Here is a 268,720-nt window from a genome sequence, read left to right on the forward strand (position 1 = left end):
CAGATAAATTATAGCAATGACATATTGCAAATATATTTATAAGTTTTGCTGTGGATATGGCCTTTCTTCCTTTTATAACTTTCTGAGTATTTTAAATAATTAGTTTACAAGTCTCTCAGAAGATCATGCATGTCTTTATACACAAAACCCACTTTATCTGCCCTTACTCACACTGTATACAGGATAAACGCTTGGTACTTGAGGTAGGTTGTAAATAGTAGCAGTTCATTAGGATGACAGACCACACCTGGTACAAAAATAAGAACATAAGAATTGCAACATGGGCCAGACCAAAGATTCCACTATCCCAGTACCATGCCTTCATGATGATCTAAGAGAATGCCCAAGAAAGAATAACACCAGTGCAAGTATAAAAAGGCAATTACCCTAATACTCTACCAACTTCAACTATTTTTGGCTCAGATTTTTTGAAACAGATGTGCTTCTGGGTATTTAGTAACTCTCAATGGATTTTTCTTCTGTGAACTTGCCTAGCCAACCTTTCAACCTATGCACAGGTCCAGCTTCCATAAAGTGACTTGCCAAGGAGTTTCAACATCAGCAAACTCTTGCATAAAGGGCTGCCTCCCTTCTCCTTGTTTTGAGCCTCTCTTTTGCTAAGTTTACTGGGCAGCCTCTAGTTCTTACACTGAAAGATGCAATGAATGATTGTTCCTTATTTATGCCCTCCATACAATCTGTAACTTTGTAGATCACTGTAATATTCTCCCAGATTTGACTTGTCCAAAATTTGACTCCGCTAAGAGAGTCCTCAACTTAGTCATTCCTGGTAAAGGTGGTCATGCATTTTTTTGATCATCCTTGCTTCTCTTTTCCAATTCTCCTAAGACCTTTTGAGATAAGACTGCCAGAATGACACAAACTATTCAAGACGTAGGCATATCACATCCAGTTTACTCAATGGCATAATAAGGTTCTTTGTTCTTTTCCCCATAACTGTTAATACTTAATTTGCTGGATTAACAACGTATATTTTACATGTAGCCCAAATCTTTTCAGTAAAATCATAATATTATCAAATAATAGAATCAAAATAGGAAAGAAGATCAGTGATTATTTTCTGTTGCTTCTGGTTGATATTTTTCAAAAATTTCTGAGAAAAAGGATTAAAAACTCTGTACTGTTACAACTTATTTTTCCTGAACATGATAAGAACAATAAGCCCTGTGCTTGGGCCCAATTAACAATCACAAAGTATCTGGGTAATCACAGAGTTGTGTTTACACAGAACTAAATTTCGGTAGCTTAACGCAGTAATTAAAAGCTTCTTCAGTCAATGGAATAAAATCTATTTGCTGAGGTTTTTTTAAGGTCACAAAGAAAGACAATCACTCCATTCAAATGATTTTTAACCCTTACAAGTATCAAAAGGAATTTTTGTTCTAGCAGCAAAATAATCTATTTTACAAGTTTAGTGTTTATTTCTATAAGCGCGTGTTACGATAAATTACAATAAAAGATTTCTCCTCTTCAAGAAATGACAGCAACTAATTTGATTGCCAGTGCTTAAAGAACGATACAAAGCCAACCAAGTGCTAGATATCTGTGATAGTTCTCCAGATGACATGCATAAATTCTATCAAACAGGCCACTGCTGTGTTCTACAGCTAACAAATTTTGAAGATAACGAATTTTGTGGACTGCCTGTGAACTGAGAAGAGAAATGCACAGAGTGACAGAATGAAATGGCGGCAGAAGCAATGTCTGTAACAAACGTAAGTTTAAAAGAAGTGAACAAAGAATAAGTCTACAAGAAGAACAACATGACTGAGATCTTGTCCAAGTTTGTGAGAGTGCATTGACCCAAAGGTCCTGTCGTGTTAGGACTTAATTTGGTTTTCTTTTTTTTTTTTTTTTTTTAAATGCGCTGGCCAACAGAATACCTGCACCTCAGACTGATCTCTGAAGTCTATGTGTATCAGAAAGTGCAACCCATGCATCCAATCCAGAACTGCATATAAATCTTTGTTTCATCTTCTTCTCCATACAATACACAGCTGGAAGAAATATTTCCTCTATTCAAGACAAAAAAGTCTGAATGACATATATTATCATTATCATGTCTATCTTATTTTTTACAAATCATTTTAATAACAGCAACTAACTGTTGTGAATGAATGGCTGAATACCATGAGAACAGTAACTTATTTTACAACAGTGGCTCTTCACAAACCACATTACTCTTATTGTATAAGGACTGGGATTAGTCAACTGTGTCTATCCAGACTGTCTGCACACATGTATACTTAGTTCCCCATACCTTAAAGAATGTAAGAGTGGAGCAGGTGCAATTTATTTTAGTACTTCTGCCAATAAAGAATCACAGAAGACTCAGTACTAGCTGAGAAAGAAAATGGGCTGCAGCAACAGCAATCTGTTTTGCAAAGGGATGTACCTGTCAGATTCCTTTCCCTACGTATGAGTTCTTCAAACTAAGCTATTAATTCCATATTAAAACTACCTGATTGTCAAAAGGAATTCCTCACTGATTCCTTAGTTTTAACCTTCCATACATTATTCAAGCCTTAATTTTGTAAACTAGTCTTTCAAAGCTAACCTGTCTTGAAGTGGGACAATAAATTCCTCTTCAGTACTTTTATTAAGCCCACTAAGCATTTACCCACTTTTTTTTTTTTAAAAACAGTGGCAGTTGTATTTCCAAAACTAGTTTTGTTTCCTCTACAAATGTTATGAAAGGATAATTCCATTATTTTTTTGAATTGACAGACTACTTCTTTGTATTAAAAGTGACCTGAACTTATGTTTTTTATTTTTACCAGATACTGAATACTAGCATGACACTATTAAAATAATTATTCCCCCAAGTCTTATAAAGTTCTAAATGCTGAGCAGAAATTTTTACTGGCTATAAAGGAGAACTTTTTTACCCATAAGGCTGTGTTGGGTTTGCGTGGCAAGGTTTTGGTAGCAGCAGGGGTACAGGGGTGGCTTCTGTGAGAAGGTGCTAGAAGATTCCGCCATGTCTGATAGAGCCAATGCCAGCCAGCTCCAAGATGGACCCGCTGCTGGCCAAGGTCGAGCCCATCAGCAATAGTGGTAGCGCTTATGTGATAACATATTTAAGAAGGGGGGGGGGAAACACCAACCCAACAAAAAACACAGAACAATTGCAGCCGGAGAGAGGAGTGAGAATATGTGAGACGAACAACTCTGCAAACAGCAAGGTCAGTAAAGAAGGAGGGGGAGGAGGTGCTCCAGGTGCTGGAGCAGCGATTCCCCTGCAGCCTGTGGCAAAGACCATGGCGAGGCAGGCTGTGCCCCTGCAGCCCATGGAGGTCCATGGTGCAGCACATATCCATCTGCAGCCCATGGAGGACCCCGCACTGGAGCAGGTGGATGCCTGAAGGAGGCTGTAGTCCCATGGGAAGCCCACGCTGGAGCAGGCTCTTGGAAGGACCTGTGGACCCATGGAGAGAGGACCCCACACTGGAGCAGGTTTGCTGGCAGGACTTGTGACCCCGCAGGGGACCCACACTGGAGCAGTCTGTTCCTGAAGGACTGCACCCTGTGGAAGGGACCTATGCTGGAGCAGTTCATGAAGAACTGCAGCCCCTGGGAAGGACCCATGTTGGAGAAGTTCATGGAAGACTGTCTCCCGTGGGAGGGACCCCATGCAGGAGCAGGGGAAGAGTGTGAGGAGTCCTCTCCCCCTGAGGAGGAAGGAGCGGCAAAAACAACATGTGTTGAACTGACCCCAACCCCCATTCCCCGTCACCCTGTGCTGCTGGTGGTGAGGAGGTAGAGAAATCATGAGTGAAGTTAAGCCCAGGAAGAAGAGAGGGGTGGGGGGAAGCTGTTTTAAGATTTAGTTTTTATTTCTCATTATCCTACTCCAATTTGATCAGTAATAAATTAAGCTAATTTCCCCAAGTTGAATCTGTTTTGCCCATGATGTTAACTGATGAATGATCTCTCCCTGTCCTTATCTCGACCCACGAGCCTTTTGTTGTATTTTCTCTCCCCTGTCCGGCTGAGGAGGGGGACTGATAGAGCAGCTTTGGTGGGCACCTGGCATCTAGCCAGGGTCAACTCACCACAGAGGGCAGTTGCGCAGTAAAGTGGGTTGCCCAAACACGTTTTGCAAGACTTGATTGGATAAAGCCTTGTGCAACCAGGTTTGATCGGATAGCTCACCCTGCTTAGCAGGGGACATTGGACTGAAGACCTCCAGAGGTCCCTTCCAACCCGAATCCCATAGATTCTAAGTAGGTGTTATCTGCAGATCTTCAAAATGTATATTTAATAACCATGGAAAAATAAAAATGACATTTTAATACAACTCTTCAGAATATTCATTGAAAAGGAAAGTAAATTACATACCCCAAATGGAAGCTTCATTACAGCCATAGTTATTGTAGTCTAAATATTTTATCAATACAGAAATCAAGGGCAAAACGTCTCCCTTCCCATCCCACTCTTGAGTTGGAACAGTCCTACATCTTACTAAAAACTACACATGAAATCTCTTGAACCACACTCCCCAGTTAGTTGACTGTTAAGTTTTAAGCACCTGACACTGTCCTGTAGAACACGTTCTCTTCTGCAATGCCAACACAACTGCCTAGAACACTAATCGTAAGAAATCCAAGAAGTTCAAGCTGAAAGAAAAGTAAGCATGCCTTATTTTTTCCAGCTCAGTAAGTTTTGGCAATTAATGTAGTTAAACCATTATAAATAAATGCAAGTAAGTAACATAAAATCTGGAAACAAGAAAAGTTTAAATCCATCGGATAAAACATTTCTCTCAATTGTGGCTGAAAAATAGGGAGAATTTTATTGTTTTAAAATCACAAAATTATCTAATTACTTTGATCTATGCTAAGTTAGTGAATCGAAACACTTAACTTCCACCCAAATTATACAGAAATAAAGATCAACATAGAAGTTTAATAAAGTAAGGATGCTTGGAAAGACGTTGGATAACATGCAGAAAATACCAGTATTTGATTTTGTTCTCAATGTATTAACCATAATTTCTGTTCTGAAAAATAGTCTGGTTCTTAATTTGTTCAGTTTTAGTTATTTTAGTGTCTCTATTAATGTTAAGTGTGGCTTTATTCAACAAATACGAGTCATTTACAAATGTAAATACTTTAATCAAATTCCCCCTTTGCATGGAAGAACTTGTAAAAGTCTAAAGCAAAAACTCTGAAGTAAAAAATTATTTTTTAGTAGTTAAAAATGTAAAAATATTAGATGAATAAATGTATTTAAGTTCTAGAGCTACTTAAAAGAATGCGCAGAAGTAGTTTCCTTCCAGTAATGCAGGGAGAGAGCAAATTCAGCAGTGCAAAGACTACAAAGAAGAGCCACACATTTCAGGAAGTTACTACCCCTAGCATAGCACCATACTATTTAGAATCCCATTTTTAAAAAGGGTCACGTACAGGAACAAAGTTTTTCAGACTGCCAAACAATCTGTTTAATTGACTCAAGGCATAACCAAAAATAGAATTGCAAAACATCACAATCATCCTGACCAATTGCATATCTTACTATTCTATTGTTTGCTGCTGATTTTCTTAACCACTAAATAATTAAGATTCTTAGCCAAAATATGACTAAAATGGAATAGCTTCAAAACCAATCTTGGTCAAAGACCCATAAACACTTTCATGGCTTAACAGATTGCATTTCACACATCTGAAAAATTCCTTAGTTTTGCTAGTGTTTGGAGTACAATTTCTTGTTCTTTAGTGTTTCCAAATATATTGTTCAGAATTGCCTAATGTATTTCACTCCAGTTTGGCAGGTGGTTGAAAGTGCTCATAGGGTAGACATTTCTTCTGAAAGAATCTGGACAATGAGTATTTGTCAGCATTACTTATGACCTTGCAATTTTTAAGCAGGACTAACCATCCTAAAATTACAATATAAGCAAATACCTTTCATTACAGCTAAATTAATGTGCAAGCTAAGGAACTGCCTGTACCTCTTCCTCCTTATTTATCCAATCACTTAGCACTCCCTTTTTCAAGCTGCCGAGAGTAATAAATGAGAGATTTGCCATGGGTCTGGCTGAAGCAGAGTGAAGGCCATCCAAATGCAACCTCACTGCTGTCCAAAGAGCCAGCTTAAAAGGTCTGGAAAAGAACCCCACTCATCTGGAAGCTGAATGTGATCAGCTCTATAAAATACCAAGTTCCACAGTTTTCAGACCACAACCTGAACAAAATGTTCAGAAATAACTAAAACAATGATAATACTATATTCAATAATGAACACTTGCTGCACTAACATAATGTAACAAACACCAACAGCAGAGATTTGACTCCAACAGCAGCATCAGATAGTCATGAAGTATCATCCCTTCAGCAACTCAGCACAAAGCTGATTTTAAAACGAAGATTTGTAAATGGCCATATTGGAAAGAAATAATGAATTTTGGCAGTTTCTATCCTTCTAGTTCTGACATTAAAGCACCTCTTCCTTCAAGATCATAACTGCGTAACTCTGAGCTTATTGACAATGAAAGATTAGCTGAGTCAGCTTAGCGTGTGACAAAACAGGACTAACTTGTAGTATCTTGCTGGTACTTTGTAGCAAGTTGCTCATATGTCTGAACTATTACACACACTCTTATATTTCGCTGGCACCAGTGTTACTGTATGTAGGTATAGGAGTCTTCCCACAAAAATCGTGTAGGTCAACATGCTCTTAAAACATCAAAACAAATCAACTGTAAGTCATTAAAGAACTACAGCTCAACTTTGGAAAGAACGTAAACAATAAAACATATGAAAAAAATACTTTAGTTACATGATCTGAGTATTCCTCTTTCTCCACAGACCAAGGCCGTGACTTGACAGCCCAGTCAGTCTTATAAAGAATCTAAAGCCATTACTAAAAGAACTCTTAAGCTTCAGCATTCTTCAGTGAGTAACTAGCAAGGTTACATGAATTCCAGACTACCAAAATTACATCTCACTGCAAAACAGAAAAGTCTTACTGCCAATGCTTTAGAATTTTTTAAATGACAACAGATCAGAAGTTATCTCAATGTTTTGCAAATCACTTCTTGATCTTTTGATTTTTTTGGTAGAATTAGAAACAGGAAAAAAAATCAAAGACGTATTTGACTTGAAACAACGCAATATTTCAAGTTTTTCAGTTTCTACTTTTTAAGTGTTCTTAACTGAATCTGTTACTCTTAAGAACTAATCATAACTTGGTTTTATAGGGGAAAAAAAGTCTCCCCCTTTATTCACAGACCAGGTTCAGTACCTGTAATGCCACAGCAAGTATTTTCACAACACCCTTCCAAAACTGATGCAAGACTCAGGTATCAAAGATCATTGATATGTTTGTGAAGTCTGATTGCTAAAAACAATGCCAGTCACTCTAACAAGTTTTGTAATATGGACACATATCTTCTTATACCTAAAGAAACACTAATGATAAAGTTCAAGTTAGCCACAAAGAATTGCCCTGAATGGTAACTATGCTCCGAGAGATAATACAAAAGCTTTCAATTCCAAATTATGAAAAAAAGTCACAATGATTGCTCATTAACTGAAAAATACACTGGTAAGTGCACATTTGTAGAAGCATCCTTTTTCTGCAGTATCTAGAACACAGTGTATCTTCCTAGCAGGCTGCAAACCACATGGACAAAGACTCAGGCTGCAGAGTAGCAGTAAATTGTCAAAATTCTGAATACTCATGTAGGTATCCATTCAAAACTACTATGGGCTTAAAGCCATGGGAGCATTTTCAGGATAATCTGTTGGATCAGTAAGGCTTAGGCAAAACAGCAAGTAATTAGCTATTATTTATTTCAAGTCACATGAAGACTGCTTAAGTTGTTTAGGAGAGAAGAAGAAAACAAGCAATTTGCTTCTAGAGAAAAAAAGTCCAGGTATATAAAAATCTAGAGAAAGACAGGTCTTCTACCATCCAATCTGGAGAACAACAGAGGTTGTGACTGGTAGTTCATTAAAAGAGCATTAAAACAACAAAGGACACTAAACAATAATTCTGCTTTCTAAGTCACCACAAAGAAAGAAATTTGATTCTGGGAGGATCTGCTCCTCAGTGCTCATCACCATATCACAGATCACGGATCACCAGACCTGAGGGCAATGACAACTAATGGCTTTTACTAAACCACCTATGGGTTGCTGGTTGAGAATGTATCACAGGTATGAAGACCAAAATGCCACAAAACATCAGAGGAATACATCTCAGTTGTAAATTGAATTCTGTTTGGGAGCCTGACGAGGATTTATCTTTTCATTTTACCAGATCCCAAGAAGGAAAAACTCACTTTTACACTTTTTAAAGAGTAAAACAAAATACAGGATGAACAGCAGAAGATGCCTGTTCAGCATAAGCTAGCATTCTTCTCTGCTTTGAGGAAGCTCTCACTGAATACTATGAAAAGCTTAAGATGGACTTCCCTGGTTTTAATGTCTTCTCAAAAAAAAGGGAAATAATACTTAGGATGTGTCCAATAATGCCACTTCAAATTGGTATCATAAAATGGAATGAACTGCAGCAAAAGAAGGGCAGATTTCAAAACCTGGTTCTTATTTCCATCTGTAGGTAGCTAAACTCTCTTTACTGTGGAAACTAGAGAACAGGTATGAAGATGGTGTGGATATTGTTTTTCAATGACCCAGCTGCACAAAACCAGAAAAAAACCAGGACCACCTTAATCTGCTATATAAAAGGCTAAAAGAAAAAGCACATGGTGTACAAATCTGTGGATCATATAAGAGTTCGGTGCCTTTGGCATAAGTAGTATGAATAATGAAAGAGATAGTGAAGCCCTATTTCCCTTGGTGCTATGGGTTCAGGGGACACAGACATCCACAGCATGGCATGGACAAAGGTACTGACAGTCAAAATTATAAGGTTGTAACTTTATATGACCCAAGCATATTGGCAGGAAAATTAAATTTCCAGAAGAATTTCAATAACATACACATGAAGAACATGTATTTAAAGACTGTATTTTACAGTTAAAGTGGTTTACTGGTGACTCGCATTTATGTCTGCAGCAGCAGAATTAGACCTTTAAAGCAGATAAGAAGCCATGGCACGAGATTCTGTTTTGATACTATAAGTACAGAGTATCAGCACAACTGCATGCCTTGAAGTCTCACATAAAATTCACTGAAAGGTAACTGATGGATAAGTTTTACACAAGGAATTTTCATCTTAGTATGAAAATAACTCTACTGAAGTCACAAGACCCAGTGATGAGGGTAAAGACTTGACAATTAGGCCCTGTTAGGTGCAAGATGGGGAGTGGAGGGTAGAGCAATATATGCATGTGGGGGATGTTACAACTATTTTAACACTAACACACACAACAGTTCAGAGGAAAGAAAAAAAAAAAAAAAAAACCACGTTATCCAGCAGCAGTAAGTACCCAAGACTGAGACAAACAAGAATGTAATAATTAAATAGAAATTTTCTCAGAATATGGCAACTGATATTCTTGTTCTAATGAGCAGAAGCAATCACGATCAATTCTATATTGTATTTAAAAAAGGGAACCTTCAATACAGATGACCTAGGCACCTTGGTGACTCAGGGGGAAGAGTGCCATCTACTGAGTCAATAACTTAATTATAATAAAACCAACAAATCACATATTTGTCACAAACAGGAAAGGAAGTTTTAAGTGATATTTAAAGAGCTTCCTACCTCCTATTAAAAATCTAAAGCTTTTTTTTTATTTTGAAATGTTACTGCAATTTATATGATAGTGATTCTATGTTTCTATAGAAGTGAGCTAGTGTTTTAGCCAAATTAATACTTACGCCTAAAATGTTTCTGAAGGGCTTCTGATGCCTCTATTTCTAAGTAATTTAAGAGCCTTAGTTTCTAAAGGGAAGATGTCACTTTTTGAATATTCTGCCTCTTTAAAATCCCTCATAGTTGGACACAGAAACATGAAGATGCTCAAAATCACACATCAAATTATGTTTGGAAAAGTAGGACATTATTCCCTTTTTTTTTTTCCCCCTCTTTTTAAAAGATTTGGAATACGGGTTTAACTATATTAAAAGACAAAATATTAAAAAAGAAAAAAACATGAAGAACCAGTTACAGAAGATACTCTTAATTTACTTGACCTTTGGATTAACAAACTGGTTGATAATCAACTGCAACATATGAAAGCATACCTCTGCAGAAAAATTTAACTACTTCTAGAAATATGTACAGTGGTCAAAGAAAAGTATGTAACCCTTAAGCGTGTTCTGTCTCATTCTTTGCCAAATATAGAAGAATCTATAGATTCCAAATTCTTTAACTTAAATTGTAGAACACAAGTGATTAGGTCTGGATGTTTGTGAACCAATTCCTGCTGTGCCCCTTATACATTTGCACAGTGTACAATACACATCTGAAATCTAGTCAGTGAAAATTATTAGAAATGGAGTGTAACCTGCACTGCCAATGTCTCTTTGAAAGGCATGGGTATATCCTAAATTTTGTTTTTAATTTACTCTCAGAAATTACCTCCTCTTTTTAAAATACTTGCTAATACACAAAAGCTATTTCAGTAAAGAGATTAATTAAAACAGAAAATCATCCTACCATACAAGCTCTAAAAAGGAATATCTCTTCCTCTGTGATGTTCGTAAAGCCAATGTTTCCAAGGAGTGAACTGATACTATGGTTCCCATTCTGAAACATTTGAGAGTGTATACAGAAAATGTGATTTTGTCACTAAGAGCCCCAAGCTGCTATACCACACAAAAAATCAAACCTTTATTTCCACACAATACTCAGCAGTGAACAAGCAATACAGGGGGGAAAAAAACACACAAGGGGGTAGAAAGTAATAATTTAGATTCTGCAAGCTTCTAGACATTAAAAAATAGCTCTTTCATATTCCTTGTAGACAGTTTGCCTTCCACAAAGAACTCACAGTACAGTAATTGGAGGATCTGAGCAACCAGCTGGATGTGGAGCTTAGATACTACTACCTCTGACATGCCCTAATTGCTTACCAAAATCTGCTGTAGGATTTGACAATTTTAACTACTGCATATTCGACAGAATCACAATCTTACTTTCTTATTTGCCAGTAGTGTTTCCGAGAATAAGGAAGTCAAAATAAAATACCTTCCGTACTGGCAATTTAAAAAGCAGAAATACGCTTCAAAAATGCTTAGTCCTAGGCGGCTTTCATCAAGTTCAATGGAAGTGGAAACATTGAAAAATTTTACAAAATAGCATGGTATAGAGATGCTTTAGTTTTAAAAGCTTGGCTAGGAAATTTTCACATGTTTACTATAAATACAGCATAGTACAACAACAGGAAACTGCCTTACTGGAGCCCCTGCAGAACTTAAAAGTTGCGCAGACTATTACAGTACTTTCACAGTGTTCCCTTTCCAGTCCTTCAACTCTCTCATATTTTTCAACCAAATAGCTCAGCCTCACTTGTGTTTTACTATCTTAGTGGGAAAACACATTCAAATACACACAGATGACAGTTTAGTCAAGTATAATCAACAGCAATTTTATGATAGCTATTAAAAAAAAATAAAAAGGTAAAAAAAAAAAAATCAACTTTTTTCCCCAAGATTTCATCTGTGGAAAGCAAAACTTCAGAAACATATGACCTTGTTTCTAAAGTTTCCTCCAAAAAGCTGTATTTGAAAATATGAAGCAATCAGGAGCTAGCAGTCTTGGATTTGACCTCACCACATGTAACCGGAAATTACTTGGTAACTATTTGGGAAAAATAGATGCTTGGAGGAGGAGACCATCAAGATTTTGTTTTGAGAGCAACTATAAAATTACGTCTCGTATAATGTTCAGGGAGTCTATACTACTGAAAACCAAGAGTTTCTCAAGCTTGGTTTCAGCATATAAAACTAACATAATTCCTAAGAACAATACATACAGACCTAAGGGCAAAATGACAGTCGAAAAAAAGTGAGGGATTTTGGTGGATTGCATAAATGAATTTACTTACCAACAGATTAAGTTCTTCAAGATACATTGCTCAAATGCACATTTTCATAAAAATCATACAATCAATATGATTATGGACTTTTTGGCCATAGTATTGACAGACAACCATTCCCAACCATTCCCTCTTTTCCTGCTCTGCACTGACACGATATGATTTCCCCCTCTCCACACACTCACACTCATACTCACCCACACCATTTTCTCTCATCTTCAAATCCCAGGTTGTACAGAGACTGAGGCAGCAGAAAAGAAGATGGGAAAGCATGGTGCATCAAGATAAGTTCTGACGCACAACAGATACCAATAGTAATTTTGCTTCTTTCTTGCAGTGCTGTCAATACACATCATCTTTGTTATAGGGGACTTCAGTGTAGCAATAAGTTGCTGGAGACTGTTCTTAGGATCCAGTGCAACAATGACTGCATATCCCTACTCAGGGCTGCATCCATCCCAAACAATCCTAAGCAATTGTCCAGTGCTTGCAGTGAATGCTGATGCTTGTGTCAAAGATGTCAGGCATGGAAATATTTTTTGACAAAGCTACCACAACAAGCATGGTAGAATGGGCTCTGAAGATTAAGGCAAGGCCTTTCTTAACAGACCATTATGCATTTGGTAATTTTTACTAAACTGCTGCTACTTCAGATCTTTCATCTACAAAGGCAAGTAGCAGTGAAGTTTGTTTGTTTGTTTTTAATAAGAAGTTTAGTCATACGCAAGTGAAACCATACCAATTAAGTGAAAGAGGTTATAACAAAATAGCTAGCAGGCTAAGAGAGGAGCCTTCTTGGCCTACTGCAAGAAGAAAATGGCCTATCTCAATCTATAACAATTAAGGAGAAAGGAGACAACCTGCTGTTTATGAATGGGGAGGTCTTAGACATACTCTACAGATATATCGAAGGCAAAAAGCCTAGAAATGGAGTGTTTAAGGTTCCTATGTGTTATGTAAACATGCACAGGCAAGAATAATTAGCTAGGCCTGTCACTTTGGAATTATATTACTCTAAGTGAGGTGATCACAGCAGATCGAGCACTCCTATTTGATAATAATTAAATTAAGAAAAAGGCAGATTATGTTTGAAACATTCACAGAAGCATTGCAATCTTTTTATACTACATACAGTTCCTTAAGCTGCTTGAAAATAGACTACACAACTCCAAACAATCCAGTTTCCTGGGTAGAGAAATGCAAGCTAAAAAAAAAAAAAATATATTCTCTATCTTCTAATCTAAAATCCTTTTCCTCAGGATTGAAGAAAGACTTGGATCAATATGACTTAGAGCTTTCTATGTTTGCACCATAAAAATCAGTATGAAACTAGAACAGCTCTAGCCCAAAGAAAGAGAACTGCAAGAAACTTAAATATTTTAAAATACTGTATTAGTATAATACTCAACAGAAAAGCAGAAGTCAATGTATCCCAGACGAGTGATTTAGGAAGAAGCATTCTCTTGTCCACATAGTTCAAACTTGCATGCTTAACAGCCAAGAAACACCCACAAATACAGCATCTGATCCTGTAAACCATAATTTATGTAAGCACTTCTACTAAAGTCAAGGTTTCAGTCCCATTTTCCTCCTGATTTTGCAGAGTTGCACCAGCCTTCGATGTATGAGATAGTCAAGGCCTTTGCTCTGTTATGTCTTTATAATCCCCTTCCCTCCAAATATTACGCTGAACTGCCACTTCACATATGCAAGTATCTTTGATATTGTGATATCAGACACAAAATAATTTTTTTATTATACTCTTTTCCTTAATTTGTATCCAGTTTTTAACCTAGCATCTTAAGAAGTACTTTATCTACAAAAATCACAGTATTTGATAAAATGGAAACGTTAATTCCAGAAATTGTTTTGTTGTGAGCTAGAAGAAACTACACACTGATATAGTAATGCTGAAGGACAACTTAGGGAAATAGCTCATCTCAAACCTGTTATTGAAGTGTCTTGTCTCTGAAAACACATAGTGATAAATTCCATCATATGCTTACCACTTACAAGCATTAAATAAATTTACAACTGTGTACAAAACACAAAATCCATGTACTTATATGGAGAAGGTTCACACAATGAGGACTGTACATTGTCTTACTAAGTATGAAAATTTTTTCCCTCTGAGACTCTGAACAGACTTTACAGACTGTTCACACTTTCAGACTATGGCCAATCAAGGGGCGCCAGTGTTTCCAAAGGTGAAGACAATGGTCTAGCAACAAAAAGGTAGAAATTCCTTAAAGAAATACCCTATGGGGATGGAAAGAATTTTGAATGACAAAAATCCTTAACAGTGGTGCATGAGTCCTCATTGCCAAATCTTCCACAAGACTAGAGTAGCACAGGAACTAAACTCTCAGCCAAAAGGCCTTGATGAACCCTTCAGTTTTGTTAGCTTGATATATATGTGAAGTGAGAGATATCTTTGGAATTAATTCAAGTACTACTTATATCTATTGTCTTAGAATTTAAAAAACAAAAATATTTCTAAAGTACACATTCATTTTACACTGCTATGGGTCTGTGATTCCAAATAACTGTTTAACAATAGAGCATTCTATTTCTACAGATGAGGTGATTTTAGAAATAGGACACTAAAACACATCTGTATTACCAGTCCCACAAAACACTGCTCCAGCCCACCTCACAGAAAATACTTCCATACAGCTGCACCAGACACTTGGGGAACAAGTGATTCAAGATCTGTGTGGAAGAAGAATCTCTTTAACAGGCAGCAGGGGAGCAGAGGATGCACCTGAACCTCAAGGATAACAGAAGAGCTTATGGCACACATCATTTGCAACATATAAGTAGATCAGTAACAGTGACCTTTACCAGAAGGCATAGCTCGAAGTTAGATCACTGAAGTAGCAAAAATAACTTTGCAGGCTTAAAGAAAATACCATTTACATTCTTATTTTCCTTCCTAGTTCTACAAAAGTCATATTACTTGAACTAAAGTCACATCATCAGCATGGCAGGAAAAAAAAGCAAGCAAAGTCAGAAGAAATGCCTTTTTAAAATAACACTATGACACTGTAAAAGAAGTCCTAAGTACTACAGTTTTAAACAAGTCTTGGGTGTTGCTCCCCATGCACACACACAATGTTCTCGCGTTCCTTCCCCTCCCTCCCATACACTAAATCTAGCTGTTATCACCCATAAGCAAGAAAAAGATAAGAAAGTACTCTGTCCTCTGTATGGCCTAAATCCTTCAATATGATATACTCGTGCAGGGTTGGGGTTTTATATATATATATATATATATATATATATATATCTATATATCTGTGCAGAGCCAAGTTAATATTTAAGGTACTTGGCATAAGCATGAGAGTTTGACTTATAGACCAAAATGCAGGACTGCAGCCATAGAAAATACTCTTCCTGATAACTCACTAAACAGAACCACTTAGAGAAGTTATATGTATAGAGGTCATAGGCAAAGGAGGACAAAATTATATATTACTCTGATGGCAAAAAGGTCTTTTGGATGAGGCTGAGGAAGATGAAAATCTTTTACAGCCAGAGAAGCCCCACTGTATAATGTATCTGATATCTAACAGCTAAATGTTTTTAGATTACGTTTCGGATTTTTCTAATGGTCAGAACAATTGTAATTTCTCCATCACACATAAAGAAACATATCTAATTTATTGAAATAAAACTGCTACATGTAACAAATAGTAACTTTGCTGCAATAGAATGCAGTATATTTCACTGCTTTGTGCTACCACAGGAAAAAAAAATCATACTGTAGTATAAAGAGTATTAAAGAAAATCTTAACTTTCAGGTAGGCAAATACATACTGAAAAGAAATTCCTCCCCTCTTTCTGAAAGAATGCAAGTCCACCGCTACATCCTTTCACCTTAAAACACTTGGTATATTTGGTGCTTGTATAAATAAATTGTTTCAACTGAAAGCTTCTATAAACCATTAAGAATAGAATAGAATACTTCAGTTGGAAGGGACCTACAACGATCATCTAGTCCAAAATAGAGAAGAATTAGAGAAGAGAAGAATTAGAGAAGAGAAGAATTAGAGAAGAGAAGAATTAGAGAAGAGAAGAATTAGAGAAGAGAAGAATTAGAGAAGAGAAGAATTAGAGAAGAGAAGAATTAGAGAAGAGAAGAATTAGAGAAGAGAAGAATTAGAGAAGAGAAGAATTAGAGAAGAGAAGAATTAGAGAAGAGAAGAATTAGAGAAGAGAAGAATTAGAGAAGAGAAGAATTAGAGGAGAGAAGAATTAGAGGAGAGAAGAATTAGAGGAGAGAAGAATTAGAGGAGAGAAGAATTAGAGAAGACAGTGCAGAAGGACTTCTGGTCCAAATTAAAGAATGCTCTCACCATGCATGACAAAAAGTACATGGGAAGAGACAGATGCAAAGGTGACCAAAAAAAAAAAAAAAAAAAAAAAGAAAAAAAAGAGTTCTGTGGTTTTTAGCTGGTTAAGACCGGTATTTGCAGGAGATTATTTGCTTGGTATACAAAAGTAAGTACAGTATACTTGAGGAGTTATTCTGAAGGTACAAATCAGGTACTTAAAACCCATCCAAAATAATTTTTAATCATGGTTTTCAGCTTGCTTCCACTAATCAGAGAAAAACAGCAACAATTCCGGCCTAAAATGATATTGAGAAAATTCACTATTGTAATGTGTGCTCAAAACTTAGTGACTGCTGGTGAAATTTTGCAAGTTAAATTATCAGCAACAAACATGGCAGTCTCAGTTGAGATCACCCAAGGGCTCCTTTCACTGGGTCTAATATCTTCTGTTGTTAATTACCACATTGCTGGAATTTACCATCCTAACTATATATGATATTATGTGTTAAAATAAAGGATGCACATCCTTGCTCATTTTACAGGTTGTTGCACTTACATAAAACTTCATGTTTATACATAATATGCAAAACCAAAATATAACAAAGCTTCTTTAACATAAAAGTATTTTTTATATAAAAGAGTATTTTCCTATTTGTGATAAATAGTTGAAATTGATCTTCACCATTGTTCATCTAGTTCAACAGCAGTTATAATTGAAAGCCACTTCCGTCTTGCTGTATAATAGTTACAAAATGCAAGAGAGGAAAAGCATATGAAATATTCAGTACAAGTATCTACACACAATGCTATGCCAAAACATCAAATATTAGAATACCTATCACTATTGACAAACTAACATTTTGACTCACTAAACCATACAAAATTGCTTGAATGAGAGTATTGCCTGTTAAAGAAGTGATCAGTCATTACTCAAACTAAGACAACCGCACATAATTTGAAAAAAAAAAATTAAATTCTTGATTAAATTTATCAGCTCAAGGTACCACTACCACATGCATCCATGGTGGTAGGCCCTGGCCATGCACACGCAACAGCTTTTGGCTATCTCCATAGTGTTCATGGACTACTTCGATATAGTTTTGAAATACTATAAATATTGGTATGTATATTATGAGTTTAAACTAGGAGTGTCTAGAATTTTGCATAAGCGCATGTGTGGATGATTAATGACCAGTTATCTAAGAAAGATATTTGATTATGCAGCATTAAAACATTTTTTTTATTCACACTGTTGATAATGTTGTAATTGCTCGCCTATATTAGCTTAGCCAGTAGAAATACAGCTAGTAAAGGCCAAATCATCAGAAGTACAAAGAGTTTCAAGTCCAGAAATAAGTAAAAGATAAAGCATAAAAAAAGCAGAAATTGTTACATTTGCTGAGTATATTCCCATTTGGAGTATTCCCATGTGCTACAGTTTCACCTGCTGATAATAGGTCAATGTGGCAGCAACACAAGGCAACAGAAAACAAACAATGGTAGGAAGAACTGGAATATAGTACATGAAAGAGCAAATCTACACAAGACTTGCTAGTCATTAAATGTGTTTACAATTTCATATTTAATTCTTTACAGCTGGCCAGACCACCATTCTTTCACACGCTGTTGCAAAATAAATGGTTTGACCAGAATTGCAGTTAGTTCTCAGTGTTATCTCAGTGTTTGTATTTCAACAACGACATTTTCCAGTGTTTACGTCATATAAAGACTGTGAAACAGATATCTTTAGAAAAGTAAAAGTGTCAGTTAAGAAAATAATTGAGAATGCAACACAGACGGTAATATAATTCTGAATATACTACATGTAAACAAATGTGATTTCTTATTTCCTTCATCAAATTTCTTATTCATTAAAATGTTTTGATTTGAGGTGAAAACAAGAGTGTGATTTCCTTTGTGTTTAAAGCAAAATTTTATCTGTTTAGCAGATCTGATTTCAGAATCAACTTCAGTACCAATTAACCGAGCACGTCATCAGGCCAGCATGGCAACTACAAAATATTCAAGTATGGAATTTTAACTTTGGATTTTTACTTTACCTCCATCATCCAGTTTGGTCAGAATTTTAATAGCCTTTTAAGTTACACTTCATCATACATTATGAAAGCGAAACCCAAGAGCTACAACTGCAGACATGAAATACAACATATTTCTTTACTTGGGACAATTCTGTAATATCCTCTGCTCCTGCCTATTCACACCTCCTCTTTGACTGGAAAATTTCCAGACATTTCCTTTCAAGTGTCACTTCTTTGCTGTAAATTCACTAATAAAGCAAGCAAGCAAAAAAAAAAAACCAAACAAACAAAACAACCCCCCCAAAAAAAACCAAAACAACCCACACTAACCTGTAAGTAGTGCTAATCACTTTGGAAAGTACTTTTAACACACTGAATATACTTAAAAATTAGTTAGGGAGTGATCCATCTCTATGCAAAATGGGTGTTTATAAAAGCAGTGAATTTAATACACAAATGGGTACAACTTCAGAGAAAATAGCACCCCTAATTTAAAAAAGGTTAAGACACTCATGTACCTAACTTCATCAATCCACATTTTAAAGCTGGAAAATATTTCAAAAAGTTATTAAGTAGCACGGAACAAACAGTGCTCACTTTAGGTTTTACATGACTATTTGCATAATTAAAATGAACAAGCTATGAACTCAAACTGAAATCTTGTCCAGATCCTACTGGAATAACAGGCATGCTGCCGTTGACCTCAAAGCATAAATAATTATGCCCTTCGTTAGGAGAGGTTGATGGAAACTAGCAGAAACTGAAGAATACTGAATACTAAAATTAAATTGATATGATGTTGCCACTAAAAGAATTAATTTACAACCTGTGTCCTAATTAAAAGCATGTTTTTAACGTATTCTTATACATAAGACATCTAATAAAATGTAGCTATAAATTTGAGCTAAATACTCCAGACTGATGTCTAAAATGTGAAGAAAACATGAAAATGTAGTATATACTCATGTGTGGTGAGAGACAGAATTTATGCAACAGATCGCAGACAAAATCCAAAATTGGTGAAAATCCAGGGTAGAAATTGGCCTAATATAGTATTCTGGGTTGTTAAGAATGAGGAGCGCAGCTACTCACTTGCATATGTATTATTCCACCAGGCATTGTAAGTTGTGAAAAATAATAACAGCCCTGATATTGTACTTAAGCAAGAGAGGGGAGAAAAAAAGAAAAAAAAGAGAAGAATGCTAGGATTCTACTCAGACTACTAAGAAAAATTAAAAATGAGAGATTTTTAAATAAGTCTATGTTCTTTATAAAAAAGAAGGCAAAAGATGACATTTCAAACTGCTAGAAAGCCCTTCCTCAGATATCTGGCCAAGCAGTAACTGAGTGTTCTAACAGATATCCCGAACTATTACCACCAAACATTTCCTGGAAAAACTATCATTTGAATAGTTTTATGACCCTCTGTGCAACTCAGAAGGTAAATGCCCAGATAAAAAAATGGGGAAAAAATAGAGCATACAAAAGTATTATTCATTGATTTTTTTCTTCCGTAGTAAGTCTAGTGTGTAAAAGAATAAGTTTTATTTGTAAACTACAGGAGGCATTAATATACCTTTACTATCACAACAGCAAATGTAGTTTGATATTTTATGGATTTATCCCAACGCATTTTTAATTACTGAAGGTTTCATTGCCTCATTTAGAGAAAGACTTTTAACTGGGGGCAGTAAGGAGTTCCGCTGCCCACGTTGTGTGCTGGTAGATACTCTCAAGTTTTCCAGTTCAGGAAATCATTAGGTGTGTAACCAGTTCCACTCAGTGAGCACATCTTAAGAGATGTTTGTGGGATTACACTCAAAATTTCTGTCTTCAATTGAGATAGGAGAATGTTATTTGTCTATTTACTCAGTATCAAATATTTCAATCTACCAAAAAAATTAAAAAAGGAAACAGCTTTCAGACTTGAAGTCTCTAGTCAGAGCATGAAAGCCTGAGCTTTACTGCATGACACTGGTCACTCTTCTGGATTTGGTATTAAATAAAACACATTTTGAACACATTTTGTCCATCTGGAATGGATTAGGCAAACTCTGGGTATACCTTATACCTTTTCCACCTTTCCACCCTCACAGATTCGAATTTTATAAACTAAATCAGAATACACATCTTCTAACTAACCAACTGTAAACTGAGTCAACTAATGGCATCAGAAATTAAAAATAACAGCCTCTTTATTGATCAGAAAACATTCCACTCACACAGTGTGCTTGTTAATTAGCTGCAAATCACCTGCTGGTTGACATTTGCCATGCAATAAGCAGTTTTTCAGATTCACATTCTAGCTTCTTTATTGTTCTATGTGAGTTCCCTCAAATCCCAGAGTCCATTTGATTCCTTTCAGCTGCAAAATCTAGGAATAAATTTTAAAGATACAATTTACACTAACCTCCTCCCCCCAAAACCCCAAAAAATTCACAGCCAAGAGTGGAAACCTGAACAACATTTCAGGCCTTATTCTGTTAGTGGGGGGTGGGGCAGTGTATAACTGTCACATAAATAGGAATACATAACAAGCCAACTGATTTTATTAATTCCCAACTATTTCATATTTTTCTCTATTGCCTGTGTTATCTAATTTGATCTTCTATCATCATTTCACAGCCTACAGCCTCTCAGCTCACAAAAAGACGTAAATCGATGAGGGAGAATTCTCCACTGAAATCTTTGTACGTGTTTTTCCTGCCACTGAACGTGTAGGGCTTGCAATTTTGGAACACGGCTCTAGAGCCATATGTATCTAAAGCAAATCATCTACACGTAGAGACCCTGTGTTGTTGTAATGGCTCACAGTTGTTATGCTGCATCTCTCAGCCACAACTTCTCTTTTGTCAACCTTAGGGTAGTCATTCCAAAGAATATGCCTTAGGATAGTGAAGACGCACAAAATGTTCTTGACACAAGAGTAAGAATATAAAACCTGTGGTACCGGCTTCCTATCTAGCAACATACTGATTCTGTCAGTGGTCAGTAGCAGATCTCTAAAAAGGAGTGTAAGGAACATGTAATGTATAGAAACCCTATTATGCAAAGCACACATGCAAACAACATCAAATACCTTACTTTCCTCAATCTGCTGTAGCAGAGTCCTAGTACATTTCAAGTTTGTTTGGGTTTTTTTCCAAATACATCATTTTGACTATGCAGACAGATTTTTCACTTACACCCCTTTAATTCCCTGAAAACAAAGAGGCATGGGGAATTTAGTGTTATTACTTGCAAAGTGGGCTCCTCGGACTTTAAATATCTGCGGAGAGAGACATTAAGGGCAACATATACATCTCAGATTTTCAACCCTCTCTCTCAAAGGAGTAATCTTATACACATGGTCTCCAGGACACTAAGTCAACCTTATGATTTTTGCACAAAAATCAACTAAGGAAAAACAGCCTCCTGGCAGGGGCTTAAATTCACTGCAAGGAACTTCAGTAGAACAAGTTAAAAGGCTGCATAAAAAACAAGGGTGAAAACCACTTAATGGTCTAAGAGTCAAGGAAATAAGAAGCAAACAGATACAACTGACATCAGAATTACTTCTTGAAATCAGAGCCCTTCTCATTAATGGAGGAAGAAACCGCAGGACGAGGATCAGAGACAGGGCTTCATGGGAACAGAAATGCTTTGGATGTCCAGATTTATTGGACAAGGCTAGGAAATTGTCCTGACAGAGCAATGTGAGAGTGTCTTGTATAGAAAAGAAATCCTGGCAACAAGTTAAGCGGCCCAGAAAAAAGTGGAAAAGTGCCTCAGAAAAGAAGCATAACTATCTTGGACCTGCAGGAGGAAAGGAATGTGCAGAGTCCTGGCTGGCCCTACCTCACTACCAAATGCCTTAACTAGTACAGAACCTGATGTGGAAATGTTACTTGTTATTACAGAATAAAAGTGTATTACTAACCTATAAGCAACTGACACACAAAAGGACAACTGTGTCCATAAAATACATTTCCTTTTAGGACTGCTGTTGGGACAATGCAACAACCAAATCATCCCTAGCTGCTTAAAACCCCTTAATGTTACAAAAAAAATGAAAGGCATGATTGTGGTCAGCTCTACACAGGTATGCAAAATGAAACAAGAAACTTTTTGCCCCTCTCGAGTATCTACAGCAATGCTAGAACCACTGCAGTTCTTTAGATTATGAACCACAAGATTTGCAGGAGCTTAGGATTGCTGCTATACACATATACCTTCTGCCCTCTTAGAAAAACTGGCAGCACTGGGCTGCACAGGGGATACATATCTTACAGACAAACGAAAGAGAGTATACCTTGCCCATGAGGGCACATGAATGACGGAATGACTAACCGAAGCACTGTGAAGTTAATCTTTTACATATACAATAAACATAAACCACTTCTGTAAAATTTCTCTCCTTGACAGATTTGAAAAATCCACCAATTGTGTAATTATGCTAATGCCTCCCATATGGGCTTCAGCAAATGTTGCTAGAGACATGCTGCATACTAATACCAGGGTTAACGCTAACAGCAGCCATACCACACTGCTTAGCAATACTTACTGAATTACAAGTACAGTGGTATCTAGCAAAAATACAAGTGTCTGTATTGAGAGAGCTCACTCATTCACTGTCTCACAAAAATTAACATGTACAAGCCCATTTAAAACCCAGAGAAATAGAAAAATTATACCATCTGTGGTATTGAACATTTTTACTGACACTAGTTTAATCTGCAAATCAAGGTTTATTTGGCTTAATCAATAAAAACATCTTATGGCCCTGATTCTTTAGTCAAGCAAATAAAGATTCCTCCAACATAGTACATCAGTTCAGTGGGACTGCAGTATACATTGTTGCTAAAGCAGTAAATCTAACTCAAGTGGACTCCAATCCAAGGAAAAGATTTTTGTATTTCAAGATATTATAAGTCATTAATTTCAGAAGCTGTATCTACAGAAGCGCATCTTGAAGAGTGTACCAGAGGGGAAAAAAACCAAAAGGATGCAGATTTACAGTCTCAAAACTAAAACTTTATGAACTTTTCTGCATAGAATCACTTATGTTCCAATAAAACCACTGTAGCTGCATCAAAGAGATCTTAATGCTTTTGTCAAGCAGAGTGGATTTGGTTTTCTAACATAAAACAAACTCTTGGTATGTGACACTACCAACAGGAGATGACATTTCATGCAACGACTTTTGAGAAGTACTATCTCTTTAAGTGAGTAAGGTTTGAAATGTTTCTCTGCTTAAAACATTTGCATCTCAAAGACCAAGTTCTGCCCCCTTCCAGATACACACACACACACACACACGCGCGCGCGCGCGCGCGCACATCTCAACTTCCCCCAGAAACTTTTCTCTCTATGGGCTGGTTGATATGCCTTTTACTTGATCTACTGACACACCAGGAGGCAAATTAATAGCTTGGATCTTCCCTCCCAGCGGGAAAAGACTCTGTGGCTGCAAAATTTAGAGAGTCAGTCACACACGTCATTTGGAAAAACAACTATTTAGTACCTGGACAAATCAAACTAACCATCTTGAGATACATAGAAATGTAGTACTAGAGAAGCCTTAGGGTGTAAAAGACAAAAAAAAATAAAGGCATTTTTTAAATTTTGTCATCTTCTCCTAGAATGCAACCCTCTGGCCCTACCATTCTGTGCAGGTGCACAGGACAAGGAATAGTTTTGTTCATAATGTATATGCTTGCAAGTTAACCAAAGTATTGCTCAGGAATTCCATAATTCCTCCTTTATGATCTATAAGGTCAAGAAAGGAATCAATTGATTGAAATGGAAGGGAAGCTGGGTTAAGTGTTCTTTAAAAATAAGTAACAATATCATAGTGTGCATTGTGACCTCTGAAGTTTTGTGTTTTTAAGGTAAACTATGGAGGCTCTATTTCTTAGGGAGTTTCTGAAGAAACAAAAAGAGGAAGCAGGCTACCAATGAAGGTTAAAAAAAAAAATCAGCAAATAAACAAGAACTACCTTCAAAAAGGCAAATAGATACTTCTACACTGGAGATGGGATGCACAAGGGAGAATACACAGCGACTCTCAAAACTTACACTGTGTCTTAAAACGACAAATCTGAGAACGCAACATCGCACTAAAAAGTAAGATTATCACATCTGTGATGCAGGAATACAGGAACCAAACGCAAAGACTACTTTTTGTCTACCAAAAAACTTGAGATAAGAGAATCATACAAGTTTTTCTCCTGCTTTTACTGATTTGTAATATGAAAGAATTTTAAGGATTCACTAGGTTTATCTAAAGTCAAAGTCACATCATGGAAAAAAGAAGACATAGTCTTAACAGTTTTACACTATTAATCAACTTCATAATTAAAATCTGTCTGTTTAGTATTTTACTTTCACCTGCCCCCAGGAACCCAATTTGGACAATTACAGGATAAAATATTAAAGCCTGAGACTTAAATATAGTCTCCAATAGAAAAATTCTAGGTGAAATTTCAAAGAGCAAGCACTATACAAAAAAAACAGGTCTCATTGTTTTAGAACATTAATTCAGTCAGAGTCTTATCTTGAAATAACATTAAGCACTTAACTTAAGACTCAGAAAATACAAACAAAAGTTCTGTAAATAAATAAAAGAAAGCAAAACTACAGTAACACACACAAAAGTATTATCAGTGTTCTGGGTAATTGCTATTCTTGTTATACAAAGTCACCCAATATTCCAAGACACTGTAATAAGCTTTCTGTATAAAGCCTATTACCTACCCTTGGGTTCCCATTATAAGAAGGTATCTAATTCTTATCAATTTCAGGGATGCTCACAAGCTCCCCGTGAAACTGAAGGAAGATGCTTCTGCTGACAATAGTATCAGAAAATGGTCCTGCTAATTATAATTTTTATGCCTATAGCATAAAGTCTGGCAGCATTAAGGAAGCTAAACCAGTCCCAATATTCACCATAGTGAGTTGACAACACACGTTATTTCTGTTACCATATCTGTGCAAGTAATACCATATTTGCATCACCATGATTTTGCTCTCTTGATTGGGAATCAGGCTCTTACTTGGACCAGTCTCTTACCTGCCTTATTTTTCATTATCAGCTAAGAACTTTTCTGCAATCCTCTACCCACTTAGTAAAATAAGCGCTCTGCAGTCTGCAGGGTGCCTGCAGGACCACGACAGAGAAGGCCATACGTGAGGCACGCTGAACATGGGTAGGCTCTTGTACAAAGACCAGTGGCTTAGCAGGCATGATAACATCTCCATGGGACTTACTAGACTAGGGTGGCATACCTCCATGCCAGCAAGGCTACCTGGTTTTAGCATACAGCTAGTTTAGGGTACAAAAATCTGTCTACGTTGGTCAAGCAGACACCCCTAGGGAATCAGCACCCTTAATAATGGGTTTTCTTCACAGGTAAGAGCGTGCCATCTTTGAAAGTACTACAGAGGAAAGCCATATGTTGCTAAGAAAAGCTGAGGCGCTGTCTTCATTTGCATAGGTGAAGATAACAACTCCTTTTCTTAACAACTTTGCCCCACTTTTCAGATAAAGATTGTTGTAGTTGCAAACTTAAATACTCAGCCAGGGCTAGGTAATATTTTCAAATACATCAATTACTGACTGAAAAATCCAGTTTCGATCAACACAAAACTATTAATAATGTTGAATTGAAACTTTCCTACTTTCCATAAAATAGTAATACACACAACGACCAAAAATGGTTCCAGTGCCAAATTCAATTAAAATGTAGTTACCTCATACAAAGCAGAGCAGCATCAGTTGAACAGCTTCAGAAAACTGCTTTCAAAACACTATTACAGTGGCTAAAAAATAACTTAATATTTGGTAGTATAGGTTCAAATTCCTTCAGGTGGAAGAGGTTATTAAAGACCTCTCCAACCCATTGGGAGTTTAAAGCACTGTACCTATACCCTTCTCTTTCACATATAGTGCATTAACTCTGGTTCATCAGATGAGAGATCCAAAACAGAATGAAAGCAAGAATGTCACCATTTCAGTAATTCATTTAGAATTTTTTAAAATTAATGGATTTACATGTTTAAATTAATACAAATTTATCTTTACTCATTCCAATCTAAAAAAAGAAAAATCCATTCTTCACATATGCTGATACATTTTTTTATTAGTAAAAGCCAGGATAGCCAGCAGTTTCAGCAAAAGCCTGATTGATCCACTCAAATTGATTAGTTTAGCCTTTGGGATTATTTTTAGAAATTACAATTACTATCGTAAATAAATGAATACAAGCATTCTATCATGAAAGCATACATAACTGAACTTAAAAGTTCAGCGATGTTTTATAAAGGTAGGTATTACTAGCCTGCAGGTACTACACTAAGGCACTTCGTTGATTTAAAACATAGGTGTATACTTAGAAGTGTAAAACTCTTAGAAGTAAACTCAGAAGTTATTTTTATAACTTATGTCCTTTTTAAAAGATAGCATACACAAGTCCTAAAGAAACCCTGCAGCATACTCATGTAATTACTAAGCCCCCATAACGAGGAATAAAACAAGTCCTTAATATTTACTACTTCTTGCTGAAAAAGCTTAGCGTTCAACGGGTATTATTCATGTTCTGTGAAAACTTGCTCCTTTTGCAGTTAAAGGCCTGCAAGTTAGCACTGACTTAAGCCTTCATCTGGAACACAGAACTGTTCATAACTGTGCTGGGAACATCCTACCAGAACAGGGAAGCCAGTACAGAACATACAGTAACAAAACATATTAAAGCACAACAGTGAAAGAAAATAAACAAGTGTGCTTTACAGTGCCAGAATAACACTAACAAAACATCAAAGTTATTCAGCCATAGCAGTAAAAATACAGTGTTGCCAATGCAGCTTATACATACATATTAGGGGGTTTCAACTGACACAACCATACTACCTACAGGTTACACTTTTTCACTCACTGCCTAAATTATACCAGTAAAAGCTTGATGTGTAGCACAGCTGCAAAGAGGTACTTAATTTCACATGTGAGCAGCCCTAGTGAAGGACGGACTTGTATGCAAAAAATTGAGCATAAACGAAGGCCTTCATGAAAAATCAATATCTTAGAATCTAACTGTATTGTATTTTGAATTTCATTCCATTTATTTTTATTAGAGACTTTAATATTTTTTTTTAAACTTTTTGGACTGTCACAGCTCCTTAAGTCACTCTGGCATTTAATCACCCTAATTGTTACTATGCAGAATTATATAACCACATGTAACAATTATACTTCAAATACGAATGCAAAAGTTCATGCAAGTGATTCAGTAGCTTTTTATTTCCTCTCAAAAAAATTGTTCCTTATACAAAATAAAACCAACAAAACCCACCCATCTCAAAAAAATCCAGCCAGTTTTACATGTTTTATGTAAAATTCCAGAAAAGAGCCATTATTTTAATCACTATTTTAAAAATTTCTGCAGTAAACACAGTAATTCCACAAATAGGTCACATACAAAGCAGTACAGAATTTGTCCTGGAAAGCAGAAACTATAGTAAAAAGATCCTAATCCAAATTAGTCCTGCTGCATCTGCTGCTATTTAAACAGAACAGAAAAGAATAGTGTCCTTAAACAACAGGGAAACTGATCTCCTAATAAAGTACAGTTGCCTACCCATAACTGCAAAGGACAAACAGGAATAGGTTCAGGATTGCACGATTACAGTGCAAGCTTTGTTGAATTTATCACAGTAACGGTGGAATAGAAGCAAGCAAATGGGCACATATGCAGGCTTTGAAACTACCTATTAAAACTGTCACTTCTCATCTTAATTAAGCACAATATATCAAAACAGTTACAAAGCAGATTCTCACGTTGCCTGAATCTGCAAGAACCTGTTTTTCAGCAGAAATACTATTACAGTAGTTGAGGTTCTGGCTTGAAATTCGTATTAAAAACATTATATATGGTTAACAAAACATTTTCCATACTGTTTTGTTCTCCATAATCCTAAGAATTCTTTTCAATTACAAAAGTATAAGATGTTCAATAGGATCCATCTGTTCTACTGGAATACGTTGCATTGGCAATTATGAAGTGAAAATAACAGCAGAAGCAAGTAATTTGCACATCTTACTTTTCCAAATTCTTAATCTATAGTTCAATAGTCTGATACATTTAAGACAAGCCATCTATTAATTTTCCTCCTCTTAAGATTACCTACCAATTATATTACTTCACAACTAGCCTCTCTCTCTATATATAAGGTAAGAACAATAAAGCTACGGAAATAAAATAAAACACAATACTTATAATGACCATACCTAGTAATAAGAACCGCATTATCATGGTGGGCAATCCCATTTTCTGGAATGGTGTTTCCATCACTTTGGTGGGAGAGAATGGATTTCTGCCACTTACAGAAGCTATCGAGGGACTTGTCTGCATGGTGGTTTATCTCCAAGTTTGGCTGCAATACAACATGCATACCAGAAATGTTCCAAACAAATTACTAAGGTCAGTTGTTAAGCCTTTTGAAAACTAAAATGGGACTATAATTAGAAGCAGTGGTTTCTAGGAATAAACTCTTCTTGCCAAATTTTATCTCTCTAAAACCTGACCCCAAGTTCAGCTGTGTATTACTGAACAGGCATTCTTTCTGCTCCAACTTTAATAATGATTATGTCAATAAAAAAAAAATCAGAATATCAAAATATAGATCTAAAAATAAAACTGACATTCCCAAAGGTGTATTAATATTCACCTGAAGTAAGAACAGATATCTTTGAGATGATATATGAGGAATATTCCTTTGAACTGTTTCATCTTGATTAAAGTAGTGAAAGATGAAAAGATAGGTTTTGTGCTCAGATGCAGCCATTTCAAGCAATAATTAAATGAAAACTACATTACACAATAACATAACTTGTATTTCAGGGGTATAAAGCTTAGCACAAGAGCTCTTACCTGATCTTCAGTGAGGACAATTAAACGTGTCACTATAATATTCACAACGTTTCCTAGACTGGAATCACGATAAAGTTTGGCAACCTGACCTCCAGAAAATAAGAAAAGGCACAAAGTCAGACAAGGAACACTACTTGTTTCCTAAACGGTTAAAAGTGAACCTATTTTCTCGCTCAATGTAATTTCATAATGTTAATTATCATTGTCACCTGAATAAGAGTTATTTTTGGACAAAAAAACTGACCATTCAGTAAAACAAACTTCTTGGGTCACACTTTTCAGTCAAAACTGTTTATACTGTGTTTCATAATTCATTCAGCTCAAGGAGCATTTAGACTGTTGACTTAAACAGAATTGTAGAATCTAAATGTAATCATATGAATTTAAAATTAAAGACAAACTATTTAAAAGTCATCACAGTGTACAGAAACAGTACTGTATTTTTCCCACAATGCTAACATTTGCCATATTTCAACTATTAATTCCTGCAAGTCGATACATATTTTAAAGTATTATTCATGCCAATAAATAAATACTTTACAGTTGCTTTATCATTTCAGTACATGCATATTGATATGAACACAGAGAGGGACGAAACTTACAATATTCATTACACTCAAAATGTAGTGTTCAATGTCTTTGCGACCATGGTATCCCACCATCATTTTGTCTGCTACTACCAGCGTTTCCACAAACCGTTCAAGGCTTACTGATCTCTTCTGTCGACTATGACTATTTAACGTGTCATTGACTGGACGTGAAGTTGGAAAAGCAGATGCATCACTCATCCACCAAGGTTTACCGCTTCTTGTGAGGTCTTCTAAGAACCAAAATAATTAAACACTTCAGAGGGGTCACTAGTAAAACTCATTCAAATGCAGCTGTGTTATGCTCAGATTACCATCTTCAAGCTTCTAAAAAGAAGTCTTTCTTGAGGCGAAGAAAAATTAAATTATGTGTTTTTTCATTATTTTAAAAATACCTTATATAATGGAAAACCAACTTTTAAGTTCTAATATTCTCAACTCTCCTTAACTTGACTTAAAATAATAAATCATCAATCTTCTCTTAGTGGATCTGATTCTGCGCATCTATGTTAATATTAAAGATTAGTTATAATTAACCACAAGCACACTTCAGAATTTTAAGGATAAGAACACGACAATTATAACATTTGGAAAAAACATACTGGAAACCAAAAATTCAAAATTAAGGTAAAAGGTATCAAAGTATACTAAGGAATTAAACACACCGATAAGGCACCAAAAAAGCTTTTTCCCTCCTGTGAAACTCTGTAATTATTGGGCAATTATGCTTACACGCCTAACAGTTTTTGGGCCAAATAAATTATTTTTCTCTTCAGAAAGCTATCAGATTATGTTTTATCTATCTCGTAAATTAACTATAATGGGAAGTTTAAAATGGCCTAACATGGGATAATTGCTATAGTTATTTTTAACGCCAATTTTAATTCAAATATGTTGACACTTGTATTTGTTTCACATAAATATATAGAAAAAATATTTCTTGCATGCAAGAGATTGATTATTAAAAATCTAAACAGCTGTAATTATCAGCAAAACAAACACTATAGACTCACTTTGAATTTTGATTCCTGTCCTCAGTACAAAATTGAACCCATCCTGCCCTGCAAAAGTGGCATTGTTGTGTGTATTAAATATCCCTTTTCCACAAAGGCTCAAACAGATCTCAACCTTATGTTTATGAAAGTATATTATTAGTCTCGTTTTACCTAAGTAGGATTTCAAAATATCTAAGCTATTCTTGCTAGTTATGGATGAACATAAGAACATTAACAGTTAGATACATTTATAATTGTCTGAACAGGACTGTTCCAGTGCACGATTTCTGAGATGCATCCTTACCTCTACTAAAACAGGTTCAGCTAAGGATGAGTTGAGACAGGACCAGTACCTTCTGTGAAAAAGCAATGCCTTATGCAATTCAACTAAGCATGCTATTTTCAAAGAGCAATAACTACACCACAAAGAATGTATGTTCAGGTCAAAACCAGGAATAAAGTCTTCAGCATTCCCACTGTTGCAGTGTTTCATAATTTGGCCTTTAATGAAGCCACAGTGTTGGCTTTAAAAAGTGCATATTTTAGAGAAGTCAAAAAATGAAAATAAACCTGGTAGTTGAAAAAAATGCCAGTAACAAAATTGTCCTCATTCTGCAATGGGTATAATCCATTCTAAAAAAACGTATCAGGTATTAAAGCCTGTTGAGGATTCTATAACAAATACTAAGCTTTTTCCTGTTTTTCACCTCTATTGTAGAAAATTCAAAGTTACTTTAATTGTTCAAAGATTTTCCTCTCACTTAGGCAGTGATTTAGGAATGTTTGGAATTTTCTCTGACAGCCTCTGTACTAGAACTTTAAAAAAATCCACTCTTCATTTTCAAATAACAAATGGTGACATTTGAGGGTTTCTGATGCTCTTATAGTGCTATAAGTACTTTAGAAACGCAATACTGCTTCCACATTCATTCATAATTTTTCACTCAAAGACGCAAGTCTATTCTACACATTTGAAAACTGATGACCTCATGCAGAAAACTTTCAGAGAAAAAAAGAAAATATTATTTTGGACTCATCTTGATAACGTCTTTCAAACAAAGGTCTCAGAAGACTCCACAAAAACAAACATTTCTCCTTTTCTTATCAGATGAGAAGCTTAGGCTTCAGCTGGTCTCAAAGTAATAGGAAAGCTGGAAACAATCCTGAGTACTTAGGCTCACACTCCAGGATCTATCAATGTTTATGCTGTTTTGCTTTAAAAACACTAAATAATGCTGACTGAATTTTCCTTAAAAAGCTAAAACATGTCAATAAATGTTTGCAATACATTTAACAAAAACAGTTCTGTGGCAAGTTATGTCATGTTCCCACCATATTTGTAGATCAAAAAAGAAAAAACTTAAGCTTCATTAACATCGAACATAGCTATCGGGAAGTAAAAAAAGCAAAAATAGAAAAAAAAACCAAAACAAAACAAAACACACAAACGCACTGTAATTAACCCCAAAATATTGATTACAAAAACAGGGAATTAGGTTTTAAATTACAACTGAAAACAAATCCAGATGTGTGTAGACATGGAGTTCACAAGTATGGTACCCAAGTTCTCCTAAGTCAGTCCTCTAAAGATGTTAAGTGGGGGTGAAGGTGGAGAGCGAGCAGAGAACACAAACAGAAAAAGATCTCAAAACGCAACAGAAAGCTACTTATGTAAGGTGCAACTATGAGAATATTTTGAAGTGAAGCATTACGTGCTGCTTTTTTGTTACTATTTTAACATTAACATTTAATGTATACACAAGCATTTTTTCATTTTCCAGCTGTCCAAGGAAATAGTCAATAGGACCCCCTGGGAAACTGCCCTCAGGGACAAGAGAGCAGAACAGAGCTGGCAGATCTTTAAGGACGCTTTGCATAGAGCACAAGAGCTCTCAATCCCCAGGTGTAAGAAATCAGGAAAGGAACGCAGAGAACGGCATGGATAAGTCAAGACCTGCTGGTCAAACTAAAGGGCAAGATGGAAATGCACAGGCAGTGGAAGCAGGGACAGGTATCCGGGGAAGAGTATAGGGATGCTGCCCAGTTGTGCAGGGATGGAGTCAGGAAGGCCAAGGCACAGCTGGAGATGAACTTGGCAAGGGACACAATGAATAATAAAAAGGGCTTCTACAGGTACGTCAGCCAGAAAAGGCAGGTCAAAGAAAGTGTACCCCTCCTGATGAACACGGCTGGCAAACTGGTAACAAGAGATGAGGAGAAGGCTGAGGTGCTCAACAACTTTTTTGCCTCAGTCCTCACTGGCAACCTCTCTTCCCACATCTCTCGAGTGGATGGACTGCAAGACAGGGACTGAGGGAGCAAAGTGCCTCCCACTGTAAGAGAAGGTCAGGTTTGTGACCACCTGAGGAACCTGAACATACCTAAGTCTATGGGACCTGACGAGATGCATCCCAGGATCCCGAGGGAATTGGCTGATGCAGTTGCCAAGCCACCCGCCATGATATTTGAAAAGTCCTGGCAGCCAGGTGAAGTCCCCGGGGACTGGAAAAAGGGAAACATTTCACCCATTTTTAAAAAGGGTAGAAAGGAGGACCATGGAACAGACCCTTCTAGAAGCTGTGCTAAGGCACATGGAGGACAAGGAGGTGATTCCAGACAGCCAGCATGGCTTCACCAAGGGCAAGTCCTGCCTGACCAACCTAGTGGCCTTCTATGATGGAGTGACTACATCAGTGGACAAGCAAAGAGCCACGGATGTCATCTATCTGGACTTCTGTAAGGGCTTTGACATGGTCCCCCACAACATCCTCCTCTCTAAATTGGAAGGATATGGATTTGATGAGCGGACTGTTCGGTGGATAGCTAATTGGCTGGATGGTCACATCCAGAGGGTAGTGGTCAATGGCTTGATGTCCAGATGGAGATCAGTGACAAGTGGTGTCCCTCAAGGGTCTGTACTAGGGCCAGTGCTGTTGAATATCTTCATCAGTGACATAGACAGTGGGATCAAGTGCACCCTCAGCAAGTTTGCAGATGACACCAAACGGAGTAGTGCAGTGGAAACACCTGAGGGACAGGATGCCATCCAGAGGGACTTGGACAAGCTGGAGAAGTGGGCCCATGTGAACTTCAGGAGGTTCAACAAGGACAAGTGCAAGGTCCTGCACTTGGGTCAGGGCAATCCCCGGTATCAGTACAGGCTGGGGGATGAAGGGATTGAGAGCAGCCCTGTGGAGAGGGACTTGGGGGCACTGGTGGATGAAGAGCTGGACATGAGCCAGCAACGTGCACTCACAGCCCAGAAAGCCAACCGTCTCCTGGGCTGCATCAAAAGAGGTGTGGCCAGCAGGTCGAGGGAGGGGATTCTGCACCTCTACTCTGCTCTGGTGAGACCCCACCTGGAGTGCTGCGTCCTGCTCTGGGGTCCTCAGCACAGGAAGGACACGGACCTGTTGGAGCGGGTCCAGAGGAGGGCCACAAAAATGGTCAGAGGGATGGAAAATCTCTCCTATGAAGAACAGTTGGGGTTATTGAGCCTGGGGAGACTTTATTGCAGCCTTTCTGTACTCAGAGAGGGCTTATAAGAAAGACGAGGACAGACTTTTTAGCAGGGTCTGCTGCAATAGGACAAGGGGTAATAGTTTTAAACTAAAAGATTCAGACTAGATATAAAGAAGAAATTTTTTTTACAACGATGGTGGTGAAACACTGGAACAGGTTGCCCAGAGAGGTGGTAGATGCCCCATCCCTGGAAACATTCAAGGCCAGGTTGGATGGGGCCTGAGCAACCTGATCTAGTTGAAGATGTCCTTGCTCATTGCAGGGGGGGTGGACTAGATGACCTGTAAATGTCCCTTCCAAGCCAAACCATTCTATGATTCTATTTTAGAATACACCGACTGTAAAGTCTGGCACAAGTAAAACCACCACATAAGGCAGCATATAGTAGAGCCATCCCTAAATCTGCCACTCTGCAGCTTTCATATGTCAACTTTTGTTGTTTCTCAATCCTGTTCAAACACAGCATTCTGCAAGATAACCCAGTGGCCTCAAATCCATTGAAGTAACTGGAATTTGACAGTGGTCAGCTTCTTACCAAGGCCTCAATGATTTCAGCATATTTAATAAAATATAGTTAACTCGGTGACGATACATACGTGAAATAGTAATTTAACTTGGTGACGATACATACATGAAATAGTAATTTAATTTTTTTTTTATTTTTTAAACATTCTATTGCGTAACCTCTTAAAATCTAATTTAGGCTATGAAAATCTATCCTATGTTCTTATCTGAATCTCCCTGCCTCTCAAATTCTTTTCTTGTATTAGCCACCATAATTCTGCTATCTACTATGAAGTAGTCCATCACTTGCTCAACCCAACCAATTCTGATCAACCTTTCATCAAATTCTCCACCCCACTTTCTATCAATTATTGCAATTTTTCTCAGAAAGGTCAGAAATGACACTCCCCTTGTCTGTATCAACACTTCAAAATCCTGACCACTTCCCTGATACAGAACATGTACACAATAAATTTAAGTCTAGATTACAGTAGGGGAAATTTGCCAGACCATGAATAGTGGCACAGCTGCACAAGCAGATTCCTCCCAGCATACTATATTGGCAAAACTGTTCTGAAGGTAAAGATAAAACCAGTCTCCAGACAAAGTAAATGATATACTGCCAAAAGACAGCTACAGGTTTGTTATGACTGCATTTTCAAACACAACATTGGACTGCTCAAAACTTCCAAAACCAGTCAAATGCCCCAAAGATTACCGTAAACCTGGCTTTAGTCCTAGGGTCTGAAAGCTGTGAAACTGAAAATTAATATTTGATTTTACTTTTTAGATATTCTGGGGATGCTTGGGACACCATGACACTTTGGGATAAAGCTGCAACAGTGCTCAGAAAATGAGTTTAAAAGGTTTTAGTACCCATGAGAACATTAAAATAGCACATCATCTGGACAAGTAAGCCCTTGCAGTTTTGGGGGAGAGCAACTTTCTTCAGAAATTTTCATGGAGTAGAAGTAGTGTGCAACAGGAAAAGGAGAAACTGAGATGAATGAGCATGATAGTAGGCTCCGGCTTGTAAAAAGCAGTGCTTTAGTATTTCAACAATTAAGGACTTCAGGATGTGACAGATATGAAAGCTCAGGAAACACACAGGAGCTTCCAAGAACAAAGGCAGCATATCAAATATGCAAAGGAATACATGCAAAAGATTATTGCATGTTTCACAAAAAATGCACGCAAGATGCATAGCTCTGATTGTCCTGTGATCCATACGTTAGATACCATCAGAATGACTGAATGCAACCTGACAAAACTAGCTGCCACTGCTTCATCCTCCCTTGGAGGAGAAACACTTTCTAGCATTAATCTAGAAGATAACATCTGACAGAGGCCAATATCCTTTCTTTTTCTAGGGATATAATAATGGCAAAAATTGCATCATCCTACATTTCATAATCCTTCCACTTATTTCAAGAGGCTTAAGTGACAGCTTTCCCTACAAAATGAACATATATTAGTACTCTTATTTTACAATCATTTAGCAGGCAGTAATAGTTAGGAGACTTGTTTTGCAATATTAGAAGCACGTAGATGGAATAATGCTTCCAAACTAAAACAGAAGTTACATACAGAAAGTCTGCCATTCCCTAAACACAGTTAACGGAAACACTCAGGAAAAACTGTCTCCCAAGCATGGGCCTTTGCAGACAATCTGTACTGTAAGTTTAGTCAGCTGGTGCCAGTAAAAGTTACAACCTCCAAAAGAAGCTGAAATAAGTTACATCACTGAAGAGTGATCTTGTTTTATTTTAGATTAATATTTGTCAGCCTGCCCTGTGCACTGAATCTCATGGAATACAACTGTCCAGGACTGAACTTTTAAGAATAAGGTATTTCTGAGATATAAACAAATGACAAGATTAGAACATTCTTCTAGTATGTAAAAAACCCATTCTTTTAGCGCTTTAAAATAACTTGTCAGATTTCCTCTATGCTGTCCTCAAGAAGTAAGTTTTCAGCTTCAGTTTAAGCAAGTGAAAATCATGTCAAAGAGTACTTGAAAAGTGTATTTGTGGAAGTTAAAACTGCTTTACAAGGAAAACATCTCTCAATCAAAACTATATAATCCTTCCCATAAGGCACCTGTAAATCACATATTTGACTATTATGGAATAGTGTTAACCCACTGAACCAAAAGCCAGTATCAAAACACCACAAACCTCTGTAAGTGAAAAAGATGTGGACTCCAGTTCCAAATGTATTACTAATCATAATACTAACACATTTATTGCCTGTCAAGTCTCCTCAAATGAGATGGAACACTTACTAAACATTGAGCAGTAATACTTAGTCACTCTACCATGCTTTCCAGTTGGGGAATGAAGTACATTTATAGCACATTTAGAGGAAGCATGTGCTCATTACTACTGCTGTACACAACACAGGCATAAAACACTCCCAGTGTCTCAGGTTTTGAAAGACACTATACTCTCGACCTGAATCTGAAAAAAAAGTAAAACTAATTTTCAACAGGGCACACTGCATCATCCAAAAGGGGGATTCCCATTGCTACATTGTCCACTGTGTGTCCACATGTGAATCAAGCAAGATTTTAAAATACATCTTAAGTTACAATTTTCTAAAAAGAATGACACTCATACTCATTTACCTGAGACTCCACAGTGAATGTGATCATAGAGATGTTGCTGGTGCATGGTAGATTTTTTGTATATAACATGAGGATGACCGTTCTCATAATCAAAGTTACTAGAATCTTCTGTTATATTCCTTAAAGGTTCAATAAAATACTCTTCATCTTCTGTAGCAATGACTCCATGCTTAAAGAAGAAAATAAGAAAATAAAAACTTGCAAAAAACAATATAAAACTCCTATTAAAAAGCTTAACTTTTAAAAAAAAACAAACAAACAAAAAAAAAAAAACAACAAAACATTTGACTATCATCTATCTCTGTGAAGAAATCCACAACTATAAGCCAACACAGAAAACAATGCATGAGCCAGCTCTCCTCCACTGATTTTAGTGGGAGCAGGAGTAAGCACCTATAAGCAACGCAATGAGAAAAGAATAAAAATCTCATTGCCCTGTTTCTGGACTTCTTTCCCATCATTTTTGGTGGATGTGGTTAAGAAAGTAAGAGATATTCTTAGTATATGACAACTAATCTCTTCACAGAGATGTTCCAAAACTACATGATTCATATCCATTAAAAGTGACGCCAAGCCAAAATGGCATTGCTCAAACAGTGAGACCAACGTCCCTCTATGATGCCATACCGACAGATGCTTAAAGCCACACACTGCATCAAAGAAAAACAGGATTAATTTTAGAACATATATTCAGGGAAACCATTCAGCATTTTACATCCAGATACTTAATTCCAAAACTGAGCTACTTATCAAAATCAAATTATTAATATTAACTTAGGATACACTATCTACAAAGCATTGATTCCTTAAAAGGTCTTGCCACAAATCTGACAAATCCAAGTTGTTGCAGACTGTGCACTAGACCTCATTCTCCATAACGAATGAACATTATTTTCCTCATACTGCAGTGCAGAATAGTAGGTATTCTATTCTCCTAACTTTCACATTTGTGAACTCAGCTTCTTCCAAACAGGAAGTGGTTTATGGAATTAAGGGGAGATTTCAGGCCAACTATGCAATTTCCTGAACCTTTAGCAATTAAAACTGAACTTTAGCAGAAAATCCAGTTTTGGGATTCTTTTGGATACATAAATATTGGGGAATAAGCCCTGACAGACTTCTACACCTATATTTGCTAGATAAAAAATTCTGATATCTGTATCTAGAAAATTCTAAATATATGAACTTTCTACACCAGGAGAAAGAGCTGCTCATCAGGTATGAGACTGGAAGCAGGAACTTCTGCATTCATATCCTGATTTGATGAATCACAAATTTCTACCGCACCTTTGATCTGTAAAGCAAGTACTATGCAGGTGCCTTTTTTTAAAGGGGCTATTTTTTCCCTCCAGTGAGACCTCTATGATCAATCAGCCATAAGACCACTTGTTCCATATCTGCTCTAAATATCCTAAAGGTGTTTCTAAGATCAGGCCTTGCCATCGTACTCTTGGTGAAAGCTCTCATCCTCCTGCTGGTTTGTACATGAAATGCCTGCTGTTCTTCACTCCTGGAATAACTGGATTTCAGTAACAACATAAAACTTACGAAATAAAAAATCCTGTATAACACATCAGAATGAGCAGTGTTTTCCAAATATAACCCTATTATAAATTTTTTAAATATATGTATGAACACATTGCAGCTTTCAATTACACATTCCTTACATAGTGACTATAGCAGTAAGTGTTCCTCTTCAGCAGTATTTTTCATTATTAACTCAATTATTTACTCAAGAAGGTAACATCAGGGTCTACATTCACCTGGAAGATGCTGGTAACAAATTCCTCTTACACTGCCTTCTTGTCACTTGGAGTCTAAGATTTTACTAGAAAATAAATCATTTACTGGTACACTGCTGCTTTAAATAGTATTGAAAATATAAACCAAATTGTAACTGGGTTTGCCAGATGTGCAGAAAGAACCTTGACATTCTGGACTGCATCCAGTCTGGATGTCAGACATCTGGGTTCAAGTGAATCCTGAGCCATTATAAGCTCTGGTATTATGTTCCACAGCAGAAGAGTCCTGCAGAGTGGTTCTGGCCAACACCATCAGGCTGTCCGCTTCACGCCAAGCCTGAGGAGACAGAGGTACCATCCAACCTGTGGCTCTGTCTCTGCAACAGAGCAGGTCTTAACCTAAGCCTGATTACTCCAGAGCATATATGCTTCATGTCTGTAGTCAAGTCCAGCCAGGCTAACAAGTCTAAGCATGAATGAGACATTTATATCAGATACGGAAACTGATAGTTTTAAGCAGTGAGATGACCTCAGTGGGAGTGAGTCAATTCAGATGCCCTAATCAACACTTAATTGTAGCATTAATTCTCTACACAAATTGCATATTTGCAAGAGCAAATATGCAAAAACTATTATGAATGTCTGCAAACTACGATCACAGTTCCTTCAGATACCAGCAGTGAAAAAGCTTAGGAGACAATCACTAATCTTTCCTATGCCTAGCTGACATCTGACCTCATCTGCCCAAACACTAAGAGAGGAGAGATTTTAATAACACTTAGCTGAGGAACTGCAAATACATTTTAACTTACACCTACCACCAGGAAGTCAGAACATGTATGTGGTCAGTTGCTGCGGCTAGCCAAGTGATTTGATAAACACTGGAAATGCAATTGCCCTGCATATGCCCTTCACATAAGCCCAGCATACTTGTACCATTTTAAACCAAACATACTAATTTTGCTTGCAAACAAAACTGTTCTTCCAATATTAAACTGATGAAAGTGGTCTTGTTGAATTGCAGTGTCTGATTTTTTAAGAAGCACTCTGAATTCTGTACATAAAAAGTATTTATGTCAGTGACAAGCAGCATTTTTTCTGAGTTTAGAAAATTCATGTGACTGGAGATACTTCCATTGTATGTGCATTCAGCAATACTAATAAATAGTAGGAATTATGCTATTATATCCAAACCAACATTCTAAACGTCATTTTTGGCTTATAATCTACTATTTGAGCAAAAGACAACTTCAGTTGAAAAAGCAGATCGAAATAATGACCTTTTAAAGAATTAAAAGGAATTTTTTTTTTTTTTAGTTTTGCTTTTGTATTTGAACACTTTGTAAATTAAACGTCTGCTCCAAAGCAAAAGAAATATCATTAAGACATAAGAATGACCAGCAAAAGGTTTTGACAAAATACCGTGAATTTCAGAAACAAGCTGAATGCCCCAAGTAAGTTACTACAAGCAACATTCCCAAGATTATTATCTAAAACAGATTGTTTGAGGTCCTGTGTTATCCAATCCCACTACAGACTGCCAGCTCCTGCTAACATATGTAAGGTCTGGATCCAGCAGTTTGACATGCTCAGACAAATCTGTGAATCCACATGGAGTTCCCCTGAATTTGTGGAAAGGAATCTTTTTCTGTCAGGCTGTCCAGCTGGGGCATTAACCTCCTTCAGATGGGGGATGCCCATCAGTTGCAGAAGCAAACTGAATTATGGAGGACAAGTAAGCGCATGCCTTTTCCACACAGTACTATTGTTTTACATTTTCTCCATGTTTTGAACCTTCCTGGACTTCACACTTTCCACATTTTTAATATAAAGTAGTAGTAATGGAAACTTCTGAAAACATGTCAGTGTTGTTTAGTATGTCTACAGCTGGCTATACACTTCAGTGTGGTTTTATGACTGAGGAAAAAGATTGCATTTGGTTACTGTGTTCTTAAAGATGAAAAAATAGTGATCTGGCCTGAGACAGTATGTCATGGAATCTAACAAGACTCCTTAAAACTAAGACAGGGACAGCTTATATATAATTTTCTGAATACTAAGTCCATACTGCAAATACATATTAGTACGAAAGAGAACTCCAAAGACGCTGATCTAGAACACTAAATCCTTTTCAATATAATTTCTGATCTTTATAAATTATTTTATAAATTGGACATGAATTTACATACAATTCAAAAATACCATACTATATGCAATTTATAATCTATAAAAGTAGATGCATTCTTTATGGTAGAATCAGCTTTCAAATGAGCTCATTTAAGAAGAATACGAATAATCTATATATACATGAATTTAGGAATACATGAAATAAACATGAAGTCTTCCAGAAAAATAATTCCTCCTTTAACCAAGTAAGGTCATGCTTTTAGCCACAGCCTACTTCTTGTGCTTTCTTTATCTGTTTGGATGGAGACATCTGTGCTACACCCACATGGTGCATGGAACTTCACATGCCATGGAATACCTGACCTTTTACATTAAACATTTCCTTGGAACCACAGCATCCTCAAAATGTGATTTAACCTCTCATTCACTTTCCTAATAATAATCACTTTCTACACATTTTAAACTATTTCCCGCTACTGACTTTTCAGCTCAAAATGAGAAAACCTGCTACTGTAGAAAACTTGTTTGAGCACTCAGTTAAGAGCTTTGACACCTGGCAGAGGACAGAGGTGGGTCAGAATGCAAGAAGTTTGGTTTCTGCTTGATTCCACTACTATGAGCTCCAAAACTTTTCTTCAAGACTTGTTCTCCTCAGAAATAGACAAAATTCTTTCCCTTGAGGTGAAGTTCTCCCTTCAGCAAGTCTACCACTGTTTCTTCTCTTCTTTCCTTCAGTACGACATAGTCAGCTTACACAATGCCTCAGCCTTGTTGCCTTGCACCCAACACCCAAAGGCCTAAAAATGCTGCTCATTGCAGGCTCTTTCATGAGAAGGCCAAACCTGCAATCCATCCACAAATGTAACATCCACTAAAGTAAATATGAGTTTGGAAGCCAGCAAGCCTGCCGGACAAGACCTTCAATTTCCTCACATGACTGCTCACTGGATTATAGAGCTTTCCTCGTAACTCCAGACAATTTATAGCATAAACAGGGCCCAGCAGATGGAAACTGCTGGAATGAAACTTCAGTAAGTAGCAGCCTGTAATTCTCGGGCACTTGGTAATGAGAAATATAGAGGGAGAGGCTGAAACAGGAAACAGTGACAGGAAAATGAACTGACTGCTCATCACTTTTATTACAATGAAACTGAGAGAAAGCCCTCCTTGCACTACAACTCATATTCGATACTGCAAGTGCTCTTCAAAGTCATACATACAACTTACGTTCATTAGATCATGGTCTCACCTGACCACCCTGAATAACTAAACAGAACAACTCAAAACATTCACTAAGGGGAAGAAATTTGACTCATTCGGCAATACTGAAGCCTAACAGGACAACTGGAATAAATGGAATGCTTAAATTTTGTTTGTGAGCAACAATCACTGTTAAAGATTACTACTTGCTTTAGCATTAAACTTAAAATTACTACCTTTGAGACAGATGTTAATCAAGGACTATGCAGAATGTGACTGGCAGTCTCTTACAGACCAACAACCAGACTGGAAAATACAATGAACGCCTTAAGCACGACATATTCTGAACTATCACTAATTCTAAAACAAGTAATATTGTCTTCAATATTCACTGCCAGTTGCTTTATTAAACATGTTCTAACCAGCAGCTGTATAACAAAATATCTGTCAGTAGGAATCATCACTTAAAAATAACTCCACGATGGATTTATCTGAATGGAGTGGTAACTCCCATACTCAGTACTCTGGAAGGCCCTGCCAACACTGGATGACAGAGGAGCTTCTGTACAGTAGAGGATGATAGTGCGTCGAGCCTACCGCTGCACCCCTCTGCAGGATTCCTGCCTCTCTGATAAAGAGCCTTGTGTCACCCCTGCTGCTGCTTCTGGAGCATGACAGGAGCCTCACATGCTTGTGACTAAGCCTTTCTAGGAGATGCAGTGGACACCTGACACTTGCAGTCCCAAGTAAGAGGCATGACCATGAAGAACTCAAGAGTGCCAGTGCACCCAGAGACTGGATTAAGGCTGCCTTAATACCTGGAAGAAATACGTAAGAGCTGACGACAACTAAAAGCACTGATGATGACAATTTAACTGGGAAGCACTTCACACTGAAGTTAACTTACAAACACTAAATTAACATACTGACACCTAGAACCACAGAAGAGCAGGCGGCTTCACTCCAGCAAAACAGCAAGGCTGAGGGCAGAGGGAAAACACACAGCAATGGGAATGCTAACTGTAACCTCAGAGTGTGAGGCACAGAAGCAAAAAGAAGATTCTGCTTCACCATAATACCCTCCATGCTGCTAAATTCATGGAAGAAAAGAAGTGCCATGAGGAGCGAGAGATGGACAAAGCTGATAGGAAAACGTGGGCTTTTTCCTGCTTTGTCCCACTCTTGTTTTCCTAACATGAAAGGAAAACAAGAGTCAGTAAGGCAAGAGCAGGCGTTCTTGGCTCACTCCCTGGCCAAGGTCAAAGAGGAACTGAAATGGGAGCACCATGGCACTGACTGCAAGCTCCAAGGGGGCCAACCAGTACATGCCTCAACTGGCAGAAACTCTGGAGATATAGAGGCATGCAGCCTCTTTTAAAGAAGCGAGTCCCAAAAGCGGGGATTTGGTCTCCATAGCATTTTTAGCTGAAAAGAGCTCAAAAGCAAAATGATTGAGTATATTAGTTTAAGAGGTCAAATAACTGTGACAAAAAAGTTATTATATGGGAACTGCAAAACCAAAGTGAAAATTGTACTAAATTCAGACCCATCCACTACAAGTCTGCCTTACTCAAACTGTGATACCTCACTCAATGGAACACCGTTTTAACTAAATTTCTTTGAAAGCGTTCACTTAGCCCTGGAAATCCCCATTAAATTCCTTTTCCTCAAGAGTACTCCGAAATCTTAACCTAGACTGTACTGGGATATCACAAGTAGCTGGGTATAATGCAACCTATCTAGGTCTGAAGCAGCTGGTTTTTGTTTGTAAATAACATCCCAAGATGCATTATTCAATAGCACTTCCAAGGACAAACAGGAATTAGTTTAGCAAGTCTGCATAATCTTTTTTTTTCCTTAGCAATTATTTAGATCTGTCTATTCCTAACAAGATTGACCAGTGTTCTACTGTAATTAAAACCAGAATGAATAACCATCATACATACAGATATTTTTACTAGAAAAATTACTGGTTCTTGATTTAGTATTTCCTAGTCATGCCCTTCTGTTGTAGTATTTTGTTACTCAATAGTCTGTTTTTTAATTTTTTGCATTCATTTTCTAATTTCTGTTGGGAGTAAAAGAAGCCTTTTCCCATGCAAGTACTACCATCATGTGATCAAGAGATCAACAGCGGAAGAGAAGATGAGAATAAAACAGATGACAATTTATAATCCTACTTTTAAATGCAACTGTGTACAATTGTAAACAAAATTTTAAAAAGGTAAATAATTACTTTCCGATGCTGCTGCTTGCACGGGATCTACTTTCCCCTTTGAATTTATAGCAATGATGACTTCTACACCAAGCAATTCCTCTTCTCTGTTATTTACTCAAAGTTTCTAAACCCGAATTCTCAAAGACAACAAGCAAGTGTTCAGTTCAATGTCTCTCTGGAGACATTCAGCATCCTAAAGGATCCACTGTTTCCTCCTCCTCGCCCCTTGAGCTTGCAACATTTTTATAACCTGTAAGGAGCTTAGCACAGACCTCATCTTGCAGCCCTAATGACACTGTGCAGACACTGTGAACACTGAAAATGTTGCCTGCTTCAAGACTGCGTCAGAATCCTGGACAGAACTGGGTCTTTCAAGCTTGAAAAACTGACTACTTTCCCCAAAAGCCAGGTCGGGTTTTAGGAGTTTTCTGCACCTTCCTGTCTGCTTGCTTCCATCAGGGACCCAAAAAACTGAAAGATATGCCAATTAAGTTCTTCTTCTGTAATTTAAAAGGGACAAGCACACTATTATACTAGAACATGTAATGTGCACTTACCAGACCATTGCAGTTGCTTAAGGCCACTTTAGTTGTACTGTGTTGGTCTTGCAAATATCCTGTGTAATGACAGTGGTCTAAAAAATCGTGCTTCCATTGCGGTCCATCTTTCCCCCAGTATTCTACTGTAAAATGTCTGGACACCAAATCTGTGTTGAGAGTCAGGTTTAAATGAAAGTGCTTGCCATAGGCAGAAAGTTTAAAAAATAATCTAGATGCTGCCAGTTCTTGGTCATAAGGGTCTGTGCTCCTCCTCCTTCTTGAGGGTTTAGCATTTTTCACAGTAAAGCTGAGGAAGGCTCCATTTTGATCAACCCTTATTGGGATTGTTAGTTGGTAGTGTTCAAGGTAAGACAGGAATTCCTCTTTGTAATCACAAGGTAAGACAGTCCAGGGAGTGGGCATAGAAGAGAAGAAAATATAACAGGAAACAACAAGTAGTAGTATAAACATAAACCATACTTGGCTAAATCTCATCACCCTCATGAGTAAAAGTCGTTTTCAGGTAAACACAAGACATAGCATTTTACTAAATAAAATAAAACATTCTTTTCTTTCTAAGTCAAGAAAATATGTTCAGTTTCCTATTAATTTGATGTCACTGGGATACAAAAGATTTTAACTACATCTTTTCCTATTTATCCCAAATATGTAAACATTTGGGGCTAAATTCTAACCTAAGACATACACATTCTTCCCAGTGATACCATTCAAAGTCAAAAGCTATCAGATCCACCTGAAAGAATAAAAACAGTAGTAATGAAAAGTATTATACTGTAAAAACATGTAAATGGCTCTTCATTTCATTAAAAAACCTACAAATGTTAATGGATCAAAGTAAGATTAGACCCTTAGTTCCTCGTCTAAAAGCATGTTAATGTTGTTACAGCAAGTCTCTAAACTATTATCAAGTACAACATTTTACTAGATTTAATTTGCAAGGCTTTCTTACAGTTAAAAGTAGACAGAAAGAAATTAAAACAAAAAATTTAATCAGATTTGCTGTATTTAAACTTCCATGACAATAAATCATGATAAAACTAAGAGCAGAGCCCATATGATCTCATGAATTATATAAACATGGTTTAGAAAATATTACCCAAATGCAATGTAAAAATAGATGCTCCTTGTCAGCTACAGAGGTTGGACCCCTACCTTGAGAACTATATGAAAGCCTGTTGTCACTGTGAAATTCCGATGAAACCATGACTAGGCTCAAAATCCATGTCCACGTCTTCCAAAAAATTTCCATAATTTAGAAAAACAGAAAGCTCTCTTTTTTTTTCTCTCCTTAGAGAGCTACCTGTGTGCTATAGAGTTAACTCCACTCCAGAATCGCACCATAACAGGTATATTTATTTTATACTACTTCCAAATTAACTATTGGATGTTCCACTTTTTGAAAGGTATTCTTTTCCAACAACCTGTACTTTCTTCTATATCTGCAGTCATTTTCTCAATTCAAAACAAGTATTTGTAAGATTCCTTAAGATATCAGTAAGACGTTAGACTGGATAGTTACTGAACTTGCTCCATTTCTTTTCCTGAAAAAGAAAAGAAAATAAGTCAAGGCAAAATTTTTTCTACTAAAACAGATCTATACTGCAAAACACTAAGCCATCACAGTGAACTACGCAATGTAACATTTTGAAATAATATTCAACCATTATCACTTTTATGGTCCAAGGTCACAATCTTACAAAAACCATGAATTACCATTAACCTTGAACACCAGACCCATACAGCTTAAGATGCATGTATCAACTCTATGTTAAAGGTGTAAGGATTCATAAAATTAAGGTTTCTTGTTGCTCAGATACTGTGTTCAGACTTGTTCCAGCTATAATCAATGCTATGCACTCATTGATTTCAGCGGTGAATAACTAGACCCAATACACCAGTAGACAAAGGAAGAACCTGGGAAAGAATCCAGAGTACAGTTATCTGATCTTTCTGTAGCATGTATTTCGTTATTACTTGGGCCTGGGTTCTGCTTACGCAGGCAAAATTCTCATTCACTTAAATGGAAATGCTGCACGTTCTAATACCAAAGAACAAGCCTCAGTATCTAAAGCTAGTCATCATACACATTCTAATTTTTCAAGTATTTGTTGTCAAAAATGTTTTGTATATATCTTAACTACAATGTGATGTAGTAGAATATATTTTTATTTTCATTTTGCAGGTCACAGGATGGAGCAAATAACATGCTACTTGCCCTTTTTTTTTTTTTTTTCCTCCATGTAAAACCCTATTGCAGCAATACTAAAAAGCAACTCTAGCTGCGGCCAGGGATTAAATGGAAGACCTATGCAGTCAACTAACAGTCCGGTATCATGGGATAAAACCATGTGTTGTGTCAGCTGGTACTAATCAGTCCTCTTAGGCACTTGCAGCACACCTGTGCATAGGGCAAACTCTGCTGAGGCAGACAACGGAGAAACAGAACACCTAAGCAGGGAAGACTGTTTAAAAACAAATTTCCAAAAGCACAGAGAGTCACTTACACATGCACCAGATAAACTTGCTGTTCTAAAATTCTAGGAATGATATACAACATTCATTCAGACAGGTAATACCCCTGCAGCCAGTGGATTATTTGTAAAGGTTAAAGAGTTGTAGCATATCATCTCAAGAAAAACCAACATCATGCAAATCCTATTTACTAACATCACAGTGAATATTAGGAAACTTCTTAGCCAATGCAAAACACATCTAATTATTAATCTGTAAATTAGGTTAATCTGATCATTCCAACACCTACTTTTTAAATCTCTTTCAAGACAGCACACTGGATTTCATCAGGTTGGTAGAGGGAATAAAAGATACTTTGCAAGCATAGCTTGGGCTTAGTAGTATTTTTTTCTAGGGAAGCATAAGGATTTAGTGATGCCATTCACATGCAGCAAGGCCTGAAAGCATATTAATAAAACCTCTGGTCTGGCCTTCCATGTAAAACCTTTACTTCCTAGCTAATATTTAGTTACAGCTTTTAGACTTTTACAAGTTTTGAAGAAACATAATAAACCCCATACTCTTCAGCTACATTAGTACACTAAATAATGTGCCTTATTTGCAATTTGAGAACATCCAGTTTCAAATTCCTGTCACTGAATCTTGTTTTACCCCTGTCTGCTAATGACCTGCTTTCTTCTCCTTGCAAGGATAGTTATAATCTGATAGAAGCACCTCTTGACACTTTCTGATAAGCAGCTGAACCTATTTGGTTTACCTCAGCCTGTGCAATCCAGTTTCCAGATGTCTAAATACTTCTACAGGTTTTTTTCTGAACCCATTCCAATTCGCCAGCATCCCTTTTCATGCACAGACACCAGAACTGGACACTGCAGTCCAGTAATAGCTCATTACTGCCATATACAGAGGTAACATTGCCCCACAGCTTTCACCCAGCCAAAAAATCGTAACGGGGAGCTCATGTTCAGCCTGTTAGACTGATAATACGTTATCCTAACATTAAGATCTCCTGAAACTGTAGTACCTACGGAGATAGGTAGCTCAGAATAGCAGACATAAACTACAGTGACTATTATTTAGACACTAATGGCCCACACGGCGGGCGCTGGTCAACAGTGTCCAACAGTCACCCACCTCTAGTGTCTTTGCAGGAGTCTGTGTGAAATTGTTTCCCTCATTCCAAGCTTCACACAAGAAAAATCTCCTTTCACATTAAGCTTGCTGGAACTTTCAGCAGAATTTTTAACCTCCTTTCCAAAAGCAGTATAGCCAGCTTGAGCACTGATACAAGCAGACCACACGTAGCTATGTTAATGCCCCAAATTAAGGAGTAGTAATGGACGTGAAGGATAAAGCACTTGGGTGACTCCAGATATAGTACTTCGAGGATGAAGTTTGGTAGGAATCTCAAAGCATCCACTGTCTATACCCTTTTTTCTTTCCATCTTACTCAGTAGCATATATTTGCCATTCCACTTTTGATCATTGTCAAGATGACACGTTTGGTCAACACGAAGCTTACAGTAACAAGCATTTCCTCCGCCTTGTGGAGTTCACCCACCAGTAGGGGCAGATGTGGCTCCATGTCCTGAACCACTACCTAAAACTACAGCTCCTGCCTAATTACAAAAGCTCTGCCAAGCAGCAAAGAAAAAGTACAAGATGTTTTTCAAAACCTAGGACGCCAGTGACAAAGCAGGTGCGCAGCACCGGCACTTCTGTGGAGGTCCTGATGACAAGAGCGGCAGGCCAGGAGCCCCACTGGCGCCAGGAGCTCCCTACCCACTGCAGCTCAGGGAGGAGAAGAAAAGGCCGTAAGCACATACCGGCAGACTCTGGGGCAAAGTGGACTGTCGGGAGGTGACTAGCCAAACAGCTCAGACCAGTCACCTTGGGAGCCTCCATCTAAGCAAAGGCGCCTTGGGCAACTCAAGCGTCCCTTAAACTGAAGGCAGCTGAAGTCTTCGGACCAGCCAGCTGCCAAGAGACCGCTGCCCCGAGAGCATCGCCACAGGTGCCCCCTCCCCTGGGGAGGGCTGCCACGTCCCCCGCCGCTCCCGCCGCCTCCACACCAGCGGCGTCCACCACAGACCCCGCAGGCTCCGGCCCGCTCGGCGGCGGCGAGGTCACCGTGACACCGCAGCGCCGGCTGGCACAGACCAAAGGCGGGCGGTTGCGCTGCGGGGCGGGACGACCCAGGCGCCCAGCTCCGCGACGGGCGGGAAACGGCCCCGCCGCTCCCGGGGCGGGGGGGCGGAACCGGGCCCCCCCTCGGCGGCTCGGCCCCCGCGCCGCCTGCGGAGGGGGGGCACGGGCTCCCCCCGCCGCCTTCCCGCCCTCCCCAGGCCGGGCGGGCGGCGGGGAGCGGCGCGGTGGGGCGCGGGCAGGGGCGGCCGTCCGCGCCGGCAGTACGAGTGGTTGCTAAGGAAATGGGGAAGGGCGGGCGGGAGGGGACGGGGCGGGGGGCGGGCATCAATCACACAAATTCAATTACAGGTATCGGGGCTGGCCGTGAAAAGCCTTGCAGGGCTTCAAAAGCCGGGATTAGCCCGGCCCCGCGGAGCTCCCCAGGCGAAAACGGCGAGGCGCAGACCGCGCCGGGAAGGGCTCGGTGAAAAGAAACGGGGCCCGGCGGGGAGGGGGACACGTACAAAGGGAAAGGACGGATCCCTCCAGCTAACCGGAGTTACCCGGACACCGAGGCGTGAGGAACAGAGCTGCTGCCGTGCGTGCCCCGATGTACGGCGGGGACGGGGCTGCCGCCGCATGAACGCCCCCCCCCCACACACTTCCCCCAACACCCGCCTGCCCCACGGCTCCCCGCCGAGGGGTCAGCTGTCACTGCATTTCGGGGGGGGATGCAAAAAAGCAACACCCCACCCCACCCCAAAAAAAGTCAACAGACTAGAAAAATAGATGGCTACACACACAGCCCAACACGTATACACATGCATATTATATACACACGTCTGCACGCACACAAAGTGAAAAAAACTAGTATTGAAGCAAGCTGGAGGTCACCAGACACACATCCCTCAAAGAAAATTCAGAAGGAAAAAGGAAAAAAAAAAAAAAAAGCAGCCCTCCTCCCTAGGGAGGCTGAAGGGAAGAGTCTGGTTGCTGTGGTGGAGTTGATCCTAAAGTTAACTTTCAGCAGCCCATTTCCAGACAGCAGCGCTGAATCTATTTGGATAAAACGCGTGTGACCCAGACACTTGGCGTTTGGCCCAAACGCGTTGCACCGGCAGCCCAAATAAAAACAAGAGTCTGACTCTCCCTCTCTCGCTCGCTCGCTCTCTCTCCCCTCTCGCTTCTCTCTCGTACAACAATGAAAGAAAATAGCGAAGACAAAATCCGCACACACATCGCCAGCGAGCGAGAGCCCACTTACCTCCTCCCACCAAACAAAGTCCCTTTGAACCCCGGGCCGCCGCGCAGACAGACACCGATAAACACGGCTCCGCGGGGTTAAGAGTCTGGCAAATCCCAAGCGGCTCCAAGTAAATCAAAACCACACGCTTCCATCTTCCTGATGAGCCCGGCGAGAGCCCGACATCCCCGCCAGCATCGGGCTGCGGGACGGCGGCCGCGGCGACCCTCCGAGCCCCGGCACCAAACGTGCACTTGTCCGGCCGCGGACAACGCCGGACCCGGCGCCGGGCTCCCTCCGCTTGGAGCCGCCCGGAACCGCGGTGGGCTGTCGTCGGGGTCTGGGGGCTGCTTTGGTTTTCGTCTCGTCTGATTCTTTTTTTTTTTTTTTTTTTTTTCCCCCTCCTCCCTCTACCAACGACTTAGTATTAAAAGTATGAAAAGTCTAAAAAAAAATTGCACTATTCGAGACCGTACTTCATAAATCACTACTCTTTTCGGTTGAAAATCCTCGCACCCCCTTCCCCCATCCTCAAAGGTTTCTCTCTGAAATTACTCCAAATCCACCTCGCCTAATGCAATATAAACCTCCCCCCGCTCCCCGAAGCCCTGCACGCACCATTATTCGGGACACAAGAAAAGCAAAAAGTTTCATTGAATAGCGTGAAATCTTCCTTACCGTTTTCATCTTCAATTTCTGATATAAAGTAAGTTTCAAACAATAGAGATTGCACAGGACGATTCCCGTATTCCTCTCTGCTTTTCCCCTCTGTGCAAGCAACCATCAGGGTTATATTCTCCAACAGAATAAAATTCTCTAGCCTTCCTAAAAGGGGTTTTTAGAAAACGGGCCGGCTTGGCAGGAGGAAGGATGCCATCAATTCACCCAACCTATCACCCTGCACATTTTGTCTTTCCAACAAGAAGGGGGGGGAGGAAGGAAGGAAAAACAGGCTTATATTGGGGTGGGGGTGGGTGCCCTCCTCTTGAGCAGCCTCCTCTGTGCAAAATACCATGTGAATATCATCTGAGTGGGGGGGGAGAGGGGGGAGCGAGAGACAGAGCGGGGGGGGAGAGGGGGGAGAGGGAAGGCAGGCAGAGCAGGAAGGACTCAGGAAAGTTTGGTTGAAGTAGCCCCAGACCTCCTCTCGCTGCCGGCCCCCGGCCAAGCCGAGCGCGGCGGCAGCGGGGAGCCTTGGCAGCCTCGCCCGGGGGACGGCGCGGAGCACGCTGACGTCAGCCTGCAGATGTGCCCCGCCACGGCGCCGCCGCCGCGCATGCGCCGGGCGTCACGTGGCGGCGGGGGGGCAGGGGTACAGTCGGGGTAACGGAAAACGGCGGGGGGGGGGGAGGGGAGGCCGCGCGCACCTCGCGGCGGCGGGGGCGGCGGGGGGAGGGGGTGGGGGTAACGAAAAAAAAAAAAAAAAATCAAAGTGGCGGCACTGGGAGCTGCGGGGCGGCGGCGTCCGCAACCCGCCCGGGCGGGGGTCCCGCCTGGGCCCGGCCCGGGGCCCGCGGCCCGCGCGCGGCGCTTTCACTTTCATTTGGGGCGGGGAGGCGGGCGGCGCGGGGCGGGGGCCGAGGGAGCGGGAGCGGGAGGGAGGGGGGCACGGCGGGGCGGGGGGCGGCGGCGGGACGGCTTGTGCACCGTGAAGCTGGCGGTGGCGGGGGGCGGCATCTGGACCTGCCCGCCTCGCCGCCGAGTTAGTGTCCGATAGCCGAAAAAAGGGGGGGGGGGGGGAATCCTTCCTGAATCTGGGTTCTAAGGTTTCGAGCTTCTGCCAACGGTATTTCCCGCACGGTGCCTGTTCGCCGTCCCCTCCCGAGCCGGGGGCCGCGGGTGTCGGTCCGCTGGTGGGTCGGCGGCGGCTGGCTGGCCGGTGGAGCCATCCGCGGGGAAGGGTCGCAGCGCGCAGCTGCCGCGGGGCTCCCCGGGGCCGGGGGGACGCGGTCAGCCTGCGGGGCCGGCGGCCCGCGCGGGAGCCCCGCGGCTCGCCCGGCGCCGGCTGCCTGCCCGCGGCGGTGGAGGAGCCGGACCCCGGGCCGGCGCTGGCCGCTGCACGCTTACCTTTGAGCACGAAGCACTGCTACAGTGGCATGAGATTCTGCATGTAAGTGTGTGGGATTTCTTTTAACAGTAGCTCTAGCAAAATCAGCACAACCCCCTAAAGAGGCCGTCGGATTTGTCATCGTTCATACTGAAACTTCGCGCTAAATACAATAAACGCTTATCCGTGAGATCCTTCTGCAGCCGTTGGGCAAACGCGTGCTACGGCGGCGCGGGGAGAGCCGGCGCTGTGAATCCCGCGCTGCCCGGGGCGGCGGGCGGCGGCGGCCGGGAAGGCTCGCTGCTGCAGCGGGGCTGTCCGCGGCCGCCGGGCCGGTGGCTCGGCCGAGGGCGCCATCCCGCGTCGGCCGGCGGGGAGGGAGCGGGCAGCGGGCCGCCTCCCCCCCGCCGCGTCCCGTCCCTGCCTGGGCGACGGCTGCTCTTCGGTCCGGCGGTGTCCGCTCAATTGAAACAGGCATTTCTAATGAGTATTTTTTTGTTGATATGCCAGAGTTCCTGCTTCTGCAGCAAGCTAATGTATAAGATGAGCACGCGGATAAACCACGCTCACGGAGCGCGCTCTGCGGCAGATGCAGCCAGGTGTACCTTAGCCGCGGCATCGGTCTCCGTGGTCAGGCATTGCAACAGGTTCTGCTCACCCTTTTCTGCAGACTCCATGGTGTATACGGAGAACTGGGGGAGTCCATCCTTTTGAAAGGACAGATGGTGAAGAGAGAGGTTTTTTCCCCATTCTACATCAGGACCAAAAATAACCTGTTGAACAGAGAGGCAGATATCACAGCCAATTGCCTCATGCTTATGGTATCCTCATGGGACTTGGGAGACCTGCCTTCAAACCAGACCCTGCCCGAAGCAGGCTCCAGAGCACTCACGTTGCTGTCTGACGGCTAGGCTGGGGACTATTCTGGTGTAGAAGACGGGCCTCTCCGTGGCTGGAGCTGGTCCACTGTGTATAACTGATCAAATACTCATCAAGCTAAAAAGAAAGACAGCTTATCACTGTCTGGTTAGGGTCCTCACATGGGTTCAACTCCCTGCTCTAAATCAAGCAAAGGAAAACAAAGATATATGGGCCGTGCAAAACCCAGCTGCTTGCTCAGTTTCTCAGTACTTTCTCAAGTTATTTATTCCTTGTCCCAGACAACTACATTTTCTTGCCTACACCCGCTGCTGGAGCTGAGAAAATGTTTCCAATAGCAATTTTGTCAAAACTGGTATATTACCAGGAAAAGCTTTGGCTCCAGTTAAAAAATTCCTGACCATCTGTGATTAGAATTTCTGACAGAATTCCCAATACAGTTTCACTTACCTGTTTTGCTTTATTGCATAAAACCATTTTTCAGAGGCAGCCTCATTCAGATAAAAATAGTGAGCTTATCTGATGAGTTTTATTTTTGTTTCGTCAGCCCAAATAATATCTATATACATTTTTTATGATTAGCAACTTTTTAGAAAAGAAAATTGCATGGAAAGTAGCATGCAGATTCTTAGCATAAATTTTTCTTTGCTGCAAGTAGAAATCTTTGTAGCTGTGATAGGAATTCTACTGTGAATTCTGATAATACGTATAAACCATGTGGACAACGGTGTCTCAGAGGCTCTGGACAGGACTACACATTTATTGAGCACAGAGCATATTACTCCATGTCTTAACCAGTTAGTCTTTGCTGACCATGGGAGTAGTTAGCTAAAGCACTCTTGAGTTTACTTTAGGCCTTTGAATCCTAAGATTGGCAAGCACACTTTTTTGTTTAAATAAATATTTGTCTTAAACTTCAGTTTAACATTGCTAGATACATTTGGAGGTATGTGGGGTTGATTCCAGGAACCTTGCTTTTAACTGAAATAAATAATGGAGAGAAAGCTACAGATCTTTGGTAAGCAGTGCGTTTCTCTAAGATGAGATTCTTGTTCCCTGTACCTTTGGATGGACATGCATGAAAGTATGGGGTTTTTCCAGGATATATTTTTACCTGGTCAGTGAAGACTTGAGGATAATAACCAATCATATTTAGAAATATCCCAGTTGTGTTTGGGGAGATAATAATAATTTTTAAAATTAAATATAAAATGATGTTATAAATTACATAAATACACTTGCTAAAATACTTTGGTTGATCATATAATTGAAAAAATAATACATTATAACCTTGCATTTATATGTGCTATAGGTTCTGTGCTTTATCTGTGCTTATAGGGAGAAAAGCTCTTGATGTGCATAAGGGCTTCATTTTTAGTCCCCTGAACTAACAGATCCCAGGGGTGCTTGAAGGTAATGGTGCCGTTGAGATCCAGTATCTTTCACTGATGTTTCCTTGTAAATAGCCTGAATTCAGATTGCTTACAAATCTCATCTCCCCTTGCAGGAAGAGATCTAAAAACATCTCTAGAAATGCCCCTGGGCCATGTGTTCAGCCTAAGACCAGCCACCTGCCATCAGAAGTACAAGCTATTGTGCCCGGCACATTGTGTTCCAGAGAGAGAATGCATATCAAAGTGTACTTGCAATTGGAAAATGCACCCCTTTTGAGTTGAGCTGTCCTTGATGGCCCTCTAAAACAAAATTCACAGTGATGCATTTGGCTTCAAGTATGGCTTTGAGGCTACTTCTGCCCGGCAATGCCTGTATTGGCAAGAATGTCTTAATTTAAATATGAAGAGCCTTACCAAAGGCAGGATGGTAGACCATCCTTTTCTAGGATGCTCCCTGCAAACAGCTGTGTGTGTTGTGCTGATGCGGCGCTTACCATCACCCCAGCCTCCTTGTTACTGCAAGACCCTGTGAACCTGGCCAACCCAATCATTTTACTATAAGATTTGGAAATAAAACTGGAAAACTTCATGTAAGCTTGGCATCCTCCAGCATGTCCTGGCCAGTTTCCTCCCTGGTGGAACACAGATGAGGCAGGGCAGAGAGAAATCAGAGAAGATTATGAATGTGGTGAGAGTAATGCTCAGAGCTTGCTCAAAACGTGGGAGGGGTGGACAGTGCGAGGGGTAAGATTAAATATCTCTCTCGTAAACCTGAGATGAGGAATCTTAGAGTACTCAAGCTGATTAAGGAGCCCCTATAGTAGAATGGATGGTGGCCTCAAATTTTGCAGGCAAATAAGATGGAACCGATCCTATCCTCATTAACGTTAAAGTAGAAAGTATAGAAAAAACAATACAGTTCCACACAAGAACAGGAATAGTAGTAAGCAGAAGAGAAGAGGTAACTCAGATGAGGGAGCTGTTTTATTTCAAAGACAGCATATTTTTTTCCCGCTTTGTCTATTTCCAGCTTTCCAAGTCAAGAGAGAGACCAGAAAGAAGATTAGGTTAGTAGGCATAACAGTTTGTTTAAAGGGAGCATTTTCCAGCTATGTGTTCTATAGTTTTTCTGTGTATTCTTGTTTTGTTATTTTCCTGTTTCCAGAGAAAGTTGTTCCTAAGATCTGAACAATCTGTAAGGCTTATGGAGAACAAAGCTGAGACAAATTGTACAATATATGGAAAATGTGTATGGAAAATCTCTATGGAAAAATTTGGCAAATGGTATTCCTCAAAGATTAGTGTACACAGAAACATATAAAAGCTATGCAGAGAATCTTAGCAAATACATAAGAATTCAGTTATTTTGATTTTAGAATGAAAAATCTGGAATTAACTGACAAAAAGACTTGGCTATTACCATGCAGAGCACTGCAGCATTTTGCAGTCTGGCACTCAGCTCTAGGAATGACACTCCCAGTGCGGAATTAGGCACCTCGGTCTCAGGTGCCCGAGTGACTGGTTTAGTTTCTGGAATTGAAGGAGAATTACGGTAGTCATACTGATGAGCATTACAGACTGCTCATTTAGCATCTGCTGAACTATGTGGTGATTCCCCTTTTCTTGGTAAGCTTTATATAAAAGCATGAACACATACACTAATGTTAGAGATTGTAAAATTGGATCATGAAATGAGCACAGATTTATTTTGAATGGAAAGAATTGGACTTTCCTTTCCATATTCCTGGACTGTATAGCTGGAAAAGATTTATTAAAGACTCTAGAGCATACGGTGCATACTGCTTTGGACACAGATTACAACTTTGTCTAATTTAGATGGTTTTATGGCATTCTTTCTAGTGTAGTGTCTTGCAACATTTTATAAATGGAACTATCTTTAATAAAAGCTGTTAAGCCAATGATTTGAAGAAGAATTGAAAAAAAAAAAATACAATGCTCACCTCTCCTCTTGTAACTTTTGGGTATCCCTCCAAAATGCAAAGACTTATTGTGAATGCAGTAAGGTGGTATGTGAATGTGGTTAGCAAATACATTTCTTTCCTCTTATCTCACAAGTAACTTCATTGTTATTTTTCTTACAGGATTATCACAGCACTAACAGCTCCTTGTTTAGGGAAGACAGTGTTCTGCTTTGAAGGGGTTTATTAAGGCCCCTTTAAAAAGTCCAGCATTTCCCTTTTCCAACTTACTTAGGGTTGGCTGGTTTTGCATGAAGCTGGTTTGTGCAGCAGTAAGGGCTCTGACGCTCATATATGTCCCTAACCTGGAACTGGTTAGACACTGGAGACTGAAGAGTAGAAAGGGGAACTGCCATATATGCTTGCCCTGTTTTTTGCCCAGTTGACCCTAGTTATCCCTTTGTGGATAGCCAAGAGTGGCTACTGTTGGAGACAAAATCCAGGGCCAGATGAATCTTTTGGTATGACCTAGCAGCTGTTTCTATGTTAAGGGCAGTCTTCAGCTGCTTCAATACAAATTGTAATAAGTGGCTTAGCTTAAAAGCACTTCCCACTTCCCACTAATTTCCACTGTAATTCACGGGCATTCACAGGCATCCATGAGACTCCACTACGCTGTTGGGAGTTCACACTGAGGCAGCTCAGGAGCACCCATATATTGCATTTAGTTGCTCTACTATGAGATCTCCTGTGAATGAACAGTAATAAAAAGAAGTCCCAAAAAAACAAGTTACTGTTCCCCTAGTCATGACCACGGCTATTTGTCAAATGAACGTCTCAAAGCCCTCTGCCACTTATACAAAGCCTTGGAGCAAGAGCAAATACCATGATGGCTGAAATTTATATAACACTTTCATAGGACTTAATCCTATGACTCTTCTGTTATTCCACTAAATATTATTGAGATATATTCGGTCTTGCATATACTTTTGTTTATTATTTGTTAAAAGGGTACTGTTATAGTCTAAAGATAAAACTAAAATAAAGGACTTTCCATAAAAGATCAAAGGTCACAACGTTAGTTTTGCAGCATCAAAAATGTCTTTTTCACATTTTGCTGAAAACTCAGCTATGAATTAAAGTCACAAACAACATTTTGTTTCTAAGGAGTCAAAAGATTACGTTTCTTAGTTAACAGGCCTATATTCTGGGCACAATCTGTGAACTGAAATATGAACTGGGTTTAGCATACTTGTGTTCCTGCTATAGCCATTAAGTGATTATTTGCATCAGTAGGCAAGTTATACTGAAAAAAGGATAAGATTCAATTTTTCTCAAAAATCTTTCAGGATGCTTAACATTATGGTTCAACAGACTTGTACAGTATATGCTATCAGTTTTGCATGCTAACATGGAATAACCGTAAAACCATCGAGGGATATGAAGATGATGCTATGTGGCCATTCACAGATGTTTGAGGGCAAAGGAGGAGGGAAAAGCAACTTGTTCCTGTGTTTGTACTTAAGTGATGAGCCAAGATCAAAAGAGGCCTCATCCTCCATGTGGTCATCACTGGAAACTCTGATACAGATTCAGGCTGATTCTAGTAGCAACCTTCTGAGCTCCTGAAACACTAACAACTCCTAACTTCAGGTTTTCTTTTGTTTTTTTTTTTTTTAAATGCCTGAAACTCAATTAGTTTCATGCCTGAAACTCAATTAGTGGTAATAACTTCTGTATATTATTTTTGTAAACTTTGTAATTAATAGTCTATCAAGAGATTTGTCAGCCAAAATAAAAGCACTCAAAGCAAATGGAGTAACAGCTAAAGAAATCTACAGGCTTGCAGAAAATGCTGGACATCTATTTTTAGCTCATTGCATCCACAATTGCAGGCATCTATAAATCTACACAATTTCACCCACAGATTAGGTTATCTGGCAATAAATAGAGTAAGCTCCTATATAAATTATTGCATGAACAGTTTTCTGCATAGATTTAATTATAAACATAACACAACTCTTCCAGTACTGCCAGTCTGTATAAAGTTTGGCTAACAGTAAGTACCTGCAGCCATCTTAATTTAACAGTGTATTTACAAGGGCAATCAGGTACACATAAGGAGTACAAACACCAATGGTGATATCCCACCTGCAAGTGTGTGTCTACAGTGAAAGTTTTCTGCTGTCTTTAAAAGAAGGACTTAAAGGTTTGCCTGTTTCCTAAGCCAGTTAATGCTCATCCTCAGTAGCACAGAAGTTTAGTTTTGCATTTTACCAGGTATGTTTGGTATTTGCTAAGAGATCGAATGGGACTACAAGGGACCTAGGTGTAATTAAGCATTAATTACTTCATAATTCAAGGATCTGCATAACTCAAATAGGTTAAATTTGTGCAACATCACACCTGCAGTTCAGCTGGTACAAATTTTAAATCAGGCCAAAGTACATTTTAGTAATTCTAAAAGCAACATATTTTACGGCTACTTCCACCACTGCAAGACTGCTTACTCCCCTAGCCTAGGCTCATACCTCTTCTGAAGTATTGTTTATTTTATGCATCACCTGTGGGTATAGCCTGTCATTTCTATTTAAAGCTAGATGCGTAACATTTTTATTTCTCATTTTCGAATAGCTGTCCCTGAGCCACTCTCATTCTCTGTCCCCAGATACAATGTCTGACTTTCAGAGGTGAGAAACAGAATTGGGATTCTCTCTGAATAGGCTTGGGGGAGGGTGCAGGGGTAACCTTTGCTCTTGTTCTGCCCCAGATTCTCGGCTTTGCACATGAATGGATACACTTCTATTGGGGTCTTTCTTTTGGGGGATGAAACAAATTAACTGCAAAAGAATACCAGGGAATTCACTTTGTGCACTATCTCTGCAAAGTTTTTTTCTGAGACTCCATGGAAAAAAGAAATTCAGAAGCTTGAAATGCCTGATGCAAAACTCACAGAAGAGGCAGGGCAGTCCAGCATTGCTCGCACACTGCTCTACAGTAAAACTACACACAAATCTCTTACCAGTTACATGGTTTCCTACCACACATGGAATGTAAAATACATCATTGCTATAATCTGCTGAAGTCCAATGGTAGTTTTTAAGATAAAAAGTTTTGTGCTTGTGTGTTTAATCGTTGCTCTCTAACGAAGAAGGACAGAGACTAGGTGCTTTTTATATTTTTAGTTCAATAATTTGGGAAACTTAAAGAAATATGATGTGCAGAAAAGTATTTTTTCATCTTGAGAACAGAACTGTGGCTAACAAAATGCCCACACTCTCTATAAAGTATGATTAGATATTACAACTGTTTTTGTCAAAAAAAAAACCCCTCATTATGCTTGTGCTACTAAACATGACATATGTCCTAGTAAATGTGCCTGGGTGGACGCATTGCTACCAAAGTGTCTCCTGCCGCTTGCTAACATTTTGGCCTTTAAGCACCTCAGAGGTTCTCCTGGTTGTTTCATGTACATATTTTATACAGAACACTGGAATGAATCTTGTATGACTCGAAGTGAAAAAGCTGTCGAAAAAGATGACCATCACTACTTTTTGTGTTTCTTGGTTATGAAGCACTTACTTAAGTATTTAATAGACATTTACTGAATCTTACAGTGTTTTCAGGTGAGACAGCGGCACCGTGATCAACAATAATGCATGCTCTGCTCTGTCCATCGACAACAAATGACACATCAGCAGTGGGATCAACGATGTATCAGGGCTATCCTAATTCTGTCTCCCTCTCTGATCCTGTTCAGGAAGAAAGTGAATTCTCCCCCCGACATCTGAGGTGCATTAGGAATACTAATTTTAAGTATGTGCAATATTAATGGTACATGTGTGCAATCCAGTGGTCATTACCTCTTAGGTTATTAAACGACTTTTCACAAATGAGAAACAGTTTACTGTGTATTAGTCAGCAAGGTCACACGGGCTTAGTGACTTCAGTGCATATTAAAAAATTTAAACTATTTTATTCAGGTCTATTTAAATAGATTTAAACATAGATTTGTTTTGTGAAACAATACGTACGTATAAATGTAAAATGTGCATATGCTGGTATTGGGAGAGTGAGCAGGGCTACTATTTAAATTAGTTCTTTACAATTTCCATAAAATAATGCTTTGCTATTTAAAAACCCAAATTGATCTTGTCTTATGGTTAGAGTACTGTGTTTAAACTCAGATTCCTAGCTTTTCTCATCTTTGTTTTTGAATAAGCATTTTCTGAAACATTCAGATGGGTTGATAGTAGTGAACTTATAAGCACCATAGATTTACAATTAAGAAGTTCTTACAGCTGAACATGGGGAAAGGGCTCTCCTGTTGCTGATTATCTGGTTTAGATTCAGCTTTTCAGACAGGTGTACCAGCCCTTGCAGCAAGTAGTTCCGCTTTTGAGGCTGAATAAAAGTAGTCTAGATTACCCAAATGATTTTTTTAAAACACAATCAAATTTAACTTGGACTAATTAACTGTAAAATTAGAAGGTAATTGGCATGATTAACAAACACCGCTTTTTACCCTTTGGGAAAAAAATAGGAGTAATTAAAAGGAATTCCCTTTTTAAAATACAGTTTATTTTGGATGTACTTCTTATCCATCTTTCTTCATGTTATTTTACTAAACTAAACATACTTCATTGTTTTTTCATAATACTAGTAACAAGATCAGAATCTCTCTGCAAATATTACGGCTCTGTCAGAGTAGGTAATTTGTATTTCCCGACTTCACACTTGGTCATCAGGCAATCGTCCCACATCAGGCAGCATAATACTTTAAACTCTTGAGCTATAGAGTTGTAGACTGGCCAGCTGGAAGCAAAATAGGTTTCCCCTTACCCATTGCCAATGTGCTAGACTCAACCAATTCCCTGAAGAAAAATGACTACATACTTGGCACACAGCAGCTACTAAATTTAAATTCCTCACGCCCCTATATACTAAGCTTTCTATCTGGTTCAACACTGAACTCCTATGATTTGGCCAGCTTGGATTCAGAAAGGGATCTTAGCCATCAATAAATTTACTGAAAATGATGCTTTGCTTTGCTTTCCTTTCCTTCACAGTACTAAAAGGAAGTTCTAGTGAGATGGAAAAAATGGCAGATACAGCCAACCTGACATGCCGTCAACAATCATTTTGGCTCTATTACCTGCGCCAGTCCACATCCGATTGCACTGCTTCATTTCTGTCATGAATTACTGTCGTCTGTAGCAATGTGCATGTTTAACCAGCAAATCTGAACTGATGCAGATTTTCTAGAAAGGAATGGAAGAGGAAAATGGTCTGAACAGTCACTTTTCGTTAATGAAAACAACTTTTAGTTAGGGTTCTCAACTGTTCCTGGGAGTACATAAGATTCATCCAACATCATATGGAAGAATCATTATATCCCTCTCTTGTGATTGTTTAAAATAAGTGCCACTAAACTGAAAAAACATTGTCTGTGTGACTCAGCAGACATTTATTTAACCCACATGTTTATGAGTTTTCTGATGTCCATTTATTCTAGAGAAAACTTAATTGCAGAATTCGTATCTTTATCTCAAATTAGATTGTTATAAACTATCCATGTGTGTTGTAAGTCTGATGGATACTGGATAGGAGACAAATAAATATCAACGACGTTGGCTTAAGAGATCAATACTAAAATGCAACTATTATAGAAGCAGAAGCATGATTCTCTGATTTTGTAAACAATGAACTCAAGGTAATTTTTTTGGTTTCAGAGACAGTAGGATTGGCTTCTTTAGTTTTACTAATTCTGACACATAGGGCTCTGTAACTGTCTCCAGTTTCCATTATTCCTACAAACCCCTTTTATGTGGAGGCAAGATGGAACGACCCATTAAAACATCTTATAGACGCCCTTAGTATGTATACTAACATTGAGATGAATGTATACTAACTTGACAGAAAAAGAAAATTATTGTCAGATGTTCAGAATCCTTATGCATATCCCTGCAATTAAATAGAAAATAAGGAGAGATTTTTCCTTTTTGTTTTTAGACCAAGAACTTTGGGATTTTTTTCTGTATGACAGTCATATTCTAATGTCTACCCCATATTAAGTCACAGTCAATATTACTCACAATTTTTCTTGAATAAAATAATGGTTTAGCAGAAAAGAGTCTTTATCCAAGCCAAATGCTTTTCAGGTTGCACTGCCTCCACTGCTGTTTCATTCCCCTCCAATACACCATTTGTTTTTGGTGCCATAAAGACTTCTCAAATTTGGGCTTATTCACCCTGTGATCAAATTTGTGGATTTATATCCACCTGTGATTAGTGTCTTACAATGGTCACAGTTTCATCTCCTTTCTTTGGGTTTAAGAGTTTAGGAATAGTGACGGTGAAGTTGAGAAGGAAGTGGTTTATCTGATTAAAAAAATCATGCATCTTCCCATTTAACAACGAGACAAAATACAATCTTCTGTTAAAGTGTACATCCAGAGTACTTAGCTGACATGTGAGAGACCCAGTTTCATGACCCTTCTTCAAATAAGTCAATATTATTTAGAGTAACTGGAATTGATTTAACATAAAACTGGGAAGAGATCTATGCTTGACTGGTAAATTGGTTTGTTGTCTTGGCATTCAATAACACAAATCAAGGTTCTTTCTTACCTTTGCTTTACCCTAAGGTTTTCCCATGCTGTCTAGGAGTCCTTATTAATAGATTGGGGGGGTGATTCTTTTTTTTTTTTTTTTTTTTTGGCCTTTGTAGAGCTGACAAACCTTTCCATAAACAGAACACAACAAGCTACAGTCTGTGGCCTGGCTTTTAACTTCCATAAAACTGAAAAAACAAAAAAGGTCCTTACTGGTTCCACCTACAACGGAGTATAACTGTTAGAAGTAGAGAAAAAAAGTCGATGAAATGGCACACCTTACGCTGAAAGATTTCCAACTATTCCATCACTACATTTACAGAAACTTGTTCTAAATTCTACTTTTTGAAAAGTTGCTCTTTTCCACAATTTTCTGACTTTTCATAAAGCTTACAAGAGGGAGTACAATTTGGACTATTCTCCTATAAATTGATCTGCCAGGACTGAACAATGTCAGCAATCAGCAAGCAAAGTACTAAACCTTTGTGAAGAAAAGGTGCTCCCTTTCAAGCTCTTAACTGGTAACAGTTTTTTTAAAATAAGTAAGGATAGATAACAGTAATAAATAAACAAACAGGAAATAGAAATGTAGTACCTAGCATATGCTTGATCTTTGGTCCAAAGTTTTCTTGGTATGCAAAGTGTAATGGAAGCTCTAGACATTCAACGTGCTTAAAAATCTGGTCACTTAGGCAAGAGACTGAATACAGATCTAAGTGCACAGCACCAATTTATAAATGCTGTCTGTTAACCTCTTCCAACAAAATGTTATTTGGTTTTGCAATTGCAATTCCTTTTTCCACCTTCCCAGTTTTGTGTGTGGCAGAGTTTGCCTGATCCCAAAATCTGTTGTTGAGAAAATTATGTCCTTTTCTGATGGAAATAAATTTTTATGTTCTGGGAACCAAGGACTGGAAGGCCCAATAAAAGCTGTGACCTGGATCCCTATAGCCTGGTTGCACAATCTTTCTTTTAAAATACTTTCAATATCAGTGGCTTGGCATCAAGCAGTAGGCTAGTAGGAAGGAAAGCATAACAGAGTCTGAGGCTACCTAGAAGAGAGGTCCACAGCTTTCTTCTGTGGAAATAATTTTTGTAGTATTTTAGCATTTTCCAGCTGGACCTGGCATGCAGGTTCACTCACGACACTTTCAGACTTCCCCCACAGGGTCCAGATGCCTGTCACTGTGCAGATGTGTGATTACCAGGGTCAGTTGTCCCTCATCTTTTTTCCATGTTCCATCCCAAGGCAGATTTTCTGTGTAATATTAAATATCTTCTGGTCTATCAGTTTCATAAGCTAATCTTCTGACAAGTGTTCCACTGAAGATGGGAGCAGGACAGCTGAACGATTCACAGAGCTAACCAAAGTATATGGATCTCATCTCCATCCACAATTCCTCTTTGTCACTTTAGCAGCTCAGGTGTTCACCCCTCACAGAGAGTTTGATATTTGTGCTGATGACTTGCCTCTCTGGAGTCAACATCAAGTGATAGATGAATAGCCATAAGAATTACCTCCCCAGGACATATTGGTATTGTCTGGATCAAAAATTTTACAGACTGTGTAGTTGCATGGAATGCCACTGTTTTTTCCTCCATGAGGAGTCTTGCCAGGTCCTCTGCATTTCCTGGAAGCTAGACATGGAAGGGCGGGGGGGTGCATTTACCCTTCTCTGAAAGTATTTATCTCCTTGTTTTTTGCAGCAGCATCCTGACCAGATGAAGGCTGGCTGCCCGGGATGAGAAGGCACCTGAAGACCCAAGATGATTCCCAGTAGGTGATCATCTGTTACAAGGCTGACACTTTTTCCACTGGTTAAGACAGGACATAATGAGCTGCTGGAGGAGGATGCTCTTCCCGTATACTTTCTAATGTGTTGGGAAGGATCTAGACTTTTTTGTTTTTATTTTTCTTACCAAGGCTTTTCCTTCTAGCGTGATTCAGTGTGATTCTGCAAATTTTCTTTCACAGTTTTACAACATAATGGGTTACTCACACTTTTATTACTGAGAAATAATATATGTACTAATAATCCCATGTTTATAGGGAAGTTTTTGGAAAAGTCTAAAAATGAAAAACGTGCCCTGAACTGAGAATTTTTCATTAATTTGAATGAAGAACAACTGCAGGCAGTGCTCTGCTCACAAAGCAGCTAAAACTCTGCATCTGGTAACTGTCTTGGTGGGAAAGGGACCCTTTTTTGTCCCTTAGCTTCCTCTGGACACTTCTGTAAGAAAAAAGAGATGCATCCCTCAGAATTGCCTCAGAAACCAAATGAAAATATTTTTTGCATGTATTAGCTTTGAAGGGAAAAGCTTCCGAGAAAGCTGTGCCACAAAGAAGGCGACTGGATGGAGGCTCAGAGCCAAAGATAGGTCTGTTTTGAGTTACAGTAGGGTTAGTGAACACCCCGTTGTGAATACTGCTTGACCTAGAAGGTACTGATTTTGGAAGGAGAAATGGGAGAAGAAAGGAAATAGAAAACATAAAAGAGACATTCAAGAACAAAATATAAAGAAAGAAAATTTAAAATGTGTATGGAGGAAGGTGGAAAAAGAAATAGACACAAAATATCTCAGGAAAATCTATCATAGGATCTTTTTTAACGGTATGAACTAATCTTGTGAACGTGATAGAAGCAAAAAAAGAAATGTCACTTTTTTCCAAAATAAAATGGTAATTCTTGCTCTAGAATTACTCTATGTGCAATACATGGACTGAGAGTTTAACATCATAGCATATTATGTAGCAACTTTTTTTTTTAGTCTACTAAAGGCTACATAAGTGCTTCATATATTGAGTAGTATATAAAAAGAGTAGCATGCTATTTGTACTTCATTTTGTATCACTATGCCAAAATGGGAAAACAACTTTCTAAAACTGATCACATCTTGTCTTATCCTTTACTTATCAATTGCTTTGAAATGAATAGTGATTATAAACAAAAAATTTTCTATTTTACTATCTAGCTGCCATATAGAGTATTAATACACCATTGAGGTGATTATTTACTGCTTAAGTTTAGTGGAAACATACTGTTAATGAACAATGAAATTTTGAACACTATTGTCAGTAAATTTATGCAAAGGATTTCCTTAACCATGCAAAAAGCAGACATAAATCTTTGAAATAAAATATTTTCATGGGAAAATATAACACTAATTAATATACTAAAAATATTCCATTTGGTCTGATTCAGACTGATTTGTTGCTTACAGACAATTGTGTAGTTTGCTAATAATTTGCTAAACACCCATATATGATAATGTTTTTTCACATAAGCCTGATCCCTGCCATACATATGCATGTTTATTGGAAAATCGCATACTAATATTCTTTCAATATTATTTACTTCTTAAATTGAGTTCTGAACTGCTACCATAAATTAGATGTTTGAAAGTGAAACACATCAACTTCTGTTTGATTATTTCAGTCTCTAATTTTTTCTAGGTACTCCTGCTTTGTAAAATTGGCACTGGGTTTCTGTCCCCTTGCAAAATTACGTGCAAGTTGACTACGTTCCAGATGATTGCATTTTTGAATAATAGCAGCTTGAAAACAACCTTGATGAAATGTTGCAAAGAAAGATAACTTTGTTCAACAATCATGACAATGCTTCTTTGTAAACATTGATGCTGCAGTAATCCGGTGGGACAGTTTCATCCTTGGTGTATCCCCATGGACAGTCCTATCTCTAGTGGAAAAGAACTGCAGCAGGAATTAATTTGGCTGAGTAAAATAACTCTCTCTTGATTTAAGGTGAAGGTTTACATCTAACTCCTGATAGTTCTATATAGAGTTAGCTGATTTGTTTTAGGATGTTTCTGGCATGGTACAGGAGACTTCTCATTGTAAGTACTATTCCTATCATACATCCTACTGGGGCTCCATCTGTCCTCTCCCAATTTCATTTGGTTTATATGACTCTTGGCTCTCTAAAAAGTGCTGCTTCTCTTGCAGTAATTCACAGTTGATGTAGAGATGTAATATTTCATAAAATTAGTGTCTGTGTTACATTATAAAATTTGAACGCTGCTGCAGCTACACTTTTCTTGACGTAGAACAGTCACTGTTTGACTAACTCAGTCAAGACACAGTTGTTATTCTCAGCTTCAGTGTTTCTGAACTGTAACCCATATGTGAGAGCTTTCTGAGTTAATCATCTCAAAGTTAGCAGTCCAGAGACTTGCAAATGTTTTTTAAATTCAGCTTTGTTGTTACTGCCCACGTCAGTCCTAGCTGTAGGAGGAAAGTTACATTTGAATTTGTGTGTTGTTCTTAGCAGAATTCTGCTGAGACCCTCACATATGCAGTTATGGTATTATTTTTATACCTTTGCCAGTTCTTCAATATTTCATCTTGCCAAATAACAGACTATATGTGCAATGTTGCCAGAATCCTGTCATATACAAGGGACTTTGATCAGGTTACACTATTTTTGTCAAGCTTCCGCACAGTCAGTCAAAGAATGTATTGACTGTACAGCCTTAGCCTTCATATGCAAAGAGCATCAAAACTAAGCTCCTGTTTGCAGTCAGGGGTTGCCCTGCAAAGTTAGAGCCATCTGGCACCTACGTGACAAAGTTTAGTTGTATTTTTAATTTGCAAAACAGGTAGGAGGACTATTCTGAACAGACTTACTAACTTTAAATTCAGCTCAGTTGAACAGTTTCACCTTTCCATGATGAAACACAGATCTGCTCCCTTTCTATTAAGCAACTTGATTCACATTGACCTCAGCCTTTGGATTCTTCTCTTAAATACAACAAATTAATTACCTAGTTTTCCAGTATTGCAGTTCAGTGTTGCAGGACTATAACCAACACCTTCCTGGATCTAATCAAAATACAACTTTCAGTGCAATGACTTTCACAAAAGAAAACCCTCTAATAGTGAAATAGACACAAGTCCAAAAAGGAATGATACTGAAGTAAAAGCATGCTGCACATTCAAATAAAAACCTAGATGCAACTGCATGAGGTTATGCATACACAGTAGCGTTGTAAGCTAGCACTTCCTCTTTGGAAACATTTATTAACATAAATTAATAATTTAACCATAAGAACTTTACAGTCAGTGCAAATACACATAAAATTGAACAGTTCTGTTAAATAAAAGCAAAAGAAGTACCAAACATGAACTATTATAAGAGATATCAATTTTAAGCACTGTAATTTGTTTCTGTGGCTAATCTAGTGTTCTGGCAAAGGCGCCTCTTGATCATGACACCAAAAATAATGGCTTGCCTCGTCACCAGTCAAAATTCCACAGTGTTCTATTAAACAAAATAAAACCACTTTATAATCTTAAGGAAACTTGAGCAACTGATTGTTGGGGAAATGATTTATTATATATAGTAAACGACTGGTTATTTATCAAGTAAACTGCAACATTAATCTAGTTTAATTTGTATTTTAAATCTTTCTGCCTGAAACAGTCTCCAGCAACTCATTTAAATGCAACCTAAATTACAATTAGAATAGGAATACCACCAAAATTACATTTGTCTTGGCTAACTATAATCCAAAAGCTCATTTGGAAGCACCTGCAAGCAGCATTTGTTGCCAAATAGAGAAGGCAAGATTATGTTTCATTTGACACAATAAATTTTCTAAAGTACAGAATTTAAAATGTTTGCAGAACAAAGAACTTCTTGTAACCATGGCTGATTATAATTACGAGTAGTTCGGCACTGCTGAGGTACGTTGGAATGCTCATTGTTTAACCTGGAAACAATCTGAACTAAAACCTAGTGTTAGTATTGCCTGAGAATATGCACAAAAAAAAGAGTCTCACTGGCTTAATCACTAGAATTTGACCTTTGGGAATAAATAAAAGTATTGTGATCAAAAAGTTGTTATGCTAAAACAGTTCGAAGCAAAATAAATAAATAAGCAAATAAAATAAAAATCCAACAAGAAAAAAAAGTCGATCAAATCCTGTGAAGCAAACCAAAACACTGAAAATAATTAATTTTCTCTTAGAAAGGATTAGCTATCCTTTGTGAATAAATAACCCATGAAGGATGAATTGCAGACTTAAACTAAACAGGTGCAGGGTGGCAATACCTTCCCAGATTGTTTTGTATGCTGTTTATTGGACTTTTCCTTTTTTTCCCAAAAAAAGCTTAAAATACAATATAAGATACAGAAAATGTAGTGCTGATGTACCAAAATACTAAAGAATATTCAAGGTTTCAAGATAGACTTATTTTTCCAAGGTTATATGCTTGTAACTAGCCATAGCAATCTTCATTAGCATCACTTGTTCTCTCTCAAAACCACAAAAAGCTCATGTGTATTTCTGACAAAAGATTATATCCAGAAACTTTTATGCCAGTCTTTCAAAATCACAATTCTTTTATCTGCAGCAAAATCCAGACAAATACAACAGTTAATTTTAATGCCACCATCAAAAGTTGAAAAACTATCTGCAGAACAATTTAGTTCATTCTCTAGGAAATGCCATTAGTAAGTTTGTACCAATCACAATCTTTTGCAGATTTGAGTTTGTGAGGGCAGATGTGGTCTGCACTTCCTTGTAACCTTGTAATACTACCTGCTAGAAGATGTTCATGTTGCTAGGTCAATTTCCTCACAATATGAAGTTTGCTGTACCTACATACTCTGAAAAGTGAGAGGAGTCAGGGGCTCTACACTGTACACGCAGTCCAGAAGAATCATTACTGTAGAATGATTCATGTTTTCCTCTTCACCTATGTGCCAGTTGGGATCCCATCAAATCTGAATAGCAACTAGCGCTCCCTCAGGTTGAGATTTTCTACTGAATCAGTCACAACTGAAAGCATCATTCTCCCAGATTTGGCCTCTGATTCAGCAGGTGATTGTTAATCCATGAATTATGCCCTGGATGGTGACAGGGTTGTGACTGACATCTTTTTCTTGACCATATTAAAGCCTCCCAGCTCAATACTGGGGTAATATGATATGGGTTAGATGGAGAAGCCTCCTGCTTATCTGATGCTTAGCAGAGTTAGAGCTGTGAGGGGTTTTAAGCAGTGTCAATACTCCAGAGATACAGGCCTAATCAAATAAACCCAGCCAAGTACAATTGACTTACAGTACCAACTGTAGTCTCTGACCATGTCCAGTGGAACCCAGGTTTCCAGAAGTCAGCTCCAGGATGGTTTTAATGTGATTCATGCTGATGTCATGAAACTGCAGACTAAGCAACCAATTCTTCTAAGAACAGACAGGTAAGATACTGTCCTCAGCTGGAATCCCAGACACCTTTAAATAGGTGTCTGAATTGTGACTCCCGCGGCTATGGATCAAGCATGCTAAAAACTCTTTCATTACATAGACGATCCATATGAACACTAAAGAGCTGACGATAAAGATATGAATAACCTGGGTACATTCTCTTGGATCACTGTTGCCTTAATTTTAAGCTCTAAATTATTTTCAAGAGCTGCTTTTAGAAGATCTGTAGGTTATCAGCAGCCTGACAGACTAAATTTCCTAAAAAAATGGGAAGGAATGATTTTTTTCCTCAGCCACACTTTTCTAGAGTGTGCAAGAGATTCCTCTAAATACAATAAAAACTATCTGAATAAACATCACCTGTAGGTGGTGGGAAATGCATTGATTTTTTCCAAGATGTGTGTCAGAACTTCAGTTCAGGACTTCAAAAAAGCAAAGTCTCAAGGATGACAACAGTTACAGCAATCCACGTGTGGTCTGTTTGCCATTGCTCGTGTCGGACCTCACTATAGGATGCTTTCTGGATTTTAGTTTTGTGATTACTACTGCCGTATCTGGTATGTCAAGAAGGACAGTGTTTTCAAAGGTATATTTTCTTACCAGGAAGAACTTGCTTGTCTGGGCTGGTATATTTGGTTTCAGCAGTGAACCCTTTTTTGGTATTATCCTTGCCTTTTGTTATAGTTCCATAATGTTTTAATGAATTGGCTTTGCTTGACTTTTCATTATAAGTTGGATGCCTTTGTACTAATGTAGAAATATAGCACTAAGCGTGTGAAACTGAAAATGTGATGTCTTGGTCACAGAGCTGATGCTGATGAAATTAATGTCAAAGTCCCAGACTCCAAAGTGCAGCTAATTTTAAACATGTTGATATCAATGGTCACAATGCTTCTTATATTTCTTCCCTTGGAATTACAGATGCCTTATTCTGAAGTAAGGGTAGCTGTTAAAGCTTCTTAAATTTTGGCTGAAGGTAAGAATAGCTCAAGTGCTGTATCTGAGTATTCAGGTGCAGGATGAAAGAGAGCAAGAGCGATAGCTGTAGCATTTGTCAGGGATGTGTACTCTCTTTGGGCAGAAGATTTACCTGCTAGATTTGTTGATTAATGATGTGAAACAATTATGACAGACTAATTTCAGTCATTATCAATAGCCGAAGGTTGTGGTGGAGAAAATACCCATGTCTATGCCTGAACAGTCTCTAACTTGTTTGGGGGAGCAAGATTCTAACACACCCCCAAAAAAATGTTTATGAAAGAAACAGTACTTTTTTCTTCAAAGATAGGATTTGAACTTATACTGATCCAGAGTGAGTCTTCTTGGTATGAGCAATAAGAGGGAAAGTTTCAATGCCATCCTGACCTTTTGCTTGCACTAACGTACGAGGTGTGTATGTATAGCTCTAAGAAAAAGCTATTCAAGCGTTTATGAACTTGCATACTTAAGGTACAAAGGTATGTACAATGGAATCTACACCAAACCACATGCAAAATAGAAATTTTTTCCATGAAGCAGGACAGCACACTCAAGTGACAGATTTAATACTCAGTGTTAGATTTAAACCCACTGTACAGGTCTGCTCCTTTCTACTGAGGTTTCTCATCACCAAGAAAATTTATCCTAATAGCAGGAAATGAGAAAGAAAGCCTGGGGAACACTGAGTAGGGAGGAACAGGGTACATGGCCTTCGTTACCAGTGGTATAAGGCAGGAACAAAGGAGTATCAAAATGCATCCTAAAGCAGATCTACTGCGTAGACCTCTATAGTGTGAGTTGCTCAGTGTAATTCATCTCTGTGAAAATGTGTCCTGACAGAAAATGTCTATTGATAATATCCAGGACAGGTCAGTATCATGTCTGGTAAACAACTGGATATTCTACTTCACATCACAGGTAGTTGGACTGTGAAGCTATTTGTCACAGTACATCCTGGATATTAAAAAAAGTACATGGATTCAAAAAGTGATTACACAAATGTATAGGAATCTCAGTTAAGGACTTCACATTGGTGATTATGAAAAGACTTGGCTTTCTTCCTGGCCCATGCAGCTGAAATGGTACACATAGGCTCATTTTGAATACGCAACAACGCTCTAGATGCTAAGCACCTGTTAAGCTGTTCTAGTGTCATAGCTTTACCATGAGTAGGAAGCTCACCTCTCTTGTCTGATCTTTTGTGACTTTTTCACGATGAAGTGTTTTATAACTGTATATTAATTTATACACTAGCAAATGTACTTGATTGATATACTTATCTAAAGAAAGTAAATGCAGGTTGCTCATTGTTGGACTTTGACTGGGACCAGGCAGAAAATTATTATTGTGAAGTGACAGAGGGGACCAGCTAATTGAACCTGTCAGTATCTCTCCTCTAAGAAAATTCATAACTGTCTATGCTTACACTGTCCACTGAAAGGTCACAATCAAAGAATGGATGACTCAGTTAAATCAAATTTTCATCTTACTCAGGCTAGTAGCTCTGAATGTTCATTGAACTTCCTAGCTTTTTTAATGCTAGATTTGCAGAGTTAAAAATTGACATTAAGCTAAACAAATCCTTATTTCATAGAATGCACATAGGTAGAGTCCCAATATTAGCATTTATGGAAGTGTTAATTCCAGTTAAACAACTGTCACTTAGACATTCATGGAGAAAAAAATGGAGAAGTTACCCTGCTCCATCTTTAGATGTACTCCCCAACCTTCCTGATTGTTGATACTACGGATGGAACATCCTATTCCAGGCTTTTGTCATAAGGAAGATCTGTTCTTCATTACTGCCTTGAACTTCTTCCATTTACTTGCCAGGATTTTTCTAGGCGCTACAGCTTCCAGCTAGCTCTGTTTCAGTCTGAACCAGTTTCCCTTAATAACTGATAATGCATTTTAGGCCACGAGAGAAAATGGATTACCTTTTTCTACAGCTTTTCTTTTGCTGTAGTAAGTAACTTTTAATCAAACCTAAGGAAAAAGCTCTACATTCAAGTTTCGGGTTCTGCGCATGTCCCAGGCCTAAGCAGAAAGGCTTTCTGGAATGGAATAAGATACTATGGAGCTGCAGAAGGGTCTCGAGGAATATCTATATATATATATCTTCTCAGGGTCCAACCATTAGCAGGACAGGGATTTCTAAAAGAGCTGACTGTCAATTTTCTTTAATAACCACTCATGAATCTAAGTTCTATAAGCTTGCATTTTTTGAAAATTTGTACTTAACCTCTAGAACACATTTTATGGCAGTGAGTTCCATAATTTAATATAAAGCTTTATAGGAAGTGCTTTCTTTTAAATCTATTCTGGTAATTTACTTGGATGAGATTTGATTTTGTGTTATGAAAAATAATGAATATTGTATCTTCTCTAGAGCACTCATTTATAGACTATGCTATCTCCTTCTCAGTGTTTTGTTTTGTTTTGTTTTTTTGGGGGGGGGGTGGGTGGGGTGGGTTTTTTTTCTTTTTAAAACTAGAGAAGCTATTTAGTGTTTAACATTTTTTTCTTGAACTTACCAATGTCACCACAGAAGCAGGCATCCAGGGTCAATGAAGTATTTGAGCTTTGTAATATTAGGAATAAGGTGAAAGGATAGCAGAATACAAAGCATTTAAAAACAAATGAAGAAAAAAAATCTAACAAGACAATGCTAGAAAGCAAAGCCAAGAAACTTAGCTATTTGACTAATTAATTAAAAATAATGTAAGGTAAATGTGTATAGGTTATTCAGACATTAGAGCTAGACTTTGAATAATGGAGGGCAGTTGAGCAAGCAGTATCAAACAAAAAAAAGTCAATGTTTATGTACAACAGCACACACTGGGATCTATACTCATGCCTAGTCACCAATTGTGTGGGTAAAATGAACAGTGTTCACTCAAAACCACACAAGACATAATGATTTTTTTGCTTAACATTTAGCAGGGCTAAAAAAGGCAATTATACTAGAACTTATATTGGATTGGTCCCCCCTCCCTCCCCCATGCATCCTTATGTCACCTTGTAAAGTCGTCACGTGAAATACTCTGTTGAGTCCAGTTCATAGTAATTTTTAGTAGCTGCAAGACCTAACTGCAAAAACAGGCTTATTTCAGTCATTGCATTTAGTTTCTCTATCTAGGAAGTTGAGGACAACTTCCTAGTAAAGATGATGGAGAGCCCGACCGGAGAGGCATTGCTGGACCTGTTGCTCACTAACGTGGAAGAACTTATTGGAGAGGTCAATATTGGAGGTAGCCTGGTCTGCAGTGATCATGCCCTGGTGGAATTCTCAATATTGAGGAGTACAGGATGGGTAAAAAGTAGAGTCAGGACCCTAAACCTCAGAAAGGCAAACTTTTGGCTGTTTAGGGCACTAGTGCATGGGATCCCTTGAGAAACTGCCCTCAGAGGCAAAGGAGCAAATGAGAGCTGGGAGATATTTAAAGACGTTTTTTCTTAGGGTGCAAGAGCTCTCAGTCCTAATGTGCAAGAAGTCAAGCAGGGGAGGCAGGAGGCCAGCTTGGCTAAGTCAAGACTTTTTAGCCAAACTAAAACACAAAACCAAAACGCACAGGTGGTGGACGTAGGGATACACATCCTGGGGAGATTATAGGGACATGAAGGGAGGGGATCAGGAAAGCCAAGGCATAGCTGGAGCTGAAATTGGCCAGGGATGTGAAAAATAACACGCGTTTCTTCGAGTACGTAGGACAACAAAGGTAGATAACAGAAAATGTACCCCCTGTGACAAGCGAAATGGGAGACCTGGCTACAACTGACATGGAGAAGGCTGAGGTGCTCAACAACTTTTTTGCCTCAGTCTTCACTGGCAAGCGCTCTAGCCACACTGCCCAATTCACAGAATACAAAGGCAGGGACTGGGAGAATGAAGTACTGCCCACCCTAGGAGAAGATCAGGTTCAAGACCATCTAAGGAACCTGAAGGTGCACAAGTCCATGGGACCTGAGGAGATGCATCTGAGGGTCCTGAGGGAAATGGCAGATGAAGTTGCTAAGCCACTCTCCATCATATTTGAAAAGTCGTGGCAGACTGGTGAAGTTCCCACTGACCGGAACAGGGGAAATATAACCCCCATTTTTAAAAGGGAAAAAAGGAAGACCTAGGGAACTACAGGCTGGTCATTCTCACCTCTGTGCCAGCAAGATCATGGAGCAGATCCTTCTGGAAACTATGCTAAGGCACATGGAGAACAGAGAGGTGACTGGTGACAGCCATGTATGGCTTCACTAAGGGCAAATCATGCCTGGCAAACTTGGTGGCCTTCTATGATGGGGTTACAGCGTTGGTGGATAAGGGAAGAGCTACGGATGTCATCTATATGGACTTCTGCAAAACATTTGATACTGTCCCACACAACATCCTTGTCCCTAAATTGGCGAGACACGGATTTGACAGATTGACCATTCAGTGGATAAGGAATTGGTTGGATGGTCGCACTCAAAGAGTTGTGGTCAACAGCTCAATGTCCAGATGGAGATTGGTGACAAGTGGTGTCCCTCAAGGGTCTGTACTAGGGCCAGTGCTGTTGAATATCTTCATCAGTGACATAGACAGCGGGACTGAGTGCACCCTCAGCACGTTTGCAGATGACACCAAGCTGAGTGGTGCAGTGGAAACGCCTGAGGGACGGGATGCCATCCAGAGGGACCTGGACAGGCTGGAGAAATGGGCCTGTGTGAACCTCAGGAGGTTCAACAAGGACAAGGGCAAGGTCCTGCACCTGGGTCAGGGCAATCCCCGGTATCAGTACAGGCTGGGGGATGAAGGGATTGAGAGCAGCCCTGAGGAAAAGGACTTGGGGGTACTGGTGGATGAAGAGCTGGACATGAGCCGGCAATGTGCTCTCGCAGCCCAGAAAGCCAACCGTCTCCTGGGCTGCATCAAAAGCAGCGTGGCCAGCAGGTCGAGGGAGGGGATTCTGCCCCTCCACTCTGCTCTGGTGAGGCCCCACCTGGAGTGCTGCGTCCTGCTCTGGGGTCCTCAGCACAGGAAGGACATGGACCCATTGGAGCGGGTCCAGAGGAGGGCCACAAAAATGATCAGAGGGCTGGAGCACCTCTGCTCTGAGGAAAGGCTGAGAGAGCTGGGGCTGTTCTGCCTGGAGAAGAAAAGGCTGTGGGAAGACCTTATTGTGACCTTCTAGTACTTAAAGGGGGCTTATATGAAAGACAGGGAGGGACTTTTTAGTATGGCCTGTAGCGACAGGACAAGGGGTAAGGGTTTTAAACTAGAAGAGGGTAGATTCAGACTAGATATAAGGAAGACATTTTTTACGATGAGGGTGGTGAAACACTGGAACGGGTTGCCCAGAGAGGTGGCAGATGCCTCATCCTTGGAAACACTGAAGGCCAGGCTGGATGGGGCTCTGAGCAACCCAATCTAGTTGTAGATGTCCCTGCCAGTTGCAGGGGGGCTGGACTAGATGACTTGTAAAGGTCCCTTCCATCCCAAAGCATTCCATGATTCCTTGATCTATTACAATAGACCACTTATTCCTTCAAAAGATTTAAAAAGCCACTTGCAGGGATCAAGAAACATTTTTATTCTTTTTTCAAAAGGGGGAAATCAGAAGTACATAGAGTTGGAATTTTTCCCCTAATGGCCTGCAATATCAGACAATGACCACAACTGAAGATGAGCCACTAGAAGCAATGCCAATACTTCATATCCCCACGCCTTCTTTAGATGCATGGTTGATACACATTTGAGGCGAAATGGACTGTGCTTGATATGTGTGATGACTGAAAAAAAAAAAAGATTGGCTTCCAAAAAAAAAAAACCAGTAGTCAAATAACTCTTCTATCAAAACCACATCTGTGGACTCAACAAAAAAATGCTTTAGAACTAGTGCTGTGGCTCACTGTAATCACTGAAAATATAGGAACAATAAGAAAAATACCAGTTCAGAAAAGTTTACTAAAAAACCCCAAACAGAACAACCATAGATTTTTTAAAATGTACTTATTTTAATATCTTACTATGTTCTGGAAAAAGAATATATTCATTATTACTATTCCACTTCCTGAAACTGAGGACTACACCTATAACTTTTCTTCAAGTACACTGTAAATCACATATAGGTGTCATATTATAAGTAATATAAGGCTGAAAGAGCTGGGATTGTTCTGCCTGGAGAAGAGAAGGCTGCGGGGAGACCTTATTGTGGCCTTCTAGTACTTCAAGGGGGCCTACAGGAAAGATGGGGAGGGACTCTTTATCAGGGAGTGTGGTGATAGGATGAGAGGTAATGGTTTTAAACTGAAGGAGGGTAGATTTAGATTAGATATTAGAAAGAAATTTTTTTACTGTGAGGGTGCTGAGACACTGGAACAGGTTGCCCAGAGAAGTTGTGGATGCCCCATCCCTGGAAATGTTCAAGGTCAGGTTGGATGGGGCTCTGACCTACCTGATCTAGTGGAAGATGTCCCTGCCCATGGCAGGGAAGTTGGAGCTAGATGATCTTTAAGATACCTTCCAACACAAATCATTCTATGATTCTATACAATTCTTTATTTTTCTGTGAACTGAAAAATCTTTAAAGTTACTACATCAATAAACTGAAATCTGGTTAGTAAAAGGCATATTTTATTTCCCAAGGTTATAGTCACTATAGATATGCAAGAGCAGAATTTCCAGCTTCGGTTCTGGAGTTAATTTCAGACTATTTGTGTAAAATTGGGCAAATTATCATTTGAGCACCCATGGACAACAATAATGAGGGCTACAGAAAAGCAGATTAGGATGGCACAGAATGGCAGCATTTATTCAGAAGGTAACTCTCAATTGACATAACTTAGAAACTATATAAATCAACAGAACAGAGATCTGTTATAAGCCTTACAAACTAATCTGAAAAAGTGAAGAAAGATACTGTCATGCAATATAGCATAACACAACATGAGTTGCACACTCAACATCTGCAGCCCTTTGCACAGAAAGATGTGTCAGCTTTCCTACGTGTTTATCTTAAAGCCAATAAAGTTGTTTGCAACGGCTCTGGAAAAAAACCCAAACACATTCTTGAGATGATACTTCACTGTTATTTCCAAATGTCTGCAAGGCCACGTACAGGAGGAGCTGAGTTATTTCAAATTTTGCCTCTACAGTGTACAACAAAATACTAAAGGAAATTGAGAAGACTTAAAACAATCTAAGAAATAAACATAAAAAAGTCATGTATAAAGTTTGATTTTTAAAGTAGAATGAATGGACTGTTAAACATCTTCACTTTGTCTATTACCTGAATTTGCATCTTATTAAAGCAGCTGAAAAAACCCTCCACGATGCAAATCTTGGCATCACTTGCCATAAAACTGAAAGCCAACTGTAACTGTGAGCAGTTAAAGTAGAATTTTTTTGTCTTTTTTCATACTTGACACTCTGACCAAATATACACTTTATTAAATATGAAAAAAGAATAATCAAATCATCCAAGAAGAAGAGGTTGCTGATAGGTAAAAAGCTTATCATAAAATCTAAATATGTCTTAGCCTGCAAGTAAGAGTACTGGTGCTTTGTTTTGTTTTAAAGTAAACATGTAGGTCACACTACATGTGAAAGGCTTCTAGGCGTATTCTGTTTGGATCTTCTGGATGTCTCAAGGCAATTCCATATCGCAGCAGCAGTTCAATATAAGGTGGCCAAAATGAGTCATTGATTGTTACATAGGGTTCATGTGGTGTGTTCATTAATTTGTTTATAAGAATCTGGAAGACCAAAAGGATAAGATTTAGGAAATGAACAAAACAGCTAGATTTTTATCTCCTTTAACCAAATTTATACAAGTGATTGTAGTGGGACACTTATGTAGGCAATATAAGAAATACAAGACCTGTTCAAGGTAGAAGTAAAATAAAGAACTTCCAATTAACTTCATTACATCTTTTTTGATGTAAAAACTAGTCTGGATAAAAGGAGAATTATGATTCTAAGTTTTTCAACATCTGTCAAAAATTCTTAGAAGATTTAACATAGTGTAACTGTAAATGCCTAAAAAATCTGAACGTGAAGGTGGTAAATCCTTATATAGTTAATTTTTAAATCAGTATCTGTTAATTTAAGATTAAAAGCATTAAATAAGAGGGAAAGCTAGATTTTTGGGAATCACTTGCCTCAAAACCATAATGACTTACTATCAGCAAATCACTGTCCCGCACTCTCAGATTTTAGCAGAGAAGAATGTCCATCTTACAATTTTTCTAAATTTAATCTCACTATTAAGCTAAAAAAAAAAAAAAATCTGTCTTCTTAGATTGGGAAGAATTCTTTTTCCTCTATTCTGTGTCCTTCTGTAGGTAGTGTTAGAAACAAATAAGTTTGCACCTATGACAAATTAAACATCATAGTCCTAGTTTAGCTTCATTATGTTTGTACATCAAATCTTTTTGCTCATCTCATAAATGGATTATCCAAATTCTTAATATCACTTCTTGTATGGGCGTGACAAGCACCTTACAACAATTCACCTCCTCTTGATACTTCCTTACTTCTCCTTTGTTCCTTATCAAAATAAACAATTAGTTAACGGAGTTAAAAACAAAGATGAGTTTTGACGTTCTTTTTCTGTTCTTGGAGAGCACGTTTATATCTTCACAATATTGCTCATGGGGAATATTGCAGACATTACAGATTAAATAATCTCACCCATACCATGGTGCTCTCTTCTATTTATCCTAGGTATTTCATCTTCCTACTCAGAGCTTCTATATGTTATAGGTTTCCTAATTTCAGTAGGTACAAAATATTCTGTCTGCATCTTTACTGCTAAAGAAGAACTCAAAATCCTCACTACCAGACTTTACTCTTTTTTCACCCATTGCTATTTAGAAAAAAAAAAAAAAAATACTGCTGCTCTTTTTCAGAACATTCCGAAGAATTATTCCAGTTTATGTCTTTTGTACTTATCTGCCCCAATTCTGAATATTTACTCCAAATGCATTATTTTAGATGAATTGCTACTTAGTCTTTTCTGACAGCTGATATTCCAAAAGAGCCTTTATGGCTCTAACTTTACATACATTTGTGTTGTAAAAGTCTTTCAAATCTTAAACAAGTTCACTAAATTCTCAATCAGAAAGGAATAATCCTCAAACTGTTTAAAAGGGAAAGAAATATTACATTTGTAAAAAATTACAGCTCATTACTGGAATAAAAAGTAGTATAATAAAAATTCTGAGGTTTGCAGGAGAAAAGAGTTTACTGCTTGCTTACTGCTTATGCTCATTTAATGAAGTAGGTACTGATATACCTAAATAACATGAATGTATACACCTAGCTTGTCAAAGTGGATTTATTAAAAATGTACACTTTCACTATTTAACAAAACACAAGGAGACTGAGGAGACATGGTTAGGAACACATGCGCTGATCGTAATTCTGTGAATGAATTACATTTTTACAACAGCAAGTCTTAAATGTGTAATTATAATACAAAGATAACTTTGCATTTGTCTCTTTAAGAAACTATTATCTGTATCTACGAAAACACTTTTGAAATTTAACAGGCACTTGAAGCTAGAACCAAGTTGCTCAACAAAAAACACCCCCATAAAACAAAGATAAGGGACATCTACAGTTTACGCCAAGATAGTTTAAATAAAAAAAAACAGTCTGAATTTTTGGAAGTAGTATGTTCTTCCAAATGGAAATCAGACATTACCTGGATATGTACACATTTTGAGGAGATTAACAATGTCAGAAAAATATGAAGGGCAATTTTAAAGCATTAGAAGAGCTTTACAATTTTAATTCCATAGGGAATGTGGCTATTTTAAATTCTGAGCTGTTTTCAAGGTCTGCCTAATTTGGCACTAATAGGCATGCCGAGATACTTGAAGCATGTAAAATGATTTTGATGATGTAAGGCCGAAGTCTGGGCTTTAAACTAAAGTACAACAATGTCATAGTGACCAGATCATAGCATCTTAATACCAGAAAGTTGTTTTTCATCAAGTTTTCTCTCAGGAAAAAAAACTTCCCCCTCCGGGGAGGTCTTACGCACAGATGCTTACAACTGCCTGAACAGTGAGGATGGAGGAGGAATGGGAAATTTCACTTCAAATGCTACATGTAAGACAAGAAGGAACAATGCTAGTGAAAAGATTTTTAATGCTCCTTCAAAATTATGCTTTGCAATTCAAATTCATAAATTGCACTGTGATTAAAAATACACACTAGGCAATGCTGGCATACTTATAAAATTGATTAGAAATGCATGAATCAGATTCATTGATTTCCTCATATGAGAAGATAATCCAGTTAATATACAAGACTACGCATTAATTGGTCCTTCTATAGCGGTTATTGTATTATACTACAGAAATATTTTTATTGAAACAGTACAAAACAGCAGGAAATGGAACAAAAATTTTTTGTTAAGCATAGCATTTGTCTCCCTTAATATGAGGCACTAAGGCTCATAAAACTTCTTTAAAATAATCATTATAAAATTAAGAAATAAGGGATAATCATTTTTCAGCTTAAACTGAAGATTTAGTTATCTAAATTATTGCCACATCTCTTGTAAAAAATTTGGGTTTTAATTTGATAGGAATTAAAATAGAAATCTGACATAACATTCTTACACATTCTACTTTTCAATTAATGATCTTAACTGTATGTCATACACTGTTATTTATCTTATCAATATGTTATGATCAGATGTGAGTATTGGAAAATCCCCTAAATCTCTATATAATAAAACCATCTTACCTCTAAAACTTCATGTAGCGTTATCAGTTCTACAGTTGGGTCTTCAGAAGAATTCTGCAAAGATAACCACCCCCACAGTCAAATTAACAGAAACCAAAACTAAATAGTCAGGAAAAACGTTAATTGACAAAGAAAAATAATCACACAGTTATTTGATTGCATAGTACACAACAGGTGAAGACTTACTTAGATTTAGTCATGACAAAAATACAAGGTCATATTTAAATAATTTGTCTACCCGTTCGATATTAGACATTTTAAGTGTAATTTTTTAATTAATTATTTAAAAAGTTTAACCTTAAGTGATCATAGTATATCTACCTGGGTTTACATTTAAATAAAACCAAGTGCATCATAATTATAAATGTAGCACAGTGCAAAACTTTCTACGAATATAATCTGTTGAACTTTAGAAAAATGTTTACAATGCAAATCTGACACAGCTCAGGACTTGAGTTCACAGTACCTTAATATTTTTTTCATAATTTGTCAATGAATATTTGTTTGTTTTTACTCTGACTTCAATTTTAAAATTGGCCAAGCTTAAGAAATAGAATCATTAAAAATTTGAAAAAAAGTCCTTGATAAAATATCATTTGTACAGCAATCCATTAGAAAATTAGTTGTTTTCATTTGTAGCAAGCAAATCAAGGCATTTGCCTGTAAACTGTTATGGATTCCTTAGACAGCAACGCCAACAAAACTGCTTGTGCTGTTGCACAGTGAACCTGATTCTTTTATTTTTCAATTTTATCTTTTTTCCCCTTCCACTTAACATTCAACAAAATAAAGGAGATAATGCAGCACTGGTGGCTGCTTACTCAGCACTGCTGTTGAATATGTCAACTTAAGTCCTAAGATATTAACAGATGTACAGCACCTTATACAAACTCCACTTCTGGAACAGAAGAATAGAAGCAATAAAGAAGCATTTGTGAAAGGCAAGTTCTGGCTCCTTTTTTCCAGCCACAGTTCTTAATATTCTCACCTTCAGAAAGCCACAAGGGGAACATACTACCTGCTCCATGGAAATCTTGCAAACCATGGAGCTGGGGCTCAATAATGCCTATCTTTGTGCCTTTATCTTGGTACTACCCTGAGGAAATAGAATCTACACTAAAAGCTGCAAAGCTTCCTTTGAGCAATCACGAAGATACTTCATAGCCTCGGCTGTTGTATTTGCCTGGCCAAAAAATATTACTTTGTATCTTAGGTAGTAGGTTCAATATTCGTGTTTCACAGTTGAAATTAGGTTATGACTTCAGTAATTACTAAAACAAATATACAAAGAGTAAAATCCTAAGGATATTAGTGTAAAAGATATTAGTGTAAAGATATTAGTGTACTCTGACTGAACTAGCAAACTTATTTTGCTAGGTTTATAATACACATTGTGTATTTTGTTTTGTAAAATTATATTACTTACATATTTTAAGTGTCACCGATATAAGTACCTCTAATTAAATAATGCTTATAAAGTCACTTCTAAGCAGGATGCTTAGCATTTATTTATTTAACCTGAAAGGCACCTTCTTCTCCCTTTCATGAGATAGACTGGCATAAAGAATATTCTTCAACATATGACTTTTCATATTTATTATCTGGAAAAAAATGTGGCTTTTTTTTTAATCTGAGATTTAAAATGCAAGATAATTCTTACCTCAATCACTACCTATACTATAGCAACAGAAGCTAACCTGCGCTACCGTAATTCAGTCTTTCCTCACACCCCCAACCCCAGATGCAGGTGCCTGGTGAAAGGAGAGGGGAACCAGAACAGCCAGGCTTGGAGCAGTTCACTCTGCTCTGGAGCCATGCCCTACAGATGTCAGCCCTGCACATTTGCCCTCACTCAGAACTACTGAGAACACAAGAAGCTTCCACAAAGTGAAGCAAAATTACTGATGTACCGAGTTAAGAGTTCGGTGCTTCCAGAGTGTTGAAGAAAGCTGACAGTAGATGTGAATAACGTGTTCCCCTGAATCAATGTAGCAGCAAATTTCATGGCTAATGCCGTCAATTTGTATTTCACAATAAAGAAAATGATATAGGTGAAAATGGCTGTCTCTCCTGCCTTCACAGTTAATGGCTTAGATCCTGATTACGGGGGACCTGCAGTTGAGCCATTGAGATCCAACTGAGTGAAAAGATACAGAAGCAGCTATGAATTCACAAGGAGTGAAAAGAAAGAAAAAGACTTGTCAGAAAACAAACTGTGTTTACGAATTCAGGAAATGCATAAATAAAATTAAAACTAAGACAAGATAAGAACTTGCTTGGAAGTTTATAAAAATAAATTTTACATTTAAGTAAAAAAAAGGTTGAAGGTGAGCAGGGTAGCTAATAAGATTTTCTGATGGTCAGTATAACAGAGGCTGAGAAAATTCAAGCAGTTGATTTTGCTCTGAGGCAGGAGATTTTATGTAAAATCTTCCTCAGAATTCTGAAACACACACATGAATTCACTGTATCTTATATTTAAAACACAGCTGGATATGACCATGAGCAACTCGATCCAACTTTGATGTTGGCACTACCTTGATTATGGTGTTGGAATGGAAGATCTCCAGAGGTCACTTCCAGCCTATATTTTTCTATGACATCACATAAATAGGAGCAAATAAATTGGTGTATCTCATTATAGGAAATATATTTTTAAGGAAATAATTATATATATGGGAAAAATGGACAATCACTTAAAATGCATCTGGGAAAGTCATTAGTATTTGAAGAAGTATGTGCTAGAACAACTGTAAGATAAGTAAGAACCAGCAAATAGGGAGATGACATATCAGGCTGAAATCAGGAAATATATGCTGGAAAGACAACTGTTAATTAAATCCCTGAAGCTTTAATTTCTTAATGTCGGAACAAAATGTATCCTATTTAGTAATAGCAGGAAACTGGAAGGCATTGATATGTAGAAGAACTAAGATATAATAGAATAAGATGTTTGAAGATGGTTGAATAAGATTTTGAAAATGGACACCATGCCTTGAAGGCCCCATTTGGTATTTTTATGTGCAAAATACGTAATTCTGAGCAAAAAGAAGAGGTTTGTTTGGTTTTTTTTAATTGAAAATTCAGGGTTCATCAGCTGGAAATAACAGGAAGAAAAAGACAAGGGTGCAATCAGTTGCTTTTGTAATGATGGTGAGCTAGTAGTTTTGTTTGTAATATTGGTTTTTACCAGCTTCCAAAAAAGATGAATCCAAGCGGAAGCAAATATAGAAAATGGGTACTATTAGGATAATCCAGGGAATTGGAAAAAATTCTATTACAGGAGAAGAACAAGAAAGTTTGCTAGTTCAATTAGCAAAACAAAGAAAGAGAGGTATAAGAGAGCTGTCTATAACTGTATCAGGAGAAATAACACAAGAAAGAAAAAGACCTATTCTAAGGACAATACTGGTGTAAGAATACATGGATCTATGTTAGACATGAATAAATTTAGACTGAAAGCTACCAGACAGTTTCTAACCAGAGTACTGAGGTACTAGAACAAACTCCAATAGAAAAAATAGTAACAAAAATAATTAGTTTTAAAATGGAGTTCAGTGATAATATTAAAGAAATTATATTATGTCGTTGTCTGAAATAACAGGGAACTGGATTAAAGAAATCCTTTCTATTTCTGTGTTCTTAAGTGTGTCTGAAATCAAAATCAACCCTTGCTTTTTTGTAGCTCTTTTGTAACTATTCTTTCAAATAGTAATGGTAAAAGGTTTATTTTTACTGCAGACTTTGAATTTATTATGCAAAATACTCCCTGACTGCCTATTTTCCCTAAAGTTTTAAGATAATTTTTGGCCCAGTTTGCCTGAACAGAAACTGATGGTTAACATTCCAAACTACACTGTAATTATAAACACTTGTCCTTATTACTGTTCCAAAAACATTGTTAGACAATTAAAATTTGCTTTGCCAAGGAAAATATGAATCCACTTGCCTAGTCCAGTAAAAAAGAAAATGGAACAATTTGGAGTGAACCACTCACCATTTCCAAATTTGGCACAGGTTGCAGTTCAGTAAGAAATACAATACATTGCTATGCATCTCATTGGGTAAGGATATATGCATTAAAAAAGAAAATATCCAGCTGGGAACAGCCTTAATATAAACTAACCTGAAAAATATCAATTAAACCTAAAGAGTCAGCTGTAAGAACTATACTTATTTCAAAATATAACGGCAACTTCTATCCTAGTGTCTTTAAAAAGATATTGCATCCAATTAAATAGAAATTGAACATTCCAAATCTAATAATTAAGAAAATCTTACCTTCTTTTTAGCACTCCCACCTTTCTCTGGAAGGGGAAAATGTTCTTCTAGGAATTCACCCAGAGCATTCAAGAGTTCTTCCTTGTATACCTTTAGTTTCAACATTTTATTTTGCAGTTCATGAAATGCTCTAATTTTCTGTCTAATAGTAAACACATAGCAATAGAGTATGAAATTCAATAAAATAATTAAATAGTTCTTCTCAAGTAAAAAAATCCCTTGTTTTTTATTGTTATAAGTTCAACACCTTGAATCACAGGATATAAGCAGATAGTAGCAATATTTTCCATGTTTCAAATATGGATTTCTGAGTTATTATTTGATCTATTTAATGAAATAAGGAGTATGTTTTAAGAGTTTATTTGCTCATTTGCTTTTGTTGGTATTTAAATTCTTCAATATAAAAACTCAACACTGTAGAAATACCTTGCTTTAGAAAGTTGTTCAACTTGTTTTTTTGTCTCTTCTTCAATTCCATTAAGAGCATCTAGTACCTGTTCCTGTTCCTCAAGCCACTGCTGCTCTCTTTGAAACATAAAAAGTAGGAAATGGCACAACAGATAAGTAGTTTTCCTGGACAGTCAAAAAAAAAAAAAAAAAAAAGGCGTGGTAAAAAAGCTTACAGCATTCATAAGTCCAAATTATTGTATTACCTTTTCAGATCTTCTTCCAGTTGTTTATTCTTTGACTGAACTGTTGACAGCACCATTTCAAGATCATTCTTTACTTTCTGCAACTACAAAAAAGTAAAAATAAACCTACAGTTTGCAGATAGTCCAGTCTGTAGTATTTGTTCTATGTAAGATTACATATGTAAATCTGGTAAAAAGGGCCAAAAATTATCTGTAATTTCTTAGGAAATATGGCTAGAGAGTGACACATTATTTTTAAATCCAGTTGGAGCTATTTAAAATGTTACTGTCACCACTTGCTCATTAGTGTCTTATTGAAGCTCTGTAAAACAACATAGTTGATTTTACCTGAAGCAGATTATGAAGCACACACATGAATAGCTCATCTGATGGAAGACTGAGGAGAAAATACCTACAGCTGCATTGTCTAAATCATTGCAGCTGTTTGCAAGAATGAAGCCTTGCTAATTGCAGCAACATAAAATGTACAGCACTCAGAAAACAAAGGTGCTGGAAAGACTAATTGCATCCATCCATTAAATGGTCCTCAGTGATATGGATATATTTGGGAGGGGAAAGAGGGAGACATAAAACTACTGCAGTCAGAAGTTATATGCGCTGATGAAGAGAGGGAACAGTGGACTCTCAGTGGACTGGGTCTTTCATTAGTGCATTATGTTCTACAAAGTAGTATTTCTAATAGTTCATGTTTTTTTTAATATAAACCTATGATTTGGATGTATTTTGTCTCCTTCTGTACAAACTATGAGAACTTTTATATTTAGCTTAAAGAAATAAAAAATGTGAAAATATTCTACAGAAGCAAATATGCTCTATATATGCAACATCTGAAAAAACACTGGAATCCTCAACAAAATAGACCACAAAATGGGATATCAGATCAAACATGCCATAGTAATACAGTCAAATGAAAGTGTGTAACCAAACAACTTGTTAATAGTGACTCTTAACAGCAGTTGGGTTCCCTGTTGTAAGTGGTACTAGAGGGAGGAAAGCTGCTAGGAAGAAGAAAACCAAAAAGCAATTTGGTTTTTTTTTAAGCCACAGCCACAGGAATATTCTCAGGTCATTTTGCATACCAATGACCAAACAGTATAGTGTAATGCTGACCCTAAGACATTCTTGATTTGCTCTTTGTTCCAAGGCTGGAAGAACTCAACAAAATATTTGCAAATTATTGCCACAGAACTCTAGATCTAAGAATACTGACTCTTCTGTGTAACACATAATGTTACATTATTTTGTATCAGGTATGAAATGCAATATATAAAACCTTTTTGTTTAAAAGATCACTCATCACAACCAGAAAATTTTAGTAATTATAATACAGGGCAAGAAAAAATATTAGAACAACAACAATGCCTGAAGAAACATACACAGTATCTTAGCAGTAGTCCACCACAGGAGTAGTCACAGGAAAATGCAGCAATTGTGTATACTTTTTTCATTTTTTCAATGAAATTTTATTATCTCTTAACAAACAAAAAGACTTACCTCTTCTTTTCCTAATGCTAACAGTACATCTGGATTGGTAGAAATTACTGAAAAATAAAATGAATTGGTTTTTTTGCATTGGATGATATAGACTTGTATATACTGAAAAGCAGCCTGAGTAGAGGGAAACTTGCGTAGCCTCTAAAATACTAGCCTGGCTGTCAGCAGCAGCATAACCACATTTTGTGGTATCCTGCTGGGCTAGACTACTGTCACTTTTCAGCAAGTTAAATTAGACCGAAAAAAGTGTGATGTTAATGCTTCTCTGTTACTTTTTGTACATGAACTAGCTCAGGTACGTATAATTGAAATGGAAAGCACAGTCATACTTCAAGAAAAGCAAGCCTGGTTTTTTCACTGGAAGGGATTGCACCAACATTACCAGTGTGGGCAATCAAATTCTTCCAGTCTTCCAGTTCCTTGTTAAACAGCCTCCTAAATGCTCAATGAGGACTGTAAAACCTAACAGATTTAAAGAACTTAAAAAGCATGTCACCATCCTTACTGTTGACAAGAACAGCTACATGTAGGGAGATGAAAGGCCCAGTAAGACCAATATCCTAACTCCAACCCTGAGCAGCAGCAGTACTTAAGGGAAAGTACGGTACTATTCGAGGATGTGGTAATGTTTCCCCAGAATGCTTGTGGTGATTTATGGCTCATGAATTTCATCAGTGGACAAGGGAAGAGCTACGGATGTCATCTATATGGACTTCTGTAAGGGCTTTGACATGGACCCCACAACATCCTTCTCTCTAAATTGGAAGGATATGGATTTGATGAGCGGACTGTTCGGTGGATAGCTAATTGGCTGGATGGTCGCATCCAGAGGGTAGTGGTCAATGGCCTGATGTCCAGATGGAGATCAGTGACAAGTGGTGTCCCTCAAGGGTCTGTACTAGGGCCAGTGCTGTTGAATATCTTCATCAATGACATAGACAGCGGGACTGAGTGCACCCTCAGCACGTTTGCAGATGACACCAAGCTGAGTGGTGCAGTGGAAACGCCTGAGGGACGGGATGCCATCCAGAGGGACCTGGACAGGCTGGAGAAATGGGCCTGTGTGAACCTCAGGAGGTTCAACAAGGACAAGGGCAAGGTCCTGCACCTGGGTCAGGGCAATCCCCGGTATCAGTACAGGCTGGGGGATGAAGGGATTGAGAGCAGCCCTGAGGAAAAGGACTTGGGGGTACTGGTGGATGAAGAGCTGGACATGAGCCGGCAATGTGCTCTCGCAGCCCAGAAAGCCAACCGTCTCCTGGGCTGCATCAAAAGCAGCGTGGCCAGCAGGTCGAGGGAGGGGATTCTGCCCCTCCACTCTGCTCTGGTGAGGCCCCACCTGGAGTGCTGCGTCCTGCTCTGGGGTCCTCAGCACAGGAAGGACATGGACCCATTGGAGCGGGTCCAGAGGAGGGCCACAAAAATGATCAGAGGGCTGGAGCACCTCTGCTCTGAGGAAAGGCTGAGAGAGCTGGGGCTGTTCTGCCTGGAGAAGAAAAGGCTGTGGGAAGACCTTATTGTGACCTTCTAGTACTTAAAGGGGGCTTATATGAAAGACAGGGAGGGACTTTTTAGTATGGCCTGTAGCGACAGGACAAGGGGTAAGGGTTTTAAACTAGAAGAGGGTAGATTCAGACTAGATATAAGGAAGACATTTTTTACGATGAGGGTGGTGAAACACTGGAACGGGTTGCCCAGAGAGGTGGCAGATGCCTCATCCTTGGAAACACTGAAGGCCAGGCTGGATGGGGCTCTGAGCAACCCAATCTAGTTGTAGATGTCCCTGCCAGTTGCAGGGGGGCTGGACTAGATGACTTGTAAAGGTCCCTTCCATCCCAAAGCATTCCATGATTCCTTGTTTTTCTGAATAAAAAGTAAATTGTTGTATTTGATAGCCTTCAACGGACTCCAATCAATTCTCAGTTCCATGTCAACTTGCAGCATCTTGCATAAACATATGACTTTTGAAAAAGTGAAGCATTTGAATCTATTAACAGCAGAAATGAAAGGTACTCTTAACAGATTGTCCTGGTTTCAGCTGGGATAGAGTTAATTTTCTTCTTGGTAGCTGGTATGGGGCTGTGTTTTGGGTTTAGGATGAGAACAATGTCGAGGATACACTGACGTTTTGTTCCTGCTAAGTAGTTGCTAAGTGGCGCTCACAGTGGTAAAGGTTTCAGCTTCCCATGCTCTGCCCGGTGCACAAGAAGCTGGGAGGGGGCACAGCCAGGACAGCTGGCCCAGACTGGCCAAGGGGCTGTTCCATACCATGTGACGTCATGCTCAGTACATAAACTGGAGCGAGTTGGCCGGAGGAGGGGTAACGATCGCTGATTGGGGGACGGGCTGGGCATTGGTAGGGGGGTGGTGAGCAATTGTACAGTGTATCACTTGCTTTGTATTACTATTGTACTATTATTACTTGTTATTATTATTATTGTTATTATTATTATTACTACTGTTCTATTTTTATTTTACTTTAGTTATTAAACCGTTCTTAACTCAACCCACGAGTTTCCTCCCTTTTACCCTTCTGATTCTCTCCCCCATCCCACTGGTGGGGAGTGAGCGAGCGGCTGCGTGGTGCTTAGTTGCTGGCTGGGGTTAAACCACGACACAGATTTACATCTTAATATGATGGGGATACTTTTTGTACAAGCTTGGGCTCCAAATCTCTAATCTTAAAAATCATTACTTCAATAAAAGCTTTTTCTTTAACAAAAATTAAAACCCTTAACATTCTCATAAAAGCATTCAATATCTCCTAAATACAATACAGTTGATTTCATAAATTTATAAAAGTACTTTTTTCAGAAAGTAATTTTATAGTTATTTTCTCCACAAATTTTGAGACGCCTTAGATCAGTAGTTTTAAAAGCTGTGTTTGTTCTGAGATGAAAATCGGTAAAACTACTGAGTTCAAAATGCATTAAATTACTTGTCACAATAAAATCCCTTTTACTTAGAGAATTACTGTCTCTAAATCTTGACCCAAAATTTGAGTAGAGTGCTCCCAAATTAAGCTTATGTTTAAGAGCTGTGGGAAGTAGTCGTCTGTGCTATTATTAGAGCAAGATTTCTTTAATGACATGAATATTCCACGTACACATGATAAAATTCACTGGCGTGCTTTTATTCACATTCACTGGTGTATTTGAAGAAACCCATATAACTCTTCCTGCTGCACCCCCCTCCCCCCCCATTATTGTGAGCCCTCACTACCTGGGGTTATCAGTTTCTACTATTGGTTTCTAACACTTCTTCATTTTTAGATACCTAATCCTGAATATGTGCTTCCCGTTCAATATTCATATTTTGTGAGTATCAGAATAGTTGGCCATATCTTCCTAGGAAATAAATCACTAACCCTAATTTAGTGAAGTAAGTGCAGATCTAAGACACTGGGACAACACATTTATGGCAGCTGCTACTGTAAAGAACACAGGTTGCTCTATCTGCTATCAGTTAAAGCTTTTTCAGTTATGAATCACTGCGCTTGCAAAAAAAAAAAAGGGATGTGAAACAGAATTGCTGAGTGATATACAGTACAATTACTAAGCAAAATACTACCAGATGCTAAGAATGTAAAAGCAACTACTATGCACGTTTATACAGAACATTTATTAAAATAAGAGGAATTTGGCAGAATACTGATATTTTGCAAAGAAAAATAGAAATTATGCAGAGACCACAACCATTTTATATGGTTTAAAATATGGTTGCTTCCACTTCTTTATTTTGCAAAGGTAAAAGTTAAATTCTATTTTTATGAGCCAAATGCATGGTAAAAAGTTTTAATTCAGCTGATTTAGCAGCTCTAGAGCTACATAAATAGTACCAGAAATTGAGAAAGAACAAGAGACTAAAGTAAAAGCTTTACAAAAATAAAATTTGCATTGAGGATTCAAGTCTGTTAGCCAATATTGTGCCCAAAGAAATGTAGAACTGCCAAGTTACAACCTCTGAAAATAAGGCCTAAAATTGAAATGCTGACAGGCCCTCATTTACAAGAAATGAATGGGCCATTACTAAAAGCACAAACCAAAGCAACAAGTCAGCTTGACATTCATGCTCTAATAGAAAATTGTATTAAATTAGTATTGCTGCTATTCCTATTTAGATAAATTCAGACAATGTTTTCAATTAAGTAAGCCCTCCTTCAAAACAAACAGTCGGTAGAAAGGAGCCAAGAAGGACAGAGAAGATGTAAGCACAGTAGACTCTTCATTTTCATACAAGCACTATAACTCTATTCAAATTCTTAGCAGCAACTTCTTTTTTCTTCCCTCAGAAAGGTAGCCAAAAAGGCAAAGCTTTGGCTGCAAAATATTATTTGCATTATAATATGCATAGATCACTCCTCTAGTACAAAATTAAGATTTCTAATAATAAATCTTATCACCTGGGAACAAGTAAGAATGGTTGAGCAAAGCAAGTCAGCAAGCCAATAAAAATAGGTCAAAACCCAAGAATATTATTAAGCAAACAGCTTAAAGTTTAAAATAATTACATATTTTAGTAAGGAAACCTAACATCTCCAGGTATTTTACCCAGATAAAAACTGTAAGTGCTTTCAGTTCATTTGCTTTAAGCCAGCAGCTTATTCATGAGCAGCAGCCAAGAATCAGTATTTCCCAAATTCATTCAATGTCATACTTTTGGTCTACATACCTCTAAGAAGCATTTAAGGCTGACCATTCTTAGAGACAGGCTTACAAAGCACATGAACTATGTTTTTTTCTAATAGAGTAACAATATTTATTTATAAGAACGAAGACTTGGTTTTTTTCCTCAGCTCCTATTATTTGATCATGATATGCAGCAAGTACATGAACTTTGAAAGAAGCTGGAGAAGTGACTTTAACATTCATGTGAAAATGCATTCCAGTTTGGCCACATGACAAAATATTGGAAATCCCCATTTACTGTCTAAATCACATTCCTATCATTTTGTAAACACTAAAAAATCCAAGCCTCTTCTGGCATAAAAATATTCAAATGAGTCAATGTATCCATTTAAAGATTAAGTAATAAGTTTTACTGGGTTGAAAGGTGCTAATGGTTCCTTGACAAGAGACAACAGCGAGTGCTACCACAACATTAACGATAGTGTAGTGCGAACTGTTTTAGGAGTGTCCAAATGGGATGTCTGAAAAACCAGATTACTTTACTCATAGTTAGATTCTGAATGGTTTTATTTTCAATGTCTGACCACATCAGCCTTGCAACAGAGTGAAACCAGTCAGCGTTGATGCTTACATACAAAAAGAATTTTGAAGAACTGGGAATTTATACCTTTTCACTGATAATGCCTAACAAGTATAAGAGCTACCACTTGCCTCAGTGGTTTGTGCTTCTCAGGATCAATAAGTGATCTGGATTCCTGTGTTGTTAAAATAAACTGGTGTCTTTTACCACCTTTTCTTGACCTGAAATCTCTGACCCCTGTTAAGTCCAAGACAGATATTTTATTACAGTGTAATGGGCTTACCACTAAAGGTTTACTTCAAAGTTTCAGCTACTACATCATAATAAAACACACTTCCGTGAAGTAGTAATTAAAAAAAAAAAAAACAAAAACAAATCAAAGGAGGTATCATTAAAAATATGCCTGGGTAAATTATTGTTAGTTTATTAGTAATACTTGCAAAGATAAAAAAAAAATACATCAACTTCTTAAAAGACAAAATTCTTTGCCAAAGTAGTTCTGTCCTAAAAAGGAAATACAAATGAAAGATGGAGAAGAAACAGTCACATAAAGGGGAAACCTGAAGGAGGGTAACCACATAATGAACTTTTGTTAGGAGATCTGCTAGCAGTTATTTTTCCATTTAACTGACTGATGAATGGTGATATGACTCATGCATTTATTTGTCCAGAATAATAAAATTAAGTTATAGTAGAATTCATGTTGAATTCTAAGCTTATTTAGAACTGAAGTGCAAAAAGAACATAGAAATGAAACACACATGCTACTGAAGGAAGTATTTAATTTTTAAGTAGTTATAGTATGAAAATACAATCAGTAGACATTCAATATATACACAGTTTAAGATGCCTAGATGAAAGAGAATTTGCAGAAGTATATATAAGTATACCTTACATGCAAGCAGTTACTTACTTTCAGGACTTCTTTTTTGCCATTGATTATGTTCCGCTGTTAAAGCTTTCACTCTCATCATTAACAAGGAAAGCTGCATAACAAGAAAAGAAGCATCTCTTGAAGTGTGTTGAGTTGCAATGGAGTAAAGTGAGATGGAATGGGATAGAAATTCAATTATTAAGTTTACACAGCAGAAAACAAAAGAGCATCAGGTGAAGTCCCTGGGGACTGGAAAAAGGGAAATATTGCAGCCATTTTTAAAATGGGTAGAAAGGAGGACCCTGGGAACTACTGACCTGTCAGCCTCACCTCTGTCCCTGGGAAGACCATGGAGCAGACCCTCCTAGAAGCCATGCTAAGGCACATGGAGGACAGTGAAGTGATTCGAGACAGCCAGCATGGCTTCACCCAGGGCAAGCCCTGCCTGACCAACCTAGTGGCCTTCTATGATGGAGTGACTACATCAGTGGATGAGGGAAGAGCTACGGATGTCGTCAATCTGGACTTCTGTAAGGGCTTTGACATGGACCCCACAACATCCTTCTCTCTAAATTGGAAGGATATGGATTTGGTGGGTGGACTGGTCGGTGGATAGCTAATTGGCTGGATGGTCGCATCCAGAGGGTAGTGGTCAATGGCCTGATGTCCAGATGGAGATCAGTGACAAGTGGTGTCCCTCAAGGGTCTGTACTAGGCCAGTGCTGTTGAATATCTTCATCAATGACATAGACAGCGGGACTGAGTGCACCCTCAGCACGTTTGCAGATGACACCAAGCTGAGTGGTGCAGTGGAAACGCCTGAGGGACGGGATGCCATCCAGAGGGACCTGGACAGGCTGGAGAAATGGGCCTGTGTGAACCTCAGGAGGTTCAACAAGGACAAGGGCAAGGTCCTGCACCTGGGTCAGGGCAATCCCCGGTATCAGTACAGGCTGGGGGATGAAGGGATTGAGAGCAGCCCTGAGGAAAAGGACTTGGGGGTACTGGTGGATGAAGAGCTGGACATGAGCCGGCAATGTGCTCTCGCAGCCCAGAAAGCCAACCGTCTCCTGGGCTGCATCAAAAGCAGCGTGGCCAGCAGGTCGAGGGAGGGGATCTATTACAATAGACCACTTATTCCTTCAAAAGATTTAAAAAGCCACTTGCAGGGATCAAGAAACATTTTTATTCTTTTTTCAAAAGGGGGAAATCAGAAGTACATAGAGTTGGAATTTTTCCCCTAATGGCCTGCAATATCAGACAATGACCACAACTGAAGATGAGCCACTAGAAGCAATGCCAATACTTCATATCCCCACGCCTTCTTTAGATGCATGGTTGATACACATTTGAGGCGAAATGGACTGTGCTTGATATGTGTGATGACTGAAAAAAAAAAAAAAAAGATTGGCTTCCAAAAAAAAACCAAACAGTAGTCAAATAACTCTTCTATCAAAACCACATCTGTGGACTCAACAAAAAAATGCTTTAGAACTAGTGCTGTGGCTCACTGTAATCACTGAAAATATAGGAACAATAAGAAAAATACCAGTTCAGAAAAGTTTACTAAAAAACCCCAAACAGAACAACCATAGATTTTTTAAAATGTACTTATTTTAATATCTTACTATGTTCTGGAAAAAGAATATATTCATTATTACTATTCCACTTCCTGAAACTGAGGACTACACCTATAACTTTTCTTCAAGTACACTGTAAATCACATATAGGTGTCATAAGTAATATGGTAAGAAATTAAGTATACATTTAAATACAGAATGTACTGCTGATATGGTCGAATAGTCCATAAAAAGCACTGCAGATTGCATTTGGCTTTACATCAACTAAAAAGAGAAAAATATGATAAGAACCATCAGCCAAGTTCTTACAATAAAAATATCAAGAATTGGCAACTTAATTTTCATTTTTCACTACTCAAATTAACTTTGCAAAGTGCATCTTCAAAAGACAACCTTTTAAATAAAGGAAAACAAATTGAAACCTAAAGAAATAATCACCATACAAACATTTCTTATTTTCTAGATCAGGTGGTGTCATCTCTTTCGTAATGAAGCACTGCTCTTGATGATACTATCAGCTCATTCTTTGTTCCTTTAAACTTCATAAAAAAGGGTGTAGGAAATGTTCTGGATATTCCAGTAACTGGACAAAAAAACCCTTTCAAACAAATGAACACTACCATTCAGCAAGCTGAAATCAAGGGCCGTCTTTTCAACAGACAGATACATACAGCACATATGTGCATTAGATGTCTCTCTCTCATGCCCTATAGACATTCTTAACAAAATATGCTGCTCAGGAAGTAATCCATTACATTGTAGACCAGAATCAATCCCCAAACTTAAAGGATAAAACCACAAGAAGTATATTGCAAGATTACAGTCTTGAGGTAATTAAGGAATGAACATTAGTGACAAGGTCAACAGCAAGGAAAAAAACCATAGCTTCTTTGCCAGCTACAATGAAAACAGAATAGTATAGTTCCAGTTGGAAGGGACCTACAACGATCACCTAGTCCAACTGCCTGACCAATTCAGGGCTGACCAAAAGCTAAAGCATGTTATTAAGGGCATTGTTCAAACACCTCCAACACTGACAGGCTTGGAGCATCGCCCACCTCTCTAGGAAGCCTGTTCTAGTGTTTGACCACCCTCTTGGTAAGGAAATGCTTCCTATTGTCAAGTCTGAACCTCCCGTGACACAGCTTTGAACTGTTCCCATGTGTCTTGTCACTGGGTAACAGGGAGAAGAGCTCAGCACCTCCCTCTCCCCTTCCCCTCCTCAGGAAGCTGTGGAGAGCAATGAGGTTGCCCCTCAGCCTCCTTTTCTCCAAACTTGACAAGACCAAAGTCCTCAGCCACTCCTGGACACGCCTTCCAGCCCTTTCACAAGCTTTGTTGCCCTCCTCTGGATGCATTCAAGGATGTGGTTTGCCCTCTTGGCTGCCAGGGCACACTGCTGACTTCTGTTGAGCTGAGCATCAAACCAGTACCCCAGTTCCCTTTCTGCAGGGCTGCTCTCCAGCCACTCCTCTCCCAATTTATACTTGTGCCTGGCATTACTCTGCCCCAGGTGCAGAATCTGATATTTGTTCTTGTTAGATGTCGTGCCATTGATGATTGCCCAATGTTGCACTCTATCTAGATCCCTCTGCAAGGCCTCTTGTCCCTTGAGAGAGTCAACAGCGCCTCCCAGTTTGGTATCATCAGCAAACTTGCTAATGGTGCATTCAACTCCTGCATCCAGATCACTGATAAATACATTGAACAGAACTGGCCCTAGAATTGAGCCCTGAGGAACACCACTGGTGACAGGTCACCAGCCAGCGGTGGGCCCTTTCACTACAGCCCTTTGAGCCCTGCCCTTCAGCCAGTTCTTCACCCAGTGCACCATGAACCTGCTTATTGCACAGCTGGACAACTTGTCCAGAAGGATGCTGTGAGGCACAGTATCAAAAGCCTTACTAAAATCCAGCAAAACTACATCTACCACCTTCCCTTCATCCACTAGCCAGGTGACCTTATCATAGAAGGATATGAAATTAGTTAAACATGACTTTCCCTCTGTGAACCCACGTTGACTGTGCCTGATGATCCATTGCTCTTTAAATGTCTTCCAGTCGCACCCGGTATGATAAGTCTCCATAATTTTTCCAGGTACTGAGGTTAGACTAACAGGTCTGTAGTTTCCTGGGTCAATACAAGTACCTATGTTAGAGCTGCAAAAAGATCCCATAAAAGCTGCTGACAGAGGATATAACATGACCTTTTCCCCTCCTCCCCATTTTCTATTATGAAGTGCAATCTTAATCTAATTTTCATTTTTGCAACTCCATTTAATCATTGTCTTCATACGACAGTTTTCAAGAAAAGCATATCTCAAAAGTTTAAGTATTAATTACAAGGGTATGATGAACTTCAGTAAAGCTGCAAAGAAACAAAAACCTCAGTCTACAGCCAATTAAAATTACACAAAACTGATTTCTACTTATAGGTTTTTGTCCAGAGTCCTAAAAGGAGAAAAGATTGTATTTTATGCATTTGAATATACATCTTCATTTATTTATTCTGATTAAATAATAGTTTAGAACATAGTTTATTACTAGCAAGAGATTAATGTATGTAATTACATAGTAATTAAACATCCGAATGTATTCAACAGATACATCTCTGAAGAAAAGTGCTCTTTTTTAAAATCATTCAGTGAAGTGTATTGAATTAACTATATGAATACTCTTACTGAAGTCACACAAGATAGAGATTTAAGACCTACATATTTCACTCAACCAGCCCAATGTTTAACTATTTGTACGTTCCAAATTTGGGGTCCTCATATAAATTCTATTTCAAAGGTTCCTATTTAGAATTTACGAACAATTAAACAATGAGCCAGTATTGCCTTTTTGCATGTTCCCCAAAATTTGAGGGATACAGGAGCTCACATTCATGCACTCAGCATCACTCAGTTAATTTCTAATTCAAGCACATCAGTTTCCTAATGATATCTACAAATGGGGAACAACTGTAATTTGTAAATACAAAGTTCCAGAGTACAACTAAAGGGATCCATATAGAGTTTCAAAAATTACATATACACTGATTAGGAAATAGTCCAAATGGGTATTGAAGTTACACACCTCTCCATTTTGCTGCCTATGTTAGCCATTTATTAGTTGTGGCAGGACTGCATGTAACCTTTTTGCTATATATAAATACAACTTTTCAGTATTTGCTAGACACATACTTCAGAATACAGCTTCCAAGTTAATAAGAGTAAAACTGTCAGATTTAGAGAATAAGCGAGGATAATTTAGTTTCCTTCTTTTGGAAACACACTATATCTTTACAGAAAACTAAATATTTTATGGAGAACAACAACAACAAAAAAATTACTGTCTTACCTTGTCATCCGATTTTAACAGTGTTTCCATTCCTAGAAGCATTAGCTTGCTCTGACACTTGGTAGAAAACAAACAAAACACAAACAATGTTTACTTACTCTTCCCTTTTGTAAGAAAGAAACATGATGCTTAGAAATTCCAACAAAAGTGGTTTAATATAAGGAAAAAAAGAGTTTTGACTTGGCTCCTACCACATCCCTCAGAGCTTGACCCAGAACAGCAAATTAAGAAATATTTTTAAATCATAGCACAGTAAAAAAGTAGAACTTCAATTTATTGAAAAGTAGAAAAGTACCAGCTAACAAAAGACGTATGAATTGAGGAAAAAGGCAAGTTATGAAGGTTGATATGGGGAAAGACACGGAACAGATGAAGAACATGAGAAACTGGGAAAAGAGAGTCATGGACAAGGCTGAATAGGGAAGCTGCTGAGAAGTTAATGCACTTGCTGCTACTATTCTGGCTCTCCAAACAGACCAATTACATTATAATGCACATTTTTAGTTTTAACTCATTTAGGGCAGTATACTGTACACTTCAGAAATGGTCTGATTTTTAGAACTGCACTACATGAGCTCCCATGACTGCAATGGGATGGTATATCAAGTCTGAAGTTCAGGCCACCACAGATATCCAAGGTACAGCAGGAGACACCTGCTAAAGTCTTTCTTGTTTTATAACTGCCAGCAATTTAACCTGCCCCATGACAGGGCAGGATGTATTCTACTAAGCAGTAAAACTGCTAAGCAGTACTTCGGAAACCTTGGTGTTAATGTTTTGGAACCAAAACACAGTATAGGATTTCCCCAATAAAAACTGCTAATGCTGACACACAATCATTGGAACATTACATCATAAACCATATAACCTAGGAGCTAATTCAATGACTATTAGTTGTTTAAACTTTTCACTGAAACATGTGTGCATCCAGGATGCAACAATCACAAAGTAATAAAAATCCTACTGTTTCTATCAACTTCCAAAAATAACACACATTATCACTTCCTGTATTGTTTTGGGGATGCTGGGAATGAGATACAAGATATCAAAGATTTTCAGTTAAATTAAAAATAATAAACATTCTAACTTCCCTTCTAATCCGAAAATTTCCACAAAAGTTCACGTTCTCTGAAGTGGTGCCAAACAAAACTTCTGTTGATAACTTATTACAGTACTTCAGAAACCTAAACACAGGATTCCCTGTCACTTTTTCAATATTAAGATAAGTTTACATGTAACAACAAATAAAATCACATTAGTCTTTTTAAATCTAATTCTGTAAAATTATTGCACTGTGGGTTGTCTATACTTTGTTCTACTTTAAGTTTGGAAGTATTTTTACTTCAGTTTCTGATACTTTTAATGCTTTGAATCTACAACTAAGAACGAAAGCAAATAGCATATAAATACCATGTAAAATTGAGTGAAACAATTAAGACTCTCAAAATATAAGCACAATCTTACAGGATGCATAGCATTCCCTCAGAACTGTTAAAAGATTATCTTTCCTGGGATTCTTGTAAATAAAAATAATCCAGTCTAAAATGTTATTATTAGTATATTGGACCACATATCGAGACAGATAAATTTTATTCTTGAGGATGTAACTCAGTTTGCATGAGCATATGCCAATATTATCATCCTTCTAAGCTTCTCTCTCCTCCATTTTCTCTCCCTCCTTTAAGATCCAAAGTACTTGTGAACAGCAGTTGAATTCCATCTTGTATGAGGCTAAAGAAAGAAGGATCTCAAGTCTCAGTGTGCTGGTACTACCACAACACAAATGAATTGTTTAATTTTCCCTAGTTCTAACATGTACTCCCATTCTATTTAACTAAATCATAACATCAGCACACTGTAAACAAAGTTTGACACTGCAAGGCTTTCTTCACCCCTGCCACCACTTCTACCTTTGGCCTTTCTGAAGATCTTTTCTTCTCTCCCCTCTCTATACCCTCCCCCCCTTTTTTATTTCTTTCCTTGTTTTGTTGCGGTGGTTTCTTTGGAGGGGGTAAGGTAAGCATGCAGTGAAGGATGGGGAGATGAACAAAAAAGCGCTGAGGAAAGTTTACAACAAATCTAGTCTATCACTTGTGATTTGCATACCTCTTCGATCTGTTTCCAAATGCTCTCACATTCATCCAAGAGTTCTTCCTTGGCATCTGCAGGACAAACTAAGTCATTGATGACTTCTGGTAAATATTCAGCCTATTAAAAAGCAAATAGAACAGTTATCATGTAGAACTACAATAGTTATTAACAGGTTACTAAATCATACCTGCTACTTCAGGTCGAATATGTAACAGAGCAATCCCTCTGAATCCAAAGCTTTCAGTTAACCCCCCCATATTTCTAGACAGCACCCAATCATTCAGTAAAATCAGCTAACTATATTACTATAATAACATTTGAAGACGCTAATAATGTTTTTTAAAATTGAATCACAAAGTCCTCAATTTTCAAAACTTCTTTGCTTATCTGCAATGGTGTTTTTTATTTTCTGAAAACTTTAATAAAGAAACAAGACTCTCACACCTACAAAGCCATGCTTTTCTTCCACAGATCTGCAAAGTTCTTAAGCATCGTTAGTTCTGCTCTCTCTTCCAATGAATGTCCTAATCTATTTCTCCTTACGACAATTTGAATCCAGAATATTTTTGATTAAAGTGTCCTGGAGGTTACTAGAAAAATAAAAGAATGCAGGCAACCAAGGAAAGAGCGCACCAAGACAGTCAAGAGAAAAACCAACCCAAGTTAAATTAAAAAGTTTGAGAAACTGTTGGGTCAGATAGAAAACATACAAATTCAGAAATGTAATGCTAGTTAAATCTATAAAGAGATACATTAACGACAACAGCAATGAAGAGGGAAAAACAAGAAGGGCCAAAATGGCACTCAAAGGGAATTTTTTTTTTTTAAGTAAAACAACCAACAGGAATTTCCTAGACGTACAAGATGCAGGAAGCCTTTAAAAATACTTAAATGGATCATGAAGACCACCAAATACTTTGAGATTAAAAAGAGACATTAAAAAAGATAAAGATCTAAAGAAGAAATAAACATCTCTGCCTTCTTAATGATGCAGAAATTCCTAACTCAACCTTTTGTTCATTTTCAGAACAAAACTGCAGCATCAGAGAAAATTATGTGGAAAACCCGAATAATTTAGGAGGAGTGAAATATTCAACTAGTACCTCCAAAGTTCAAGTATGCCATAGCAGAGTGGCTAAGAAAAAAACCTCAGAATGTCTCACTGAACACTGGAAATATTCTAGAGAACTGAAAGGTAGCAATACTTCTACTAAGCCTTCCTGGCAAATTTGTTGCATCAATAATTAGAAACAGAACACTAGAAAATCTGGATTGCCATGATCTGATAAGGTCTAACGAGCACAGTTTTTGCAAAGGAAAATCATTATCTCCTCAAGAGTCTTGGAACATCTCCATAACATAATAGAGAACGAGTTCACATAATTTATTAAGACTTCTGAAATGCCTCCAGCAAAGTCCCCCACAGAGGCTAATAAAGAAACTAAGCAGTCTTGAGATGCAATGTACTTTTTTTTTTTTCTTCAGACCAAGAACTGTCAAGGAGACAAACAAACAAAAAAAGCCTGAACATATAGTTTTCATCACGGCAAAAAGGCTCAGAAGCAGAGCTATGTTGTGGTTTAACCCCAGTCAGCAACTAAGCACCACACAGCCCCTCGCTCACCCGCCCCTCAGTGGGATGGGGGAGAGACTCAGAAAAAAAGGTAAAACTCATGGGCTGAGATAAGGACAGTTTAGTAGGACAGCAGAGGAAGAGAAAATAATAGAATATACACAAGAAGTGATGCACAATGCAATTGCTCACCACCCACCGACCAATGCCCAGCCTGTCCCCAAGCAGCAATTGCTGCCCCCCAGCCAACTCCCCCCAGTTTATGTACTGAGCATGACGTCACATGGTATGGAACAGCCCCTTGGCCAGTCTGGGTCAGCTGTCCTGGCTGTGCCCCCTCCCAGCTTCTTGTGCACCAGGCAGAGCAGGGGAAGCTGAAAAGTCCTTGACTTAGTGAAAGCACTACTCAGCCACAACTAAAACATCAATGTGTTATCAACATGATTCTCATCCTAAATCCAAAACACAGCACTATACCAGCTACTAGGAAGAAAATTAACTCTATCCCAGCTGAAACCAGGACAGCTAAGGCCTGAATGAAAAAAAAAAAAGGCGGGGAGAAGGGGCACGAAAAAAAGAGAAGAAGATATAACCTTTGGAAATTTGAAAGGAGTCTTGGGGTAGAATAGAGAGTCCTATTCCTCTGCATCTCCCCACAATAATACAATCCATCAACACGAAAACATTACATGAAATAAATCCGAGTACATAGCCAAAAAAAAACCCCAAAATGTTTAAATTATTGTAATGATTTTATTATTGTTGACCTTCAAAATTTGCATGATTGATTTCACATGAAGTTTCAAAATGTACATATTATGAGGAGATACTACAGGCCTCTGTAGCACAAGCCAAACTCTACTGTGCTGTTAATTACCTTATAAAGTGCACACATCGAAGTGTCACGTTCAGATGTTTTTCCTTGTAGCTTGCAGTTTTCCCTATTTCAGTATCGTAAAATTAGGTTTCTATTTGTACACCATACCTGAAAACTGAAGACTTTTTTTTGCACGTCACTGATATTAATGCATTCCAGTTTCAACATGTTATTCCTTCTTACCTCACTTTAGGACTACGTAATTAGGTAAAAAAATACATGCAGGGACCAGTGTGCATTGTAAGCTCTATGCCAGCCAAGCAAACAGGCAACCTTTATGGGAAATGTTTCATGTCAACAAATACAAAACGACCAACTACGGGAAGAAATTCAGAGATGAGAAAGGAAATTAACAGTCCTGGGAAAACTAACTGGGAGTGGAGGAAGATATATAAAAGGGAGTTCACCTTAGGAAGGAGAAGAGTAAAGGCAGGATACAAATAGCGTCACAGAAGAGGTTGCAGAGGGAGCTGCCATTCTCCCGGACATAAACGCCAGGACTACACCAGCGACAGCAGGACACGAGAAAGCAGGTTTCCCCGCACGGGCTAGGGCTGCGCGCAGCCCCGTCCCCGGCGGGAGCAGGCGGGCACGGCCGCCGGGGCCAGCCCGCTCCCTTCCCCGCCGCCCTAACGGCCGCCAGCCCCGCCCCGAGGCGCCGCGGCTGCCCCCGCTCCGCGGCCGAGGGGCTGCTCCGCTCGGTCACCGAAATCCGGCCGCCCTCCTCGGGCCGGCAGCGGCGCTGAGGGCGGCCGGGCGGCCCGCGGGGCAGGGGGCAGAGGCCGCCGGCGGCGGCGGCGGCCGCCCCCTTCCCTTCCCTTCCCTTCCCTTCCCTTCCCGGCCGTTACCATGGCGGCTCCGCTGGGCTCGGCTCTGCCCGTCCCGCGTCCCGCTCTGCGCGCGCTCCGCGCTCACTGGCTGTGCTCCGCCGCGTCAATTTCGAAGCGCCCGACGCGGGGCTTGGCGAGGGTGGGAAGCGTCGTCGAGGAGTGACGTTGCGCAGCATGGCGTCGTCCGACTCGGAGCGTAAGCGAAAGCAGCCCGAGGCGGCGGGCGGCAGCGAGGAGGAGGCGGCGGTGGCGGCGGCGGCGGCGGACGAGGAGGATGAGGAGGAGCGCTGGGTCGGGCCGCTCCCGGGGGAGGCCGCGCAGGCGAAAAAGAGGAGAGGTAACGGGAGGAGCGGAGCCTCCGCCCGCCTGCCCCTTCTCTGGGGAGCGGCCCGGGAGGCCGCCCTGGCGCAGCCCCGCGCCGGGAGCGGAGCGGTGGGGTCGCCTCCGGGCCGCAGGCTCCGCCGGCAGCGGAGCGGCCCCAGCGGCGGAGTGGGGGCAGCTGGGCCGCCCTGGGGCGGTTCCACCGCGCCCCGGGGCCGGGGGGACGACGGGCGGGAGGAAGCCCGTTGCCTGAAGCGGTGTCTCGTAGGCAGAATGCCCGGGCTGTAGAGGGACTCTTCGGGCGCGGAGTTACAGGCCGGGGGCACCATGTTTCTGCTTCATCTGGAAGACAGCCTCAGGCTAAGAGGCTCTGCTCTGCAGCGTCTGCGTTGCTGAAGCCGTGCTGCTTACGGCTGTGTCGTTAACGGTCTTCTGGATCCCTGCCCGAAGCTGGAGGAGTAGGAGAAGCCTCTAGGCTGTATTTTGACACATGGTATTGATGTGTCGGGCAAGTCACAGCTCTCTGGGCATCGTTGTAAAGTAAATGTGAGTTTAACGATGTTCAACAGATGCAAACCTGCCGGTTCAGTAACAAATGCCATTGCGCAGGTATTAACAGTTAGGATCAGAGACAGAAGCGGAAGATCACGTTATTTTAGGTGGGTCAGTTAAACAATGAAATAGGTAACTGCTAACACTCGGAATTTAAGCTACAATACCTGTGTGGGACCTTGAATCTCTTGACAGCAACAAGGATACGTTTGGTTTTGGAAGAAAATGGGGCATGGATGACCTTCCGGTTTCTGTCAGTAACTTAAAAATTGTTGTATTGAATTTTTTTCAATATATATTCAGACAGCCAAGGTAATAGTTGCTTTAAAAGGGGGCATCTGTATGGGTTAAAGCAGAGTTTGAGTGGCTTTAGTCTACCAAGAATCTATAAGTCTGAGTACAAAGCCACAGTGAAAACCACTTCTATTATGTTTGCACAAAATCCTAGCATATTCTTGACTAAAATGCGAGTAAGCTATTCAAGGATAAGTAAGGGAGAACAGAAGATAGATGTACCTTTATGAAAAAAATATTTCCTGATTTTTCTTCTTATTCTGTTTAGTTCTTGAATTTGAACACGTTTATCTTGAAAATCTACCATGTGCTTCGATGTATGAACGCAGTTACATGCACAGAGATGTCATTACACATGTAGCATGTACTAAGTAAGTGTTTTTTTTTTTTCCCCCACTGTATTTCATTGTCAGAGATGTATTTTTGTATATGCTAGGAAGTTTTCATTGTAGAATTTTAATAATGGAAAATTACTGTGTCCAGAGGTGGTATTTTAAGTTTATTTTGAAAACTAGGTGCAAAGGAAAGGGCTTACTGAGAGGCAAGATAAAAATTTTTTAAATAGACTAAAAGAGGGTCTTAAAATCCTTGTTGCAATGTGCAATGTATACAGGAATAAGAGCAAATGACCGCATCTAAACAAAATATGATTCAGCAGAACTGCACAGATTGAGGAGATAGCGCTCTTCTCTTTTAAACACACACACACACTAGTAGATAGTAACTACTATCAGACTACTAACTACTAGTAACTGCTATCAGTAACTACTAACCAGGCCTAAAATAGGAGTAAAATTTACATAATCAAAAGGGATAGTATTATATTTTTCTTCAATTCAGGCTATTGACTTTTCATAGATTAATCCAGAGTGCATTAAAATAATTGTTTGCTTTTCCAGGAGTGATAGTACCCATTCAGATGGTCACAGTAATTTGTTTAAAGTTCATTCTCTACACAGCGTTAATTGTAGTGTGAATTACTGCCCCAGAGTGGTGTGAAAGTGCATAATATGTGTATTTTTTGTTGTTGTTGTTATTTTTCTTTTGTAATTGTAGGACAGATTTTATCATAACAGCCAGTCACGATGGACATGTAAAATTCTGGAAAAAAATAGAAGAAGGGATTGAGTTTGTTAAACACTTCCGGAGTCACCTGGGTGAGAAGTTGCTTTTTCTTCTCTAAAGGACCTCACTTTTTCCTCGCCCTTGATCTTAGTTGTTTGAAAAAGGGGTGCAAATATAGAGGACAGGGCCTCTGGGATTCATTTCCTGCAGTCAGGGATTAAATGATATCTACCTATCTTCCTTCTTTCCCTGTCCTGTTACTTTTTGCTCCCAAACTGCAGGAGGGATAGGGTGAGAATAAAACATGTGGGACTACTCCTGCACAGATACCCTACATCCTTTGCAATGCCTTGTGCCCTGCCTGTGGCGAGAATGTCTAGGACATGAAGAAACGTGTCTATTTAAAAATAAGTGAACAAGGTACATAAGAGGGTTCATAAAATCCAGAGAATTTAAAAAAGATGTTACTTTAAGTAAGATTACCTTCATCCCTTATCTTTTGTTTTGTTTTGTTTTTTTCCCCTGCAGTATGGAAAAAAATGGTTATTTTCATCTGGAATTATTGCAACTGTAGAGTAAATTCTGCATCATTGTCATGATTATCAGCTGAATTGCAATTAAGAATTAATAATTTTAACACAATTTTCTGAGTTAGTAAGTACACATAGCTCTTCTGTACTATGCAAAGCATTAAATAGGCTGGACAGAAAATGAGGTTCTCATTGCTATTAGGAATGATGATGTGCCTGATGGAAAAAAACCAGTTTGATATGCAGACTGTTACAATAAGAAAAATATTTAATAATAGATAGTAAAAGTACTGTTTCTTTTTAGAGTTAGAAAAAAATGTTATGGTGGGTTCTTGATCTTAACTGTTAGCTTCTCATTATATACAGAAACAAAATGTGAGAACAAAGGCTACCAAGCAAAAATAAGTATTGTGAAAAACTTATGGAAGGCTCAATTGCAGAGTAATTTTGAGTATTATGTGTGTTAATAGCAGGACTGTAATAGTCTATAGAGTTCTGCTGCTTTTTCTCTTTTGACAGATGCAAGCTGAAGAGCACGTAATTTTTCACCATATCATAATGTTGTTCTCAAATTTTTTTAAATGAACATTACAAATTAAAATAATTGCCATTATAAGCTTTCATTTATGTATATGGTAAGTAGTTCATTATCACATATCTGATTCTAAACAGTGATCGGATACAAAGTGTTGTTTTGTGTGGTTTTTTTTTTTTAATTAAAGTTGGGTAGTTTTTTAAGTCAAAAAGGTGGAGAAACAGCTGAGAAACAGGTTTAAACCTCTGTAGGTTTTTTCCTGTGGAATATTGAAATGAAGGATGTCCCTTTCCTGTGTCTTAATAGTACGTTAACTTCTTTAATAGGTGTTATTGAAAGTATTGCTGTTAGTTCGGAGGGGGCGTTATTCTGTTCAGTTGGAGATGACAAAGCAATGAAGGTGTTTGATGTAGTCAACTTTGACATGATCAACATGCTGAAACTTGGGTAAGTTACTTAGTTACTGAAAATGTTTGTTTGGGATTATAAATGGGGGCTATTTTGCTAAGAGGTAAGTCAATAATTTGGGGTTTTTGAGGTCGTGTTCCTCCCCCCCCCCCCCCCCCAGTCAGATGAAGCTGAATAAGTTGCATTATCTGAAATGCATCCATTGGCTGGAAACTGACTGAATAGAAAAATTTGTGATTCTGTATGCAACAGTACATGAGTGGAGCAGGTCTGTGCCTTTCCTCAGCGTCAAATATTATGCACGAAGATGTGATGTTTCTCAAAAGACTTAGCTAGGCATAATTTTTTTGCTGTTGTTTGGCACTGAATTTAAAAATTATAGCCAACTAATAGTTCCAGTAGAGAAGGAATTTGACCTGTATGTGTTGTCGTATTTATTGTCATAGGGATAGAAATTTCCTTCTTCTGTTAGAAAGAATGTTGTGGTTTTCCTTAGGCTTGCTATTGTAGGATTTCTGTAGTTATACACTATGTAGCTAAAGAATCTGGGACAAATAGGAATGGATGTTATTGGAATTATAACAATGCCAGAGGAAAACAAGGGTGGGTTTGGAGGGTTGGAGGATCAGTGAATGCTGTACAAAGAATGGTAGAAATACTGATTTTACCACAAGCCTTTTAAAATTGGAAAACTTGTTCCTCGTAGTCTACTATTTGTTGGTTAATTGTGAAACTGAATAGAAGTATAAACTCAGGTGAAAAAAAAAAAGCTTTTCAGAATGCCTATATAAAAGCTTATGTTATCTGCTTTGCTGGTTATAGTTTTAGTATTATCCTCCAGATAATGTACTTAGCCTATGGGAATTGATTCCCTCTTGGCTATCTGCTATGGAAAAATTCCCGTTAGCCTTAGTCTTCTGGTTTTAGTGGTCTTTTCTACTTAGTAGCCCTGTATCGTCACTACAAAATTGGTAAAATTGTAGGATGAAATACAATTAATTTAATATTAAGAAAAACTTAATTTGATGTTACAATAGGAGGTGCTTTTTTTCTGTTTGAGAATTCAGGGAAAACTGAGGTAGAATTTAAACCAATTTTGCTTCAGGGATACCCTGAGAATGCCACCTATAATATTTTTCTGTAGTATGTTCCCCGATTTATCTTTAAATAGATTTTTTAACCTCAGTAATCAAGACCCTCCTCTCCCCATATATTTTTTCCAGACATAATTGGGTTTTACCTGAAGTGAACTCTTTAATGAAGAAGAGAACAGTATACAGCTGTAATATAAGCATTGTCCTGAATAGCCTTTTAAAACGTAATGTTTGTTGCGCTATCGTCTTCTGCAGTACTGTTTATTGAGCAGATAGTTTCTGTTGACCTGCCTGAGAATTTTTTCATGGCTGTTTGCTTAGGCTAGCAATGGTTAATGTAGAATCTTAAGTTCTGTGTAGTCCTTTCAGCACACGGTATCTTGCATTGCCTGCTTTGATAGGTATATGCCGGTATATCACAGGGTTGATGAGCTTTGTCTCAAATTCTTCAGATCTTTTCAGTTCTAACTAACCTATACAGTGTGGCTATCTGCAAAGCCCCATGCTTTATGCTTCCATCAATGATCTGGAGACGGACAGCTATTTCTGCAGAAACTTCGGGTAATGATGCATAGATCAATGGGGCATCATATTTATTTATTTTATAATAATTAATTATTTATTATCTTATTTATTTATTTATTTATCTATTTGATCCTTGATTTCTAGTGAACCTGAGACAAAGTTGTGGTTATGTTTTTCTTTATGAGAATCTTTACCAGACAGGCATTGAAAATCCAAATTATTAGTGTCTGTCATTTGTCAGTCCTTCAGTATCTGTTAGTTTTATTTGTGAACAGATGCCAAATAGGAGTTTCGTGTGGAGATTGTGTCATTTCTTTGTGGTCTGTCATTGAGTTTCTGAGTTCTAGTTCTCAAAGTCTTTGCTTACAGACTTTTTTGAAAACAGACATAACTTACATTATTGACCATATCTCTGGCTTGTTTTATTTGTAGGGTATGTTTTTGCTAGTAACAATTGAGTTCCTTCTCAAATGCATTCAGAATGCTTATTGAATATAGGGTGATTGTCTTGATTTTACTTATATTGCTTTTTGGTTTTGTTTTTGCATTTTCTGTTGTTTTTTGTTTGGTTTTTTTTCCTTTGGCAAGACCTAGTTGAACTTTTCTGTAAGTGTGTGGCAAAGGTGCAGTTGTCTTCATTTCCACTGAAGCATTAATCACTTAACAGATGGAAGAGTAATGCTGTTGAGTCATAGAAGTTGAGTAGTAATCGTTAATGCCACTTGTGCTATTTAGCTGGACTTCTTTTATACCCACCTTCTACCTTTGCTTTCTATCACAGCCTCTTTATAAAACAATATGGGAGCAACAGAAACTGGCCGAGCCATCCACTGAATTGTGTTGCTTGGAAAAGCTTCGTTATAACACTGTTGAATTGTAGCAAGACAAATATTAGCAAGACTAGTAAATAAAGTTCAAAATTCATTTCTGATATTTGATTGCAAGTTTATAGCATAACTTGATTCTTACCTAAGTTAACACCAGTCCTTATTATTTTTTTTTTTTTTTGTCCTTCCACTCTTTGTTGCAGCTACTACCCTGGCCAATGTGAATGGGTCTATTGCCCTGGAGATGCCATATCTTCTGTTGCAACTTCTGAGAAGAGCACAGGAAAAATATTCATATATGATGGACGAGGAAATAACCAGCCACTTCATGTTTTTGATAAACTCCATACATCCTCTCTTACTCAGATACGGTTGAACCCCGTCTACAAAGTAGTAGTGTCTTCTGACAAATCTGGAATGATTGAGTACTGGACTGGTACTCCTCATGAATATAAATTTCCCAAGAATGTGAACTGGGAGTATAAAACAGATACTGATCTATATGAATTTGCTAAATGCAAGGCTTACCCATCCAGTATAAGTTTTTCACCTGATGGCAAGAAAATGGCCACTCTTGGGTCTGACAGAAAAGTTAGAATTTTCCGTTTTTTGACGGGGAAGCTCATGAGAGTCTTCGATGAATCTCTGAGTGTGAGTTTGATCTTGCTTCTCTTTTTTTGAGGCTTTTTCTCTACTTATTTGAATTTATTTACCAGCACATTCACCTAAGTTATCATCTGTTTCTAAAGCTGAGCTTCCTTGCTATATTTTTATCGCAGAAACGGTTTTCCGCGTTCTCTTATTTGCCTCTTGTATTGCTTTGCGCCAAAATTAATTCCTCCTGATTTATGTTAGTTATATAGTGAAACTGAATTGTTGATTTTCATCTGTGTTTTCATACTGCTAGATTACTTTTTACTAGAATGCAATTATGGAAAAATGCCCATTTCAAATAACATCATAATAATGAATGAAATTTGTCATCTTCTAAGAAATTTGTTAGACGGCTACACACTTTTCTTTCTTTGTTTAAGCCTAGTACTACAACATGCCTATTGGGTCATTAAAATAAAGACAGTATTACTTGTATTTATATTCATTCTTCAGTTAACTTTGAGTGGTGTAGTCTCAGTTGAATTCTGTATTTTCTAAGCATGTGGATCACTGTTTTGCTGGATCAAAAGTTTAAAATGTGTTCATATAATAGTGATTTTTTTTTTTCTCTTTTTATTCTGTAGATGTTTACTGAACTTCAGCAGATGAGACAGCAACTACCAGACATGGAGTTTGGCCGACGTATGGCAGTTGAGCGAGAGCTGGAGAAAGTGGATGCAGTAAGATTAATTAATATAATTTTTGATGAAACTGGACACTTCGTTCTCTATGGAACAATGTTGGGCATTAAGGTCATAAATGTAGAGACTAACAGGTAAGTTCCAGTGACACACATTGAGGTAAATATGTTTGTTTCAAAGTCTATATTCAGTCAAATGTATAGTATATTTAAAACTTGATATGACTGTGTGGGTCTCTAACCTTTTTTTGTTGTTATTTGAGAGCCTTACATTAGACTGTAGATAATATATTCCCATGCTTCGCAATGAGTCATTGCAGTTTAAAGCTTAGTAAAATGAGGAGAAAACATGGCAAGTGTATTTGTATTAAAAATGAGTAATCAGTTCCTCTCCGGCTAACTGGATGTGATAAGGTAAAGTAAATGTGGATCATGCAGTTGGGATTTTATCGCATAAGGAAGCTGACTAGTAAATTATGTAGCAAGTTTGAATAGAGAAGCATCATGAAAACAATTAGTAAAAAATTATTTTGAGAGCGTTTTGGAATTTTGCTTTGAGTCTTGCGGTCAGAAAGGAGACATTATCTTGACTGTGAGCAGCTAACAGTAGTTACACCTTTTTACATCTTGTACTTCAGGTGTATTCGTATCTTGGGAAAACAAGAGAACATCAGAATGATGCAACTAGCTTTGTTCCAAGGAGTAGCAAAGAAGCATCGTGCTGCAATCACTATAGAGATGAAGGCATCTGAAAATCCTGTTCTCCAGAATATCCAGGCAGACCCAACAGTAATCTGCACAGCTTTTAAAAAAAATAGGTTTTACATGGTGTGTGTCGTTTAAATAACTCCATTCTTGTATTGCTTTCTCTGCATTATTTTTAATTTTTCTCCTTGCACCTTTCCGGTGCGTTTTGTCTTGAGTATTTGTGAACACAACTTTTCCAGAGGAGTCCCTTTATATTGCAGGTATACTCTAGAATATTTAGCTTGAACTAGCTATAAATTGACTAGAAACAGCTTTAATTTTTTCATTATTGCTCAAGCAGTTAAATAAACTTGGATGGTTTTGGCTGTCTAAATAATAGTTCTCAGAGAAAGTTATATGCTTCTGTTCTAGTTGAAAAAAAAAAAAAAACACCACACTTAAAAAACCTAACCGAATCTTACACTGATAAAGAAACAATAATTAGCTGTACATATAAAATATGTAATAAAAAATAATTCGATTCAGAGGAGCATCAGGACTCAGTAGCACCAAGGACATTATGGGCAACTAAGACAGGAGTCATTTTCCTGTTCGCAATTTAGATTTTAGGTGAGATGCAATGAATAAGCCAAACAGACAAGCAATTCCAGAGTAGTTAGTAGTTGGTCTGGGATGTGATGACCATAGAGGTTAGAGATTGGTCTGTCTGTTGTTACTTGTACTTGAATTTGATCGTGGTTTCCATTGGAGCAAGATAGTATACTTTCTAAAGCTTTGCGTGGTTAACGTGTAGTGTATAATGCAATATACTACTATGAACAATTTGACAAGTGAGGAGGAGAAGTTAGACAAAATCTGGAAACATTGCTCACTGTTAGAGAAAACATGATTGTATCCATGCAGAAAGATTAGCAATTGTCATTTGCTATGTAATTGTACTACTCACTTAAGCAGATGCTTGTGTACACCTACATTTATTCTGTGCTTTCCTGTAAGTACTATAAAATTACGTTTCTGAGATTTCTTCTGTGTTGAGTTAAATTTGCTGGTTTTCTATAGTTTTGTATTAATGCAGCATTGGAACAAGAGGATTTAGTTTGACTTTGTAGTGAAACTAGAAGTTTTGTGATGAAACCTGCCGGTTTTGTCTGGATGTAACAGAACAACTTGGTATTCTCCACTCTTTTTTTTTAAAGAAGAGATGCTGAATTACTGTGGGCTTTCTGTTGAAAAAGGGAGGAAGTTTTAAGATAACATTATAAAAAATTACTTGGATTTGCATGTAGTTGTACTGGAATATGTGACTGTGGAAATGCTGGTAACACACAACACTGAAATGCAAGGACAGACTGTCTACGAATGCTCTTCCTGTACTTCAAATATAGTTGGGTCTTTAGCAGGTTGAATAATCTTGACATCTTGGGTGCAGAGCAGTGTTTAAGATAAGGGGAAAAAAGAGGAAACCAAACCATTAACCTTCAGTTCTTTTGTTCTTCAGTTTACTAAACGTGAACCAGAAGATACGAAGAGTGCAGATTCTGACAGAGATGTATTTAATGAGAAACCTTCTAAAGAAGAGGTCATGGCAGCCACTCAGGCAGAAGGTCCCAAGAGAGTTTCAGACAGTGCTATCATCCACACAAGCATGGGAGATATTCATATCAAGCTTTTTCCTGTTGAGTATGTATTTGGTAGTTTTTCTGTTATTTCGTTTTTCATTCCTTCTGTGCCTTTTTTGTGGCAGTATCCAAGACTTATATTTCAGGCTAGGAATAATTATTTTCTTCCCCCTTTTCTATTGTCCTTGTTTCCTGAGAGTTTATTAATACATCAAGCTAGGAATGTGACTCTTGACAAACACAAATAAAGTAGGGTAAAAATAAGTCTAAATAACAGTTGGGGGACAGGGGTTTTTTATGATTTTTGCTTTTATTTAATTATTGGTTCAGGGGGTTTATTCCTTTCTTAACTTTTGTTCTTTCTCTAAACTGCAGATGTGGATAGGTCATGATGCTCTTCTGTGTAAGGTACATATTACTGTAAGGCAGTGATCTTTGATTCTGTCTTGAAAAAGAATGATGATGTTGGCAGCAGCAGTAGGTTTGGCAGTAGGTCTGTGTACGCCAGAGGGATAGTAGTTTGCAACTTCCAAATGTGGCCGTTGTACTACATTTTATGTTATTGCCGCTCCTTCAAGAGCAACATAAAATTTATACCAGCATATAATATTAGTGCTGTGTATATCCAAAACCAGGCATATAATTGAAAAAGAGTTGTATGCATGACAATTGCTGAAGTTATTGTCAGCAACCTCTCCTTTGTGATGCTAATATATGTGAAGATTTTGTAATGAAACAGTAAATTTATATAATATATTATATTGCTATACCTTGAAACTTAAACCATTTAAGTGTAGTCCATGCTTCTCCAAAAACAAGTTCATGTTTTGTCATAAGCACAGGTAAGGCAACACAACCTCAGTTCTACCGTGGCGGGCTGCTAGTCTTTTATTCTCTTCACCAGTGTCTTGCATCAGGCCCTAGTTTCCGGCATTCGTAATAGTACCATATAGGTTGCAGTAAAGGTACGCCCCTTGCCAGTGAATCACAGGCCAAGCTGCATTATTTCTGATCTTTTTTTTTTTTTTTTTTAATTCCCATGCCAGTGTGTCACTGCATTTGCATGCATAACATTGGTGCTTCACTGCAATGTTTTGTATGCAATTTTAAATTAAATAGAGTATTACCAGGCTCAGGTATTGTTAGGTTTGTCCTTTCTTGTTCTAGTATTTCCTCCCAGCTGAGCTTTGAATTTAAAATCTCTTTAAGATGAATGTGATTAAAAATTTAAAGAACAGCATATAGGATGTGGCTTTGCATGCCCTTTAAATCTTCAGCCATGTGCTCCTGGAATGAAGTTGTGAATGACTAAGTACTGCTCAGCAGGAACTGGGACTATACCCTTGTCTGCTCCATTAGTTATGCCTCACGAGGTGGTTTAGAGTATCCCTAAGCCCAAGCTAATGTTCCTTGTCACAGCCTAGAATAACTCTACAGCTATGGACTCGGCTATTTTCTCATTTGCTGGGAAAATGTGTGTGACCGTGTAAACCTGTCAGTGTAGATCTACCCTGGCTACTGGTCCATTTTATAAAACTCATGGAAGAGCTATTGCAAAGGATTTTCACTCTGGTAGCAAATCTCTCAGAAGTAAAAAGTCAAGTCACAGAGGTGAAGGGCTTGTTTGTTTGGTTTTTTCCCTTTTTATTCCATCAGCAGTAATATTCCACCTCTTCACCCTGCTTCCAAACAATGTTCGTGAGCAGTTTCAGAGGAGGATAACTGACTCTGCTGACTGCAAGTTCTATAATATTAAAACATTGTATTTTAGATTTTACTTCTTGTATGCAACATTGGACACCATATATATATAGCTTAATAGAATTACAGAGGTAAAAGAGTGAACAACTTTCTGCTTATGGAGCGTACACTCCTTAACTGATTTTGTAAGTAAGTAAGTAAACTATGTAAGTGGAAAGCTGGGGAAGGAATATCTCATCAGCGGTGCCTTGAACTAGGCTTTGAGGAAGTAGATTTGGTTCCTGACTGTCATGGTTTAACCCCAGCTGGCAACTAAGCCCCACACAGCCGCTCGCTCACTCCCCCCCCGGTGAATCAGAAGGGTAAAAGTGAGAAAACTCATGGGTTGAGATAAAGACAGTTTAATAGGTAAAGCAAAAGCCACGCACGCAAGCAAAGCAAAACAAGGAATTCATTCGCTCCTTCTCACTGGCAGGCAGGCTTTCAGCCATCCCCAGGAAAGCAGGGCTCCATCATGCGTAACAGTTACTTGGGAAGACAAACGCCATCACTCTGAATGTCCCCCCCTTCCCTTCTGCTTCCCCCACCTTCTATAGGCTGAGCATGATGTCATATGGTATGGAACAGCCCTTTGGTCAGTTGGGGTCAGCTGTCCCAGCTGTGTCCCCTCCCAACTTCTTGTGCACCCCCAGCCTCCTCGCTGGTGCCGGGGTGGGGTGGGTGGGGTGTTAGAAGCAGGAAAGGCCTTGATGCTGTGCAAGCACTGCTCAGCAATAACTAAGACATCCTTGTGTTACCAACACTGCTGCTGCCTTCCTCTGTAATCATGCAACTTTGTACTCCTCTCAGTTTTTTTTGCTTCTAGCTCTGGGTTTGAGGAGGTGGGGATTTGTTTTTCCTTGATGAAAGCCCTTTCTACAATGTACTGAAACAGTGCTCAGTACAACAGGATCTTAGTATCAGCTAAAATCTTTATGCCCTTGCCACTATACAATTAAATACTCATTGTAGCCTGTATTTTCTGTTACGTGATCTTAGGTGCCCCAAAACAGTGGAAAACTTCTGTGTGCACAGCAGAAATGGTTATTACAATGGACACATATTTCACCGTATCATCAAGGTAACTTGTAGGAAGTTAATTTTTTGTTGGTTTAAATAATGTACCTTTGTAGTAAGTCCTCTCTGTTAACCCTCTCATTTCCCTTTTGCACAAAGGATTTCCAGAGTGGCTTCAGAGTTCCCTGTAAAGTCTGAGCAACTCTGAGGTTCTAAACAGCTTTATCACTTACTGAGGTTGTTTAGTAGTTGTTCTGCAACTGACAAGGTGGAAGAAATCTGAAAATTGAGAGAAGGATCAGTTCAGCAATCCTGCTTGAATTAAGACTTTGTTTCATGTCAGAAGGCATTTCTTGTAAGGCTTCTTACTTCTGTTGCACCAGAATCAAGCTGATACAGCCTAAGTCTTTACAGAAAGTAGAGAGAGTCAGGTTTCTGTCTGTCATTAGCAGGAACAGTGAGTAAGCTTGTTTCTTCAGAAGTACTCGATTATCACTTAAAGAATCCCTGAATGCTTTGTCCCTTATCCACAGCATTTTAACACATTTTGTTGAAAGGTTTGAAGTAAGTTCAAAAAAAAAAGTCACCTGGCATAAAACACTTTCGCTTATTTATTCTATGCGATGATGTAGTAACATTTAATTTCTGTGCAGGGTTTCATGATTCAGACTGGTGACCCAACTGGTACAGGAATGGGAGGTGAAAGTATTTGGGGAGGAGAATTTGAAGATGAGTTTCATTCAACGTTACGACATGACAGACCATACACGCTCAGCATGGCTAATGCAGGACCAAATACCAATGGATCCCAGTTTTTTATAACAGTAGTGCCAACTGTAAGTAATATTAAAAGCTCAATTTAAGGCCTGAGATGCTATACTAGATAGTAAAAATGTATTTTTTTTTCTGATGGAAAAAGGAACACACTAGTACTATCTAAATAATCCTTTCTTGTTAGTTTGCAAAGAAATGCTGCACACAACAATGTATCCTGTGTAGGCTTAACTGAAACTGTCCTTTAGCAAACAGAAAAGTATTTTTGTCAGTTCTGGTCAAGAGGCCTTTTGCCTTTAATTAGAGTAAGGGCAATATCAAATTCTTAGTAAATCAGACATGTTTGCAATTGTGTATTACTAGAGTATTTTATATTAATATACTGGTTTAAACTTGATGGAAAACTAGCTCTTACTTAGATTGTTTCAAGTTTTTGGATATGGTGCCAGGATGACTCCTTAATATTCCCTAATTATAGCTGTACAAAGAAGCCAATATGCAGGTTTGAAGATTTCCTTTGATCTGTGTACAATTTCAGAGCCAAAAAAAGAAATTTTGGTATATGAATCTAACAGATACAAAACATATCCTTAAAGGTAACACTTATAGAAACTGCATTCTTATAGCACTTACTTCAAAATCATGTGTCTCTTTTTAAAAGAGATAATTTTGAGGCTTACTAAGTTATATCACTGCCTGTATTCAGATTACTAATTAGGCATACTGTATGAATATGCCTTTGAGTTCAGTAGTATTCTGGACTTGCACTTAGAATTCAGCTGTGAAAATACCATGAAATATGGAGACTGAAACAGCATTTCTGTGAGCTGAGAATACACTTTAAACTATGAAATGCTACTGCATTGCTAGAACTTGGCCTCTGTAGTAGTTTAAGAAAACAACAGAAAAGGTGAGTTTAAATGCATATGAATATGTATTAGCCGCACTCTAATTTACATGCCAATATTTACATGGTGTTAAGTTTCGTGGTCTGAACATATAAAATGTATCCATGTTCACTTATTCTAGGTCAGTCCCTTTCTGGTCTGGTACCCAACCTACATGCTGCTTTCTATTTTAATATGCTTTTTCTTTCTCCTCCTGTGCCCTCCAACAGCCATGGCTAGACAACAAGCACAGCGTGTTTGGACGGGTGACTAAAGGAATGGAAGTTGTTCAGAGAATCTCCAACGTAAAAGTCAATCCTAAAACCGACAAACCCTACGAGGATATCAGCATCATCAATATCACAGTGAAGTAAGCTAGGAGTTGAAGGTTCCAGCTTAAGCAGAAAAAACTCAGCATGGTGGGACCCAAAAAGGGACCTAGAAGGAACAGAAACATTTTTGATAATTCCTAGATATAAGAAGTGCTAGGACAGAGCAATCACCAGTTCTACTATTTTAAATGTACCTAAAGTGCCCTAAGTCTATATTTCTGGTAACTTTGTATTTTAAAGTAAAAACACACGCATGTTTCTTACAAAGTCTGTTGTTTTTCTTGCACCTCTTCTATGCAAAACTGAAGATAAAAAACCCTCACCGTGTCTCATGATAGTGTTTATAAAATAGGATCAGGGTATAGTTTTTAGCTTTTTCATGTTGTTTGTATCTTGCATTTCTAATTAAGCCCTTTCACAGTATTGAAATCTTTGATGGAGGCAAAGGTCAGAAATCCTAGGCTGAGTAAACTGTAGATGCATCAAAACTTAGATTATGTTATTATACTGTTTGCTATGACAAGGTATCTAATCTACCTCTGTCCTTTAAAAATGGTTGTGTCTTCTGTATCCAAGAGCAGTGATCAACTCTTGGAATGCCAGTGTTTAAAGTCCTGTGGAACTTGTTTGGCATTGCCAATAATGGGTTTTTTTCTTTCAGTGCTTGGTTTCTCATTATTTTAGCCTAGGGAGTCTGTTTCTGGCTTAATTTTTACCCAAAGTCCTACAAACTTTACTACTTCTACTGAAATGCTTCCTTTAAAATAAATGATGGCAGTCTTCTCAACTAAGCTTACGTCAGGTGTTTCTGATGCAGTCATCAGTGAAAGCTCAGACAGCTTCTCGAGCTGTTGTGAGTCTGCGGCTAGATACGGTCCTGTTACTACGCTGGATAGTTACGTCTGCTCTAAATACTGTAACATTAACTTCGACTGTTTATTTTCACGTAACACCACTGCACTCATACAAGAATGAGGAGTTTACCCTTCTGGTAACTTCATTCATGAAATGAGATGTGATGCAAGCTAATCAAATTCAGTTCCTCAAAATGTGCTACCACGAGGAAGCTTATCTTAGTGAGATGAAGGGATATCTTCAGGGATCAATAAGAAGTTGTCTACAGTAACTTAAATGTAGCACACCTCTATTCCGAGATGACCTTAACAATAAAAAGGCAGGTTTATTAAAATTCATTCTCAACATTTTAGATACTTTTATTGAAAAGAATTCATTTTCTGGGCAACTCAAATTGCAGCAGCTCATGAATTGTTTCCACTAAAACAGCCCTTTCTTTCAAGAAATCTACATAACTTCCACACCTGCTCCAACAATTCAGAATAAAGAACTATCTCAGAATAAAACCCTCATGTACCGCATAGTCCCCAATAAATTTGAAGGTAACATACAGTAAGACCATATCAAGTGATAAAACATTATTTTTCAGTTAGCCTAGACATACTACTTTTGAGCTGAGATTCTTTAAAGAAAGCCACAACACAGTCACTGGATCTTGTATTTACTCAATTTCACAGTTAAGTCAAAATCCTATGAAAAGTTATTCAGTCTTTTTAAATAATCCTCGTAGTAATGCTTGAGTGAGTTCTAGTTGAGGAAATATTCCAATTACATATTGTGTAAGTCAGTACACTAAAAACTAAAGTTCAGTAAAACTGGTGAAACAAGCTTAAATGTGTAAATGAAGCAGTTTATATGTAGTATTAATTTATAATACAAATAAACCTCAGTGTACCTGCTTACACTGAAGAGTTCACAGACGAATGCAACACTTTCACAGCTACTTCAAGTCATCTTAAATAAATTCCATTTAAAAACACTTTTATGGTAGCATTCCATGTGTCACAAGCAGTCCTTTGTACTCAAAAATATGCATGAGCGAGAATTTTTCCTCTGCCCTCAAATGTAATGTTACAAAAAATCCAAACTGGTCACCTTGAACATTTTAAAGTAGAAGTAGAACTATACTGAGAGGTATGTATAACTGAAGCATAAGCCAGCTCAAATAAAATTACAGAATCAGGATTTTTCTAAAGAATGCATGTCTTCTCTGTTAAAAATATTCCAGGAAAAGGTATCTACCATGCTTAGCAGAACTTGTTCACATTTTAAAAAAGAGCTACGAAGGGACAGTCAGCCCTAACTAGGTCTGGGACTGCTCTGCAGTACGGGCTAAGCAGATGCTCAAGTCAGAGCAGCCAACTGTCTATTGTGCAAGAAGTTACAGGCTGGGAAGGATGAACACTTTTTAGTCTGGTAGGTGCAAGAAAACACCTTTCACTCCGTTGTAAACTATTTGCAAATTTATCAGGTTGTCTGAAGAAAGAGTAAATACCCCTTTCTCAGTAGCTATGTACATACGTAGGCATTGAAGCCCATTTCACAAACACTTAACTACTTTAAAGCTTAGTGTTCTTTCAGCTACTATTCAAGTCATTAGACTTGCTGAATCTGAAGCTGCATTTAACACCATTTACATGACATTTAAGTAACAAGAGAAAACTACAAATAAGTGTCATTATGAGGAAGTAGTTACCTTAACTGCTTCCTCTTGAAGAAAAGTGCAAACGTACTAAATTATTTGTTTATACATTCTTGGCTTTACCTAAGGTATGTAGTGGGAAAACATCATAAAATTTATAATATTACGATAAAAGCCATAGCCACAGATAATGGGATACATTTTTCTTTGCCAGGTGAGGTTCAGAGCTCTCGCAGGTAAACACGCTTCTCAGTGTGGCAAAAACATCCACCCATCTGTGAAACATCACTGCTCACTTCCGCTGTCTGGTTCTCCCGATCCACCTCTAGTCCAGCAAAAGTGATGATACGCAGTTTTGATCTACTGGCCATGCTCTTCGTAGCTCCTCTACTGATATGAAGATGTCCATGGCATCTTCAATTGGCAATGGCTGTGCATGTAAAAAGGAGGGCAGAAGATTCTGGTGTGCATACCAGACAGATGAATTGTTAGCAGAGTTCCATGTGCAGCAGAAAAAGAGACACCACTACGTCATTGCAACCTTGTCTAAATTTAAACAGCGCTACACACATATTTCATGGGTTTGTGAATGAGTAATCTTCAAAAATAGAGGCATTGGTGACAGTTCCATGTAGAAGATACAGTAAGAATTGAAAATCTAATTATGGAAGCTTTATATCACATTTTACCGTCTACTCTTCTAAGTAAGAGTTATAATTAGCGTACACTGCCTTTATATTGTGTTATTTGATATTTTAAGGCCACTACCTTAATCTGGAAGCATGACTTCTACGTAAGAGTACATAGCTGGATTGACATTACACCACACCACTTCTTCAAGAAGTAGTGTTTTTTTTAAACTTCATTTGACTTCTTGAGGAGTCAGCTTAATCTCTAAAGGCAGATTAGGTCCTCAAGCACACACAAAACACTTTCACCTCAATATCGCTATAATCTGTCCATAAATAATTTAGCATGTGTACACTTTACAAAAAACCCAACTAACCCTATCCACCCCCCCAACCCCCCAACTAGAAAACGACTACCTAAACAATGCCACAGCACCCTAGCCCTGCAACATTGTTCCCCATTCGCAGTTTTCTTTGCCCACTTATGTTGCCTTCTGGTAACAAACAGGAAAACTAATAAATAATGGGGAAAACATTTTCTTTTTGTGGTGTATTTGCATGTAATTTTCAATGTCACCGTTAGATGAATGCATTCTTTAGATATTAAAGAGTAGCACCATTTATTTCTGACTAATAAACAGAGCTGGCTCTTCTACTAACTTAAGACAGATCTCAGAAGTTTCCTGGGAAAGTATTTCGAAACAGCTAAAAATTCTTCTGACACCAATTAACTACTGTAACCTTGTTATAATTATTAGATGAACTCCAATGCATATTTTACCAGGGAAGAATTTTAAATTGTAACAACCTAATTTCACCAAAAAGAATTTCAAGGCACCCTTACAATGAGCCCATTCCATTACTTGTAAATGTATCAAAGTTCAAAAACACTGTAACGGCACAAGTTTACTGAACGAATTATCCCACCTAGGATAAAGGCTTATATTTTTCTGTAACCACCAAGTTAAATAAAGTCCCTTCTTCAGGCAGCAGACCTGGCTACATCCTAAATCGTGCAAACAAAACAAAACAGTAAGCTACAACCTTAAATTGCAGCTGCTGTAAAATTAAGCCACATCCAGGACACCAGCAGCCACTAACTGCCTTGAAAGCCAGTCCAATCCTTCATAAAGTCCTGTACCACTTCGGGCATCACAACCCTGAATATACCAGCTACGGCCACAGCAGAGTTTGTGGAGACTCAGCAGTTCTGTGATTTCTTCCACTGAAAGCGCACCTGCTACATCCTGCAACAGAATCAGATACACAGACTCAATTATTCTTCTGTATTAGGTTTGAAGCATTTTATTGTTACCTGATGGCTGAGGCTGAAGCTACAGATCACATAAAAGCTTTCCAAACACAAAAGCCAAATAAAGCAGTTTTGCATTTACTACCTGTTACCATAAACCAAAAAATGGTTGTTGAATCTACTAAGCACTCTAGCATCACTTATTTTGCCAGCATTAAACATAAGGAAAACATCTACATTTTATGCCTTCCACATTACAATTCCCTACCCATAGCAAAGGGTTCAGAAAGTTGGAATTTGACACACAAACTGAGGACAAGAATAACAGAGTGAAAAAAAATCACAAGTACCTGTTTATTAGCAAAGATCAAGAGCAAGGCATCCCGCAATTCCTTCTCTGTTAATAATTTTGCAAGTTCACTGTGTGCTTCACTGACCCTGTCTCTGTGACTGCTATCAACAACAAACACCACCGCTATGAAAGAAAGAGAGAAATGTTTTATACACATTCAAATATAAACTCTGTAAAATTAGCTTTCAACTTACACAATTCTTTTTTTCTAGCAGTCTTCTATGTGAAGTTTCTCAGCAGTGTCTTACTTCAATTTCAAATCCAAGAGGACTGAGAAATGCCTTACATACCTCTATACTTTTGACAAAAATCTATAATTAATCCTAGAACAGGGGGGGCAAAGTCTGAAGTTTTTTGCCTACTCTAACCTAAAGGCTGTGATCTTTTAACTACTTAGGTCTAAAACCAAATTTACTATGTGTGGACTGAGTATCTCAGTTTAAATGGTTTCTTCAGCCATTTATATTCAATCTACTCCCACACGACTCTTCCAGTTTCCCTTAACTGGCTGTAAAATCTACAGGTTCAGCCAAATCGGCAGCTTCCTTCAGCTACAGACTACACAATCCAGAGGAGATTGCCATGGACCTGACGCAGCAGCAGTAGATTTCACTATCCACTACAGAGGGTAACCAAGATGCCAGAAAGACTGGAGAGCCAGGGAGGCAGAGCCAGAGGACAGAATTTAAACTCATGGTTTTTGCAACAAAAAAAACCCCAACACCAAAACTAAACAAAACTTACTGCAGGTATGCACCAGCTTAACTGCCCAGACTTTCTCTCCAACATACAATTCTTCAAGGCAGACATGATTCCACACTACTGGTGTTTACACAGTAAGTTTTAAGAGGACAACAGAAATCCCGAAGTACAATTTTTAAAAGTTTGAAAAGATAAACTATTAAAAATGTTAAAGTTTGCAATGAAGGCAGAAATAATGCAGAAAGTGGAGCACATAAACTGACATTTGTCATTCTCAAGTATTTCAGATAATTCTGAATGAATTAATGAAGAGGAACCCCTTTCTAAATTGCAAAACAACTACAGAGGATTTACAGAAGGAGAGCATGAATTTCTAAGTGCGCACCATTTAGATCAATGTTTTCAGAATCAGTAATCTAGTCTATGACCAGATATTACACTGTAATACCAACTCAGAAGATACAGAACTTTGTAGAATTTTTTACGTTGCCAACTAATGGCTCCTAAAGGCTGAGTACTTTCATTTCAAGTGCTATTTGAAATTCATAGCTGGCAAGTACTGCTTCTCACTATGCAAACTTTGGAATGCTGCACCTTGCCTGTTGTCAGCTGGAATCAGTTTAACAAAAACTCTAATTTTGTTTGACTCCATGAACTGTCTGATGGATTTATAGAGAATGCACCTTTATCATGCAGCAGACACTATGACCAACTGGATTAAAACTTCTTAGTTTGTGAATCTAGCAGCTGTACTTTGCATTAGATGAACAATTTTCCTACAGTTATAAATTATTTCTATTAATAATCTTATGGGCTCTGAAATAAAAGCTAAAAGACAAAATACAGTTTAAAAGTTGTATTAGTCTCACCTTGTGTATTGAGATAATAATGTTTCCACAAGGGCCTCAATTTGTGCTTCCCTCCTACATCCCAAATAGTGAACTTCAAATTCTTGTATTCTACTGTTTCAACATTAAAACCTAGAATAAAAATATTAGTTTTATAGTCTTGTTCAGTATGGATATAAAATAATCAAATTCTACAGATAAGTCAAACATTCAGAAAAATCATTACATTTAAATCGTTGCTACTAACCTATTGTTGGAATTGGCTGCATGAATTCATCTTGCTTTAACTTAAACAAAATAGTTGTTTTGCCAGCTCCATCTAATCCTAGAGTGACAACTCGAATTTCCATTTTTGGTCCAATATGTACCCTGTTGTCCTGGAAGAAACAGCATAAACAAAACAAGAGCAAGCTTAGGAAATTCAAATTAGAAAACCTTTATGTTCAAGGCACAAACAGTGACAAGATAAGTAAAGTGATTAAATGGATGGACTCCAAAAATACAAGGCACAATCACCAATCACCTCCAGCAATAACATAAACCAAAATATCTAATGATCTCTGTTGTGAACCTGTAACTTCTGCCTATCACATGCCTTTTAGAAAGATAGCCAATCTCATGCTAGTGTGTCTGTACTTGATGATTCAAATTTTTTCATTGCTCTTGGCTCAAACCACATGAAGAGTTGTTTGTAGCAATTAGTTAGAATTTTCTGACCAGAGAGAACTCTCTGTTGGTGTCGTGGTTTAACCCCAGCCAGCAACTATGCACCACACAGCCGCTTGCTCGCTCCCCCCCCCCCCCCCGGTGGGGTAGGGGAGAAAATTGGTAGGGTGAAAGTCAGAAAAACTCGTGGGTTGAGATAAGAACAGTTTAATAATTGAAGTAAAATGAAATAGAATAGTAGTAATAATAATATAATACAATAATAATAATATAAAGCAAGTGATACACGACACAATTGCTCACCACCCACCGATGATGCCCAACCCGTTCCTGAACAGCGATCGCCCTCCCCTCCGGCCAGCTCTCCTCAGTTTATATACTGAGCATGATGTCGTATGGTATGGCATAGCCCTTTGGCCAGTCTGGGTCACTGTCCTGGCTGTGCCCCCTCCCAGCTTCTTGTGCACCGGGCAGAGCATGGGAAGCTGAAAAGTCCTTGACTGGTGTGAGCACTACTTAGCAACAACTAAAACATCAGTGTGTTATCAACATTATTCTCATACTAAATCCAAAACACAACACTATACCAGCTACTAAGAAGAAAATTAACTCTATCCCAGCTGAAACCAGGACAGTTGGTTTTGTAGCTTTTCCACTATGTTTTGTCACATTATTAATGCCCCCACCTCCAGAACCATTTCCTTGCTGGAGGCTCCACAGCTACACCTCTTCACCTCAAGCCACTTCCAATCCTATACCACATTACAACAGCAACATTATTAGCATTGAGCAGTAATCTGAAATAGTGAAGAAAAACAGACAAACAAAAAAAACCAAGTCTTGCTTGGAGGCAAGGAAAGAGAATCAACTTCCTATTCACAGTTTAGACCAAGCTACCGTGAGTATTGAAGGAGCTGATGCTAACAATGCGATTGAGTGGTATTATGAACACAAAGCAGCAAGCCATAAACTGTAAAATAAACAACATAGGCTAAGATTACTATGTATCCCTGAAACACATTTTGAAGTACCTAGAAATGCTACCTTGATAAAATACCAGAGTTTCAATCATCTATGTGGCAATACATTGGTTTTCATACAAAATCCAGACAGCACTGTACTGGGCAAGCAATACACAAAAACCTGTGTCTACCCTACAGAGCTTTTTATTTCTTCTTGCACTTGAAATGCTATTTATCAAATGCAAAAATGCTACAACCTCTCCTGGTACAAGACCAACATGCACTAGTGTGACTGGATGTATAAACATCTACATTATGTGACTTGAGAGACAGATATACATACACACACATACAGGATCCATTATATAGCTGGATATATGTTGTCACGACATGCAACTCCCTCTGTCACAGATGAAGTAGCATACTGCCAGAACAATCAATACAGATTAATTCAACGGCCTTATGCGATTGCAATCTCCAAAGAGAGTAAAAACGCCTCAAGAAGCTGCTTTCTAAAAAAAAAAAATTTTTAAAATAATGCAAATACCTCAATGCAAAAGTCACGATTGTAAGTGTAAGAGTCAGATCAAAGGTCCATCTAATCTAGCCTGTTGTCTGAAACTAGGTAAAGATGGATACACGTGAAACTAAGGAGCAGGGAAAGCACATAGTGATAACTTCCCTAAATATCTCCCCTGTGCCTAACAGCTGGCAGCTCATGGACTTACTGAGCCAGAAGCGTGGTTTCTGCAATTAACAGATCTTGATGTATTATTATTCGCCTATGAATCTGTCCGTTTGCTTCTTGAAATCATAGACATTTAGGGCCCAGAAGACCCTTGGCATAGAACTCCACAGGCTAACTATGTGTTGTGAAATAATGACTTTATTTCAATCTGTGAAATGTACAAGTTGAGCAGTTTCAGCGTTACAGCTTTGATACTACACTAGGCAGGTGCTCCAAAACAAAAAGACTAACTGAATATCTCAGATTTGGAAAAATAAAGCATTGAGACTTACTTCCTTTTTAACAAATTTCCTGTAAGTTCTAGATTTTTGGATTCAGAGCTGAAGTTGCCAAATTCAGTGACAACACTGCAACACAGCATGTTATCAGAAAGGGTTATCTCCTTCTGCAGAAGAAAAACCTGTGGGTAGATTCTTGACAAGCGTGTTAGCAGGAAAGTTGCAGGCAAAGAGAAAGAACACAAAGAGGTATGCAAAAGGAACTCAAGAGTCTAAAAACATGCCATGCCTCCAGCACCCTTTTCACACTCAAGCCTCAGTTTTGATTTTGTCTAAAATTTCTGGGGATGAATCTCCCCAGTTATTCTCTGTGCCTGAACGGAAGGAGGAAGGAAAAGAGCCAGCTCTGGACAGAGCTGCTAAGTTTATAGGTTTCTTGCTGGAGGCAGCACCCTGGCTATGACCAGAGCTTGCTGACAGTGAGCCAGCCTGGCCACCCTCTCAGGGCTCCACCAGAAGCACCAGTCACCTCTACAGTTCCCATGGCTAGAGGGCAGAGGCAATGCTGGCCCATGCAACTTAAAAGGATCAGGGAAGTGGAAGAGATCAATGATTCTCTCAAATTTAGCCATCCTGTTGCAGTTTCCTTTCTGTAAGGTTTAGAGTGAAAACAAGTTGTTCTCAGTATGTTTGTACTCTCTCAGAAGGAATCAAAATGCAATCTGTGATGGACACCAAATTTTCACTTTTTGTGTGAGTAGTTCTATCACTTCAGGAAGAACCTTGCAAGAAAAGTTCCTACTCAGAAAACAACGTATAGCACCTGTAATACGAGTCCGAAATAATTGACTATTGATGAACACAGATAGAAATTGACAGATGAAAAAAATTTCTCTGCATCAACTATCTAAGTACCTTTAATCAAAAATGTTATTTAAAAGAATCTGTCCAGTAAAAGTCCCTCATGTCTGCATTTCTGGCAGGTGTATAACTTGATAGCATACTTAAAAACAGGTGACTTGTGACTTCTGTTCAAGTAAAACTTGGTCCTTTCTTAAATCTCAGTACAGAAAGTGCAGAAGAAAAACCCACACAACAGCTGTGATCTCTTGGTTTTTGTCTTTGTCCTTTGTTAAGAAATTTGTTAACGTGATAAAAGCTGTATACAGGTTTACTTAGTGTTAAGTGCCTTTCCTCTGATAGATTACTGTCTTCTTGGGTACTCTTGGTGTTGGTAAGGGTTAGCACTTATCCATCAATGTTGAAGCAAGCGTGGGAAAGTACTCTTTACTATCTCAGGTAATGTTTTCGTAATAATTTTCCCTCTCCACAGTATGTACACTCAAATATTTAGGATGACCAATTGCTGTTCCTGTATAAAACACTCCAGAGCCACTGCTCTCATTTGGCCAGGACAAAACAGCAATCTCTCTCTTCAATTAAGGATCACACTCCTGGATGAAGAGCCATTTCCTTGCCAACAAGCTAAGTACATGAAGACATCTCAACCTTATTTGGTCAATGTTCTCCTAAATACACAGGTAAAGAAGGATCCATTGGAAACAATATATTAACAACATTTGGGAAAAAATTGTCATATACTAACATATGTTTTGAAAGATTTTCAGCATCTTGTTCTGGAACTCTCCAAATCCTCCCTTCAGAGCTTTATATATGCTATTTCCCTTGACGGTTTAGAAGGAAGAAAAAGCACTATCCATATTTTGTGTGTCATCAGTGAAACAAAAAATGTGGATAAAACCTACTCACTTTCAATAGTGAAAAGGACTTCTCCCTCCCCTCCTTAAATCTCCACAACCTTCACTGGATATGGAATGTTCCTCTGATCTGGTACTGTTTGAAATGCTTTTTTAGTCTTATAATGGATGGAGCCTTCAGCACATGAGAGTTCCCGAGAAAGACCTTTTCAGGTAACAGTTTACAGTTTTTGATCTGAATATTTTATTTCTGCCTGAAATCTGTTGCCAGGCACAGACCTTTCAGGTACAACAAGCCTCACTACAAGTCACAACAGTGGTCATCAGCACAACAGTATTCTAAAAAAACATTGCGTAGAAAGGATCTCTTTCTAAAGAGAGCTTTTTAAGGCTCTTTTAAACTTTCTCAGAAGTGAGGAAACAAGAAGTAAGAGACTGAAGTAATGATTTTCACCTTCCTTTTTCATGGCTGCTGCTGTTTCTGTAAAAAATGACATTTGCTTTGGCACCTTTGAAATTCAGAATCTAAGCTTCAGAAGATTTCATAAAAGTACCAATTTGTCACAGGAGAAAAACAATAGAAGCCCCATCTCTTTCTAAAGAAAGATGTGGTGTAGAGAGACACTGGAAGACTTCTGAGTCCCCCAAGCCGAGACCTATTTCAGATCTCCTATTACAGCTTAGCTGGCTGTAACCATTCTCTTTCCAAATGCTCAGAAATTCTCAATCAAAATTTTCTGAGTCAGATTAACAGCTCCTAAAGGCAAAACCAAACATCCAAAATGCCTCTCTGACTCAGCCCTGTGAGATGGCAGCATCAATCAACTCTGAATACACAGAATGCAATTCATCATCTGTGAAATGTGAATGCTGCTTCATTCACGGAACAATGGGGGTTTGCAGAAGAGGTCTCCCTGACCCTACTAACTCTGGTCTCTGCTGAATAGGGAACAGAAGGGAAGTGAAAATGTTGCATTTATTTATCTGACAAAGCAGTTATTACATGGAAATTCAAATATACTGAAGATACAAAACAAATTATTTGGAAGAAATTTAATTTCTGACATCAACAAGGACTGGGACAGAATCCCCATGGAAGCATCCATTTCCTTATAGTAAAAGATTCAATAGCAACAGTTAAATCCTCCATTTCATCTCAGCAACAATAGATCCTATTCCTCTTCCACCCATTCAGAGCAAAAAAAAAAAAACCTAAATCAAAGTACTTCTTGTTCTTTAGAGTTTCAAACTTATTTACTCTCCTACGCGAAAAGTATCAGCATTATCAAACTCCAAATAATCTCACCCCTTTCAAAGAATAGGTCGTACTGAAGTGATATTAAAGCAATAAAAAAAAAGCTACTTAGATGATGAACTGTGTCTATACTATCAGTGAATACAAAGCAACTATAAGACAAATTATCATTTAACAAATTGAAAGAAATACATTGTTTTTAATATTATAAAGTGAAAGTTATAATAGCATTATTGCATTTAAAAATAGGTGTGCAATTTTCAGGAAATAAAATAATAAGCATTCTGCAGAAGTTATGCTGTCCTCATGAAAAAAACAAAAATACATGGAAAAACAAAGGGCAGAGTCCTGGTCTGAGTTGAATGTACAACAAATCAGGGATGTTTGCAAAAGAAAGGTGTTTCTAGAATTCACAAATACGATCTTATATATTTAGAAGAAAGCAGTCAATGTTCAAACAAAGCTACTAATGTAGTCAACGTCAAACAAATGTTTCTCACACTAATTATAACAGCACAGTGGTTTTGTTGCTCAAATACCAGGTCGCACTCATCACATGATAAGACACTGTGGCTCTAACGGATACTGAACTGCTTAAATTTGCTGCAACAAATATAGCATCATAATGAACATATATTATCCCTGCTTTGTTTTAAATTACATTTGGGACTTCATAAAGTGGATAGCTGTTCTTTCATGAGATTAAGAATACCTTTGTAAAAGTGACAGGTATGCTAGCATCCAGCTGTACATGATCTGCAAGTTCTGTAAACTGCTGCTGCTGTTTCTGTAAGGTCTCTAGCAATCTTGTAATTTCCTGTTTGGCCAACACTACTCTGCAGTCATCCTAAACAGACAAAGAAAACAAAAGCATGCCTTTCCTTTAGTAACTTACTTAAAATAATGAAACACAACGTAAATATGATGGCTGTAAATAAAGCATTTTAAACAGAAATACTCTAGTTACAGAAACTCATATTTACAAAACAGATTTATTTAAAATTGCAATACAAATGTGAAGGCCTTCTCATTCTTCCTTAATACTAATAGATACCAAATATTTCTGCAGTATTAAAAAACTTTTTCTTTGACCTCTCTTAGCCCTGTAGGGATAAGAATATAAATTATAAGAAGCAGTAATGTAATATATAAAGAATATTTGTATCATTCATATATCATTCCAGCAGCTGGAATAGAGCAGCTGCTTTGCAGCATACAGCAACACACTTAACACAAAAACATTAATATCTACCCATTAATGATGGGAACATTTGCATAGTGAAAAGTACACCTGACTAAACAATCAGACACTAGCTCTAAACAAATGGAAAAAAAAGTACAATTAACACATTAATGAAGTAATTTCTCATACTCAGCTTACTGTTGGCTACATATACTATTTAATTCTTGCTGCCACTAAATTACGTGAATAATCGACCAACCAGATACTCTCATATAGCCACCTTCTTCACACATTTAATATGTTGAATTACCTGTATTACAAGTGCTACCAAAAGTTATTTAGTCCTAAAACTTTTTTTCCTAGCAGCCTCGTATGACAATTATCTTTAAACACCTGTACTGGTAATTGCAACTGTAAAATTATTCCCATAAACCTTGTAGGTTTTTTGCTTCAGTTTCATCTGTCCTTCCCAGTAACCTCACAAAACCCCAGAAATTACTCCAGACAAGAGAATCATGCCACAGGATTTCCAGCAACTGGAGGACTTGATGCTTCTGTACTGATTATACTTGTCTAACACCCTCTTGTAATGAATACTTCAGTCTCATGTTATATCATTATTGTCTTAACACTGTAAAGGAAATAAAAATGCAGAGTACCATCTAACCTTTCTGTTTGCAGCCTAAACTTAATTTGCAGTTCCACGTACCTTGCCGTATGTTACAGCTCACTTGCCATCCTACCTGTTGTAAAGTCTTTTCACAATGAAGGCAAGCTGTTGAAACCTGTGACAAGAGGATGGTCATGTCTTCTTGCTGTTGCCTAAGCCAAATCAACTTCTCTCGTACATGAGCATCAACAACACTAAGAGCCATTTCCTCCTGACGACAAAGGGTTTCATGAAGATCAGAAAAATAGGCTCGGACACATGAGCGTGCGTTCTCTGCAGTCCCTGGTACCTACAGTGTTGCAGTCAAGAGATCCAGAGGATTAAGGACACAAGTTGATTCCAGAGGTACATTTTTAGTTTTATTCTAGTTTCTAACTTATGTTCACATCTGCTTCGCTACATCACAGTTCAACTCCCAGTTATAAAGAAAGTCTTATCAGCCCTAAGACCAAGATCTTCCAAGAAGTTACTCCAATAATCAGGTAGCTTATTTGTATGTATACACACCTTACTAAAAATGACCAGGGAAACAAGCCTCAATAGTATTACAGCACGTGACAACAGACGCAATCTGTCACAGTACTTCAATACTGCACTAGCAGTTATACAGCTTTCCCTACTGTCTCCCTATTTGCATGTAGCCTAAAAACATTGTAACGGACTACAAGTTCCCCTCTATCTGCTAGCTTAAGCCAACTCCAACTTGGTAGACATAAGAACTTAAGGTCTTGTCTTATAAAACCTATGTATAATTTTCAAAGAAATTCCTTATCTTAGTTATTACAAAAAGCAAATATTCTGTACATGTGGGGAGAAAAAAAAAGCATACGTGTTCAGTATGGGCCATTCCAACTCCATCTTCAACTATTTGTTCTCCTCCTTCTATATGCTGAACAATTCCAACTAATTTTCTGGAATAGTCCGAGATTTCTTCTGTGAAAGTTCTTATACAGTGGGCCATGTCTAAAATGGATGCACGAATCTGGTTTGCTTCTGGTTCCAAGACAGAATGCTATTAATTAAAAGCAACATATGAAAGATCAATCATAAATATATTCCTTAATAATCTTTTCTATTTTACTACATATTTAATACACACGTATGTGTGTGTGTGTAGGCATATGTGTATATATATATATACATATATACATACAGGAAAGGCAAGTAAGAATTTAAAACTATCTTGCAATTTAAAATGCGATCAGGAGTTACAGCTTATGCTGAGAGTAAGATAGGCATCTAGCAATTCCACAAGTAAACATACAAATTTGCCTGTTTACCATATCAATTATAAAAAAAGAAGGGTGGTTAGACTGCACCAGGTTGGGTGAACCTAGTGTTTGCATGACGAAAACAACTTTCAGAACTGGTGACTCAATGCTGTGAGAAGTTCAGAAAAGCATCAAATAAAGGGACTGTCCATCTTAGTACATAAATAACTTAATTGTGGTATTAGAAATTATGTTTTTTTTCCTTGTAATTTTACCATGGCAGTTATCTGAAATGAAGGGAAAACAAAAGAACACTATGAAGTTACTTCTATAACAACATACCAAGAATCTACCCTCCTTTCTTGCTAATCTTTTGTATTTTAATTGGATAAATAATTATGCAAGTCACCCCATGGCATGACTAGAAACGGATTATTAGCAGTAAGTACCTTATGACCTTGATGCTTCCCATATTCTTTGCAGACACAACACATAAGAGGACTCGCCTGACAGCCCTCTTCTAAACAAACAAACTCAATAGCATGCACTTGGTGTTGGGAGCACATGGTCTTCTCATGAGGCTTATCAGCAAGAGGTACACGCCTGTGTTTCGCTAGTGTCTTTGTAGAGTGAGTAAGCTGGGAACAGTCTGCACACAGGTGAGTGGCACAAACAGTGCAATATACAGATGCAATGTGGGCTTCATCTTCATCGCAACGAATGATGCTCTAACAACAACAACAAAAAAAGATAAAATTGAAGTTGTTAACATTTAATCCTAATAACTGAGGAAAATCAGAAGACCTGCCACCAATATAAGCCTGAAAACAGACTTTCTTTAAAAGTTACACACTAATAAATATTTGGACTACTTTGAAAACTTGATTTTAAGTTCTCAATAAATTTTTAAAAAATAAAAGTCAGTTTCCTTTAGAGTCAACTCCAATAAATTATTCTAGAGGTGTTCAGTGATTTTATAAATCCAGACTTCAGTGGAAGTTGTGAAGGTTTGGAGGATAAAATAATTCTAGCTCCAGTCATCTCCTCCAAAGCAGTCATTACAGAAAAAAGAATTACAAAGTTACAGACAGACAAAACACCAATGGACAAACAGGCACTTAGGACAGTTATCTCATCCTAGAATGGCAATGCATGATAATTTTTGCATACCAGTTGTTAATAGTGAAATCATTAAAGCAGTGTTTTGATAATGAAGTACTATCACATGATGTAGTGATATCAAATTACTATAAAAGGCAATTAGAGAAGAAGAGTTGAAGCCTTTAGGAAGGGTTTCTAAGAAGTTTTAGAAAACTGTCTTTAAATCACTGTAACTAAAATATCCAAATGAATAACCTTTTTCAAAAAATCTTAAAAGCCTAAAACAGGGGAAAAGAATATGCATGCTTGGCAACACCTTTTTATTTTCTGCTTTAGTCAGTACAGATTAGCATTTAATTATGAAGCAATTAACTGAAGCCTTAATACTAGATACTGAAAGAAAACAACAGCATTATTAGTGAAATTACATTTGGCAAAGAACTGAGTTTCTTTTTCTTATCTATCTAAAGATAACTTTAAGCAAATGTAACAAACTTTTTGTTTTTTTTAAAATTCAGTACCTCTCCAGATAGACCAATGGCTTCTTCTGCCGTCCCACACTGCCCAGCAGGTCCGTTCTGCAACCGTTCCAGGAGTTCCAACAAAGCAAAATTCTTTTTCAAGCCCCAGACACCAGAATCTCCTATTTTTGAGGAAGAGTTAAATGAAGGGGAGGAGAGGAAGAAAAACCTCAAGCAAATACCATCATGAGAAGTTCCACAAACCACAGCTGAGATTCTGACAAATATTAAGAGCACATTAACTACAGTGATATTAACTAGAGTGAGATACAGCTACCACTTTTTCTATGTAAGCTCACACTACCCTTCCATCCTCTTCCTTCCTTCCAACATGGAACTATTTAATATTTATGCAGATTTTCCCTACTTAGAAGATGCCAAGATTATTAAACATTTACAAAAACTCAGTAAAAACACTTGTAAAATAATGCGCAATAGCTAACAACTAAAGACTACAAGGAACACGCGAACTCTAATGTGTATCATAAAAATTAATATTTTGCGTAACTACATATTGTGAACACTTCTACTGTACTAAGAGAAGCTGTGAAGAATTCACACTGACAAACCTCGTATTCCCTGAATCATAAGATGCAAAACCTATTGCAGATCTCAGTCCAGTAAAAACCTGAATAAGAGTTAAAAAAATATTCAAAAAGACAGACCGACATACAACACTTTGATATAGCAAAAAAGAAGATATCTTATACTCCCTAGAGCAAATCAGAAGTCCATGTCTGCTCCTATATCATCCTCATTTTGTAGAGGTTAACATGAAGCAACATGATGAGAAGCAAAACCAGAACTGCATCCCAATGACTGCCGCTAAATGCTACCTGCATAGGCCATGTAGCATATGAGAACACTAGTGATTTCTTCTCCAAGAAAGTATCATCCCTTGACTTTTTTCAGCATCATTGTCATATATCTAAAGACATTTTCTTTGTTGCAAGGTAAAGGTGCCTTAAGAGATGAAGCATCACCTTTGAGCACTGGATCATTACTTTTTAGTCATTACAGAATCACAGAATGGTTGAGGTTGGAAGGGACCTCTGGACATCACCTTGCCTGGCCCCCCTGCTCAAGCAGCATCATGTAGAGCCAGTTGCCCAGGACCATGCCCAGGCAGCTTTTGAAGATCTCCAAGGAGGGAGATTCCACCACCCCTCTGGGCAATCTGTGCCAGAGCTTGGTTATCCTCACAGTCAAAATTGTTTCCTCATGCACAGACAGAACTTCCTGTGTTTCAGTTTGTGCACACTGCCTCTAGTTCTGTTATGGACACGCTGAAAAAAGCCCGTCTCTGTCTTCTGTACACCTTCCCTTCAGATATTTGTAAAATATCTCTCAGCCTTTCCTCACATGAGAGATGCTCCAGTTCCTTCATTGTCTTACTGGCATTTTGCTCCAGCAGCTCCACACCTCTCTTGTCCAAAACTGAACACAGTACTCCAGGTGTGGCTTCACCAGTGCTGAGGACGGAGGAAGGATCACCACCCTGGACTTGCTGGCAATGCTCCTCCTAACGTAGCCTGGGATACCGTTAGCCTCCTTTGCTGCAACAGCACACCAGGTAAACCAGGACCCCCAGGTCCTTTTCTGCAAAGCCACCCGCCAGGTGGTTGGCCCTTTCTCTTCTCTCATTCTCTTCCCAAATGAGAGAATTACAATCATAGAATCATAGAATATCTCAAGTTGGAAGGGACCCATAAGGATCATCAAGTCTAACTCCCTGCTCCTTGCAGGACTACCTAAAACTAAACCATATGACTAAGAACTTCATCTCGATGCTCCTTGAACTCTGGCAGGCTTGGTGCCGTGACCCCTTCCCTGGGGAGCCTGTCCCAGTGATTGACCACGCTCAGTGAAGAACCTTCTCCTAATGCCCAACCTGAACTTCTGCTGATGCAGCTTCATTCCATCTCCTCGTGTCCTATCGCTGGCCACCACAGAGAGGAGACCAGCACCTCCCCCTCTGCTCGCCCCCTCTCCCCGCATGAGGAAGTTGTAGGCTGCAATGAGCCTTCTCTTGTCCAAGCTGAACAAAGCAAGTGACCTCAGCCACATCTTCTAAATCTTACCCTCAAGACCTTTCACCGTCTTGGTTGCCCTCCTCTGGACACACTCTAACAGTCTGATGTCCTTCCTATATTGAGGCACCCAAAACTCCACACAGTACTTGAGGTGGGGCTGCACCCATGCAGTGTAGTGTGGGACAGTCACCTCCCTCAACTGTGCTTCATGCACCCCAGGACACGGCTGGCCCTTTTGGCTGCCAGGGCACGCTGTTGACTCATATTCAACTTGTCATCAACCCAAAACCCCAGATCTCTTTCCGCAGGGCTGCTCTCCAGCCTCTCATCCCCCAATTTGTACGTATAACCAGTACTACCCCGGGATTAAATGTCTCCACTTTGTCTACATCCTTATTTGTGAGGTGACCGACCACATCAAGCAAGGGACCAATGTTATCTCTGATCCTCCTTTTGCTGTTACCATATTTAAATAAGCCCTTTCTGTTGTCCCTCACAGTGCTGGTCAGCCTGAACTCTCATTGAGCTCTGGCCACACGAATTTTCTCCCTTCAGTGGCAAACAGCATCTTTATAGTCCTCCCATGTCACCTGTCCCTGCTTCCAATGTCCATACACTTTCCTATTCCACCTAAGTTCTAGAAGATCCCTGCTCAGCCAAGCCAGCCTTCCGCCTCGCTTGCTTGACTTCCGATACTTAAGAATTGCCTGCTCCTGCCTTCTTAAGAGATGGCTCTTAAAAAACGATTGACATCTAATGCAGAAAGCACCTAGCAACTTCCTCTCAGCAGAGTTGTTATACATAAAAAAAACCCCAACATCTTTTAGTAGTGTACTATCAGACATTCCTCAAATGGGATGTTTGCCATTTTCAGGAACTGAGTACACAGAATCTGAGGTTCTCCTCAATACAACATCTAAAAATTTCTATTTGATTAACTGCAATAGGTTGACTACCATTGCTGAATCATGACTATATACTTTTGGAAATCAGGAACAACCCTTTACAGATGGACAATCTGAGAATAAAGAGGTGCTTTTAATGGAGCTTAGTGTTGAATTCACTATGAATTTCCAGAATGAGTGTCACATCTGTGTGTAAGTTTGGTTTTTTTTTTTTTTTCTTTTCTTCTTTAAAATCAGGGGCAGATCAACTTTTGAAGTTGTTTACTGCCCAAACTAAACCCTTATTACTGCACAGTTTATAATCAGTTTTAACTCCTAATTGACACTAACAAGGTTGTTCATATACAGTATCAATACATGCCAACCCAGGTAGAGTGTGTAATTACTCACTAACAATTCCTAATTTGGAAGGGATAAGTAAAGAAATGCATGTGCTCCTCCTCCAGCCTCCGTGCTATGATGAGCTCTTCTTCTGCTGTCACAGGGATTTTATTACAATCAGTTCACCAAAATTGACAGAACACAGATATATAAACCAATCCTCATTACAACCTCTGAACATCCTGTTTTCCTAACAAATATCACAGAGTTAATCCATGAATGCCTATGATCTTGTAACATTATTTTTACCAGCTCTTGAAACAATGTATCTGAGAACAAAGACAAGCTCAAGAAATTAATTATATCCAACATTACTGCTGCCTTACTAACTTACTAACAAAGCACTTCTTTGGTGCACTGAAAGGAAGGCAAGATATGGATATTAGTTTTGTCACATAACATTGCCCTTATCTCTTAGTCAGATGTTTACGTAAGTGTACAGAAGCTACTAACTTCAGGAAAAGAAATAGGGGAGGGTTTGCTAGCATTGAGTGGAATGCTAGAAGGCACAACATTACCAGTAGTGCCCAGGGTAGTGAAAGATGTACATTTTTGTAGCTAAGAAGGTGCCTGGAAATGCCACCTTGTGTTTAAACAGCATCTGTAGGACCTGCAATTGACTCATGTATTTTACGACGGAACTTTTGAACTGTGTTTGTAAGCCAAGAAAAGGTCGCTGCAGTTACTTTTTAGAGTGTGGGACACCACTATGTGGACAAAACTGCATATGCATACTGCTTTCGTAATTCAAATACTTGTTTTGTACTTCACACAAACATATCCATCTAAGAATATGAGCCAAACTTTTAGTGAACTTCTGCTATACACTGTAAAAAAATACATACTACAGTTCTTTATTAAATTCAAGTAACTGCTTTATTCAATTTACACTTTGATTCAAGCATGATCTGGAAAACACAAGTTTAGAAAACAATGTCAGATCTGGAAAACAGTTGGGTTGGCTCTCATAATCCAGATGCAAAGACTAGCAGAACAGCAACCGGACCCTGAGGCTGGTTCCAGATGATGCCTAAAAGCTCCTGACATTTTCAGTCCACATATCTAGTGTCTGACAGAAGTCTGCATTTGACACGAACTCACAGAAACTGCATCCTACGCGTTTTCCCAAAGAGAAAGTCCAGGGTACTGGAGTTGTCTGGTTCTCCTGAGTGTCATTTCATAACTCCTAAATTATGCTACCGTGTGGTCTGGTAGGCGTATGCCCTCTGCATGCTTCTGGAATTCAGATGTCAACCCACTGATCCACATTAAGTCTTCCTCCTTCATTACTGAGATTTATCAAACATTCCATAAATTTCAATGTATCATTGGATTGAACGTGCTATTCCAAATGAACAGACAGACAGCAACTACTATGAGTAGCAGGCAGTTATGAGAATCAGCAAAATGAAGTACCCATCCCAAATACTCATGTTTCACTGCTCCTCAGCTTGGCACACAGAGCCAGAGAATCATCAGCGTTTTCACGGTTCTAAGAATATGGATCTTCAGCTCCCACGGGAGTCTGGATTTGCGGCACACAGAGTATACACTGCTACAAAGGCTGTTTGTAGAATTACACAAACACTGTTCAAATACAGTCACTGCACAAAAGGCAATGCTTTAAGAGCTAGATATGCTACAATACTGTTTGTAAGGAAATGTACACAAAAGAAAAAAACAAAACAAAACAAATGGATCTGCAAGTTCTCCTATCTTCAGCTTGTTAAGAATTATTCTCTGTACTGGTTTTGGCTGGAATTCAGTTAATTTTCTTCATAGTAGCTGGTATGGGGCTATATTTTGGACTTGTGACGAAAACAGTGATGATAACACACCTGTATTTTAGCTACTGCTGGCTAGTGCTTACACAGCATCAAGGCCTTTTTGTTTCTCAAGCTGCCCCACCAGCGAGGAGGCCGGGGATGCACAAGAAGCTGGGAGGGCATACAGCCGGGACAGCTGACCCCAGCTGACCAAAGGGCTGTTCCATACCATATGACATCATGCTCAGCAATAAAAGCTGGGGGAAGAAGGAGGAAAGGGGGGGACGTTCGGAGTGATGGCGTTTGTCTTCCCAAGTAACTGTTACGCATGATGGAGCTCTGCTTTCCTGGAGATGGCTGAACACCTGCCTGCCAGTGGGAAGGAGCGAATGAATTCCTTGTTTTGCTTTGCTTGCGTGCGCGGCTTTTGTTTTACTGATTTAACTGTCTTTATCTCAACCCAGTTTTGCCCTTCCAGTTCTCTCCCCTGTCCCACTGCAGGGGAGTGAGCGAGCGGCTGTGTGGGGCTTAGCTGCCCACCAGGGTTAAACCACAACATTATCTTTTATATTAAGAGCTACAAAACAAGAAAAACGAGACTGCCTTTCAATCTTAAGAGTTCAAAACTTGTTTGAAATACCGGCAAGTGCTTTTACTACCTGACAACATTTTTCCTGCAGTACTGTTTCAAAGAGCAGCGCTGCATTACACAGCTAGGCACAATTACGTGGAAGACTGGAATGCTCACATGCCAACTATTTTCTCATCAAAGGGAGAAGAACAAGGTGTTTCATGAGGTTCATGCCACATCTGGCCAAAGACAGGGCAACAATGCTATGGTACCTCTGAAGAGGGATGTGAACAGGAACCAACATATCCACACTGTATACCTTATTGTTTTGTGTAGCTTCCAGTTTTGCTACATGAAACTTTCTTTCCTAGGCATTTTTCCTCACAGTTTAAATCACTGACCATAATATTCTCAGTGGCCAAATTTAAAATAGAAGTTATGTGCCTTACAGATAAAATGTAGAGTTCAGAGAATAAATGGATGAATACTGTTTTCCTATAGTTTTAAATGGAAGCATATATAAGCTATTCTCCCCTCCAACACCCTCAACTGGTACAAAACAACATTGACCATCTGTTTAAAAAAAACGCTTACCAGTAAAAGCCCATTTGTTTTAGCAAATCTGCCGTTTCTAGAAATGGGCCTATCAAGGTACTGGTTAGTAACTTTGAAGTTAGGTATAAAGCAAGGGCATGTCAGCGCTTTCTGCAGTTACCAGTTCCATGGTGGAAGCCTTCTCTGGTACAGATAGCATTACCAACACCCAATCTAAGCTCAGTGCACTCCACAAAATAAACTGCAAACAAAAAAAAGAAGTATTTTAACTTTTGTTTGCCACAGATCTTGAAGGAGTTTACAGAAGTTATGTTCTGGTCCTCCACAATTACAGTTAGCATCAGCACAGTCATCTGCCTTGATATATTCTGACTTCAGAGCTTAGTTATTTTTTAGCTCTAACCCTCCTAGCAGGATAACAGTGTTTTTCATAACACAAAGCAAGGGAGAGTCACTTCTTATTACAAGTTGAGGAAATACAGAGTGCAATATCTGCTTTTAGAATCTAAATTATGTCAAACCAGTTTGTAAATAGAGTCTGCATTTGCTGACACTGTATCTAGACAGATTTCTAGACAGTACCTCCCAGAAGCAAAGCACAGAAAAGTGGCTAGATGGTTCTCTTCTGCAGTGTTTAGAACAGCACCGTTCCTTAGCAAACTGTCTGTGTACAAGCTTCAGTTACTACAGTATGTAAAAGGCATTAACAACACGCCAATATACTGACTGATGATACTAACGTGGACCTCGTATCTCCAGATTAGCCACTAATCCAGATAGCCATTAATAGCAGAGTATATATGGATATACAGGCACCAAAAGGATAAACCTACTTATGAAATAGATCATAGCAAATTAGCCTTTGAGCAAACATTGTCTTAGCCTTTAAGCAAACATTGGATAAGGCTGACAGAGGCATCAATCATTATAGTTTCTTACAAAAGTATTTTCTTTCACAGGTTTTAATATGTTTATTTAAAAACAAACAAAAAAAACAAAAAAAAAAAACAGACCAAGTACTCTCCTCAGTTTACATTCTTGTATTTGATTTTAATCATGTTAGTTCTGTTCCGTGTCTAGCACGAAGAGAAAGCCAAGCCAGGAAAGTCAAAGCAGAACTAATTTACTGAAATGTAACCAACAGAAAAGATCAGAAAAGATATGACTGTAGCTATTCTGCGTTTATTATCTAGTTCATAACTTAAAGCTGTCAGGAGAAACAAAGTTACACTGCTTTTACATTCTTTCTTTAACTGTTCATTATATATCCTGAGACTTGCTAATACATGTTATACATTGTCAGTGCACTGTCCATCTTGGACACAGATGGAAAAACAAGCAAAGCTTACATATCAAGTATTAATCTACTAAACCAGAATTTATAACCAGTAAGCACTCTATAAAACATGCATTATCATACAGAAAGTCATTTCACTGGTATCTACCATAAAGTTTACATATCTGAGAAAAAGCCACTTTGCTTCTTTTCACGCTATACCTATTATAAAATTACTACAAACTCAACATACACATTTTCAAGACATCTGATCAAGTGTTTATATTTAAAAACACTAAAAGATTAGTCACATAAATACATCTATTTAATCTCTTGGACTTCAGCTCAAATTCTGCTTTGGTCACAAATGTGAAAGAGGCTAGTGATCTCATCCTTGTGCCTACAAGGGATGTTTGTGCCCATTACAAAACCACTACACAATCTGACTGTCTCTTCTCAAAAGAAGAATAAGGCATGAATAGCAGGAAGTGTGTCAGCCAGGAATGAGATAGTGACAGAGTGAAGATATTAAGACCGACTCCAGCCAACAACACAAATGTCATTTTCAAAAGCACGAAGCTTGTCTGCAAAAGGATTACAAATAACACCAGGAATAAAGGAGCTACTTTTGTCTAAATGTCTGACGAAAGCTGAGAGAATGCCATGTTATAGCCACATTTTCTTGCACAATGTTTTGAGGTTTTATCTTAGCACTCAAACACTAGCAAAAGAATATATAAATGTAAACAATACCAATGGGATCGATTCCATGAAGGATGCCAACACTTGCATACATCAGGTCAACAAGTTCTAATGATAGAAAATAGTTTCAGCCCTGTAATGTGATGATGGTAGGGAGAGTTCACCTGAGCCATAAACTGCTACAGGCTTTCTCGGCAGAACTGCTCAGCTTAAGTCAAAAGCTGGAGCTTCCAAAGCTGCTACATAAGCACATCCTTCCCAACAGTTCCCTGGTCCATGTGTTTTAAAAAAAACCCAAACAACCCACTAATCCAACGCAGGAAGAAGAGAGAAAGCAGTTTGCAAGAAGTGATTCACCTCTCCTCCAAAATCAAGATACTTTAAGGAAAAGGCTTTAAGAGGAGTCTCTTCTTCTACAAAGGCAATTTTATAGATTCGTCCCTAAATATATTGCCTGAGTCAACATAATCTCCAGAATATATGGCTTCAAAATTTTGAAAATTGAAAAAGCTTTTCCGTTACATATTTTGGTTAAAGATTGTTAATCCAGTTGAAGATATTTCCAGAAATCCTGATTGACAAAGTACTTCTAATCCTGCCTTCCCATACAGTTATAGATGTATATACATACGTATATACATATATGTGTATGTATATATATGTGTGTGTGTGTATATGTATGAGACAGGCCAGTAAATTTAAACCAAGTGTCCACTTCAGAAGGGAGAAAATACAGCTATATCTATACATATATAGATCCCTGAGTATTTCTTTCAAAAAGTTCCCAAGATTCCTTGGGAAAACTTGGACAAATATAGGGTTAAGTAATTCAGTAATAAGAGCAAAGGAAAACAAGCAAGTCTATCTGCTGAACTGTGTAGGTTAAATGACCAATTAAAGGCACCTGTAAAAGCCATAGTTACTGATCAAGGAACTTTGTTCAACACAGGTAGCTTTACGCCCTTATTATACAGCTTTTCTTTCAACAGAACTTTCTCTTGGCAGCAATCCTATGAACTAGATTTAGATACTAAACAGCTTCCTGAGACTACTTCATTAAATGGCAGAATGGCAATTGCAGAAATGGGTGAAAATGGAGCTTACTTTCTCACATGCCCTCAAATGGAGGGGAGGGAAGGATGGGAAGTTCCCTGGCCCCAGAGTTGCCATGCCTCCCACCCAGCTCCGCTCCTGAGCTCTCAGAAGGAAACAGAACTACAAGCACAGCAGGTTTAACCAACAGCAGTAACTACTAGGTCATTAAAGCAAGACAACAAATGCACAGACCCCTCAAAGCTGCACTCCACAAACCACCCCATTTTTACATGCTGGAAGCAATAATATCTCTTAAGACAGTTCTTATAGGTGTGGTAAGACTGAAAGTGGCTACGACCCTCTTCTGCCCCATATCACCAGGCAGAACATTTGTGTTCACAGAAGTATTTTTACTTTCAAGCTGTTTTGCTAAGGTTTTCTACCTATTGTCTTTTTGAGCAACTGCTGGTCACAGCATATCATCCTTCTTTCTAGTGCTAGCCAGTAGGATGCAAGTCTACTGTCCTAGACACAAAAGCTGAAGCTTTTCTTCCCTCTTTGTATCTGTAGGAGCCTTACAAGTTTAATAACATTTCACTGTGTTTCATGAGAAGCTACTCCATATTATGTGAGATGAAAAAACTTTAGATGTTTTTATAAAGCTTTATTTTTGTTACACCTGAAACCCACAAAAAATTATAATAGGACACTTTCAGATGCCTGGGAAAAAAATGCAAATAAAAACTAAGACGTGACAAGTTCCCTATCATAATAAAAATGCTACTTTTACTTTACAAGGTACAAGTAGTGGCCTCGGACAGAAATGTTTCACAACAGCAGGACTAAGTCTTGTGCTCTAATATTCTCCCCCTTAAAAGCATACTTTAAGAAATCTCATGCAGCTGTACAGTCATAGATAAGAAGTAAAACATGACTCTTTTAACCGCATCTTCTAGACTGGCAATCGTTCATGACGCTCACACTTACCCCTTCCCTCCCCCCAGAGAACAAACCCCTCATTCATATGAGACTGATATTTCTCTTCCTGACTCCTGCTTCCATGAAAGCACCCCCCAAAGTGCCTTAATATTCTTCTCTGTTTGGTCTACAATCTAGCAGATTCTCTTACTGCAAAGTAAATTCTTATTTGAGCAAATTTGGTATTTAAACATTTCTTTCACGGATTACTAGATTAGAGATCTCCTTCTCTGAGGATTCTCCTCCTTCCAACAGCTTTTTTCCCCGCTGTGCTATTCAAAACTGCTGGAACCAGTTCTATTAACAAGTTCTTCTCACTACAAATTCTTCTGACAACTCTTCCTCTACGTAACCTTATGTTGAATAGGCAATTATAGGAATTATAAGCATGTGTCATCTTTTGCCTAAAATAAACTTCCACTGTTGGATAAAAGCTGTATCTTATCTGTTCAAATACTGCCTCTGCAGACACTCCTACAGTAGGGGAAGTCCTGTTGATAGCCTGCCATTATCAGTTACTGCATACACAGAATTACACAGAATACAGTAGTCCCTTTGTAAATATAAGTGTACAAAAAGACTTTAAGGTATAAAGCTTGCAAGCCCAGCTCCAAGAAGATAAAGATAAAATCTTGACTTTCTTTTTCTAAGATACCTATTTTACTAGTGCTTAACAGTCCTCTGAGCTTCTCTGAATGAAAAGGAACACTGCACATTCATTACTTGGAAATATTATCACTAAATGGATCATTAAGAATCTATATCTAGCATTATATCTTCTAGATATCCTTGGCTGACAGGTTTTAAGAACTTTAGACTTACATTTTCTTACCTAGTTCAGTAACTTGTCGATCAAAAGGACAACGAACTGCTCTGCCATGAAGGGGAAGTCGGGTAAGACAGTCATGGCAGACAGTGTGGCCACACAAAAGTAGCCGGGGAACTTTGTCACCTTGCAAAGAAAATACATCTTCACAGACTCCACACTCAAGAACCTATAATTTAAAAAGAGACCATATTTGGTTTTGAGCCAATAAAAAAAGCAAAACTTCGTACAATAAGCCATATGAGACAGTTTATTTTACAGAAGTTCCTGCAATCACAGCAGATAGGCTGAGTCATAATTTTGCTTTGTACACACAAATAACGATCATACGAATGACATTTAAAAAATAAATAAATAGACGCAAACAGAACTTTTTAAGTCTTCACTTGATCACCGCTAGTTTTTGCCTGCTTCATTTACTGCACTGCCACAAGAAAAGCCCACTGGTGAAGCAGCACAACTGAGTAAGCAGAAACGTCCTCGCAGGAAAAAGAAACAGAGGGCAAGACCCTGCCAAAGCAGACCGTCAGCCGGTGGAGAAAGTTTCCGTTCATAGCTGATGCGCATAAAAAGGTCAGTGATACCAAGTTAGCCATTTATGAAGCTACAAAGGCAGCATCGAGGTAGCAGGAACAAACAGCAGGCGACTGGTAACACCTTAAACCACTAATAAAAAGCAAAATTGATAATCATTTAGGAAAAAACAAACAAACAAACACCCGACAGTCCCTAAGAAACTAGAGTCAGCTAACCACGTCAGGGAGCCCAGGCACTGCGTTTTCTCCGAGACAGCTCCCGCTCCGAGGCCGTCACCCTTCCCCTCGCAGGGGCCTCCCGCCTCGCAGCCGGCTCCGAGACAGCCCACGGCAGCGCGGCTCTGCGCGGAGGAGGCGAGAAAAAGGCCTCCGAAGCGGCCTCCGGCCCGAGCCCAGCCCCACCGCCTCAGGGGACGCCTCCCGTCCCGGAGACCCCTCGCTCCTACGCTACCCCTTCCGCCAGCTGGGGCAGCGACGGCGCGACCCCGGCCGCCACAGCCTGCCCTGCCGCAGGAGGCGGCCGAGCCGGACGGCGCGAAGGGCCGAGCAGCCCGTCTCACCTTCACTGCGGCGCCAGCCGGGCCGCGGCCGCTGCCACCGGACCCCCGGCCGCCGTCCGGCCCGGCACCAGCCCCGACCTTGTTTACACCTAGGGCCGCCATCTTGGCGAGGGCGGAGCCGAGCGGGCACCGGCAGGAAGGAGCCGGGGGCCGGGAGCTGCCCCCCGGCTCGGGCACCGCCCCGGCAGGCGCAGGCGCTCCACCGCCGCCGCACCGGGCCGGTCTGCGCCCGCCTCCCTGGACGCGCACCAGGGAACTACGGTTCCCGCCGTGCCGCGCCGCGCCGCACGGCTGCCCCCGCGGCTTCCGGGGGACTACATATCCCAGCGTGCGAGGGGCGAGGCGGTGGCCCCTCCGCACGCCGGGGGGCACGCGCCCGCCCCGCCCGCCCGCGGGGAGCGGGCCGCAGGGCCTTCTGGGGGCTGTAGTTTCTCCCGCCGCGCTGGCGCCGTGCCCTGGCGGTGGCGAGTTGCATGCTGGGACGGCTGGTTCCGCCTTGGGCCGTATTTACCGCGCCCGGGCCCTGCGCCCCGCTTCATCGCGGCCGAGCGTCCTCCGCCGCCGGTAGCGTTCTGGGCCGCCCGCCCGCCCGTAGGGGTGAAGGCTGGCACCATGGACGTTAACCAGCCCAAGCAGGAGCACTTGCTGGCTCTCAAAGGTACCGACAGCGCGGCCCGGCGGGCCCGCCGATGCCCCCCCGCCCTGCCAGGCCGCTCCTGCCGCGGCAGCAGCGCCTCCGCCGGCCCTGCCCTCGTCCCCCCTCCCGGCCCTGGCGCCGGCCCTGAGGGGCGAGGCGGGGCGCTGCGGCCCGGCCCGGCGCCGCGGTCAGGGAGGGCGCCGAGGCGGCGCCGGCTCCGGGTTGCGAACCGGTGGTGAAACAGCGTGTCCGTTCCGCAGGCGAGGCCCTTCCTTCCCTCCGCTTTAGAAGAAGGTCGAGCGGGGAGCGGCCCGGCAGGAGCGCCTGGCGCTGGGGCGCACGGCGGGGCTGCCGCGGGCGGAGGGAGCCGGGGGGCGAGCGGCTACGAGCGGGAGAGGGCCCTGCGCGCGGGCGCGGCTGTCGAGGCCGTTCCGCGTATTTGCGATTTGCACAGGGCTTTCAGCAGGGAGAAGAAAATCTTCTTTTAAAACGTTCTTCCCTGCTCCCTGCTGTCCCGTTTGTTTATTTGTTTGGGTTGGTTGGTTTTTTTTTTTTTTTTTCCTTTTTAATGGTTTTTGCTCCTTTAACCTCATGCTTAATGCACAGCTGCTGGGCTTATGTCCTTGAGTCAGGAATCACGAATAGTGAAAATAAAAAATACGTATTTCTGTCGCATACCTTGTAGAATTAATGCAGAAATCAAGAGAGCCCTATAAAGAACTTGATCATTTCTGCTGGCAGCTGGGTACCACTAAGTCAGCAATTGAAACGCTGAAAAGTCTGAATCCACTTTCACCTTATTTCAGTCAACAGACATAATATTTACTTTCTTTTTTTCTAACTATGCTTGTTTATAAAACAAATGCTGCTAGTAAGTAGGAGTAATAAATAGTTGGTTAAAATCTCAATTCTGCAAGCATTCTAAATCATTGAGGCTGCTCAGATGGATAACGTAGTGCAGGCATGAGGGTGATTTCAGAGCCCATCTTCTGCCCATTTACTAGTTTTACAACACTCCTGGAGACAGTTTTTAATGGTGTCTGCATGTCACAGTAAAATCTGTTAACGATAATTCAAAGATCGACAAGCCCTTTTTCATATATGTACACACACAAAATAAAGCTGAAAACCTGAGAACATGAAACATCATCAGCTGGCATTACAAGTACGTTTTAATAGTAATGAATTCAAAGTAAAAAGTTTTATGATGGATCATTTTGCTTTTGTATGAAACCAATATAATCCTTGGGCTTCTGTTGAATTAGGTGCAGTGTTCAGGCTGTAGATTTTGCAAAAGAAGTGAAAAAGGTATCAGGGTTTCTTTGCATTGTGACTATTTTAAACAAAATCTTGACAGTGTAATGATAAAGCAATCCTAGATGTCATTGATTTTCATATCATTTTATATTGCTGATCTCTGGCAGGGAACCTGAAGTGATTGCAAACTTGTTAGGGGGGAAAAAACAGGACAGCAAGAGAGTGCATGTTATGTTTCATAGTAGTGTTTGTAGTTCTTCCCCCCTGCATTTAATACAATCTTTGTATGAAAGAAAGCAACGATGTGTGAAAGTATAAAGTCTTTACGGACTTAATGAGTCTTTTAGTTATGCTAAAAGTCTAATAAATTAAGGAATTATCAGGTCCTTAAGCTAAGGACTAAAAGGATGGCTGTATCTATTGCTCAGAATCTCCGAGACTAAAACTAAATATGTAGTTCTGGTATGAAATGGCACCAGACAACTTTAATTTGCCTATTGCGTTTCGCTTTTAACCTGTGACTTTAAAAACTGCTATGTTGGTCAGTACGATTTCAGGAAGGGTTTTTGTAACACGTGTTTTCTAGTTGCTTTATATGGCCTAGCTTAAAATATTGAAGTGTAGGAGGAAAACACTTTAAAAAAAAATAGATTAGTCTGGTAAATTTGAGAAAATAGGCGGTAGTCATTGTATGTCTTTTAATACGTATCACAACAATATAGCAAGAATAATGACGGATGGCAAGTATGAGATGGTGACAGTAAAAGAATACTCTTGGGTGGCACAGTGTTGAGTAAACTGCGTGCATATGGATAATGTTCAGTGTACTGAAGTTATGCTCGTAATGATGGAATATAGTCCAGCCTGGATAAAGTAGAATGTTCTGATATGTATCTTGCTTATTTTCACTACATGTTGCTTTTTTGTAAAATATCCTAGCAATGTTTTTCTTAATATGGTAGTATCTTATTTTTTTATAATACTTCTGCTTTAGGTCCTGTTTCCCACTGATCTTTGCAGCACGGGGCAAGGAAATTCTTGTAAATAAGATGTTTCAGTCTAGATTTGAGAATCCTAATCAAGAGACTGTTCCTTTTCTTAAGAATAACTGGATTCCTACTGTACAAGCATGGAAGTGGTCTTGCATTATCGACCACATCAGAGAGACCTAATAAAACTGCAGAAATTTGCAGAAGCAGCAGTGAAGGAGTTTCCCATTCGTCAGTTACCAAGATTTACACCCTGGTTTCCAAATGACTTATGCAGACTTCCCCTCAAACCAAAAAACCGGCCACCTGTTATTTCTTGTGAGGAAGCAGAAGAATTGAAACAACTTTCTACACCTTCAGAATGTGTTACAGGATCTCCTGCTTATGACTGCACAAAAAATCTCCTTGAGTTTCAGTCTAACGTGAAACGTGGGCAGACCCTGATCCAAGCACAAACTGTTCACAGACCAAGTAACTTGGAGAATCAGGAAGAACCACCACCTAATGGAAAACAAAAATTGAAAAGGTCTTGGAGTGTCTCTCTCCCTAGCCCTAAGCTTAAAGAAAAGATTCTTCCTTTATCTCAAGAGCTGCAAAATAATTTGGAAAGACTAAAACTGCATGCATTTTATAGAGCAAAGTGGACAATTGAACAGTCTATTTGTAATAATCAGAATTTGGAGGACATCTGGATAAAATTGAATAAACTTATCAAGCAGAATGAATTGCCATCTTGCAATGCTACTATCCAAAGATCTGTGGGACAGATATGGATTTTCTGTGATATATTATACTGTGAATATGTTAGAAATATTCTTAGGGAAAAGCTAAGCCTTACTGAAAAAATGAATTTGCTTGTACATAAATTTGGAATTATATTTAGTTTATAATTGTAAGATAGAGTATCATAAGAAGATTGCTGTCTGAAGTACTAGAGTTTTTAAGCAGCTTGGGATAGACAAACTTTAAAACAACTGATGAATTAACGAGCAGGAAACTACTTAATGTTACTTTGCTACAGTTTTTTAACTGTAATAATATATTTATTTAACTTTGTTTTGCCAGGAGACTTATGAATAGTTCTGTTAAGATTAGTAAGTTTGTTTGGCTTAGGTACTGCATTTTGTAGCTTTTCTCTACTTTCGTGGCCTAAAGGAAAAAAATTAATATAAAAATTCCAGACTACTATGGCAAGCTGTGTCCGATAATAAAATTGATGCTTTCAGTCAAGCAAAGTACATCCGCACTGTGCTTCTTTGAAATTAGGAGAAGGAAAAATATTTGAGTTGTTACAATCACTATAAGGATCTGTAATTATTTTTGATACTGAGACTTTCAAGATCTGATTATGTCCTGAAAGTAGTGTGTGAGGTTTATTTTAATGAAGGCATAGCTCTCGTGTGAAATACCAACTTACTTTCTATTGCATGTATACGCTGTCTAAGTAACTTTATGCATATATTCCCAGAAATACTAATGAAAATTTCAGTGGAAGCTGTGTTCTGAAAAATAATGAACAACTTAGTATTTGCTGTTTTATGGCCTTGGTAATAAGATTTTTTTTTTTCCTGATGTTTTTGGTCTTTTCTCTCTAATAATATTGGGGAACAAGAAAGCACTAACTTCCAGCTACAGGTCGGGAAATTAAGAAATCAGACTTCTATCTGTAAACTTCTGTTTACTGTCTTTATGGAAGGTAAAGGTCTCTGAGGATTTTAATGTGTTTTATGGTGATAAAAGGCTGAGTTCAGCATGCCTTTTTGTCACCTGAAGAATAAAGTGTTTCAAGGTCATGCTGTCCCTGCTGAATTCAGTATTTGAAGGGTCAGTAGAGCAGTTAAACTCTGCAAGACTATGTATTTCTCTGAGGCACTCCTGCTAACTCCAGATAATTTTGCTTTAGGTGGAGGTTGAGGTCTGTGGCATCTGGAAAAGGAGGAAAGATAAGTGAATGGTGTTTGTAGATTGTTAGATTATCATTAACACTGGTCAAATAAAAGTGCACATAAGCATAACGGAGATCCCTCTCTATAAAAACTAAATAAAATCTCCTTGTACTTCTACTTACATTTTTCTTTTGATGACATACTTATGTTGGATTAATCATATTTTATTATAGGCATTGCATATCTTTTTGTAGTTTAAGGATATTGCTCAGTTTGGATCATTGACATGTATTTTTAAACTTTGAATGTTAAGGGGGTCTTATTGCCATTTGGGGTATTTGTGACATTTAATATTAGCACTTAGCAAAATTGATGTAAAATGCTGTCTAGAGTAACTGAGGGTCATTATTAGTTTTAAAGTTTATATAGCTAAGTTATTTCACTGAAATTATTTTTCTGAGCTTAACACTAATAGTAACAAAGTTTCTTTGTGGGTCAGCATTTTTAAAGATATAATGGAGTAGAATGCAGAGTGATTTGAGTTTTATTTAATGTTGTATTTTGTGTCTAGGATCTTAGAAGAAGAGATGAGAGGTCATCCTGCAAAGATACAACATTTTCTAATATTAATTTAGTACTCCTATTAAATATGATAATCTACATATCTTAATTTATTTGTGTTTTGACTTCATTCTGTGATCTATTTATTTATTGTCTCAAATGTGACTAAACTTGATCTGTGACTATTCCTTTAGAAACGGTCAGCAAGTACCAGTTTATCTGGGCTTACTGTAGATCTGAGTAAAATTGGGTAACTGCCAATAATACAGTCCTGCTACATTTATTTAATATACTGACAAAAGAGCTAAACAAACATCTTACTAAACAGAAGGAGGGATTGGTGTCACTGTTCAGGGGTACCTGTCAGCTTTCTGCTGCTTTGGGTTGGCTTGTATGCAAATAATGGTACATGCACTATGAGCACCTCAGCTGGATAACTGTCATGTAATAAAAAGTGAGCACGACATTTGGTTTCTCTACAGAATTACTACCATCCTGGGTAGCACCAATGTACAAGCTGAAATACGGACTTCCCTTTTGAACTGTTCCAGAAATGCTTAGTTCATATACCTGTGTAATTCAGTATTTATCTTTTTCATTTTCAGTGTTGAATCTGGTTCTTCATTTACTCTGTTTTGTGTATTTTGGGGCTTTTTATTTACCTCATGGTTCTAAGCCTTCAGAGGTCATGTTTTTTAACTTTTCACCGTAACAAAGAGAATATATTACCTTTTTTATGTGAAAACTGAGATTTGTTTGTGTTGATGCTAACTTGCATAGGTCTGCTGTATGGTAGTGTAAGTTCTTGTGAACCAATACAGCCCACTACACCCAAATTATATCGAAATATTTTACACAACTGGAAATAGTGAATGCTAACCAGACATATAAGATGTACAAAAGTACAATAAAGATAAAAGGCCAGTACATGTGTCAGTGCAAGGATGTTGATTAACTTGTTGCAGTCCAGAGAAATCCTTTTATTTTTTAGTTTTAGTTTACAGAAATTATATGGTTTTATGTTTAAGTTTCAAAGAAAAATAAATCAGTGTTTTTTACATATTCAGATCAACACCTAAGGTTACAAATGCTCAACTTTGTTTCGTGTGAATGCTTTCATGAGAAACTGTATGCAAGCTTAGGGCCATTGGTTTATATGAATAGGGAGGAATTCTTTTAAGAAGCAACATCTTAAATCTGTAACACAAATAAAAATCATGTAACTTTGAGTATTCTGAGTTAAAATAGCCTTTGAAAATACCACTTTCTTGAAGTAGAGGTTTTTTAATAGCAAGATCTCAGTGATTTTGATTTTGTCAGTATCGATAAAATAGTGTTTTTGTAAGTGTGTTCTTGGGGTTTTTGTGATGGTTTTGCTGGTCTGAGTTTGTGACTAAAAGAAAAAGTAGTTGTATAAATAATGTAGGCTTTTAGACTTGTAACTTGCATAGCTTTTGGAGATTAGAGTGTAAATGCAATTCCTTATAGCCTGGAGTTTGACTGAAAGTGTCCATACTAGTCATCATGTCCCATTCTAGAGCAACCGGGATCATAGAACAGGCTCTTAGCCTAGAAGAATCTACAAAAAAATGAAATTGGTCCACTTCTCCTGAAGTCCACGAAGCACTTAACGCTGTAACGGGTGTAAGACCTTTAGCACGTAAGGTTCGAAGCAATAGATGTTAGTGCACCAAGGGAATAAAGCAAGAGGGAGCAATGGCATCACCAGTTATGATGATCATAAATGGTGATCTCAGAGTAGAAGTGAATTTTTTATATTGAAAAAGGCCAGGTGATCCAAAAAGGTGTTACCCTTTTTCAGGCTAAGATTTCCTCATTGTGGGTTTTCTTGGTGGAAGGAGAGCAAGACAAAATTATACTTTTTAAAAAAAAAAAAATTAAAAATACTTGTTTCATTGATCTATGGTTTATTTTCTGATTTTTGCAGTGATGAGGCTAACAAAACCTACTTTATTCACTAATATTCCCGTGACTTGTGAAGAAAGAGATTTGCCAGGTATGTGTTTTCTGCTGACTATTATGTACGTATATCCAGGTTTAAGCAATGTGAGCATCTGAGACTTAGATGTCAGAGGAGTCTTATGACCTCCCACAGATGGTAATCTGAAGCAGCAATGTATTTTGTTTGGTAATGGCTATAGGAAAATACCAAGGTGCACTCTACAACTCTTGACCTACAGCTTTGAAAGCTTGTTGATGATATTGCAAACACATGACCTCAAAGTCTGAGCAATTAACACACAAGATGGGAGGCAGCTGTGACTTGTAAGTGTAGAAAATTTGGTGTTAGTGTCGTCTTTATCTGGAGAAAATGCCCTGGTAATTAGAACCAACACACGAATGTTCTATGGAAAATTATTTTGCAAGAATTGCTGCTTTTGAATTTTGTTATGTGTGGTATACAGGCATAAATTGGAAATCCCTGGGTTGTTCCCCAGTGATAGTTGCAGTCTAGAAGTCAAGTATAAGAAAGAGGCAAAGGAAAGATTCAAGAAAAGAGGACTGTGTGGAAATACAAAGCAAGCAGGGGAAGAAAGTAAGTGAGGTTGATTAGTTCTGTTATGTAATGTGTTTTACTTGGGCAAATTTTCCCTTAGTGTTAATTTGAGCAATGCCTTTGGGATTGCGCCTTTCAGTATGTGTACTGAATGATTTATTGGACACAGGTGCCTGGAAGTGAGTTATAATTTATAGGCAAGCCTACAGATATGTATTTCATCCCTAACAAGTTGGTTGTAAAATAAGTACGTCTAAAATAAATTACACACAAGTAAGTGATTAAGTGTCATAACTTAAATGTAGACAAAGCTTTAGACTTAGCAAATATTTAGCAATTTGATATTTCTACAGGTAATCTATTTAACCAGCTCATGAAAGATGATCCTTCTACTGTAAAGGGAGCAGAAACTTTGATGCTAGGAGAAATGCTGACTTTGCCTCAGAATTTTGGGTAAGAATGAATTATTGTAACTGCAACATGCAAGGTTTAGGATTCATTTAACAATGTGTTTATTACTTTTTTTTCTTTTTGAACATCATTGTTATGCAATGAGATGTTCAATCATTTAAAAATAATCTGTGGCTTGATTTATAATGTGATATAATATATAAATGTGTGCTGCCTGATGTTCCTTGTCTATAGCCTGACTCTGAATGTAATAAGGATTGAAAGTTCAAAGAAATTTGCAGCTGTAGGTGCATTTCTAATGTAATGCACTACTACAAACCACATCTTATACTAACAGAGTTTACTACAGTGATTTTTGTGGGTACTGTAAGCCATCTTCTTATTCCTCTGAGATTTTTGTCTAGAAAAAGATTCTGATTTGTTTGTTCTCTTTTGAAGTTGTTTGTCTCAGAAGGATGACATTTAGAAGTATGGGTGTGAAAATGTCAATGTACTTTTAGGATCTGATCTGGCAAACGTGTGTGTATATTTTAATTAGAACTTAAAGGGGTTTCAGTGAAATCTTCTGTATTTTTTTAAAATAACTGTTGCTAAATGTATTTTATTTTTATGTTTTTTTGTTTGGTTGTTTTTTTTTTGTTTTTTTAAACACAGAAATATATTTCTGGGAGAGACGTTTTCCAGTTACATTAGTGTACACAATGATAGTAATCAAGTTGTCAAGGACATACTGGTGAAGGTATGTGAAGATAAATCTACTTATTGGATTTATAAAAAAATAAAATGTTGAGTATGTTTTCTGACAATATCTTGTATGTTTAATGCTAATATGTAGACTTTAAAAAATATATGTCACTTTTTCCAATCCATAAAATATAGCTGGAAATTGGAAACAATAAGACTAAAAAATAGAAATGATGATGGAAATCTTTAAAGATTAAAATGAAAAACTAGGATTGTATGAAAAAGAATAGATATGTTATAAAGCTGCTCTGGAGAATTAGTGTAGAAAAACTTCCACAGCAAAAAAATTGGAGTTATATTTGCTTACTTGCACTTTCAATGAGGTCATCAAACCAAGTGTCTGTAAAGCATGCATTGACTTGTATTTTGCTTATATTTCAAATGAGTTCTTTTCCAGTGCATCGCTTTTTTGCATTTTCTGCTGAACAAATAATACACTGAGAACAGAAATTCCAGAAGTCATTGTGGAACTCAATGTAAAACATAAATAGAGATTTTATAAGCTGCATATTAAAGGATTGGACCATTTCCATATATATATTTTGGAACTTGTCTTTAGCTTTGACAAATATCTCATCATCTTAACATAACTTTGTTATATTATATGTATAAAGGTATGTAGGGTACAAAATGCTCAGTGAAACCTAGTACTTTATAACATAAGTTATTTTTCTTTTGATTGCTTTAAGCAGCTGCAGTTCTAACCAATGCTTTATTTTTCTGTCCCCAGGCTGATCTTCAGACAAGTTCTCAACGCTTGAACCTTTCAGCTTCTAGTGCTGCTGTGGCAGAACTTAAACCTGACTGTTGCATTGATGATGTGATCCACCATGAAGTAAAGGAGATAGGAACACACATGTAAGGTTTTAAATTTTTCTGTGATTACATGAGCTTAAATGAAACTGCAGCACATGCATGCTATTCTGTTTTTGCTTTGATATAGGCACAAAATTTGAAGTAATTAAAAATTATTTTTTAAAAATTGTTTCTTTCAGCTTAGTTTGTGCAGTAAGTTACACTACGCAGACAGGAGAGAAGATGTACTTCAGAAAGTTCTTCAAATTTCAGGTATTGCATGAAGTATTGTACTCTACTTTTAGTAAGTGGGTGTATCTGGAAAACCCATTTTAAAACATTTGATACTTCAAAAGCAGGTTTGCATACTAAAAATCTGTTTGACTTTTAAAAGTGAACCAATAAAAATGTTGCCTCAAACTTCACATGAAGTGATGGTTTCTAATTACTATGCAGTTAAACATTTCAGAAATAATAAATATTACATCTTATAATTTTTATTCATTTATTGAGAAAGAAAAATCTGCTCTTTAAAAAAACCTTTTTATAGCAGCCAGCTTTATGATTATTTTTCAGCAGAACAAGCATTGTTCATTCTGACTTTGACACATATAATCTTTGAGTTTAGATTGTAAAATTCTGATTTTTCTTTTAGCATGTGTAACCTTTTTTAAATTGGAACTTATTGGTTTGTTTTTTAAAGGAAACTAAGCAAAGAAGTCTAATGTGTTATATCTTGCCTAATATCCACAGAAGTAATTAATAGAGTTGAAACCTTTTGTTCCACCACACAAATTTCAAGACTTGAGATTAGAGTAACTGAGGAAAGCAGGAAATTACTGTTATCTGTGGACTGGTTCTGGCAGGAAAGGGTATTTTAGCTGTATATTTAATGGATGTTTATTTTTTAGAGAAATATGCAGAGACTTGGGTAACTGTGGGCTCTTTCCCATAGAATGGAGGATTAGGTGACATGCTTTGCTGAATGCATTTTTAGCTAACTTTCACAGAGAGTCTGGAAGTACAGGGGCATTATATAACTGAGACCTGTATCTTTTGCAAATGCAGGTGATTTCATTTTGTTCTTTTCTAGTATTCTATCTAGATACTTCAGAGAAAAGCTTTTCAGTCTTTAGAAGGCTGAATTGCCATGTGCTACAGGCAAAGAACACCTGAGTGCTGTTAGTACTTGTGGGCCTTGAAATGGCAGGTATTGATTGGTCAAAGGTGTTTCCATTCAATCCTAGGGAAAATCATTCCATATCAATTTTTGTGTTACCCTCTCCTCTGAACCCAGAAACTCTGCAGTGTTTCTTCATCTTTACTGAAGCTGACTTTCATCTTTGTGTGTTTTTTCTCGGTCTCCTTGCGAAACTTTTTCCCTTTCAATTTCTCCATTTGCCGTCCCCTCTAGGCTTTCTCTGATCACTAACGTACGCATCTACAGGCTTCCAGTTCTCATCTTCTCTCCCTTCCCTACCCTTGTTCTTGCCAGAACTTTGTTCAAGATGTCAATTTTTCTCCTTTAGATTTGATATGGAAACTTACTTGTGCACATTTTTCAGGGGTCTATATGCATATTGTAATCTCTGTTTTTTAACTGAATCCAACACAGGCAACTTTAATGTCAAAATAGCTAAGGCCAGCTGTCTGTCAAATTGGAAACTTTTCCTTCAAAGAATGAAGCATAAGAGCTTCTCAGAAAGTATATGTATATAACACCATTCTGTAAATACTTTCTGATTCATTATGAGAAAAAACACTTCACTGAGCAATTTTGCTTGTTATTTTTTAAATTTGACACAGAGACACCAGCTAGAAAATCTGAGAACAAACAAAAAAGAAATGTTACAGAAAACTAAACAATGTCTTTACAATGGGAATTGATGGCTGCTAGTGATTGAGGTGCCACCAGCTATTTTATAACGAAAAAAAAACATTTTCTCTTTGACAGATTCTCAACTTTTTCAGTTATGTTTTCTAGGATCTTTTAAGTTGAACTGGTGTTACAGTTGGTTTTAAACAGCTTCTTTTTCAACCATTATATGTAGTTTAGTACTGATCAATAGTGCCTTTTTGTTCCAAAGTTTTCTCTGAGTAATTAACACCATTATGTTCATATGGAGAAGGAATGATTCCTTCTAGGGTTTGGTGGTTGTTTGGTTTTGGGGATAGGGGATTGTGAACCTTGCAATAATAATTTGATTTTTTACTAGAATGTCACTTGAAATTTACTGGAATGAATGGAAAGACTTTATTTATCAGAAAGAGAAAACATCAGCATTTAGGGAAATTAATAAGAAGTTCACTGAAGTAAAATATTTGGTGGAAAAAAAAAAACACTCAACCGACAAACACCTGAAGTAAAATTTTGACTTTTTTGTTCTTAGTAGAGAGAGTGATAGTTATGATTACTTGAAAGATTTGAACATTATGCCTGTTAAAAGCAAAAATCTCTGTGAAGACTAATTTTTAATCTTGAATTCTTCAGGGCTAAAAAATTTGGAACTTTAGGGGTCTCTCAGGATGCAGTACAGTTATATGTAAACAAAAGAAAAGTTTTCCTCTGTAAAGGGAAAGAAATGTCTTCAGCAACATAATTTGAATTTGTTTCCTTACAAGTCTAATAGAAGATTACTTCTTTCAGTTACGTCAGTGTATATCCATTTTGTATTTTAATGTGTTAACTGTAGTGGCTTTATGCACAAAATTCAAGCACTTGAGAACCAACACTTTATTATCGCCTTTTATATCATCAAATTGTTTGCTCTTGCTGATTTAATCTCATGCAGTTAAAGTCATATATTGGCTTTTTTATTTCTTGTAACACTTGCATTTTCAAGAAGGAAGTGAAGCCTCGTAATGGTTTGTTGCTTAAGCCAATCACATGAATAGTTCACTATTTCATTTATTTTTAGAGAAGCCCTCAGAAACTTTTGTTTGCTGCAGAACACTGAAGGACTTGTAAATATTACATGGTTTTTGCTCGCTCTTGAAACAAATGCAGACCACTTCAGGATACAAGATGGATGTAATGTTATTTTAAAGACATAGATCTACCTAGTGCACTGGATTTGTCTGGCTTTGTAAGAGGCCAGCGCTTTGGTGGAGAAGTATTTGTTTTCAGTCTGAGAAAATTGCTTAGTAGCAAAGAAGTTAAGTGTGCAAATTAGAAGCAGCAAGCATATACTCTGAATTGTGAGGTTTTAGCTGAGTTGATTGTATCATATATTCCATTATGCACCTGTTCTGTGTAAGAGCAAAAAGAAAAATAAGTTATCAGTAAAGAACCTAGCACTTCTAAACAGTTTATGCTGAAGTCAGGTCTGAGAAACCAATTGTCAATCTGCCTTTTTTCCATTTCATTCAGGTTCTTAAACCACTAGATGTGAAAACCAAATTCTACAATGCTGAGGTAAGTGAGAACTGTGTGTATTTGGTTTTTTTTTTGGTGTGCTGGGTTTATTACTTCACATTAGGTGGTTAGATTAAATTCAAAGAGCTTCTTAGGGAGACATGTTTCTGAGAAAGATGACCAGTTCTAAAGGGAAAAAATTGGGTGGTGGGTTTATATAATTTAGTTTAAAAATAGATATACTTTTGATGAAGCGGGAAAGAGATGGTAACTAGGGCAGACATGTCAAGACCTTAATGCAATTGACTGACAATTTTGCATATTTTCCGCTTTTCCATGAACTCAAATGCTTTCAGTTATTGCTTGTATATTTTGGTGATAGAGTACTTACTGTCAGGGAGATTAATTGTTCACAAAGCAAATAATAATTTACCAGGTTGGGGAAAATTAAATTTAAATTATTGAACAGAGGAGTCATACTTACTTTGGGGAAATTTAAATTTAAATTTTTAGGTTTGTGGCAGTTATACATGTTGCTTCAAAACTAAATTGCCTTATATATGCCTTGTATATTTATTTGGACATACTTAGGCGTCTGTCTTTGCCTATTTATGGGAAGAATTTTACCTGAAGGTGACACAGATAGTGGAAACTCTTACAAATTACGTACAGCATTCTTTTTATTTGTAGACATGCCCTGTGGATATATGTACTATATAGGTCTGTTGTAGGTTATAAACTACCACAGTATCTCTTTACATAGGAAATTAGGACATTTGTTTCTATCACTTACCCGCTTTGTGGTAGCGAGCAAGTAGCTTAATTGTGTGAGCATTGTATACTGTATTGTTTGTACGAAGTTCAGACTGATACTTGCAAAGTACTTTGAGAGCTTCCGTTTTGAGTATTAAACTTTTTCCATAACCTCTGAAATATGGTCAGCTGTTACACTGCTAGTCATTTGGTTGAAAACCTTTGTTAGTATTCTTAAACAGTGTGTTTGAAATAGTTTAAGAGAGAGTGAAGTTGTAGGTCTTTTATGTTGCAGTGAATAGTAGATGGGAGAAAAAAGACCAAAGCGTCAGTGAGAGGAGAAGAAAATATATTGAATTTTGGCAATTTGAAAAATAGCTTGTGTTAAGCTAAGTAGAAAATATTTTGCTCTCCTGTTCATTCTTAACTAAGCAGATATGTGCTATGGGTTTGCATGTAGAAAAGCAGAGTATGTCCAAATCTATTATTCTAATTATTTATCTCATCATAGTCACACCTGGGGTTCATCGTGCAAGATTATGGCTTTAGAGGTGTGAAAGGTATATTTCTTTCCCTTCCTGATAGTATCAATAGAAAAAACAGAAGTGAGAAATAACAGATAAGAATTTCTGCTGTACAAATGAGGATTCCAGATGCAAAGATCTGTCTTGTTCAGAGCTGTGCAGGGAACTTTCCATAAAGATTTTTCTCTCTGCTGTGAATGAATAGCATGTAAATTATGTGACATTCAATATATAGCTTGTAATTTATTTAGAGGGAGGATAAATCAAGGCATAGGTCATAAGTGATTTACATATAGCATAGAGGAAAAGAGAAACATTTCCCTAAAAATACCTTGGTATGTGTATCTAGGCCACAGGCTTCAATCCTTAGATTGACCATGTCTGACATACCTGAGTAGGGCTGGAACATAAGCACATACCCCTGGTCGAGTGCTTTATAGAACTGGTACTGTCCGTAAGTGAGAATGCATGGAAATGTCTCCTGCTGTGATTTAAAAACAAAAGTAATCCTAAGAAACTACGTAATTCCTCTGGGAACAAAATAAAGCTCCATTTTGTGTGTGGATTATATTATTGTTTCAGGTAGAAAATATGTGGTGGGGAAAGAGGGACAGATACCTTAAATTAAATGTTGCTGTCTCTCCATACTTCACCTGTAAATCTCGTTTTGTGCTGAAACACTTAACACATGGAAATAAAAACATCTTTAAGGTAAATTCTGGGCAAACTTTTGACATAGATCAAAAGTATTATTTTCTTACAAAATTGTTTTACTGACTCGTCTTGATAAGGGGCTTGAGAATAAACTCCATTCCTCAATTAGCCAGCAATTCCTCATGATAAAGATCTATGAGAAGCTTTGGTGTCTGAGCTGGTATTTGTGGTTTTTTTGGTTTTGGTTCCCCCCTCCCCCGTAAAGGTTTTAAAAGGCTGCTTTGATGCCTTTTGTTTTTCCTGTTCAGGAATTTATGCAACTCCTGTTACCTTAGTATCCATATGATTGAGAAAAAAAAAAAAAATTAAGATTTTGGATTATATTAACTGAGCAATTTTCATTTGCCTGGTGAACTGATATAATACCATTCATATTTCATTTCTGAAAGTATATAAAGTGCTGCTATGTGTTGTGACCACACAAGTCAAAATTAAAAAAAAACCTAGAAATAAGTATTTGGTTAGATGTTGTATGTGATACTACATTGCTGTCGAAGCACCAAGACCTTCGTCCTGAATATTAAGAAAGACTGTTATTCTTGCGAGCAGGGGAGAAAAAAAAAATTGGTACGTGTCACTTAGTTATTAGTTAACTAAAGGTCTTTAAAGGTTGACTAACCAGTTAAACTGTTACCGTTAATATTGCAGATGTGATGGTATCTATTAATAAAGTCTGTCACTAAAATGATTTTCTGCTAGAAATTATAATCCATAACTTCATTTTTCCTAAGACAAGGAATGATGCTGAAACTTAATTTTCTTGCTTGTTGCTTGTATTGCAGTAGCATCCAAATCAAGTTGATCACTGAAATTTGTGCATAGAACGCATGCCCTGTTGCCTTAACCTGCTGCAATCCCGAGATTGAATTACCTGCCCCAGTCTATAGAAAGTCTCTCACTGACATTGGTGTGCCTTGGAAAAGGCTCTGTAAAAGGTTCTGTTCCTGCAAGCATGCATAGGGAGACAAATATGCAGACACTTAAGAAAATAAAGTTTGCAATTAAAGTTGTGTTTTTGGAATGATGGATATTCAAAAAAGAGTTTTCCTGATTATGTTATGCCCAATTTTGTTATAAGCTGCACTATTGTAGCTTTGGTAGAACACATTACCACATTATTTTTATTTTGAGACCTTATGTATGTGGATACTTCAAATTATCTGTAAAACGACAAGGACTGTTTTTCCATTTCGTATACAACCCATTGCATGGATTTAAATTCAGGACAAACTTTAAACTTGCTCAAAAACTAACTTTTTTTTGGGTCAGTTTGTTCTACCATATCTTACCTGTAACTTGTGTGCCTTAGGCTCTACTTTGGATTAGTTCTGAGGCAAAGCTAGTAAACCATGTAACCATACTAGCTATAACTTATTAGAAATGTAGTTGTCATCTTTGTTTGCATCCATTTTTATTTACGTTTCTGTCTTACTAATGCTATCTTGTTTAGATGGTGCAAAAAAATGCAGAAATGCATTTTGTTTGAAAGTTAGCCTCCTTTTTCTTTAACATTTAACCCTAATTTCTCTAATGTGTTCTTTTTTTATTTTCCCATTAGAGTGACCTCAGTTCTGTGGTAATTTTTATTTATTTTTTTATAAATATGTATGCTTTTTTAATTGCCTATCTGTCTCTGTGCTTGTTGACATTCTTTTAAAAACATAATGGAAAAGCAATGTTTGTTCTGCATATCATGAACTGATGTTTTCTCATCTTTATATGTGCAGCTAATCATTTAAATGGTTAGCTCTTTCTTTAATACCCATTGTTGAAACTAAAAGTTGATTATTACACTCTTGCTTGTGGGGGGGTCCTCCTACAAAATACCTCACCAAAATTTCGCTAGATACATTATTTGAAAATGGGAGTAAATCCCTGCTGAAATGTTCCTGCTTGACCCATAGCAATGTAGGTTTTACTACAGCACTGCTTGTGTAAGCTGTGGCAGAACTTTTCATGTCTGGTTGGTGGAGACAGTGGGTTTGAGGAGAGAGCAGCAGTTGGATGTTGTTCCTTCCTTTCGCTAGCTGGAACTGCACTTTCCAACTTCTAACTGCATGTAACAGTTGATGAATTAGTATGATACTTCTGCAGTCCGATTTCACTTTAAGGTGTGCCTTGTATTAAAATAAACTGGATTCTTCTGAAGTACTTAAGGATATTTTTTTTAAACCATGTAATATTAAACCAACTTAGGAATAACACAACTAACTTGCTTTTTCATTATGCTGCTTGTTTTTTCTTTTCCCTTTCAAATTAGCTTTTTCTAAATTTCTGCCTATGGTTGCTGCATTGAAAACAACTAAAATTTGGGTAAATGGACACTTTGAGCAATGGATTTATGGGATATAAAGAGTATCAATTTCAGTGGCAGTCAGGTGGTAGCAGTAATGATTATTGAGAGCCATGTTTTAGTTTGAGTTACTTCCAGCTCCTTCTGCAAGTGTGAGGTCTGTCTGTAATCCACAGAGCTTCCACAGTTTTCATTACTATATGTATACTATCATCTGCTTTGTGTTTAACATGTTTATAGGGCACAATACATGGTTCCAGTACCATTCTGTATTTTTCCTTCTAACACAAAGCCTTTTGAGACTAAAAATATTTTTACTATTTTGTCCCACTTTTATTTTGTAATTTACAAGTGGGACTTTTACACTGATTAAAAAGAAACTGTAAGCTTCCTTCTACCTTCCCCATAAAAATACTTTTTTAAAGATTTATCATAACAAAATACCTAAACTGCTTTGTACCAAATTTATAGAATAGAATATTTCAGTTGGAAGGGACCTACAACAATCGTCTCGTCCAACTGCCTGAATCAATAACTCACTTGTAGATGCAGATTTGGTACCCATCTTTTTTTTTTTTTTTTTTTTTTTAATTGGCACTTCTTTGGTTTTGTTTTTCACTTCTGCAGGGGCTCATATCTCCAGCAGACTGAGCCTTCCGTAATTATTCTATCCTGAGATTTCAGAGCTGCAAAGTGACATCACTGGTCTGCAATTTGACAGAAGCAGTGAGGCAAAACCACCTTGAGTTCCGTGGTTTTTTTCAGCTTCTGAAGTTTAACAGTCTGTAGCTCTCATTCCTGTACTAGAATTGGTCCTTATACACCATCTCCAGGCATTAGCTTCATTTAACAGATACATGTTGTATGTTTTGAAGGTAGAGCACCAGTTAAATTGTTGGATGCATATAATATTGGTAACCATTGGCATGATGCAGCTGAGTGAGAGAGGAGGCTGGTTTTTGCTTTTTAGCCAGTACATCAATGTTTCATAACCATAATGAAATCTCAGAGCATGTACCTGAACTATTTTACTTCAGTTAAAGAAAAACACACACACACTTATTTTAATTTTTTTATACAGCTTGATGCACTAGTAATCTGGCATGGCATGGCGTTGTGCACTGCAATTCCTTACCATTTATTCTATTTTTTCTTTTTTAATAATACAGATTAAAACTTGAGTTGCTATTGAGTTGACGAAAGTCTTGGGAAGTGGTGATCTGATGCATTACAAATAAGCAATAGCTAGATCATAGCAAAATTATCCCACATCCATTGTTTGGCAAGATACCTGTTGACTAACACTTTTGCTCCTATTGTTACTGGGATTAAGGTTTTTTCTTGCATTAATTAATTTGATTTGCAGGCATGAACTAAACACATGTGACTTTATTTTTTTTTTTAACAATAGGACTGTACTCTTTTTAATAACACTAATCGCATTTTCATGAACTTGCACTTCTGTTTTTTTTTTTTTTTTTTTCAGACAGATGAAGTGTTTCTGGAAGCTCAGATTCAGAATATCACTACCTCTCCAATGTTTATGGAGAAGGTTTCTTTGGAGCCATCTATGATGTACAATGTTGCAGAACTGAATACAGTTGACACAGAAGGGGAAAGGTATGTTCAGATTCAGGATATTTGACTTTGGAACTCTTTGTATTATGATTTCATGAGATATAGGCATTACAGTTCATGAGTTGTCTGTAATGGAAGGATTGTACTTCTTTGCTTGATTAAAAAGTTCAAATTCCTGTCGTGTATTCAGCTGGAAAAGCTGTTACAGTTTTCTTTTTATAGAAACTATTCTTAAAACTTTGTAATTCTACCTAGTAGAGAAATCCCCAGCTTAATCCTCAAATAATTGGTAACATGAAAACATACTACTTCTTCAGTATCTCCTGTGTAAAATTCAGCCCACATCTGGCTCTGATGTGGCCTGTGTGTACATATTTAGCCTTACAGGGCCCATCTGACTTGTCCTTCCTGCTTCCTTCTGGTAGACTGGTAACTGTTTTAGTTGTTCTAATCAAGATCTAGCAAGGCAGCAGTCAAGGTGAATCGGTGGAATGCCCTTATAGGATCTTAGAATATAAAAATTTGTTATGCTGAAATAAATTAAATGTCATTTAGTGTCAATTAGTAAAACACCAAATACCAGAAGAATTTTCTACTGTGTTCAGTAAACTTGTGGATACAAAAGCCTGCGATATCTGCATAGAAGTTAACTTTGGATGTTTGTGGTTTGCAGTTGCTTGGGTTTTTGGAGGACGTGATGCTTTGGTGCTTCTGCAGTGGGGGCTGAAGTGAAAATTCTTGCCTGTTGAAGGGTTCACCTGCAGTGCAGTGGAGCATTGGTCTTACAACGTGTTTGCATCTGCTGTAATGGTTCTTGTCCTGAATGGGAATCTTAGGCTCATGACACTGAGGTTTACTGGGAGGGAACCAAACAGCAGAAGTAAAATTACCAGCATTGTTCAAATGCGAAGACGCCAGATAATAATAACTTATAATGTAGCAAAGCAGATTTCCACCTCGGTTCTCTCTGGTTCAGATTAATAATTTTTTTCCCCGTGGTCCTTGATGTTACATAAATTCTAGAATTGTTTTCTGTTGTGAAAACAACAGAAAAAAATTCTATGTGTTTTGCCATTAATAAAATACACACATACAGAGTAAGACTGGTGAGGGATGGGAAGAAAGGTTGGGTTTTTAAGTCTTTCTGAAAATAACTGTTTAAATTAAGACCCAATGTTTTTTTTCTTTTAGTGAGTCTACTTTTGGCTCGAGAACTTATTTACAACCTATGGATACACGTCAATACTTATACTGCCTAAAACCAAAGCAAGAATTTGCAGAGAAAGCTGGAGTAATAAAAGGGGTAACAGTGATTGGTAAACTGGACATTGTATGGAAAACTAATCTGGGTGAACGAGGAAGGCTGCAAACTAGCCAGCTTCAAAGAATGGTAAGTTTGACTTGAGCATCAATTTAACTTAGCATCTATTTTTAAGGCAACTAGTGAACAATTTAATAATGACTTGAAGGAAAAGTTCAAGATGCTTGCTTTCTGGACATCATTCTGAAATCACATGTTTCTATATGTATTTGAGAAAGTTATTTAATACATTTGGTCAGTGAAGTGTGGAAAAAACACTATTCCAAGGGACTGTAGCTGAACAAAAGCATTCTTGTTCCTTTTGGTCATGTGAAAGGCAATATTTTTTTTTCTTGAGGATTTGTTTTCTGGCACATAGCGTGCCTCTTTATTTTTTCACAGCATTGAACAACATAACTTAATGGATTGTGCACTTGAACTGCCAGAATCCAGTGACCTATGTAGCAAAATACATTGGTTAGAATAAAATTAACTTCTTGGATGCCATTTGGCAACAAACTGAAAAGTACTGACAAAGGAATGCCTTTAGGTATGCTAACTGTTGACACAGAAGTTTGCTCCCTAATTCACGCCGACATTTTAGCTTTGGGTAACAACTTTTATGTATAGGATAATATCGTTCATGTCCACAGTTTTGATTGAATCTATTCTGTTCTGGTTGGTTTAGAAATTGTTCATGAATTTTAAGTTGTAATTACTGCTTGCTTAAGTCAGCTGCACAACCTGTCTACTCTAATGGGTAAACCTGACTTGCATCTTTTGAATTGAGGATGGTGTAATATGGGAGTGAAGTAAAAAAGCTTTGACAACTAAATCTTAGTCGAGTTTAGAAAGCTTGTAATTGGGTTTCTGCCTCTGTCTCTCCCCCCACCCCCTGCCCCCATCTTCTAGTAAATCGAGCAATTCTGTAGGGAAATCACATTGACTTGGAACTAGGCAAGCAAACTTGCATCTGGGAAATTCACAGCTAAGTCACTAAAGCTTCTCTTTGTTTTTAATTGAGGTGTTAAGTACCTGTATAACCCCATCTAAGTAGAAACTGCCCTTTTTTTCTAAACTTAGTTACTCCTGTTACTTTGAAAGGTGTTGTTTGTTTTTTAACTAATGAACTGTCTCATTTTCAACTGACCTTTCCTATCATTTCTCTTTAAAGACAGATTTTTTCCCTCTCTAGATCAGTATTCTCTCTCTCTGCATCCCTTCTTGTTGAACCTTTGAGAATTGCACTTGAAACACAGTGGTGATTAACACACCTCCACACTCCAGGATTAGTTTTAGTCATCCATCATTGTTTTGTGCTAGTGATTAACAGAAACATGAGCTATTTTGCGTACTTTGGGCTACATCTGTCTTTAGAAAAGCAGCAAACAGGTTTGTTTTGTTTTGTTGGGGTTTTTTTCCCCCCCTTTGAGATGCTGTGCAACTCCCTCTTGTCTTCTCATCTTTTAAGTGCTATCAGATTATTTCTAGGCTCCTTTCACCTTCCATAATTTTCCTGCTGATCCATTTGCTAGCCCTATAATCACTGTTTCCTGCACAGGCCCAGAATTTTACCTGTACTGTGCCCTTCTGTCATTGTTTTGGTTCAGATCAGGAATGCATTTTTGAAACAAGTATCCTGGATCACCCCCACATACCATAATTTGGGTGGGGTTTTTTTGTTTTGTTTTGTGTGGGGTTTTTTTTGTGGGTTTGTTTGTTTTTGTTTTTGTTTTTTTTTTTTTTTTTTTTTGGTGGAGTGGTCTTGGAAGTCACAACTACATTCTGTTTGGGTGACATTAAACCAGACAGATGCACATCCACAGTATGCCAAGGGTGCTCCACCTGCTCACGGGCATTCAATCCAGGACTAGACTAGAACCAGTCCACAGTTAAAGAGCATTATTATTGAGTAGCACAAGCAAGGAATTGTCTAGTTGATTCCATACTCTGAGCAATTATCTCATTTTTTTGGATGAAAACTATGTTCCTCCTTTTGGTGTTACTGTAAGGCCTTTACCTCTAGCCATCAGTTCTTGCAGGTGTTTCATTGCTGAGGCCAACAGCTATGTACTGGTTTAGGCCTCCTCGTCTGCTCTGATCCTGTCTTGATTTGGTCAATTGCTGCTAAGTTTATTCTATAAAATACTGCCTTTATTGTTGTTTTTTTTCCTTAATGTATCTCTCTTAAAAGAAGAGTCTAATGTTATGGCAAACTACCCATTGTTTAGGGAACTGTGTATCATTTTTCCAGTAGATTCCTTCCTGTCACCTAATACAGCTGAAAATGTGTGCCTTTTCCCAGTGCTGGGTAATTACTTCTCTCTTGAAAGGTTCCAAACTTACATTGCTCGACTAGTCTGAAGTCTCCGTCAGTTTGATGTCCCTTTGCTCACTCTAATGTCCAATTTAATATGCTTTCTAATATGTCATCTGTCTTCAGTCTGTAATGAACTGTATGTGACTAAAACCTCTTCCCAGCCTGTCAGTCACTGGCTTTCTGGGCCTCTTCTGGAGTACCTTTTAAGCAAGCTGTAAACATAACTTTTACTACAGCATCCTTCTATCAGCAGGATTGGAACATGTGTCACAACTAAGCCTTATCAGGCAGGACAAATTTTTCCCTTGTTCTTCCCTTATGATCTATAATTCATGGGGATTGAAAATCTAAAGCTTTTTATCTGCAGGTTACCATCTTGAATCAGCCCTGGTTGGTAGTAACTAGGACATTTGTCATAGGTTTGTTAGTAGACTGTGAAATGTGTTTGGTTCTTGACAGAATTAGACAGTTGACAAGTGTTCATATCATGTGCCTTTCTAACTGATGGCAATTAATTATTTTGGCAGAGGCTTGGAGGACTGAAATGGCAAGGAGAATGAACAATCTTTTTATTTCTTAGGATGTGGAATAGCGGTGGGTTTATGCAGGAAAAATATACTTATGTTGTCCATAGTGCATCTGTTATCTGCCTAACAGAGGAGTCTTAGAATAAAGCTGATCTCCTCAGGAACTATATATGGGTATTCAAACTTTTAAGGATGTGAACCATCTGGAAAACTTAGTAATAAAGATCATCCTTGTCTAATGAATTGCTAAACCTATCAAGAAGGTGGTCATGGGTAGTGGATGGAGCACTGCTGTGATCTGGGTACAAACCAAAAGCATGAAGAGTCAATCTTTATTTAAATTCCCCTTATTTCACGCTTGTTGCAGTAAATGAAAACTTGAGTAGTAAGAACTTCAGCTTTACTATCCAGCATCTGCAAATATACATTCTTGTACCTTCTCAGGCTCCTGGTTATGGCGATGTTAGGCTTTCTTTGGAGACAATACCAGACACCGTAAATTTGGAAGAACCTTTTGACATTACGTGTAAAATAACAAATTGCAGGTAACGATGTCATGTGATTCTTGCGCTTTTTCCTGTGAGTGGGTAAGTTGTGGTTGTCTTTGTTTCATTTTTCAATACTTTCTCCTGAAACAACTCAAACCTGGTCTTTACTAGGTGTTGTAGCAACATGAAACTACTTGAAACACATGTTTTTGGATTACAATGATTGCAAAAAACCCCAAAGAAACAAACAAAAAAAAAGTCCATCATGATCTGTTAATACTGTTTGAACTAGGAGATTGCCAAAAATCTGCAGTGGAATTACGTGGAACTGGCTGCAATATCATCTAAGATTGCATCCCATACTTAAATCACTTATATTTTTTTTAACTGAACTAATGAATAAATGAACTAATGAGTAAATGATGCCGTTTGTATCCAGTCTGATTTTACTGCCAGTTCTGCACCACTGCTAGAATGCCTGCTAAACATTGTCACCGTAGTCTTTTGTACATCTTTATCCATGTTTTGACTTGATTTGTGTTTACACTAGGATCTATGGTAGCCCTTTATAAAAGGATTGCAAGAGTGACATTTAACTGAAGTAATTCTAAATAGAAGTTGAAGCCAGGGACTAAAGCATGTATCTGGTCTGCAGATACTTCTCATGAAAATCTTGTATTCCATCCAAAATGTGAGCAGTATTATGCTATCCCGTATTGCTAAACCCATGACAGGACACTTGTGTCTGACCAAGCTATATGCAACTGAATTACCATGCATCACAGCAAATCTTGCTTGCCATCTTAAAATTATTTATGAACACTTGATTAATAGTAACCTGAATAATAATCAAGCTTTTACATGTCTGCAGTCCTTGAATGCTTAAAAAAAGCCCACGGGTTTATTTTTGTTTTTCAATTTCCTCCAGCAGTGAAAGGACTATGGACCTGGTTTTAGAAATGTGCAACACTAATTCCATCCACTGGTGTGGAGTTTCAGGAAGGCAACTTGGAAAGCTGCACCCAAGTTCCTCCCTCCATCTTGCACTTACACTGCTGTCTTCCGTGCAGGGATTGCAAGTAAGTCTCTGTAGCAGTTTTGTTGTAAAATAGCTGTTTTATAAGCTTAGTACTTCTTTCTAATAACAACTCAAATATTTTCCCTTCCTAGAGTGTCTCTGGCTTAAGACTTACAGACACATTTTTGAAGAGAACCTATGAGTATGATGATATTGCACAAGTCTGTGTAGTTTCTTCAGAAGTCAAAGCAAGCTGAAGAAAAAATTCTGTATTTCTGCTGGGCTTTTTTTTTGGACCAACTTCTTGATGTTTTCGCAGCCGAATCACATTAAAATGTGTGCAAACAAACCCAAATCCCTATATATCTATAAATGTAACTATGCTTATTTAATTTCCCTGAGCATTTTTTGAATGTTGTAAAATCTTTTAAAAACTTGCATATGCATTCTATCTACTGAAAATAAAGCATTTGAAAAAAGTGTAGCTCTAGCATATTATATTCCATTAACATCACCTTGGGGCAGGGGGGCGAGATTGATATGAAATAGTAGCACTTTGTACTTATTTTTGATATTTTAATTATTTTTAAATATTGAAACAGTTTTTAAATTGTGGTTCTGACAAAACTGCTTCAGTTTGAAGGAACTGGCCTTTTACAAACAAGTTCCTGGAATCCAAACCCCAAGAAGAAATACTCCGGGGTGCCTGGCGGGGCGGTGTATTTGTGTGGCACATGCATAGCTGTAACAGCTAGAGCCTGATAACGGCACGAGATGAGAGTGCAGCCAGCCAGCACTGTTGAAGCACTAGTAGCTAGAAAGTAGAGTATCAGCCAAAGAATGTGCTGGTTGTGGCTTTCAGCTGGAAAGGAATAACACAGCAAATCCGTCCCAATTAGCTGCAGTCTTGTGCAGAGCTGTGCATCCCTGCAATACAGGGCATGCTGTGAACAGGCATGTTACTTCCCAATTAGTAGGGAACTGAAAACTAAAATACCAGAACTCAGGCACTTTTTTCTTGTTAAACTGACGTGGTGCAAATTATTCTTCCCATCCTATTCTTCCCATTTAAGTAGATTTTTAGGACAATGAGGAGAAAAACCCTGCATGGTTGCCCTAGATCAAGTTCTCCAAAGCATAGGCAGGAAGGAATTCAGGACTTGGTTAAGCACTGAAATGTACTTTTCTCTAGCTTTCTTTTGACAAAAGATGGAAATATTTTTGGCTGAAATACTTAAGGTCACCCAAAGGTAGCCATTTAATACAGAAAATGGTGACTGGCTTTCCTAGTTTAATACTGGTTAAACCAGTGTTAAAGATTCTACTTGGTGGCTTGTCATATTTCTCAGCTACCATATTGGCACATTGCAACCTTAGTTAGTTTTGACACTATTTTACTTAAGCCTTTCCTGCATATAAAACCTTTAAGTGTAGAATTCAATTTTAAAATATTGGATAAATTGAGGGAATGAGTCCATACAGGGGAAAAAAAAAAAAAACCTCTATCCGGCACATCTAATAAAATGCAGAGCAACCAAAATAAACATGTATTTTTAAAGAATGCAATTTACCTCTTACTCTAGATACATCAACAAACTAAAACAGTAAAACCACAACTATCCAGACAAAAAATGTAAATAACTTTATTTATAATCTATTTTCAAGTTAAACTGATGCAAGTTGAAGGAGATGTAACAATATGGTAATAAGAGGTAGGAGAAATACAGAAATGGTAGACAAGTTGCATTTTGCCAGTACAACTTTCTGTAGCCCTGAAACAGTGTATGAATCCAAAGCTGCAGACTTGGTTCTTTCTCAGTATGCATAAGTGATTTTACTTTGTACTTGTTACAAAACGAAAAGTGCAACTGAAACAATTTCTAAGCTGAATATTTCATTAGGTGTCTTTATGATCAGGCATAGTTAGAAGAATATACCTCCATGCAAGCAGGTTACAGGATTTTACAATTTGAGTGCAAAACATTTTCTTCTCTAACAATTATCACACTTATATGCTGACAGAACAGTAATGATATCAAACCAATTAGGTGTTAAATGCATATTTGCTCAGTGGAATGATAAACTGCAATTGACCTTAAATTAAAGCAGTATTTACAGGGATTGTGGTTTACCACTTTATCTAGCAGGATGAAAAACTTTAGTGCAAAATAAAGTGCAGTTATTACACAGGAAAAGATTCCTTCCTCACCCTGTGATTAAGACATATTGCATGAATCTGTGAAACAATCTAGCCTATTCAAGGCAAAATAGACTTCAGCATAAATGATCGCTCTGTTCCTGGTTTCAATGGAAAAGCATGTAATGACAGCTCCTGTTATTGGTTTCACTGGTTTTTATTTAGGCTATAAAGCCCTTTCTCTTAATACAGAAGAAACAAAGAATGTTTACAAGTCAAGTATTGTGCCAGTTGTAGCACATTCCTAAAGGGTTAGCTAATGCCGTCAATGTTTTAATAAATACTCTGGTCACATATTAGCTGTACTGGAGTGAAACCTAAACATCACAATATCGTAGTACGTGAAATGAGAGTTACCACTCTATAAAGAGGATTTCAAGGGTAGTTTTCAGATAACTAACCGATGCTTCATTCCATTTAACCTTGGGGATAGTTCTCCCATAAATCCAGTATGCTATAGGGCATAGTTGTACTTGACAGTACAACTTCTACTCCCCTTATCAAAGTTAGTAAAACTCACTTCAAGCAGCTGAAAACATGAAAGAGAACTAAGAGGAACTGTGAAGTTGAATGGGCGATATGCTAGGAGCAATGCTTCTCTCCTGCCACAACACACTACTCCAAGCAATGCTTGTACAGTAGTTGTAGCCCATGTACCACCTCCATCCATCTTGTAAATGGTATCCTGTCCTATTAAATGTAACTGAACTTAAGTAGCAGTTTTCTTGAATGGATTAAATTCAGGATCTGAACTACCTCTGAAAAAAAGACCCTGTTAGGGATTTTCTTCTTTGTCATCAGATGTTCAGTCAGAAGCTGTTACTTGGAAATGTATTTAATGTAAAGCTTAAGTACCTCTACAGCCTCAAAAAGGCAGCTGCAGCAACTTTAGAGAACTTTAAAAAGCATTTTAATGCTGTATATAGGCAAGCTCTATTGAATAAAGTATGAAATGTCTTAAAGTTGTTTAAGTTGCTCTATTAAGCTTTACTGCTTTCTTCAACAGATGGTAATATGGATTTTGTATTTTTGTGTTTTTTCCAGTTCTTTTCATTTCTCCTTGGATCCAGCTGCATTCCCCCCCATTTTAGTAGGGGAAGACTTATGCAATAGATGCACAACTAGCATTTGTTGGAGTCAAGTACATGACTTAGCCCCAAATTTTGCATTTGTTTCTACTTGAAGTGCTCTTTTTTGATGACAAGATGAATCACATGTAATGTCTGTGGTCCAGGAGTTCCTGTATATTTCTCCATTTGGGAGTCTACTGTTACTCCTCCACGTACCTTCCCCAGTCTAACTGGCCAGCAGAGATCACTTTGTCTTAGGAATCAAAGCAGGCTTCTCAAATTAGTTTTGATATAAAAAGAAGAAAGTGTGACTGTTGAGAACCTCCCTGGAGTAAAAACAAGTGTACCTTGTACCAGAAAGCAGTGTGAACAGTAAGCAGAATGAAAAAAGCTGACATAATAAAAATACAGAAATGCAGTGGTCTCTGAAAGAGTAAGATTAACATAGCAAGAAAAGCCAGGGTAGGAACAGAAATACTGTAGAGTGGAAAAATCTTTAACTTGGCCATATAACCATGACTTAAGATACATATGTGTAATGAAACTTTAAAAAAAAAATCCTCAATTGTTTAAGCCAGTGACTTACCACACAAGAATAGAAAGAGAATCCTTCTTTCTAAGGCAATTATTTTTTGATAAAGTTTCAGTACTAGTTATTTGTACAGTCACAGGATCAGTTTTAGCTTATTACAGTTAAGAATTTTAAGCTTATGTTAAATACTGCATACATACAGAATGTAATACAGTTTGCCATGCCTAGGAAAATAGTGCCATAATGCTGACCTCCAGGGCTACCATCATGATTTGAGGGTATACATGGCAGTAGAAAAGCCTAGAACTTCTTAATACTCTTTCCTTTCCCAAGCTAAGTTCCATTTTGGTTTCTGTCTGTTATCCTACTCAGTATTAGTGTCTTCTTTCTCTACAGTTTGTGGTACTCCTTCATATGCAATCATCTCCTTCCCTCCTGCCCAATGAAGTTGAAAAATATTTCATGTTACTAATGACAGCGCCTCCACAGGCTTAAAGAAACAAACTTTTCAAGCATTAGTTTTAAGTACACTCTATACTCCAACACTCATTTATGCTCATTATAAAAGGGTACATCAGATGGGCCTGGTGTTTCAATATTTGACCGGAATACAGCCATAATGATCTTCACCGTAAGAATAACATGCCTTTTACACCAGGATTTTAGAATTAAGCTGTTGTATACAAGATCAGCCCACTACAGAACTCCTCTCCACTCAGTAGCCCTGGAGATCAATCTAATGCACATACTGAAAATTACTTGTACTTAGGGATTTCAATAAACCACCTATTTAGTGTATTAATTTTCAGAGGAGTAACTATACATAAACGATATGTTCCAAGTTATGTGCAATAGATCTGTTTAACAGATTTATTCTTGTTTGCAAACACGCACGAAGAATTTTCTGTCTTCTATTCAAGCAGAAGAGTTACAATGGTGCTTTTGCTACTAACTATGGTATGCATTTTGGGGTTATATACCATTCCAATTCACCTGCTTCCTTTAAGTCAGGAGTGCTCTTCAGTGCTGCCACTGAAAGATCTGCTGCGGACATGATTTCTCAGTTGCTCTATGAGCTCTGGATTCTGCTGCTGTATCTGTTGTGCAAACTGCTGCCCCCTGTGTTGAACAGCGTTAAGTAAAATCAACAAGTGAAAAAAACTGACAAGCAGCATTCCTAAGAAAATAGGATATCCCAATACAACTGAAAGGTGCATTATATGAAAGTTAAGACTAAAGGTAACTTGCTGCATAGTCTTAATGAAGATAGTTGTAGTATTATGACTTTATCTAGTTAAATTGTCTCCAAACAGGATTGTCATCAGATCTTCATTTTCATTCTTTAGGACTATTCCTTCTAGCTGATAACATGGAGGAAAATGTATTACCTTACTTGGTAAAAACTAAAATTTAGCAACAAATCTGCTGCAGTGATTCATTCCCTTCTTCTCTGAGAGGATCCATTCTAGTTGTTTAAGATAACTACTCTTATAGTCAAAGTGTAACCTTATATTAGTTTTTCCAGAAATACAGTGTACAACTGCCAACTTGTACTTGTGAGCAAGACGTTGTTAGCAGAAAGCAAGCATACAGTTACACCTTTGTCTCATATGACTGAAGTAATGACAGATCCATCTCTATAGCAGTTGTAGTTAAGAGTTAAATTAGTAGGTGAGATTAATTCCATGTAAAGGATAAGCATAATACAGGTTTACTAGAAAAAGCAAGTAGGTAAAACATACTACTTCGTGAATAGCCTGGCATCGCTTCTCTGTAACTTCTGCGTTTTGCCCGAGTAGCAAATTGTCAAGGCTCCTTTAAACCACAGTGCAGGCTGAAGGAAAGCCGCCGTTTTCATAGATCTAGGTGGGTACATGGTTTTTGTGAAAACAGACCGTGATTTTGTGGGGGTGCATTCCTGTCTGTGATGTGAATTATAAATTACTTTTGCCCTGAAGGGGCAAAACTTAAAAATAGTTTGAAACAGGCTAGAATGCTGAAATAAAGTAAAATTTTATGCCCTCTAAGAGGTCTTGCCATATAAGCAAATGGCATGTTTTTGTGCAGACTCTTCCAGATGGATTATCATTATTATACTATAAAAGACTTGGGTCCTGGTTTTTGTAAAAGCTGCTCCTCATGATACCGAGTTCCCTGAAGCCTTCCTAGTCTAAATGGAGGGATGCCAGAGAAGAACTTGTTGCAACCTGTGCTGAGTAAATCTGTAGCTTTTCTAACTAGTGTCTGGGATAGCATGTAGTAAATTTATAAACACAATTTGAAAGCACATGTAGGAGTACTTAAAGGTTTAAAGGAGCATTTTTAGTAAGTGGCATTTAGAAAGTAAACAGTGTATGAGAACCAGAAAGTGAAACTGAGCATCCAATTCAGTCATTCCAATTGATAGAAATTTACAAAGCAAACAAACAAGGTAGTGGAAAATAAGTCTTCACATTCGCAGTTTTAATAATAATCAACCATACAATGGGGACAGGCCACAGTATAATTGGCTTGACACTATCCCTTTTAAGTAGATGTTGCACAATGATGCTTCTACAAATGTAACAATTAAACTATGCAATTCTTACTTACGCATGGATCAGGCTGGACAAATCTGACAGGCCACCAACACCTGCAGCAGGGCCACCAATGGCATTTGACATCATCCCTGACATCCTGGAACAGTTAGCACAGTGTTGGCATTGGGGTATGCAGGGAACTTTACAGTAAGCAATAAACCATAGTTCTTTTTTTGAATTGCTGGGAGGAAATAAGCTGCAAGAGGAAGAAACTGCAGTAGTTTTATTTACAGTAAGCAAAAATAAAATTACATTTTCAGGAATACAGTACTATCCACCTTTTCTCTTATTAATCCAAACCCCTAAAGACGTTTGTTTTAAAGGTACTCCATTATAATACTTACAATTGTTGAACTTGAGGATTCTGCATTAAGCTTGCTGCCTAGAATAGACAATATATAGCTGAAATAACACATTTACTAGTTGGGTATCACTGAGGAAAATGCGGGGAAAAAAACCAAACCAAAAACCCCACATGCTGTGTTCTATGTTTTGTTACAAAACTAAGCTAAGTTTATGTGCTCAGAGGTGTATGGTCCGCAGCAAAAAGAATCATTACAGGAACGTATTTCAAGGATATGAAGCTGAGATAATTTGTTGCATGTTAGATAAAAATAATGGTTACAGATTCAGACATGAAAAATATGAGAACATTAAACATAAAAACCCAGTACCAGAAAACTAAAAAAAAAAAAAAAAAAATTAACTTAAGACTTCCAAGGACAAAGGTTTTCTATTGGGCTTTTGGGAGAAAGGTCTGTATTTTGTTGATTCCCAGCCTGGATAAATCAGTTTTGCAACTACTGTTACTACTGGGTATAAACTGTTAAGATTACGGCCACAAAATATTGCAGAGTAAACCAGACCGTGGACTTACTTTGTAGCATGGTTTTGTGGTAACATATATCTTCTGTGCTATTTGCATACGTTCTTACTTTGTAGTAAGCATGAGGTTATTTAATTTCTCATTCATAAGAGACCTCAAAAATATATTGTGTTTACCATAATGTAAGGATGTGTATGGACAGATAGTATAGAATAAACCAGGTGACGTTTTAAAGTTAGTAACATTATTCCTACAGAAGTCAGTGTCTGTATGAATACACGACCAACAGGCACAACGCAGTATCTGCTTATTTACTCTCTTAAAGGTACTACAAAAACCAGATATATACCATATTCATTTTATTGATCAATATATCTCCATCTATGTATCTCAAAAGTAAATCACCTGTTTTCTTTAGTCTACAGTTGGATATAAATTGCCGAATTCAGGTCAATTCTATGGGTAATACAGGTTTGTTGTTTTTTTGTTTGTTTGTTTTTGGGGGTTTTTTTGTTTTTTTTTTTTTTTTTCTTTCTTCCATCAGTAACAAGTCTGATCTAGGTTAGGGGCCCGAAACACAGGCTAGAAGTAACTTTCTCAAGGTCAGACAGTGAGTCAGTTTTTTTCCTTCAAAACAAAACAAAAAACTACACCAGATGTAGAAAATAATTCATTCATTTCTGGCTGAATGCCCTGTGTTCTATCCACTTGACCAGGCATCTTCTGGAAATGATGCAAAAAATCCTTTCCCCATAGTTAGCTCCATATATAAGAGTACATCTTTGATTCCAAACAGATGCAGTCTGTCTGTGTAAGTCATGTGGCCAATGAAGTGGTACACAGAATTCCAGCGCTATTTAATCACTCCTGCCATCGGAGAACTTTTTCCCTTCTTCCTTGCCTACTGTCTCTATTATTTGGACCATAGTATCAGACCAGATGCAATGATCGCTCTGGCATGCAGTGCACTTCCACACAGAAGAACTGGTTGAAATGTCGTGTCCTAATGAAGCTACCCAAGGGGCAGAAAAGCTTTAACTGAGTTCTCAAAGGAAATAAGTATTTTTTATATTTTTTTTTCCTCCAAATTCCATTCTTCAAAGTTAATTAATACCATTTAGCTAAGAAAGCCATGCATGGAGAAAAACTACTGAGGGACAAAACCACAATTTGGATGTGGTTTTTACACTTTTACAGTTGGAAGTAAAGGAATGCACTATACCTTATTTATATTCATTGTTTGCACACCTCAAAGTTTTGCACACTTAAGGATGTCAGGGATAATTTGAAAGAGGAAGAACAGAAAGGTCTCTTGGGTTGTTCTCCCCAGGCAGAGTTACTTTAGTCTTGGGTAGGCTGCATCTGAATCAACTGCTATGCGCTTAAGAGGTGATTTATTTGTATTAATTTTTAACTGCTATGTGGAGAATAGAAAAGAAATTTTCACCATGCTGTTGACAAGTGTTTTACTATCACGCCATCTATCAAAACAGCATAGCTCATCTATTCATGTTGTTGTTCATAAGTAAGACAGAATCTATTGGAAATAAGACAGGCATTACAGGACATTCATGCTTCACTTCTTGTTTTGAGTGTAAAATGACTTAGAAAAGTTTAAATTCAGTATAATGAAACCATTACCATTATAATAAGCATTAAAATTGTTTGTGTTATTAAACAAGAGTTGTTCATAAAACTTCAGTTTTAAAAACAGTATAACGTAGAGCTTGAAATACACTCACCATACTAATGAAGGCAGGATTGTTTATCAAGCTTGCCATGTCAAAACTCAGTCCAGTTCCAGTCTAGAAACAAATTGCAATTGAAGGTAAGTTTACCTACAAAGCCCCAGTTAAAACTATAGATACAGTTAAAATAAAATAGATACAGTTGAAAATAAATAGATACAGAGCTAACTTACAGGACTGGACATGTCTCTTAGTTTCTGTTCTGCTATTTTCAAATTTGACTTGTAAGAATCATTCTCTGGATCAAGATCCAGTGCTTTCTGGTAACTGGTAACTGCTTCTTCATATTTATTCACTGAGGTCAGAGCCAACCTAATGTGAAATAAAGAAATCCTGGGTAGAACATAAATGACCATCAAAAGATAATGATACATTTTCTGTTCTAAGTAAAACAGTATCTGACAACTAATTTTTATCTTGAGTACTAAGTGACAGCAAGTTTTGCTATTGTGCTACTACTGCTTAGTGTAAGCACTTGTTTTTGCAGAAGAGAACAACTCATCTTGCATTGTCTGTTCCATATCTATGCATGTTTCATTAAAAACTCCTTGCATCATCAAGTGATTTAGTCTATATTTGAGAGCACAAGCTGGATCCAGCATCCGTGACTTTTTGCATAAGCTCAGGAATTCCTCTAAGTGTTTCCTCCAGTCCTTTTGATCCAAGAGATCATTCAGAAGGGTACATGGGTAAGTAGGGCGAAGATACCATTAACATGAGTTCTGCAGCTTCAAGAAACCAAATACTGGAACCACAAGTTTCAGCATAATAGATTTTTGTCTTAGGATCACTGCAAGGTTCTCCTTTCAGATCTTCTACTTCAACAGCTTGACAAATGGGTTATACAGGATAGTAGTGACATCTGTAAGATGCTGTAAAAAACCCTTGTATTAGGGAAGTCTGCTTAATGTTTCGAAAAAGATTCTTCTCCAGCAGCTCAGGAGAGCACAGGACACATCTACTACTTTTGAAACACTATTTGTTTTCAAATTCAATTAGCTACTACATGTAAAACATCATCTGTCTTTGAGCTATTCCAGAAGTTCATCTGGTTGCAGTTTCAATTCTATCTTCTGTTGTATTTTCGATTTATACTGACCACAAAACTAAACTGATCTTTTCCACATTTTGTGAAAGATCTGTGTAACCCATATTCAGCTATTTAGTACTCCAGTCCCCCTTTGGTGTGTGCTGAGCTACACAGACTGGGTTGATAAGCCTGTGCTAATGCCCACTAACAGACCTTAGTCTTTCATCTCAGGCAAGAGAGCTCAGTGTTAGATACATCAGTCACAGTCATTACTCTCAGTGATGATGAACTCAGTAACAGTATGAAACTCCAGGAGTTTCCAGTAATGCTTCTGGAGGAACCCACAAAATACTAATGTTTTCTCTCTTTACATAGTTACTCCCATAAAAAATATTCTCCCTTTTGGCCCATTAACTTGCCAAAATAGTTTCTGACTAGACAAGAAATGCAATCTGGTGTTTCTGTGATGCAATCGTGTCTTTTTACAGAGGAAGTATGTAAAATTGTGCTTCAAGGAGCACGATACAAGTCAGAACAGCGGGCGACAGTTTCTTTGCTCACAATTCCTACCCAGACAAGTGCTCTTGCAGGGTCATGCTGGAAGTATCACTTTAACTGTCTACATGACTCCCATCTCTGCATATTTCTGTGGCACTCCTGCATCTTTCCATGACATAAAAAGAGTTTCTGTTAAATCCTGAGAAAAAATGATATGCCTGCATAATGCAGTCAGAAAACACGGCTTTCTCATAAGGACTTTTTGTTGAGAAGGTGGTTTCTGCATTTGTCTTTTTCAGTTATTACTAAAAAAGCACTGTTCCCTCATTCAGCCTATGCCAAATGTATTATTATATCCATCTGCTGAGTTAAGTAATGGCTTGTAGCTCAGAATATATCCTGTATCAAAACAACCAGACAATCAAAAAAAGAGAAGCTTGATTGCCCGAGAATGATCCCAGTTACATCGTGTATCAAAAGGCACACTGGTCTTACACCCAAAACTCTAAAATAACCTCCAATTTCCTGTTAAATCAGCCTGTAGCTTCCCTCCATCTCACTGAAATCGGGAGATCTTGGGTTGTGCGACATGAAGAAATGATTTAAAGAAAGCTAAGTAGGACAAAACCAATTCAACAGTCCCTAAAATTTCAAAGTAAATTAAGCATCTCAGAAGCCAGTCAGGGTACGATTGTATTAGTAAAATAAACTGTATCATCAAAAGCTTTCAAGTGATAGAATTCCATTATCTTTGATCTTAAATAAATGCCCCCTGGCATGGTTTTGTCCCAGGCCAACATTATCCCAGACAATTTTGGGCCATGGTTCAGAATTTAACACAGGCCAACACAATTTAGCAATGGGCAGTTTGGATGTGGCCACTCCATACTGCAAGCTAGATATTAATAACATGGACATGAGCCATTTTGGGCCAGCTGACCCAGCGAACAATCCCAAGCATTTTTAAATTTACTTACATAGATATCACCTCAAAAGCCTTATGCTGCATTCAGCCCACACCCACAATATGTTTGAATATTGAAAATGCAAAGCTACATATCTTGGAAGAATGGTTCTTCACTCAAGTAGATATCCCATTCAGAACATTCCTGACTTTTTTTTTTTCAGATAGCACTTAATCAGACCCACCACCTAAAGAGGCTATACTGTTAATCTCAGAAATGACTCAGAAAAACTACCAAAAGGACATAGCTTAGTCTTGCTAAAATATCTGCTTCCAAAGAACTATTGAACAGAAAAATTAAGCCTCTACTCCTACTAGTACGAAGCCCCAATACTTCTAGGATTCTGTTCTCTAAGAGCATCATTAACAGATTCACTGTTCCAACTGCAGAATTTTGATTACTCATAACTAGGTAGGAGGTAGAAAAAACAGATCATGACTTTCAGAAGCAAATTTGCAAAGTTGATAAACTGAAAGAAAAAACAATGCAAGCTGATGAAATCTGCTATGAAAATGCCGAGATCAACCACATATATAAAACTTAAAGCTCACAGCCTGACAGGGTCACATTCAGAAAATTGCTACACTTTCAGAACAAGAATGTCAGCTAAGTAAAATAACCTAGTTCCACTTACCATAGAAAATCTATAGTGATTTACACTTGAGTCTTCAGTGCTTACTCAGATTTGTATTAGCTTACCCCATTCTCCCATATGCTTTGCTGTACTTTGGATCTATTGCTATGGCTCTCTCACAATCCTTTATTGCTTCACTGTATTTGTTGAGCTTACTTTGAGCAGCAGCCCTAAGAGAAAGACAGGAGGGAAGGGAAAGAGCTTTGTCAAAAAAACAATACGAGAAAAAAAAACCCCAAGCTTAGATATTCACATGTCCATGACTAACTTTAGACTTGTTTAATCTTACTGACTTTTCATTCACTATTTAGGCAATGCCTCAGCTTTCCTCAATTAAGCAGGACAAGCAAATGTTCTGAATTAAGTATATGCTTAAGTGCATTGCAAGACTAGGGCTTTAGAGAACATACACTCACCTTTGTGGATGCAAAGGATAAGTAATTCTAAGGAACTGTGTTAGATTCAGCATATGACTGTGCACAAAATACATCATAAAACCTATTACACGAAGTGAAACTCTGAAGTAGTAGTTTACATAAAATCATTGTTTAAGCAGAAGTATTTTATGCAATTGGTGTTTTCCAGCAAGAAGTATAGTTTTACTGCCGTTCAAAGGAATGCTGTGATTTTTCACTGCTCTATTTTTTAGCAGGCAACTCATGCTTGCAGCTAAGTCGGGATAACATTTCTCAAGAATCTCTGAATTACTAAATTACAACTGCATCTCTAACAGAAATACTAAATGTTGTGGACACTTATACACTAAGATTAAAGACTTGCCCAAATTAAAAAGGACATTGGAACAGATTAATAATCAAAACTTCCCCAGTTTGAAAAGTCTCAAAACACTCTAATTTGTTCTTCCTTGATTAAAAAACTATAGTAGAAATGACAATATTTCCATTGTATAAAGTATTCTTCTTTTTTAGGGATGCTAGATGCTACAATCATCACTATATTCAATCCTTTCTCCTATGATAACCTCCAAACTGCATGTTTTTTCTGACTTTGAGTAAAATCTCTTCTGAATGGGACTACTTATATGTTTTAAATATTTAGGCCGCTTAACAGTTGTCCAACTCCACAGATGCCAGTGAAGATATATGGATAAAAGCTGGGGACAATGCTTGGTCTCTTGTGTTTGAACAGAAAATGTTTTTTCCATCTTTACAAAAAGTTTATATGGCCAGCTGAAACTTCAAGGGTATCTCAGCTCTCTCTTTTTCTCACTACTGTGAGTAAAAAGCAATACTGTTGAAGGCAATACCTCTCCACTGCTCCCAAACTAGCTTAAAGATAAGAATAAGGCCTATATTTATTCAAATACCACACGACCCACAAAACTCCAAGCCTGTCTTCTTTTAAGTAACTTCATACAATACTCTGCTTGCTGACTTCAAGATTCATTTTGGTCCTCACGAGTGTGATATGTGATGATGTAACACACAAAGTGAAGTATTCCTACTCTTGCCAATTGCAGATTTGGTGCTTAAGCCCATTCTACTGAGAAAACTTTCAGCAATTTTGGGAGGCTTTTGAATCTGGTCTTGTATTGCCATTTTATACCTAAAATCACTTATGTGATCAGTTTTCTCAAGGAAAATAGATGATTTACACTTTGAACTGCTGTCTTAGAGATATAAAATATTAGTAAACTGCGCATTTCCTTTCTCTTCATGCTTGCGACAGAACACTGAATCTTTCACTTGTATTTATCACAAACTAAACTCTGGAGTAATGGAAGCACAGCTCCAAAAATAGAAAAATCCACTGGGCACAGTGCCGCAAGACCAGACTGACAGCACTTAAGTTAATATATGCTTCTGGTAACGGAAGCACTGAAGAATGTAGAGCAGAGTGGCTCTAGAGGCAGGCCAGTTCCAGTAGGGCTTATAGACTATACTGCCTTTGCTCTCTTGCTGGTCTTCTGGGCAGTATGGGAAAGCATACTTCTGCTGCTGGGTTAGCATGCACTTCCAGACTTCATCTGCTCCCGTGTCACTACATCTTCACTATAGTGAAGAAGAGATTATACAATGAAATTACAACAGCCTTGTTATTTTTCAACAGGTCATGCATAAAAATGCTGAGTATTTATACAATCCTTGAAATCTCAAAAATGGTATTCCCGCATTGATATTTCTTCCAGGAAAAGCCAATACTAGGGGAGATAGTGAAGGCAGCTGAGTCACTAGAACACCAGAAAAAAAGGCTCTTACTACTCTCAACAGACTGGGAATCGCAGCCTACGTTATGATTTAATATAGACAACCTAACTCACAAAAACCTGATTGCAAGTGTTACAAGTAATTTTAAAGCGCATATTACACCTTTAACTGATACAGATATGCTGAATGAGCTCAATTTTGCTTTAAAGCTGTTACAACTTAACATGATAAATTCCAGGTCACCATAAATCACGTCCAGCATGGCTAATTCCCTCAGGTATTGGATACCTCTCTCCATAGTGGTCGATTTGCCTGGGCAATATATAACATCATCCTTGAAGGGATATCTTTCCTTCATACCTGACAGGAGTCATCTCCATAGGCTGAGGGCTTGTGCCCCTTTTCCAATCACTTTGTCAATACCCCCTTCCCTAGAAATGGATCCCAGCTGCTTGGCTTCCTTACTCTCTAATTCCAGGCTACTGGCCCCGTTATCCCAGCATCGGAGCAGCCAGGTGACGATGTGCTCACCTGGAGAACGGCTGAAATCTTTTCATATATCTCACAGCTCACTCAAGGATACAGATTGGGTTATTTCTGTCTCGTTTATGACTTCTTTCTCTTCCTCTTGATGGCCCTGCTTTTTCATCATCCCTTTCTAAACAAGCTAACTTTTGCTTCCAAGACTACTTCTTGTGTATGGAGGCAACTGATACTGGCACAGGTTGGTTCCCTGGTTCAGCTGCAGTGCCTGTCACTGGGGTTGGAGTAGCCACGGTGCCTGTCGTTTTGTCGTCAGATGCAGAGACCTTCTCTTCCCCTTGAGGGTACTAAATAGTGTTGAACAGGGCTCGGTAGGCATGGGCCAGACCCCAGCACATTGCAGTGATTTGTATGTCTCTGGAGTTGCCAGGGTGACAACATACTTTTTCCAAATACTGTACTAGTTTTTCAGGATTCTGCACTTTTTCAGGGGTGAAGTTCCAAAACACTGGAGGTGCCCACCATCCTAAGCATTTGCCCATGCTGTCCCGCACACCCTGCCACTCATAACTATCCAGCCTTGGGGCAGATCTCCGGATGATAGTCTTAAATTCCTTAATAACCTTAGACAAAACCAAAACAATATTCCCAAGAAATACCCATAGAAGTATCTTAACTATCCAAGGATGTTCAAGATTGTGAAAAGTTGTTTTAATGAAGGAGGAAACATCATAGAAGAAGGTAGCGAACGTGCCATTTAGCGAAGGTGCCGATTGCTACCACAACACTGCACTGGCGGCAATATCACACAAACCAAGACCCCTTGATGCCTATCCATGAGCTGGCAACCTAATTCACAAAAACCTGATCGCAAGTGTTACAAGTAATTTTAAAGCCCATATTACACCTTTAACTGATACAGATATGCTGAATGAGCCGAGTTTCACTTTAGAGCTTTTACAAATTTAACATGATAAATTTCTGAATGGTGAGGTTTTCTAGCCTCATGTTGTTTTGACCTACTTCATAGTTTATCTTTAAAATAATGTTAGTGAAGTTCAGGAATGAAAAGTGAGTATTCTTTAGTTTTTACCTGTTGCAGTAATAGACTGCATTGTTTGGATCCAGTTCTATAGCCCTTGTGTAACAATCCACTGCAGCACCGTAATTTTCTTCTTTCATATGATTATTACCTGAAATAAATTGTAAAAAGCTCTTAAGTAGTTAGAAGATAGACTGCTATGTATGAAAGAAATAGAGCAGCCACGTTATAGCATCTATATGAGGTAGTTATGACTGCACTTTTTTGAGATACATTCTTTTAAATAGAATTGGCATGGAATAATGCAAATAAAAATATCTACTATGTCTGTAAAGTTTATTATGTACATTGTAGTCCATCACATAAACCTCTGCCTTCTCGTCTTGCTTTTTCACACTTTCCAGCTAGTTTCTGCTGTTAAGCAAAGATCACTTTGTTGAGAAGTGTAATCGTAATTGCAGTTCCACTCTAATATAGATTCATCAGTCTTAACTGTCTTTGCATAATCCAATAAGCTATATGTTAATTCCTTTTTGGTCTCATTTCCTCACATGTCCCAACAACTTGCTTGTAACTATCCATATAACACGGAAAATCAAACAAAAGCAAAACTAAGCACATAAGCCCCACTTTTGTGATGCCATGTAATTCATTCATTAAGATAATAAAAAGTACATATAGCACAGGCAATCTAAAATGATTCAGAGGTAACATTTCTCACCAACAAAGCTCAGAACTTCTACTCTATAATGAATTTTCATATTTCATATTTTTAAGTCCAGTGAAAAAAATGAAAAATATAACTTTTCTACAGAAAGAAAATTCTGGAGTAATGTCTTTCAAAACAAAAGATATCTTACGCATTCTTTCCTCCCCAACACAGGGCACTCCTGGTAGTTTCTTTCTTTCCTGATGACAGAGTAGTAGAGAGAAAAGTCCTAGTTCAGAGTGCCTAAGCTTAAGGTTGTCCTGGTCCTGCAACTACAGATCTTTGGCCTGCTAGATCCTACAGGAGCTGTGGTTTCTCAGCAATGTCAAGAAATTGTCAGGAAAATTACAGACGTCTGACTTCCTTGTATTCTGGCAAAATATTTCTACCCTCTCCCAAAATAAGCAAAAGAAGGCATAGGTCAACAGGTTACTACAGGTGTAGATTCCTTCTTGGGTAGCATTAGTAAAGACTTCTATGGTACAGCTGCTTTTCCTCACATAACAGCAATAACACCTATCGAAGAGAAAATAAACAACTGGCTTTTCTGCAATTTTTATAGAGCGCACAAATCATTTCACATATGTGAAATACTAACCCTAGTAAGTTCACAAGAATTCTTCCATCAGCTTCAGCTGGGTCAGCTTTTTACCAATGTTTTAATATTCAGCTAGCACATAATCCTTGACATCGCATAACCTTTTCAATATAAAGTTGAAACTTGTATAGCAATTCCATGGACAAACAGAGCAATCTATAATAAACTGAACAGTAAGTGTTCATTCTTTAAAGCTTCTACTACTCAGAACGTTGCCTAGGGCTCCACATGTTATCCCTTAGTTTTCAGGCAACCACCTGAGCAGGGGAGAGAATAGACTATTTTCTTAAACCCCAGATGGAGCAAATCACTTGGCCCTCTTACAACACAGCAATCACCAGAGAATACAAGCTTAAGTTTTTGTGTGGGCTGTGTGTTGCCCAGCTGCTATACTATCACTATCCATGATAACCCAAAAATCGTAATAAAAGCATAAGATATTTATTCCTATGTTTATTACAAACCTTCATCCTTCAGTTGGTCAGCCTTTTCAACATCCTCTGGTAAAGAATCTGAGAGAGGCAGCATGTCATTCTGTATGTAAACAAATCAAGATTTTTTTCATTAAAATATAAGCCCTGATTTTATTAAAAATGTCTTTTATGCTGGGAAGCATTGTATCAACAAGCAACCAGATTTTCTGTAGTGCACAGGAAGTATGAAAGAACTAAACATCACTAAACCATCCTTAGAAGAGAAAGATAGCTTGCTTTCTACTGCTAAAAAAACCCTTATGGCTCACCACACATTTTAAGGAAGCCAAGGGGAAGAGGGCTGATATGTCTCTACAGTCCTGGTTTTCTTACTTCTGACTCTCCTATTTGCCATCCTGGTGGTTCCTGTACTGGGTATCCCAGATAACACGTATTATTAGTACACATTTTTGAAGCTCCCATTTTAAGGTTAGTGTTCATGGAGATGTTTTTAAAACCGAACAACTAAATTATTTCCAGAAGGGAGTGAGAAGCATCAGCAAACTACGAATGACCTCAAGCACTTCACAGACATTTATCTCTGGGAACTGCAAAATGCTTAACTGAAGGATAAAATCCTTCAAGTGAGAATGAGACATCCACTGTTTAGTAATTTTCTACATGGAATTGTCCTTGTCTAGCTGAAATTAATTCCTCCCACTGCCCCAAAAGATTCTCATTCTGCTAGCTTTTATGGAAATTTCACTTTTTTCATGTTTTCCTTAAGTTTCCACATAATTTTGACCTATATAGCACTTTAAGGTTGTGTATACAATATGAAATCTTAGCACATATTGGCAGAGTAATTCTAGAATCTAAATGAAATTCATACCTTGTGAAAAGAATTTGTGAACATTTCTATCAAATGCTGTGGAGGTGCAAGATGAGTATCTTCCAAGTTAATCTTAAACACAGTCTCCAGACACTGAATTGCAACTTACAAGAAAAAAAAAAAAAAAGATAAGACAGAAGTTTCTCAATAGAAGTGTAATTTCATTAACTTATTTATAAAGCTGTGATTCACTTCCTTATTCAGCTAGTAAAAGCAGGTCTTTGGAACATATCATAAAAAAAGAGGCTACTTGATCCCCACAGAACTGACTTGCTGAAAAATAGTATCAGCTATACAGAATCCATACATAGTTCAGCCATTATTCTTAAACCAATTTAAAAACTTTTCTTTCAATTCTTTCAATCATTTAATGTCTTTTTTTTTTAAACATAAAAATATGAGGATTTAACAAAAGCACCACACTTCATAATACAACTATACACATACTGCTATATATTTGTGTGGCATAATAGTTGGAAGAAAATAGCTCATCTTTACTGTAAAGAATAAATGCAAGATACTTATTGCTCTTTTTTTGGAAAAAAATATATTCATTTGAAGACACTGTTTATTAATAAAATGCTTCATTAATCACAAGTCTTTATCCTATAAAAACGATATCTGCAGTATCCTTTCACACGTTGTGTAAAGATAATGGCCCTCCCAAACCTGTAATAAAGCAAATATACTCACAATTAGAATTCTTAAAAAAAGTAGAGAAAATACCTAGCTGAAGTTTTAAACATGCTCACATATTTTTAGGCAAAAGAAGATCAATAGCAAATACTATATACAATTCTGTGTATATATGTATTTATTCTATTAATTATAGTAGCTCAAATTATATAATTATTTTCCCTATCATCTTGAGAATCTAGTAGAATGTTTTTATTAAGGTATGTCATCTAAATGTTTTAGACTGAAAACTGAGGAAGAACAAAGAAGAGTCTTTTTAAAGCCTGGTTTGAACAAAAAAAATTACTTTTTTAACTGGAACTATAGATAACCAGGAGTAGCTGAATTCAAATTAAGTATCAGTAAAAACTGCATCTTAGCATTTAAATGGAATTTCAGTCCAACTTTAATATAATAAATATAACTTGAATTCTTATTTGCATTATAATGAACCTGAACACTGACCCAAAATTAAAAAAGCAAAATTAATGGAAGTTAACAACAGTAAGGCCAGTTTGAAGAGCCTATTTTCTACATTACAGCTGGGAGAAAGGCGTGAAAAAGTAGACTTGTAAAATACATAGTAAAACAAATAGTAAAACCTGGAAGATGTAATTTTTTTAAAATTCTGATAATGTATAATAGAAATTACTCAGAAAAAGACAAGTATGATACAAAATTAATGCTGATAACATGTAACAGTTGAATACATTGCTAAATATGCATACTACTTGCTCCTATAACCTATGAATGCTAAAAATGTATCAATTTGCCAGGTTCTAAATTACCCAGTAAGAGTGATGAAGGATTTGGGTTAAACTCCTTTGTCTCCTGCTATGTAGAAAAACTTACAAATTAAGCACTGATTATGCTGAATTTTGAATTATACATTAATAGTACTTATTATCAGGCCTATCACAAAATCAGTGGAATTACAGATCTCATTTTTCCTTATATGACTTAATAGGAAGCCACTTGCCATAGTATACTTACCAATTTTCCCCTCAAACTTATTTTCACCTAAAGGCATTCCCTTTCTTGAATGCCTCACCTCATTTGTAGTTCTGAATAAATTTAAAATACAATCCCCTCCTTTATCTTTCTCAAGGCATTAAGTCTGTGACACCAACTCTCTATCATACAGGAGATTTTTGCAACGTGCAGCAGTGGAAATTATGCTTAAACAAAATAATCCTGAGTATAGTATTATTACTAGTAAGCATTTCCATGAAATAATCAGTTGTTACAGTGAACTCCCACATTTCTCTAACTGAAAAAATGGAATTCATAATGCTTATAATCCATCTATCACAGGTATAACAAAATTAGGAGCTCTTATGAGATGCATCCATAGGTTAGAGTAATAACCACTGGTTAACATGCAAGCCAACAATAGAAACCTGTGTAAAAATAAACATAGCCAAACCAGAAACTTTTCCGAATGAGAAAATGTGTTAAGTTGTGATAAGATCGATAACTATCCTGTTTTAACGTGACATAAAAACCTGACCCCAGTAAAGTCAAAGGAGTGAAGACTTGGTTTTGTCTGGAAAGTATCCCAAGAGACTAGACTGCCAGCATCTCACTATCCCATTATCAAATTGAGGCACTGTCACCTGCCGCAAGCTCGATATCATCAGTAAGTTGGGAAAGACTTGCTGTACCACGTGAGCTATTAATCTAAGATTCTTCCTGTGTCTGATTTCACAGTTATCTGTTCTATTATCTCTATCATCACACACACTTTCAGAGGCCTAGGCAGTTTCTGAAGCTTGTGCTGACCAACTTGCAAACCAATATAGATACCCATCTCCCTGCTGAACAGCTGGGGCTCACACAAACACCTACTACCTGACAACAGGAGCACCTGGGCTATGCTGGAGCCCAGCTTGGCATCTCCAGGGCCACATAGCTCCAGGATTTTCTGCTGGCCAAGCACAGGCTGCAAGCAACATCAAGGCATCACAGCAGACATGTAAGCTGTTGATCACTGAATAATGAATATTAACTGGGCTGATGAGGCCCCTTTAGTACTCTGTATCATCTTGCTTCATCTTACACATAACCTTCCCCATCTCAAGTATTACACGAATCCCTCACCTTAAGAGGTGCATTGCACTGTTTTGGAAACACTGCCTTAGAGAAATTCACTGTGGTACATTGATCTTAGAAGTAAGAAAAAAAAAAAAAAAAATCACAGCCTTGTGCATGTTGTAGAGTTTCTCCTTTAATCCCACAAAAACAGGTGCTATAGACAAGAAAAAAAAATAGACACTGTAAACAGGAAAGAGAAATAACTGCCATTTAAACACACTGTCTAAAATATAACTTGGAAGAGTGAAGTTTCTAGTTCATACAACAGACTTGAGCATTAACCACCAGAGATCTGTTATCACTGCTCTAGATCCTAGGTTGTAGGGGAGTATATTTCTCCAGTCTACCTTTCGATTACTTTGCTTTCTCAAAACAGGGCATTTTTAATCATCATTCAAGTACAAAATTCTTAAGAGGACATTTACACTATCATTGACATTGCTATATAATTCAAACATGTTGAATGCACGTTATCAATATAAATGTAATTTGAATACATGCTAATACATGCTTCTATTCTGATAAACTCTCAATTTCATTTGTAATGTTCTAGCTCTTTTTGTTGCTTTGTGGGGAATGGGAACTGTTTAAATTACTTCCTGGCACAGACACTTAATCATACAGTGTTTTATCTTTTCATAGACACCAAATAGGTACACAAGGTACCAATGAAAAGCATCAGTCAAATTTTTTCATCCCTTATGTCTCCACCTAACATTGAACACTTCAATGGGTGGGACTTGGGCTATTGCTACTCTACATGCACTAAAGGTATTTTGCGTAACTAAAATGAGTCAATTATTCAGCATGCTTGCCTCCTACCCTCTAACACATAGCATATGGTACCATGCTTTTGGCAGGGTACAGCTCTAAAATTAGGATTTCATATCTGTATTAAAATGGTAAATTTTACATCAGCATTTAAGCACAACTGAGGTTTTGTAATATTTTTTGTTCAGAAAACAGAATCTTAAAATTTATTCCTTCATAAAGACATTGGCTAAAACTGCTCTGAGACATGTCCTCAGGTAAATTTTCAGTCATAACCCAATGTTTATCAGTTTTATTATAAAAACAAAAGGAATACTCTTCATCTCTCATTGTGTGATTTCCAAAAACATTGCTTGCTTTCATCAGCTGAACATCACCATAACCTGATACAGGTTAAATTCATAGGTGACTACCACTTTTCAAACGTACAAAATGCTCCAGATTCTGATGTAAAACCAAATCTTTTGGCTTTTATTCTTTTGGAAGTATCCTTTGAATACCATGATACAAATGTTTCTTTCTTGCTTACATTAGTGAACAACTACACTGTAAAATCAATAGAGACTGGAAGGAAGCACACTCCAGGTTTATCTTTTTAAGTTTATGCCTCCCAGAAGCAGGACTTGCTTTGCACTTTAGGCAAGTCTACTCTCCACACTTCAAGTTCAGGTAACTCAGTGATCAACTGCCTGTATGCTGTTTATTGTGTTGCTGGTCCTAGACTTCCCCCTCTTACCTCCAAATTCCTCCTCTGGTTGAGTGATACAACCAAAGACTGCTCGAAACAGTGCAAAGGTCTTTTAAATAGATGCTATGAAAGCTCATTGCAGAATTAAGACTTTTTGTTCTTCTCTTGCTTAGTTCCACACTGTGATACCATCTGCCATGAAGTCTCCACAGGTTAGGGAAAAGGAATAAGAGTGGTATGAAGGAGAAAGACAGATACTATGAAGTTACAAAGACTTAATGAACGCCTGTCAACAGAGGAATACACACAGAAGTCCCTTTCTGTAACTATGTCTACAGATAGATGGACTTGGATGTATAATAGAAACTATACCATACTGAAAATATTCACTACTGTACGCTCTTTGGAATCACTATTCAAGTCAAATAAATGCAAAGCATTTATTTTATTTTCTGTATTCTTAGGATGTCTTAGCCTTCCCTCATAAGTTACATGGAATTCTTGCAAGTATGAAACAAGAGTTCTTCTCATATACCAAAATCCATATACGGTAATTGTTTTACTTCCTCCATGGCCAGCACAGCTACTATGAGACACAAAATGCAGAAAGAAACCAAACACAAAAGTAAAGATAAAAAAATCAACAGGCAAAAATTTGTGGGACACATACACAAATCATTACCATATTCTGCATTATAGCACTGCTTAACTTGATGTGATTCAAAGTAGCTGTTGCTCAAAATTAATGTAGTACACATTTTGTAACTTTAGAACATTTTTAAAATGAGAGATGTTTTAAAATTAACAATCTCAGACACATTAAGATCATGATCTTATTCACAGATAATATTTGGTGGCAGTGTCAGTTAGGTCACTCCAGTTACTTTCTATGATAATATACATCAAGCAATCTAACACATGGGTAGGTATTTTTTATATATATATTATATATAAACACCGTTATCACTTACCTTCCAAGCTTTCTTGTTCATCTGGAGTGAAAGTATCCATCTGACTTTGCTCTCTCAAGAAATGGATGACTGCATAAACCAAGCGTTTAACTGATGACATTTTGAAATTGATGGGTTTCTCCTATGTCTTAAAAACAACAGGATCTCTTATTTCAGAAAAACTAATTCCTAGAGTATTCCATCCTCCAGCTGACCTCAGTAAGAAGTATGTACACACAATATACAAAAACTTGTCCTTCACCAGAAAGCCCAATAAAGTGATGCCTTGAAACAAGTGGTTAAATTTTATGGATTAGGGAGAACTCCTACGTCTAACTACCAGCAAAACAGCACAGATGTCCTCAGATTCATTCCTGCGGGAGAGTTCACGAGGCCAAAGTAATTTAGCAACTTATTTATATTTTTTTTTTTATAGCTTGGATTTTCCTTCTAAGACAGATGCACTTGGAAGCAGGAGCACAGGCTGAAGTCAAGATCAATTAAAAAGCCACTTTGATAAATATAACGCTACAAAGAAACACTCTTTAACGAAAGGTATTCTATTCTCTGACGTTGTGCTGCTGAACGGTTTATATTCACTTTGGACAAAAAACTGGAACACTGTGACCTCAGCGCACACTTGTGATAGTGACACTACGGGCTCAGTCTGATTTGCATTCAGCATCAGCTGGGAGTTACATAACTTTGAGGAAAATTTTAGTTACAACTTTCCAAGTTATTTTCCCTTAAGCCACTTCGATTTAAAAGGCCACAACCTTACCCAGTCGCCAGGGGAGGCAGGTCAAAAAGGATCCTTAAAGGAACGGCAAGACCAGGGCCAACCCTTGCTAAATTACTTTCTCTCTGCAAGCCCCGAGCAAACCGACGAGCAGCCAAACCCACCCCGAGCAACGGCCGCCGCGGGGACGGGGGCAAGGCGGCTCCTCGCCCGGGGGCGGCCGCCGGGGGCGCACAGCGGCGGCGCCCGCCGCATTCGGGCTCCCCGCGCGGAGGGGCCGAGGAAGCGGCCGCCCCACCGGGCGGGCCGCGCGGGGTCCCGCCGCCGGGGGCGCGCCCCCACCGGCACGGCCGGGGGCCGCCATCCCCGCGCCCCCGCAGCCCCCCCGCCCACCTCCCCGTCCCGCGGCAGGCCCGGAGCCGCTCGCTCAGGCCCGGAGGACAGCTCTGCCCCGCACAAGCGGGGCGCCCCGCCGCCCGCGGGCGTCCCCCCGGCACCGGAGGGGAGGGTGGCCGCGCCGCCCGGCCCCTCCCGCCGCCTCGGGCCCACCGACCGCCCGGACGGGGCCCGATCCGCCCCACCACGCCCGAGCGCCGGGGACGAGGGGCTCCGGGAAGGCGGCCCCCGCGGAGCCGTGCCCGCCACGGAGCCGTGCTCGCCACGGAGCCAGGGCCTGGCCCTTACCGTGCCGGACGCGGCGAGACCCGCGGCAAACGCCGTCCCCGTCCCTGTCAGCGCCGCCGGGCGGGAGAGACAAGGGGCGCGAGGGCGGGCGGGCGCGCGCGCGCCGCCGCGGCGGGAGGAGGAGGAAGAAAGCGGAGGGGGGAGGCGCGTGCGGCGGCTGCGCGCCCTCGCGGCGGGCGGGCGCGCGCTCGCTCGGTAGCGGCGAGAAGGGCGCGAGGAGAGGGCGGCGACGGAAGCGGATGCGCGGGCCGGCGGCGCGGGGCTGAGGGCTGTGCCCGCGGCCGGCGGGCGGGCGCGAAGCCGGCCCTTCCTCCTCCTCCTCCTCCTCCGCAGCCGCCACCGCCTCCCCCCGCGCCACCCTCCCCATGCTCGCCCTGTGCGCGGGCGCGGCTCGCAGGTAGGCGCGGAGGGGAAGGTGGGGCCGCGGGCCCCGGCGGCGGGGCGCCTCACGGCCAGCCGCGGCGGGCGCTCTCCGGCGTGGGGGCCGCCGGAGCGGAAGCCGTGAGAGCCCCGAGCCGCCCGCGGCTGACGCGCAGCTCCGCGTTCCTCGGGCAGCCGGAGCCGGGCTGCAGCCGGAGCCGGGCTGCAGCCGGGCGTCCTGGCGGGGCCCGGGTGACCCCCGAGCGGCCGGGCCGAGGCGGGGAGCTGCCGGGCGGCTTTGAGGAGAGAAACGGCGGCGGGGCGGGGCGGGCAGCGGGCTGCAGGTGTGCGGGGCGCGCTCCGAGGGGCCGGGCGAACAATAGGGCAGGACACTTGAGGGCCTGCGGGGTGTGTCGCCTCGGCCCCCGGCGTGCTGCCCGCAGTCCGCCTTCCCTGAAGTAACCTCCGTTGTGTGCAGCTTGCAGGTGGGCAGGGCGGGCGGGCGAGCGCTCCGAGGTGTCGTCCTTGCACCGCGTGTCAGGCGTACGGCGGAGAAGCGGGCAGAGAGACAATAGAGCGAGGGCCGAGGCTGCAGCAGTGGGGCTCTTAAGCAAGGTGTATGCGAAGCCACACGGGGCGATGTGTTCTTAATAGCTTTATAAAAAGGTGTGTCACTATTTCGCTTTATATGAGGGGTGAGACGGGTACAAACACATTATCGAAGGGTTTTAAAATAAGGGATTAACTCTTTTCTCTGTAATGAATACTAGCTCTGAATGGACCCAGACAACCAGTGGCTTGTAGGCAGTTCGAGATGGACCAGACAAGTGAGCATCATTGGAGAAATTGAGAGGGCAGAAGAATATAAGCAAAGGACCAGATTTAATAGGGAATGTGGAAATAGTAGGAGGGCCACAATGTAAATACGTTGTGGTAATGAGAATGGAGCTGAATTTGAGTGTAAAATGAAGAAGATGGTTACCTCTGGTGGACTTTTGAGAAATGACAGTTGTGTGCTTACTGCATAAAACATACCATTTTTGTCCTATTGTTCAGGTGGAATTAGGATGGAGGGGTACTAGCAGTTAGAAAATAAGGTCCAGAATCTGTTCCTTTCATAAAGCTCCCGCTGTTTTAAATTAATTGACCAATTTACTGTTGAGTAAAGTGCACAACTATTTTCTTTTCCAAATATACATTTACATTCTTTTTGTATAGTCATTTTCACTGTTCTCTGTATTTTGTGTTGACTGTCCTTGTTTGTTCTACAGATTTTTCCAACAAAAAGAAGGAAAGGAAAGAAAGAAAAAGAAGGATGGAAGTTTTTTTCTTTAGAAAAAAAATTTAAAAGTCTATCTTTGTTTGCAATTTGCAGTTGGAAACTAAAGATACCTCCTTCTTAAGTAATAATAAAGTATTGGGTATTGATTTAAATTTTTTTTTTCATCACTTGTTGTAAGTACAGAGGGGAATGATCACTGCATTTTGTTAATTGTGATTTTTTTTTCCCCCCAGTCATCATTTCAGTGTGCCCAAATAATTGTTTCACAAAAGAGAGTGATCTTGAATGCCTAATAGTGACCTCTAACTCAAAAGTGAAGTCAATCAATTGGTCACAGAAATGTTGCACAGCAAAGACTCTCAGCTTCTATTTTTCCCAAGGGCATCTTAACATGAGATAAAAACAACAGTCTTAGCAAGTTTCAAGTACCATGCCTTATGTTGAATAAAACTACATTAAGGGTTTGATTCTTCAGGTTAAAATAGGCAGCTTTTGGGAGGGAGCCTATTTCCAATTAAATACTTTTCCTATTAGAATCCAAAAGATTCAAATATTAATATATAGTTCAATAAAACACATGGAAAAAGACAGGCTAAGATATATATTAATTAAGTAAGCACAGTGGTCTGTTTACTTTTTGAGGATATTCTTACAAATGGAAAAAAAATCTGAATAAAAGCAGACACACTGATTTAAATCATTTCAGTGTCCTAAAATAATTCTCTAAGATTCTTGAATTCTGGAGTCTTTCTTTGAAAATCTTCAAAATCTTGTTTTTGATAGGAAAACACATGTACATGGACTCCGGAAAAAACTAGAATTTGTATTTAAGATCTAATTTTAGATTTCCATCACTGGAAAGAAACTCTGAACACTGGCTTTTCTTTTGATGAGGAAGTAAACCAGCAAGAAACTGGGGCTGGGGGAAAGAGGCAGGAGGAGGAATGACACTGGAAGGCAAAGAAACAGGAAGAACTTTCTTAGTCACTTTCTTACTTCATACTTATCACCACAGTGTGTGCATATGCTTTCATTACATTATCAGATCCAATGCCTCAGCAATGCAAGGGCCAGACAGAACACTTGGAACATTTTTCCCTTTTCTTGTGGTCCATGGACTGTACAACCTCCTCTGTGTACTGCAGCAGCAATTTTTTCCTGTGGTCAAAAGCAACAGCTGCCACTGTCCTAACCACAGCAGGCTCCAGAGGCACAATTTGTCTATTAGAAAGAGTTTGCAGAACAAAATTGTTCCGTGGACTGGCTGAGACAATGATGTTGGGCTCAGAAGCATTTTCTGGACTGAATTTGACCCAAGGAGCACCAGTTGGACCACATGAAGCAATGCAATTAATCTCTTTTGAGGTCATACCTGTTCTATCATTCTCTCTATAAAGGAAGAAATGCCTCCCTTGGAAAGATTTCTTTTAAATGCCTTGGGTTAGTTCAAAAGTCTGTCCTTTCTTCTACGGGAGCCAGGGTCAGGTACCTCTGAAAACATGTAAGACAGGATGAACATTCCATACTATCTTTTCAGAACAGTCTAGGAATTGAGGACTTCCCAACACAAAAAATGTTGTCTCATATGATCCTATACAAAAATTTATCCAGTAGTACCTTTTTACTTTGAAACTGCCTCCTAAAACTGTGTTTGATATCTTCCTGAGTTATGTCGGAGGCAATGGGGGAAAAATTGATCCCTGTTCACTCTCTCCATCCTCTTCATGATTGTATAAATCTCTGAAGTACTTCCCTGTTGTCCTTTTTTTTTCCTTTTTCCAGTCGAAAGAATCCCAGTCTAGTTCTTTGAATGGAGTCCTTTGCTCACTGCAGCTGGTTGTTACTAACTCATGATGAATTGGTAGAACAGGAGAAGGTTTTGGCAGGTGGGAGAACAGAAGACGAGATAGTTTATAACTGTTGGGAGGATCAGAACTGCACATAGTATGTGTGTGCTTCATGTTACTACAGAGTGATATAATGAAACTTTGTGTTTTGTTCTCTGCTCCCCCTCTACTAAATCCTATTATTTCCTTCTTTTCAGCTGCTTCTTGGCTGATGTTTTCGTTAAACCGTTGTGTCTCTAGAATTATTAGATCAGCTCATAGCTCGTCACTGTGTATGTAAAGTCAGAATTGTGTGTCACTTCACGTTTATTAAGACAAATTCACCATGTTAGTGGTTTTAAACTTTACTCAGTATTGTGACATTCTTTCACATCTTTTTGTGGTTGCCTTTAGCACACTGCGTTATCAGTACATTATCATCAGTAAATTTTGTCACTTCATTAATCCCACCTTTTTGTAGATGAGGTATAAATATGTGAAAGAATGCAAAACCCAGCATGGAACCCAGCAGGGCTCCACTGGTCACCTAGATCCATTCAGAAAAATGAGCAGCCATTTCTGTTTATTTCCTAGCTTTTAACCATTTATCCATAAGAGGATCTCCCTTCTTATCACACAGCAGCATGGTTTCTTTAGGACCTTTTGGTCAACAGCCTTTGGAAGTCAAATAGATTATATTAACTGATCTCTGTTGTGACTTCTTCACAGAATTCCAATAGATTTGTGAGTCAAGATGTCCCTCTGTAGAGGAGACTTTTCCAGTATATGTTATATGTATTTAGATTAGGGAAGGCAAGGTGAGGATGGGAGGAATTACACTTGTCTCTGAGCAAAATACGATTGGGAGTGTGTGTGTTCATCATACCGTCTCTAAGAGAGCTCTGTCTTTAACGGAGACACTTTTTATTTCTACTGTAGAGTGTGAAATGAGTGAAGTTCTTGGCCATACTTATCATGCTGGAACCATCTTTTACATAGCCTGGGAAGCACTCAGTGTTGTTAAGTCACTATTCACTCAAAAGCCAGAGCAGAAAGGAGACTTTGCTTGCTTGCTTAGTTTGTGATGTTGAGCAGGCACACAGGAGCAGAGAGTGCTGTTTGGGATTTTGCAAGCATTGAGACAATCATGGCATGCTGTAATGCACTGTCTTCCCAGGAAGAACAGTGACTTAAAATGGTGCAAGTAAGTGAGATTAGGTCATCATCTGCCTTGAAGGCATAGAGTTTTCCAACTCTAGTGATGGCAAAGAACATTTTTCATTGCTTTGACTGTGTGAGACTTAAGACCAATGGGAAATCAAAGGGTATTTCCATGGTACAGGCTGAACTGATTAACTGTGGGTGTAAATAAAAGAAACCTTTTGTCTTTACAAACCCTTCTCAATAGTTTTCTCTGTCCTGCAGCACCACTTCTTTTTTAGTTGGAGTCAACAAGCTGTTTTTCATGCATTAGCTGACTGGATTCAAGTACTGAACTATCCTGGAAGTAATAGTGTGTGGTGTTTGCACTAAATAGCATGCACTCTACCTGCTGTTTATATTGCTGGCATGATAGACATATGATAGATGCTTATGCAGCAGCACCTGAGAGAGCTGTAGGGCCTTAAAAGCAATATTTTTTCCACTGTCTTCCATGGTTCACTTGCTGGTAGAACCAAACAGTAAGATAACCCTAATCAGCACCTCCTGCATCAAGTTCAGTGTAGTACACTTACTGTCTGCATGTGAATGTTGAAAAGTCTCTCGACTACCTTCCTAAAATCCTCCAAGCAAGTCATGCTGTGATGGAGGTTTGGCGTGACACAGAATGGATTGAGTTTACCGAATGGGTTTGAAGCCTAGTTTAGCAGTCCTAGTAATTTTGGGTTTTGGTTTGGGTTTGCTTGGTTATTTGTTTTTTTTTCCCCTAGAACCATGGATACCATAATTTTAGAGATCAGACACTCTGCAGAAACAGTAGCCTGACACTTCTGTGCGTTCCACTTCAGATTGCTGTGTGGAAATCACCTCCTCTTATGAAAGTCAATCAGACCAGTTTCCAAATTCCTTTTGTTTAAAGACGGTTGGAGGGGGCTGGCGGGAGAGGATGTACGTAAATTAACATGTTATGCACATGTGTGAGTTCCTACTTAAGGTCTGGATTTTCTGTTAGTTGCCACAGAGTGCTTTTTTCAGTTACTTTGCTGTTGATGTTCATTCTATCAGAGAAACCAGTAAACATCTGTTGCCAGGTAGTAAGGTCATAAAAGCAGCACTGAGGGTAATGTATGTGTCAATAAAGATTTTAAAATGGGTGTATAACTTGCAGCTTTTTTGACTCACTCACATTGATCTGAAGAGCTAGAAGTATATCTGTTATAGGAGTATAATCAATGTAGAGTGTACAGTGAGTTAAGTTGCAGAGAATCTTTTTTTTCTGAAAGGTGTATTGACAAAATGAATGGTTTAGTGTTAAAAGGCACTGGATTTTCTTCTGTTCCTTCAAACACAGCTTAAGAAAAAAGACAGTTTCTAATGGCAGTTATGGAGCTTTAAATCAGGAAGTACTAAACATGCTCTCCTCTTGCTATAGTGAGATCTGTCTGTGCTAAACACAGTCATGACACAGAGCCAAGTACTTTTATAAGGAAAATGGCCTGGGAATTCAAGGCATGTATTCACTGTTCCATACACCATCAGGAGCCAAAGAGATGAAAGGACTGAGAAGGGTAACAAGGACTTCAAATGTGTTTGTCCATCAGGAAAAAGTGATGACATATATTGTGGGGCTGTAGTCTAATTCCTTTGACTCAATTGAAATAATGTTGCCCTGTGATGAGCTTTGCGCTATTTAACTGTACTTTGTTTGTTCTGTCTTGGACTTTCCCTGCTCCCCGGTTCTTGTTTTTGCATTGGGTTACTCAGTCCTCTGCTTACTTTGCTTGATTTTGTCCTTGCTTTACTATAAAATATACAATTACTTCTTTTTTAAAACTGTGAGTCAAAAGTGAAACAATATGGAAATATATTTAAAATTCAAGCAAGAATTAAGGATCTTTAAATAATACAAAGATTTTAGCCTATTAAATCTCTGTTTTAAAATCTGTCCTGAGAACACAGACCAACTGCAATGCATCTTACATTATATTGATGCTGCTGCATACTCATTGTGGTTTGTTTCTGAAATGCTTTTTAACTTCTTTATATAAAGAAAAAAAAAGTATTCCATTCCATATGATGCTTGGCTGTCACAAAGCTTTGCTTAAACCATGCCTGTCTGCTATCGTTTATATATGTTTAGTAGCACTTGAGTCTCACTTTCAGGGAAATGCCAACATATGTCATATTATTCAAGGATTAAATAATTTGTCCTGAGGCAAACTGTCAGCTTTTTATATTGCCGTAATGGTACGTGTCTAGTTTCTTTTGGTTTTTTGGTTTTGTTTTTTTTTTAACGAGGCCGCTAGGTGGAGTCAAAACGCTGAGACCCCCTGAATGTTGCTTGCGGGTACCGGCTGAGCATGCTCTTCACATACTGTGTACTGTATGTACACAGTGCTGCCTTCCAGCATGCAGTGATAGTTCTCCTGCAGCCTGTGGGACTAGGAAGTGTTGTTTAACTAAGATCTGCTGCTTCAAAAGAGAGAAAGACCAAAATGGTCTTACTGTTGTTCTTAATTTTAAATTAGCTGTTTTTACAGAGCTTCTTACAGTAAACTACTGATTGAAAAAGTTGTTCATTCTGATTTGCAAATCTGCTCTTACTTGTATCTGTAGGAATGTCCCCTGAAGTATACATAAGGTGCAGCAAGAAAAACATAATTGTATTTATTTGCCAATAGAGTATTTAAAAACTAGAAGATGACTAAATTATCTAAGTTTGAGACCCCTTTCTCTCTGTCTTTCTCTCTCTTCTTTTTAAAATCTTGGCTCCCGCTTTACCCCTGAAGCTGTTATCCCAGATCTTTTGTCAGCAGAGAATATAGTTTTCCATCCCACGTGAAGCTGATATACTCTGTTTTTTGTTTTTGCTACATGGAACTGTCAGATCTATTAGCAAGTACAATAAACTGGTCTCTATATATGTTTCCCAGAAATACATTTGTTAATACACTTTATTCTGTAAAATTATACTTGTCATTGTAACTAATACTGTTTAGGTGAAGACTAATTTGAAAACTGGAAGTACCATTAAAGAGTCTTGGATGGAGTCATAGCTATCCATATGTAATCAGAGTTAAATGAGAGAGCAGGCTTAAATCTTGACTGTATTATAAGGTGATTATCAGTAGTAGGAGCATATTGTAGACAAGCTTGTGGGTTTTTGTGTTTGTATTTTCTAAAGCTGGTACTACCCTTTGCTGCTTCTGCTTCATAGATTGTGGCTTTCTTGTTTTATTTTAATAGCGCTAACGGAACATGCCAACAAAGGGTTGCTTGGCATGTTCCAGTCACGGAAAATGTTTCTAAACAAAACCAGACTTACATAAATGTTTAATATGTTCAAAATACTTACTGCACAAGTTAAAAATCAGTCTGTAAATTCAATTGCTTTGTTTGTCTTTGCAGCAGTTATGCTGGCCACTGTATTGCTGTAATAGAGTATTATAAAGGTCCTTCTCCCTTCTAAAATGAAATCAAATTTGTATTTTCCAGAAGCAGCAAGTAATCAAATTGTAGATTTGTTGGTAAAATAAATTACCCGGCATTCTAGCAAAAATAGCAATGATTGCTGTCTGTAAGTTAGAAGCTTTGTTTTCTTCTTAAAAATCCTCTTTTAGAAGTAGCTACTAAGCTTTTAAGTTGTTATTCAGCTTGCACTGCTTTTGGTAGAAATTATCATTCTTACCGCTTTTGGGATTGGCAGATTAATACCATAATTTGTGCTGCTTCTATAATACTCTTTGTTGTAGCTGAAAGTCCAAACCGAACCTTCTGTGCCTTTCCTCCTGAACTTCTCATAGATGGATGAAGCAGTGCACAAATGCATGATATATTTCAGTCTGTCCCATATGTCATTCCACTGACAGATGCCATAGGACTCACCCAAGAAAAAGGCCAGTGCAAGTTACCAATAGAGGCCAGTTAGATATTCATAGTAAAAATGCAATGTAAATAAAGGTGCTTTAATTTTGAAGGACCTCACAGGAACATAGGGACTGGAAGGGACAACTGAGGTGATCAAGTCTTAGTTCTGTGTAATATAATCCATTTTATAAGCTGGTCAAGCTCCATGTTATAGATAGAGGTGTTTTCACTTCCTGGTGCTTATTAGGCAGCTGTTTAAGAATCTCACTGCCCTGATGGTTACAAACATCTCTTAAAATTCTAGCTTACCTGTGTTCCTGACCAATTTATTGTAATTTGTTCTTATGTCAATATTGCCTCTTAGCATCAATGGCTCTTTTTGCTTTTGGGCGTTTAAATGGTATGCTTAATGACAGCAATCATCTTGAGACTTTTTTTGCTGAACTAAGTCCAGCAGCATTTCATATGTGTTTGTAGCAGTAGTGCAGGCTTAGGTGGCTAGTGACGCTTTTGATCCTTCGTTTAGGCCAACACAACTGTTTTGAAGTCACACATCAAATAGATGATGGAACTGATAAGCTGAAAAAAAGCTGTGCCCCCTGCATTTTTTTGGTCCACTTCATTTTTCACCTATATGCTGTAGAAGGATATCTAAAGGCAATACTGCTACTGGACATGAACATTATCCTTAACCTAGACTTGTTTAGATACATCTACCGTTCTACACTGCACTGCAGAAAATTGAGTGTAGTATCTGAAAAAGTTTGAACTAGTCAGTTCAGGCATTAGCACCAGCCTACCCATGGCCACATGGGATAATTGCAGTATACACTTAACATTATTTACAGACCTACATTTGTTCATCCTTCTGTCTAATTTAAACAATCAACTTCTGGTTGCTCAGTCCAAGCAATGATTGGCTCTTACTGCCGTTTACCAAAAGCAAGCCTAAAATGATAATTGCATCGTGTTGGTTCAGTTGCTATTTGAAGAAAGCTGTTTGCTGTTGCATCTGGTTCCTACCATTATTAATAGAATTTATTTTCCAGTTTATATCTGGGAAGTAAAGTTTCCCTCAGTGATACAATTTACTATAGTGTTTTCTCTCTAATAGCACGACAAGTGTAGTTACAGAGCATTTTTGAAACACTCATACTATTTTAGCTACACTCTTCTTTCTTGTTTCTTTATAGTCTACTTAATCTTTCATTTTGGCATTGTTTCTTTGTTTCTTTCTTGAACAAGTAAGATAAAGTTAGTAAATTATCAATTTTATTGCAGTATGATACATGGAATTTGGGGAATTTATTTATTTATAGTTTTATGTAGACAAAGAATATGAAATACTTAGCCACAAAAGAAATGGCCAAGATTTCACCTCTGCATATATTTTTATTTGCATGTTGTTTTTTATTAATCTGATGTAGTTACATTGGCCCTAAGTACAATCTGATTGACTGGTAGCAAGGTAACAACACATGTCTGTAAATGGTTATTTGAAGAGTTACATGTAGTGATTGGTTTCACGTGAAATGGTATGGTACAGTTTTTGAAGGCCCACCTTAATTTGGTCGATTAGAAAGACTTACAGGTCATTCTGAGTTTGTACTGCCTTTGTTAATCTACATAAATGACTGCTTCCTTGTATCAGCAGGTGGAGACAAGGTATCAGCATTTCAAAACTAGAGAGTTCTGTGTTTTCCTGTCTCTAACAGATAGACAACCACTTGCTGGCATTTATAGCAATCCTTTATGCAGCTGTCAAATTTGTATGTGTATTCCTCAATCCAACTAGCCAATATACTAAGAAAATCAGGTGGCATATTTTTTTGTATTAAAAAGTAGGACTCTGCAGTAATCAGGGACCCTGCATTCAAGCTCATTAAATCAGTCCAACTAGAATCATTAAACTTGTTGGACAGGCTGAAATGAATATAATCTGCTGTTGCTGTGACTCTTTTAGTTTTTATTTCTGATAATATGTAGTTGGTCAGTGACAGGGCTGTATTTTCTACGTGCCTAGGTGAAGGTAATGGATGACAGAAAGCTGTAGGTTCCCTTTAAAAAGGAATATCTGCTTCATATCCTGCACTTTAGCATAGTTGTCAGCTTTTATGTTGTTCAAGCTGTTGTTGCCCTTTGATTCTATTTTACTTTTATTTTTACCTTAATTTGGCACATTTCCTATTCTTTCTGATGTTCTCAGCGGGGGCGAGGTGGGGAGTAAAGTTCAGAGCCTTGAACCTACTTTTGAGGAGGTTCCCATTCAGCTCCCATGAGGTTTTACCAGAGCTGCACTAGCAATGCATGAAAAAGTAGACATAGGGCAGTTCAGTGGGAAGCTGTTCATGACTTAATGAAGTACTGTTCTTTAATGGATATGTAGATTCAGGGTAGAATTCAGTGGTTTTGGGGGATGGGAAACTAATGCATTCTGAGAATGCTAATACTTAACCTTTTGGTGCCATGAAAGCAGCTTCATTTATCATAAACTTCTTAACTGTGATTCAAAGTTTCAGTAGTCCAGTGGAGAAGCTACCAAGGCATTAATGTCAGAACTGAGTTGGTATCACATAGATAGAACAGAGGTGGAAGGAATATTCTTTATTCAGGCTTCATCTTCAGAGTTAAATAATCAATTTATTGACATTGATGTTTCTGAATGCCAGTAGAAGGGTAAAGTAAACATCTTGCCTACACTGGTGTGGGAGGATTTGAAGAAACTGTGATAACAAGGAAGAAAAAATTCTCAACATAAAGCGTAGATAGAAATGTCTTTCATTTTTGTCTTGCATAAAAATAATTTTGGCTAGGCTATTTCTAGAGAATTCCTCTTATAGATGAGTGAGACTTTTAACAAAAAGTCTTGCCTTCAAACAGAAGCCCTGCATGCAGCTCTTTTCAGATTTTTGGCGTTTCACTCCTCTGCTTTGTTTTTCCTTCAGGCTAAAATTGCCTGTCCTTTTGTGCATGCTCCCTGCATTGTATGCCAAAACCCATCTGAGCACTTATGCACATACCAGACTGGTTTTGCAATAAAATTAATATAGGCACAGTGGCTAGCATTAAGAGAAAAAGGTATTTAATGTAAAATAGTGTTAGATAAACATCGCTTTTAGTAGCAAGCTCTCTGTGTGTGTTCTTGTATTTCTTTAGTTATGGTTGAAAATTTTAAGTTGTCATTATTACCATAACAACATATGATTTTTGTTTTTTAAATTATGAGACTGACATAGGGAGCAGATAGTTAAGTCTCTGCCAGCCAGAGATCCTCCTATGATACTAAACACTACAGCAAGTTTTACTGCTTGAATGCAAGCTGTCTTTTAATTACTAGCAAATTATTGATTGCCTCAGCAACTTCTTCATATATAACTGAGCTATTAAAGTAGTCGCCAGGTGGACATCTTGTTGACTGTGTGGGTTTCTATTAGCCCTACTTCAGTCAGTTGCCTGAGTTTGTATCCTTCTCCTTTACACAACCACATTGAGTGTTGGTTTATTGGGGTGGGAGTGCAGAAGCCTGTATTTCTGAAGCCAGTATCTTCTTATCTTATGTTTGGATTCATTGCTCCAAGTCACTTTTTTTTTTTTTAATATTGTCAAAAAGATAAGTGAAAAGGCAGCCATTGATTGCACAGCACGCTAAGATCAGTTACGTATGTAAACTTTTCTGCTAGCTAAAGCTGAAACATAGTTGATTTATATAATCAGGATTAATAGTACATAAATTACAGTAAACTTAAGTACCTGTTCTGGCATATAGAGTGAAACTGTCTATTTAAAATCCGCAACAAGTAAAGGAATAAATTTTCAAGTGACTAACAACTCAAAGTTTTCCTCCCATGGCTGATTGTGTGGCAGACATACTGTATAAATATAAAATTTTTTGTTATAATGAACACAACCAACAGACTTTTTTGTGTGTCTTATTTTGTGCATCTTTGCAGCTCTTGGTCTTCATAATCTACAAATCACTATGTGAGTTTTATTTCTTATTTCAAAAATGCAAATACTGTTTGTTTCTGTAGAGTTTCAGTAACTGTAATTCTCTTTTTCTTAGAAGATTAAATAATAATCTGTCTGGTTTTGTCAATACCAAAGTTTTTATCCCGGTCTGCACTTAGTCATCCTCTAAATGGAAAAGGTAGAAGACAGACCTCTGATTTATTTAAAATTAGACTTAATTGACAAGGGTAACGGCTGTGTATGATCCTGCTGGACAAGCTATGGCTCTAAAAAGGACTTTGTTCTTGCTTGTAAAAATATTCTATAATTATTAAAGGTCTGTTGCCTTTTTTTTAATGTTTACTATAAATTACCCTTTGAACTAGAATCTTGCTATGCAAAGATAATTTTTATACTTTCAGGTCCATTGGGCCACGGCTTGTGTTGAGAATGACATTAGGAGCAGAAATTACTAGCCAGCTCAAGGCTTCTTCATACATAGCATCAGGCCGAAACCTTTTGAGATGGGACCTGTCACCAGAGCAAATTAGAACAAGAACAGAAGAACTAATCAGGAAGACAAAGCATGTATATGACAGTGTCGGGATGGTTGATATTGGAGAAGTAACACATGAAAATACTATACGGGCCTTGGCAGATATAGAAGTGGAATACGCAGGTTAGTGTATGTTTTCTGTCATTCTTTCCATAAGGCTCTCCATCTGCACATAAAGAAAAGATAGTTGTTGCTTACAATTGATCCATGCTGTTCTTGTGTAGAATGTGTAGAGGCCTCTCAAGGGTCCTCTGGTCGTAATAATCTTTCAGGACCTCTCAGTAACATGTAACGTGATCAGTTACAAAGTTCTGCTGCTTTATTCTAGAGACAAAATTAAGGATTAGCAAAACTGTGCTATTGATCTCTCTGCTGCATCCAGAGAACTGCATTGGTCACCAGTTTTCTTTTTGTGTGTGAAGGTCTACACAGTTACTTTTTCTTTTCCAACTGTGTACAACCGCTAGGGGACAATGTCCAACAGTGTAGACTACAGCGTCTGTGGCACGCATAGTGCATTCAAACCTGATAAGCAGTGCTTTTTTCAGACACTGCAGAATCTGAGACAAAGTCAAATGGAACAATAGAAAGGCTGATAAGCACCTAGTGGAGAAAATGTGATGATTGAGAATGGGGGAATTTTTGAATGCTTTTTTTGAAAGAAAACTGCTTTACTTGCTCACTTTTATGTTATGGCCTTCAAGGCCTCGAAGAGTCCAGGGAGAGGTGTTGGTCATGTAGTCACATCAAGATTGTTCTGAATGAATTATCAAGACATGCCAATACGTGGATGGAGTTTAATGGCCAAACACAGGTCATCCAGTTAATTTGTTAATAATTGTCAGTAAGAGGAGATGGGAAAAATAAAAATGTGGTTTGGGTGGCTTTGTTTTGAAAAACCTATCATCAGCTGCATGACTCTCAAAAAGTAGTCAGTGTAATAAAACATCAAGTTCTCTTAAATCCTCTAAAAAACCTGCAGTAGCGACAGAAGTGCTGAAAACAGCCACCTTGGCTTGGAGCAAAATCTTCGCCTAGCAAAAAAAAGCAGCCTGCAGCTCAAATGATTGTACTGTAATATTAATCTGGCTTTCACATTACTTAGAATTACAGTTTAGGCACATCCAGTGACTTGACTGGAATTGATACCAGTAGAAAGACTGATTAATCTTCATCCAAACAGCTTCCTGTCAGATTCAGTTTTAATTGTACCAATGTATTTGGTATAATTATTGTAAGCCTTTCCACCAAGGCATAAAACTCTCTGCTTTAAGTTAAATTAGAAGGAAAATATATATTTGATTCAGAAGACAGTGGCCACCAGCTTCTCAGCGTAGCCACCAAGACTTGCATCTTCCAAGATGTACTTTTTTTCTCTACATGCTATTGCAGTAGTGGGTCACATTTAAGCTTTTAATGCTCATCTTCAAAGCTCTATGTGAAATGAGCATGACTTACCTGTGAAACATTCCGTGGCATATGATAAGGATGTATTACTGCAGCAAGACTTAGATTACAACCTTGGATTTTTAAGGCCTGTGTGTCCCTTTCACATGTACCTGAAAGACCTACCCCAGTAACTGGAACTTGTTATCTGAAAAGACACAGATGACAACAGGCCTTACATTTCACTTGGAAGCTGCCAAAACTCACTTCATCATTTTGAAACATCTTGGCATGGGGACGGGGGACGGGGGAAGGGGGAAGTTTCCTATGGACTTCAAGAAAAAACCGTATGCCCATGTTTGCATTCCAAAGGTTTCTGAGGGGCTGAGAGTATCTCGGGGTTTGATGAAACAACTTCAGATTACATAAAATTACAAAGCTTTAAATCATCCTAGAATGTTGTTACGCTACAGTGTGCTTTTGGGGGGGTGGAGGGGTGTGAAATTATAATTGGTTTTGAATTAAATTAATTCAGCTGGTCATAACAATTCATTTCTATTTTAGCATTTCTATTCAATGTCATTATAAGATGTAATATTTCTTTAATGAGCAAGGATTTAATTAATCTCGAAAGTGTATTCCAAAAAACTAGTATTTCTCAGCTTCTGATCCCTAGAAGTTCAGAGCACATAGACAGCACCTTCTGTATTTGCATTATTGTTTCTCCTTAAACACAGAAGAGAAGATGGGGATTTGACAGTGTTCTCATAACAATGTAAAAATAACTCCAGGACAGATGGGACTGCTTGAAAGGTTCAGTGCTTTTCATTTTAAATGCTAACATGGAAGCATCTGTGCCAGCTGTGTCGGAAACAATGTCAGTCTTCATTTACAAATGGTTCATCTTTCAAAAATCATGTACCATATTTATATACCTTCCAGTTGATTTTGTAGAAGTAAGAAGATGAGATAACTGGGCTTGGGTAATAGATAGTTTCTGTAAAATGTTTATTTGTTATAATGGTGCGCGGTTTTGTCCTTTCACCTGTTCATTTTTACATTACCTGTAATGACTTTATTTGCTTCAAGCCTGATCTGAAGCGTCGGCTTTGGGTACTTGTTTCTTATGTCTTCTATAAGTATCAGAAGGGGGGAATTTCCTTAAAGTGTTTCTAGCCTCCTGTGTAAGTGTTCATTGCCTTTTATTTAAACAGTGGAAAGAAGCATGTTGGATTTTCCCCAGCATGTCTCACCTGACAAAGAGGTACGCTTAGCAAGTACAGAAGCTGACAAAAAGCTTTCTAATTTTGATGTGGAGATGAGCATGAGAGAAGATGTGTTTCAGAAGATTGTTTATTTGCAGGTAAATCACATCACAATGATATCTGCATAATTTGTGGAAATGTAGATAAAATTACAGCAGTGAAAAACTTTTCACTAAAGAAGTTAGTATCCACAACACTTTTCAAGATCCCTGTCACTGTGCGTGTTTCCCCTGTGTCCGTACCAGTCGAATCTTTCCAGTGGGACACAGCTGTACAAAAAGGCTGTGGTTCCACAAAAACTTAAGCCAGTGTAACCTGGTGCTCTCACTCAATGCCTCTCATGTCCAGGTGTGTATATCCTCTCTCCATTGCAGTAGCTTTGACTTTTGTCTAATCTTCCAATGAGCTGGTACAAGGAAGCTAAACTAGCAGAAGGAAACCCATCAGGAAAAATAAAACTTATTGGTTCCTGCTGACTGAGCTTCCTGAACTTGTTTGCCCAGAGCATCACCAAGGGGGAGGAAGAAAAGAGGCAATATAGCAATGTATGTAGGTTGGCTTATACTGCTTTTGAATTTGTGTCCAAAATTGAAGTTGCTGAGAATTTTAAATTTTAAAGTTGAGTTTTAAGTTATGCAAGTTAATGAGAACATATAACTGGGAGTGACCTCCAAAATTACCTCTTTTGATCTGCTAATTATAGACAGCTACATTGTATACTCTTCCTCATATATTGCTTAAGCCTCAGAATAAAACTATGTCAAAAGATACATTTACTGTTGAACTAGTTTCTATCCATTTTGTGTTTCTGCTTGGCTTCCCCTCTAATTGAGCACCTACAAGTATCTTGTATTCTTCGTTTGTACTGTTTATTTGGTAGCTCTAACAGGAAGAACATTTGTTTTTGTTCAAATTCATCTAGTGACATTTAGTAATAATTTTCCAAAAGTGTAATTTAAAGATAATGCAAGGAAGCTATCTAATGTGAAAACTAAAATACGTACATTTGTCCATGCTTCAGATGTGAATCTTCCCTTTCAACCCCACCAATTTTTAACCTTCTTGTGATGCTGAAAATATATTTGACCCCTATTTCTTGGAGCCGTTGTTTGTGCTTTTTGCAGCGTTGACTGGGAACTCGAATAATATTTGCAGCAACTTATTCTTCCAGTATATATACTTCCAATATATATACTTCCAATAGTATTGTCATCTATTGCTGTGGTTTTTAGGCACACTTTCAAGTGTTCTCCTCTAGCTGGATATTGTTGTTTATGTGTTTGCGGAGGTATTTAATAGCCCCATTTTGAGGACCTTCTGTTGTGTGTTGGCGGATAGTGCCTTATGTTGATTTTTTTTTTTCCCCTGTGCCTTATGTTGTTTTTTTTTCCCCTGCTCTGTTGCTGTTAATTAAATGGTTTGATATATATTTATTATTTTCTGTGATCTTCTCCACCCTCCAGTACAGTATACGCAGATACATTTAGGACTCATCTGCCATATCTGTGTATCTATGTATTTTTAATTTGCAGGAATTTCTGACAGTAGCTAGTGAAAACTGATTGCTGGTATTCGCTGGTATTACTTCCTTATAATATTTTCTTTTTTTTTTTAATCTTTTTCATTTGGTGCTTTCCTACTTCATTTTCCTTTGCAGCAATACTTGGCTTTTATAACAGTTACAATTGTTGCTTAAATCTCCATTTAATTTTTGTAGAGATTTTTCTTGGCTTAACTGCAGCATGCAAGCATGTTTTAGTACTAGTTTTCCAGAGATGCAACCTCTGAGCATATATCAACTTCGTAATAACTGTGAAAGTAGTAGCAGTTTTTGCTGTAGAACAGATGTGAAATTGCCAATAGTGTCAAACTGATCGAGTCTTGCTATTTCCAAATCACAAAGTTCTTATTAATTTTTGCTAAATTTCTAATGCCTTCTCCTGTTAGAAACTCTTAGTTGAAAAGTCAGGTTCCAGGACCACGCAAAAAAAAAGAACTTCCACAAACAGAAGTGTTTTGCTGAAATAATTTTATCCGTTTAAATGAGCCAGTAAAATATTTTGATTAAATTAGGTTTTTCATGGCCTTACTGAGGATTTAATAGGTCACATATATGAATTCAGTTTCATGATCCTGCACAGGGGCCAGATTAAAATGTGGTGAGGAGAATGAGGGCCCTCACACTACCATGTTATTTATAGTACAGTCAGTCCACTAAAGGATGAGTAAATCTTGATGTCAGTGACATCCTGAATGTTTTCGGTCCCTTTAACGAGGACTAAACTTTTCTAAGTTAACAACTGTTTAGTATTCTTTCTAAATTCTGCTTTATTTAAGAACTGTTGATGGTGGAAGATGGGTGAGGTTTTTATATTTAATTAAAAAAAAAAAGAAAATAATCTAGTCTCTTTCTTTTCCCCACACATTAGGGGAAAGAATTCCTGCATAAATTCATGTTGTTGAATATACCCCAGCTCTTATTCTTTAGAAAACTTTTATTTTGGGGTAAGAAACTTGGAATAAAGGTGAATTTGGTAGTGAAACCATAATTTTAAATTTTATTACTCCTAACATCTGCACATGTTGGCTAGCAGAGGCATGCTTAAGAATGTTGCCAATCGTCTCCACCCACACGCCCTCAGGAAACTCAGCCTGATGTAAACAGCTGCTGCAGTTTTTGTTCATGATATTCTAAGTAGGTTTTGTTTCTTATTCTGCCTGAAGATTTCTTCATGGAATAAGGTAGCATGGTTGTCCAAAACAAGTATGAAACAGTTTATAAAATCATCAACCATGACCATTCTAAAACTTCTGGAAATTTCCAAAATTTCATGTGTGTAGTATATTCAAAATTAGCACTTTTGTTGTGGAAATTGTTCATCAAAGAAACACAGGATGACAGACCATTCTGACCACACCGAAGTTCAGAGATGACCACCGAGCACCCTTCGTTCCTGTGCCTGTGAGGCTTTATAGGCTTGCTTATCCTTAAAGACCTGACAGGTCTTTTTGAATGCATATCCTTATCTTAAGCATGTCTGTGATGCAGATAAACTTCACAAAGGCTAATATTAAGACTAGAAGCTATTTAACATTGATTTCTTTTGAAGTGTATGGAGAGATGTATAGTCATCAAGAGAAGGATGAAGAATACTTTGTTTTTTCCTTCTTTTTCCCAAAAGAGTCTTTCTCTTTGTTAGCTTTAGAAGGAGCCAATATTCACTGGCTTTAAGGGCTTAAAATTAGTGTTTGCGAATTCCCTTCTTTTGCCTAAAATCTTTGTTGGGTTTGGGCCCAGGAGATTTTCAGGAGCATGACAGTTCCATATGCCCAGTGGAGGGGCTGGGAGATCCCTCACAATGCCTAAATAACTCAGTGAGACTTTTCACAATCCTCTGTCCTTAACTGTTACTGTAATAAAAGCAGTGTCTTTTTATAGAGATTAGAGTACTCAATTTTTTTCTCAGCTTTTCTACTTTTGAGCCTTGCAGCACAGTTACCACAGTATAAATGTTAATGTAGTGACAGCATCTGCATTTTTCACCTCTAACATTTTGAAGTCGTGCTTTTTCTGTCACACTAGTGTTAGGTCACAAAAATGAACCCTGGAATTGTGGGTTGTCCAGTGGAAAAACAATACGTGAAAATTCTGATTGTTAGAAATATTTTTGTACTCAATAACACAGCATTGGCAGTTCTAAATGTAATGCTTGGTAGCATAAAGACCTTCATGAAGCTGCAGAATTTCAGGGAGTATTCTTTGCCAGAAGAAGAGCAGGAAGCCCGAGTGTCACAGGGAGTAGGGTAATAGCATTCTTTTTACCTTTATGTTGGGAAATATTCGGTGTGGCTTGCCTTACACATTTATCACAAATGAGGATGGAGATGTGAGGTTTGACTTGAAGAGGACAGAGGCATGATTTTCTTTACTTACTTTCCTCCCAGAAGGAGATTTCCACCATTTACATTCTTTTATTTAAAAAAAAAAAAAAAAAAAAAAAAAAGCAATGACCATGTGCTGCAAAAAAATCATAGCCCTGGTGAAGGGCACACCATGCAATCACATGGCTCAATCATTATTGACTTTAGCTGTGTGGTGACCTATAGTAGTTAGATCATCCTTTCATGAGTCTATGGATTCTTTTAAAAATTACGTGTAAACAGATAATATTAAAAAGGAAAAATATTCATCATATACAGTATCGCTAAACTAAGTTAAATCCGCCTACTGCTTTAGAAAAGTTAGTTTATCACAAAGTGAAGTGATTGTCATTTTTTTCATTGGACTTAGAAATTCTTGCATATAGACTATTGGTATATGCATAAGAGTTTTAGGCACAATTGTACTAATGCTTAGCAGTCCTGCTGTAGCATCATGCTACTGGGACTTGTCACTCTTTGCAGAGTAAAAGCAAAGCTAAACTGTTCTAAGCTCTTTCATGGTTCTAAAAAACAATTTCCACTAATTCTCTAATCCTTTATGCAGGGCACTGGTGGGAGCATACATTGTTCATGTGTTGTTGTGTGGATTATTTTTAAATGACGGTTGTGAAAATATCTGTTTCAGAGTTCTTATTTATTTTCTCTTGGAATACAACTAGTTTCCTCTTTTTTTTTTCTTTTCAAGGAAGAGAGGTAATTTGCACTGGCAGGTCATTAGTTGACAGCTGTACACAGTTGTGTAACTCTTTCATAAAATTTGCATATTTCAACGTCCTTACTTTTCAGAGGTGCTAGTCAAGAATTAATTGTATGTAGGTAAGCTGATGAGAGAGTTGTTAAGACAAGTCGGAGCTAATTCCAACAGCTTCATATTTGAAGTTGAACTTAAATAGCATATGACTTTTTTAACAAAGACTGTAAGTTAATACCTTTTTTCAAATGTTTGCTTTTAGATGAGGGAAGATAAAATTAGAATGTGTACAGCATTATTTTCAACTTAGGACAAAATGGCAAGTTTCTGAATTAAACAGTTATGATGTAGTTGGTTTGAAGGAAGACCCTCAAAGGACTGATCCATGTTCTGTTACAACCAGCATCTTGTCTCTTAATGCTGGTTGCTTTAGGAAGTGACCATTCAAGAATCTTCCTAATGGCATAACCAGACATAGAAGTACTGTTTTATTTGTTGTCACTGATTGATTTGTTCTGAAAGGGAAGATGTATATGCTCAAATTTTATGCCATCTGATAACCTTCAGAGACACATCTAATCTTTTCGGGGTTTTTTTAATCCCTCTAAGTTTTAAGGTACAGGTTTACCTTATAGCACTGATTTTCTTCAAGTATGTATAAGAAAGGTATCTCTTACAGAAAAAGCTTAAGTGCACTGTACTATAAACTAAAAGGGCTTGCCCTTATGACAGCATGTAAATGTGCTGAGATACTTGGTAAAAGAAAATTATATTTAAAACCATGCTACATCAATATAAGAATACTATTGCAGAAGGTAACTTGTTTTCGGAAAGTCCTTCACCCTAAAATCCAGGATGTTCCTTTTTTACTATGGTGGTGTTCTAAAGAACAGTTCTGTTCAGACCTTTCTAATGCTCGGTATGTTTCTTACACCATGTTGTAAACTCAATTATTCCATACTGTCATTTCAGCAAACCTGCGATCTTGAAAATGTAAAGCCTGAAACAAAGCGATATCTAGAGAAATCTGTTCAAGTGGGAAAAAGAAATGGACTCCATCTTCCTAAAGAAGTGCAGAATGTAAATATGGACTATTAGTTTATAAAGCAAAGGTGACAAACTGTTGAAAGGATGAAATTATGGTTGTATAGCTATACTAAGAATATATTTGAACTTTGTGCTTTTGGACCTGCTTAATTACTGCTCTGATCTTAATTGTTCTTAGTTCCAGATCTATCCTTTAGACTTCAGTCACCTTAAGGTTTTTAAATTAATCTGTTAGACAACCACGTTACTCAGTGGATAGAGATGGTATGCATCACCTCTCTTAGCCTTCCAGAGTAAAAGAAGCCTATCTGGAAGAGTTTTATTATATATTCTGATTTTAGAGAATGCCTAAATTAGATAGATTCCTAGCCAAGAGACCTCTCAAAAATGTTATTTGTGAGTCCAGGCTTCAGAAGTATGTATAATTGTTACAAAGACACAGCTATTTTAATTTCATTTATTAACCAATGTTGTAAAATGTGTCCAAGATCTTAGCATTTTGACTAAAAAAACTTGAGGTAGCTTAAAGGAAACACAAGCTGCGCTGAGAATTTTGGCTCCATTAAGGGAGGATTTACTCAAGCATATAAAAGCACTTATCAGTTCTGAAAATCATGAAGTAAAATTGTCATCATCTGAGATGCTGACATAATTGTCTTTAAATTCTGAGTGATGTTGTATAACAATCTCGATTTATGACTCTTGAATAGACTTCACTCTTTGGAGAAAATAATCATTCTTCATCCACATCCTTCAGTTAGTGGGAACAGTTTCATGTGTATTTGCATTGCTTAAGGGCAACTGATGCCTTTGAAGGAATTCTGAAATACTTTATAAGGAGACAATAATTGAACTACACTAAAGTAAAAACGTGACTAATGATAGTCTCTGCCAAGTTTTGTATTTGGTGTGTATTTTTCTACTGGTAACCACCGTGTTTATGTGAGCTTGACAGTAAGGGGTAGAGACATAGTATGAGATATATTAGAAAGTGTTTCAGGTGGGTGAATATCAGGAGTTAAAAAAGGTTTTGGAATGGTCTTGTTTTGTGTGGGTATTTCTTCTTTTTGTCATACCTGTACAATTCCAAAGGAGTGTTTTTCAATAGATTGCATGCATTTTTACTCCCTTGATTCTCATTGATTTTAGTGGATGTTTTTACACTTAATATTGTAATTTAGGCTTTTCAAATAAAAGAAAATAATTGAATGTTAGCACATAATGCTGTTCAGAGAACATGTTTATGTGTTCGGTCCCCTCTGAGTTGAGAATTTGAACATTTGAAATTTTGTCGGAGCAGTAGCCCCAATCCAGGGTTCATTGGCAACAATATTGCTCGGGACCAAAAGAAAGATAAAAGGCAGACTGTGGGAGAGTGAAGTATGATGTTACCTGCATTGTGTTACGTTCTCAGTGCTGGTATTCACTGTTGGGTAGTACAGAGCCTATCTGGAAAAAGCGAAATACTACTTATGTGGAGGATAGTAATTGCCAAGTTTGATTTTTGTTTTTCCACTAAGTTCAGTTTATACCCAATACAGGAAATAAAGACAATGAAGAAAAAATTGAGTGAGCTGTGTATAGACTTTAACAAAAACCTGAATGAGGAAAACACATTTCTTGTATTTTCTAAGGAAGAACTTGGTGAGTAGTATGCTTGCTCTTTCCATTTCTTCAACCTTCCAGTTTTACTGAAGTAATTGTTTTTGGCCCAGTGAATGATGGTTAGATCAAGTAAAATTCTGACTGTTTTCCAATCTTCTCTGTTTCCTTTTTAATCCTTCCCCAAAGTCAGTTTAGAATTACCCTTTGCAGGTGTTTATGATCTCTTCATAGATTTGTGCTTCCTGAAGTGTTTGCCTTGCATCAAGTTAGCATATCTGTCCTACTTTTTTTTTTCATAACTTTACTCTTCTCTGCTTCGTTTTTCAGTTCCCCACCATCAGGCAGTCCCCTGTGTATTATATTCATTGCAACTATTGGAAAAACTTTATGTCCTGCAGTATATTTTAGCTACTTCAATCATTTAAACTGATCTAGAGATTTCATGTGACAGAGAATTTGGGGATTCATTATCTGGAGGGCATGGTATAAAATGTGCTTTAATAACACCAGAGATTTTTTCATGTCAGTTTTTATCCAGTAGCCTTACATATATTTCTCTTTTGCTCGCAAGTGTTTCTGATTTTTATTTTGCTTGGTTGTGATTTGAAAAAGTTTTAGCAAACAGTTGTAAAAAGAGGGGTTATATTTCCGTGGAGATTTCTGATGTCAAATTAGATTGCAGCAAAATAAATGCAACTATCTCACAAGACGAGAGGGGAGTAGGTAATTCTGGTAAACATTGTTTATTAAATTGTGTTATATAGAAGGCCTTCCTGATGACTTTATTAAGAGTTTAGAGAAGACTGAGGAAGACAAATATAAAATTACTTTAAAGTATCCCCACTATTTTCCTGTCATGAAGAAGTGCTGCATTTCAGAAACCAGGAGAAAAATGGAATCTGCCTTTAACTCGAGATGCAAAGAGGTATGTCATATATGGACTGTTGTACAGGGTAATGACAGAGTTGAAAAATGGAGCTAGACATTCAGATGTTAGATTTGAGTTCTATATATTGTCTAGTACTATGAAATCAAAACTTATCAGTGTGATATTTAACAGTTCCTTGCTCCAGTTTATTCTGATGTCTAACGACCTTAGAAGTTGATGATCTGCCTCTGTGTGTGTACGTATCTTAAAGTTTCAGTGGTGCTGTAAATAGAAGGAGGATTTTGATCTTTTGCCAAATTTCCCTACAGTGTTCTGCAGCTGCTTACTGGCACCTTTCCTCCCAGAGAAGGACGTCTGATTGTAGCTTCTGTAGTACTTTGGGATTCTTCAGAATGAGAGGGGTTATTTAAGCACACGTTTTAATTATGAAATACACGTGATTAGATGTGAAATTAATGCTTTGCATATTGATGAGAATTTTAATTAGATGTTAAAAAAACCCTAATTTTTATAAAAGATTCATTTAATTATCTGAAAAATAGCTGGAAACATGCCTTATAAAAAGAATAATTTCACAAATAATTTGTTTGCTGCTGATGAGGCCAGGCACCTAGACAGGTACAAAAATAATGAAAATGATAGAAAGCGTAGCAGAAGTGTTATTCAGGCAATGGTACCAACCATTCATTAGAGAACAATGGCAGAGTTTAGCTTTTGCACTTGAAGTGCTGGGAAATGTGAAGAGTACAAGATAAGATAAAATTGCGCCAAGAACTGAACACTCTGCAAGTCAGCACACTGAAAGGGGTTTGCTGTTACAACTCTGGGACAGTCTTCGAACCTAGTGCTTGAAACAAATGTTTTTCCCTGAGAAATCTCTCTTTTCCAGAACAGGAAGTTAACACAGTTACATTTTTCAGCTTCTCAGGGATCCTCTACCACATTTAGGTCAGGGCCTGGGGTTTTTGTGTTTCAGATCTCTTTCTCTGACTGCTGTTGTCAGAGTGGCAAAAGAGGAAAATTTGCAAACAAGCTTTGAATGTTGGCACAATAGCTTTGCAGTCTGTCTTCACCACTAACAAGCAATTAAGCCTGCTGTCAGTCATTTCCCTGCTATCTTTCACATTTCAATGATTGATAGAGGAAACAAACTCTTTGCAACAGTCAAAGATTTGTTATTATCTGAAAAAGAAATGGTATATCTTTTGATTAATTAAAACAGATAAATTATAATAGGGAGAGCAATGACTCGGATTGACTAGAAAACTAGCTACCTGCAATCAAATACTGTGACAAAAAAATTACAAGAATCTAGCTAAACTTACATTATTCTATATTTATATCTTAAAGTGTTTCATTTTATATGTTTGCTGTTTCTTATGATTACAGATATTATTCAGATAATTTTTTCGATAACGTGCGTTTTCTGGATTCACTTTACAAATTTGCCTCCTTTCTTTTTTAGGAGAACACAAAAATTCTTCAGCAATTGCTTCCACTAAGGGCAAAAGTGGCAGAGCTTCTGGGTTATAATACACATGCCAACTTTGTCCTGGAGGTAAACACTGCAAAGAGCACAGATAATGTAACAGCCTTCTTAGGTTTGTTCTTATTTATAAACAATAATTTTATGTTTGGTGTGGCAACATGACTCCTCAGCCAAGATAAATTTAAATACATAATTGGGTCACAGTGTCCATCATGTTTAGATAGAAAAGGAACTCTATGTTGCTTCTGTTCTGGCATATATTTTTTTTAGACCATAGCTGTACAAATGCAATTGCTCCAAAACAGGGAAGCACAAGACAAAAATCTGAAAATAACTGCTTTGTGACAGCCAATATAGGCAAGTGGTTGTCTTTCTCTGCCCCAAAATGCAGTTATCCTAATTTAGAACCAGAATAACATGTGCAGCCTAAGCAATTTTATCAGTTCAAGAGGCTGCGTCACAGTTGCAGCTTTTCATTCCCTTAGGTTAGCTGGAATTTTTTGTGCATCTGTAGCCTTAGTGTCTTTTTCTGATACAACTGCATTATGTATAATGAAAGATTACAGTATGTGATGATGCAACTTCTATGAGCTGAATTAAAAAATTAAATCTGGAATGATAGATTAAATCTGGAATTCAAAAGCCCTCTAATGGAATTCGATCTGAAAACAAAGATATATTGAAAATTTTATGTTTATGAATTTGTAGTCATCCTGTTGACCTCAGTGGGCCTGCTCTTGTGCTGTGCATAGAGTTAACCTCTACTTTCTGGAATTATGTAGTTCCACAGAATATTATGCACTTCTTTATTAATGTATCCTAACAGCACTTAGGATTGTATATTGATATATCGTATAAATAAACACCCCAAAATAATTTAGTGCAGCAGTGAAGTCTGTTTGGTGGTAGTGGGTTTTTTGTGCTTTTACATCAATAAAGAGGTTCAAATGCGCCTCTTCCTTCACTTGTAATTCTGTCACATTTCTCCTGTTACAGTGTGAGCTCAGCTCCATGTTTGGCAATACCAATTACCCATATATTTGTCAATGAACTTACTCTTAATTTTGATTTATAATTAAATGTTAGAATTACCTGATTTTTTTTCAAGTGTACTTAAAGTAGTTTGGACTCTTTTCTATCCATTATATTTTTGTAATTCTAAATGGGCTTATATAATACTGTTGGTTTTTTTTTTTTAAGCTGACACACCTTACAATTTAGCAGTTATTGTTGTTACTTTAACTTTTCACAGTATGAGATCATATACTTTTCTATTCGTAAATACCATGTTTCATGGCAATCCTTGTAGAGGGAGAATGTTCATCAAATTAATTGTCAGCTTTAATTTAGTTCTTTTGAGATATCCTTGGCTACAAGCATGACAGTATAATTTGCTCAGCTTTGTTCATATATATTCATGTTTTAAATCCATGTTCATAAGCTGATCTTATGGCTAGGAAGAAAAGCATTCTGTCCTATGACATATTCTGAATTTAGAATAATACAAGCTGCAAACAGTACTTCAGTCATGTAAATGTATATAGTGCCTTACAGCCTACCTAGAAACAGGAGTGGCAATTCCTACATTTCACACTCTAGATACCAATAGTGAACACTAACCTGAATTCTTAAGGAAGAAAAAAAAGTGGCTAGTAGTCCAGAAGCACTTACAAGAGAATAAGTACTGGGAGTTTCAGTAAGCTTAAATATTTTATATTCAATATATTGGATTCATAGTGCTATGACCGTTTCTTGTCCAAGAAAAGCTATACTGGAAAAAATGGGAATCATAGAGATTAATATCCAGTGGCTTTGGTAGTCTAGAAGCTAGCCATCATATAGGCAAGAATTCTTTAGCCTCTTCTTCTTTTATAGGGCTTTAGCTAGAAGTACATCATAATCTCTTTTGAAAAGTCTTGGAAGAAAAAGAAGTAGTGTTCGAATTTTGTGTTGCACTTCCAGTAACTAATAGTACTTGTAGTCTTTAGCTGTTTCTGAAGAAACACATCAAGAGAACTGAGATTACATGAGGTAAAATCAAAGGCTTCAAGCAAAAGTGTCTAGTGTTACTTTCCATTTCTGATGTCTTTGAAAAAGTCTAAATTTACCAAAACCTTCCACAGTACTGTTAGGCTTCTGTGGACTCCTGTATTATTTATAGCATGCCTGCGATTAAAACTCATTAAGACAAGAAAGCAGACAGTTTGCTTGCTGTTAGTCAACAAATGGAAAACTCTAGCATCCACTCTTAGAGCATGTGCTTAAAGTTATGAGTGTATTTTATAGGAATACACGTTATAGTAAGGAACACAGAAGCTGATTCCAAGGCAATCTTTGTTTCAGATGATTTGAGTAAGAAGCTAAAGCCATTGGTCGAGGAAGAAAGAGAATTCATTCTAGATTTGAAGAAAAAGGAGTGTAAAGAAAGAAACTTTGATTATGATGGAAGAATCAATGCATGGGATCTTCATTATTATATGAACAAAACAGAAGAGCTGAAGTACTCCATAGATCAAGAAAAGCTGAAGGAATACTTCCCAATTGAGGCTGTTACGGAAGGCTTACTGAATATTTACCAGAAGCTGCTGGGACTTGTATTTGAGCAAGTAGAAAGTGCTCATGTTTGGCATGACAGTGTTACTCTTTACACAGTAAAGGATAATTCAACAGGAGAAATGTTAGGGCAGTTCTATTTGGACCTTTACCCCAGGTAATTATGACTTAGTGTTTTACTTATGTGTTTAAAATGGAATTGGTCTTAGTGGGTTGCTGGTGTTGTTGAAATTAAATGTGTTTGGAAGTAAATATTTGTCCCACTGACAAGACTATTACTGTGTTCATTAAGTTGTCCTCTGGACTGTTTTCAGATTGTTTACACTTTTTCTTTTTTTGCAATATTACCATGTTTCGTGCTTATATTCAGTTTATGAAGCATTACTGCTTTGTTCATTATCTGTAATATTGCTGTCTAGTCAGTTATCCATAATTTTTTGCCCCGATGAACTTTTCATCTTCCTAACTGTAATATCATGTTACTTTTCATTTATGTTGAACTGTTACTCCAGTCTGTTCAGATCAATTATATTCCTATCCGCCAAGTGTTCCTAGTTTCTTCCAGTTCCTCTTTACACTTTATATGTGTATTTTGTACCCCTTTGTCCAGACTGCTAAAGAAAATATCAAATAGATCAGGACCAAGAATAGATTCCTGTTGAGCACACCTTGAAATGTACTTACAGGTTGATCTTTGTAGCTCTCCAGCTCTCTTTGTAGCTATTCACAGCATCATCTGTGTTCTGTCAAAGATTAGGAGACTAGACTGATTTGACAGGATTGATTCTCAGCTAGTCCTTTTTGACTGTTTCTCACTGTTTGGGTTTTTTTAATTATTCTTTAGCAATTTATAATTTGGATTATACCCTTTTTTAATATAAATTGATGGAAGGCTTTTCTGAGTTAAGAAAATTAGGTTAGTCAATACAATAGTACATAAATTGTTCTTTTTAAGATAGGCACATTATGTCCTTCACCTGTTTGCCTGCTTCCCACTTTCTGCATATAATGTGAATTGCTGAACCTGTTTGTTAGTAAGACTCTTCTGACTTAACTACCCAGTTAACTATTCGGGTTTAGGGCAAAAATTTCAAAATCATTTTTCTTTAAACTTCTGGATCTCACTGAAAATGCAGTAAACTGTATTCTTTTGTCTCCTGTAATGAAAGAAAAAATACTGCTTCAGAGGACAGAACCTAGTTCTTCCTGTTACAGTAGCAGTTTAAAATAGAATTAACATCTAAAGTATATATACTTTCAGTATTTGAGTAAAAATCAGATTCTTGTAAATGCTGCTGTGAATCTTAAACTAATGCAATGTAAGTACTGGGGTTTTATCCCCTTGTGCTTTTAACAGGATCTTAAACTTAGTGAGTCTTAGAAGTCATGCAAAGATGTAATTTCTTTGTGTAAAACTCTAAAGAAACACTGACTGAGCTTCCCTGTTATTGAATAGGCTTTGCCACTCTGGTGAGCAGGCTTGTGGTTTGAAGATAGTGTCTGATATATTTTCTTGTACAGAGAGGGAAAATATGGGCATGCAGCATGCTTCGGTCTCCAGCCCGGCTGTCTTCTCTCTGATGGCAGCAGAATGATGTCTGTAGCTGCTCTGGTAACCAACTTCACAAAACCAGCGTCAGATCGCCCATCATTGCTGCGACATGATGAAGTGAAGACTTACTTCCATGAATTTGGTCATGTAATGCATCAGATATGTGCACAGGTTAGTGATGTTTCAATTCCAGTGTAAGACATTTCTTTCTCCACTGTCTCAAAGCAAGGTGTAAGTCTATTTTGGTAGTTTCTAATTTTAGTAAAGTACATATGCAGTTTTTTGGTTATTTTTCAAAGTAGCAGGTTGGGGTTTTTTTTTGTTTTAATTGTTACTTAAAAATACAGGAATGAATACACCTTCTTATGAAAAACATTTTCATAGGAACATATACTTTCGCATTTGCACCATGCAGGTACTTGTGATGAGTGAACAGATCTACGTGTAAGGTAAAAAAGGTGCTCAGTGGTGGCTTCTGTTACAGCTGTCAGAGGGCTTTTTATTACTTCTAGTAGCATGCTAGATACTAGAAGCAAAAAAAGGTTGCTGCATCTAGGAATGCAAATGATTTGTGAATCCAGATCACCTCCAGCATTTTGGCATTTAGTACTCTTGAGAGCCATCGCTCTTGACATCAAAAGCATAAAACAGGTCTTGCCTGAGCTATTGTATTTTCTGCTCTCCTATCTGACAGTCAGGGTTCTCACAGTGACCAGAAAGAACTGAAGCTAGTCCGCAGATTTTGCATCAAGATGTCAATAAAGTTGTAAAATTGGTGGTTTTATTTTTACGTACATGTAAAATTGATTCTGCCAGATGATGAATTTATTATTGGCCTAACGAAAAATTTATGTTTCAGAGAGAGACAAGTCTCAGTATTCATTCACCAAAAAATTCACATAATTATCTACGAATCCAGACTTTGTGTAGCACTGCTTTCATCTTCTTTATAAACACGTACCAAATAATAAAATCAGACAAATATGACACACATTAGATTTTAATTCTTGACCTTGATCCCAGAGGCTAGGACTGCAGAATAAAGAAACAAAGTCATAGAAATCCATATATTAAATCCAGAATTAAACAAATGACATTCAAGCAAACTTCAGAACAAGTAGCTAGACTTGCTTAGATATTTTTGCATCATGGTGAAGGTAAAAATATAATGATCATTTGATCATCTTCACCTTAAGACAGGTGTTTCTGAGCTCAAAAATTGAGAAATAAAACCTGTTCTTTCTCTTAAACTACCTAGAAGGTGTTTATAAATGAGACACATCCAGCATTGGTACAAAACTGACTGCAACATTTTGATAACCAATGAGAATGTACCTGGGTGTTGCAGAGTCCCTTCTGGGCACCCCCAGCCAACAATTCCAATGCATGTGTACTTCACTTGCTGTGGAACTGCACACAGGTCAGGGAGGCCTGCTTTCCAATTGTCTCTCCCACTGCTGAGGTGGTTTCTGTGTGCATAGCTACTGCGCTTACTGCTGTTGTATTTTATGTAAATGGTTATTTGTACACCTGCAAATAACTTCCTAGTCCCACAAAAGAACATCCTGTCCTCTGGGATTTGTGTGTGCAAAGCACTATCTTGTTTCATGTGATGATTTGTTTAAGCATGTTAAAACTTGACATTTAAAGGGTATGCGGGGATCGGACTGGGTGGGAATCTGAGCTGCTGGTAAAGGTCAGCCTTTGGAGACTGATACTCCTTGCAATGTACTGGGGGTCTGCTGGAAAGTGAGATATCAGGGCAGGGAGGGGATCTGTTTATGCTGTTAGGGAAGAAAAGCTATTGCTTGAACCAAATGTCTTCATATTTTTTGTTAGCATGTTGCACTTGTGTGTGGGTAAATGAGGATATCTGGAGGCCAACAAACTCCTGCACTCGTTTTGCCTTTTGGTCTAGCCACTTCTGTCACCATTTCTTCCCAGACGATGCTTCCTAGCTTTTCTTCATAGCTGCTGTTCAGCTGCTAACTACAGTAGGAAGGGCCAGCCTGTTACAGCTATGGATTTGAGTAACCCACAAGTGTAAATGAAGGCAAATGGTTTTCTCCTTTTCTGCTGTTCTTCTGAAGACGTGAGAGGAAGATATATACATGTGACATGGCTGTCAGTTCAATGTTATGTCCTATATTATACATGATATTTTTTTGGTAACTTTGCAAGAAAGTAAGTTCAAAAGCCAGTACTCCTCTGGGCATCTATTGCCTGATGGAGGATGAAACCCAAGAATAGCTACAGCTCTTAGAGAGGGCATTTGGGAAACTGAGAATTCTTTTTTTCTTTTAGCACTTGAAATGTTTTGTTAGAATGTTACTGAGAAGGGAAGAACAATAAAATTGGGTTGGCAAGAGGAGGTAGACTTATTACAGGACAAGTGTGGAATGAGACCAAATGATTTCTGTTGGCATTTGAACAACTATCTTTCAAAACTGACTGTTTCTTTTTTAGAAATATTTTGGGTTTGGAATATATTTTAATGATTTTTAACTGCACAAAACTTCAAAATTAGTATCTGGGGGTGGCTTTTTAAACATGAAGTGACTGACGATACTAAAGTAAAAAATAAGAAGCTCTAATGTGCTTGGCTTTCAGAAGGAAGATTCTTTTATCAGTTATTGAGTGTCAGATTTGGAGACCTTTCATGGATAAAGTTGCTAGGATTCATTTATTTCAGGCCATGGCTCAAAAAATTGTGCTATGTTAACCATATGCCTTATGGATGAAGACAGTTAGGACAAAGCTTAATAGGATAAGTTGATCAAATAAAATCTTTAAATCAGTGTGGTAGACTGTAATACAATAAACTATTTTGTAAGTGTAGAATTGGAGTTTATTATTTTACTTTGGGGTACTATAACAAAATTTTATAACAATTTACAAATTATATCATTGTCATAAGACAGCATGGAAACATTTGTATTGCTGTCATAACCTAAAAGGTAAAAATCAATATTAAGAAAACTGAAGTACTGTTTCACACCAGCAGAGAATGCAGTAAATAACTACAGAGTAATCTATTTTGTTGCTTGCTAATAGTCTTATATCCGAATTTTTGCCCTCCTTTCATTAAAATTCATTTTTTAATTATTATTATTGACTGTTCAAATGATTCCTTTTGCTGTGATTAACACTGAAATTTTGGCATCTGAAAGTTTATATTCTGCTAGAAATCCTGGCTTCTATTTTCATTTAATACAACGGCTTTTCCTTTTAGACTGATTTTGCTAGGTTTAGTGGAACTAATGTGGAAACAGACTTTGTAGAGGTACCTTCACAAATGTTTGAGAACTGGGTGTGGGAAAAAGAACCACTACAGCAAATGTCAAGACATTATAAAGATGAAAGCCATGTTGGAGACACTCTCCTTGAGAAACTTGCTGCCTCTAGACTGGCTAATACAGGTATCTCTCTGCCCTCTCTCCCCACAATATATGTATAAAAATATATAGTTTAAAAAATTGGTGGGAAACATTAAAGACAAACATAAAAAGCCCATTAAATTTCTTCTGGGTGTACACTTGTCACTGTCCTTCTGGGTTTATTTGCGTGGGTACCACTGTTAATAAGGGCTATGGTGACAGATACCACTATTTGCAGGAACAGTAGCAGCTCTGATTTTCCGGGCTACCCATAGGACCAAAATACCTTTGCATTCCTCTCCATGTGACTTTTTTACCTACCAACTTTGCTCATTTAGAATTGGAGGTGGGGAGGTCTTGGGTCTTCTGTTGTTTTTTTGTTTTTTTTTTTTTTTTTTCCTCGTAGCCCAGGGCAGGCACTGTGCATGAATACAGCATCAGATTTTCTACGGGTATCATCCACAGTTGATTTGCACATGACACTTGACAGACATGAAATTTGTTTGAAAATTTACTGAACATACCTAGCATATCCCAGACAGAAGTGTCGTAGCCCTGCATTGCTCAAACAGCCTCTTAACTGCTCAATCCAGAACCTTAAGTCTATGTTCTGTACCTTTCCAGCAGATATACTGCCTTCCCAAACTAAGGTCCCAATTCTCTTCTCCTTCCATGTCTTGTACCACCTTACATGTATCTCCAAACCAAGACTGTAATCTCCTGTCATTACCTATCATCTCATTGTTATTCTGCCACTCTCACCCCTCTGTCCCTGTAATCAGGACTCCCCTGATATCATAGTCTTACCCATTTATGATACAACTTGTTATTAAGCCACTGCTGTTTATTTCATACTACTTCCCTATCCTGAACAAGAAGTCCTTGTCCTTCTGGCTTGTACAGGCACTGTAGCTACATACGCGTTTTGTCTGGGTAAAGGTTCATATCTTGTCGCTTCTTCAAAAAAGCCTACAGCAGCTGCAGCAGCAGTTCTTGCTGTTCTTTGAAGTGTCATAGGGTAGATATACTTACTACCATCTGTGCAAGCCCTGAATGAAATGGTATACTGGAAGTGAAGACAGCTGAAAACAGTTTTAAATACTGAAATTAGCTTTTAAAATACCTGCTTTTTTTTGGTTTTGATCTGTGAGGAAAATAACATCTGAAAAGATGGAGCTTACAATGACAATTCCTTTATTAACAGTATGCATCTCAACTTTTTGTAACTGAAGCAATCCAGATGGAAATGACATAACTCCAAGTTTTTTCCATGGTTAAAATGCTAATAATTTAGGATGCATGTTGAGATCTGAAAGGTGCTAAAGAAACTCCAGCTACTTCGATGCTAGTTAATTAAATGTTCTTACCCAATTAGGCCTTTTAACCCTCCGTCAGATTGTTTTGAGCAAAGTTGACCAGGCACTGCATACAAAGCCATCTGTTGACCCAGCAGATGAATATGCTAAGTACTGTGAGGAGATTCTAGGAATCCCTGCCACCCCAGGTATGTCAGTATGAAGCTTTTATACAGCATGTCCAAATGGTTTGATTAAACATGCCTTTCTTTCCCAATAATGCTTGGCATACAAAAACCCTGAATTGTTTATAAAAGAATTGCTTTGAAACTTGGGGTGATCTTAATGATCTCTTCTGAAAGAACATTAAGGTAAATATAAAACTTAACCTTTTGCAGGTTATATTTTAGAGTGACATGTGAATACCACTTTAGATGTACTGTCACATCTGTGTTGGATGGGCAACTAGCCTAAAATGGGAAATTGAGTTTCCTTTGTAGTGAACAGAATATGGCCAATACTTTGAGGCATACTCAGACCTTTTATGTTAGAAGTTTCAAAGTAGTTGATATAAATTCCTTATTAATTTATTCTTAAAGTTGAAGTACTGTATACATCAAAGAAATAACTGCATTTGATTTAAAAAATAAATGTTAATCTACTTTTCAAGGAACAAACATGCCAGCTACTTTTGGACATCTGGCAGGTGGTTATGATGGTCAGTACTATGGATACCTGTGGAGTGAAGTGTTTTCCATGGACATTTTTTATAGCTGCTTTAAGCAAGAAGGAATAATGAATCCAAAGGTAGGTGATGAATGATTTTTATTAAAGACTTTTGTTCCACTTCCTCTCTGAAACCACATTTATTGCAATCATAGAATCATAGAATCGTTAAGATTGGAAAAGACGTTTAAGATCATTGAGTCCAACCGTTAACCTAGCACTGCCAAGTTCACCACTAAACCATGTCCTCAAGCACCACGTCTACCCGTCTTCTAAATACCTCCAGGGATGGAGACTCAACCATTTCCCTGGGCAGCCTGTTCCAGTGCCTGACTACCCTTTCGGTGAAGAAGTTTTTCCTAATATCCAATGTAAGCTTCCCCTGGCACAGCTTGAGGCTGTTTCCTCTCGTCCTATCACTTGTTACTAGGGAGAAGAGACCGACCCCCACCTCGCTACAACCTCCTTTCAGGTAGCTGTAGAGAGCAATAAGGTCTCCCCTCAGCCTCCTCTTCTCCATACTAAACAACCCCAGTTCTCTCAGCCACTCTTTATCGGACTTGTGCTCTAGACCCTTCACCAGCTTCGTTGCCCTTCTTTGGACATGCTCCAGCACCTCAGTGTCCTTCTTGTAGTGAGGGGCCCAAAACTTAACACAGTACTCGAGGTGCAGCCTCACCAGTGCCGAGTACAGGGGCACTATCACCTCCCTGGTCCTGCTGGCCACGCTATTTCTGATACAAGCCAGGATGCCATTGGCCTTCTTGGCCACCTGGGCACACTGCTGGCTCATGTTCAGGCAGCTGTCAACCAGCACCCCCAGGTCCTTTTCTGCCAGGCAGCTCTCCAGCCACTCCTTCCCAAGCCTGTAGCGTTGCCTGGGGTTGTTGTGACGCAAGTGCAGGACCCGGCACTCGGCCTTGTTGAATCTCATGCAGTTGGCCTCTGCCCATCGATCCAGCCTGTCCAGGTCCCTCTGCAGGGCTTTCCTACCCTCCAGCAGATCAACACTCCCACCCAGCTTGGTGTCATCTGCAAACTTACTGAGGGTGCACTCAATCCCCTCATCCAGATCATCAATGAAGATATTGAACAGGACCAGCCCCAACACTGAGCCCTGGGGAACACCACTGGTGACCAGCCGCCAACTGGATTTGACTCCATTCACCACCACGCTCTGGGCTCGGCTGTCCAGCCAGTTTTTAACCCACCACAGAGTGCACTTATCCAAGCCGTGAGCAGCCAGCTTCTCCAGGAGAATGCTGTGGGGGACAGTGTCAAAGGCCTTACGAAAGTCCAAGTAGACAACATCCACAGCCTTTCCCTCATCCACTAAGCGGGTCACCTTGTCATAGAAGGAGACCAGGTTAGGGAAGCAGGATCTCCCTTTTATAAACCCATGCTGGCTGAGCCTGATCCCCCAGTTGTCCCACATGTGCCGCGTAATGGCACTCAAGATGATCTGCTCCATGACTTTCCCCAGCACCGAGGTCAGGTTGACAGGCCTGTAGTTCCTGGATCCTCCTTCTGACCCTTCTTGTAGAGGGGCGTCACATTTGCTAACTTCCAGTCATCTGGGACCTTCCCAGTTGACCAGGACTGCTGATAAATGATGAAAAGTGGCTTAGCAATCTCCTCTGCCAGCTCCCTCAGTATCCTCGGGTGGATCCCATCTGGCCCCATAGACTTGTGGGCATGATCCATAGGTATAACATTTGAAGTACTTCTGTACCTATCCAGTTCAGATCAACAAAAAAAAGGTGTATAAATAATTACTTTAGAAAATCATCTTAAAATTTCCAAGAGCACTTGGATTTTAATACAATTCTTACATAGTCATATATTTAATATTATATTATGACACTTTTAAGACATCGTGTCACATTGACTAATGCCTTCCTCTTTAATTTTAGACTGAAAAAACATATTCCTCCATTGCAAAAGCAGATGCATATTCTTCTGCTGTGAAAGCTGCATGATAATGGTGCTCTATTTCCATTAATAGTACCTCAAGTGTGTGGTACTTTTATGCAGTTATTATTTAGAAAACTGAATTTATTTTGAGCTTTCTTTTTCACAGCACAGCATAACCCGCAATTTTTTTCCTCTTTAGTTTTTTTCCCAAGTGTTTTTTGAAGTTCAGATCATTGACAGCTTCTAGATTTACTGGGTTTTTTTCCACTTGTGTAATTTTCCAGCCTCTTCTTCCTCCAGCAGAAAGGATAGTTAGTGATGTGGTTAGTAGTCCTGCCAATTCTGGCAACCTTTTTTTATTTTTCAGAGATTATACTATTAGACTTTGTCAGTTGAGATGCTGCAGTTCTATCATGGGAAAGACCTTTTGGTCTTCCTGATCCTCTTGTCTGTCTTCTGGATTCAGCAGCCAGCACTAGTTCTTCCCTTCAGTAAATGTATAGAAGAGAGAAGGAGAGAGTAGAAAGTGCTTGACTTTCCTGTTCCTCTTCTGGAATTTGCCTTCATTCCTCCCTTTTCTTATCACAGCAACCAGAACTTCTAGAACTGTCCCTCCTTCTAGAGGGTGGAGAAAGTAAACAAGATTAGACTTTGACCTGCACCAAGAGAGGAGTCCAAAGAGGATATGGGGTAGGGGCTAGAAAACTGAGGCAGTGGTTAGGCCAATAAAACCCAAAAAGGGTTTTATGAAGAAAAGCAGCAAACTGAATAGTTTGAGAGGAGAGGTGGTGAAAGGTTTGGAGGTCAAGACTGATTTTGAAGTGGTAGGGATTCATGACAGGTACGTGTGAGAATAAGCATACCTGCTTATTCAATGGGTATGTTGTCACTCATAAATAAGAGCAGGAGAGAAGAAATGTAAGTGTAATGGATTTCCACAGGATGGGACAAACAATCTTTTATAAACAAATACTAGATACCAATATGATTTTTGTAGTTACTTATATTTCATAATATCTACATTTAGACTAGTCTGCAGAACAGTGGGAAAGGAAAACGGTTATGGTATTATGACTAGGGCTGTTAGAAATTTGGCTTACCTCTTCCTGTTAGAATAAAACCTCTCTTCCTGTTTTGAGCAACAGTTATAGAAACTAGTTTTGCAGTCTGTATCTATAAAAATTCTTCAGCAAACACTTAACTAACTTAATTGGTTGTCACACTCCTCAATTCTTGCACATTATCTGAAATAACCTCTGGTCTCCCTAGAACTGAGCAATGTCCTGGCTCTGGAGAAACAACAGCAAAGACTCAAGTCTACTGAAATAACACTTTTAAACTACAAGGAACAATATCTTCATTTGCTGCTGATGTTCAGGAAACTAACACAAATAGCAAAGTATAAGCAAGCTTCAGTGAATATTTTTTTTTTGCATTTCATTTTTTTCAAGCTATAATTCAGACAATGTAATTGGTAATACAATTAAGTCATGGAAGTCCATCAGTTAAAAAGACCTATGCTTGTTTTTGCAGTACAGCTATCAGGAAGCAGTGTGGTCCTGTAATCTCATAGCTTTGATGTGTGGGGGAAGTATATATGTGTATATACAGTGAATAAAAGGAAGAGCATTGTTTTCTTCAATATCAGAAGCATCTGAGACATCTGCATGCAAAATAATGTGTTCTCATTGATAGTCATGTCTCAGAAGCCCAAAATTCTCCAGACATGTTCTTTAAAATACGACTTCTTGTTTAAGAAAGTCCTCATTACTTACTGTTGTCTCAGAAGCTTGGTTCATTCTTTTTAATGGAATCCGTTCCTTCTGAAGTAATAATGTTTCTTCCTGAAAACAGCATGTGAGTTAAGTCTCCGTTACTTTAAGATACTGTCATGGGGGAGTTAGATGTATTTGCATATATTATATATACTACTATGTATATAATATGTGTATATGTGCCGGTCATTCCTCAGTGCTATATCTATCTGTCTCTGAACTATCATCTCTATTCTCCAAACAGAGATTAAAGAAAGAGAAATCATCAGTTAAGAAAGAATAGATGTTACGTTCCCTTTTCCTGCCAGTCAGTCATGGGGATAATCCATCACTGAAGACTGTGTGGCGATTGTGCGTGTCTTATGCTTTACAGAATGTCTTCCAGACAAGTTGTGATTGTAGCTTCCAAAACAGTGTAAAACCACAAGAAAAATGATTTCTTCAAGAATAGGTTAAATTTCTGCTCTCTTGAGTTCTTCCAGCAGATCTAAATTATACTTGTAGTGTATCCTGATTTGGTATTAAGAAAATCTGGAAGGAGGGAAGGTGTTTAATTATTAGTAGATTTTTAAACGCGCGACAAATACAGAAAAGAGGCAGTTCACCAGATAAGAAATACTAACATTCTGCTTTATCTTTTATCAGGCTGGGATGAAATACAGAAACTTCATTTTGAAACCCGGAGGATCTTTGGATGGAATGGATATGCTACAAAATTTCTTGGATCGTAAACCAAGCCAGAGAGCTTTCCTGTTGAGTAAGGGATTATGTGTTCAGTAAAATTATGGTTCCTTTGTAATGGCATATAAGTATGGAATGAGCTGGAAATGTCAGTGTATTTCACATCTTAACTATGTATCACTCTAAGGACATTGGGTCACTTTTTGATGATTTTTTTAAATTGTATCAATAAAAATGTGATTTTTAGAAAATTGCATAGAACTAAAAAATTCAACATATCAGGGAAAAAATTCTGAGATGTGCAGAAGCTGAGGAATTTGGGTGGTAATTTTTTGCGTTGTTATGAAATAATACTAATCAGTGTGGGGAGTTGATGCCATGTTTCTCTTTTAATAGATGCACTTAAACTGTCTTGTGAATTTTAAAACTGGAGGGGGAAAAAAGGATACCACTGGCAATAAAAGAAACAGATTCATTCTTATTCTGTACTGTTCTACTGCATTGATGGCTCACCAGTGTCTTTGATGGAGAGGAAGTGTGTTTGATTTCATCATGGTTTGGGTTCAGTCTAGCTTCCTGACAAATTTCAAGACTGAGAACCTGCCCCAGGCAGCTTTACTGCAGACATACTTGTGTGACACTTTTAGACTTCAGTCTGATGCATGTTAAATTTTTGTATCATTTAACTAAAAAGAAAAAAAAACTAACCATTTGAGCTACCATTTTCTTCCCTTCATTGAGGAAAACCAGCCAAAATCTATGACCTTCGCAGTTCTTCCAGCACTTTTTCTTTTTTGTTGATGTTCAAATCAGGTCTTTGTTTTCCAAATTATATCAACACTGGCACTGAAAAGTTATACCTGAGCAATTATAATGGTTTCAGTTGGTTTGTGAAGTATTTTGAGATACATATAAGGAAAGAAGGGAAGAAGATGTCCCCAGTGGGAATGGTAAAAGTCAGTCCAAGATTTTCCAGTGTGGCATCCAGTGGTGCTACAAGAAAGCTTCATAGATTTAATGATTTCAGCTGTGGGAGTGTGAAAGAAATTGAGGAATTATTTTGCAGTTTTTCTGCAAGATCAGAAAAAATGAGTCAAGCCAACTCTACACCACCCAAATAAAACTGCTAATCCAAGTGCACTTGTCTTTAGATATCATACTTTACTTTGGTTTTGGTATTACAACGTGTATATGAACAAACTTTAATTTTGGTTACTAGCTAATATATTTTAGACATTTGAACCATAGCTGTAAATATGGTTGGTATTTTTATTTGTTTGTTCAACCGCAAAGTAAGAAAATATGCCTGGTGAACTCAAAAGACTTCCTCCTTTTCTAGCAAAAGAAAACTGAAAGCATTCACTTTGCGTCAAATCTATGTATTTCAGGGGGAAAAAAAACACAATTGTGAATGTTCAGTTGAAAGTTTATTTCTGTGTGTTTTTCTTTTAAAGCATTTTTTTAAAAAAAGAACTTAATCAGTTTCTGAACTGGAAAATTTGACAGGATTTACTTTTGAACCACACTAGTTATGGATGTGAGGAAATATAAATATTTGTAGCTGAAACATATTAACTATGTAGTGTTACCAGACCACATAATTAAGTCAATTCTAGCTCTCACAGTCAGTTACAATTTTAGACCCCAGTTCTGCTGGGTCATGAAAAGGCAATACATGAAAATCACATGTATGAGAACATCTTGAACAGTATTCAGAACAGCTATAAAGGAAAGCTGAGGAGACTGATGGATGCAAGATTATCCTAAAACCTGTGAATTTTGCCTAGATTAATTTCCATTACATTCTGGCTGGATTTAGAAGTATTTTGCTTTCTTTCTAAAGGTGTTTAAATTCTTGTGATCCTATCTTATCAAAGGTTTTTTCCTTTCACACTGTAATGATAGCTCTGATGAGCTAAAATGTTGTAAAAAATATACTAAGTGATACTTCCCAAAAATGAATCTGCAAATCTAAGCAATGGAACCTTTATTAAGAAGCGAAATGCATTTTTTATTTTACAGCTAGTAGGCAGATTTCCACATGAGGGAGACCTTTCGCTGCATAAACCAGCAGTCTCAGATCAGGGTAGATAATTGCAAATGTTAGTAATTATAAACAAAAATATGTGATGATAAAAAGTTATGTGATGATTTGAAAGTTAGATTTAAGACAATACTGATGCTAATGATGATAATTTGATTCCTGTTCTTTAGAGTGTGTGTGTTATACAGTATTGTCGTGGCTTAACCCCAGCCAGCAACTATGTACCACACAGCCGCTCGCTCACTCTCCCCGCCCCCCCCCGGTGGGGTAGGGGAGAAAATTGGTAGGGTGAAAGTCAGAAAAACTCATGGGTTGAGATAAGAACAGTTTAATAATTGAAGTAAAATGAAATAGAATAGTAGTAATAATAATAATAATATAATACAATAATAATAATATAAAGTAAGTGATACACGACACAATTGCTCACCACCCACCGACGATGCCCAGCCCGTTCCCGAGCAGCGATCGCCTTCCCCCCCTGGCCAGCTCTCCTCAGTTTATATACTGAGCATGATGTCACATGGTATGGCATAGCCCTTTGGCCAGTCTGGGCCAGCTGTCCTGGCTGTGCCCCCTCCCAGCTTCTTGTGCACCGGGCAGAGCATGGGAAGCTGAAAAGTCCTTGACTGGTGCGAGCACTACTTAGCAACAACTAAAACACCAGTGTGTTATCAACATTATTCTCATACTAAATCCAAAACACAGCACTATACCAGCTACTAAGAAGAAAATTAACTCTATCCCAGCTGAAACCAGGACAAGTATATAGTACTAAGCTATTGAAGTGCAGGAGAATGTCTGCTATTACGTGTATGTGAAAATGCTGACATGATTGTATGGTTATGTTAGCATCAGCTGGATATCCATGTGTGTAGGGAGGAGAAAAACCTAAACCACATTGTGCCCACAAATGAAAGTGTTATGTTCTATACCTCTCCCAAAGAACAGGATTTTTTGTAATTTGTTTTGGTAGAAGCTAGTTCCGTTAGTCTGCATCAACCAATAATTAAGGCAGATCATCTTATGGCTAAAACTGCACTCATCACAGAAGACTAATAGGTATGTTCTGAAGTGCTTCTGAAACATCTTAATGTGGTAGCGTATCAAACATGTCTGCTAATTTTTATATTGGCTTCATGGAGCCTTCTGTGTCAAATTGGGGTTGGACTCGATGACCTTTAAAGGTCCCTTCCAACCCAAACTATTCTATGATTCTATGAAATTCATGTTGACATTTCTTATTGTAAAGACCTGATCTTGGAATGGAAAAGATAACCTGGAGAAAGACATCTTCTCTGTTTTTGCAGCTCTCCATCACAGGTATCAAACTTTGTCTGTATAGGAAACAACTTATTCTGATGCTATTCCAAGGCTGTGACATAAACAGGGAGCACTTCTTCTCCTTTGGAAACATGACTTAATTGCCTTGACACTGCACAGAAACAATCACATAAAATCAAACATGACAAGAGGTAGGTATCTGGCAAAACCCAGCCTATTCTAGAGTTGCTAGACCCATGCTTCCACAGAATTAAATTTCAAAACAGTGAAAGCCTGTGTTTATTCCAACCCAACTTTAAGTATTCACTGTAATAAATAAAAAAGTAACTTGTGATCTTAGCCTGTAATAAACAGCTGCCTTTTCAAGTTAGTAATGTATCTTTTTAGAATTTCATTGTATTTAGGATTAATTTTTTTCCTCTGTCAGAAATTAAAATCAGACTTTGGCTGGCTTCACAAAAGCTTCAAATGAAAGGGAAAGGGTAAAATGGGAAACTCGAGAGAGAATGGTGGTAACCACTCACTAAGTGGATAATAGGCAATGACTTTCTCATTCTGCTGCTTCACTGCAAAAGATAGAATGGGTGGGCCATAGAGTTGTCACAAGATGGCTAGGTGATGGCCTCAGCAGCCCCTGCTGCTAGTTGTCTGACCATAGGTCCAGCATATAGGCTGTCTCTGGATTGCTTGCAAGTCATGTGGTCAAACCTAAATGGTAAAAGCAGCCTGAAGAAAAAGTTTAAACTTTGCTCTCTGAGCTGTGGTGGCTATTGGTTGTTATGCTGACTTAATAAAGAGAGCATTAAGACATAGGGGGTTCATGTTTGTAGAGACAGGTGGAGTATTGACTGTCAGTTGAGCTTCTAATACTACTACAGGTGATTTTCCAGTACAAATAGTTCCCTGTTGTATGTTATTATTATTAATATAACAACATTGCAGGAAAAAAAACTTCCTCATTTTAATCAGTACTCACGGTCAGTCAACTGCTGACCTTGTTTGACAAACAACTTTATTAAATCCTGTTTTAACAGGTAATCAGGCAGCAACTAATTCTAATGTCTGTTGTCATTTGGTAGGGGAGAAGTACAAATACTGCAACAAGAAGTGAATCACGAGGTCAAGATCTCAGCTTCCTCTCTGAAAAATGAAACAATTTCCACATACCTTCAGAGGTAGTGGAGGGTAGTTGAGTTAAATGCAGACTCCTGGAGGGGTTTTCCAGAAGGGCAGAGCTGGTTGCATAGTGAGTTGTCACTGACGGGGATTAGAGAAGCTAGGCATCAGGAGGTTATGTGGTAGCACAAGTCAAAGGAAAAGGAAGGAATGCAGTAGGTGAAAGGATTAAGTTGGAGAGGGGTGTTTTGACAGTAGTTGGAGAAGGGTTGGAGTGGATGTCAGAGGCAGATAGCAGGAAAAAGACAGTAACTTAATGCATACTGATTTATGAAAGGCTACTGAATGCTTTTCATTGTTTTATGAAATAGAAACAAGACATGCTTGTCTGTGAATAGATTTCTTATCTTTTTATTTGCAACATGAGATTATGCACCAGCTTGTTTCTTGAATACTTGTGCTTCTTGCTGACATCTGGAGATTAATTTTTTTTCACCACTGTTTTCTTAATGAATGTATTTTAAATAATATTTTCCCATGGTCAAAGGAAAAAAGTGCAATGTTATGGGGGAAGTTCAGTTTGTGGGGCCTATGCTGGAAATCCTGCATAGCTAATCATTATTAGCCATTGTAAAAAGTGTAGGTGATACAAAAAGCATGGTACCAAACAGAAATCAATCTATTTTAGACCTAATTAGGATAGATAAAGACAAATTAATTAACAGAATTGGAAGTTAGTGGTTGCCTAGAAACCAATAATCATGACCTAATTTTGTTCAGTATTGATTAGCAGAGGATAGACTCAACCAATACTTCCTTGCACTATACTCCTGATGAATTAAAAAGGCTAAAGATATCAGTGCTAAGAGAACTAATGAGTAAAAATATTGGAAAAAAAATGTGAATGAGAAGTGGTATGTCTTTAAAATTCAGTTGGCCAAAATCCCACTATTTCACAATTTTTAAGAACAATTCTGACTAAGAACCAATCTGTTCACCAGTAAAAACAGCAATTAAAAACAAACAAAACAGAAGTAGGGGGTCAGGAGTAGGAAATAGTTGTAAAATGAGGAATTGCAAAGTGTTAAAAATTATAAAGAAGGATAAGACTGTCAAGAAAAAAAAAAGCTGAAAGGATTATACCCAATAAGATGTAAAACTTAATGTATTAAGAACTAATAAATCCCATTTGTGTTACAGACCCTTTTGTAGATGGAAATGCTAATGTTGCAGATGACAAAAAAGACAATTTTTTAATTACTGTTTCTCTTCTGCATTTAGAAAGAAGCAACGTGATATAATCATAAATGACAACAATGGGATACTTTCCAGTCCATTATTAAGTGAGGAGGATATTAAGCAACACCTACTAAGAATAAACATTTTTACATTAGTGGGATTGAATAACTTGCACTCTACAAACATACGAGAATTGATGGTGGGTTTTTTTTTTTCCCAGAACTGTTAATCTTGGGATACCAGGCATATGCCATTGTAGTAGAACAGTGCTAATCAGTTCCAGTGTTCAAAAAGAGCAAATAGTTGACTATTGGTCACATAGCTTGACATCTGTCTTCAGAAAAACAGTAGGAAAGAATAAATATGGTTCTGTTGCTGAAGAATTAAACAATGAGTGTAATTTATACAGTGCAAGTGATTTTATGAAAAACAAGTTTTGTCAGACAAGCCTGATATAATCATTTATGGCCATTACAAGCCTGATGAAGGTGACTGTAGAGAGATTTATGTAAGGGGTATTTGACTTAGTGCTGTATATTTTCCTTTGAAATAACACTATATGGTATCAATAGAGAATATGCAAAATAGATTAAGAACAGCTAACTGTTCTCAGAGAGTACTTGTTGGTGCAGGATTACCATTGAACAGGGTACAGTGATCTAAATGCTTCAGTGATCCATAGAGGCCAGTAATATAAAATCACTGGTGATTGAATTTGTAAGCAAGTGACCAAAAAAAGCAGTCACACAGAATTCTTTGGATTGTTTGAAAGTTTTGGGTGTTCAGCCTCAAAATTTCTGTAGCGTGGGCAAAGTAACATGTAACATGCCTGTAGTAACTAAAAATGTAGGTTAGAACTACAGCTTGGTGGACTGTGTTCTAGGAAGTACTGACTTCTGAAAGTATCTGGAGGCTGGTTATAGTAGTCAGTTCAATCTGAATTGTTACGAGACTATAGCAAACATGGTTAAGCAATCTCATGATGGATGAGTGCAAGAATATTGCATAAGAGCAGGTTACTGATACTATTTCTGTATACCGTAGCAGCAAAATGGGCACAGCAATTGCATGCAACTGGTTGAAGAAGGCAGTATTTTTCTCTGTAGGAAGTAGAACGTGAGTAGTACTCCCAAGTTATTGTTACAAATAGGATTTTTAACTAGCCAAATTTAGTTGCTTTTTCTTCATTGAGTTGTCCCTTCTGGATTTCTAGATCTCATTTAGGCTTTAACAGATTACTTCTTTTTGCAGAGCTAATACTTTCTAATTGGACTCACCATCAGGCCAAAAACTTAGCCTATCCCCCTCCCTCACCCTCGTCTCTCCATTAAAGCGTTGCTCTCTTCAGGAATTTAGTCAACATTAGCTGAGTTGTATGCTTTAAATTTGGGAGAAGCACTTGGTAAAGAAGTGAGCAGTTTGTATTTCTCCTTATTCTTTTATTAAGGTCTTTATTTGCTGAGAACCAGTCATGGCTCAACGTCCAAGATAAGTTACAACCAAAATCTGGCAAAATATCAGAAATCTAGTCTGATTTCTACAACCATATAATGTATAAAATGTTATGAATATTGCCAGTAATAGAAGGTTTTTACAAGGACTAATTGGTTCTATACTCTAAACATGACAGAGTTTTGCCCTAAAACGTTAATGAGAAATGTCTCAAAGCACACATATATGGCACGTTGTGCTTTGAGAGGATGCACTGAGAGGAAAGCATTTTAGTCACCTTCATAATTTTTTAGAAATGTATTTTTATATTTAAAGCCTAGTCAAGAAGTAAGAGAATTTTATCCTATTGAAATTTCATAATTAAGACCCATAGAGATTACAGGGTTTAAGACAGCTATCTGTTAAATATTAATGAATATAGTGCAATTAAACTTAATAGCATTAATAGCATTTGTCCCTTAGAATGAAATTTTATTTTTATACAAATAAGCTCACATTCTTTACAGGAAAGGAAAATTATCACAAGTTGAAAGGTGTTGTAGATATGTTGTCTGTATACATATTCACATTATGAATGTGCTTATGACCAAGTAGGCTTGTGCCTTATCTGTAACTACAGGGACATGCTGGTTCTCTTTCCCGTCAAGCATGGTAAACCCTGGGTAAGCCCAGCCGTAGGCCCCTCCACTGTTTCTAATGGAACTTAGTGAGCAAGGGAAAGATTGAGCAAGTATGAATCTGCATATCGACAAAAACCACACCTGAAGATCTTCTGATTTACTGGCAAATCACCATCTTTTTTCCTTCAGGTTGTTTTCTGTATGCACGTTTACTCTGTTCCGGAGCCCCACCCTGTTCCAGTGCAGTCTGGATCAGTCCATGGCAAATGGCAGGGCTGTGTTTCCACCCCTGGGGCAGTCGATTCCAGTTTTTGTCCAGAATTGACATTCAGCAGTACCCCATTACCTGAAGGAGGAACTTCTGGTGTAGGATGGCTCTCAAGAACAGAACCACATTTTTTTGGTAACATAGTACTTGGTAAAAGCATGGATTAAGTATAAGGTGGCTGGCTTTTGTCTCTCGCATTGCCTAGGGATGACATTGGATTTGCTTGAGTTCTGATAGAAATTGCTTAAATCACAAACTGGTTTCATTTTAGGACTCCTGTCATACCATCTGCTATCCAGTGTGATAAGTTCTCGGTAGAGCTGTACCTAGAAACCTGTCTGCCATGAAGACAAAAAGGGAAGAGGTCTTTCTAAATGATCTCTTCAGCCTGAATAGAAAGATAACATGATATCTGGGTTGGAATGTAGTGGGTCAGGTTTTTTAGGAGAAAACTTAAGGGGGGTGATACTCTTGCTTAGGTAAAATATAAATTTGGTGTACAAGGGTAAGCTTGCTGTGGTGAAGGAATGACATCTTACTAAAGTGGTTGTTCCCCCAGAGGTGTGTGAGAACAAAATTCAGAACCCCTTATGAGAGAGGATTTGTGAAGGGAAAAAAAAAACAAACAACCAAAACCCACCTTCAAACAGTCTTTACAGAAAACTAATGGTGATCACTGAGAAAACACAGATAACTGGGTAATGAATTCCAAGACATGATCTAGGATTGCAGGGAAAGAGGCCTTCATTACAGGGAAAGAATTCTCTGCACACCAGAGAAAAATCTAGTCAGTTTAGTCACACAACTGTGTCTCATGGACTTCCTCCTGGACAGAAGCATATATTCTGTAACCGATCCATAGGTTTCAAGGCAAAAAAGTCAGTCTTAAGTGCAAAATCCTACCCAGGTTTTGCAAAAGCATGTCTAAAGCCTGGGACAGGGTCTGGGCATTGTAAATTTTCAAATGAACAATTGCCCAGGGTGGAGTGGCGGGAGTTACATTTGCTGTATCACATACTATCTTCTTCAGCACCTTGAAATTAGAAGGTAACTAACAAGGATCCAAGAGACATTGGTTCTGCAGCAGAAGGGGTGCCATTTCTTGTTGGTGTCCAGAGGGACTGCTTCAGACAGTCCACACCCAAAGCAGAGACTGTGACTATCTCAAAACAAAAAGAGGAAAAGAGACAGTTCAAGCCTTTTCAAGTGCTTTCTGGGCTGGAGAAGCCTTGCAGAGTAGAAATCCTACTTGCTTGATACACATATTTGATTAATATTGGCTCAGTTCTGTAACTTACTACATTGTTTGGGAAGCTGCACAGGTGTGACTTCTTATGCCACTGTAGAATGATTTGCCAAATAAACCCTTAATGTGTCCATTAGAGTAGCATTTTTTTAGTTATCAACAAGGTTCCTAAAATATTAAAAATGGGCATTGAAACTTTATTATTATCGCTGGCCAACACCTGTAGCAAAAATGATGCCTCTCTAGATTCCTTCCTCATGATAACAAAGGTGTTTCAGTTGCTGATACAATTTTCCTGTTATTTAATTATGTACAACATTAAAATGGAAAGTTGCATCAAAGTGTAAAGATACTGCTGACTTCATTAAAAAGAAGGCAGTTTTGGTTTTGTGCAGAAACGTTATGATAAGAAGGTCGAATCTAACATAAAAATAAAGGATAATAAATTTAGGCAGCAGCAGAACTAGAATTTTCAGAAGCAAAATTTTAGACGTAAGAGAATAAATCTCTCAATCATTTCTCGCGTTGAGTGTCTCACTCAGGATTTTATCCCAGAGCTTATCGTCTAACTGGTATGACGATACCTGATTTTGAGACATTACACATTTTATATTGGCTTTTTCTCTTCTGATTTAGGCTAGTTAGCCTCAAAGGAGAAATTTTGGCTGAGGGAGGTTGTTCAGTTTGTTACATAAAACAAATAATGACTTTATTTGTAAAATATTGCTGTATGTCATAAAAATAAAAATCAACAAGATGTCTAAGAAAATAAGAGAGACCTAATACTCTTTTATGGACTTAATGAAAAAGAATTGCCTCAGTTTAAAAGAAAGTACAAGCAAGTATCATTTTGTTCTTGATGTTTAATTAGATTTGGCTGTTGCACAGTTTTACCAATAATTGGATAATATCATGAGTTCAGGCTAGTGAATTCTGAAATGGTTCTGCCAGTGTTTGAAAACTTCTTGTATGTGACTTGGAAATTGGTACCTCAGTGTAAGCAACAGCACACCTTTGGATAATATATGATTCTTTTGAGATGCCTTTAGTACACCTAAAAGAGCCTTCAGAATGGAGAGTAGTTTAAAGTAACATTTCTGTACTCACTTTTAATCAGATTGTTACTAGAGAACCTGAATCTTACTAAATTGCAAATACAGGTTGAGCATGAAGGTTACAAGTTCCTCTCATGTCTTTTCCTAAGTACTGGCTGTGCCTTGTTTTCTGGTAGCAGTTATGCCTCTGTGAACCCTCTTTATCTGTGTTGTGGCTACTTACACCTTGAAATGTTTCATGTTTGCAAGCACTTTGTTGATTCTGCTGGCAGAAAAGGAGGGAGTGAATCTAAATAACCACTTGACTTTTCCCCAAGCACAAAGTAGAACTCCTGTATGTGTAACCTGTATTTATTAACAGCATTTTATGGCTACGATTTTTCATGCTAAAATACAGAGCCCAAGGTTAGTTATTTAAGTGAAGGTGATTTTCAGAGAATGAGGAACTATTGAGCTCAATGAGAGCCATTGTTAAGGGAGCTGAAATATCATACTATGGTAACTTGCCTAATATCTAAAAATTTTTATCCTCCTCTTACTGGCCATTTTTTGTCTAAAGCATTTTACAGAATGGATAACAACGATAAGAATATCCTTCTCTACATGTGAAAAAGTGAGACCTAGAGAAGGTGAGTATTTTGGCGACTGTCAAATAATGAGTCTCTCAGATTTGAAAATGTAAGCAAGGACACCTGTCTCCTTATGCCATACTTATTGGGGATGGTGACATCTCCATTTTCTTCAGAAAACCTGTATTCAAGTGCTGTAAATGATTTAGTTTTGGAGAAAAAAAAAAAAAAGGAGGAATAATGTTGAGCCCGAAAACTAGAAGATATTTGGTATGACTGCAGGAGATGTGAATATGAATAGGGAGAGATCAGTAACATGATATTAAAATTTTCCTTCATGGGAAGAACTGTATAGCTGTAACTTTTCATCAGAAAACACAAATATGAACGCATCATTTATTATATACACAAAAATATAAAATTAGGGTCAGTATTTACTGTCTATTATAAAAAGAAGCATATAAAGTACTGGAGTAATTTTCATAGGGGGGCAGCAGCAATATTTCAGATTCTTTTATGCTGACTAGTACAATTTCAGTGACCAAAATGCCCAAAAGGAATTGCTATGAATAGAATGATTTACTTTGCATGCTCTCTGCCACATTCAACGTGTACACCAACATGTGTTCAAGTCCATCCCTACTTTGAGAGCACTTGAGCAAATGCTCTGCTGATTAAAGAGCCTTAAATTCTAAGCCCTGTAATTCATTGCTTTTGGCACTGAATTTTCTTCTAACAAAGAAGCTGATGAGCTTGGGTGAAGAGAGTTGGGGCCCATTATGCTGGCCATTACAGACACAAGTGCTATTAGTTTCACAGGTCTTAGGTGCTGGTGCTGTTGTGGTTGCCGGTGAGGGACTAGATCATCAGTTTCAGAAAAAAAAAAATGTCCCTGACATGGAGAGAAATAATATCTGTTTCAAATACATTTCACAAGGACACGGTGATTAAGTTACACTAGGAAACACAGGGCACAAAGTACATTTTGTTTTTAATTATATATGCACAGTCCACTGAGAACATAAAGAAGATAATGAGATACTATCTAGATAATCTTTTCTACAACACTGATTTATGTGCAACAACTTACTGTGGCTCACAGTCTGCAGTTTGTGTCTTGGATTTAAGATCTAGAAAAGTTGTTCTGTCCGTCCCCTTGCAGACTGTTCCTTCTGCATTAGCATCAGGGAGCTCCATGCCATCTCCTTATCTGCTGCCAGGAAATTGGTCACTGAGGGCACATGAGGGACAAGCTGCACTTCCACAGCTCTGCTGGTTTATCTTGCCGTAGCCTGAGCTGGTTAGCAGCTGTTGTTATAGTCTGCCCAACTTCAGCCCTGTGGTTGTGGCCTGGAGGAAACTCTTGCGTGGGATAAAATGGCTCATTTGCAGTTGAGCCTACTCTAAGCTGTGGGAGCCTCAAGCATCTCAAGAGATTTCAGAGATTTTTAGGTATATAACCGCAGCAAGTTTTCATTGAACTGCATATTCTTAGAGGTATATAACCTGGGTAATTGTAGGTGTACCTTCATGAGAACAGCAGAAAGGACATTTCAAAACAAAATTTCTCTCTGCCAAATTTCAAATCTTACTCTAAAGCATGGATACCAGATGTTTTTAATTATTGAAATAATATGTACAATACCTTACTTTGATTTCAGAAGCAGCCAAAATAATTCAGCTGAAATTTTCCTCACCAAAAGCAGCCTGTGGAGTATATTCAGCATGGAGAGTTTCAGCTCAAACAGTTACAGTTTGGCAAATTCAAAAGCAATTTAAAACAGGTAATCATAATAGGAAGTGTTGGGCAACCTAAATCGCAGGCAGGTCTGCAAGCCCAAACTATAATTTACCGCATGCAGAAAGTAACTTGTAAGTGTAAGATGATAATTTATAAAAGTAGGTGGAGGAAGAGTTTCTTGCTATGGTTTGTCAGAGTTGGTACTGGTTAAAATGCTTTAATATTTTTAATGTTGACATATATTTTTAGTTGGAGCTCTAGATTTCAATAACTTGATTTTTTTTTCCAACATTTACTTCATCAGATGTTTTTGTATCGTTAGATTTTGGTCAGTGGTAGGACTTGTTGAAAAATTCCCTAAGACTTTACACTGAAATATTAGTGGAGAAAATTATTGATTTATTTTAATTGAAATGCTTACAGAAATATTCCTTTCCATAAAAAGCAGAATTTTTATAGAATGGTCGGGTTTAGAGCTACGTTTTACTCTAAGGTGCAGAAGATGAGTTTTCAGGTGTCTGTTGTATGGCAGTGAATCTTCAGCAGGGACTCACTGATACAGGTCTGCTAGAAGTCAGTGGAGCTATGTTAAGTGAGCTATCAAGTCAGCTTGCATTAACAGCATAAATGAACTGTGAGGATCATCAAATATTTAAATGTCTGCTAAGGTAGCTTTCTGGTTATCTTTAAAAAGAGAAAATACTGTGTTTTGTGTAAGGGATACATTTACTTCAGCCATCATATTATTTAACTGATACGTTTTAGTACTATCTCTAGGTTCTCAATTAGACCTGAAATCTCACACTGTGGGAGGAGCGGTAAAGCAAAGGCCTGAAAGACACAGAGATACTCCGTCTCAGCTAAGGAACCTATCAAGGCCGTTATTTCAAACAAGCAATGGTATGCTCAAAGATGAAATTAAGAAGTTAGAACTGTCTCCCAGAAGCGAACCCACAAGACAAGACATCAAAGCCAGAATTGGCAGTTACTAGTGAGAACAACTATTGACAAGGCTGCTGCTGCAAGTTAAATGGGCTAGATATCCATGTGGCTTCTCCTCTATGTCCAGCGCTTGGAGATGTGGATGAAAGGATGTCAGGCTGACAGATGCAAATGTAGATGTCACACACTAAGGAAGGAGCTAAGGGCAGGAAAGCAACTTGCCAAATGACAACAATGTGTACTTCACTGCAAGATGTGTTGAAACTAAAAGCGGGATGACACTTGAGTGAGTAGTAACTATAGGAGTAAACAGGAAGGTGACTCTAATCTTCAACTTCAGAGTTAATCCTTCCTTGATAGTGAAAACTGATATCATGGTGTTTTAACTTTTAAAAGTGGAAACATGAAAAGATATCACCAGGAGTACGAACTAGAGTAAATGAGATATTGGTAAGAAAAGTGTGTGTTTATAAACAGGATATAAATAAGAGATTGAGGTTAATAATATGTATTGCTGTGGGAAGATGGAGGAAGGGAATACAACTTTATTGAAACACTTGTTTTGTTTCCAGATATATAATAAGATCTTTAATCTTATATATCCTGGTGTAATGTAATATATCAGATAACCTTCTCCAGTTGTTCCAGGGGCACTGAATCATAACAGCTCTGGGTTGTCCAGTGTGATTAAAGGAAGGTAGAAATAGTTCTGTTCCTGCTGCCAAAAATCTTGCTGAGATTTTATTGGTGGAATTTGTGGTGCTGAACAAGAATGCCATGCCAAGTGGTCTGCTGCAGGAAGACAAGTACCCTTACTGAGTTATTTCATAGAATGTTTTCCCAAGACAGTCACGGCAAATTAAAAATAAATTAATTCTGAAATCCGTGGTCTCTTCTTGTTTGGACTCCCTTAGTAAGTTTGTACCTCTTTTGCTTATTTGTCTGATGGATGCATATTTCAAATTTCTTTTTAAATTCTTCCTATTTCTGAGGTTAGATAGTTATACTGCTAATTAAACCAAAATAAGGTCTTCATATGCTTCACCCAGTGGATGTAATCTTCTTCAATTTTCAAGTATACTTGTATTACAGACCAAGCTCCATGATTTAGTTGTCCAGTTTTACATTATAAGGAGATACATAGTTTAATGGTATATTTTTAAAAACCAGATTTAGGTTAGCCTGTAATTTGGGGCTGTGTTTTAGTACCACCATTGTAATTGCTATATAGATTATTTAAACGCATTTCAGACAGACAGCCTAAGATTATGAATAGTTAGATTTCTGTATTGCTATTGCAGTAGTTATTTCAAAAGTATCACTGAAACTGTGATTCTACCATGCTTCAAAAGTATGGAGATGTTAATAAGCAGCAATTACGAAAGATTGCTATTAGCTGTTCACAATGTAAATATTTCTTCATGATGCTGACATGTGAATGCCTGTAAAAGATGAGTGCTCCATTCTGCTTTTCAGCATGCACACAAAGGTTTGCCAGGTATATCTGAAAAACCAGCTCTCTTTTCCAGTCTAAGCAACAGTAATAGCCTTTCAGTCTGTCATGCTATGTGCATATATTTGTGCTATGAATTGAGAAATTAGTCTTGCAGAGTTTTTCCTGTTGGTTTGGCTGAACTGAACAATGCTTTGTCGGGAGCGGGGCGGGATAGCAGGTACCAGAGGCATGATCCTGCTCCCATTTTAGTCAACAAGAATTTTGCCACAGAAATAGAGGCTGGGTAAGGCCTCTTGTGTCAAAAAGTTCAGTCCTGGTAAGTAGCTTCTTATCCTATAGTTAAGAAAGCAACTCATAAAGATACTGTATATCAGCAGAGATTTATAAATACAGGCTTTAGTAATACGCAAACCAGACAGGCAAATCTGCATGAGAACATTTCAAGTTGTGAGCTCAGACTTCTTATGCCTCAGACATCTCTCTTGCAAGCCTCACTTCAGACAAAGGGTGATTGTCCTAGACAGAGTGCAATGTAAATGCTACTGGACTTTCCAGTGCCCTAAATGACATGTTTAATGGCAATTTGGGCAATCCTGCAGCATTGTGCCATGGAGACAGTCCTGACACAGGCGAAGATCCCATAGGGAAAAGAAGAAAGGAGGTGGTCATGTAATTGAAGACTATATCATAAAGCACAGTCACCAGTGGGTGTAATTATGGTTGAACGTAATTATGCACCTCTTAACCTTATGTACCTTAATTATAGCACCTCCTAACTCTTTGAGTGCTTGCCTTGGAACTCAGTCTGGTGTAGCTCTGGTGGCCTACGAAACACACCACGGTTGTATCAGCTGCGACCCTGTGACAGTTACTTGGTTAATGCAAGCATCAGTGGTTTTTCTGTGTGTGTTTAAGCTAGTTAGTCAAGAAATTTGGCAGCAGACTTTGAAGAAAGTGAAGCTGTTACTGAGGGCTTTGGCTGTCTTGTGTTTCTGCGGAATGAGAGCTATTCAGGAGGGCTCAGGGTAGCAGCTAGGGAGCCCAGGAATCTTGGAAGCTCCTTGGAGCGTCTGGAGCAGATAGCATCATTTTGGAAATTGTCCAAACTGAGCGTCAGAGCAAAACAGAGTGCCTAGCAGCTGCAGTACCTCCTGCCGGAGTCACGTGCCATGACAGTTCCCTCCAGCACTCTCCACCTGGATGATCTTCACCACTCTTGCCCCTGCCTACCTTTCTTTGTGGGAAAAACTCTGAGTCTTCTCTGAAGCGAGCCATGGTAACATGTGTGTCTCGTGTGCAAACATCTGTGTTGGAAGGAAGCTGTCCACCCATCTAGGTCTATGTCATCATGGTGAAAGCAGTTCCACCCACAGCGATGTTTTGCCCTTAGTGGAAGAATTTGGCCTAACCCTCACGCTCGTTTGAAAACACTTAACAGCGGTAGGCAGGGAGACAGACTATGACAAATGATGATATAATCTTTCGTCTCAACAGTATTTTGATGAAGAATAACAGCAACTTTGGATTTCAGTGTCTTTAAGAAAAATTCCTGCATTGACTAAGTAAAAGAAAATTACTTGCCATCTTAAAGAGTCCTGAAAATCCAGATACATGAGAAACAGCTGTAAAACAATACACAGCTTAAAGCAAAAAAACCCCAGTATTTAGCTGACAAAGTGAAAGATCACCTAGTGCTGTTGAATCTTGCTACCTTTTGATGGAGGTGGGAGGTACAAAGAAGCTTTATTTGCCCTGCTGTGCAGTGACTAGGCTGTGTGACAACACGTAAGTAACAAGACACTGCAAAGGGAACAGGCTGGGGGCGATGGATGCACTAGCGAGTAGGACTCACACAAAAGACATCCCCAGGGACACAGCTTCATTTCAGGTGGCACCAGCTGGAGCTTGGCTCTATTGCCCAGCCCTGCCCATAGGCAGCCCACAGTCTCACGAGGCCCTGAAAGAATAGTATGAGATAAGCAGAGGTAATTAGTATCAATTTTTTTTTAATTACAATATGTGTTTAGAAATTGTCAAAATCCACTAGTAAACCAAGAAATCTACTACAAAACTTTACCTACTATCTTACCCTAACTGACTTCAGAGCATTCATCAGTTTCTTCTGAAAGCAAATCTCTTTCTGCTAAATAACCATAGCCAAAACCTTTCAGGCTGTATCCAGCCAAATGTTAATGTTGTTAGAAGCAGTAATAATTATGCAAGCAGTCAATTCACTGGTCACCAAAGGTGAGTTCTGTATTCAACCTGAGTACAAGCAGGCTATTGTGTTTTTAGCGAAGATGTATGAAATTATATATCGGAAACCACAATTCCCTTCTGACTCCTCTGTAGGTAACGGAGATGTTGCTGGGGAAGCTAAGAGACCTTCGATGGCTTTTGCAATGTTGCAGAAACTGATGCAGATCACGGTGTACGAACTGATGCACTTGCTGCCTGCATGGAGGATTCGTGGTGTGCGTTAGTGGCTGGGTCGCACTGCTCTGACGAGCATCTCATTGCCTGTTGCATTTCATTCAGACAGTTGCAGTGTAATAAGAACAACACTGGTACCTAGATTTCCCAGTATGGCTGCTGTACGGCATGTCTGTTCAGGTTTCTTCCTCTCTATTATCTTGAGATTTGTTACTATAATGACTCCTTTCCCCTCCCCCTCTTCTGCAAACTTTATTGAGCCATCACTGCCAGCTTCTCTTCTCGCTAGTGCCCTTTCTCTTGACTCCGAATTAATTAAGGGTGAAACTGGAACAGTGACTCATAGCAAAGGAGGAGAGTTTCTTATTAGTAATAAGCACAGAAGGCCACAGGAACCCGCTGTTCCCCGGCTCAGACAATGCCTTCCTTTTGTGTGTCATTCCCACATTGATCATGTTAACTGATGCCTCTTCAGACACTAGCTGCTGTATTGATGAGTCTGAATTGGACGGTTTCACTATTTGGGAGCTTTGGAGGAGCCAATCTCCAAAAAGGTGAAAGTGCTAATTATATTGGTAATTACTTTAAAGCTCTTATCCTACTTTTGCCAGTGTCCATTTCCATGGTAACGGGAACAGGTACAGCAGCATTCAGCCGAGCGGCTCAGAGCTCTTGGCTGCATCAGCAGTGGATAAGATATTATACAAACTGCGCGTACAGATTTTCCAAGACTCCAGAGATTTCTTTGCCACAGATCTAACTTAAAATATCAAAAAGCTATCCTAAAAATGAGATTCCCTCTTTGTGAGCAGTATAGGCTTTTTTAAAGCTTTGATTTTACCCTTAGGTGAGCTGGCAGGTCTTCTAAAGGCTGGGCTGCAGCCAGAGTCCTCAGGAAATTCTGTCTGACTCAGCAAGTATTTTTTTTTCTGCAGCCTCCTGGGCTGAGAACAGCAGCTTTGCCACTTCCTGACTCTTGGGCCTTGTCTGCTAGGCAAATTTAAAAAAAGACATTCCCACCAGTGCTTTGAGCGTGTCTGAAATTGTAAACAGACTGTATTTGGAGTGGTTTATGTCACTGACTTACAGTCAGCACTAAAGTTACTTAGGCTGCCATCAGCTGCAGCAACTTCCAGATATTTAGGCTTTCAGCACATAACTGTAGTATTTCCCCACATGTTGCAAATGTGAATCGTTCACATTTTCTTTATGAAGCAGCAACAATTCCAGACTGTTGTGGCTGGTTATGCATGCACTCAGCAAAGCCAAGCGTGACATTTCCGTGCTCGGGAGTGAAAGTTCTGAAGTGATCTGAGTGGAGTTGTGGGCAAGAGAAAATCTTAAGGTATCCTACTTTCTGCCTGGGTGAGCTTCAGAGCTCAAAACAAGCTCCAACATGAGCACTTCAACAGGGAGAGCCAAATGTTTGGCTTTACAGATCGGTGTCTTCATAGGGTGTTTTAAAAAAATGATATCATAATGCAATAAGGATCATAAGGATTCTGTAGTATCGATTCCTTTCCCGTGCTTCTGGAAATATTAACATCTAGAATATTTTTTTTTTCTGCAATTAGCACTGATGCATTGTAAAAGAAAATTCTTTGTTAGCTAACACATTTCTTTTTCATTAATCTACATAAAGTTTATTCAATTCTGCAATTGATACTAAATTTCACTCTTGAGCAAGTCTGCTGTCTATAGTGAGATTATACCTATCCTTTTTATTTAAAAGAAATAAATAAGAACAAGAGATAAGTCATAGATAAATAATATATGGTGCCTTAGAATTTAAGGGGGAACTGGGTGATCATCAATTTTGAAGATCGGGGCACTTACTTTGATTACTTATGTCAGAATGTAGGACCTTAAATATTTGCATTTGTTTTATTTATTTCCTTTTATTCTTGCCATTGCTTTTATGACACAGGATCAGTTTTCTAATTCTACATATCTAAAATAAGTGACAGTTAATATTTGGGCATGTTTTATCTTCCCTAATTTCAGGCAATGAAAGATTGATTTAAGTTCATAGGGCTTTTTCCACGCTAAGAGATACCTCACAACTTTATAAGCTATACTGTCCTCTACCCACCAAAACCTTTAATGTACTAGCAAGGGATAAAACTCAAAGTGACAGGTCTACCATTTCTAGACAAGAAAATAAAAAGTGGTTTTGATGGCTAGCAAACTTGGGGGCAGGGGAAGGAGAAGGAATTGTTGATAATAACATTCATACAGTGCTGCTGTTATTTTACTGACAAGTGACATGGTTACTAACCACAACTAGTCCCTGTACTGGGAAAGGGAAAGACGAACTCTCTTCTTGGGATGTTTATGCTGTATAGCCCTCTTGCTTTCCTGGATCCTCGCACTTACTGAAACAAACCACGTTACTGAGTATCAGAGTTCAATAGCGTCTTTACACGGAGACAGCAGTATGAGACTAAGACATCTTGTGCCATCCTCTTGTCTTCATTCGGCTTCTTATTATTTTAGTAATGTCCTTACACCTGGGGTTGAAGGGCGATCATGTTACTCCTGTGTTTTCTATGTGGTTGCACATTAGCTACAGATTGCTTTGTCGTGTGGGACGTGTGTCTGACAAATGTTCCAGCCCTGTGGGAGCTGGACTAAAGCAGAGGAGGTATCTCACTCGCTTGTCTCTGTCATAATGAAGAAATCTTCTGGGAAGAGAAACATGGGAAAACCAATTCTTTATAAATCTCCACAGCTGCCAAGACAAAAAGGCTCCTCTGCATCGGAGCAGACCAGCTACAGAGCCTGATGTCCCATCTCCCAAAAACTCAGAGAGTTCTCTGCAATTGGAAAACAAGCAAGCTAAATGAGAGCATATGATGTTATTTTACATCCTGGCAGAGAGATGGCTGTCATCCAAATTTCCCTCACAGAGAAATTTAGCAGAAGTTTTGGACCCAGCATCTACGGTAAACCGGGGATAGCATACATAAAAATGTCTACATAAAGAAATAGCAGAGTTAAGGATGTTTACCCTAATTGGGTTACACAGAAACAACAATGATCTGAAACTGAAAAACTGAAAGAAAAGCTGTTCTGAATATACAATAACATGCTCTGCTCCTCCTCAGCTGCATTCTGCAGAGCGGGCAAACAACTGGCATCTGAAGATGGGAATCGGACACAGCAAGCCTGCAGCTGGGTCGGAGAAATGGATGGTTGATCTGGTTCGTCTGACACTTAAAATTTATATGCAGAATATTTAATAATTTGATTGACTTAATTCTAAGTCTCTGTATTTGAAAGCAGAACTCATGAAGCAGAAGTAGAGGAGACCGAAGGAAAAAAGTGGTAAAGCAGGAGGGAGAGGAGAGAGAATCGTGTGAAAAGCAAATACAGATGTGCTTTAGTGAAGAGGAAAAGCTTATGGGACAGGAGGTGGGAGAAGGTGGGACCTGTTCCTAGCACATCATGCAAACGCCTCAAATCAGCACTTTGGAGAACTGTTTCCATATATTGGTGCTCATGTTTATGTCCACTTTGTGGAAACAAAGCGATAAATGCTATTAGGACTGATCACAGATGAGAGAGATCCTGCTCTGCCCACACTGCAGCTCCTATCCCACTGAAATGCGTTTCCCATGTTTGGATTTGCCTTCATTTGTACTTCCAGTAATGAGGCCCTGGAGCTGTATTGTACTGATGACAAAGCCATTCACCTGGACTGCTTCTGCCCTTGACTTTGTCCCCACATAATTTCATTTATTCCCTTTGTGCTTCCTTGGCTATGTGGCTTTTTGCACCTTTTAGAGGAAGCTGTGCAACCACCTGTTCTTATTGGCAGGCTAAATTGGCAAAATATTTGTTTCTCATAGGCCTGAGGCTGGCTTACAGGGAAGAAAACAGCAAAACATGACCATATTGTGCCCTTCACCACCCCTGAGCAACGAAGTGCAGCATCACAGGCTTTTGTAAGGCAGGTGGCATGCCAAAGTCCACACAAGGTCTGTGCCAGCCCCAGAAGTTTTAAATGGCTAAAGAAAACACGTATGATCATTTTTTTGCCGTTCTGCCAGTGAGCTATTATCATACTGTTTAGATGTCACAAGCCTGCAAGTGTAGAAACATATCTGGTTTATCAAGGTGAACTGCCTTTTAGTTTGATTTATCTGTTCTTGTTTCCCTGATAGGTGTAAGCAGTTTGTGGTTTGCCTGGGGCCTTCAGCAGCGAGGAGGGGGGCAGCACGGCAGCTCCACTGTTGGCCAGCAGTTCTGGAGGACTTGTTCATCAGATCCCAGAAGCTGAAGGTACGGCTATTTCTGTCCCCCTGCGGGCGGTCACACTCTGCTGGTCACATCACCGCGGCCACCAGACAGCCCTGCCGACAGAAGCGGCGGCTGGACTTGGCGTGTGGCTGCAGCCCAGCCCCGTGCTGGGTAACCAAGCTGCTTCTGTCAGTCACGTTTCCTGCGGCGGTTCAGCCGATATTGGAACACGGTCAAGAAGAGTTCAACGGCTTCGATAGGTTCCTCTCACACTACAGCACCTATTGTTGGTATTACAACGGCGTACCGAGTGCCGCAAATACTAAATAAGGGAGGTTCCCTCTCCCGGGTTGCGTACCATCCAAAGCCGGAGGGATTACGGCGCTCCTGCTACGCGTGGTCTGTGGCAGACAGGGGTGCAGAGTTCAGAGCTTCTAAATCCTAGATCAGCGAATTAACAAGATTATCCTTTCACTCTGAAAACAAGATTGAGAGAGATTGTGATAACAGCAGGCCACCCGAAAACTAAGTTACATTAAATTGCCCAGGACTGTGAAACATTTAGATTTTATATTTGCATGTATATTTAAGAAAAAAAAAAACACAACTCTGATGGTAAAGAATAAAAGTGCCACCTTGATCAGATACAGTCACATGTCAGTTGCAAGGCTGTTTGAAAGTTATACTACTGACATGTCTTTTATTTTTAATAGCTCCCATGACATTATGAATACTTTCATAATTAAAATAACTTCTTCCATGAAAGAGCAGATGTCCCAGTACTTAAATACACAGTGCTGCCATGCTGAAGTGTTCTGCTTAATGGCATGAGAAGCAGTACTTTGTCCTGATCAACAGCTCTGCTGACGTCCGAGATGCCACTGAGAGCCATAACAGGTGGGTCTTCCATAAACAAGAGTTTTAATGGCCCGGGTTTCTTATGAAGGGCTGGGTGCATGCAGTGCCACAGAGCCATTCCCAGCATTGGGCACTTAGGCTGGTCTCCAAATTTCTATTATAAACTCTTTCCTGACGTTTACAGCCTGTCTATATGAAAGATTGCTTTACGCACAAGCAGTACGAGATGAAGCCAGGCCAAAATAATGAATTGTCTCAGGGAAAGCAAAAGTCACAGACAAACCTTACATTTAAAATCTGTCTTTGGCAAAGAAGTCCATAACTCAAAGGAAAACTTCAGCCGATCTCTCACAAAAATCCAGCCACACACTCTCCCTAGCTTCTTTTGCAGCAGAGGTGGTCCTCCCCTGTTCCTTCCCCTTCACCACCTTTTCCAACAGACCCATTTCTTTCTTCCTTACCATATTGCGACCTGCAGCCTCTGTATTTTTAGGGTCTGCTGAGGATGGAGCAATGGAGTGGTCCCTCTGAGATCAGGTTCTTGCAGGTGTAAAAAAGTCACAGCACATGCATGCCTTTGAGTGGTACAGGGACGCCCGTAGGGTCTGGCCTCCATCCCGCTCCTCCCCACGCACTTTGCTCAAGCCACGGCAGCGCTTCAGCATGATGGCAGAGCTGTCAAGGCTCCTCTCCTCACCCCAGAGCATGGTGGATGGGTATCTGTTAACATCCTACAACAGCGTACCCTCCTGGTTGCCTGGCGTGCGTGGCGGGGGGGACATACCCTGCCACGTGACAACTCGCATACCCGCTGTGGGGCCAAAAGCAACTGTCCCCTGTCACACAGCTGGAGGTGTGCTCAGCATGTGGTGGAGATCATGAAGGGTTTGGTCATGTCAGATTTAAATTCAGTACGTGCCATGGAAGGAGCTTTGTCCATGTGTCCCTCCAGTGCCTCCTTAAAAGGCGCTGCTGGCCTGACCGGGTCTCAGAGTGCTTCATCTCAGCTCTAGACACCGATTTCTGAGTACAACGGTGGCTGTGCCCAGGAGCTGCCAGGACTGCATAGCATGGCCGTCAGGGGGGAGGGGAGAAAAGATGACCTAATTGTAGATGTGTGTGCTTGAAACTTGTGTGTTAAGGATATGAGCAGTGGAAAAACTATCTTTAACATGTTTGCAGGACTGGATCTGCACTCCCATCAGTATTTGTCATATTGAGAAAGAACATCCAGGCTATCCAGTAAAATTAAATAATAATAATAACAACAACAACAACAACAACAACAACAACAACAATCCATCTTAGCCCAGTTCTGTGGTACTGCATTGCTGGATCATTTAGCTTATTAGCATGACTTGCATTTACAGCAAAACTCAGGCAGACCAGGAGGATGAGGGAAAGCAGAGCCATACTGATGGTTAATGGTCATCTCCCAGTGTTAGATATTCCCAAATTAAGGAGCTCCCACTTTCCCATTGAAATCCTTTTTTAGGTGTTTAAATTCACATTTATATTGTATTATTCCATTAATTTTTCCTTCCTGTTTATAATCTGCCTGTATGAAATCTACTGTAGATTGAAATCAGCAATACACAATATCTAGACTGCCTTAGGAATGTCCTTATTCCAGGAAGGGATTTTATAGGTTTGCAAATCATCCTACTGCCCTCAGCACATTGCTGCACATGTCGCAGGATCGGGCTCCAGCAGACTAGCTGTCAAACATCCGTCCTCCCCTTGGGCTCTTTCACGCCTCTGTCACTGCCTGTTGGCTAACAACAAGAATAAATGTCGCTTGTGTGCTATGCTGTGCCCCACGCCTTAGTCGGGGCCAAAGCGCAAACCTCACAGCCTGGGTCAGGAGCAGGGAGAAAATGCCTGTTGCTTTCCTTATCCCGTGGTGCCGGAGGCTCTGACTGTGCAGCGGCACTGAGTCACTCCTGCTCCCGGCAGCCGGGATCCCTCTGCCCGCTCCATCCCAGGAACACAATTAACCTAGGGTATGAATCGTGGTGTCGGCTGTCCTCCTCCAGTCTGGAGTCCAGAGGCTCCTCTTGCCGTTACAATGCTCTGTGCATGAAGCCTGACCGCGCTGGAGGATTGGAAAAGTTTCCTTTTGTTTTTTCACAGGGTGTTTTAGCTTTGAAAACTGTGAATCTACAGAAAAAGGAGTGTGCAGATTCTGCTCCTGCAGCCAAGTCTTTGCGCCAAATTTCGTGATATAGCATATATACCTTTAAAGTCTCACCTCATTATGCTCATTATAGAACTATTTGCATGGGGAGACTTTGATTCTGCATGACTGGATAAACCATTGGCATGAAATGTCTTTTCTTCTTTTCCAAACCATTGTTACACATGGTATTAACACTGAATCTTAAATTACCCTACATATTTGTCTGACAATTCTGTATTGTGTTTTGGTCTAAACATGCCTTAATGTCAGTCTTTTTTTGCTTTCAGTTCACTTGTTAAATTCTCTCTGCCTGGAAAATGGCATATGAACACTGGGGAGAAAAGCTTTAGTTCTTTTAAAGAAATAATTGATTTAAAACAGAAGATTTTTAGAGCTGAACGCATATACCAGGACCAAAGTTTGGTGGGAATTTGGTAAGACATTGCTCTTAGCTATCAAATTAAAATAAATTAAAATATGTTTCTAAAATTACCTAGGACAAGGACGTACAGCCAAGATTCACAATAAATTCCTACAACAAGAATGTTTAGTAACAAGCAATGGGGTAGGGCTATTACAAATAGGCAGAGCACTAAAAATATACATTTACCAGTTTGACTTTGGAAAATCCACATCCTCCTGAGTATTTTAGAAAAACAAAACATCAACAGGCCTAAGAGTTCCGTCAGCTCAAGAAAATCCTATAGCCACTTCAGGTCAGCCTATTTTAATTATGTATTCAGACTATTCTGCTTATCTGATTGGCTATTTGCTAATTGAATGCTCATTTTTAGCTCACCCCTTCCACGAGGTCTGTTTCTCCTCAAAAGCAGCAAAATACACCAGTGACATGTAATGTGGTGAGAACACGGGCAATAATCCTGGGTGTTTATCACTGTGTTTTGCTTAATTTCTCAGGCCTTTGCAAAAGTCTGCTATTTTTTCTTGGAGGCTAAGTGCAGCATCACCGGTGGAGGTTATGGTGGAAACAATACAATCCCACTTAGCAGTTAATCAAGCAGAAAAATGGTTTAGAAAAAAGAATTCTCAGTGAACAAAGACAGAGGAGTAATAGTAATGGTGACCTGTCTCCCTTGCGCTGCAGTCCTTCCTGAACTGAAGGCTGAGAAGTAGTAAACCATTGATACATATATTTCAAGCCAATAAATACTGGAATTTATTTGTAAGTGAGTTTTCAATATTTTAATGGAGCTGAATGATTGAGAAAAAGATTATAGTATCTCTTTTAAATCTGTGATAATGCCACAGCATAACAATGCCATTCCTTAAAGCATTTTCCACAAGTGACACATGGAATGACTACCGTACAGGCTTCAGATTTGGAACAGAAATGTACCTGTTTATTGTCATCTTAAAACCTGGTTTCCCATGTCCTAAACAGTTCTTTCTAAATAACCTATGAAATCAGATTACTTATAATTACAAAAAAATCCCTTACTTGTTCTGCTTTCTTTCTTCTGCTGATCAGAAAAGGAATTCCTGTTTTTACCATATTACCTAAGTTGCGTTAGCATACATGCCGTAAACCTGGACTTCAGCCAATGTGAAAGAATTATCTTTGAATTTCTTCAGATAAGACATTGTTCAAATGGTACATGCATCCAGAAAAAAATTATACTGGAGAAAATAGTACTGGATCTTGGGTAAGAAAACCAACAAATGCAATGGAATTAATTAATTGCCTCTGCCTCTTTTAGCATATCATTTAGCACCCCTAACGCCTGAATGATTAGCCTGTATTTTACAGTCAAAAAGCATCACACAGAAGAACTCTAAACAAATGTAATTGTACTTTCACTGTATTATGCATAGCTTTATTACGCTGAAAAAGCACATTCCTTCACCATCCTAGCCTAAAGAAAATCAGTGCTTTACAAACTAAACATCCATTTCCAGTAAGAGATCTAAATGAGTCTGTCTTTTTCCAACTAGTAATAGGGTTTAGAGATTATTAATATTTATTGCATAGATTCTTATTACTATAATTCTTCATTTAATTTGAGGTCTAAGTCAGCAGGAAATTCCCAGCACTAACAGGTGCTCCTCAAAATCTCAGGAGCGTGGTTTAAATGAGAAAACCCAGCATGCATTTTTCGAAACAAAATCTTAAGTGCTGGAAAACATAAGATAAAATTATTTAAATCTCATGTTTGATATAAAAAGCTACACTAATGATAGTTTAAGGCATATTGGTTTTGTGTTTTCTGGATGAAGACTAATGTAATACTCATAACAGTGAATTTATTTTGTAACTGAAAACATTTTTAACCAGGATTTCGGAAAATATGAGAATCTTCTGATGATTTTATGTCAGTCAGAGAGTAGGCCAGTCTATCACCTTTCTCATAGGAAGCTATCTGCGTTGGAAGGGTAGTTGTTTCTTAATGCGATCTGGCTGCCATTTTTAGAACTGTTTTTTGAGAACATTTTTAAGAGAAAGTAATGTGGACTTACAGTAGAAGTCTGTCTTTGACCGTCGTTCTAGTGTGTTTAGCAGAACCGGTAGCTTTTAAACTTCTGCCTTTGCCTCTCTTTCCCTATGCTGTCAAGCTGCTGCAGGGCAGTAACCGCTTTCTATACTCACTTGACACATGTAAAGCTTTCTCTTTCACTTTTTGTAAAATAACAGTCTGTACTGTAGATAAACAGAAGACTGACCTCGTACAACAATATCGTTAGAAATGCTATCTTTTTACTCAGGCTAGCTTTGTGTATTCTATAAATACACACATAGGAATTTTGTCTTGTGTTTCTTTACTATGGGACATCCCACCTGGAAAACAATGGTGGTATATTGTAGAAAAAGAAGAAGGGGACGGACTATATTTACGTGTGATTAAATCACGCTCATTTTTTCACTGCTGTGTTTACTTTGTCCTTTGGTAACTGAAATCTGAAATCTGTGCAAAAATATCTGAGTGTGGGAGAGGGAAACAGGAAAGGATTTCTGTGTGTTATTATTCCCCAAACAGCACAAGGAATTCATTTTAACTTAGGTTTGTGTTATGTAAACTGCCATCAATGGAAATGGGAGACTTAAAAGACAAATGTAGACTGTTCCAGGTCATTTTTTAACTGCAGTGTGACTTGTCCACTCTTTTAATATTTTTATCAACTAAGTTTAACAAGTGCTGGTAGTATGTCAAAGCAGAGTATGCATAAAAGATGGATTTTACAATGGTATCAGCTACATAGCATTAGCAGCCTTCTTCAAAAAGATACTGTTCTTTAAAAAAGGCGTAACAGTCAGCTTCAATATATATGAAAATGTTCCTTAAAAAACAAACCAGACAAAAAAAAGAAAAGGAATATTTCCACACTTTTTTGTTTAAAAACAAGCAGTGAATAAGTGCCTCCCTATATTTAAAAAAAATTATTTTTTGCTCTGTTTAAAATTTAATTAATCAGACAGCAAAGCTCACATGAACTGAAACTCCATTTTTCATTATTCAGTAGCCAAGTAAGGAGAAATGAAAAAAGTACACAAAACATAAAAAATGACAAGTGTAACTATCTATATATACTTACAAAATGTTTAGTACTTCAGTCACCTAAAAGCCTGCAAGTTACATAAAAAAAATAGTTGTGTGCAATATGATTCATTTGGATGTCTCAGCTTTGTACTTCAGCAAACAGAAATGATATTTAACACCTGACTCATTAATTTCAAGCATTAGAGAACAACTAAAATATATCCCAGGTTAATTCTTTAAACTGGGCACTGGATTAACAAAGAATATTCTGAGTATATCTTACTAACTACGAGCACAACATCGTTAATTTAGATGGGTTGTGTTTGCTGTGCTATGGCACTGACACAGTTGATTCCTCCCACATCTGTGATGAGAATTATCAAGTGGGATAAATTAACAGAGTCCTAGGGCCTCCATTGTAACTGTCCTTTTTGTGAGCAAGAAATCCAACCCAGATCAGAGGAAGTATTTAGGAATCTTACTTCACCTAAAACAAATGGAATTAAATGCAAAAATACGCTTATTGGATCTAGGTTCTAGCCTTTTATTCAAAAGTCTCTATTACATATTCAGTCTTTAATCCTCAAGTGGCTGTAAACAACCACAAGGCTCTGGCAGAGCAGTGTAAGGCTGAAAACGGGAAAGTACTGAAATCCCATTTAGATCTTTTGCCAGAAGTTCCAGAGACTTGATGTTACGTATGCATTTATTTCACTAAGTGGAGTGTGATATTTGCATAGGTCTGGGGTTTTCTTTTTGGAGTGATGCACTGGGCTGAGAGTTGCTATTTTATTACCTCTCCATCTCTTCTGTCCTCTCCTTACCCTTCCCTCCTCTCTATCCCTTCATTTACTAACCTCCCTCTCCTTTGTAGTCTTCTTCACCCACAGACTTAATGACTTCTCCCTTCTCCCAGTCCTTTGTTTGTCTTTACCTCATTTTCCATCAGACCATCACTTCTGCTCTTCAATAAAGTCATAAGAGAAAAAAGCAAATTACCTTGAAGAGAGAGACAGACTAGTTGATGAAAGGGTAGTATGACTGTTGCCACTGCAGTAAGAAAACAGACATGGCAGCTTTCTGCCTAGCATGGTGTTCACCCTAATTGCACTTCCCTGCTTATGCTGCTGAATGATTTTGCAGAGTGCCTGTATTTTCCCAGCCATATGTGACTATGCTAATTTTGAAAATTAGTTCACCTCCTTTCATTTCCTTTTTCAACTGCTTCTCCGTGATCCCAAGGCTTTGAGAAGACCACTGGATATCCTTCTGCTCTATTTGATAATATCTATTTTCACTTAGCTCCTTCATCTCTTCACAGTTCTACATTAATTTGAGAGTACATAGTAACTGCTCACATCCATTTCCTCTGTAGTCACCAACAGGTATTACTTCCGAAGTATTACTCCTCATGTTTCTCAGTGTCAGCAGCTCCTCCCTACACGGTAGCCTTCTTCATCACATCTTTACTTGCATTTCTTTCCTAAAGAATCCTTCCCACAGTTTTCAGAGTGCTGATCCTTCCTTTACAAGAGAACTAACATCTGCTTTTTCTTCTTAATTTCCAGAAGCCTGTATACACAGGCAGCATGACTGGAATTTGCCAGTACTTTTATCTACTTCACACATAAGAAAGTAAAGCAACTGTTGGGGCACCTGCATGATATTCAGATGTGGTAGAAGTGGCCTCTTCTCCAACTCATTCCACCATGGTCTGCCTGGACTTACTTTCCACTTCCCAAGGCAGCACTCTTCTTCGCCTGGGACCGAAACACCTCTGTTTATCACTCTATTTTTCACCCCTCAAAGGACGGTCCTCCTCTGAAGGTCAGCTGAACTATTTCATTCAGCTCCAGGACAAGAGGAAGTTTGTCAGTATTCAGTAGTGGCTAAACACTCCCCTTTTTATTGCAGTCCCATAAATAGAAGACAGAATGGAGCACTGCACTCCAGGTGATTTCCCTCTTCACGCAATCATTATAGGAAGAAAGAATTCATAGGACATTTCCTAGACATGGTGGAACAGAAGCAGTCTAATCTCCTCTGGAAGCATAGTCCCATATGAGCAGGAAGGCATCGCTTTCAATGTTGGAATGAGAGACAAGAAAGCTGTAAAATGATAATTTTGGCATCTTAAATTCAATTTTTATTCCCCTAGAAAATGCTTCGAGTTTCCAGGGAAGCCTGGTTATTCAAAATTTCAGTAGCTAACAGTGGCTCGTGCCTCTTTTTTATTGGTGAGGGGTGATGGCAGAGAGCTTTGCCTTGTTTGCTCCAGTACTGAGATTTTCAGGACTTCTCCCTTCTAAGCTCAATCAGTTGAGGGGGAGGTGAGGAAAGAGAAAATGTGTGTGGTGGGGGAGGAGAGCACGGGAAAGAAAGGAATGTTTTCCACTGAACATCTGAGAGCGAGTAAACTATTATATTTGCTGAGAAATCATTATTTTCAACCAGCTCTGAGCAGCAGGACAAGTGTGGCAAGTTGTCTATGGCAGCCAGAGATAGATGTGGTCCTCATTTCAACAAGGTCTGAGCTCCTTCCACATTGCACTGTATAAGGGGAGGGTTTGTCACGAGGGTCTGTAAGTGCTCTCTGAAGCTCTGTATCTGATTTCTGCGGAGCAAGGAGGTGAAAAGAGCTTGCAGTGCTGTGTCGTGAGTCCCCAGCGTTGTAATGAGGAAGGAGAATTCAGG

General features: G+C 38.4%; 8 protein-coding genes across 19 annotated transcripts in view; 3 read left to right on the forward strand and 5 right to left on the reverse strand.

The window, feature by feature from the left end:
- The window catches only part of ADAMTS6 (ADAM metallopeptidase with thrombospondin type 1 motif 6), a gene marked incomplete at both ends in the record, with an annotated part of 152,447 nt that extends 105,863 nt beyond the window's left edge, over positions 1–46,584 (reverse strand). The window contains 6 exons of the mRNA XM_082337589.1: positions 28,612–28,757; positions 29,255–29,338; positions 29,857–30,071; positions 37,489–37,657; positions 45,333–45,697; positions 46,488–46,584. Of these exons, the coding sequence (XP_082193715.1) occupies positions 28,612–28,757; positions 29,255–29,338; positions 29,857–30,071; positions 37,489–37,657; positions 45,333–45,697; positions 46,488–46,584 (1,076 nt within the window). The remainder of the gene's footprint in view (positions 1–28,611; positions 28,758–29,254; positions 29,339–29,856; positions 30,072–37,488; positions 37,658–45,332; positions 45,698–46,487) is intronic.
- Positions 46,585–79,238: 32,654 nt separating this feature from the next.
- CENPK (centromere protein K) lies at positions 79,239–105,897 on the reverse strand. Its single transcript, XM_082335481.1, has 10 exons — positions 105,788–105,897; positions 102,505–102,606; positions 100,399–100,455; positions 95,517–95,589; positions 89,396–89,442; positions 87,902–87,984; positions 87,675–87,773; positions 87,249–87,390; positions 82,968–83,021; positions 79,239–79,963 (listed from the first exon to the last, which is right to left on the reverse strand). The coding sequence occupies exons 1-10, from the start codon at positions 105,788–105,790 to the stop codon at positions 79,805–79,807; spliced, it is 819 nt and encodes a 272-aa protein (XP_082191607.1). The 5' UTR covers positions 105,791–105,897; the 3' UTR covers positions 79,239–79,804.
- PPWD1 (peptidylprolyl isomerase domain and WD repeat containing 1) lies at positions 105,817–123,091 on the forward strand. Of its 6 annotated transcripts, none has more exons than XM_082335475.1 (12): positions 105,818–106,106; positions 107,205–107,307; positions 107,993–108,093; positions 109,393–109,513; positions 112,124–112,571; positions 113,159–113,349; positions 113,853–114,042; positions 115,421–115,602; positions 118,281–118,362; positions 118,952–119,134; positions 120,190–120,329; positions 123,003–123,091. In XM_082335475.1, the coding sequence occupies exons 1-12, from the start codon at positions 105,944–105,946 to the stop codon at positions 123,004–123,006; spliced, it is 1,908 nt and encodes a 635-aa protein (XP_082191601.1). In that variant the 5' UTR covers positions 105,818–105,943; the 3' UTR covers positions 123,007–123,091. The 6 variants fall into 6 exon arrangements, with proteins under 6 accessions (XP_082191600.1, XP_082191601.1, XP_082191602.1 ...); XM_082335476.1 differs by lacking the exon at positions 123,003–123,091 and adding an exon at positions 106,359–106,636 and having other exon boundaries at positions 106,029–106,106; positions 120,190–121,078; XM_082335474.1 differs by lacking the exon at positions 123,003–123,091 and having other exon boundaries at positions 105,817–106,106; positions 120,190–121,078.
- Positions 123,092–123,160: 69 nt separating this feature from the next.
- Positions 123,161–149,129, reverse strand: TRIM23 (tripartite motif containing 23). Its single transcript, XM_082335480.1, has 12 exons — positions 148,949–149,129; positions 147,859–148,021; positions 136,825–136,946; positions 135,652–135,930; positions 134,821–135,003; positions 134,065–134,280; positions 132,851–132,985; positions 126,819–126,948; positions 126,593–126,703; positions 125,020–125,144; positions 124,462–124,664; positions 123,161–123,248 (listed from the first exon to the last, which is right to left on the reverse strand). The coding sequence occupies exons 1-11, from the start codon at positions 149,048–149,050 to the stop codon at positions 124,485–124,487; spliced, it is 1,746 nt and encodes a 581-aa protein (XP_082191606.1). The 5' UTR covers positions 149,051–149,129; the 3' UTR covers positions 123,161–123,248; positions 124,462–124,484.
- Positions 149,130–149,404: 275 nt separating this feature from the next.
- TRAPPC13 (trafficking protein particle complex subunit 13) lies at positions 149,405–174,142 on the forward strand. 7 transcript variants are annotated; one of them, XM_082336380.1, is made up of 13 exons: positions 149,405–149,606; positions 156,227–156,295; positions 157,150–157,249; positions 157,862–157,946; positions 158,682–158,809; positions 158,947–159,019; positions 162,117–162,161; positions 165,651–165,668; positions 167,872–168,005; positions 169,155–169,353; positions 172,555–172,655; positions 173,530–173,677; positions 173,769–174,142. In XM_082336380.1, exons 1-13 carry the CDS (start codon positions 149,561–149,563, stop codon positions 173,871–173,873), a joined length of 1,251 nt encoding a protein of 416 aa, XP_082192506.1. In that variant the 5' UTR covers positions 149,405–149,560; the 3' UTR covers positions 173,874–174,142. The 7 variants fall into 7 exon arrangements, with proteins under 7 accessions (XP_082192506.1, XP_082192505.1, XP_082192508.1 ...); XM_082336379.1 differs by having other exon boundaries at positions 173,527–173,677; positions 173,769–174,141; XM_082336385.1 differs by lacking the exon at positions 149,405–149,606 and adding an exon at positions 149,846–150,119 and having other exon boundaries at positions 173,527–173,677.
- Positions 174,143–175,247: 1,105 nt separating this feature from the next.
- SGTB (small glutamine rich tetratricopeptide repeat co-chaperone beta) lies at positions 175,248–198,698 on the reverse strand. The gene is made up of 11 exons (XM_082335721.1): positions 198,602–198,698; positions 197,200–197,326; positions 192,001–192,104; positions 191,160–191,229; positions 189,440–189,539; positions 185,761–185,865; positions 182,742–182,880; positions 182,563–182,625; positions 180,339–180,376; positions 180,008–180,091; positions 175,248–178,534 (listed from the first exon to the last, which is right to left on the reverse strand). The coding sequence occupies exons 2-11, from the start codon at positions 197,297–197,299 to the stop codon at positions 178,423–178,425; spliced, it is 915 nt and encodes a 304-aa protein (XP_082191847.1). The 5' UTR covers positions 197,300–197,326; positions 198,602–198,698; the 3' UTR covers positions 175,248–178,422.
- A 210-nt stretch (positions 198,699–198,908) lies between these two features.
- NLN (neurolysin) lies at positions 198,909–238,219 on the forward strand. Its single transcript, XM_082336025.1, has 13 exons — positions 198,909–198,998; positions 211,468–211,724; positions 214,202–214,350; positions 219,858–219,965; positions 221,474–221,576; positions 222,302–222,462; positions 223,892–224,027; positions 226,259–226,625; positions 227,990–228,191; positions 231,253–231,439; positions 232,773–232,901; positions 233,363–233,499; positions 237,753–238,219. The coding sequence occupies exons 1-13, from the start codon at positions 198,967–198,969 to the stop codon at positions 237,885–237,887; spliced, it is 2,103 nt and encodes a 700-aa protein (XP_082192151.1). The 5' UTR covers positions 198,909–198,966; the 3' UTR covers positions 237,888–238,219.
- Positions 238,220–267,145: 28,926 nt separating this feature from the next.
- The window catches only part of LOC309602088 (uncharacterized protein), a gene marked incomplete at its 3' end in the record, with an annotated part of 17,095 nt that continues 15,520 nt past the window's right edge, over positions 267,146–268,720 (reverse strand). The window contains exon 13 of the mRNA XM_082335393.1: positions 267,146–267,349. Coding sequence (XP_082191519.1) covers positions 267,146–267,349 — 204 coding nt within the window. The remainder of the gene's footprint in view (positions 267,350–268,720) is intronic.

Source organism: Platalea leucorodia, assembly GCF_965183815.1.
Source record: "Platalea leucorodia genome assembly, chromosome: Z".
Classification (NCBI taxonomy): Eukaryota; Metazoa; Chordata; class Aves; order Pelecaniformes; family Threskiornithidae; genus Platalea; species Platalea leucorodia.

Coding starts and splice junctions, on each gene's coding strand:
- PPWD1 (XM_082335474.1), top strand. CDS start 105,944: ATGGCGTCGTCCGACTCGGAGCGTAAGCGAAAGCAGCCCGAGGCGGCG. Junction 106,107..107,204: donor GCAGGCGAAAAAGAGGAGAG/GTAACGGGAGGA, acceptor TATTCTGTTTAG/TTCTTGAATTTGAACACGTT. Junction 113,350..113,852: donor ATAAATGTAGAGACTAACAG/GTAAGTTCCAGT, acceptor CTTGTACTTCAG/GTGTATTCGTATCTTGGGAA.
- SGTB (XM_082335721.1), bottom strand. CDS start 197,299: ATGTCATCAGTTAAACGCTTGGTTTATGCAGTCATCCATTTCTTGAGA. Junction 182,626..182,741: donor TAAGAGACATGTCCAGTCCT/GTAAGTTAGCTC, acceptor ATTTGTTTCTAG/ACTGGAACTGGACTGAGTTT. Junction 180,092..180,338: donor AATCCTCAAGTTCAACAATT/GTAAGTATTATA, acceptor TAACTGTTCCAG/GATGTCAGGGATGATGTCAA.
- CENPK (XM_082335481.1), bottom strand. Junction 95,590..100,398: donor TGTTAAAATCGGATGACAAG/GTAAGACAGTAA, acceptor CTTGTTATGCAG/CTTTCCTTGTTAATGATGAG. Junction 87,391..87,674: donor GAACAACTTTCTAAAGCAAG/GTATTTCTACAG, acceptor GTTTACTATTAG/ACAGAAAATTAGAGCATTTC.
- NLN (XM_082336025.1), top strand. CDS start 198,967: ATGCTCGCCCTGTGCGCGGGCGCGGCTCGCAG. Junction 214,351..219,857: donor AGAAGATTGTTTATTTGCAG/GTAAATCACATC, acceptor CTGTCATTTCAG/CAAACCTGCGATCTTGAAAA. Junction 224,028..226,258: donor TAATGTAACAGCCTTCTTAG/GTTTGTTCTTAT, acceptor TCTTTGTTTCAG/ATGATTTGAGTAAGAAGCTA.
- TRIM23 (XM_082335480.1), bottom strand. CDS start 149,050: ATGGCGGCCCTAGGTGTAAACAAGGTCGGGGCTGGTGCCGGGCCGGAC. Junction 148,022..148,948: donor CGGCTGGCGCCGCAGTGAAG/GTGAGACGGGCT, acceptor TTTAAATTATAG/GTTCTTGAGTGTGGAGTCTG. Junction 132,986..134,064: donor GTGAAAAGACTTTACAACAG/GTAGGATGGCAA, acceptor TTGTCTGTTTAG/GATGACTGCAGAGTAGTGTT.
- TRAPPC13 (XM_082336379.1), top strand. CDS start 149,561: ATGGACGTTAACCAGCCCAAGCAGGAGCACTTGCTGGCTCTCAAAG. Junction 159,020..162,116: donor GAAAGTTCTTCAAATTTCAG/GTATTGCATGAA, acceptor CATTTCATTCAG/GTTCTTAAACCACTAGATGT. Junction 169,354..172,554: donor CTAGCCAGCTTCAAAGAATG/GTAAGTTTGACT, acceptor GTACCTTCTCAG/GCTCCTGGTTATGGCGATGT.